Raw genomic sequence first — 288,358 nt, 5'->3', positions numbered from 1 at the left:
GGATAGGACTGCTCCCAACCCATGATGGCTCGAATCCACTTCAAGAATGAATGGCTCGGAGAAATCCGGGTAACCCGAAATGGGTGGATCAACTACCTTCTGTTTCAATTCCATTATTGCCCGATCTTAATCCTCATTCTAGCCACGAACGCCTAGAGAGTAGGTCTGGATTTCTCTTCTTGGACCTGTTTACAATTCAGGCACGGGCGCAGCAATATTAGAAACCCTGTCAATAAATCTCCTGTAGTAACGTGTGATTCCAAGGAAACTGCGCAGTTCCGTGTCAGTTGAAATGCACTCGGTAGGAGGTTATCTGCGTCTGTCAGATCAGCAATAACAATGAAAACTTTCAAAACGCTTCTCAGATGACGAGAGTCTCTTGCCGGTAAAAACAATATGGTAGCTTATAAAATCAACCACAGTGTAGGAGAACTATGGGTACCACAGTTTTACAACCATTTCAGCGTAATAACGCAACGCAGAAACAGGGCACAACATCAGTTAGCTGTTGCTTATAGAAAGTTAATAATATCTACAGACTACACTCAGAAAAACCGACAGATTTCGAAAAAGTAGAAACTATAGGTACGAGGTGTAACTATGGAGACCACTCGGAGCATTTGTAACTTGCCTCTTCCTACTGAAGCCTGTATCTGACATAATTAGCTCTCTGTTATCAGCGAGGATCGCCCACTACGCCTGTCACACTTGTGTCAGTGATTATAGCATCGGTACTTCAGGATTATCCTTAGAATTGACATCAACAATCGGACACGTGCTTCTTGTTTCTAGCTGATCGACCAGGACACAGGCAGATCAAACGATGTAGCTCTCTCATAGTGCTTATTATCATGCATACCGTACTGCAGGCTTTGTATTTGTACCGCTATGGCTTGAATAATCTATTCGTTAACCTTGCCATATTATTTATGTAAAACGGTATGGAAAATAAAGCATTCGAGGATGTCCCACTTTTTATTCGATTTTGTTAATAACTTGTTTCCTCACATCACGCAACACCCGAATCAATGCGTGATAGGAATATTTAAATTTTTAAAAATGTGATATTTGCGAATTGTTCTATGTAATGTCGAAGCGAAAATTATACATTAAAAATAGCTTTTGTCATCCTGCCGAATATTTGACAAATATGTAAAAAAAAATATGGAAGTGTTTTTAATTCTCCTGATTTTCTTAAGGACAGGTCTAAAACTGGATTTCTCTTGTTTATTTCAAAAACAGCAATATGGCTGAAAGTTGCAGCTGTTTGATTAACATAGAAAAAACCGTGTTTTGTTTTGCATCTTTCCTCATTTTATTGGCGAAAGGTCATATGGATTTTATTCCTTACTATCCAAATATTTGGATAATAAATAATAAAATAATTTTGCTGGAAAACAAACAAGAAAACGTTTGATCGGACACATCATCCATAGCTATTTTCAAGAAATTGTATATATTCAGTGTAAAGAAACATTACTGCGATAGTCAACAGTAAGGCTTTCATTTGTGAAACACGACATACCAATGCAAGCGTAATGAAAACTTTACACTTTTCTTCGATGTGTAACACAATATGTGACGTATCTGCGTAGCCATGTATTTTTTTTCTCTCCATTGTGCAGCAAACGTTTGAGAAACGACTGATGCATGGTGGGAAAATATGGTCCAAACGCGATTGTGTTGTGTGAGTGCGTGCTTGGGGTTTAACGCCGTACTCAGCAATTTTTCAGTTATATGATGACGAAGGAATCCTTAGTGCGCATGTGATGTGCCTCCTTGTTGCAGGACGGATTTCCACCTCTCTTTGATCTAGTGCTGCTTCACTGAGACGCCTTACGGAAGGCAAGTAAGGCGCCGCGCCCGAGCCATTATACTGATACGGGTCAACTAGTCGTTGCACTATCCACTTGATGCTGAACGCCAAGCGAGGAAGTTACAACTTGCTCTTTTAAGGTCTTAGGTGTGATTCAACCCAGGATTGACCCTGGATCTACCGGTCCCGAAGCGGAGGCTCTACCATCCATCGGGGCCGGTCAATTGTGTTGAAACATAGGATTATGCTGTTAATATGATTTTAATTTTGGACTGAAAACGATCTGGCTGGAGTTGTAGCTTAACTTCCAATCAGCCATATATTTTTCAAAGCTAATGGTATGTCCAAAACGCTAATTAATGGTCAAATAAAGGCGGATATTACTTGGAGGCGACAGTGTATGGCTCATTTCAATGGCAAATCAGTTATACTAAACGGGCAGGTGGCTGTTTTAGTGGAGACTGGTTTTATGTGAACTTTAAATGTGACCGCCCCAAAGCTACCATGCTTCACATCTATTTTAAAGAAACTTTGGTCGTGGTGTTAGCGGCAACACATTGGGCACAGTTCTTCCAGAATAAACACATCTTGGTCCTATCTGACACTTCGGCTGCTGTTGAAATGATTAACCGTGACTCCCGTAAACACCGCTATATCATACTGGTGTTACGCCTCCTGTTTGCCTTGTTTTGATTACTTTCCACATCACGGCCAAACATATCCCAGGTGTGCAGAACGCGTTAGCGCATTCTGTTTCCCGTTTACATCAGTACGGCTATACAAACTACTATACGAACATCACCATGAACGTCTAATAATATTACAATAAACATCACTGCATTTTTTTTACCTAATTCTGCTTAAACCAAGGTGACAGGGGGCATGTAAATTTCTACTATTTAAGCGTTTATATTACATAAACAGTTAGAATAAAACCCTGACTGAGGTAAATTGACAGAGGCCATATTTAACCGGTTACGTGTGACCAATTGCCATCTATCACACTGTCATCGCTGCTCTGGTTTTACCCTCTATGCTGCACGTATTTATTTACATTGGGAACATCTCCAGAAACGTCTTATAACGTCACCACGAACCTCTTGGGAACGTCATCACATGCATACATCTTGAGAACGTCACGAGACCGTTTATAGCCGGTAATAACAGATCTGAACGTGGTTCTCAATCTGCACACGTTTCCACAACGTCCATTAAACGTAAAGAATGGTTAATATGACTCCGATCACCTGTATACATTCCGAGAGCGTTCATCCACGTGTGCATATGTGGTATAAATTATGTGTGGTGTCACACAACATCGTCAATGTTGGGAGTAATTGACGGTTAACATTGTATACTTCCAGTTCATGCCAAGGAAATACACGTGTTCGCACAACGTCAACGATACATCAGAACTATATATCATTTATTTCTCTGTCCTATATAATAAGCTTTCATCTTTATTAGCAGGTGTATTTCCACAAATCCGATTAGCCACGACATTATGAGGACACCACGCTGTAAATTCTATGTAAGGATGAGCATCGATTATTCTAAACAGTGTACAACAGATCGGGCAGGTAAATTAAGATAAAATTGTCAGCAATGTGACCGGTGAGTAATCCCAATGAATAACCTGTGCGCATATAATTACACCGTTAAGAAAAAGACTCTTGTATCCACGTGTATCCACAGTGCCTGGGGATGATATGTGATGGTGTGAGTCTGAACGACCAAAATCTTACTGTCCCTACCCGTAGTCTCACACACATATTGTGGAGCCAGGTGCAATGGAGGGATGTCTGGTTATTATACTATATACGCAGCACTAATGTTCCTGATCGGTAACATTCTATACGTGGAGTAGCCATATTACGTGATGATTTCTGGTTTACACTATCTGTATAAAGCTATGACTGCATGGTACTGTCTAAACACAGTGGTAATGCACCCAGCTGTTGCCATGCAGTATACCACGATGCTATTGTGAGCAGTACAAGTTTAAAAGGTTCAAGGTCAGTAATTACAGAGCCATTATCTAAAACAACTTTCAACACAAATCACGAAGTAAGTAAGAAGGTATATGATTTTAGAAATTAGGACAGCCTCATGCGAAGAGAAGCAGCAACAGTTTTCAATGACGACGGAAAGACACAAAGAATGTTCCAGGCGAATGAATTAATTCAGTATCCAAACAGTGTGAAGTGCTAGTTCAAAAGTAAACGTTAATTAAAATATGAATCTCAGTTGCGCTTCATATGTCTAACGTGGTGTTTTTGTTCAACAATGACACTAGTTCCGGTTTTGATCAAACATGGGTATCATCAGTTTGTTAGAGGTTCTCTTTCAGATAGTTATCACTGACTCTGCACCTGAAATATCTATAAGTGGCTCAGCATTTCGTATTTCATCACGAGAACTACTCAAAACTGCTGTGGTCAAGTGAGACTATCATCAGCTTATTAAAAGTCCCATCGTATAACCTTTCACGAGCACGATCGTTGACACTAGTTTGGTATTTGGTATTTCGTCGGATTGTTTCAGTCTATCTTTAAAAAAAAAACTAGCATATTCGTTATAGTTACGGATGTGACCCGTGCACCATCAGTTTGCTACAAGTTCTCTTGTCGAAATACAACAACGCACTAATCCTTGTGTTAATGCCAAACAGTGTGTTATCAAGGTGTTACACATTCTCTTCATGAAAACTAACATAGCTACTCGTTACTGCTGTGACCCTCATCACGTCTTAACAGGCTTTTTTCACGAGAAATGCTAGTGCTATAAATTACGTAGTCGTATCAACGTTGATCATCCTACGTCTGAAAGGGCATGTTGGTTACTACAGTGGTTTACGTTTGCCGAAGATATGAACCAGGACGTATACGTACATATACTTGAGGTTTTGTTATCGGTCTACGTTCGCCGATTATATGTCCCCAAATAAGACACCACAAGATTTAGTTATTTATTTGGTTAGTGTTTTATGCCAAACTCAAGAATATTTCATGTATACGACGGCAGCCAGCATTATAGTGAGAGGGAACTGGTTGTTGACAGACCTTACCACGCTCGGCCGACTTGGAATCCAGCAAGACGTATGTGTAAATATACTTCACAAGACAATATGAGTTTTGCTATCGCTCAGTTTGTTGACTGGCCTCATGGCCCGGCATCATATAAGAATAGCTGTTGACCACATCAAAATCTTTTCTGTGTCAAGGTACATGTATTTCACCCCGCTTGGAAAGCTTGTAGAAATGATTTGATTTGACTTACCTTTGAGAACACCTCCGCAGCATGCAGTGTGCGATAACTTTGACGAAGTCCCAGAGGATCGACGGTTTCGTGACTTTTGGGGACAAGACTCCAGTTGCTAACACTTGATTACAGTTATGCACGTCCGCACCTCCTACTGTCTGACAGTCAGGCTCATCGATTGTAACCAGGTATCAGGCAGATTGTAGGTTTAACACCGGCAATGGACATTTGCATCGAATGCAGAAATAATGTGGCACTAGAACGAACGAACGAATACATATTGCAGAGGACAGCTTATTATGGAAGGTACACTTGGTCCCTGGTGTATGTCTGTGTTGTTCTTCGCTTTAACCGTTCATCCAATATTTACATGATCCATTTGACGTCCGTGCACGCCATTATTCCTGGCGTAAATATCCTTCTACCCCGTTAATTTTATATGTCCTTATACTTCACATTCTGTTAAATGGTTAGCCACTGTTGGTCGTCATACTCATTCATATACACCTGCTTATCAATCGTATTACTTATTTATTTAGTTGATCGAAATTTATGGTCTGATTCAAGCCTATATCACTTCTATATAAGAACCAATGTCCGGAGTAAGCCAGAGACCTTCACTAAACTTCATGAGCTGGATGGGTTTTCATTTTGCCACCTCATTGGTCAGTAGGACGACCCAGCAAGCGCCTCATCACATGACCATACTTAACAATTAATTTTCTATTTACCTACTAGATGTTACATATAAAATTCACCCATTCAGAGGCCGATATATTGGGATTTTTTTACCACTTTTGCCTCGTATGCATTATCCTACATGTCCTGAAAAACACTCGGATTTATATCTAGAATGAAACTTTGATGCCTCTGCAACAACGCATGCCACCCAAAAGCATTAAAAAAACGAAAAAAAAAAAAGACAGCCCAAAGCAAGAAAACTAAAAATAGCTGTGGGTTACATTCCCGACCAGGAAGCAATGATTGTGGCGTGTAGCCAGATGGAGGAGCGCTACAAAAGGACTATCAAGGTGGGCTTACATACACGTTGTTTCTTGTATGCACTTTATCTTGTCAATGGCTAAAAGCTTCTTCTGTTTTAGATCTTATATGACTCCCTTTTTATCTCATCAAGCTTCAGACACCCACTTACAGAGAACTGCCGTCTTGTCAACCAACAGAGACGTGTCTAAAGTTACCTACAAGTATGGAGCGCTTGGTTTTTGGTTGATATGTTAAGTTAGGTTATGTTTATGTCATTGGTTCCATTCATTTCCCAGCTAATTTATTCTAAGCTGGATATTTTTCACCTTTAGACCCCGTAAATGTACACTTCTGGGATATGAATTTGTGGAACTGAATCGGGATAGTGTGTTTAATAGACGTATGGAATCGAATTCATCCCTGTAATAAATTAAAGGACGATGGTAAATTACTTCAAGTAACAGCAAGAGAGGCTTATAACACTAGCCGTACATGGGAAGGTCTGTCAGCAATCTGCGGATGGTCGTGGGTTTCCCCCGGCCTCTGCCCGGTTTCTTCCCACCACAATGCTGGCCGGCGTGATATTCGTGAAAAATTCTTGAGTAAGACGTGTAACGTCAATGAAATAAATATAGCGTTAGATTTGAGGTTCCCATAGCTATTTTCAGTGAACTTTGAGATTGGTTACATCAACTAAGAGATAGCAGATCTTTAACACCAAAGAACTGAACACTTAGCTGACTGCACAAGCTAGCCCTACAGGTGCTTGAAGCTGTCATAGCCGGAAAGTTTCCCAGGTTTTACAGAAATTGTTTCGAGTGTAATGCCAATGAAATTTTCCTGGAAAGTGCAGATTTGCCTAACTTAGTGAATTCCTACAACTTTTCACTAATGGCCACTCTTAAAAATGGCAAGGCTCAAGTGTACAGAAATAACTGAATAGATCTTCCAAGACGTGTCAGGGCTCGGTACCAGGAGTACTGGCTTTTGTGTGAAGAAATATCTCACATGGAAGTATCGACCATCTGGAACAAGGCAAAAGTCTCGCAAGACATCGCACTGTCTGTGTTAGCTGTGGGCTCTGAATCCGCTTACACGAAACTCTCATGTCGTTACGTTCACTGGATACATAATAGGCCTACTTCGCAATTACAGTTACGTGGTCATCACGGTAAAAAGGCTTCGTGTAAGTGGGCCCAGGTATGCAGCAGATTAGGTTAACAGGAGACTTGATCTTACAGTGTACAGAATACTGATAAATGGCTGGCGTTTCCAGCACAGTCTGCTCTCCGGCTGACAAAATATCGCAAAACTCGAACATTAACTACTTAGGAAGTGAACGCCAGTGTAAATACAGAGTGGACAGACTGGCAAATAACGATCCACTGATTACAGTCTTGACATGAAAGTAAATTGACAAGAATGACAGAGTATGGAAGTCTAATTACGTCATATGTCTGTAAATAGAAGTGCATATACAGTATGAAATTAAAAAGTTTTGATAAAGGTCGTCCTTGCCGATTGGCTAACATTCAAACGGAGGTCGTTAAATTGGTTTTTTCGTTGACCCTATAGGCTATTTCCTTGGGTTTGCCAATTAAAACAGGGAAACATCGTTACCGTGGTAAGCTTGTTTTTGTTGAGATATCGACCAGCAAGCGTGTCGTCCTCAACCAAACAAGGGTATGGCCTATATTTCAGTGCCTATTCTATACATTCCCGTGTGACGGTCGTGTGAAAATGTATAACCTCTCTTTGGTCGTGAGTTCATTTAATGACTCTCTAATATCCATCAGAATCACCTGACCGGAAAGCTGGTTAACTTCATTGATCCATGTGATATAAATAAGCATCCACTAAAACATGGCCTAACCGTATGTCACTGATGCTAGATTACACATTAAACACAATTTCATATTTCATAATATATAATAATAACATAATTCCATACAAGAAATCCCGGTAAACAGTCAATGATGGGACACTTGAATAGCACGATTCAACATTTAATTGGTCAATTAATACGCAGAAGCAAGAGATTTTAGCCTACAGTGTTTGATGTAGTGCTGCGAGAAATGACCTCTTTTCTTATGGTGCCAGTGGCATTATACAAGCTAGATAAACTCTTTTAGAGTAAACGCACTTTAATCAATTCTACTCTGTCAGATTACCATTTGCCAACCACGCCTATCACATTGTCGCCGTTGCTCTGGTTTCACTCTCTGTCTTGTAGCCCTCTGTACTATGGTGCCTGTAACAGCACATGTAGAACCGACGTGCCCATGCTCCGTTAATGATGACTATATTATCGACGGCCCCATATATTGATAGACATGCATTATTTATGATATTTCATTGGTTATTCTTAACAGTACTTTTAGCTGGCAAGTGTTTTCTTGCAGTTTTTAAACAGACGTCAAGGTTTGTGATGTGATTTTTCAGGACGCCGTTGCAGTAACGTCAAAGTTTACCTACTAAAGTATCTGTTATTATGCCACGCGGTATATGAATTTCAGCCCAGCCTTTATGTACGCACAACACATTTTTTTCGCATATGGCAAGGAAGTATATATCCATGGCAAAACAGGGCAATGCTGCCAGTGGCGACCTTGACCGAGGCTCTTCCTTGACACAACTATCCAACAGCTACATGGTATCAAAGACAAGACTTGTACGACATTTGAAAAGGGTCGGTCTACAGCGGTTACTTTATTCGGAAGACTGTTATTATCGTAGTTCAAGGCATTGAAGTGGAAAACCTAGATATAGAGATTCAGTTACAAGATCTGACGACACGTGGAAACCTTCTCTCCCACTTAGCCTATGTATGATGGTAGTTAAGTTCCTTGGTGGAGCAAGCCAGCGTTTGGATTATATCACCCAACTTCGCTAACCAGACAAACTTCCTGACTTAAAGCCGTATTGCTGCAAATCAAACTTAAACTCAATTCGAACACACGAACTTAGAACTTAAACACACGGCCATCCGCAGGTTACTGCAACACCCTCTTACGTACGGCCGGTAAGGAAGCCAGCATGAGCTAGGATTCCTTTATGAAGAGACACTCATGTATTTCATTGCCTCGTCTGAGATCCAACAGCCACAGCACGAGCCATAGGTTTCAATCACAAAATAGTTCTACGAGTAATCTCTAAGTCTTGCTTTTAAGGATGACAGGAAAGGGTGTCCGATAAACGTTCACGATCAGGAAGTGTGAGAATATCCAGATGTCCAGAACCCTCAAAAATCTTAGCCAAAATGGTAAACACACGGTTGGCAACATACAGCAGTGTAGGGAAGGGAAAAAACACGATAAGATTTCTGATGATTGATATGTCAGTTCAGATGGGCATTCCCACCCCACCCCACCCCTGACTTCTGCTTGCTTCAAGGGGCCATAATGAGAGAAGACCTGATGCCTAGATTATCGACTATCTTCCCTGCATCATAGAAAACTTCTTGTCTCGTACATGTTACGAACTCCATATACTATTTGTGTGTAATTTCTTACATATTACTTTGGGAAGTGGTGTTTTATCTTATTTTGGAAATGTGTCTTGCGATGATCGATATGGAACGTCGTTTAATTTCCTGGTTTACAGGTGGTATACGAATGCCCGGCTTGACTCTTTGAGTCTCTTCCAGACAAAGTTCCGACAATGCTTGGTGACAATGCTCATATCAAGAACTTTATAGGGTTATTCAGAAATCTTGTGAACATTTTGTGATTCTGTTGTTTCTTCTGTCTCACTGCACTCACACAATGGACAGAGCTTTCTATTTTAACAGCTCCTTGACACAGCCGTTTATAACTCCCTGAACTCCGCATACAACAGTGGAGTTCTACTATATATGCATGGCTGCGAAACCATTCAGGATGTGGTCTAGGGTAAACACTTGTCACGGAGCATTGTCATACATGCACCTATTTAAAAACAGCGATACATGTACCTACCCAAAAACAGCTATACGTGTACCTACCCAAAAACAGCTACCGTTACTATTGCTGCTAGTGGCCTGGTACTGCTGACTGCTGCTTTGACCAAGAAAACCCGGCCAATCAAACCGGTATTCCCATACCATGTGCCAGTGATGAAATACAAAGCCGACCAGCTGAATCTAACAATGGGAGTGTTGCCCTATCGCAGGTCCCCAGGTCGTTGAAAAACTATTTATGAAACAGGTGACCAGAGTGGCCAGGGAGCTGAAAATCTCTTGGATGAAACAGGTGACAAGGGCGCTGAAAGTTTTTTATATCAACACCACGGCCAATACAAATAGATTGAAGTAATTCTGATGATAAAAATACGAATAAATGTCGATATGAATATATAAATTTGTTGGTTAGGCATGGTTAAGGAGATATACAAAGAATGAACATCAAATATACAGTCATATAACATGTATAAATTTCACTTGTTGTTTTTTAAAGCCTGCCTTGCACAGGACCCAAACTTACCACATTTGTCTGTGAAACATTTCACTTAATAGCCTTACTACCCATGCTTGCTCTCTGGTTTTTATTGTTGTTATAGACTCTACAATTTGTATGATCAGTTGCCAGTGTTGTTGTAATCAGTTGTGAACTTTGTGATCAGTTAGCACACTGTCGTCGCTGTTTTAGATGCCCTTACTTACTTCATAACGCACTTCATCCGTAAAATGGGGCCTCCGTGGTCTATTGGTTAGCGTGCTAGTGTGAGTTCAACTCCAACACATGCAGGTTTCCTCTCCAATCGTAAATGGAAAGGTCTGCTAACAACCTGCGGATGGTCGTGGGTTTCTCCCCCGACTCTGCCCGGTTGCCTCTCACCATAATGCTGGCCGCCGTCGTATTTTTCAGTAGGGCGTAAAACACCAATCAGATCAAATAAATGTAATGTAGACGTATGCCCTATATAACATATAGCCTCTTGCGACGGTCCCATTATTGGTGGGTGTATGACCGCTTCATGACTCTCTGCATCCACCATGGGCGGGAGATGTCATTTCCCTGACCATATATGCACGAGGCTGTGAACATTGCTAAGCTGATGGTACCTCAAATGTTCTTTTCCAGCCTTAAGGTGGTAGTTATTGGCACGGATACAAGTGCCGGTAGTCATTTATTAGCTTTGCAATCAATGGACAGACACAAAAGGCTAGATGATGTAGATCGCCCAACGTGTGTCAAAACACCTGCTGACGTGCTAACTGATCTTATCGATTATCCATAAGAGGCAATAACTTGGTGCAAGCGTTAACACAAATAGAAATGCCAAAACAAATATCTAAAAGGAGAAATCGTACAAAGAGACAATTATAGGTACATGTGTGATTCATGTGATCTTAGATATGTGTGTATATATAATATTAAATCCCCTGCAACTCAACCCCTATCTCCATTTTAAATAAGCCTTTTGGAATACAGCGTTCGCAATCACACGTCCACAACAGAATAACAGCGATCATAATTTTGTAAAACTGGACTAAACGACCCAAAACTTGACCTTGATCAGTTACATACCGTAATGGAAAAAGTCTAAAAAATTGTCCAGATAACAGGACAAAAAGATCGTAATGCCTCTGAAAACAATAAAAAAATCTCCCGCTTTCCCGTAACAAAAATCCAGATGTAGGGCCATTCAAGTGGCGACATACATGGCTTATAGTCCTATAATAATATATTAAACATTCTAGGAAAGTCGCTGACTATATATACCGGAAGGTTTGTAGTCCATGGGAATATCGTTCGGTATCTCGAACAATATACTATAGAACACACTGCTTTCTGTTGGATACAGTCAAATTGTTTAACAGAGAAACCAAAGTTGGTCAAAGACGATCATATCATACATACTCGGACTCGGTGGTATGATATGTTTATTAACAGGTGTTTATAATAATTAAAGCATGGTTTTATGCATTCCATGTTGCCTGGCCGTGGAGGGAGGGGGTGCTTTTTCGGAGGCATTGATTTACTTGTTTTATACAGAAAAATACAATGTGTTGGTGTTTATTACGATGTGAAAGCAATTAGGCCTACAGCTATTTCCAAGCAATACGCCGAATTACTATAGAACATATACATGCAAAAACAACTCCGCAAAAGCCACCAGTTGGTATTGTATATAAATCACAAAAGACATTGCCACAAACATACAAGACATTTTTTCGTCATGTGAAAGTTCCATCTCATGACTGGTGATTTTTGCATCAGCATAGAACTATAAAGCTCCATGGTATCAAATATAAATGCTAAACGAATCAGGGGAGACAAATCTATGTGCGGTGGTAGCTTTGCATCGATTGTGGACCCACCGTGGACGGACCTACATGATGCCAAATCGTCGTGCAACCATCGTTAGTTTCGCGGGAAAGCTTTAGTTCTTGTTGATACTGCGGGGGTGTAGAAGATTGGAAGAAAGAAGCCGTCACTATAAACCATGGGTGTAAGTCTTTGAGCGAGTTTTATGTAGCCTAATGGACTGTTCATTTATGCTTGGTAGTGAAAATCTGTGTCGGCTTGTGGTTGGAAATTTATTACAGCTGTACTTAATCAGACACTGCTAAAAAAAATTAGGTGTACAACAACAACACCGACGATCTGCTAACACCATGAGCACAGCAGCTGTTCTAGAATTAGTTAAGAAGGGCGTTCATTTGACTTGCAGCAATAATTCAGTGTTAATCAGTATGTTCCATAGTATTTTATGTTGTAATGATGACTACAAAGGTTACTATCTAGGATCCCATTAAGTCGACTCTGAAATCTCAGCATCCAATCATGAAATATAGCCGATTGTTTATGATTTGAGTCATGAATGAAAGTTGACCTCCGGTAAGACAAGATTGTTAGAATTATGGTTAGGAACATTTAGAGCTAATCTAAACAATGAGCTAACTGGATGAATGAAAACGGCCAAGGCTTTCCAAGCTTTTGACTCTGTAGTGCAAGTAGTAAATTACTGTAAACACCTAGTACATATAAAGCCCAGGGTGATTACCCTAACTGATCTAAATTTAACTGACCTACTGTTAACCTGTGTACCATGATATATTTATTTATACTTCATTGGGTAAAGTTTTTTTTTTTTTTTAATTTCTGACCTGTATTTCATTACAGAGGAAATCATTGAAATCCAAAGAGAAGAAACAGAAGAGAAAGGAGGTACACTTAGTGTTTGACAAGTGGAATGAATGAATGAATGATTATGGATTAACACCTCATCGGCAATATTACAGCATTGTCATGGCAGTATGACCAATGGAGTTGTCGTACTTAACTTGAAAGATATATTAGTTTTGTTCTAAGGCCTTTTGCAATAATTCAAGGGAGACTGTTGTCCTCGTTTTGATCACTGCAAATTGGACATTTCAAAACCAACTTGGATCATCTCCAGACTAGAGGAGAGACTTTGCGTCTTGTTTAATTAGTTAACTATATATACATGACATTGTGTATGGACAAACATTGTTTGTTGTGATATGTTTTATCTGTGCAGGAAGGGAAGTGAGGAGTAGCCAGGTATAGAATTAAGCTAGATGATGGAAAATTGTTTTCATTTCCTCACCCTGATGAAATTTCATGAAAAAAAAAGACATTTTCAAGAGCAAGCTAACTAGAGTATCACAAGGAAGATGAAAATCTCTAACTAAATACCATAACAAGAAATGAATTCACATCTGAAATTACTACATGATTAGTTCATGATAATTAGATTGAAAGATAAGAATACAAAGATCCATTAATTAATTGAATCACCCCTTCTTGAATTTAAAACGGACATAGTTTGTACCTTAAGAATACACACTCTGTTTAGTTTGTCTTTTATTCTGTCGTAATAAATGTCATATTGGTTTCTTTTTTAGGAAAGTATGCGGCTAGCTGTAGCTCAGGCCAAAGTAGATGCTGCAAATGAGGTAATTCAACATAGATGTTTTTAAGTCAACAAGATGTTTTATATAGAAATTGCTGTGAGATTAATGTTTATTCATGACTTCTTGGAATAAAAAGGTTCACAGTACTCTTGTGTAATCTTGCATGAAGCTTTGTAAAGAAAATTAGCCTTTCAGCAATATTATGTTTCCTATGTAGAAGAATTCACCTTTAACTTACCAAAGGTTATTTAGGTTATTTCCTCTGCTCATAAAATTGACCACAATGTATAAGTGAAAAATTCTTGACTATAATGGGTTACAGTTACATAACTTCAGAAAGAAAGTTTTGTAATTCTTTTCCACATGGCCTGGGCCTATTCAGGGTCAACTTCCAGTTGACGTGGTCATATCCCATATAAAACCATATTCACCTCAGTGAGCATTTACTTTTCATCACAGACAAACAGACATGGTCATTGAGGTGAACATTACGATGTGAACCGGAAGTCTTGTTAAAGCACTTAATCAGCTGACCGCATGATGAATATGCAGTGTGACCCCTCAAGACCTCGGCCTTGTACACTCAGAGAATTCCGCTCATCCTGGACATCTCTTCCGAGATGCCAGGAATGATAGGGTGAATTTTTTAATTCTGTCTGTCAGAACATCTGATTCAACATGGCATTAAAATATCTGTAAAAGATCCTTTCTGTGGTGTGTAATAAGAAAGGAGAAAGTTGACATGGACTTATACCCGGCTCCATAAGGCCTTAGCTGTTCCGTATCTGCTAATATGAACAGTAGTTCTTGAGAGTTTTCCTTGCTCTTATGGTGTTTTTGAAGACAACATATTTTTGTATTTCAGTTAGCAGATCCCTTACAGATGTTTCCAGTGTTTCAGAAATTTGAACGCAATGGGTAGGTGCATTATGAAGACTGATTCAGAGTTATTTTATGCTGCACATTGAGACATGAATTTATATTTAAATGCTCATTGAATTGCTTTGTTGTCTAAATTAGAGCGTAATGGTCTATACCTCTGTGTTTGATATTGTCTTTATCACAGATTCCTCCAGCTGTAAAGCTGACCAAAATCATACAAGTCTGCAGTGTAATATATCGCTTGTCAACTTGCCAAATGCAAATGAAATCGTCGCAAGGCAAGTAAATCGTGGTTTTTGGTTGCCTGCTTGAGCATAAAAATAATATATAATCTGAATTGCACATGTTGACAATCCTTCGCTTGCTCGAATCTTTCAACTGCATTGGTAAAATATCTGTATAAAATGGCGAACTTCAATTTGGGCATGCACAAATTTTAGACGGGTGGATTAAAGTCAAAACAAAGCTTTTGCTTAGTGTGCAGCACGTACTCTCCCACAGGAGCAGGATGTTTTCCTGTTATAAAATCAGCAATGTTAAAGCCTAGCATTCTCCGTGCATCGCCAAGAAGGCTCAGTAGAGGCTTGTCGCCACATGTACCCCTCATTTCTGGCCACGGAGAAGATTCAGTGGAGCGTTTTTTGACTAACTACCAGTCAAAAACAAATCCCAGTAGTCCTTCCACATCGTCGTTAGAAATAAACTGCACGATAGCGTTAAATGTTCAAGACAGTTTTCTGAGGCTTGGAAAGAAGAATATGCTTGGGCTTGAATTCTTGCACCAAGCTGAAAGATGAACCATGTAAGCACTTGAAAACCTTGAAAGTACTTGAATTTTATTTTGGTAATTCAAGGACTGGAAAGTGCTTGAATTTGACCATTTTTATGTGGAGGTCCTTGAAAGTACTTGATTTTGTTAATGTCATGTGAAGAAAGTCATTCGGTGGTAAGAATCTGTGAATCAACTGGCAATGGGCATGCACCTAGAGCGGCCGCTGGTGGTATGTAGGCAGTCATAGTTTTGCGCCACTACAGACTTCCTTTTCTTCGCCAGAGGGCATTAAGATCACCATTTTTTGGTTTGGCATTAAGAACTTATGCTATAGTCATTGAGAGAGATTTGGTGCGTGAAAAAAAGCGTTAGAGATGCCAGGCAACTGTCGTTTTAGCGATGAATGGCTGCAGTTCCAAGATTTCGAGGACTGGCTTGTGCGACGCCAGCAGTGTCAATCGGGCATCCTGCTGATTGTGTCTCCGAAGTATAGATGTCTCCAGTATAGGCAAGGCCGCCCTGGACTACTTGTGACTGACAGTGGCGCTGTTTACAAACATTGTGCGGAAATATTTTAAGCTGCGCTTTTTATTCTGACGGACAGTGGAAAATGTATAAGAATAGATGATGGGTTGTCTGATTATAAGTGATGTCTGCGCCGACAGAATGTTATGGCACCAACACAAGACTGCGTACCGGTCAAATGCCACGGCATAATAAAGTATTCAAGTATTGTGCAAGTATGCACAAATGTGGATTGGAACGGTTGTTGTTTTTAATTCAATATAGTTTTAATATTAATGTTTGCAATAAATTGTAAAGCATAAAGCTGCGTCATGGCATGACGTGTACACCCTAGTGTACTTTTGTATCATTGTGTTCTGATGATGTGGTACAAGTGGTAACTTGGTCTGTTTGGGTTTACAGGTTAAACCTCAATATAGCATGTGAGAGAATCTCAGACATGGCTGAAGATCTGGTGGACTGGGCCTTCGAGCTGACAAAAAGCAACATGCAGACATTGTAAGTTACACAGTCAGCAGAAAAGTTCCACAGTCAGCTTTTTTTATCTCTCCTGTACACTCTGAGGGGTGCTCCTTAATTGAATAAAAAATCAGGGTATTCTAAAGATCTTGTAAGATTGTCTCTAGTCTTATCAGTGGTGAGGTAGAGTGACCCATTGTGAGCACACAAAAACAGGATAACCTGATAGTGTCTTTGTTTTGTTGAAAGCCCTAGTTAGTCCAAAGCTAGCTGTATGTAAGTCTACGTATGTTTGATTGCTGTTTGTGTTTATTGACAACTGTCAGGTATGAGACTGGGGGGTGGGGCTGGAAGGACAAAGAGAAACGAGCAGAGATGACCGAGGACATGGCCAGATACCTCATCGTCACTGACAGCGACAACAAACTTGTGGGCTTTGTTCACTTCAGATTTGACATAGATTATGATGAAGAAGTATTATATGTGTAAGTTCAAATTGTTCCTGTTCTTACGAAAATGAGAATTGTAAAAAGCATGTCAATCATATGAGATTTAAAAGGATAATAAGAGCGTACTTATGCAGAAACATTTTTGTGTCGGAAATTATTATTTCTATAATTCTGTGAATTTTTATCTTGTCAATATATATTTTGCATGTAGAAATACTTGTGCATCAATGATGTAAACCCATGCATGTCTCAATTTTTACATCTCTGTTGAAGGTTAAATGCGTGTATGGAATATTTGTTAAACAACTTCCCATGGGCACTTTTGAAATGACTTAATACAAGATTGCACGTGGTGATGTATGACAAAATACAAAGTTATTTGCACTCAAAATGAAGCAGGGATAACACAAGTATGTTGATCACAAGAATTATTCTGAAGAATGATAATAACTCTAGCCTGTACATTTTATTCTATTGCAGATATGAAATCCAGCTTATCAAGGAAGTTCGGAGGAAAGGTCTCGGCAAATTCCTCTTACAGATTTTAGAGTTAATGGCTCACAAGTAAGTTGTTGTGAACTGTAAGCTTGAACTCAAAATCCAGCAAAATGTTTTCAAGATTTTTAATGTGTATAGTGTGCCAACGTGGGAGTTAAGCAGTAATTGGGAATAGCAGTCTAGTGCTGTAAGGAGAAATTCCCTGTGGCCTGGGCCTCTGATATTTGGAAGTAAAACATCATTTAGATAAATGGTTGACTAGTTCTTGACTCCTCATGACAAAATGTGAACTTGTTTATGACTGCAGGCAGAGAAACAAAGGTTCATGTTATGACAGTTTTCAATCCTGTTTCAGGCATGAGGATTTCACGGAAACGATCGTTCCGTTTCTGTATCGGTTCACGGGTTAAAAATTCACGGAACCGAAAGTCTGTTTCCCACACAAAAAGGCTTGGCTACTCACTCAGTACTGCTAAGTAAACATTGAACAGAGTTAACTGTCTGAATACTTGAGTTGTGAGCCTTCAGATTGAAGCTAAGGTGTGACTAGGCACTTGTACTCCTGAAGAATGGGCCTTTTTTAGTCTCTCTGTGTACACTGAGTCTGCCATGCTATCTGTCATGATGGACATGAAGTAGCGCAGCAGATGAATAATATGGAGCACAGAATGCCAATTAGTGTCCTTGACCAAGTTGTGATTCATATGAAATTCAGATTCTGAGATTCGCTTGATTGCAAGACTGTTGTGGAAGTTGTATTTAACACATGCTGCATTGTGCTCTTCGGTTTGGGATGATAACTCAAACTGATAAAGTTAGATTGCCCAGTTCTCTCCCTTCTTTTTTTCATAGCTTGAAGTCAGATGCCTCTATCATTCGGTGACTGTTCATAAATTTTAAACAAAATGATTGAGGGATTATGGTAATTTGTACTTTACCAATTAAATTAAAATTAGATCTGAAAGATACAACAAACACCAACATTTATTTGACGGAATGCCATTAATACTTAAATTTTTACAGGTAAATCTGTTCCCATAGCAGAACTTGTTGGGAACTGAAAAAATGTTCCCCACCAGGTAAAAAGTACACTTAACCAAAAAAGTGTTTCCCAGCAATTCTGAAATCCTCATGCCGGCTGTTCATTATTCGTACACTGTAAAGTGGTTTTGTGTATCTCTTCACCTGTATTCAACCATTGGAACTAATTTTTACTTTTTTAGGACTCAGATGAAAAAAGTCATTCAGACAGTTTTCAAACAGAATACAGCTGGATATGACTTCTATACAAAAACAATGAAGTGAGTAACTTTATAGACAAGATTGCAAGCCTTGTTCTTATCAGTGACTGCATATGACTTCATGGAGTAACCCAGTCTTTATAGATTAGATTGCAAGCCTTATTCCTGATATCAGTGATTGTGTATGACTTCATGGAGTAACCCAGTCTTTATAGATTAGATTGCAAGCCTTATTCCTGATATCAGTGACTGTATATGACTTCATGGAGTAACCCAGTCTTTATAGATTAGATTGCAAGCCTTATTCCTGATATCAGTGACTGTGTATGACTTTATGTAGTAATGTGATATATTTGATATGATGTACATCTTCAGATGTGTGCATTTGATTCGTGTTTTATACTATTATTTCATTCATAACACGGAGGTCAAATCCGAGTGCAAATGGTAGCAGTGAAAATGAGTTGAATCTTGTTTTTACATATACTGTACAATGTCTTCAGGCATTCTAAACAGAGGTGTGGTGTTAACCTTCTTCAGTATTTGAACACCTGAAAGTTTTATAGTGGAGCAGATAATGCGACTGATATACATATGTTTTTGGTAGGAGACAGTTTGATTTTAACCTATGCTATGCACACCTGTTCTCAGATATGAGGTGGATGAAACCAATCCAGAGGAGTACGTTTTTGAGGAGGGTAATTCCTACGTGATACTCAGTAAAGCTATCAAGCCCAGGAAGGTGGAATCCAGCAACACAAAGGGAGCAATACCGTCTGTAGCTGTCAGCAATGGGACCCCAGGTGTAGTCACAAGTTGATCCTTTGCAAAGAATCAGTGCTGTTCAGAATGATGGGTTTTATTATGTCTTATAGTCTCCAAAGCATACAACTTTGTATTCTAGAACAGGGTGGACAGGGAAAATATTTTTATGCCTGTAATAGTAAATATCATTTTTAAAGTTCATCCCAAATTTTAAAAGGTCATATTATTGGGTATTCAGACGTGGAAACCAGTGTATGTACTTGGTCAGGAGTTGCAGGACCTTTTTCTGTTCTAATGATAATGCGTGAGAAAAGGTGTACCACTCAGGAAGCTCAAGTGTGCTTGCTGGCCCGATACCCTTGATGTAGCAATCTGAGGCTGTACTCGCAAAGCTCACTTTGATAACATTACAAGCACATAACTGTCATGACCACATAAACTAGGCTTGTGTCATCTCTTGTTTTATGAAATAATCCTTCGTTCCCCATGTTCTGAATAAATAAATGTTTTCATTACCTTGGTCATATAAATATATTATTTGCGTTCAAAGTCTTCATGGTTTCCTTCTCATAAAACTAGCCATTATCGTATGAGAGCAAAATTCTGAAGTCCATATAGGAAATACCTCGTGGTAACACATCAATTTGTCATCTGTTAAGACACTCAAGGTAGAGCGCTACAGTTCACTTCATACATTTTTTTTTATAATTTTTAGAGTGATAGCATTCATAAATTTCAGTGCAAGAACAAATACAAAATATGAGGATTACTGAATATTTCTAATTTGTCACATGAGCATTTAAAATGTGTTCCTAAACATATGGGCAACATTTGTCCTTCCACCTCTATACCATACACTACATATCAGACATACATGCATATATTTTGTTCTTCCCTCCGACAATTTTAATTTTTTTGTTTTAAATTTGCTGAAGGATGAAAAGTAAAAAATGGGAGTCACCAAACTTTGACACAAGTGCAAAATGCTGTTATATTAATGTTCGTTGTTCGAGACATTGGCGAACAAATTCACTGAATGATTGGCCAAGAGGCCCAGGGATCATGGAACGATTTAATATAACTCTAAAATTATTTCTGATGTAAGGAAGTCAAAATATTGTTTGACAAGGGAAATTCTTGGGATGTTATTGTACAACAAATTTCATCTAAAACAACCGAAGGAACATATCAAATGTTGACTTTTTTGTGTAAGATTGCTGCATAATCCCAGGATCCGATCCTCAAACTTACACATTTACATTTGACAACTTTTGTCGATATGAACCTCCCAGTCTGTTATATTTCATGTACTGATTTGTCAGACCATGCTAACAACTGAAGAACACAGCACCCTCTATGGGCCCGTGCAAAATAAAATTGAGTGTAATAATAGAAGACAGTGTAATAAAAGGAACCACATGTGAATGTGACACTAAGACTTTAAAAGAGGAAGTTGTAACTTCCTCGCTTGGCGTTCATCATGAAGGGGATAGTGCAACGACAGGTTGATCCGTATCAGCATAATGGCTCGGGCGGGGCGACTTACTTGCCTTCGGTAAGTCGTCTTGGTGAAGCAGCACTAAATAAAAGAGCGGTGGAAATCCGTCCTGCAACAAGGAGGCACATTACACGTACATGCACCCTAATGATTCCTTCGTCGTCATATGACTGAAAAATTGTTGAGTACGACGTTAAACCCCAAGCACTCACTCACTCACTCACTCACCCATTTCAGTTGGTTGTTCAGAAACCAGCACTCTGATTAACTCTTTCATAGTGTACATTCAAAGAGCATCATGCACAAATTACCTTGTACACCAAATTTGGAATCTCTCTGTTGAACATTAGAAAGCATAGTGTTAAGAATGACGAATTTCAGTCAGGTGCCGTAGAAATAAGAATTTTGATTGAAACAGCCCAACAATTTTTCAGTCAAATGACAAGGAATCATTACGAATGCGTATCGGTATATGCATATATACTGTGTTGTCTCTGAGCAAGGCAATTGCCACCCAGTCACATTATACTGACACCAAGCCAACCAGTCGCGATTCCTAGCTCCAACCTCTCAGGCCAAAGCGTCAAAGGCAGCAAGCAGTATTTTTGTCTCCAGACCTCCAGACAGACTCTCCCCTATCTGAAGAACACCCACTCTGACTTCTATTGCAATATTGTCTGTGAATCTCATTATTGCCAATTTGTTGTCATGGAAAACAGATTTTTCATTGAAACAACTGCAGCATAAATATGAACCTAGCTCAGCTCAAATATGAAAGCTGGAAGCTATTTGACTTATGTTGCTATCACATCATCACAGGCAGACCTCATGACAAAAGAATAACTTGGACCTGGCATAATAGGCTGATGGGATAAAAAAGAAACGCCCTGCTGAATCGGTTTGGGACAATTAAATGACCTAAATGAAAGTGAAATCAGAAGGATTGAGTTATATCAAGTACAAGAATGGAACCCCATGTTACCAGATTGGGGCATTATAAATGAGAAACAAAGTGTAACAAGAATACAAGACGTATAAATACTGACAATCCACACCAGTTCTGAAGATCTTTTATTGATAAAACTTTGTTCACATACACATGGTACATGTATATAAGGAGACAACAGAGTTCTGAGGCCTACTTTATTGACTTTCTTTTCTTCACAAATATTTCATTAAACACCTCAATTGTTAAAAATCCACATAACAAAAGTTATGGCAGTTAAGATATTATCTGACCAGTTATTTTGTGCCACAATGGCCCACTAATAATGTTCTCCACTGCATGGGTGGCAGCAGACAAGCAGTGGTATTTCACAATTTTTTCATGAAGCCAACATTTAGCCTGGCATATGATAGTTTCAACATAAATGCATGTAGGTCTCTCATCCTGTTGTGTTGTATTACTATATCCATAAATGAACCCCTGAGTGGAACACACAATACACACTGTAAGTAAACATGTGTACGTGTGATGTGTATTTAGTGTAAGTTGTACACTGCCAATCGTATCAACAGATCTCCAGTATTTCCTGATCAACTGGCAGCCATTCCCAGGACAATCCATTTAGTACACAAGTGTTTTACACAAATATATAACAGATCTGATTCAAACATTTTTCATTATTTTCATTAGACTTAGATCAGAGGGATAATCTGGCGTACAAGTGTTTTCTTGTTCATGTCAGCAGAATTTGAGCTGTATTTCAGCAACAGGTGTTCATCCCAGCCCAGGGGCATCTCTCTTACTTCCATCATACACTGAATATCTCCCACTTGACGTACATGTTTTACAGCGTATACCCAAAAACTTGCAAATGATAGAACAGAAAGATAACAGAGACTGCATTAAAGAGCTAGTATATAAAACATGCTAGAAAACATCACTTTGTTATTAAAGCAAACAAAATTGGGTAAATTTCAAAAATTGAAAAATGATAACCCTATTTCTGTGGACTCCCTTTCACAAAACTTTGTAAATACAAATGTTTCTGTAAATCACATAGCGGTGTAACTTCAAAAAATTTTAACAGCTCAAAGAAGAGAATTCATGAAGAGTTGTGAAAGTGGTCTTTTTTTTTCTTGCTACATGTATTTCAGTCTAACTTCTAAAACCTATTTTCCGTGAACTTCTGTCATCTGTATAACGTTCTGCCAGGGTCTCTGGGACAAGCTACATATATGGCAAGAAATGCACATTTCACACTACTAACGGCAAAAAAATAAGTTCACATGTACTTCAATTATTTAGGTACTCATCAAAAGCATAACTCCCCTACAATCTTTCAGAACTGACTCTGAATTCACATAATTATAAAAATTGTCTCTGTCTTTATCCATGATTGGAAAAATATAAACCACCAGTTTGATAATGTCCTAAGTCTTTCTGGTCTACACACCAAGTAACTGGACAGTCTTTCCTTCCTTCCATCCCACCAAACAAAACGGTTCAAACATAACAAATTTAATGGCACTGGTAATCTCACTACCCTTTTAAAATGCCACCTCACATACACCAAACATTAAAGTTAGGGATAAGACAAAATATGGATCCAATAAAAATTCACCCTCTTTTATTTAAAAACATAAGATCACTGACCATTACCAGATATGAAAAATATTTTATCACCTTCCAAAAATGGAATAGTAGCCATGTTGCGCAAAATACTCTGTACCACAACTTTTTTCTTCCCATCTCTATATTGTAACAACTGACCATTTCCCAGCAGTTGATTTGGGTCAATCATCATCATAACATTCAATGTTTACTTCAGCAGCAGAATCACACACAGGCAAGCACAGATCACATCTGTATCCCAGAATCACAGTGGACATCCAAAGATTAAGTGTGAATGTTATCCAGAAAGTATCTTGGATATCTGCTGACACAAGTGATCCATGTGCAAGATGTGCCAGCAGATAACCTTGTTTAAAAACACAGTCAGTTTAAAATCTAACAATCATTGAAGCTCGGGACTGGCCAACTCCTACCCATTTCACTGAAACATGACACAAAGGAATGAATTAGTACTTGTATTTGTAAAATACAGAAGAACAACTTATTCCATATGTTTTAGCTCTGTTTTGCAGAAAGTATTACTCACACTTTTCAGGCTAAAACTCTTTTTTTTTTTTTTTGACAACAGTTATCACCACATTATGATCAAACGTAGTTTTCAAAGACTACATAGCTGAAGTACTGAATGTCATACACCTTAAATCTAAGCAATGAGCAAACAAGTTATAATTATTTATTTGATTGATGTTCAACACAGTGCTGAAAAATATTTCACTTGTACGAAACTCTATGCCCAATACCCTAGAAACATCCTGACTTACAGCTGTAGTCAAAACAGTGAGAGCTTGATTGAATGTATGTACGTATGCTTGGGGTTTAACATCGTACTTAAAAATTTTTCCAGTTATATGACAACGGCAAGGACCATTTTTAAAGCTCTTGGAATGACCCAAGGTCGACTTCCAGGCAGAGCTTGACTAGGAGACACATCATAACACAGTGATCATCAATATCCAAGGCACACTGGCATCACCTTACCTGGCACATCCAGCAATTCCTCTATCTTCAATACATAATTCTTAGCATTGACAGGTAGGTCCTCAAACTGTCGTACATCACCTATCGCTGTTTTCCAGCCAGGTAAAGTGATGTAATCCACTTCCACCTTGCTTAATATTTTGTCATGAGCTGGAACGAGACAATTACAGAAAGTAATGAGCTGTAAAATAAAGTTAGCTTATGTTATCAGTTTTGTAATTCACAAAAGTGTTCAGTTGTCTGGGCACTACATGTGTGTACTTGCCACACTATTGTAAAAATGAGTACTACAGTCATGCAGAAGTGCATTAAAAACTCCTGAATGTACATCACATAATTTTGTCTAGTTACAAGGATTTCTTTTAACTTTTAAGCACAAGGTATAGCACTTAAGCTAAAACTCAACATGGCTTCAGTTCATTTTCATGTTTATTACCATGGCTGAAGCAAAGCACTCACAAACCTTGGTTACTTCTTTTCTTTATCTTATATTTAATATTCTTTACTACTAACAACATTTTTTGAATTTTTAACAGATTTACACAGATTTAATCAACATCTTCCTGTTGAAGATAAGATGACACACCTGGGAAACTGTCTATTATTTCTCCATCTATCCTGTACGCAACTCCTATCTTCACCTCTTCAAATGTGTCAAGGATATCCAGTTTTGTCAAGGCTATCCTATTCAAAAAACGAAAATGCATAGAATGACGTACATGTATCTTTTTATGCTCTTAAACCCAACAATACAACTGGAAAAAAAAAAACAGTAATATTTGGGACACCTGAGTGAAGTAATATTATGTCCACTTTCAGACATTAACAAAAGTCAACCAACAATAGAGCTACATGTAAGATATAGATATATGTTTTGTCTATAAATCAGATAAAAAAAATTGGGATTCTAAACTAAATTCCTACTTCTCCCAATTTGTGCTTAATTTATTAATTTACTGACAGCGACATTTTACCAATGATGTTAATTTGACTGATTGATTGATTTATTTGATTGGTGTCTTATGCCGTACTTAAGAATATTTCACCTATACAACGATGGCCAACATTACCGTGAGAGGAAACCGAGCAGAACCTGGGGCAACCCACGACCATCCACAGGTTGCTTTTTGCTGGCAGACCTTCCCACTTACGGCCAGAAGAAAAAGCCAGCGTGAGCTTGACTTGAACTCACAGCGACAGCATTGGTGAGAGGCTAGCACTCTAACCACCTGAGCCAAAGAGGCCGCCTAATTTGACCGAGTGATGTTTTATAACATTATACTGAAGAAACAATGGTAATTTTGAAACTAGGGATAACAAGTTATCAACACTAGAATTAAGGTCAACTTTTCACTTCAATCTGACACTTTTTGGTTCATTGCTCTAGCAAGGCCATACCTACAAAGAAAAATTTAAGGTTCTTATCTCAAACTTTTTGACCATGCATAAAGAAATTTTAGAAATGTAACTCAAAATGATGGTTTCTGAATTTTCAAGTCTGTGAATAAAGAAATTCATGAAAACTTAATTTTTATTTATAGACCATCATACTTTTGTTCAGTTTTCTTGTTAGTTTTTAACACAGCTTTATCAGTTAAAGCACCCAGTTTGGGATCCAAACATTTTGCGGAAATAAAGTGGCTCTAGATTAGGAATACAAAAACTTGTAAAGAACGTTCACTGCAGTTTTCATAATCTATGTCGTGCCATTTTGTGTACATAGTGCATTTATCTTGTAAGGCAAAGAAGACAACAGGACACTGACTTAGCAGGGTTTCTTGAAATGTTTGTTGTGGTTACACTTACGCACTGAAGCCATTAATCATATTCGAGTATCTCAGCATGATGGAGTCCAACCAACCACAGCGACGACGTCTACCTGTAGTCACTCCAACCTCATGACCAATCATCTGCAGTTTTTCCCCAGTTCCTGATTACAAAAACAAGCATGAAGTTGGTACTGTTAATCATACAAAATAAAACACTGACAAATCAGTGGAATACTGATCTTAGTTTGACTGTCACACTCCACCTGTTTGTTGATATACAGACAATGTACCTACCCCTTTTAGTTCTGTTGGGAATGCCCCATCCCCCACCCTGGTTGTGTAGGCTTTTACTACCCCATATACATTTCCTATAGCCTGAGGGGGGAGGCCTAGCCCCGTACACACAGCTCCCACTGTGCAGTTAGACGAGGTCACATATGGGTAGGTCCCTGCAATCAAAGAGCATGACAGATAACAACAGAATGCCATTACATGTCAAACATACTGGGTATTATCAGTACCACAATTTAAAAGCATGTTAACAGGTTTCAATAGAAACTTGTAAAAAAAACTCCTTCTGCCTTTGACAAAGGTGTCCAAAGCTATGTACCCTTTGTCCTTTTCTGTAATATGTCGCACTTTTCAGTGTATGTGCACTCACAAAACATTTAGGTCATACACCAGCACTGTGGTGTACCTTGTACATCCATGCTCTTGATTCTAGATTCAACAATCTACAATCTAAAATTAACATACTTCCTGAAATTACACATTTTAAGAAATATCGTGAACTTTTTAAATCATATATGACCAGGGTTTACATTATTATACTATATTTTTTACTTAAGTACAATTGTCAGTACCTATATACAGGTCATTTCAGTTACATGATTCACATAAATTCATTTATTAATAATGAAATTGAATATGTGTGTATGTCACCTTGTCATCCATATGTCCACCGTTTCATGATTAGTACAATAATCATTTATGTATTTATTTGACTGGAGTTTTAACCACCAGCATCATAGTCAGGAGAAACCAAGGGAAGATAGATGAAACCAAGGGGAGATAGATGAAACCAAGGGGAGATAGATGAAACCAAGGGGAAATAGATGGTACATGAAAAACAGTCCATTGCAAGCTATTTGAAATTCACAATACCCATGTATTTATTTATTTGACTGTTGCTTAAGGCCACAATCAAGAATTGGATGGGAAACTGGAGCACTTGGGGTAAACCACTGAACTTTGGCAAGTCCCTGACAAACTTTACCACATGTGACAGACAGATTTGCACTCCATACTGGTGGAAGACAATTGGTCTTGAACACATATTAGACGGCATAAACTGACACAAGAGCCACCTCCCATCCTCAAGTTCTCATCAAACTCAGGAGCTACTTAAATGAGATAATTTACATGAGCTACATGATGTGATCTACTGATTATAAGTGGGAATACACAAAGGCAAACAAACCAAAGTCAATGTCCAGCATTGTGGCATTTGCTCCTTCAATAAGAATGTTTTTTCCTTCATTAATGGCAGAGCTCATGAATGTTACTGTATCCTTTACCAGGGGTTCAATTCTCTTGGCAAATTCCTGAAAAGCAAAAAAGTAAAATTTCACTTTAAAGCTAAACTATTAATTAATTATGAGTTTGAAACAAATAAAAACCATACAATTTTGCAATCAAAGATCATAATTACTAATTTTTAAAAGTAAAATCATGAAAAGGGAAACATCATAAAAGGTATGACCAGACTGACCTTGTATTTCTTTAATTCTGCATCCACATCAATTTCTAAATCCTCATGTTGTAGCTCATACTGGGCTACCAAATTGCGAAACCTAAAGACCAACGGATAGACAAAGAAAATATTTTACACAAAGAAATACTGGGTACAGTAATGTGTAACATTTCACACTTGCAAGGAAGAGCACATGAACAAGTTACATACAGCAAAAACTTCAATACATGGGCAACAAAATTAGCTTTGCGCTGAAGTTGCGCTTTGGGCAAGTTGCAGTCACACAGTCATATGTAGAATTATAAATGGGCCATCTGCATGGTATATTATAGTCATCCCTGAGATTTTTGTGATATTTTATGCTACTTTCACATGCATGCAATGAAGTACATGAACACATGTTTGATAATGTCTCCTGTAAGATAAGTCACTGAAAAATTCAGCCTACGAAGTTTGCAAGAGGTAAGGTTCAAGAAACTGATTTAAAACTCTGCGTAGACAGGTGCAATAGACAGTATTCATACCTCTCAGCGAAGAAGTCAAAGTCAGCCATGAGATCAGAGATACGGATACCATTTCGAGTGGCCTAAAAATGATAAGGAGAAAACCATGATCAACTTAATAGAGTAAGCAATGAAACAAAGATCATGGGTGGTAATGACATAAATCCCCCCACCCCACCCCCAAATAAATGGATCATTATACAATATTAAGAGATTTTATAAAATACGAAGTAACATTAAATTTTCCCTTTTATTATGCAGTGAGGACTGTCACAATATTTGAAATATCACCATACCTTTGATGAATATGCAGGGCCGATGCCTTTCTTTGTTGTCCCGATACTGTGGAATGAGCAAGAAAAATACATTTGTACTCTAACCATGTCATTTACAAACAAAGTTTATTTTGTTGTCCACTTACACCATTATTGTGGCTAATTTATGTAAGAAATATTCTGTTGTTTTTGTATTTTTATTGTTTTTGTCCCAAATAGAGTTTGAATACAAAAATAAAAGAAAGAAACTCTTTACAGAGCTTCAGGTGAATTTCACTCAAGAAGAATCAACCTTTTCTATTAATTAGAGTGCTTGTGCTTCCTCTGACTTGTTTATTTCTTGGATTCAAGATTACTATGCAATGTCCCTGTACTTTGAGCTGACCACCAGTAAAGGATGAGAGAGAGTCACAGTGGCAAACACACAAGGAAATCCACAGTACCTGTCTTTGCCTCGTTTCCGCTCCTGCATCCCATCAACAGCTTGATGCATGTCAAAGACTGAAACAAGGCAGGGAAGGTGGAACTTAGCAGTGGCTACATCAAACAATAAATGACTTACAGTGCAGATGCACACGATGAACTGGTAGAGTGCTATATTCCACTACCCTCATTAACCCCTGTATATCCTTAGTATTTCAGGTGAAGTTTAGCTTCTCTCAAGAGACACATCCATAATGATTCATTCCCCCATAATGATACAGGGTCATTTTAGAGTTTTTTGTGAAGTTAAATTAATTTCTTACAAGAGTAACTCAAGTGTTGGCATTCAAGTACCATTCTTCTGTCTCATGGTTATATCACTATTGAACCATGTGAGAACAATATGGAACAGTGCTCAGCATCTGTGCACCATCAGCTTTCAGAGCAGGCAGTTCTAACTTGTCGCTCCTAAGTTTAGCAGACAAAACCTTTACTTTGGACAATATATGTGGTTTTGTAGCAGACCATGCTACAGACCATATAACTGCTTTAATACTTTGACTGGTGGTTTTATTCAGCATTATGCCACTCACAAGCTCAGTCACATCAACCATGTCACAATCAGTCGCATGATGTCTGATAATTTGGCGCAGGCTGAACCTGCATATTGTCCTGTCTAAGGCTGACAAACTCTTTGATCCTGGCAAGAAATGTGGTATTTGCAATTCTAGCCTGATCCAAGTTTAAACGGGAGAGAGAGATGTAAACACATTGACTTTATCACAACTGATGAACCAAATGAAGGATAGTGCGACGGGGTACAGCACTGCAGACTCCTGTTGAAGGTCTGCTTTCACCGCCCTAGGCAGAATGATTTTCTACCCTATTTCTCCAACCCTTTCACATGTTCACTTGGTGTTGTTTTAAGTGTGTTTTGAAGACATTTCTCTGCCGAGATTAAAAACATTTTTTTCTGTGAAGCCCCGATGTTTGCAGATCCACCAAAGCATAAATTCTTGTTATTATCAATATATTAAGATAAATAAATTGCATTCGAATTTGCCCTTGATCATGTGAAGACTGAAGATATAAGGTAACTTGGAGAAGCAACTCAAACTGGGTGTGACATTCTCCACAACACTGTATCAGAATATGATGCTGCTGACACAGTTGATTCCTCTGTTGCAGAAAAGTTTGTGGGGTTTATCAATAAACGATTTGACAAGAGTCTAAACAATAATGAAAAATTTCCTGCTAGACATGCAAGTTTACTAGTCACCTCAATTTGCTATCAAAAGCATGTTTTGTTTTATGGACAGAACAGAGAGCCTTTAAATCTGTAGCTTCTCCACTTAAAGATCATTATAATTATTATTTCAACCGGTAATTGTGGGTCTCTTCATTTTCTCATTTGCTGATTTTAAAAGTCAATTAATGACAAGCAAGTAAGTCAGAGATTTTAGATAATAAACAGAACACTCATCTTGATGTACTACTAGAAATACATGTATTGTTGAAAGTGACATAAAGACCAACTGCACAGTTTTTGAAATCTGAATTTCTGTAAGTTTAGATGCTCTTAGTTGTAAGACTCTGGGCAGGTCAACAAAACTCTATTCATGTTTTCTAAGCCTGAAACAACGGCCATAAGAGCTCATTTATTATCAATTTGCAACATCATATACGAGAACAGCTTGAGTTCATGCAGACAGTCATATTGTAGTTACTTCAATTTATAAGGGATAGTTATTAAGGGATAGTTACATTTCTATTGTCAAATTACTAAACAGTTGAAATCAAATGATATTTGGACAACAGCATGCAGTACAGATTTTGATTCATGAAAGTGAATGAATGATTCATGAAATAATTTTTGACTGGGCAATGGCTTGGTTCGGAGTCTGGCCAAATATTGATCTGTTTGTTTTCCGCATAACTTATCAGATAAAATTGTTTATATCATACCATACTGATCTTCGTGCAGTGACTGTGAATGTGTTTTCTATTAATGATATCTATGCATTTTCACCGTTCAGCAATAATTTCACAAGGTTCTTCAGAAAATGAAGGAGAAGGTGATGTCGGTACCATCATGGTATCTAACACTCAAGAGGATGTTGATTTCATATTGCACTGTGCTTCCAACAGACAGTCAGACAGACACTGTGGTGACCCGACCAGACTCAAACATGTCATCCAGTTCACAAAAACCTGACTATTAGCCTGTCATTTCTCCAGAAATGATTCTAGCTTTGCAAACTTTAGCTCAAAATGAACTCGTGCCTCCTTCACTCCTGGTGGGAGGGCAATCATGAACAAACGCTACATGTCAGAAAGTGGTCTGCTAACTGTTGTACCAATGGGTTTGAACCCATTTCTTCTCCTGCTGAATAGCCAATGTGGGTTAAAGTGAAGTAACCACACTTTGATCTGCACGGTGGGTTATTGTCATCATGCCTGATGGACACTCAGCATATGGATCTCATATCTTAACTTGCACTTCAGAGGTATACAAAGATTTGGAACCATCCAAAATAGTATTGGACTACCTAGTAACTTTGTCTAATGTTTGAGGAATTCTCTCTTGAAACTATGACTGGTAAGGTAACAGGGCGGCTTGCACTTTCTACATCTCATTTTAAGTCAGATGCTGATACTTTCAAGAGGTTTCATAACAAAGATGTTAGCTCACCCAATTTCGGTGATTGTTTGCATGGGTAAAGGTGTTCTGGGATATATTTAAGACCAGAAATGTCTCACATAAATAGAGACAGTTCATCTCATTTATTCATTGCTTTATGATGGACTAGGTATAAGTTAAGAATGGTACCTTCCGTTCTATCTAAGAAATTAATAACACGGACATACTGAAAATGTTCAACCATTTCGACCATATAAGCACATTTATACGCATACAAATACACCAAAACTGATATTCAAATGATTTGTTTGTGTCACTAAAGATACAGGCTTCCTAAAACTGTGCAAATTCTTTCTCTACATCCCATGGTTTTCTTAGATTTTCAAAATGTTACTTTCTGGCGCTTGAAAAGGTTGAAGAATTCAAACAGGTTAAATTTCAATACTGCATGTTAAAATATGCATGATAAAATACTGCATGTCAGACCATACATGTTCAGCAAATACACGCAGTCCTGATCACAGTTCATACTGGTTCAGTTGCTACTTTAAAAACCAATGCTTGGCTGGCATGCGCAATCCCATAATTCCTTTGTTCCTCACCATGACTACATAGAACGACAAACAAACTTTACCTAAAGGTAAGGCTCATTTAAGTTTTTAATAAAACTTTCATGAACATGTTGGCCCAGGTCAGAAATACTTTTGCTAAACCAAAAGAAAATTTCCTGCACCTCACCACTATTTTAACAATTACTTTAGAATTACCCACATATGGTTGCCGGCCATCCTCAGCGACACCTACCACGAAACAGAAGTCGTGTCAGTTGTTAGAGCTACCTCTTCTCACCTTGTTTCAATACTTGTCCGTTGCCAAAAAACAAGCACTAAGATGACTGTGAATGAAAGCTGTCATTTGGTGCCGTGATGCTGTAAAGTGTTCTATTGAACTTGAACTCAATGACATTATGCATTAAAATTTATGCAGTCACCAGCTTTCCTCTCTGACCTCATTTCCTTGAAGTCCACGCTCTATTTATTAATCGGGTCAATGCAAACTACAAACTACCTATTAACTTTGTTACAGTGTATACGTAACTCCTGCTTCCTAGTATGAAAACTTTTGGCTAAGAAACTACTATTCAACTTTCAGTCACGTTTTCTTGCCCTAAGCATGCGCACTACATGCCTCTTTTGTTATGTACCCAACAGGTGCTAACTGAAGGCATTCATCAGTTACGGATTGTTGTCTAGGTGAGCTAGCGGTAGGTGAAGAAAGGTGACAATTAATTTGAACAGAATGTAAACTTTCACGAGTCAACAACTTTCCATGAACTGGTCATCACTGACACTCCCTCGTGTCAATCGTTACATTATTTCACTTTGTGGATAAAACCATTTTATCAGACAATGATGGTCAGGGCTCCATAAGCCAGATTGATATTACACACACTACAACCAGCTAAATGTAAAAGTAATTATTAATCATCAAAAGAAAACAAAAATACTCAGGAATACAACACATGCTGATCCGGCCTTGAAAGCCATTTCATGCTCAGAGTGCATGACAAATGTTTTATAGTGGCTTCCTGATCCACCCTGAGTTATGCTGATCACCGTTCATGCAGTGGGTCGCCCATGCAGCCATTGTGCTACCTGAGGATTCCGCAGGACATGTATGATGACAGGACTGTACTGCAATACAACCAACTTCCTACGCAACTTAATCGGCTTTGCCAAAGTTACAGCACATAAAAACCTGCTAGGAAGTACTCTATATGACTTTATTAGCGACATGTTCACGTAACCAATTCGTGCGAAATTGGTCTGTTTGTGTGTCGTGGTGAAACCTGATTTTTTGGTTAGGTCAACCACCCAAATTCCATGACCTGTAACTAAGGAAAACCACCCCATAACCCAACTTACCAAGATGAGCTCTGTTGGAGATGATCAATCTATTTTTCCAATCATCAAGGCCTTTTGCTTCATTTTTTTCAATTTCACGGAACAAATCAGGTAAATGAATGACCACCCCATTGCCTGAAAGAAAAATTGTTTGCTGTGTAGGCTAGATATGAAACATGATTGCATTCGACACATGGTTTTATATGCATATTATTTTCACCATAGTACAATCATATCTATGGCACAATTTCAAACTTTAACACGATGAATACCTCAGAGAAACTTTCTTTATTCTGATCTGTTGTGTTCATGTTTCCATATATTTTTTTTGTCTTTAGAAATGTATTTTTGTCTTTAGAAATGTATTTTTCGCTTTAGAAAGGCTCACGTACAGTGGCAGTCAGGTTTGCAGGTGGAGGGGTGGGTAAAATGAGGCCCTCAAATAAGACTTGTGTGTACTATGAAACTACCAACACAACACACTTATTCAGGAGAGGACTTACCTAAAACAGAGATACACTCTGGCTGAATTATACCACTGGGTAGCATGTGAAAGTCATAGGCCTTTTCTCCAACAACCACCGTGTGTCCAGCATTGTTACCTCCCTACAAAGAAAAATTTGAAACAAAGATCATAATTCATCTGATCATCACAGGTTTTGGCACATTTCTAATAATCCAGATCATTCTTAGGGTCAGGGAAACCAATGCATAGTTATATCACCCAAACTTTTAAGTGGTGTTCTAGTGAGATATGCCAGTTGTACCTGTGAATTTGTACTCCATTACTCTCTGCCACCTTGCGAGGCCAACAGAATATTCTGACATTGAGAAGTTCAATTTAGGGCTGTTCAGAAAAATATGTGTTTCCAGTAAACGGGCTATATGTGAGTCTTTGATTTCTTTTTTCAGATTGGAGCGAAAATTGGCATAAGTTAAGTTGCATTTGACATGGTTCTACAGTCTGCCAATTTGCCTTAGCAGACCTTAGTACACGGTGGTCGTAGACTAAATGTCACGTGATTGTCTCCCTTTGTATCTGCGCCTGCACAGGTTAAGCAGAAGCATACTGTCTTCATGAGCATGGCATGTGTCAATAACGGTTGTTGGCAACGGGAAATCTCTTTAAAAAACTTCATCAAAGCTTTTCTGTTTGGCGAAGTGTTTTTGTGACATAGCACAAAATCCCAACTTGAATGTTAAACGGATAGCGCCAACTCACATAAATGGGAAAAATGAATTCACTTGTGAAATAGGACTGTCATTGGCTTCCCTGCTGGAGTTGGACCTGCGAATTTGTCAGTTAACATATCCCTTGGAAGCTAAACCTCTGAAGAGAAGATACCACTACATTTGAGGCGAAATACACCTGAAGGTAGTGATGCTAGAAACATTAATTGATTTAATAATGACAATCTTTTTGTAATGACAACAATTTTTCAAAACACATAAGTAAAACATTTTATGAAAAAAGCAGTGTTTATTCGTTTAAAAATAAGCTGCTGTATGGCTGAAATACTTCTGGTTGCAGTGTAAACACATCAATGAATATTGATACCTAGGTACATGTATTACCAGTTAGATAGAGTTGGTTTCAAAGTTGAAGATGTAGATATTCCTGGCTAGCAAGTGCCAAAATACAGTAACCATCATGATGACAGTCCTTGTGTTTATTTACGGGTGACTTTCAGCAAGGTTTTGTTTTCACAAACACCAAATTGACCTGTGAGACACCGCATGAGTACAGCATCTACTCCTCACTCTTTTCCAGAAAAATCTGTATTTGCCGTGGGTCACATGAAGCAGAGCAGGGTGCAGAGACTTTCAAGAGCTACACAGTTGTTTTGCCATTATGTGCAGAGTGAAAACAGAAGGGTTGCAACATCATTAAGCAGCAGTTTAAGTCTCTTGCTTCAACTGTCAGAATTTGTGTCACTTTGTATGAACTGGACTGTTTACTCATAGACTGAATCTCTTAGTTGTTCATACACTTCATATACCTGTCACCAAAACAAAAAGTGAATTCTGATCCCCTTCTGAAGTTCAAGATCACATTTTATCAGACAGGGCAATAGTATCAAAGCTAGCAGGCTGATCACAAGACTGAAATAAAACAATAACAAGGATGACCAGGGCCTAATCTGGCCTCAAAAGGGCAGGGGGTGGAACCATCAGTGAAGGGCATGTCACTGTTGAATATTTCGATTCTCATACATTCTTAAGGGCCTCGGTTCCTACAGTTGATCTCCACCCCATTCAATTCAGTCTAACGATGTCTTGTATTTACTGATATGAACAGAACTCTGCCATCCTGGATGACATGTGCATCTGATCATTATACTGTATCATAGCTACCCCAGGCCATATTTAAGAAGTAGTTCGTTGTGGGTAACAAACCCTGATTTTTTAAGGTCAGGTCGGTCGGTCGGCTTTCCTTGTTTTTTAAAGTAATTCCCAGTCCGGATAATCTGGATGCTAATTAAATTATCGTGGGTCCAATTTTCGTCACCTGCTTCAGGCATACATTTCTGATTTTAAATGCTCTTTAAAAATATAACCAAGTTCTTTCACACTGAAGTCTTCTTGATTCTGGATCCAACATTAAATTTGAGTAAATTTACCAACTTCAAACCTAAACAACTAAAGTTGAAAGGCATCCATTGCTTTCGCCACTGTGGCGAAGGGATGTCAATTTGCTTTTGCCACACAGAAATTATATTCGCCAAAACTAATGTGGCAAATGGCTAACCCCAGCTTAGCGACTAAGTAGATAATCTGAGCCTTATAATGAATTTGGGCTGTTTCTTTCTCTTTTTTTATTTTTATTTATTTATTTTTTTTTTTTTTTGACGCAAAGGGCGCTTTGAGGGAACGGCATCGTCCGATTGAGAACGGCTGGATGACAATGTTTGAAGACAATGTCAATACATATTTATTTATTTGATTAGTGGTACTCAAGAATATTTCACTTCTACAACTGTGGCCAGCATTATGGTAGGAGGAAAACAGCCAGAGCCCTGGGAAAACCCATAACCATCTGCAAGTTGCTGTCAGGCCTTCCCATGTATGGTCAAAGAGGAAGTCAGCAATGAGCATATATCAGGACATATAACAACAACTTTTTAAGAAGAGTGATCTGAAAGCAAATTACAAACCTGTAAATAAGTATATACTTTTTGCATATCCTTCCAGAAGATCTACCTTACTACCCATTTTTTTCTGGAAAACACACATATTTTTCCGAATGGTCTAATGTTCAGTGGTACATGTTCCACATTATGCCCCACTGTCCAATTTTCCAAAATATTCCTAGGAGAAACAAGGAACCAAGTGTCACTGGTCCGATAGCTAAAGTACAGAGTTGTGCCAGGCATAGAAATAGCTAGAAACACCTGCACAGATTGAGGCTGTTCAACTAAACTGAATGTTGAAGTCATTTTCAACAATTTCTGATATTTACCTGCATCAACGTTAATTCACGGAGCTGAAAAATCCAGTCTGTCCCCAAGCAATTTTGTGCAGAAAACTGCTATACCACTCCTCAGCATTTATCGATGTGCTGTGCTCATCAGCAACTTCACAGATGTTCTATAATCACAGATGTTATAAATTTGGCCTATCCAAGCTTGGACAGAATTTTTCCAATGAGAACATCTATGTTTTCCTTGAAGTACACGTCGATCTGTGCTTATGGGACCGCTGGTGGTTATTAACTGACAGTCCCTTGTCAAGCTTGAGGTGATCAACAGGAAATTGACTCACACATGTCTAGGCAGTGTCTTGGACAACCAGCATAATGTGCAATCAGGATCTGGACACAGATCTGGGTTGGAAACAGCCGCGGTACACCATGATGGAAGAAATGGCTTAATGGCCTAAATGCCTTGGCTTTAGGACGAGTCAGCATTTCAGGAGTCTCCCAAGTCCACACCAATATGGACAAGACAGAGTGGTTGCTCTCGCAACTTAATGCATCTTAAAGACAAGATTTTATGGTACTTGATAGACTGAATACCAATCTCCCATAGGTGGGTCGGTGAGCGCAATGGTGCAATTAGCAGCTGCTGTAAAGTCACACCTCTAAGCCATGTTAGTGTGTGAGAACCTCCACCCTGTCTCATCTCAACCTGCGTGAATTTGCGAGATTCCTGAAATGCTGATTCCGGTTATTTGTCCTGGGTGCATACTACTGTTGTTGAGAGGAAGGTATTTTTGAACAGGAAAGAAGTAACAAGACGAGTGGACATGTATATCGAGTCGTACTTCGTTCCACAAAATGCTTTGCTGAATGAACCGACTAAATGTTTCAGTTTAATGATAAAACGTTCAGGCAGCTAAATATCATAAATTGTTGAAAACAGAACTTTTTATTTTAATACGCCCAATCGGTATTTTCCAGCACAATGGTGTACCGCCTAAATCTGTGAAGACTCTCGAGGCTCGGCAATGTCGATTAGGCTTACTGGACTATTAAGATCAATACTACGCCTGTCTGATCTCATTCATAACCTACACTAACCACTATATTTTAACTTACCACTATTATCACACAGACATATTAAAATCGGGCCCACAGGCCTTTCTCTCCGAGAAATTTGATAGTTGTATCCGACCGCTGACAAAATTTTTGGGGTCGGGCACAAAATCATAAGTGTTGATCAAACGATGCAACAACAACAAGTGGCTATAACCCTAGCTTTCTACTTACCTGACAACGACAGACCACATCAGCTGTTGTTGCCAACATGTCCACTACTTTGCCCTTTCCTTCGTCTCCCCATTGAGCACCCAGAACGACAGTGACCGGCCGCTGGATAGTTGTCCGAGCCCTTTTGGCCGGAGCAATTCCGTTTGCCTGACCTTTCGTGTCTGCCATTCTCTCTCCACTTTGCGGTCAATCTGGCGCATGCGCTCTGTAAAGTACTACAATATTTAGCGGGAATTTTAACCATTGGCTCTCCGTGACTGACTATAGAAATCCGTTTCAGATCTATGCAGGATTGAACCTGTATGCACGAGGTTGAACACGAAGTTCAACATTATGTAACATTTCCCATTTCAATTATGCTCTGCGCATAAATATCCCAGTTGATTCTATATTAGTGCGGAATTTAAACACAGCAAGCTGTTGATACATATCACGCTTTTGCCTCATACGACATTTTATGTCTTTGTTGCATAATTCTAGTAATGTACCAATATATATATATATATATATATATATATATATATATATATATATATATATATATATATATATATATATATATATATATGACTTTTGTTTCGTTTGTCATTAAAACCAAGCCGTTAGAATGTTCATGACAGAAGGTAATTTTATAATCAGTGCATGTAGTCCTTGGGAAATATACACTTGTTTCAAAATAGCAATTTAAGTCCTGGGGAAAATAATTAAATGTTTAAATCAAGATATTTTTCACAAGCTTATAAACATCTATATGTTATTGCATATACATGAAAAGGACACGGTACTTTTATTATTTTATTCTTTTTTTAATTACTATTTAAGATAGTTCATTATCCATTTCAGTTTATATACATGTATATATATATATATATATATATATATATATATATATATATATATATATATATATATATATATATATATATATATATATATATATATATATATCTGTTTGCATAGGGTGCGGTGTGGAGAAGGGGCACTAATATGTTTACATGTTTAACATAAATGTATATTTAGTCCATGGAACTGTCTGTAGTTCATTTTGTATGCAAATTCTCAGGTGATATAAACTAATTTGATAAACATTCATGTTCGATGGCTTTCCTGGTGTGCATAAAATTAACCTTATAAAGTATACTTTTTCTTTACATTTAATATACTGTAAGTTACTGTTCCGCTTCTAGATTGTGTTGTGTAATCACCCATGCGGCCGTTAACATACAAGTATAAGTCAGTCGACATACCCCGTAATAAATCACCAATGCATGCTTTGATCATGTATATGTACATGAGTGAGTACAGTCGCACGAATGTGGCTCAACTGATCTAACAATGCACTAACCTGCCGAGACATACGTAGCAGCTCGGTACGGTAGTACTCTGTTAAAGCTGCTCTCAACATCACTCGTACAGCTAGGGTAAGTGCTTCTTATATGTACAATATGTTGCATTATTGTACACTAGCATGTAACATAGAGGTTTCCATCTGGCCGTCTAGATGTAAGAACAAACAAAGAGAAAACTGGATCTGGTTCATTATAATGGGTTTTCAAACGTTTCCTAAAATACACGTTTTCATTAACGGGTTAATTTAAAAGCAGACAGCTGTGTACAGAATTCCATCAGATAAATCCACCTTTTCAGTTGTATACTTGACTTTAGAATAAGACCACAAAATTGCCCCTTTATCGTATGGAAATATCTGTAATGAATCGGCATCTAGAAATGAAATTTTAATAGCATGGCTAAATATTCTGGTGTCTTGGAGACAATAACATAACAACAATAACAAATGACATTCGGTAATAAAATGCACGGCTCCCCGCTGTCAGTATAGTAGGGGAGTTTTGCTGAATTGCTGACAGGACAAACAAGTGGCAATCACCAATAATGTAAACGGCGACTCTATGAGTATATACTAGCAAGTCTGTCCGAAAATTGCATCTTCTTGCTCTGGAATATGTAAATATGCGTGTAACGTCTTTCGAAAAAGTCTTGATCTGATGATCCAAATATGGACGCAGTATTATATGACGAAGTGTTGACCGACATGGCGATGCAAATACAAAATCACGCGAAGAAGTGTTGATGTGATGATCCACATATGCATACAGTATCACACAAAGAAGTCTTGACCTGATGACCCAAATATGCATGCAGTATTATATGACGAAGTATTGGCCTGCATGGCGATGCAAATACAAAATCACGCGAAGAAGTGTTGATGTGATGATCCACATATGCATACAGTATCACACGCAGAAGTCTTTATCTGATGATCCAAATATAGACGCAGTATTATATGACGAAGTATTGGCCTGCATGGCGATCCAAATACAAAATCACGCGAAGAAGTTTTGATGTGATGATCCACATATGCATACAGTATCACACAAAGAAGTCTTGATCTGGCGACCCTAATACAACATCATGCGAAGAAATCTTTATCATCCAAATATGCGTGCAACATCACACGAGGAAGTCTTTACATTATTACACCAAAAAGTCTTGATCTGGCGATCTGAACGCAACATCACGAGAAGCAATCATGATCTGAACGATCCAAATATACATGCAACGTCACACGAAGAAGTCTTGATCTTGTCAACACCTGGTGCACGGGGCCCAATTGGTTTCAAAGCACCTCTATATGCGGATATGTTTTCATTTAATATTCTGAATTAAAAGCTTTATCCACAAGCTATCTTTATCCATAAGCTATCGGTCTTAATCTGAAATTTTTATCACATTTGCGTATATATATGGCCTGCAGAATCAAAGAGAGAAAAAAACGACAGTTCATGCAACTTACCATTGTGTTCTATAGTCTAGTCTATATATAAAGTAAAACTGTAAGTAATATTTCCATCCATATGGCAACAACAAGAAGAAAAAACGCAGAAATCTTTACGTGGCGACTATACAGTGGTGAAATAAGGATTCTCGATTTGTCGATGACATGCGTGCTAACACACAGCGAAAAAGTCTCGACCATTTTAATAGTGTACGATTCAAATGAAGTAACATGGATACAACGCTGTAAGAACACAATAAAACTTTAGATCTGGCTATCCAAACACATTATCATACGGAAAGGAGGCCATGCTAAGGCCGTCCAAATACAACATCACACGTAGAATTCTTGATCTGGTGATCCACATACTTCACACGAAGAACTTTATCAAAATACATCTGATCTGTCGATCAAAATATAACATCACATGCACGAAAAGGTTTCTACCTGACGATCTTTTTGCAGTATATAGCAAACAAAAGAAAGTCTCCAAGTATATTGAGCATTGAATTGCACACGTCCGTGCGTGCACACAAGCGTAGTTTGCAATCAACATACATGTATGTACCGAAAGACCTATACCTCACACCTTTTAGTAACAACATGTCCAACTGATAAGATTATACATTGTGCTTTGTTTAATATTTTTAAAAAGACATTATTTATGTATGCTCTTGCATAATTCAGGCAATGGTCAAAAAAGTATTTAAACAGGAGATATGGTGCCATATGTATGTAGTTCAAACAAAAACAAAACCGTGTAACATTATAGCGTTTCAGTTGACAGTTTGGTTGGTATAAATCTGCTTGTCTATGCAAAGGCTCACTTTTGTGTGGCTTTGCATATTGTATTGTTTAAAGCTAGCACACACAAAGACACTTGCCTGTATAAACACCTTTCCAACAAAAGTCTTGTGTCATATTTGAACAACTGTATCTTGTGTTCAATTAAAAAAGATCTTGTGCTGAAATAATTGTACACAAGGTGCATTGGATGTTATATACGCACTACATGTCGCAAAATACACAAGTTTTTGTTGTATTGCATAAATTACCTCATTTTGGTCCTAAAAATATTTGTGTTTTATTATTTGGTAACACAAACATGTGTACTTGACATTTATTTAAAACACATTTGAATTGATGTAACACATTACTTTGTTAAATAAAAACAACACAAGTGGTTGTGAGCGATTTCAACACAAGTGTTTTTTGTGTGCAAATATATTTATGGTACGCACTCTCCACTGCCACACTCACTTTTATTGGATAGATATACTACCGTTTTTCTGGAATGCTTTCGGTTGATATATACATGCATAGAAATGCAAACTAATAACATAAATTACAATATAAACTGAGTTGAATCGTGAGTTCCACTTCATACAGATACTACATAGTGGGCTCATATACAGTGAAAAGGGAGTACGACGTGAAACAAATCAATGAATCACTCAACCAATCAAGCAATCAATCATTCAAAGGAGCTTTGGGAGATCGAATTATTAATTTACTTGGAGTAACAGTATATGCAACATTTTACAAATGTATTTTAACAGGCTTTGTTGCTTTAGGGTGACGGACAATGTTTTATACCTTCATTTATGTGTGTTGGGTGAAACTAAATGGAAGACAAACATGGTCAAATGTATCCCTCGTCTTCCATGTGAAACGAGATATAATTAGTTGTAACCAGAGTTTGTAAAATCAATAAACGCCCACATGGGGACATACGCTGGCTTTTCCATGGCACCTCCTCCAAGTTTCCATACATAAGCGTAAAACTGAACTGCATAATATGCGTGTCAACAGCCATTTCCAACTTTTTCATTCGAAAGCGTTACGAAAGCTTCTTCATGAATATTTTCTAAACAATGTTTCCATTGAATGGATACTTTTTGTTTGTGAATTTATATTTATAAACAATGTGTCCAGTTGATTGTGTCCTGCTTATTACTTTTGATCCCAGAATATTGAGTGAGTGCTTGAGGTATAGCGTCGTACTCAACAATTTTCAACATATTGCGACGAAGAAATCCTTAAGGTGCATGTACGTGTAATGTGCCTCCTTGTTGCCTCCTTGTTCCTTTTATTTAGTGCTGCTTCACTGAAACGACTTACCGAAGGCAAGTAAGCCGCACCGCCCGAACCATTATACTGATACGGATCAACCAGTCGTTGCACTATCCCCTTCATGCTGAACGCCAAGCGAGGAAGATACAACTTCCTCTTTTAAAGTCTTAGGTGTGACTCGATCAAGGATTGATCCTGGATCTACCCGAAGCGGACGCTCTACCAACTGTGCTATCCGGGCCGGTAAACCCCAGAAGAGATGGTTATGTCATTGACGTTCCATATACAACTAACAATATTTTTGCAAAATGGAACTTTTTAAATCACAGATATATTTTATACTTTTCCATCTGTATACTGAAAGTATAAAAACACATTTACTGAGTTTAGATGACAGCAAATAGAAAATAGACAGTTATCAGATATCGAAAAAAATTCTAATTTTATATACATATGGACTGAAAAACGAACATTTTTATATTATCATTATCAACATTTTTATTTTATCTCACAGTATATATATCCTTCAGTTAAAGTCAGAAGTAATTTATTATCGAACTTTTTCAGAGGTTACATGCATGGTACATCATATTTGATATATACAGAACTTCCTCATGGCTATATACGGCTATACATAATGTTCTTGAGTATGGCGGTAAACAACTATCAAATAAACAAATAAATATGCAAATATCTATCCCAAATATATCTTGTCAACAGTTAAGCGGTATCCCATGCATGTAGAACACAGCAATTTGCATGCAGACCTTATAAACATCCTCCAGTCATTATCCCATTCTGCAGAACAACCGGTTTGACATTCAAATCCAGCCATTCAAACATTTATGGCAGAAGGTAATTTTATACTCAGAGCATGTAGTCTTTGGGAAATATACACATGTTTCAAAATTACAATTTAAGTGCTGAAGAAAATAATTAAATGTATAAATTAAGATATATTTAATAAGCTGATAAATATCTATTTGTCAGTGTTATACTTGAAATAGGCATGGTACTTTAAATGATATTCGTTATCTTCGTTAAATCTGCTATCAACTTCACTCGTGGAGCTAGGGTGGGTACTTCTTATATATATGGTCAATATATTGTATTATGAAGATACAAAATACAGTTTAGGGTCTTTAATAGTTTCCACTTTTATATCAAAACATGTATATCGAATCAGCTGCCTTCATGCAAGTATATAAAAAATTATGTAGCTTGGGGGTGGGGGGGAATCACAATGTACATTGTAGATAGGTTTGCGGGGGGGGGGGGCGAGAAACTATGTGTTTCTTTTTTACTCCGTGGAAGATATGAAAACTATGACGGAGTTTTATCGACTCAGCAGTCAGGCTCTATATGAGAGACGTTACAACAGGATGGTCTAATTCATATGAACATGACTGAGGGTATATATACTTGAGTCATACTAAATTTCAAGGAAGAGCGCGTACGAAATGATCGCCTCAAAACGTCCGGAATGTGACGATTGGTGCCGAGGTTGTCACTTATCGGCTCCCCGATCAACAGTGACTCGAGGAGGCGCGAGCGAACGTCGGAACACCGTCATCGATTGACCGAACTGACAAAACCGGCGGACAGCGGGGAGCGACTGTCAGTCGAGCTGTCAGATTGCGTCGTGAAACATCTAACGGAACGAGCGGCGGCTGTGTGAATACATCGGCCAGTTCGTATTGTCTTTGTCCCTTTTCTACATTCTCTACCAGCCATGTCGGAAGGAGCACATCAGAACCATCCCCACTACAGAAGTGATCCCGATGTGGAGCTTGCTCACAAAGTGCGACATTTGTCGACGGCTAGAAGTTTATCGGTGAGCAGCGACAAATCTCTGCCGAACACGCCGCCTCCTCACGCTCTTGTCTCCGCCGCCGCCACCGGTAAGCACAACGGCGGCCTGTTCATGGGCCCGCAAGCCTTCAGCGTCAGCGAAGCCGAAGAGCGTAGTGATGAGGAAGTGATGGAAGACTTGTCCAAGGCCTACAAAAATATTCTCAGTGGACTGGGGGAGGACCCAGGTCGACAAGGGCTGTTAAGAACACCCGAGAGAGCGGCTAAAGCCATGATGTTTTTCACAAAGGGCTACAAAGAAAGAATAGAAGGTATATTACAATGTGCAATCTTTTCCTTGTTGTTTTGTCAGGTCAATGTCAAAAGATTAATTGTATAATGAGGTTAAGTAGAATTTAATCCTCAAGCACTGGACGCAAATCAGGTAAAATAAAATTCGTTGATGGATCATAGAACTTCCATGGAATTCGATCCTGCTCATACAGCGTATGATGTATGTTTAGTTTTCTCAGGTATTGTGTATATCTCTATTATTTACATTATCATCTAATCCTTTGATATGTCACATCACTGTAAATACAGTGTGTGTATACTTAGGCCTGTTAAAGTCTACATGTTATTTGTGGAGAGGAACTAAAATTAAGAAGATTTATTTACTGCATACAACCATCCCATCTATATCTTCCCAGAGCTGCTGCACCCATGTTTTTATATAAGTATCATGTCATGTTATATCACTTGAAGATACGGATGATGTTGGCTTCATGATATATATCTACAGCCTTTAATAAACAGATTGATTTGTGAAATGGTTAGATTTACGCAGTAATTGCACAAACAGAAACAAAGAATTTGTACATCATGACCGTTATATTAACCAAGCTTCGATCAGGATAAACAACTTAATCTGTTCTCAAGGTTGCGTAAAATGTGAGAATACGATGTAGGCCAAGATCTTGTCGGTCTTGTGTGTATATGTAAAAAAGACCTTAACCTACATTGTCATTATTTTGTTGTTCAAGAATTTCCACAACCTTGAGTACAGATTAAGTTGTATATCTGAATGTTTAGTTAATGACCATTGTTAATTCTTGTTTGTCTTTGTGTTTTTATACATGTACATAATAATGCAGGATGTTTTTTTTTAACACTTTTTGGCTCAGTTCAAGAAGAATCATATCATCATTCATTGTGGGTAAAAATTAATAATCAGTACAAAGTGTTATTTTCAAACAAATATTGCTTTGTGGTAGGTGATAAAATAAAGCTGTGCATGTCAATTTTTTGTTTTGCACCTGGGAATGTTTGTCTCTAAGTGACAACATGTCACTTAATTCTAGCACCTGTAAGTGTAATTAAATGTAAACCTCCAACACCAGTGAGTTTTCTGCAGGTATGTGTTACGTGATCCACTCTTATTGATGTAGCCCAGTTATGACTTAAAAAGTCTTGATTTTAACTGACTTTTAACTTAGTTTCACATAGCATAGCATAAATATCTCAGGCTACAGTGGTTTTAGAATTGTTATTAATAGTATACACGAGCTGGCAGACAAGGTTATAGGTTCAATCCCAGTCTTGGACATGTGATTCCTCTGCTCTCATTTTTCTTATTTGGTCAGAGACACTTATAGGATTGTTCATTGTCTTCCACCAGTGTGGAATCCTAGCTAGTATGTACACGTAACTTAAAAAGAAGAGTCATCAGAAACTTGATAATAAATGCTAACCCGGGTACTACAGTTTTCTCTCCTTAAGACTGACTACCATTGTGAAAGTGAAATATTCTTGATTTAAACAACTGAACGATGAAATAAATAAATAAATAAGGACATTTTTAAGTATGAGTGCACACATGAGTGTGTCAGGCCTCTTTCATAAGAGAAGTACTAAATGACCTATATGGGGCATTGAAGATTTCCGGCAGATGAGATTTACATAAAATGTAACCCCACTTGTAACTCCAGACCTTTGTGGGTACTAAGAGAAGCCTATCTTGTTACAGGCTCAAGTGAGACTGTCACCCACATCGCCCAGCTGTCTTTCCAGCCTTCCTATCATTTGTCAGATGTTGATTTTGTAGGTTGACTTGTGACATTTCATCAGACTGGTATTGGACATTGAGAAGGTTTAAGCCCATTGCTGCCATCATCATGGATGTTTGATGTGCAACTTGTTGATAGATTAATGGACTCACAATGCAAGAGTCTGGAGTTTTAGAAAAGAAAAAAAAACCCAGATCAACTGTAAATTAAGTATGCATCATGTGAAAGGCCAAAAAGTATCGATTCCATGAGGAATGAGGGTCTGTGGGGGGCTTTTTCCACCAAATTGTACACACTAAAGCACAGAATGTTTTAGCCGCTCCCTTTGCTTTTTATGTTTCTATGTTCAACACTTATTTTATTTCTACATTTGTATTTAATGTGGAAATATGACAGTTAGTGAAATTCTTCAACCTTTTTGCTTTCCAGCAAGGTTATGACTTATCCAAGCATATTCAAAGAGCATATCCTGTGTAGACTGATTAAATTATAGTCTTTGTGAATCCCTGGAATTGACCAACCCAACCAGTGTAATTTTGTCGTCAGACTACAAGCAGGCACATATTTTATACCCATCAAGGTTCAGTTTTAAATTGCAATGAAATTTACACCTTTGTGTGTGAAATGGGTGAGGAATTAGGACAGCAAATGTTAAAGATTAAAAAAAATATATGTCCAAATGTACTACCTCAGTGTTTCAACTTTTGCGTTTTATTAACTGTAAAAAGAAATAGGCAGGATGATATTCTCAAAATATGTATAATTGTGTTTCAAAATCAAGAAAAGTGGTCTTTTATCTGTATATTTATTTGCATCCACACAACGGTAGAGAGGCACAACGGTATGTTCAGCTGCACTAATACATGGCTTGGAGGGGGCGGGGGGGGGGGGGGGGTCATGATAATTTAAAACTGTCAAATCTCTTGAGTGTTGCTAATATGTGATAATTCTTCCTTTGTTGTGTCATGGTAAAGCTGGCAGAACACCTGCAATGGTTTTGTTGTTCTGCATGATAACATATTCACATCTGTGTGAACACTGAACTGCTACATTTCTGCCTGCAGCTGTCAGATAAAGCTGTGATTCCAGTACAGGTGACCTTAAGACTTTTCTGATAGCTCAACACCTGACCCACCCATAAGCCATGTCGGCCCCTATATCTAAATAAGGAATTAATTCTTTAAGATTTGCTGCATGTTTGAAACCTGCAACAAGGATTTTCAGTTTTATTATAGCGTCACTGATGCTACTTTTAAAGATTTCTGTAAGGGACTTAAATCCACTGGCTGTACCAGTAGAGACAAAATTTTTTGATCTTCTGCTGTTTTTAACTCTTAATGAGCATATAAGAGGACGCATGCTAGCATAGTGAGCTGTAGTACTACTCATCTCACAATACACTTGATTAATGTGGTCAAGTGTGTGGGTCTAGCCCCATACACTGTGTGTCTTCTCATCATGCATACTGAGTTATCAGCTATTTCTCTGGTCTTCCCTCTAGCTGCCACCGTGACATGAAATACTGAGTGATATAAATCAATACAATCACTAAACAGATACAACTGAGCAGAGAACTTGACAGCACTTTAATACTGAAGTATTGTGCTTAATTTCTGACTCTAGAACTTGTGATTACTTTTATTAGCTATACACACTTGTGAAATTCTTTTTCTAGTAGTAAATGCAAGACGAAGGTAGACCCATGGAATATACTTTTTTTGTTCAGTTTACTTTTACATAACAGTGGGTCAGTAGTATGAAGATATAGTTAATATAACTGTTATATTAGCCCCAGTCAATATACAGTATGTACAGGTAGTGTAAATTATTCCTTATTCCTGAGTATGGTGTACTTCATAAAATGCATTGCACATAGTAGTTTCCATTATTCAAATAGATGATCATGTGTTAATGTGTTAGAGCACAACCTAAAATAGCTCTTGGAATGAAAGACAATTAAGTTTGTCAATCTCTACACAGTACTGCATCATTGCATCCAAATGGACTGAATGATAAACTTTGTTTCCATTCCAATGCAGATCGTGGCATTCCAGAACTCAACTCTGAGTTTACTTCAAATTGATTTCCTTTTTCCCTTCCCACAAGTAATTTTTGTGGAGTGCCTGAATTACTTCAATATTAGGGCTGTTACACTGGAAAAAGCCAAACTGTTATGTAAGGCTTGTTAATGGGTAAAAGCTGCCTGTTTAGAGATTGATCACGCTAAAGTCACGAACACAGCATAATATCACACTGCCATGTTACTCAGAGGCTAGTTTTTCATCTTATCGATTTGTGTGTCGAGTGAATTGTTTGGTTGAGAAAATCTCGACTCATATGCCAGACCACAGGCATATGTATGATGTGGTGAAATTACACGAAAAAAAAAACCTTTCTATCGGTGGCAGGAACAAGAAACGCCCATTTTCTCTCTGCCAGACCGGATATTGGTCGGCACTCGGTCTTTCGGTTGTAATTTAGCTTTGATTAGTGACTGCAGACAAGTGGCCATGTATTACGGTAAGCAATGGCTGAGGGAACACTTTCCATTCATGCCCGTCAAAATGCCCGATCAATAGACTTGAAGCCTTTACCTCGGCCGGCTATTATGTCCAGCAGACGTGGGTGTATGTTTGAATTGTGACGGCTCCGATGGCAACCATGTGAAGCATGGCACTAGGTGAAGTCGGGTGATTTGGTGAGATTGAAGAGCGTAGCTGGGTGCGTAGAGCCCAATACCCCCTCCCCCACCCTTAGCCCACCTCTCTCATCTCTGCGATTGCCCGCATCATTCAGCTATCAGATCAATAGCCCTGTGTACGGTGCCAGAAGTCAGGCACACAAGACCACCCAATAACATTACATAGATTGATCGTGGCAGAATGATAGCCACTGCAATGTACAAGTACATGCCAGATCTGCTCCTTTATTTACTCAACATTATCCACAATTATTGGGACCCCATTACCAATTAACCGATGCAGTTATATTATTAGTGGTTGGATAATCTGTCCTGAGTGAAGCTTGAATTTTTTTAGACTAGTATGATCCTTGAGAGACAACACTAGACCAAATTAATGTATATATGCATGGGTAAAGTAGCTGATATAAAGTTTAAAAAGCATACCTTTTTATTTTTGTGATTGCATAACCAAGATACCAGAGTTCGAAAGAAGCAATATTGTGCACATCAAGAAATTCAGAAGTGTCACCATGTTATCAGTTTTAACTGATTTAGCATGAGTTATTTCTATATCCAGAAACACTTCTTTTTCCGCTTACATCATGTACACCATGTTGTCTTTTAACAGTATGAGCATGAGATACGCTTGCAATGACATCTTGCTTCAGGTTTCCTTACCATGACATATCCGATGACCGATCTATAAATAATTGCACGTTAAAAGTCATCAACCACGTGACAACAAAATGGCTATGGCTGTTTAGGTCTGCTGCCAGACCTTGTCTAAGGTTATATTAGTTGTTGTCTTTTCTATTAAATCTATCATACAGACATGTTAGATTGGTTACCTTTATTAATTATAATTGTTCTATTTGTGATTGTTCTTGTACAGGTCATACATATTGTTTTTGTACAGGTCATACATATTGTTCTTGTACAGGTCATACATATTGTTCTTGTACAGGCCATACATATTGTTCTTGTACAGGTCATACATATTGTTCTTGTACAGGCCATACATATTGTTCTTGTACAGGTCATACATATTGTTCTTGTACAGGCCATACATATTGTTCTTGTACAGGCCATACAGGCCATACATATTGTTCTTGTACAGGCCATACATATTGTTCTTGTACAGGCCATACATATTGTTCTTGTACAGGCCATACATATTGTTCTTGTACAGGTCATACATATTGTTCTTGTACAGGCCATACATATTGTTCTTGTACAGGCCATACATATTGTTCTTGTACAGGTCATACATATTGTTCTTGTACAGGCCATACATATTGTTCTTGTACAGGCCATACATATTGTTCTTGTACAGTTCTGAATTACTTTGATTGATTTATTTATTTTATTGGAGTTTCACGCAAGAATATTCAGGTTACTAGCAGACCATGTACAGCATTTGCTTTGATGTAAGCAGGGAAGGGTCATGAATTTTCTCGCAGGGGAATGTGTTTTTCTTGAATGCAAAGAATATGTAGCTTTCCATTAAATGTTTGCAACTGCATAGGGTTATAACTGTTTTACCTCATCTAACTCCTTTAACACTAGATGCTGTTTTAACACTTTGCTTGTAACACTTTTTGTACCTGTCAAAGGTGTCGTGTCAGGTGTCATTTGTATGTGTGAAGACACTATCCAAACACTATAAGTGCCTGTCATCATATCTCAAGCTTAACACATAGTATTTTTCTCTGTATGTTTCAGATATTCTGAATGATGCGGTATTTGATGAAGACCATGATGAGATGGTGATAGTTAAAGATATAGACATGTTTTCATTATGTGAACACCATTTAGTTCCATTTATAGGAAAGGTAAGAGCAGATGTTAGTAATTTTTATGTGATATTTTCTCAACACCATTTCTCTCATTTTCCTTCACCAATGCACCAATTCCTTCACCTGTTTTACACCTTTTCTTCTCATACCATGTACACTCTTTTCTGTATTTTGTGACTTTTCTGCATCAAATCCACATTGTTCATCATATATGTTGTACAATTTTTTCTTGGTCTCTTTATTGTTGTTACATTTGTGCACCAGAACTCTCTTTTTCTTGCATTACACCAGTCCATAGCTTGCTTCACACCCAATTTTCTCACTTGTTTCATATCTCCCATTCACAAGGGTCACACTTTTTTTTAGTAACAGACATGTACTTGTTTCAGATCTTTCTTTACTCAGATCAGAACCATGTAGCTTCATCACTTTAGTCATTTGTGTTTTGCCCATGTGTCGCGTTATTTTAAATCTTTCCTTCCCTTTATAGTGTCTGTTAAACCATATTTTACTTCATTCCTTTTGTTTGCTTACACAGTTAAATTTTGACAAGGGGATATCTTTTCCTTCACTTGCATCACATGTGTTGGCCTAGCCTTTCTTTGTCTGTGTCACCACTCCCCCACTGCTTTGTCTATACAAATGTGATCGGTTGTAACTGGGAAGCTCTGTCAGCAACCTGCAGATGGTTGTGGGTTTCCCCCAGGCTGTGCCCGGTTTCCTCCCACAGTGATAATGTAATCTGACTCGTGTCGCACATTCTTCCCATTTGCATCATATATGCACCACATGTCTTCTTCACCTCTCTCAACCCATTCCGTCTTCCACATATATGGCACAGCATTGTATTTCTGGGTTTTACTTAAATGATGTTGAAAAGCACACACTAGGTTATGGCATAAACCATTAATTCAGAGAATGAAGTAACCTACATGGGTAAAAACATTGTATGAAAAGTAATATGGGAATCAAAGTTATCAAAGTTGCTCCTAACTTGCTAATGAAGTTGTTGGTTAGGCTCCCCAGTGGACATCTGGAATCATTGTGTTCTGGGGCATCTCTGGATATCTGGCACCATTGGCCCAGAGAGCCTATGTCTCTAGACATCTGCTATCTGGTATCATTGGTTCCCTGGGTCCACTTCTCTAGAAATTTGGGGCCATTGGGTCACAGGGTCTATCTCCCTGGACATTTGGGGCCAGTGGTTCGAGGCCATCTCTAGACAGCTGAGATCGTTGGTTCCAGGCCATCTCTTGACATCTGTGACCATTGGCTTTATTGCATCTCAAGACTTCAGGGACCATTGGCCATAGATCTCTAGGCATTCTGGACCATTGGTTCCAAGGGCCTACCCTAATTCTGCAACCTTTTAACCACCACTGGGACCATTATGTTGCATTCTGAGAGAACTTTGGGGTGTAGAGAAATAATTTGCGCAGTTTGACAAAGTTTGCATTTTTAGACACAAACAAATCATTTTTAGCCTAAGTTTCATAATAATTGTATGAATAAATTTCTCTGAAAAACTGCTTTAGTGGTTGAAAAGGCATAAGATCTACAGTAGATATTTAGACATCTGGACCATTGTGTCCTAGGGTCTACATCTGTACAAATCTGGGGCCATTGGCTCGCAGGGCCTACTTCTCTGGACATTGGCAACCATTGGCTCACAGGGCCTACTTCTCTGGTCATTGGTAACCTTTGGCTCGAAGGGCCTACTTCTCTGGACATTGGTGACCCTTGGGTTGTAGGGATTACTTCTCTAGACATCCTCATCTGTTGGTTCCCAGGGTTTACTTCTCTAGACATCTTGGGCCATTGGGTCTTGCAGCCTAGTTCTGTAGACATCTGGGACCACTGGATGGCAGGCCCTACTTTCCGAGACATTTGGGGCCATTGGACCCTAGGGCCTACTTCTCTTGACATCTGGGGCCGTTGGGTCTTGCAGCCTAGTTTTGTAGACACTGGATGGCAGGCCCTACTTTCCTGGACATGTGGAGCCATTGGGCCCCAGGACCTACTTCTCTTCACATCTGGGACCATTTGATACAATTCTCCACTCGACCCTCACCTTAATATTGTGCTTTGATAGTTTCCTTTTTTGCCCCTTTCCCGCAGTTTGCCTCTCCCAATGTGAGAAAGTGACCACTTCCTTAAAGGATATCCAGATATGACCCATCCAAGAGAAACAATGTCACCTACATGTAAATAAGCTCTTGTACTGGGTACATCTTTTTTCATTATATTGTGTAAATTTATGCACTTTGCAGGTCCCTCTTGCATAAAACATAAAATAAGTATATTTTTTCTCAGGCTACAGAAAATGCACACATTGGACTAGTACGGCAGTTAAAACCTTACACAGTGTACTTTACTTGAATAACTGAATTTAAATTTTGATTTTTTCCCATGCTGACAAAAAATGAATTACACTAATCTGGTCAAATCACGAAGCTTAACATCCGAATACTATGATATCATTATAGATGATTATATCAAAAAATATATACATGAATAAAAATATTGTCTGTTTTAGTTCACAGAGTTGACATGGTGTGTAAATTGTTGGTATTTTTTGTGCAAAGTTTTCTTTTATCAGCAGGCATTCTACACTTTTTATTATAACAAACTAGCCCATTTAAAATCATTCCACCATAACAAAGATATTTCCTTCCTGTTAGAGTTGAAAACTGCTCATAATTGAGCAGTTCAATAACTGGTCTAAATTTCAGTCTCTCTTATATCTGTTTTTTTTTTTTTATTTTCTGCTCATTAAAACTACATAATTACGTGAACAAAAATTTCAAATACATGGAATAAAAGGTTTGACAGGTGGACATTTATAAGTTGTAATTTGCTGTGGTACATATCTGTGCTATATTTGTCCTGGTATCACATAGCTAACAAGTGTGTGTGTATACATTGTATGTTGTTAATGTGGTGTGTATTTAATTTATGAGGTTTGAATGGATGATGATAAATTTTACTGATTTCTTATTATAGCTGACTGACATGGCTGAATGCTGACACAAAAAATACAAATATTGGTCTTGAAATAAATAGACACAGATAATTGCTATATTTGCAGTATCAGATTTTTCATTCAGTACATGTCTATGTCATCATTTGCTGGTTATATAGAAATGAAAACGTTGATTTTGTTATTTGTTGATTTCAGGTCTCGATAGGATATCTACCAAATAAGAGAATTTTGGGACTAAGTAAGCTAGCTAGGTGAGGATATTTTAGCTGAACCAATGCTGTGATTTTACTTCTACAGTTCTGAATGTTAAGTATAGGCCATTTAGAAAAATGCTGCCAATTTTTTGTTGATTTGAAATTCTTTTGAATTTGAATTACGTAATACATATGCACATTTTCCAGAAATGATATGCCCTTCACTGTCTTTTTGTATTGGAGGCAAACCAAAACAGTTTCTAACCAGGTATAGATTGATAAACCATTCAGTCCATCGATCTCCAAACAGGCCTTTTCTTATGTATTTATATACTTACATAATTGATGTTTTATTGTACACATACCTTTTTGACGATGTCACTAAAGCCCTGGCTGTCAGGTTTATTTGTGGGAGGAGGGAAAAAAAGCAGTGCCTATAGGGAAAGTTGGTACTTTTTACCACTACCAGGTACCTGATATCAGGACATAAATCAGGTGAAATAACTACCCAATCAGTGGGAGACACTGTCAAAGATCTTTCTGGCAAAGAACTAGTTGTCTCGATTGATAACCTTCTAGAGAACATTGCCAGCAGCACCCCTTTCTAACAAGCCTGCATGTTTATTAAACTCGTTCGAATATGAATGTAAAGCTAAAAATTAACTATTAATTTGTGAACAAAAATAAGGCAGTAAATCAGAAATTCTACTCAAGATGTCTTAACAGACAGATGCTACTGTCCAAATCACTGTTTATTACAGGAATTGACTGAAGTCTATTTTATTTACATAAGAGTTAAATTATGTAATATCTTATTCTACGTGTAACTTGTGTGTGGAGGGTTTGAGGTTCTGTCAGAATCCCTTGAGAGTTTTTGTCAAGCTCCTGTGCAGTGTAATGATGCCTGTAACTCTCTTCATTTAATGTAAAACTATATGAACATCAGCTTAGATGTATGCTCAGAAACATTTGGGATTTAATGTAAAACTACATGAACATCAGCTTAGATGTATGCTCAGAAACATTTGGGATTTTTTAGAAACTACAAATGATCAATTTAATAAGGATAAATGATCTCCATAACAAAATCTTAAGCCTGAAAACGTACGCAGATGTCAGTCAGTCACAATTTTAGAGTGTGTGTTTTAAATACAAGATTAACCTTTTATTGTCACACTTGCTACAGCTGTCATAGTGTTTTGTTTCTTTGCAGAGTCGTGGAGGTATTCAGTAGAAGGCTTCAAGGTATGTCCATTCAGAATTTGACTTGAACCAATAATAACAATATACAATTTGAATCATATCTACATGTACACATAAAGCAGTTACTACTACTAGAAGATAGGTATTATGTGAGATCTTTTATAATTTCATCATTCAAGCTCCAAATCTAGATCACTTTTAGCATGCTAAGTGGAAAGCAGAAGTCAGATCTCAATAATTCTCACACGAAATGTGTGCTATTTTGAATACACAGTTATTAATAGTGGCACTTCATATCATTATTATGAATATATTAACTACTATGTGTAATTCACAGTTTGGTTTGGCAAATGTTATCAATACTTTATTCTTCACCATGCTCATGTTTCCAAGCTGGAACTAAATTAACACAATGTTGAATACTTTTGCTGTTAGGGCTTGTCTTTGTCTGAAAACTCATACACTGTGCACAGATTTGTCAATCATGTTTACAATTTGCTAGCTCATGTGTGATTGTTTTGTGACCTTTTCTACTTTTTTATATTGCTTTAATTTATTTATTACTTGTAAACAGTGCACATCCATTTAGACATTCACATTTTGTGTCATTGCATCATTGTCACTTGTGTATAGTCACTAATAGTAATTAATATTGTGGTTTTTTGTGGTACATTGTATTTACATATTCTGATAAAGTAGGCCTTTCTTTTGTGTAGTTTCTTTGCATTGCATTTTATATAGACACAATGAACAAAATTTGCAACAGGGTGCTTATTGATCAGAAGATAAAATGTCAATTACAGTTGATAAAATTAATGATTATCTGCTAACTGGTGGATGGAAAGGGAGATAACCACATGCATATTACTGTATTTCACCTAATGTTTAGCATTTTTCAAGTGACATTTTGCTTGATTCTGATTCATCGACCATATAGGGTGACTCTTTTAGTGTTTTGTTAAGGATTATTAATTTCTCATCAGAAAACTTTGTGTTGACATCAAAAATATCCTTTAAAAACTATTGTGTGCTTTGGAAAGTGCCTTTTTTACATATGAAATTTTAGGGGAAATTATGGCACTAATAAGCCTTTTGTTACATTGAATAATAGTAGTTTTAAGTCATGGAAACAAATTTTTTGGATTACATTACATGGTCAGTGATACATTGATAAGATAGTTATCCTTATTACAACAGAGAATAGGGAATCTAATATTTCATCAATACAAGTTAAAGCAATTAATTTTATCTTGTAATCTGATATAATTTTTGGTGTAACAGTATAACAATTTTTCTGAAGCATTTGCTTTAGATTGATTTCATTTATGCTCACCATATGTGACCGTGTGAATTAATATATCTTTCCTGTTCCAGTGCAAGAAAGGTTGACTAAACAGGTAGCAGTGGCAATCTTAGAGGCCATCCAACCCAATGGTGTAGCAGTTGTAGTAGAAGCAAGGTAAATCTTTCCGTTGGAATTACTTAAATTTTAAATCTGGAAAGGCATTAAGTTATACATCCATACCAGTTTTATATAGACAAACAGTTTATTGTTTGTGCTATTTAACCATGAGAAAAACCTGCCATGCTATGGAACTGTATGAAGTTTTTTCTTCTTTAGCCGAGTTTGAAAACTTTTCTGAATATAATATATGGGATAATTTTCAGAGATTGTTGGAAGATTTGGAAAGGAGGAGAAATTGTGCTCAGCGGATTTTTAATATTGTAAATTAGAACTGATAATGGCTTTGTATATTGCTGTAAGTAATAAGATTTGACACTATCTTACACTGACTGTATTGAGAGAGTAGATTCAATCTAAAATGGCTTCTTAGTATATATTTGTTGGTTTGAGTGGACAATTTCATGCACAGAAACCAATTATTTTAAATACCTGAAACACACATAGGCAACACCAATTTAAATATTTGTTTCCCAAGCAGAGTGAATCTTTTTTAATGTTGGAGCGTATAAAATTAAAACGAACAAAGCAATTAATTTGAGATGGTTCGTTTATATCTGCCTGTAAATGATTAGAAAACCTTAAAACATCAAGGCAAAACAAAATAAAAAAAGTTGATTTTCAATTTTATTTTGATTCCATTTTTTGGGAGTTTTTTCAGTGTTTTCTCAGCCTTAAAACATGCAGTAAAGTTGGTGTTGCCTTAATGTATAACAAATAAATATTGAAACAAGTCAAAACTATAATATAATGACATAATTCCATGGAATGGCGTATATTGTATGTATTTGTATATTCTTTCTGTTCACAGTCACATGTGTATGATGATGAGAGGGGTACAGAAGCTAAACAGTAAGACAGTGACTAGCACAATGCTGGGGGTCTTCAGGGAGGACCCTAAAACGAGGGAAGAGTTTCTTAGCCTGATCAACCACAACAAAACCTAACTGATCAGTCACAACACAATCTGACCAATCAACCACAAATAAAATTTGACTGATCAAGCAAAGCAAAAAAATCTGAATGGTTAGTCACAAGAAAATCTAAAAAAATCAGTCACAACAAAACCTGACTAATCAAACACAAGAAAATTTAAATGATCAACCACAAGAAAACTTAACTGATGAACTACAACAAAATTTGACTGATCAGCCACAACACAATATAATTGATCAACCACAAGAAAACTGATCAGTGACACAGTATAATTGATCTACCACAGCAAAACTGATCAGCCACACAATATAATTGATCAACCACAGCAAAACTTAACTGATCAACCACAACAAACAGTCACTCATAGCCAAATCATACATTTCTACTTTTGGCTAGTAAATTATCAGGAACAGACATGCGCTAATTGATGGCGATTCAACCTAAACAAGCAGTCAGACCAGCCAAAATAATCATAACACATATTAGAACAACTCACGGTAAACATGAACTATGATGAAGGCCAAAATAAACAGAATGTCACTGCGGTAAATGCCCAAATAACCAGTCATGTTAAATATTAGCCATTTCTGGGAAACAAGAAGAAATTAACATGCTCCAATGGGCCAGTTACCCAGTGCTAACATACATGTCAGGTACAATCTGACAACCATGTCAATCAGTGCTCAAGATTTAAGTTGGGCTCATGTGGTGCCTGGAATCATAAACAGCTTAAAAGTGATCAGAGGTCGCCAGCTTTGTAGAAATAGGATTTATTCACAAAGCAGTACAACACTGCATTTATTTGTGAATTCTGTTTGTTCGAAAGATTGCATAAATGTGAATAGTGCATGCGAATAAGTTGTTTCAAAAGTTAGAAGAGGTTTCTCATGATGATATCCATGATAATGGTGAACATCATACTATGCCCCAGTCATCATGCACAGCTGGGGACATTTCTAGTACCAATGTACAAAACATGTTGACAACCAGCACTTAGCTATGTGTAGTAAACAGGCACTCAGTGGATGAATATTGGCTATGAGTGTCGGCGTCCGCATTCAGCATATGAACACGTGATCATTCACACACGCAGACACTCAACAAATAAGTATTGGGGACTGTCGTGGTGGCGGCACTCAACAAGTGATCACTGGGTGGTGCTTTTATCGAGGTATTATACCTTAAGATTGTACACCATTCCTATAATACAGAGTACACAGTTATTTATTAATATACCTTAGAGTTGAGATTGTTTTTGGTGAAATATGAATTAGATGTATGTATATGTTTAATATTTGTTGTTTTATGAATTGTTCAAAAAAAAAAAAACGTTCTACAAGAGAAATTTATATACATATCCTGTTTACAATTTTTTGTTGTTTTCTGTTCAAATGTCATATAAAAATAATTCAGATTTGCAGAAATGCAGTCGTATATTGTTCTTTGAGACTTTTTGGTGCCAATGTTCCAAATTCTGTAAAGCTGATCCCCATTTGTTTTTAAGATATGTTTGGCCTGAAAATATACCGAATAAAATTTAGATTACTATGTAACACATTTTGTCATCATTTAAGGCCAAAATATAATACATGTATTTATATGTTCTTCAGTATGAAGACATGCACGTCAGTTCATAATTACAGTTATAGTGCGTGTAACTTATTTTCTGTTTCCCGTTAAATTCATAATATGAAATTCTGTCATAGGCTTAAGCAAGGACTGAACCATTCTTATCCCCAAAAATGGCAAACGGGCAATTCACATACTCTGACTTAAACGGCTTTCATACATTGTTCGAACATGTTTTCAATGATTTTAATTTTTAAATACATTTGTTAATTGTATGCTTTAATACTACTTATGTGGGTGGTTGTTTTTCAACTGTATTGGTTTTATACTGTAGATGATTTAATACATGTATAAGTGTGTGGAGCTGAAATTTTATCATTCTTAATGTTGGGTAAATTTATCTTGAATGATTGGCTTGTTTGAAATCATATGATGAAATTAACACACCAGTGTGAGGTTTAAATTCTTCACTCCTCTGAGCCAACATCAAAAAAAATGTCGGTATTCAACAGTTTGTAGCATGTTTTGTTAATTTTTAATCCTGATAAGGGATTTGATAGAGAGAATGTGTATGTGGTAGGAACAGTTTTATTTCAAGACTCCATATGTTGTGAGTCAACTCTAGCCAGTAAATTTATCGATTTTCTATATATCTTGATATTAAACCATATTGGGTTTTTTTTTAAGGCAAAACGGTTGTAATAAGAATTTGTTGGTTGTATAATTTGGTACATTTTGCTGCTTTTCTATGGTTGTGAGGCATTGTTCTATCAATTAAGCCTTAATGCAAATTCTCAAAAAGAGTTTTGGGGTAAAGAAACTTTTAATGGATTGCATGTAATGTAGGTTTACATTATATTTCTGTGGTAATGATATATGTGGCTTAGCCTTCTGCTGGAGGTGGAGGCGGTGTTGTGATACAGAGTTGATAGTATTGCAGTAAATGATTATAACAGAAAATATCCTGGTGGATGTACAAATACAAACCTTATTATGTAAGGGTATATGAAAAGTAATGAATAATTCTTGTTATGAATACCGGTACATGGGAAATATTTTATGCATCTTCTTTCATGAGACCTGCATTTGTTTGTAGGTGACTTACAGGTTTATCTGAAAGTTATCCTTTATAGAAGCGTTTATGAAACTGTTGATGCATTGTCTGATAAACATGGTGGGAGCAGAAATCGGTGCGGTCATTTTGTTTCATGAGTGGTTATGAAACAAAAAGTTTTCTCACTTTATCGCCAGGTTCTATGTTAAGGTTGTTTTACACTTCGCGGGTGTTTCTATAATTGTTGGTATGGTTTGAATATCATATTTGTGTGCATTGAAAATCTCAGCTGAAGAGCAGTACTTCAGTGGAATCAAGCCGGTTGAGATGTGAAAATCCATAATAAATCATATACAACAGTATCTTACAGAACCTTCACTACTGCTTTTTGGTGTTTTTTTTTATGTCATGACTGATCTTGAGTGGTGGTGTCCAGTGAAGCTTTGTTCTCCGCTAGTTGGCCCAGGGGTGTGAGGTCACAGGCTCCAATACAGTTCTGGCTGACTCACAGAAGCAGATTTATCGGGTATCTGCATGAAGGGCGTGATTTACTCTGTTTTCTTCCACGCGTAAACCAAACCGTTAACCTCTTTCTTGGCTCAATAGTTGGAGCGTCCGCTTTGAAGTGGAGATCCAAAAAGGGGATCAAACGCGGGTCAGGTCATATACCCAAAACTTTAAAAATGTTATTCAGCGCTTGGCACTCGGGACTGAAAGGTTAAAGCAAAGAAGCTAGACTGGTTAGTTCTGTATCATTATAATGTGACTGGTAGGGGTGTCATGTCTGGCGTCTTCAACATGATAATTCAGTGGTAGCAACACTTGGGCAGCGCATATGGATTCCAGCAAATACATAAACTCCAACAAATACACAAACAAACAAATTTTCTGAGTGTCTTATACTGTATTCCGCTTATTTACATTTCCAAATGATATGGAATCAGAGCCAGGTCTGTCTCGCTTTACAACACATTCCATGGTATTTGAAGGTGAGATATGTATTTTACTGGTGAGATAGGCGAATGCTTGTTGCCATCAGTTCCATGAAAAGATGACTACATTCTAAAGTGACTTGAGTCTACATTTATGAGCGTAAAGCAAACACGTGTTTCAGGAAATGTGGCAGCAGTACGTGGATATCGGATTATTAAATAAGATTACCATTGTGGTAACAAATGATTTGTGGACGACAGGTATATGGAATTTCTTCATGTTTTCCTCGTGATGTAAAATACTACAGCACAGAAAGGAAAACCAGAGCAAAGACGACGGTGTGATAGCTGGCAAATGGCCACACATGGCGTCTTGTCAATTTACCTCAGTCAGGGGTTATTTTTATTTTGAGAGTTAATGTAAACGCCTCGATAGTATCAACTTATAGAAGCCCCTAGCACTATGACTGAAATAAAATGGTTTGCTGTCATTCCGATTTCTGGCTGGTAAATGTGGTTCTCTTTGAAGCCATTACATAAGCTTAAGACATTGACTGACATCTGAACCAAGACGTGTCATTCTTCCTTCAATGCTCGATGCATATAGTCATGCGATACTGCATCATTCCATATAGGTTACCGATACATGACTTGTCCTGACACTAGCAGCTTTACGCCTACAGTAATTCTATACGCTTCTTTTCTGTTGTAAAGTCTTTCTGCTCAGAATTTGCACTCTGTTACAAAATATTCACCCAAAAACACCGCGATATCATCACGTGAGCCAGCACGTGTTTAAAGAACCGTAATAAGGTGCTGGTGTTGGCACAACATTCCAGTAATTATAGGTTATTGGATTGTATGGTCCTGTAGCTTGCGAGCTCGTCCCTTTCCTAGGCGCTCAGGACTCGTCCATACAGGACCATACAATCCAATAACCTATAATTATTTGATGTTATTCAATGAGCGAGTCGGCGTTAACTTTCTTATACGTCCATAAGGTTATTTGAGAACTTACGGCCATAAGTGGGAAAGTCTGTCAGCAACTTGCGGATGGTGGTGGGTTTCCCCCGGGCACTGCCTGGTTTTCTCCCACCATAATGCTGGCCGGCGCCGTATAAGTGAAATATTCTTGAGTACAGCGTAAAACACCAATGAAATAAATAAATAAATAAATATTTGAGAAATGAATATGGAATTTGGTGCTTGCACGATATTCCTTATGTGAATATATACCGAATGTGAAGTAAATGCCAATTTTGTTATTTGCAATTGGGTACGGTAACGCAAGAACAAAGGCGGTGCTAACGTCTAAATTGTCGGCACGTTATTCGGGATCCGATTACTAAAAATGAATAACGAAGTTATCACTATCTGAGAGATAAAACTGTAAAGAAATGACTTGTTCAACTCCTATGCAGCGAAAACCCTCACACAAGACACCAACACATTTAGATAAATTCAACACATATAATTTATTTTTTATCTACGGCCAGAGAGGAAGCCAGCATGAGCTGGACTTGAATTCACGACGACCGCAACGATGAGAGGCTCCGAGTCATTACGCCACACTCTTTCTTATACTAATAATAATAAACTTTATTTAGACTCGATGGTCCATTCAACCAGTCAAGCTAATCTTAGATTGAAACTGAGAAAGTAGCCTAAACAAACACTTTTTACATATATGTACAAATATGTATGAGTAATAAATCAGTGATTAGCTGAAAATATATGCGCTAATAACGTGCGCATGATATCACAGGCTTACAATAAAAGACATTTGTCATAGACAGATCGCAGTTGGTTAAACATTTTCTAACGATAAAATTGCGGCTTAAAACAACCTGTGGATGAGTACGCCCTTAAATTGTTATCCAATCAGTTCCATAGCTGACCACCTGAATACACAAAGCTGGTCCGAAAAAGTTGCGTTCTTGGACGTGGCAAGGATAATGTTTGAGCGGACACCGAATGCAAACTCCTAACTTGAATATCAGACGTAACAGTGAAAGCTTTTGAAAATTAGGCATAATAGTATATGGCCTTATGGTAAGAAAGCCGCTTGTCCAAAGGCAGTCATTTGGCTTCTCTGAAGTAAGTCCTTCATGTGAGTAAGACTCTCAAAATAAGAAACTACAGTGTATATAGATTTTTGTAGCTTGAGTAATTGTTCTCACAGCGTGATATCACAGGTAGCCGAGAAAACACAAAGATAATTAAAATGAGGTAAGATATATAACTATAGTATAAAATAACTTTCGTGCAAAGAGATACAGAAGGTGTGATAGTCTCTACAACAGAACAATCCTGGATCCGATGTCGTTGCTGAGGTAATTGATGTGATGTAAGGATAAATTTTGGTTTATTCCAAGTAGTTTAATTTGTTCACATATGTTTAATGCAGCACCATCATGGTAAATCAATACGTTTGTTTTTCAATGCGTGAAGGGTTTTGAGCCGTTGTAATCAACATCACATTGGGCTTCGCACAATTTACAACCATTCTGTTCTCATTACACCATTTCGACACTAGATCTAAATCTTTGTTAATACCAATTTCTAATTCATTTACAGATTTCGCATGCATATGTAGTGTTGATTTGTCCACACACATATTAATATTCCCTTTTATTTGTAAAGGTAGGTCCTGGATAAGTACAAAGCATAACGGTCCCAGAATTGAGCCCTGTGCAACCCCACATTTAATATCAGTTATTTTACTGTTTGCACCAGATAAGCTAACAGGTGTCTGGTGTCGGTTTTTAAGGTATGACCTGAATAATCCTGACGTTTGGAGCAACTTCAATAAATACTCAATTTAGAAAGAATAAGATGCTGCTGCCCACAAGGTCAAAGGCTTTCCGCAATCAATGAAAACAGCCTCAACCATATATTTACTCTGTCGATTGCCATTTTCCAGGAATCAACTAATTTTAGCAGTGCGCTTTGACATGAATATCCGTGACTAAAGCAAGATTGTCCGGTATACAGCAGATTATTCGACTGAAAGTATTCATACATATGCTGGTGTATGCTATTTTTTGCCACCATTTTTGAAAATAAGGATAAGTTTACCTATCTTGTAGACGTTTGGAAATGTACCAGTTTTTATAAATGTACTGGGAATCTTACATAAAGAAGGTGTTATATTATGTTAGATACGGTTTTTAAATATTTCGGTTTAAACCTGTCTAAACCCACTGCCTTCTTCGTAACTGAACATCTGCTGACAAAATCTTCCGTCATTGTAGGAGCCGAAAATTTAGTATCTGGCACAATCCGTTAAAATACAAAAGACAGTTTTGAGAGATTTCTGCTTTCTGACTCAGAAAACTCTGGTGTTGAAAAGATTAGCTATGTCTTTATGACTGGTATGTGATATATTATCATTTTCAAGCACCACGGGCGTATGCTTATCTTTCTCTGGGATAACTGCTTACAATTATCATATATACGCTATAGTTTCTCTTGGCCTTACACTGTAAAATATTTGGCTCGATTTCGCAGGCCTCTGTACATTTCATAACTTCACGTTGATTTCTCTGTCTTACAGTGTCATTAATCTAAATAAATAAATATATATATATATATATATATTGACATTGAATTTTACGGAGAATACAGCATTCAGTGGTACGTTAAGCACACTGACGAATGGTTTCATCAAACCTTTTTGTTAGTCACAAACTCTCTCGATATGTGGCCGTACATGTATCATATACTGGGTCACGACACTTGGCATACAGAAGACCCCCTTATGCCTTTAATGGTTAATGTCCCCTTCCTTGAAGAAATCTGTTTATCAAAGTGATAACGAATAGTAGTATTGTTATAATACCAAATCATTTGTAAACAGTATAAAGATCAATGACATATATATATGTATGTCAAAAGGACAATTATTTGAGTGAGGTCGTTATTTTTTTTTGTTTTGTTTTTTTTTTTTATTGCCTTTACTGTATGTGAATGTACTCCCAGTTGAATGAAGTTTTCCAGCCGAACTAATTGACATTGTGTACAGCTCCTTCACTATTTCCTTTTTAATTTGATGCATTGTAGCGGTGCATAAAGCTCCAACATATCAATGTTTGATCAAACCCTTTATATATAGGCAATTCAACTGAAAATCGAGATTATCTGGTATAAATTTTTATTTTAATAAATACTCTTATCAGTATGGGTCACATATTTTAATTTAAATTAATCTTTTACATAGGGGAAGCTTTCATTATCTGCACGCATTGTTTGGGACAATATATGTTAGCGTCTCATCACAGCCAGGATCGAGGCAGTTTTCAATTGTCCTTTTTATATAATAAGCTTTTCTCAGCCCAAATACAACTAGTTGTTATACTGCTATAAAACGCTTTTTTATGGATTTAATTTTGTTCGGAATCACAGCAAGTTTTCATCATACAGTGGATAGTTTATTCCCAGATATATAATGTCAACACGGACGTATCTTTTCGTTGTCTGTACATTCAGAAGTGTTTTGCAATAGCGAATGTACAAGGGGAAGGAGTAAGAGTGGATAACTAAGTGGTAGACAGGACATTCTGTTTCAAAATTTCACAGGTTATCATAGGTTTCCGAGTACGGCCTAAAACACCAATCAAATAAATGAATAAATAAATTGGAATACATCCTTACAGAACTCAGGAGGAAGCACGGAAAGTCACATTTAAGGAAAACCTGAAACAGTAAGTTCGGCTGTACCGTAACGCCCAACTTCGGTCATATAAAAACTGCTCAAATCCTACCTCATTTTTGCTGTCCACCGATTCCCTAATACCCCTGAAATGTAATATTTCAAAGCAAACATTGGTAAACCATCTTTCAACAATAATCCTGGTGTTTAAACTTTCGAATCGGACAACTCAAATAAATGCCTGTCATGTGTGGAATTTTTTTTCCACTTCGGACAAGGTGATGGGTCGCGAAAATTTTATCCTACCCATCATATTTTCTTTAAGGATTGCCTGCCCTGTAAGCAGAGTGATACTGAATTGTCCGCATGAAAGTCTATATGACCGAAGGTGGGCGTTACGGTAGGAACGTCCAGCCAGCTTTGGGCCAGTTCGGCTGTGGAAGATGAGCAGTAAGTCTATGAGTAACTTCATCCTATTTAAGGATGATTTTAACGTTACATTCACAGCAACATTTTCGTTGGTGTAAAATTGTGGTGTTTCCTTTCGTGTTCAGTTGTGATTAACTAAATTATCAATTACATTGTGCATATGCCTGCGGATATATATGTACCGCGGTATATCACCATGAATTAGCTATTATAAGATGACACCAAGGGACGTCCGGTACAAATTATGAAACAGCTATAAGGATTTAAACGTTTGTTTTTTCTTTTCTTTTTTTTGTTTGGTACTGACATATGTATGGGACCCCTCTGTCTGAACACATACCTACATTAATTTACTGTCTTTTATAGATGCCCACACTGCCGTGTAAAGACACAGGGCTCAACCATTTTAAAGTTTATAGTTTCCTCTTCAAAAGTATCAGTATTTCTGGGACAAGCAGTGTAGTAAAATGCTACACTGGCTCATCCTGTACCCTGTACGTGTTTTTAGTAAAATAGTTTGATTTTTTTCTCCTCAAGCATTTTCACTTTAGACCTTTACGTATCAATCTTTTGAGCGCCCTTTAAGTCTACGAGCAGAAATTTGGCTGACAGATTCCTTATCGACGTAAGTCATTATGTTCATCTATCCCACGGCTCTCGTTGCATGCCATCGCGAGTATGCGAAGTGGGGATGCTTTAAGAGTGAAAGTCGTACGTGGGAAAGTCTTCCAGAAACCTGCGGACGGTCGTGGCTTACCCCCGGGCTCTGCCTGGTTTCCACCCACCATAATGCTGGCCGCCGTCGTATACGTGAAATATTCTTGAGTACGGCGTAAAACACCAATCAAATAAATAAGTAAATAAATCAAGGGTGAAAGTGAAACTAGGCGTTAACACTTGTAAGCTGATTTGACAGTGCTGCCTTCCGTTGATGATTTGATTGGTCAGTGGATTTGGCGGCGCGATAAAGGTTGTCAGTTTCACATGTGTAGCTTAGCGGTACGTTTAGCACTTTCGTACAGTTTTAAGCAATGTTTAGGATCGCTGAAATGTTTGATGTGACTAGTTTCCGAGGATCCTGAGACATCTTTCGGCGAATGTGATAATACTTGACAGTAATGTGGATGATGAGTTGGTGTATTTGCAACTTACAAAAAACCTAGCTGTGCAGTACGTGTTGTTGTTGTACTACACTAATAATATTACGATGTTATTCTAACTGTGAGTGTGATGCTAGTCCGAGTTTTCTGACCAGAACTTACGGCAAATATTGTGACGAGCCCGACGGTATGCTGCAGCATGCCGTCAGACTTGTATGATGCATGTAAACGAAGTGCATGAGTAAAGCCTTTATGTCATGGATTCATCTGTAAATTGACATGTAGGGTATGATTCGTTGTTTTAATACTTTTCAGACTTGAATAGAGAAGAAAACAGCGATGTTGTTTTATTGCTTAAATCTAGGCCTACTTGAACTAGCTACTTCACCAAGTTGTAGAATAAGTCCCCTCACGATCGCGAGGATTGCTATGCTTATGCATAGGTTATCTTACCCTAAGGTATTTAATTTAATTTCAGAAAGTTTTATTTTCCAATAAAAAAAAATATGTTGTCTTATGTTGACGCCGTTGACAGCTGTGTAAGCCTGTACACCAGTACTATGCAAACACCTAATGTGTCTATATAGGGCTATGAAACAGGGAAGTATTAAATTGTACTTTACTTTAGCGTGCATTTTTGTGCTATCCTATTCTTTTTATTCAGAAAACTACGCATCTGTCTGGCAAAAATGGGAAAAAATGGACTAAATCAATGATGTCATTGATGAACTTACTGGGAATGTGAGACCAGTTTAGCACCCCCATCCCAACTTTCACACATACCTCGGCATAGTTGTATTGATAACTGTCACTATTGACCTCACTGCTGCAGGCTACCTAATTTCTGAATGAATTTTAGGACATAACGCTGTAGTCTAAATCCATTTTTAGACTTGAAGAAGAAAGCTGAGAAGCTTTTCTGTGCTTGTACATGTTAGGACACATCCAAAACGGCAAATTAAGAAAAAATAACCGAGCGTCTTATGCATCAGTCATTTAAAGGTATATAAGCAGAATCAAACACACACATATACATTACATTGTATATATTTATGTAGTTAGGCAAAGCTCAAATGAAGTGCTTGTTTGTTCTGCAAAATTACCAATATTTAGGTGGCTCAGCACTCTGTGAAGGCTTTAAGAGCTGTATAAAAAGAAAAGGTTTTATTGGTTGTTTTTGAGATTTGGTGATTTTAGGAACATGGTTACGAGGCAAATTTTGCCTGTTTTTGGTTAACTTTGGTCATGTGGCATGGTGGCCATGTTGGATTTTGATCAAAACCTTTAAAAATCTCCTCTCAAGAACCATTGAACGTATTTTGAAATTTGATATACTTGTAGAGTGATCCCGGTTAGAACAAGTTTGAAAAAATCTAGGACAAGCATTGAAAACTTTGGTAGCTCACCACTGGTCGAATGTATGACTTATAATGTTTTTGTGGATTCTGGTGTATTTGGCAATGCTGATTCCAAATCTGCCTTTGGATTTTGCCCATCCTGGTAACTTGTTGAGATATGGTCAAAACCTTTTTTCATTCATGTAATTTGAATGTCCTGTAACTTTCAAAATACCTTGAACTACGAAAGCTACAAATCTGAGACGCACCAAATTGTAGCCCAATCCACGTAGTTTCTGTCGCATGCCAATGGATTTGAGCTACGATCTATAGTTTTCTCACTAGAAATATTTAAATGACACCACCATACTTCAGAAGTAGAAATAGAAGCATGTATATTTAACTTAGAGGTATCTCTGATGCAAACAAATCGGAAAGGATGCCTTAGATTCACTGCCTCTGCATCCTGAGGACGCACCAGTTTTCCCCCATATAGTGGGTATGGTAAGGCTATATATTGTGAACGCCAAATCCAAATTGAAATCATAGAAATAAACAAACTGAACCTTAATGTAAACATATGTATGATCCACTGACTGACAGGGTCCTATCTAGATACATAGATGTATTATTGAAAGTTTACTATTATTGAAAGTTCTTGTCTAACAAAACTTGCAAGTTTTTCTCAGTCAACAATAAGACCTGACTAGAACTATATGATTTAAATGTTGTGTACTGTTTATATACTTTTATTTTATAAATACAAGACTGTTTTTTAGAAATATTTCGAAATGAATAAATTGTGTAATGGTTGATAGTGGACCAGTTTCTATATTTTATATCCAGTTATAAATCCTTATATTATTTTTTAAAAAACCAGTACCAGTACAGGTATAAAGAATGAATTTCAAAGGACATGTAGCAATCTAAACATATATTCAGTCACTAAAATAATGCTTCACATTTCGGGGACAGAACTATAATTTTTTTCAACGTATTGCCCTTATTGGGCACCTGTCAGGCGCGGAAGAGATTTTGTGTTCATAGTTGAATGTATTGAATTTTCCAATTTAGCAGTTGAATAAAGATATACCAAAGCTTAATTTTTCCGATCATGGCAAATTAGTTAAGTGCATTACTTGCACAGTCTTTTCTTATTTGACATTCAATTGGGCCTTGATGCTTGGCCACCGTTATTTCTGTAAGTATGTAACGGCTTTAATTAGCTAGTGTAATTCTTCAACCTTTTCACATGTTTGCAAGGTGTTTATTCATGCATATTCTGAAGGCATTATTCTATGCTGACTGATACAATTACACTTTTTGTGAAGCCCTGAAAACTTGGCACTCCAACCAATGTAGTTTTGTCTCCACAATCAAATTGAAAATGTGCATTAACTGCACTGAAAGTTGATCTATCATGTGTGAAAAGATTGAGGAATTGGGGTATATGTTGTAGGTATTATGTTTTTATTGGGCAGATTGAGACCTTTCAGATGTAATTAAAAGGCAGACTTTGGTAAACATTGTTGAATTATTCATCACAGTTGCTATGGATACTTGGAAGGTTTGCCCCCAGCTCATTACGGTCAACAAAGAAGGCACCCACTACATTGGCTACATTAATACAAGTGTGAGTATCCTCTTGTCATTATGTCAGTAAGTTTTCTTCACCAACTAACTGTGACCATTTTGTGAAGATTTGTAGAGAACTCCAAAGGTTGTGCGTTCAAGTCCAGCTCCAGACTGAGAAAGTCTTTATGCTACACTTGGGAAAGTTTGTAAGTAACTAACCAAAGGATAGTGCTTTACCTTAGACCCACCTGTTTCCTCCACACATTACTGACTACTTCATCTCGTGAACAGTATGTGTACAGTTAGAGCTTGGAACTAATGTCAGGCATCAACTGAACAACATGCACATGAAAACTATGTGCCGTTCATTTTGTTTACTGTTGTGCAAAGTTATAACTGTGAATATGAAGTTTGGTAGTGAGACTGTTGTGCATTCTTAGCGGGAATGGTTTCCTTTTAAGTAACTCAAGACTTCTTCCAGATACTTCTACTTTTATTGTTGATACTCAAGACAGTATGATACTGTTAGCAAAATAAAATGTAAGTGTGAATCATCAAAGTTTGATTGTCTTAATGGTTGGATGAGATCAAAAGAAAATGGTTAAATGCTCATCATATAATTAATTAATTAACCAAAGTGACTTTTTTCCCCTCGCGACTGCAGTCCTAACAACTACTTCTGGTTTCACAGTACTTCAATACATGTCTGGAAATAACAGCATGGAAATGAATGGATCATTCTTTTGAGTGAAGGATAGCAGTAAAGAAGAGAGTCAGTCAAAAGAATACACACATTCCAACACAAGCATCTCTTGTTTCATCTCACTATACGTATTGACAATGTTCATGTATAGTTCTCACATGTATAGTTCTCACATGTATGGTTCTCACATCGTTTCACAGCAAGGTCGTCAGTTCAAGGTTCAGATAGAGCTGGGGCCACATGGGCAACTCAAAGGGGCCAGGGTGAAGTGTGAGTGGGCACTGCAGGCTCTTCTTGAGGGGTATGGACACGTACTACAACAGGTGACGTGTAAACTTTGACTGTAGCACACCTTTTCTTATATGAACTGTCCGAATGCTCGATGATACATAGTCAAATCCAGCTCCTGCAGAATGGGCTGGGGTTTAGTCATACGGTTTGTTGTGTATCTTCTTTGTTGTGTACCTGGTTTGTTGTGTATCTGCTTTGTTGTGTATCTGGTTTGTTGTTTGCGACAAGCACGGTTTCCTCCATCAACTCATGCAGGTGAAAAATTATTGATTATGTGATTAATTATTGATTAGTGAATTAGTGGGAATGTTTACTATTTATTCTTGGAATGTTTACCCTCATCGACTTTCAGAGTACCAGAATTTAGTGTTATTGTTATCCTCATTGCACTTTCAGAATATTTATGTATCATTTTATTAAAGTATTATAATGTTTATATTTATTATATCAGAATATGTCAGAATATCTCACCCTTAAAAATTGTCAGAATGTTTTCCATTGATATGCATGCTGGTCATCTGACACATTGGACACATTCACTGAAGTCGTCATCGTTTGTGAGCCATTTGTGACAATAAGTGTTAGACTACGCTGATGTGGCTGTTGTGCAGTACCGGTACAGCATTTGTTGAGACACCTGTGTTAAGTTCATTAGTAACTTGGCAAAAGGTTGGTGGTTTTCACCAAACACTCTGGTTTCCTCCACCCATAACACTGTCTGTCATTGTTTAAGTGACAAATTCCTGAGTGTATCATACACAACAATCAAATACAGTTATACTACTACTGTAATTGTTCAACCTTTCCACATGTTTGCAAGGTCTTTATTAAAGTATTTATTCTGAAGACATTATTCTGTGCAGACTGTTAAAATTACACTTTTTGTGCAGCCATGAAATTGACCTGTGTCCAAAATCAAATTAAAAATGTGGATAAATTGCACTGAAATTTGCTCTTTCATACATGTATGTGAAAAGGTTGAGGTTAGGGTATCGCACACGTATGGTCAGCATGATGTAGCCACATCATACATGCACATGTACCACACATATATGGTCAGCATGTTGTAGCCACATCATACATGCACATGTACCGCACATATCTGGTCAGCATGTTGTAGCCACGTCATACATGTACATGTACCGCACACTTATGGTCAGCATGTTGTAGTCACGTCATACATGTACATGTACCGCACATATATGGTCAGCATGTTGTAGCCACACCATACAAGTACATGTACCGCACACATATGGTCAGCATGTTGTAGTCACATCATACATGTACATGTACCGCACATATATGGTCAGCATGTTGTAGCCACATCATATATGCACATGTACCACACACATATGGTCAGCACGTTGTAGCCACATCATACATGTACATGTACCGCACACATATGGTCAGCATGTTGTAGTCACATCATACATGTACATGTACCGCACACATATGGTCAGCATGTTGTAGTCACATCATACATGTACATATACCGCACACATATGGTCAGCATGTTGTAGTCAAATCATACATGTACATGTACCGCACACATATGGTCAGCATGTTGTAGCCACGTCATACAAGTACATGTACCGCACACATATGTTCAGCATGTGGTAGCCACATCATACGTGTACATGTACCGCAGATATATGGTCAGCATGTGGTAGCCACACCACACAAGTACATGTACCGCACACATATGTTCAGCATGTGGTAGCCACATGATACATGTACATGTACCGCACACATATGGTCAGCATGTGGTAGCCACATCATACAAGTACATGTACTGCACATATCTGGTCAGCATGTTGTAGCCACATCATACATGTACGTGTACCGCACACATATGGTCAGCATGTTGTAGCCACATCATACATTCACATGTACTTCACTACAGTTAATATGCCTAGCAGCTGCACAAATCAGGGGCATTATAATGCCTGGGACACAAAAGTCAGTTGGTGGTGCAGTCTGGGTAAAACCATTATTGATTGTATTGATTCTGTAATAAATCTGAGGCGAGTAAACCCATTAGAGACAGGAACGAGACTTCCTGTCCAGCGGAGGCTTTCAGCACCCAACTTTCTCTACAGCCAGGTGTTTGTTCACGCTATATTTATTCGGCAAGTTAATCCATATTTCATCTGTTCAGTGGCAAAGGTACTCTAATGGCTGCTGATTACTTTATGATTGTATTCATCAGATCCATCCTAAATATCAGTTATTTTGGGGGCCAGTCTGTTTGGGTTGTCAGTATGATTAGAGAAGAGTAGGCAGGTTTATTGATTAATGAGGTGTATAAAAGAGCTTAAACATGTATCTACATGTATTATATTGCACAGAGTACATGTTGTTAGACCCTCCCGCCTCAAGAGGTTACATAATTTGGACTTACTTAAAAAAAAATAGAACAGGTGACAATAAAAAAGGAAAATTTTTTGGTTAAGTAATTTAAATCAACAAACTCTTGGATTAAAAAAAATGTTTAATGTATTGTCAGCTATATTAAAACAACAATCCATTTTACAAATTTACCACCCAAACGCATGAAATCAGTGTCGGTCTGCAGATGAAATTTTCTGCCATCTATTCTGTGTAGAGAGGTTTATAGTCTGCTAATTCACTGAATATCATCGTCATCATACGTCAGGCATCTGTTATATTTGTCAGAATGCTTGGTATCATGTTGTTGTTTTTGTGGGGTTTGAAAATATATTATCTGTGTGTCCCAGCTGTTAAGATTGGCAGTTTTGCGACCTCCTTTGGATTGCTCTCAGCATAAGAATCAGCCAGACTATTAGTACTGGTTGACCATCTGTCCTCATACATAGAGCCTGGTGGTCCTGTGAGGCAGCACTGACAATTTGTCTGAGTTTAGATCATCAGGGTGCAGTGAGACAGTGTTTTAATAGGATCAAAATAATTTTTGGTGCCTTTTATGGTAATTATTCTACAAGTACTGCACATGAATATGCAATATAGACTAAGATGGAATAATATGAGATAATTGTAGATCTGTCGCCGGCTCCTTGTTAATGTCATGATATGCCAGACCAGTGAAAACACCTAGACAGAATTGTCAGTATCTGCTCAGCTCTCTCATTTTAAGAAGGAGTTTAGGCTGTAGTACAGTTAATCTAAATATAAGAGAAGGAATGTCCGCATGTATATGCATGTTACATTTGATTTTCTCCACAAGCACTTGCTTTCACTTGCTGGATATGCGTCTGAGGACCAAGGAAGTACATTGTAAATTATTCCTAAGACAGTGCAGATTAGGCAGTAGTAATGTCACAAATGGACACTGCACTACATGTGAGAAACTGTAAGCTACAAAATTATGCCAAACCCATATTTCAGACACACTTGGAAAAGCTCAGGAATTGTTTGAACAATGCTGCACTCTTTGGCAATCCTTGCATTTTGTACATTGCTTTTTAATTTGTACTACTTGTACGTGAATGTATGTCATTATATTACCGCCCATTACATCTAGGCACTCACTGTCACCTGTCATTTTGTTCTTAATACAGAGATTGAATCAAGCTTCAAATTTGACTTCATTTCTAGAGGAGTTCAGGTCTTTTATAGTAAGTATGTTGTCCAACTATTTGTATCGATTTATCATGTTATGGAAGAAAAGGTAATCATTTTGTTAGTTTAAATATTCAAATGATCAGGTATCAGTTGGATTGCTAAAAGTTTGTTAACATAGTACTATTTTTTACTATAGTACTGCTGTCATCAAATTCCTGGCACAGTGGTCTCAGGATGGGTTTATCTGTAAAGAAAAGGTTGAAACATTCAATGAGGTCTGGCATCAGTCCTATCTGTGCTAAACTTGTGGCCCTCGCGGGCTAAAGCCACCTGTGACTAACTGCTGAGGAAGGTTTATCCCTTGAATGTTGACAGTATTTATAACTAGTCAAAATTTATATTGTTTGAATACATTTATAGGGTTAAAAAAATGTCATGATTTACAGTACATGAGACTGAATGTGTCAGAACTTTGGAGATTCACATTAATTGGATGTTTAATAATAGTGTGTTGAAGATCAACAGAATTGAGTGTGGTAAAAAGTTTCCAGATAGTTGAGTGTGTTGAAGATCAACAGAATTGAGTGTGGTAAGAAGTTTCCATATAGTTGAGTGTGTTGAAGATCAGCAGAATTGAGTGTAGCAAGAAGTTCCAGATAGTTGAGCGTGTTGAAAATTTGGAGTAGCTATAAAGTGTGTTGAGGATTTATCATTGTTCAATGTATGTGTGCTAAATTTCTTCAAAATATTTAATGCAAAGGGTTTATTATGGTTAGAATCTCTACAACTATACAAATGCACATGTTATAGGAAAGGCGTGTGGAAGAGACCAGCAACACTGTCCCGTCCTCCTCCAAGCTCTGCGGTGATCTAATGCAGGAGCTAGAACACCTGGGCTGGCACAGGTGAGTGACCCATCCTCAGGCAGGACACAATTATTGACTAACCACTACACTGGTATGCGGCTGGTTTTTGTAGCTTGACTTGAAACTTTGCTATAGAGAGTTGTAGTAGTACTAGTAGTTTTTTCCAATAAGTGTATACATCACCCAACTAGACGTCTATCACTCACAGCTCACAACTCACAGGTATTTGTCAGTATTTATAAAGGAGATAACGGTTGACTCTAAAGGACTGTTCCTATTTTAAATTAATATAAGATGGCATACAATTTTATTGAGGACATTGCTCCACTATAAGTTATCTCCCCTGAGGAGGCTTAATTGCCTTGCGTAGTAATGGGCCCTGATGCATGTTTGTTGTCAGCATCTGAAACAGGTGGACCACATGAACAGTTACACATGGGCTATCACCAACAAATCAGAGTGATTTTAAAGTTAACAAATACTATGTATGGTAAGGATGTCAAAAGAATTGTTGTTAATAATGAAGATGAAGATGAGGAGAGCTCCAGAGAAGAAATTTAAGTTGAATATGCCATGCCTTGGTGCTGTGGTTTTAAAATCTGCTTCATTTCCACACATCATACTGTCTATTTTCTATCCAATATCAACCCTAATCCCTATATTTATTCACTGTAGTGAATGTCCTGAATCACTGATAAATTTAAGGATTGCTCAAGCTAACCATTTAGAAATATGAATTACTCTTGCAGGCTAGTATCGGTGGACCCTAGCTTCCAAAAGATTCAACTGAAGTGTGAAGATGCTAGGGGAAGAACTCATATCATCAAACTTCAACTTCATGCTCAGGTACATGTACATACAGGTAGATTTGAAAATGAGGGACATGTTCAGCAAAATCAAGTCATTACACCAGTGGTGGATTTTTAGAATGTCCTGGTAATGAAAGGCCAGATAAAATTATAGTTTATTATTTCTATCCCATAGCTTTTCAGCTCATTTTAGTTTGAATTGTATTTGTCATATTTTACCCCAGAGGGATTCATACTTATATTTGGATAATAACTTTCACGGTGGCTTTAAAGACTTTGGTAAAACCAGTTCTCTGTAATCTTATTTAATTATACAGTGAGTTGCCGGTTAGATGTATTGTGAAAATGCTTAGGTTTATAACATTCATTTAACTTTCAGACAGATTTGGGGGATTTGAACATGCATTTATCTCCTAAAATCAAATGAGTTTGTTGGATAATTTGTCTCTTAGCCACTGCTTTACTGGAGAACGTGGACAGTTATTTTACAATTTACATCAGTCAATCAGAGGTTAAATGAAATGTTTTCTTTGTGTTGACAGCACCCGGAGAAGCCCCCAAGCTGCCAAGTAGATCTACCAAAACTGTTTGACTTCCAGTGGTCAGTTCAGGTATTGTGGCCTGTCTAATTCTATTTGTCATCATTATTCTCATTGTGTCTGAGATCTGCATGGATTGTTTAATTTCCAGTGTACCTTACTAATGTTGGCTCTTACTGCTTGTGGGGCCTTGGTGACATTATGTGGTCAATGACACTTGTATTGTGTGTATTTCTGCAGCTCGATGATTGTAGTTTTCCCCCATTATGGTGTGGACACTGGGCAGTCTGGTTTCCTCTACTCATAAACTAACCCCATCCAGTAACTAAAGTTTAGCAACATCCTGCACATGGTGTAGAGCATCAGCTTATTAAGTAGGCTTTGATGTGATCAAAAGGTGTAAATGTCATAGGGTATTTTTGCTGTTTTTATCCTGGCATGGAGTCAAGTGTAAATGTCATTTGGTATTTTTACTGTTTTTCTCCTGGCATGGAGTCAAGTGTTAAATGACATGCTGATGTTGCTGGTGTTCAGCAGTATACGACACAGAGTGGAAGGTTCAAATGTTTCTGAAATAAGCTAGTTCCCTAATTTCAACAGTAGATGTGAGTGACTGTATTAATAGAAGCGGTCATGTGACTCTTCCATTTTCCACATTTTCCACAGTGTGGCTTGAATACTGCCATGATGGCATGAAGTCTTAATAGATCGCTGAGTCCCATACATCGCTCTTGCTTGGTGAAGCACATGTAACCATTCATACACTAATAGCTATAAATACTTGTATATGGCAGCTCAAGTCAGTTACTGCCTCATTAGTGATTTTGCCAGGTGTTATCACAAGACGAATTTCATCAATACTGCCCTTGCATTTTGAACATGATTTCTTGATTAACCATGTGTTATCAACTCTATTTCAGTTTATATCAATAAAACTGACTACTGAAAGTTCATGTCAGAAAAGACCATCTTATACTGTCTTTATGAGAAATGGAATCTTGATTGAGGAAGGTAGAAACTGTGTTTTTTGGCTTCACAGGGAGGATTAAGCCAGTTGTTTGAGCAGTTTCAGCAGTGTCTGACATCTTATCAAGACTTCTGGGATCAAGTGGGTGAAATTGACAAGCAGACCTGGGTGCTTGAGCCGGAGAAGCCAACGTTCAGCGCCAGACATCGCAGAATTGTTCTCAGTGAGTAGGTTAAATGTTACCGTACCGAGGAAAACTCCTTGAAGTTTTCACACAAATTCAGCTTTTTCAAATGGACATTTTTGGTCGAATAATGTTTGATGTAAGTCCGAACATGTTGAAATAGATCAAGTGTCAGGTAGTTTAACACATTTATGTAATTTTTAACAAGGAATGGATGCATGAGGTTATATTACTCATCTTCAAGAGTGCTTGATTTTGGACATTGTAGGCACTAGTGTCTCACTACAGTTGTCAGTGGAACCAGATCACCCCAGACAGCTGCCAGACTGTAGGTTCCTTGGCTCTGAACAAGGTACTCGTAACATTACCATTGCTGATTCTTCTTTTTGATATTTGCTTAGAAAGTATCACTTTTAGCAACAAGAGCTCTTGATGTCTTGGTTTCAGTATGGTGTATAGTTGCTCAATAGAAAATATAATGTGTAATGTCTTGGATCCAGGAGTAGTGTAACTCCAAAAAACGAAGGGATGGAGAGTTACCCCACTCGTGTATTGCGTTAAACTAATTAGTAGGACACATGGTTTCTTAATGTCTTACATCTTAATGTTATAATGCAATAAGGGGCCTTCGCAGCTTAGTTGGTTAGCGCAGTGTAATGACCCAGGTTGTATAAGGTGAAATATTCTTGAGTGTAAAACGGTGTAAAACGCCAATCAAATAAATAAATATATAAATATATTTGTAGATTCCCTCACTCTCACTATTCATGGGGCCTTGGTTACAATAAGGAGTTCGAAAAACTTGCTTTGTCATTTGCAGTTTAATGTCCATATGGAGTCCATATGTCATTATGGTGTGCATAATTGCTTGTCACATGTGAGAAAGTTCGTCACTAACTTGCCAAAGGTTGGTTGTTTACCCAAGGAACTCTGGTTTCCTCAACCCATTAAACTGACTGCCATTGTAGAAGGCATTTCACAAAAATCTGGTAATAATGTACTTGTGTATGTATTTCAGCAATCCAACCACATCAAGACAGCTTCAACAGGAACTTACATCTATGGTGTGTGGAACTTACAGGTTGAAGACAGGCATAGTTACTTTGCTATAAATCCCCAATAGTTTTACTATCGGTTATTTTGTTACAAATATCTTGTAAGAAAGTGACAGGTGTATATTGATAAATTCTGACAAATATTATCATGATCATGATCAGTACAATTTAAACCTCAAGAATAAGTTGGGTGTTTAAATCCATGGAGTGTTTTTCCACAGTTGAGTGCTAGAAAGGTCTGTATATTTACTCAATACCCAAATACCAAAGGATTGATCATCTCCAAGGTAGCAAATTTGCCACCACAGAAGAGCTTTATATTACATGTTTGTTTGGTCTTATTCCAGTTAGTTTCATCAGATATTTATGAAACTTGCATTAAAATTGCAATTAGACTGTGACTTCACAATGAGATATGATTTGCTCTATTTGATTGTTGATTGTCTTTTCCATGGACCGGACATGGCCTACCATTATAACTGATGTGTTTCAGGGATGAGAGTGTGTCCCTGCTGGCTAATCTACAGATCTTGTTGGAGCAACAGTTTCCTTCTCCAACAACATCCAGAAAAGAGGTATGTGGCAGCAAGCATCCTTTTCTGATTAGGACTCATGGTTGGCATATTTAAATGAGTATTATTGAAAGATATACCTGTTGAATGAAATACGTTATGTGTTGAGGTAACCCTGTTATGAATTACCATAGAGATGTTTTCAGATCAGAGTGCAAGTCAAACTTAATTTGTTGACCAAAGAACCTGCACTAAACTTTAACATGTGCACTACAGAAGGAGGAATGAAACATGTTTTTGTAGCTGTCATTTAGTTTATTGGCATGTCCCAACACATAGGAGTATAAATAAGATACTTTTTTACCTTTTTTTATACCTTTTTTTTTTTATCATGTCAGTGTTTTTTCAGTAAGGATTCACAATTTTTCAGCAGTCAGTGAGACAGTTAATGGGCTAGTCCAGCCTATGTCAGTGATGTAGGCTGTAAAAACAACTATTGTTCTGTGAGCAATGGAGGCTGGACTATATGCTAACCTGTGCTTCCAAAACATTGATTCAAATACACCAATTCTAACTGGTAAAGTGTCCGCTTCGTGGGTGGTAGATCCAGGGTCAGGTCACACCTAAGACCTAGGGCAACGACTGGTTGACCCGTATCAGTGTAATGGCTCAGGTGAGGCGGCTTACTTTCCTTTGGTAAGTCGTCTAAGTGGAGCAGCACTAGATAGAAGAGGAGTGGAAATCCGACCTGCAACAAGGAGGCACATTATGTGTTCATGCACTCTCAGGACTCGTTCGTCGTCATTTGACTGAAAAATTGTTAAGTGCGATGTTAAACCCTAAACACTCACTCACTCGTACCCTGAACATCGAATAAGAGGGAAAGCAATGTTAAACAAAATGTTAAGGTGGTATCTTAAAAAGGTCAACAGCTATTGAGCTCAGGGTTTGCACACATGTAGAGCACAGCAGAAACACGGGGGATATTCCATCTTTGATTCAGTGTGTGCATATTAATTACCATAAATTACCAATTCACAGCTGGAGCTGAAGTGTCTCCACAGGCGAGCTCTTTGGTAGTTTGGCTATCAAATCTAAGTATTCATTTCTATTTTATTAGTCAAAATACTGAACTTTTCAACCATTGTTTCATACACTTAAATCCTTGAAGCTTACACGGAAACAATAACATCACAACAAAAAAATAAATGTTTTCATTTTTGCAGAATGCTCCTGAAAGTTTTATCTGGTCTTTGTGCATTTTAAATTGGGCTCTCAAAATCTCTCATCTTAATACAAACACTTCTTTGCAGCAAATCAAGTACATGTATGTGCTGTAAAACGTGACTGTGATTTCTAAGCTATTCTTCTGTGTTCTGGCACACAGGATTTCAGCATGGAGTGTGGCATCTGTTATGCATACCGGCTTGGGACAGACATCCCTGACAAAACTTGTGATGATGTGCGTTGTGGCCAACCATTCCACACCACCTGTCTCTATGAGGTACGTACAGTCATGCTCTCAGCACCTGGGGCATTAAAGAGAAGCTTTGGCTGAGACAGGTAACAGCTATGGCTGTTATAAGCTGGGAGGTTTCCCAGCTGACTGGCAAAAGGTTGATTCAGTACTTTGAGTGCTCAAGTTTCCCCCACCCATAAACCTGACCACCATGAGATAATTCAGATGGGAGCTCAGATGATATACTTGACTTTTTATATAAAAATAAAATAATAAATATTAAGGTCCAAGCTCATACTTCTTACAATGTGCCTATCACATTACATCACTGCTACCACTAGCAAAGTTTGTTGAGAAGTGTTGAACCCTTCAAAGGTCATAGGGGTCCTGGTGATGAGGCAGAAAGTAATGAGAGAAATTCCATCTGACATATAAAGCTTTTGTGATCACTGTTAATTATAGGTTGGGACATGTACATTAATGGTGTTTTTTGTTTTCTCTCTGTTTCCCAGTGGCTCAGAGGGTTACCATCAAGTCGCCAGAGCTTTAATACAGTGTTTGGAGAGTGTCCTTATTGTAGTAAGGTATGACACAAATGGGTCATTTGTCTTGGGTAATGTCAGCATGAAACCATTGTAGCACTGCCCATGTGTCACATAATACTCCATGTGCTTTATCAGCTGCAAGATTTGATTTATACACGCGTGCAGTTCAGATTTTCTACCCAACGCTTCCTGGATCCAAGCACTCTTCCTGGATGCGGCCTAGACCAATGATAAAAATGTGCAGGGTGATCACTTTGTTTTATTTATTTATTTGGTGTTTTACACCGTAGTCAAGAATACTTCACTTATATGACATCGGCCATCATTATGGTGGGAGAGCCCAGGGGAAATCCACAACCATGCGCAGGTTGCTGGCAGACCTTGCCAACGTACAGCCGGACTTGAGCTCATAGTTACTGCATTGGTAAGAGGCTCCTTGGTCATTGTGCCTTGCTGGCATACTAACCACCTCAGCCACAATCAGTATTCTCCTAGATCATAAATACATGTATATTTGATATAAGCTTAACACATTTCTGTTTTCTGTTACAGCCCATTACAGTGAAGATGCCCACAACTGTAGGATGATAATTTTCTTACCCTTGACAGAAGAGACCATTTTTTTTTTCACCCTGAACAGAAGAGACCACTTTTTCTTACCCTTAACAGAAGAGACAACCTTTTCTGTCAGTTCTCGTTTTCATAATACAAATCATTGTTTCACGTGTATGTTTCTTGTCCTTCTATTTAACGTTATTTGATTATTCCACAAAGATTAGCATAACCTGATCATGAGCAGTCACTGAAATTAACTTGGTCTTAATCCTAAAGTCATTTGCTTTATACATTTGGCCTAGATGTTTTGTGAATATAATGTTACATACTGTCGAGAAGCAGGCTTAGAAGTATAAGTGTCACAACAACCTTGTCATTGTATTTATACACAGCTGCATCGGCAATACTTAGTGTTCCATGCTTTCAGGAAAGTAGCCAGTGGCCTCAGGAAGTTGGCAGTGACATACTGTTCGCTTGGTCACCAGAGGGGCCACCGCCTGTGTTGTGCCTTCTGTGTAGATTCCCAACTCTGGGAATACTGAGACCTAATTCCATGTCCTCTGGTGTCCGCTATATCTGTTCCTAGTGGCAGTCAAATTGACAGATGAAATGACCCTTGATAAACAAGTTCAAGACATTGATTGTACACAAAAAGTTTTTTACTGTTTCTGAGGAATAGGTTCATTTGGCTCACCAGGGCATATCATGTTCTGATGTGATGTGGCAATGGGATTTTTCACTAGCACACTGGTACAAAAGGTCACCTATTACATAACCGAAGAAGAGAACAAACAAGCACTTTCCTTGGCAAAGTTCTCTTGAATTTCGATTTTCATTAGAATTATTTACAAGTGATACAGCGGAATGTGTTTCTTCAAGATTATCAGCAAAACTGAAAGACAATGAGAGGTAATTCATATAGAAATGATAGTAAAATAATACCTTAAGTACAAAGCATTGATTTACATTTGCCTGGACGGCTTATGCACAGCAAGATAAAACCTCACAAAATATACACAAATGAACCCTAGTATTATCTACTTCTCTTCTACAAATCTCCGTCATAACTTTATAAAAGTAGACTAGAACATATTACTTGGTGGAATCTGACACTTCATTTGTTGTGTTTACATCTGTCTTAATGTATGAAACTATATCTAAAATCTCCTTAAACATGTAAATATATTTAAAGAATCTAGGTATGTGATCGGCTTATGTAAAACCCTGTTGACAGTGTGCACTGATCAAGTCAACCTGTCAAATTCCACCAGTTCAATTGATGCAATTTCATAAGTTATCATTGTGGCATTGACCAAATGGTATTCTCTGCATGTAGCTTATGAAATAGCACTTGTCCTTTTTTTCAATCCACCTTTAGAATTTGGCAAATCCTTATTCACACAGCAGCATTTGTGGTATAGACTTGTTGAATGAAAAAAGAGAAATGCAAGAAGTTACACCATGTGAATACAGTTTGCAAAATAGAATTTGTCCTATCTTCATTTGATGAGTCAATGCCATACATCACTCTGTGTGAACCCAGCTTCATGTACAGGTGGATAAAGGTTGATGCAGTTCTTGACTTCTTGCATGAAGTACTATTGCAGGTATACAGACACTAGCTACTGATTGGTTATCTGCGTTTACGTCCGATAGCTGGGGAAGTCTGTACAGCCATGTCAGTTGTCACTGCCTTGGTCCTCTTCACCCGTCTTCTTCCCGTTGAACAGGATGTGGAGGCTGTCACGAGAAAACAAGAAAAGGAATATCTGTAATTAATGTACACTCTGAGCTATCAGTGACTGACAATATGGAGAATGTTCACAGTAAAGCTGGAATCTAATACATGTTCATTCAGTGCCAAGTGAAAAGATAACCCACTAAAAGCAGTGACTTTCAAGTTAGCTAAATTCTGTAATTTTCTACCCACCTTTTATTTCACCACCTTTGCCTCAAGAAAACGACATAAAATAGGAGGACCTGACATTTCACTCACATCAAATGTTCCTTTCCCAGCTCATCATGCTGACTTCACATTAACGACAGTAAGACGTTACAACAGAAACTGATACATTGTAATGCTGTAGATGTTGTGCTACAATCCATTCTTGACATAACAATGGCTCGAAGTCCTGCCTCACACTAACGCCACCTCACAAGATTAAAAAATTTGCCCCTTCCCAATTGATCACAGATCAATATACCCAGTTACATGTAAGCTCTACTCAAGACTGTTTCAAGATTATTTTACAGACAGCTTTCAGGTCTATACATTTAGGATTTGTAGGTGGATGACACTGGAGAAAGTCATTGATCATTGGCACAAAGCATTCATTGTGTGCATATAAGTACCATGACAGACAGTGGTACTTAATACATGTATGTGGATATAATGTCCTTTAGTAAAACAAACCCCAGGGTCATGTGACTGTGACAATGTTAGAGCAATCTCATTGGTTAGAGCTGTTGCTCCAAGATGGGGCTTACGAAGGCGGAGGGCCCTTACAAAACTGTACATGGAAATCCTGATATTTTTATCTTCCAAGAAAAATTTTTTTTTCTCTTTTTTTCACAAGCGTGGGACTTGACACTGACAATATTAACCCTCACAGACTAGCTTCATAGAGGGGCTAACCTCTTGTAACACATAAATATATAAACAAATGTATTTTTCATTTGAAACTGAAACAGAATTCATATAAACGTACATGCAGAATTATTATAAACAGCAAAGAACATTTGAGATGAGTGAAATCAAATTGTAAATTTGTAAAACAAAAGAAAAAAAACATGACAAAATACCATCCAGTGAAGCTTTCATGCACGTCTGAGGATCAGCTATGAACAAGTTTCCAAGTATTCAAGGCAGGGACAATAGGAGGGGCACAAACCACAATGCAGCTTTGAGTTGCATCTCTGTGCTTATTTAATATTTTACATGTCACCCCACATTAAAATTTGGTGGTTGACCCTTATCAATACATGTATCTAGAAACATATGTACAGACTATAAAGCCCTCAAGGTAGCTGCATTCTTATCAAAAAGGAACTTTTTCATTATGAATAAGGGACCAGTTGTTCAAAAGTGTATTAAAGTTAAGCCAGGCTTAAATCTTAATACCAGTCTCATCCTAATTCAAAGTAAATGGAACTTCAGTCTGGTTTAAGTCCTAATACCTTTTAAGCAACTGGCCCCAGAGCTTGAAAAACTGAATATTCCATCATGATCATTACCAGTACTGTGAAGGCACCATTCACTGAATGAAAATTTCATTTAGTAGCAACATAAAAAACAAGGTTACTTGGTTATTTCTGCGTTGGGCAGAACTGTGGCTCAGAAAACTGAGCATCTCTGCCAACCTTTTGACACGTCCTGATCTGTCTCTCCAGCTTGTACAAGGGCGATCCTGCCAGCTTTCCGTGCTCTCTGTGACCCCAGGCTGTTATTGGAGGAACTCCGCCCAGAGGCACCCACAGCTGCTGAATCACAAGCCAGTGACTTGGGAAGCGATAAGGAGGACCCATTTCGCATTTTGGCCAGTCTCTCGCGCATAGCTGGTGTCAATGGCTCTTGCACGTCTTGTGGTGATTCCTTGGCAACTTTAGGCTGACTGCTGCCTGGATTTTCTGAACTTTTTCTCTTTCTTGCCTTCTGTCAAGATAAAAACATAAATTTCCAGTTAAACAAGTAACATTCTTACATCTCTTGATGTCTGAAAAGAATAAAATCATCACTCTATAGAAACTCGGATATGAAGTACTGAAGTCAATATCACAACTGATTTTAACTTCACACTGCACCAAAGCTTAAAGCCAAAGTTACACAGTTGGTATAGTTGAAAAGCATTTTTGCAACTTGTATGTTCCCAAACACATCAGCTTTAAAGAAGACAAATATTCTGGTGGCCATCTACTGCAGCGCAATGACTCTGCAGCCTCTCAGAAGTCCAGCTCAAGCTGCCTTCCTCTCCGATCATACATGAGAAGATCTGCGAGCAACCTGCAGATGGTCATGGAGTTCCCATGCGCTCTGCTCGGTTTCCTCCCACCATAATGCTGGCATAATGGCGTAAAACACGAATCAAATAAATAAATAAATAAATATATAGATGCTTGAATGACTTGCATAACCTAGAAATGCAGTACAGCGTAATTTACGTACATAATCTGAAAACCAAATCTGCAATAGAACCTGTATATTTTCTTTATAGTTCACTTAAGAGCTTACACATTAGGTGTGACCACAAATACGTTTCTGTATCACTGTTCACATGGATATACCATGAGTGCAGGCTGCAGAGGGAATTCATGGAGACAAATGATGCAACTGATCAATTGATTCATCTGTTTTAGTGCCATGCTCAAGAGTTTTGCTCTTATGTCAGATGATGGTCAGGTTTATTGGGTGAGGTGACCACTGACCTTCACCACACGCCTGAGTGCTTGGGGTTTAACGTCGTTCTCAACAATTTTTCAGTCATATGACGACGACCCACACGCCTGACAAACACCTTCAAACGAAGCAGCCTGAAATACACTGAGACAACCCACAGGAAGCCCAATCCCATCCCTCACTTACATACACTGCTCCTTAATTCTCACCTTTTGTTCTATGGGCTTTTGTCGCGTACTGTTTACATCCAAGTCTAATGTCCATTCATCTCCTTTTTTCCCTAAACCAGTACGTAGCATTTTTCGTAGTTTATTGTAGTCTGGTTTTTCTGCATATTTCAACGCTGACACATATTTCAAGTACTGCTTGAGCTCAGCTGAAGATATAAAGAGTTTGTTAAAGAGCAGAAAGTTTTGTTCAAGTTGTTATTGAGACAACTCACATTTTTACATGTGGACGTTAGAACTGAAAATTTTCCAACCGGGCTTACAGAGTTTTACTTTATCTCTTTTATGCAAGTGAAAAACAAAATGTGTCTAACTTATGCAGCCAAAACTGAACATTTAATAAATATTCTGAGAGCATTTCTCTGATTCATATTTTACTTGATGGCCAAAGTATTCACCTTTTTCGCAAGATATAAATTCCACATATATGTACTTGGGCCCAACAAAATGTTTGCCTTTCTTGTGGATATGCAAAAACTGAGAAAAAAAAAGCGCTCAACATGGCAGACAGTATTAATAACCTTTGCAACCTAGAAAAATATTTCTGTTGCTATGGAAATCATGCACATTACCCAATTATACAAGGGCTGTTCAATCATGTGGTGGCAGAAAAGTAGCAGCATTAACAGAGACAAACTGCAGACAAGCCATTTGCCATGGTTACTCAAGTGAAAGAAGGTGGCTCAAATTTGGTGGCCTACAATATGCTATCTCTGGTTTGTTCACATGCTTTCCTAGTATAAATTCACAATGGTAATTTGACCTCCTTTAGAGGAACAGTGTCATGACGAAATTGCATATGCCTGACAGACAACTACATGTAGGTAACTGTGTGGCTGAATGAATGGGCAAGAAGCACTGGCAACAAGATCCTGCCAGGGAATACTGACTACTGGTGGTAAGCCCAGACTACTGTAGGTGACTGGTCTAGTTTGAAATCCCACAAGAACTCAGAATGGAGCACACGTGGTGCTGCTGGGTGAGCAGCAGGGTGTGTTTTGTGTGGCTGTCCTACCTGGCCCATCTCCTGCTGGGAAACATGTCTTCATCAGTAAGTCCACGTTATCCATGTACCTAACAAACACAAACACAATCCTTGAATCATCAACTTTATTGTTCCCATGTTCTCCTGTCCTGTCTTTGACTTCATCAGCAGAAATTTTATCCAAAATTATGAAGACCCAGTCATCTTGGTTATTTTTTTCCCAAGCAAGCAACTGTCAGATAACCAACATATTATTTATTACATTATTTCATGAAATTATATTCCACTGCTCCTCTTTATGATGTAACTTAACTTCTTCTTTGGCAAATTCTTTGCAGACAACAATTTTTCTTTTTAATTTTTGAGATTAGTCCTCACAGTTCAATGAAGGTATTAGTTTCTGCAAAAGATCACAACTTTCTTTCCAACTGGATCTTTACACACATGATGTTCCCTCCCTGTATCAATTTATACATTGCCACAACAGTGAGCTCCACAACATGTAAGCATTGCATCCCTCTCAGGTACCTACAAATTATAAATACAATGAGGCCTTGCTATAACATGCAAGGGGGATAACTGAGCCCTGCATGACTCCATTTGAATATAGAGGAATCATTCCCTTAAGCAGCAATGAACTTTTCAGTTTGTGTCTTAAGAATATGGGAACACCATGTGAACAGAGCTTTGCCTAGATGTGTGTCGTCGGAAAATTTACCAAATAATAACACACTCTTCAGTATTCATATAAAAAATTCTAAATAGCTGGAACTGACATAATATTCAAAACATTACACACATTTTACATGTGAGTAGGTCGTAACGAAACTAAGAATGGCATGCTAGTCATGTATTATTCTTGAAAAAAATCATTGTTTGTTTGCAGTTTTAGCTGTGGTGAATCCAAATGTAGCCTTCTCATTTTGGTTATGTTATATGTGATTGTTATATATAGCAAGACTACACTGTGTGTTTCCACGCTTTAAATGATAAAGTGTACATTAATACTTTACTACGTATAATCAGGGGCTCGTTTCACAAAGCGCAAGTAGTGCTACATCCCACAACTACCATGGTAACGTAATACCTACAGTACTGGTGCCCTTAGAATTTAAGTGCATGCAACGTTCAGCGCATTTTCTGGAACGGGCCCCAGGAAGAGTTTGACTTCAGACTTGGGAGCACAGAGAAGTTTTACAAATTATCCTCACAATATTAACTTTGTATACGTTCATGTTGATAGTAACTGTATTTCCATGTGTCAATGAACTGACCTGTGTTTAGAGTCGCTGACGTAGTCTTTATCCTCCAAATTGTCTTCCCAGGGTAGGCGACTACACAGCCACTGTAGGAGACAGTAGCCCAGGATTTCCAGGTCCCCTCTTCTGGCCGGCACTGGCAAGACACACCACACATATCATTTCTAGTCATCTTCTCATAAATATTTATTTCATATAAAAAAAACTTCCATATTGCGGTTTAAACAAGAAAATAATGGGATACTACAAAAAAAGCTTTGTATCTCAGGGTATGTAGCCAACTACCCCACATAAAACCACAGACAAGCCACCCAGGAATACTTGCCAGATTTTAAAGGGAGTTGTAGAGCTCACGCCTGATGCCACATCCTACCACTGTAAAATGGATGTACCCTGAACAAGTTTTTATTTCCATTTTCACAGAGTTTGAAGGAATCTGCATTTGATCAGGTTTCTTCAGCCATGTCAGCCATTCCAAAACTGAGATACCTAAAGAACTACAGCACTCACCCACACCCCTGTGTGCATCTCTGCTGGTAAACTCAATCGTACCATCATGGACCCGCCGTGGATCTTCTTTGTAATCCTTGTGTTTGCCATCTACATGATATCTGTAGGCCAAGCCAAAATCTACCAAGTATACCTGAGGAGAATGAAAGAAATGGGGTAATTTCTCCAACAATATGTCATGATTGTGAGAAATCTGGATGGGTATGGGAGAAACCAATCTGGCTCATCAGCTTGTTGTCAGTCTACTAGTGTAAAGTCCACATTAAGCAGATGTTTAGTTCCATCATTATGGGTGCAAACAACTGGGGTTGGTCGAGTTACATGTATGTGTAATGTGTATGATTACTCAACATCACCAATGAAGGAAATATCAGTATTCGCAGCCTGCATGCTTAAGTCATAAGTTCAGCCGTTACTGCAGAAGTATTTTATCACATGTATTAACACTAACATTTATGCCTAAAAACATTTAGGTATATATATATTGCAAAGAAAGCAAAATTTAGCTAGAACTTTGCAAACCTTCTCAGTCTTTTGTCAACCTGTAACAGTCAACAACAGCAAACAACATAACACTACTTCAGCAGGGTAAAATCAAAAACTTTTCCTTCAGTCATTGAAGTATTGCATTTTTCCCCCTCAACATGATCTTACTGGTTAATCTCTGAGGGGAAATAAAGAAGAAGTGTTGACCTTGTTTACAGAAAACTAGTTAATACCTCATTTGGATTGACACATCCCCGTTTACATCCCAGCAGTATGTTGGCGGCCTTGATGTCAGCATGTACATAATCATTAGTATGCATGTACTCCAAAGCATCTAGCTGTAATAAAAAGCCAATTCTCACCAAAATACTAGGAATTTACTGGGCAACAACACAGCTATGACTTTAGGGAAATCTGAAACATCACACTTTTCAACACACATGCGCCAACATTTTAAGTTCATGAATTTCCTTTCTATACTATATATCTATATCTATGTTACATATTTACCTATTATGATTCACAGGTTTACAACACACTCACCAACATTTCTTCCTCGATCTAAAATGGTTTCGGTTAAATACACCACCTGCAAAACATACCAGTCTTAGGCCTAAGCAAAACACTGTCTTCTTGGAGAAGAGCTTCCCAGAGCTCTCGAAGATTTTCTGCAGATCTGTACCAAATCTGTGCATCACAAGAAATCTGTAGTCGACACCATTATGACTATGTTGGCCAGTGGTCACATAGTTTGGGATTCCAACGTAGTTCAGCTTTCTGTTCTGCCGGAAGTCCTCAACTGAAACATTAGCAGAGTTGGCTGGACTAGAATTCAGTATAAGGAAGATCTTGTCAGATAAAATCAGGTGAACATGGTGAACCTACAGTCATGGAAAAAATTATTAGACCACTCATATTTTCTTTGGTTTCTTGTTCATTTTAATGCCTGGCAACCCTAAAGGTGTATTAACCGAAGATTACAATGAATACGACAAAAATCCAGCTGATTCCATAATACTTTGTCGTATTTGATATGCTTTAAGGTCAGTTGTATTCCTAGGGTGTATGCGAGGCAATTTCATGCTTTCCATTTACATGCAGACTTACATAAAGAGTGGTTTCCTGTTTACATGTAGGCTTACATAAATAGGGGTCTCTTGTTTATATATTAAGACGCAGCACAACTCGGTAGTTGTCAGCTCCCATAATGCCTAAAACGAAAGAATTATGTGGAGCCAGAAAGGCAGCCATCTTGGCACAGCTGGATACTGGATTGAGCGAGCGACGAGTGGCCAAAAAACTGAAGATCTCTAAGACAGCAGTTCATTACACCAAGAAAAAGCAAGCCGAACATGGTACTACAAAACTGCTAGCTGGTCGAGGCAGGAAACGTCTTTCTACCCCACGAGATGACCGAGCACTCATCCGGTCCTGTATCAAGAATCGTCGTCAGACCTCCAGAGACCTTAGAAATGAGTGGGCATTGTCAACAAATGTGACTTGTTCAGCAAGAACAGTTCGAAACCGACTTCTTGAAGCTGGTCTTAAGTCGCACAGGGCACGGAAGAAGCCCTTCATCAACGAGAGGCAGCGGAAGGCCCGCTTGCGTTTTGCGAGGGATCACAAGAATTGGACTGTTGATGATTGGGCTAAAGTTCTCTTCAGTGATGAATCCAATTTTGAGTTGATGCCTACTCCAGCCAACTTACTGGTTAGGAGGGAGCCTGGGGAAGCCTACAAACCAGACTGCCTTGCTCCTACTGTAAAGCATGGGGGTGGATCAGTGATGATCTGGGGTTGTTTCAGTATGGGTGGAACAGGACAGATGCAGTTGTGTGAAGGGAGAATGAACCAAGTCACATACAGAGCTACTCTTGAAAACAGTCTTCTTCCATCAGCTGCTAAACTCTTTCCTGGCTCGAATGACTGGATTTTCCAACAAGACAATGCCCCTTGCCACACGGCAAGGTCAGTTAAAACCTGGATAGAGAACCGGAACATTCGAACCATGAATTGGCCTGCTCAGTCACCTGATCTGAATCCAATTGAAAACCTGTGGAATATTATCAAGTTCAAAATGGAGAACCACAAGCCCAAAAACAAAGCAAATTTGTTCGAATTTTTGCAACAGGAATGGGCTGCTGTGACCGCAGGGCAATGTAACAAACTGGTGGAGAGCATGCCAAGGTGCATGGCTGCAGTCATCAAAAACAATGGGCATGCAATCAAGTACTAACTCCCGTATGAGACTGAGAGTCATGTGACTACGTGACTAGGAGACAGGAGAAAAAATGAAATGCCAAAATGTTTTTGAGAATACAGTTGCCACATCTACAGATGTATGAACTTAAGTGATTTTGGTCATTGTCAAGAAAGTCATAGAGAACTGATAGATATCACCTCTTAAATAAAACCCTTATGAACTATTTCTGTTTTCATCACTTTCTTTGCCCAAACAAATGTTCCTTCAGTTGTGCAAGGTTTTAAAATGAACAAGAAATGGGAGAAAGCAAGGGTGGTCTAATAATTTTTTCCATGACTGTATATGGAATTGTTACGATGATGTCTGTATCAATGTCCTTTTCTAACCCAACGCTAGTCGTTTATTTTCTCTTCACTTGTCCTTAGCACTTTTTTTGAAAAGTACACCTGGTTGTCATTGAAAGTGTAAAATGTGCATGTTTATCCAAATAAAAAAATAACTCACTTGTCTCTGCTTTGGCTGCCCTCTGATAGAAATGAAGTTCACAGAATAATGGCCCATTTGAGATTGGCTCCTTAAAAGAGAAACAGTTACATTAACAGACTGGATAAAGAACAAACCATTTAATTATACTTTATTAATTATTTTATTGGTGTTCAGTGGTGTACATTAAAAATTTTCACAAATGACCATCACTTCTTAAAGAGGATGCTTTCTTAGTGTAGCAGTACAAGTGGCGTTTCATTTTTCTGTAGTAGTTGAATAAATATGACCAATTAACAGAGTTGTCTCCCATAGTTTGACTGAATACAAGATTGTGTACAGGATCTTTTACTTCTCTCACTGGGATAAAACAACCAAGCTGCTTTATTAATTCTGGACCATACCCACACATCACTGTTAAATTTGTCAAATCCCTAAATTTATTTATTTATCTGATTAGTGTTATATGCCGTACTCAACAATATTTCACTTATACAAAGGCGGCCAGCATTATGGTGGAAGGAATTTGGCAGAACTTGGGGGAAACCCACGACCATCTGCAAGTTGCTGACAGACCAAATTCAAGTGAAGAGGATAAAATCCATAAATGGCTGAAGAATAAACCATATCATGAATTAATAACTGGCTATAAAAAACAGTCATTTACTTCTCCTAAAAGTGTGATCGGATAATTTAATGCTACACATGAAATTTTTATGGGTCTGAATAACGAATTATCATCTAGGTAACCTAAATTCAAACTCTACTGTTGGGCAATTTTCTGGGAACAAGTTTAACATGTTCTAGTTACATACATGAATGTTTAATATATATGACATTTCACAAGAAAAAATCATTGTTTTTTTGTTACTCACAACTTTCATGACATATTCAGCATCTGACCCCACTGAGTGACTTGTATCATCTGATGCTAGAGTGAAAATAAGAAAAGAACAAGTAAGTGAATGATCATCTCTACATTTAAAAAAAGTAAATAAAACAAATGTATAAAAGTACCAGAGCAGACCTATCATTTTCACACACATTATCAGACTGTAAAACTTTACTTTGTTTCTGATGTATCAACTATTTGCAGACCTGTACTGCACTGCTGCTGTTCTCCACCAAATCTGACCAAGATCTGATAGTTTCTAAACTGCTGCATTCACAATGACCTCACCTTTATAAGCAAAAACTTTATATGAACGGCCAGTGTTTCTGGATTTTCCAGCCCACCAAGGTGCTAAGAGTCTATCTGGTAGATCAACATCCCGTTTGAAAGATTAACAAAACTGATAGATATGTAATGGTGTAACTGTCATGACTTGCATAACACTCCTCCAGATATTTATCTACCTCTACCACATGCCACAGCAGAAGCAGAGGGGACTAAGATTTACCTAAGTAGATAAGCCCAAATCCTCCCTGTCCTATCCCCGGTCCTATCTTCCACGGTTTCTTCTTTACATCTGTTAGGATTTCCCCCCTTGGTAGAGGAGGAGGGATTTTGTATGCCTTTGTCCTCGATGGCTTTCTGGCGTCTGCAATATATGATGTAGTCTAGAATATGAAGCATCCCTTTAATGGACATATCGCCAAAAGGAAATAAAAATTTTTGATTTGGTCCTGCTAAAAACAAAAATGAGTTGCATTTAACTCCTGGCTAAATCTCCTGGGACTATATTTTCCGCAAAATGCCAACTGAGAATTGTAAGGGGGAATCCGTCACTGGTCTAAATTGTCTGACCAACTAGATAATATGCGAATGAGGTAGCCCAAAGATTCCCACAGCGCCGTGTCTGACATTTCAAGTTCACCGAACATTTCCTGTTGTTAACACAACAAGGGGAGGTAACTGAATAAAAAAAAATCGGGCTTTCTAAATGCAGCTACTTCAGTGAGTTGAAGATCAAAGGGATATCCCCAGATAAAACTGAACATTGGATCGTTTTGTCAGGATCAAATACGAGTCCGTAGACATCTGAAAGTCTCAACTTCATGTATGTGACATCTAACATTTTTTTGACGTCGGGCCTATGTTCCTATATTAGCTCTTATGTGTACATACATTTACTAGACTCCCGAATAAGATTCAGCATTCCAAGAAACCAAATATCATTAGAATATCAAATTCAGTTGTATCTCTCATTGTTTGCCACACTCTGGGCTTTTACACTTTAAGGATGCTGGTCAGTTTTATGGCTGGAGGAAACCCGAGTTCTCTGGGAAAACCACCACTGGCAAGTTAATGATGAACTTTCACACATGTGACATACAGATATGCATAACACAATGGAGGAAGAAACGTGGTCCTCAATAAACGGTAGACTGCACAAATGGCCAAGCAAGCATCACCGGCCACTTATTATCAACCAGGCCCAAGTAGCAGTGACAGTGAGATGATCTACAAATCCCCTGTCTAAGGCATGTTTTGAGCCTGCACCTCTTGTTCTCCAGTGACTAAAAGGCAAGCAGTTTGTAATATATAAAGTAGTCCAAAATATGAAGCACCTCTGAATATTGGCTCTGACATGCATTTTTGTGCTCCAACAACCCAAAAATCATTAGAATATCAAATTTATGTAATTATTTGATTGTTGTTTAATAACGTTTTCATTTTTATGAATTTTTCAGTTTTATGCCCGGTGACTAATTTTAAGGCAGGGGGAAACCAGAATGCCCAGGGTAAACCACCAACCTGTGGTAAGAAAATGGTGAACTTTTCCACTTTTGACATACTGATATGCACACAATACTGGTACAAGACAAATGGTCATCAATGAATAATAGATTCTGCAAACACCCACACAAGCATCGATGACAAGAACTGAGAGCAAGGAAATCCATATTTCCTGCCTGGTCTAAACAAGAACCTCATGTGCCGTAGCAATTGAAAGACAAGTATCTTTAATAAGCTACTCTACTGTCGAAACTTGTACATCCTAAAAGCAAGGTAAAATGATAAGGATCGAGACAGTTAGAATTGTTTTCTTAAAATTAAAAAAAAAATATGTATTAAAGCTGCTGTTTTAAATTTGGGAGAATAGTGTGGAAACAAAAACTTTCTCTCATTTCCAATTAGGCCTGGTAAGATGTCACGCAAGAAACCTGACATCGTACTTTCAGACACGCAAGACTTCATTCCAGCATAACTGCCTTGCCTGCCTGATTCATTGTCACCTGTGGAATATTATCACACCACATCAGGAAAATTTAATGAAAACTGCCGAAGATTTTGTTTTTGAGGATTCTTCATCTATCAGGGTTAAATTGCATTACAGAACAGTTCTCTGCATATTAATACAGCTTTATTAAAAAACATGAAAGACAGCACCTGATTAGTGTTTATGTCCACTAAAGAACTACCATTCAAAGTATCTTAAACTGGCATTAAATATTTTTTAAAATTCTCCAAAACCTAGTAAAATTTCAGTGAAACTTCGTCTTGACACAGCTTCAGCATGTCTCCATTATCAAGGGCAAGCTGATGTAACGTTTACTCTAGCTCTAACGTCAAAGACACTTTCTGTACAATAGTCTAAGCAGTAGCCTATGACAGACATAAGTTGTCTGATGAAGTCCCAAGTGATAAATATGGTTTGCCCCTAAATTGGACATATTGGAAGAATATTTCTTCCACTGCTGGAGCTGTTGATACAGCAGGTCTACTATATCATTTACAAGGAACTCCAGCAACCTTGTTTCAATAGTTGCAGATGAAGATGCACAGCCGGGGTAGTCCCTGTTCAGGTGGTTGTGCTGGTGATTTTAATCCCAATTAGGCCTAAATGCTTACAAAATTACAATATGATTGTTATACAACTACATTCATGCTCAATTCTGACACAAATGGATACAAATCTAAGTACCACTGAGAATGATCTAGGTATTCGAATGTCTCTGGATTTTATGCTTCGATTTTGTAGCGGTGGTTTCTAAGATTAGAGCTATGCTGACCTAATTATCACGGATGTCAGAGAATGCACCTCGACTTGAACACAGCGTTTCAATAATTTTACTATAGTTTATAAAACAAAACAGAAAACAAAGATCTCTTGTATTTGAGAAAGACGGAGGAAAATCCAAATTCTTCAGTTGTAATAAATTCAGAGAAAAAGAATTATGTCATAACATTTTTAATTAATTTTAAGTATTGTCCGGTGAGATGCACTCTTCTCATTCCCATACATTCCCATTTGTACTGACTCTGATACTCAGAAACTGCTGACTAAACGCTAAAATGAATGACAAAAAATGTATTGGGAGATAAATGCTGGGCCGAGATGGTAAGTTTGACATAATTTGTGATACCATAGTTGAATACTACACGGCCTGTAAATCAACTAATTTTACATCTGTGGTGTTTTGTAAGTGATACAGACCTGCCTCACAAAACTTTGTGAAAGAGCCATTGGACTACACATAACTAATCTTATGCAGTAGTTCTGTGTTATCATATGTCACTTCATGGAGTGAATGGGTAAAGGCTACATAACAGCTTAGGTCGCTCAAACTGATAGCAATGTGTTTGATTGGATAAGATTCTCAAGATGGCTGCCTCAACTCACGCCAGCCATTTGTGCAGTATTGTCAGTTTGTTCTACATGTTATTCGATGAAATCTCAATAAAATAATCAAGTGTGATACTTTTTAGAAAGCTTGAGTATCCTGCTTTCCACTGAAATATGTTTTAGCCAGGTGCTGTCTGGTCCTTTAAACTGCATGGATCTATACACAAGCTTTAATTCCCATTACTATTTCTCAAATGTACACAATTCAGTATACAAGTAACATGCAATTAAACACCTGCATACTCTCTGGGCTTCGTTCTTGTTTTTTTTTTTTTTAACACCCCTTGCAGAAGACTATAAGTGTGATATGTATGCTTAAATTCATACTTCTCGAAATATTGATTATATAAGATGCATGTTAGTAGCACACCTCGACTTTGCCTCAAAAAGTACAAAGGTGTGGGAGTAAGACAGAATGCCTCAAATTCGAAAGCATGCACTATGAAGACAAAAGCTGCCTAGAGCAGCATAATGTCAAGTGATTGAGAATTAAATTCCAATTCCATATGTATAATGATTGAAATATTGTTTCCTAACAAATGTATTTTACCATTGAGGCTTGCTTTACTTCCTCTTGCTTTAGCGCGTGGTGGCATGGTATCTGGTCTCCTGCAATATACATAGAGTACACATTTTCAAGAATATGGTAACTCCAAGGTGGACAAGCTGTAAGAGAAAATATATAAATATATTTTTTCCATTCTGTTTGACAATGTAAAGAAATATACGAACTGTTTCATGCAGGCTCATAAAATAAAAAGAGACAGCCCACTTGTGCAGTTGGATTTTTCATGTACAACACAGTTAAAATTTCTTTATTCAAATGATTTTTTTTCCCCAGATTGTCATGAATATTTCACATTTCACGGTATCTTATTACAATCAAGCATATGGGTGATTGATACCCTGGGACCTGCAGTCTACTATGCCTAGTACGGGTCAAATCTCCACAGCCATAGTTGCGTGAATCCAGCAAATCTATATATTCTAAACCCTGCAAATCTACAGTCTCTACAGCATACAGAGAAAGCAAGTAAAGAATAAAATGCTCTTGATATTGGATACTTCTTTACGTATATTTACAGTTATCACAGTTTTAGACATTCTAGAAATTCAGACAGTCTCCAATATGCCCACCCCAAATGCCCAGGTATTTAAATTTCTGAGAATGCCATCAAATAGGGTGGCTGACTGGTGTTTCCACAAACTAAGCAGATTATAAGAAACAAAAAGAAAAAAAAAACACTGGACAAAGGAGTTGGCTATTAGCAAATCAATGCCCTTCATAATCAGGCAAGTTTACGTAGGTCTACATGTGCTACGGTTGCAGCTTAAACTAAAAAGTTTTCATGATAGCAGGTCTAGGTCATCTCTGTCACTAATACTTTAAGTGCTACTTCAGCCCCAAGAGAGGCCAGCAGAATTATTTTCCTGATATGAAGGATACTGTGTAGTTCTTTTTTTTTTTTTGATTGAAGTTTTACGCCATACTCAAGAATATTTCACTTATCCAACGGCAACCAGCATTATGGTGGGAGGAAACCGGGCACAGCCCGAGGGAAACCCACGACCATCCGCAGGTTGCTGGCAGACCTTCCCACTTACGACCGGAGAGGAAAGGATACCGTGTAGAATACAGCTAGCACGGTTCAAATAAAGTTACGATGAATAACTCAACTGAACATCTATAAGTGAAGAGTCCTCAAAAACAAAATCTTCTGCAGTTTCCGTAAAATTTTCCTGATACGACGTCAAAATATTCCTTACGTGACGATGAATCAGGCAGATATGATATGAGTAGGGCAGTTATTCTGGAATGATGCTATGCGCGTTTGGGAGTACGACGTCATTTGTGGCTATACATCAATGATGGGGACGTCAAGTGTTTTTGCATGACGTCACAGCAGGCAAAACTGGAAATGACAGAAAATTGTTGTTTCCATGTTATCCTCCCAAACTAACAACAGCGGCTGTTAAAACAAAGTATTTTTTTCACAATGTAAGAAAGTAAGTCTGCCTGTCTCCATCCTTATCATTTAACGTTGCTTTTAAGTCAAACAAGTCTTGATGCTAAAGTAGCTCTTTAAGTCTACTGTACCTGAACACACTAAGAAAAGGAAGCTTGCCCGGATTCCAATTTCATCAAAATCCATAGCACTGAATCATCCGATGAAAACTGCAAAAACTGACCATTTACTGGGTGTTTCCACTGAAATGGGCTGATAGTTACCTGATCTGTTAAGTCTATGGGAAGTATTTCTTTGTCATTAAAACCATGGCGCCCCCAACCGAGCACATCTCTACTGGAGTTGAGTGTCAAGTTGAGACGTGAAAGAGAGGCTTTGATATTGAGTTAGCACTGAAAAGAATTACCAATTCCCCGATTTCACACCCCCTACACTCATCATAGGGGCGCCCCCTATTAGTAACTGTAAAGCCTCAAATCCTGTCCGAAATTCTAGAAGAATTAACGTGTAGCTATTCACAACTTGAAGGTACCAACAATAGAGTAGTGCCGTGGATTTTTCAACAGTAACAGAATATTACAACAAAAGCATATTTATGTTCAGTCCATGTGATAAGAGAGGACTATGTTACGAGATAACTTGGCACAACGTGGTGAAGGTACAGAGTGACCTGATATGTGGCGAGATGTTTTCTGTACGGTGCATTACTATTATGAAGTTAAAGTCTATTCATGGCAGGCACTTTATTTATGCATTTTGATTTGTTGTGTTGTTGTTGTAGGCCTATTGAAATTATCAGCAGTGCTTCTCCACAATTAGCCATGTATAATCGAGTATTGTTTTAAGTTTTGTACTCTTTCAATAACTTGTGGAAAAGTTGCCATGAGAACTGATTCAGGGATAGCCTACCAATTCACCTGATAGTAAAATCTTGGCTGGACACCATTTAAAGCGTCCGCCTCTTTCGCTGGTCCGAAGTAACACTCATCCGCTCAGAGAATCCACGGCAGCGATTGGTGAAAATTTGGGAATTGACCAATTAAAAGACGCGACGCAAAAATTTGTCGATTTGGCAGCAGCTGTGAGGAAACTGCGCGATGCGCATGTGCGATTTAAATATGGTGAGCTCTCCAGGCTGAAGTCATCTACATCCAACTAGTTGTTCTGTGTATTATTTGAAATTAATTCAACTGATTTAGAAAGGAAGACATTATTATGCTGAAGTAAAAATGACAGATCCGTCAGTGGTCGTTGCATCCGGCGTTGGCGAAGCAGAAGCAGGGAATAAACACGATGGCCGTGAAGCGAACGGTGGTCAGGAAGTAAACAGAAGTGCAGAAGTAGGCGGTTCTGTCGTGGAATATAATAAGACATCTAACAATGTCTGTTCCGGTGATAAACAACCTTCCAAAGGCAAAGGCCTGTCGGTCGCTTTCCCTGATGATTCTTTGGTATTGGGGTACATGGAACCTCCAAATCCATGGAAAAATGGTAAGGATTTGAATCGGTGTATGTGCACTCTCGCTAGCTTCCATAATAATGATGGGAGGTCGGTTGTCATACATCTGATCAATACCATTTCTTTGTCAGGTGATTTGTTACTAATTACTTATTTCAGGGATATTGTCAAGTTCTGGTACTCCACACTAATTACCTGCAAGATTTCCAGGTTGCTAAAAGTTCCTCGTGTTTTGATGTCGTAATTAATGCAATAAAATTTTATTCTTTTTCACAGTGGATGGTATTTTGCAGGATTTTTTTTTTTGGTAAACACAGTTATTATTTCGACATGACAAGCATGTCAGCTTCTGTAAATATTCCATTCCAGTGATCATAATAGGGGTAATTAGGACAGCTAAGTACATGGGTAAATAATACAAAGTTTTGAAGAATATATCATAATGCCGTCATCATATGATAGTAAAAGAGATTATCCCAATACAAATATTAATATAAGGGACATATCAAAATCAAAATGACCACCCAGAATATAAACCCACTGTACATTTTGACTTACAGGTATGGTTTTATAATGTTATTTTCCATACATTGGGAAATATGACTTACATGTGCACATGAATGTCATATGAAAGAAAGGTGCCCATTAAACATTGAAATCAATGCCTTTTATGTCATTCTGTCCAAGAAAGTATAATGAACGGGTGAACAAAGTTACAATGTGGTCCGTTGTGTTAAAATGTTTTTTCCCTTAACAGAAGGGTGATATGTTAAACAAGCTGAATCTTGTTACAAGAAGAAAAATCCATTATGTCACATGAATGTAATCGGCATTAGTATGGTTATAAATTATCCCCCTGTTTTGCAGAAAGGAGATCATCTTTTCAGTAGATATAACCAATTCCAAGCAACATTTAACGCACCAGTACACGTACATATGTAAAATAAGAGTGATTGCTTAGGGTTTAACATTGGTACGTAACAATTTTTCAGTTTTTGTAAAATAAGACAAATTGAAGTACATGTATGTGAAGAAATAAACAAAAGTTCATTTAACCTTGTTTGTACATATACCAGAGGGGCCTCTGTTAGCGAGGTGGTTGGCATGCCAGTGCGGTGCAATGATCCAGGAGCCTCTCACCAATGTAATTGCTGTGAGTTCAAGTCGAGCTCTTGCTGGTGTCTTCTTTGGCTGTACATGGGAAGGTTTGCCTGCCAGCAACCTGTGGTTGATTGTGGTTTCCCCAGAGCTAGCTGCTGTCGTATAATTAGTAAAACACCAATCAAATATATAAATACATGTACGTATATTAGATTTTCATACAGTAACATGATCATTGGCAAACCTTTTCGCATATGAAAAAGCAACTTACTGTAAAATGTATGTACCTTTTTCATTTGGCTTTGAATACAAAACTGCATTGGTTGGGTTGGCTGACTTCATGGCTTCACCAAAGGTATGGTTGTATCAGGCTATACAGGATAGTGCCCTGAATGCTTAAATATACACCTTACAAACATGCAAAAAGGTTGAAGAATTTCAGTATTTATCTGACTGCTATCATCTTATCGCCAAAATGTCGGTGAAGAAACTGTTGTAGATTAAGGTTCTGCTTTCATTAAAGGGTACATTAAAATAGACTAAAAAGCAAAGAGTAGGATTTTAAAGGAGAAGAAAACCTAAAATCATGACACTATAGGCTGAAAAGAGCACGCTTTTCTATCTGGTGATGCCTGCAGCTTAATTTTGCCATTTTTCCTCGCCATGCACGTAAAGCCTGAAAACAGCAAAGCTGGCATAAATCACATCCTCCATCGCATCCTCCATCTTTAACACCCTGTAATTTATGCGGAGGGTGTGTTGCCTCTCAGCCATTGAGAGTCGTTAAAACTGCCGGCTTATTCGTGTAAACTCGAAACTCGGAAGAAGGGTTTTAGCGGAAATGTACGAACTGCACTTCGGCGGTTTCCGACGGCAATTCTCCTCCTAACACAGAAGACTTCAGTACTAGTTCTTAGGCAAAATGGAGTCACTCACAGCGGATTTTTGCGCTGACTTCATATATAAGTTATCGACTTGAGGATATATTAGAATTTTTTTTATGGCCTGCATCTGCAAGGAAAAGCATATTCTTTTCAGTTGTATTTGATTGGTATTTAAATTTTCTTCTTCTTTAAGGAAAATCAAGAAAGATATGCCCCAAGAAATGAGAAAAAAATACTCCTTTTGAGGCATAATGTTTATGTCTTAATAACGTCCCAATTTTATGCTTTTTTCCGTGATTGGTGAGGAATATTTGAAAATGACGTCATTGATGAACATACTGGGGTTGCAGGACCAGTGTAGCCACCCCTTTCCCCCAATCATGTTGTTAGCTGTCACTGTTGACTACTTAATTTTCGAACTGAAAGCTGTAAGAAAACTAGTTTAAAGCCATTTTTACACCCAGAAGGATTTTTTTTTTTTTTTTTTGATTGGTCTTTTACGCCGTACTCAAGAATATTTCACTTATACGAGGGTGGCCAGCATTATGGTGGGCGGAAACCGGGCACAGCCCAGAGGAAACCCACGACCATCCGCAGGTTGCTGTAAGACCTTCCCATACGGCCGGAGAGGAAGCCAGCATGAGCTGGACTTGAACTCACAGCGACCATATTGGTGAGAGACTCCTGGGTCATTACGCTGCGCTAGCGCGCTAACCAACTGAGCCACGGAGGCCCCCACCCAGAAGGAAAGCTGAGAAGCCTTTTCATACTGTTATATGTTAGGCCACATCCTGAACTCCATATTAAGAAACAGAAACTGAGCATTTCTTGTATTACTCATTTTGCTTTAAGCATTAATAATTTTGTCGTTTATACTTTTTGCTTACTTATATCTCAAGATTGATATTGGACAGTTATCAGTAATTTTGTTAGGTTTTCATCAGAGAATAGTAATGCTGTAATGCATACTTTGGAGGCTAGTTTTGTGAAATATGATGGCTTCTTTATGTCTAATATGTAAACATTTCACAGAAATGTTCTCTGGATATTGCTCTTTTCCTCCAGAAGTGATGTCACCATTTGGAACTACATCAGGGATATTTTATATTTATTGAGGAAAATGTCCAAACCAAATTTTATGAAAGTATGAATAAGAACAGTGAAAACTGTAGGAAATGTTCTAGTTGTAGTTGCATGTATGTTGATATTTTATGTGGATTTCAATACTTAAATCTGAAATAGTGCACAGTACAATGAATTGCATTATTAGAAATATGTAGCCTTTCCGATCAATCAGATGTAATTAGTTGATAAGTTGGCTATGAATAGAGATTTTACCTGACCTCCAACAGGTGAGGCACATGACCACATTCAGGTTAGTGTGTGCTATGAACAAAAGAAACCTGACAGGGTGTGGAACATCTCACCACAAAAACTTTCGACCTCACATGTCAGTGCTGTTGTTCATTTGTTTGTTCATTTTTCTTAAAAAAACATTGTTTTATAACACCTTTTCATGTAACCTTTAATGCTCTTATGAAGTCATTTGGTAGAGAAAGATGTAAACCAAATCTCAAGGACAACAGGTATCTTTTGCCTACTTAATACACATCTTTTAAGTCATGTTTGTAGTTAGTTTATTCCTGAGGTTAGTTGGTACATACAGATCTGTACATTTGTTATGGTGTTAGTGTATAGTCCCGTGGCCATTGACCTCACACCCAGCAGGTCATCTGTCACTACTACTTCTGAACCTGACCACATCTTTTGTGTTTATATTTTGGTGCACAGCAGGAACCTGTTGATCATAAGTAGTAGTGACATTCATTTTATTTTAGACATCTTTCCTGCTGGCCACTTTCATTTTCATGAAGACCATAATAATATACATGTACATGTAATTTTATAGCTATATACAAAAGTAGAGCAGTGAGGTACACATGAGTGGTGAGCTGTTGCCAGATGACATGTGCTGTTACTGCACCATCTCCTGCACATGTGTGCATGGCGTCTTGTCTGAATACACTTTGGTTTTGTCAAGATAATGTCTGATCTGTCTGCCAACTTGGTCTATACTTTTCTATACCTGTAACCACCATGCTGATGCTGTCTGTCATTAAAAGACTTTTTGGCTAATTTCAAGAGCATTGTAATTCCTCACCAACCAATATTTATTAAATGTGGTTTTGTACCCTACTGCATTGAAAGATAAAATATGATCAGCTGACTATAAAGATTTTGATTGAAGGAGAAGAAGGTTTATAGAAATTATGTTACAAGTCAGTAGCTGTAACAAAAAGGTTACATGCAGTCATGCATTTAACTGAGACTATTATAGTTAAACATTTAGACTACCCATATGGCAAAAAAAAAATATATTGTACCATCTCCTATATATCTGGGTTCATTAAAATGATGTTTTCCCAATAGACATTCTGCAATTAGCCAATGTAGTCTAAGTCATAGATGAAGATATACATGTACAATTGTAGTTTTATCTTCAGTATAAAATGTCTTTTTCAGGGAGCATAACTTGAATGTCACAAAGAAGTATCTGCAGTCTTGTTGCTTGGTAATTGAGCTATTTACCATCTGTGGCAACATTTACTGACCTCCTAAGCTGTGCATGTACTTGGTGTACCAGATACAGAGTTCATAATATATGTACATGTGTAGTGTTGACATTGACATATGTGTGTATTCATTCACAAATCTCACAGTTTATGCCTGCCGACATGCCTTTAATGCTTGATTTCAGTTATCGACCATTCAAGTTATGAAAATATTAAGCTTTTGTATTCTGGATTAAGTTAGGTACTTCAAATTAAATCAATACATGTATGTACTCTGTGAATGTACTGTGTAGGTATTTATACTTTAAGCATGTCAAGTATAAGTCAAGACATACACCTCAAACATTGCCTTTAATACACTATGTGAATTTTGTACATGCTGGCCTTTTGTGCTTTACACAGTATAAACAAATAGTTTTTCTGGTAATGTTTTTCCCCTGTAATTGTATTGGAATAAAACTGTATGGTAAACAGAACTGGCCTTTTTTTTAAGGTTGATTGTGTGACTCCTATGTATGGCCACATGATGTGCGTAACATATGTCACTACATGTATATGTCATAAAATACCATTTTTTTTTCTTCTAAAATATTGATATTCACAATGTTGTGTAAATGCTATACATGTACATATACATACAGTAATACAGATATATGGGGCTGGGAGAGGAGGGGGAGAACTCTTAAGCTGTTAGTTTCATCTATTAATTATTTATTTACTTTCTTTTTTACTAACTTATTAAGATGTACATGTAATAATAAGGAAGTGCTTGTTTTAAAAATGACATATTGACTTAAATGTAGAGGAGAAAAAAGTAATTTGGTCTTTCAAGCACCAGTACTACATGTATGACTCATAATTAATACTGATGTTAGAAGCATGCATGGATATCCCAGTGCATTGTGAACTCTGAGTTTAGAATTGATTTTTTCAAGTCATTTTAAATGGCTGTTTGTTTACATTGTTGAATGCCAGTCTGCCAACTTCAAATACATATATGGAAAGTATGTACAGTACTTAATTTGATACATGTATGGGTTGGCAGTACATGTATGTAATGGTAGCAGTATGCAGACATGCCAAAATACATGTGGAGATGTAGAAAGGTTATAACTTTGTGGTTCTGGACAATTTGGTTACTACCTGATAATGTTCGTGTATATTCCTTCTTTCTGACTTCAGCTGTATTTAGACATGTACATTATCTAAGCAAAAGAAAAGGGATAAGGTCAGTACGACATTTATGGATTTATTTGTCGATACCAGTAGATAGATATCATGCGACAAATAAGCGTGGGCCATTTAATAAATATCCAGTAATACAGAGAGAAATTCAGTAGACCATGATAATAACCTGTGATTATTGTGAATGAGCTTAATGATGTATTCACGGGATACTAATTTGTTCTTTAGGTGCATGTACATTTAGATATTTGTTAACAATTTAATTTACATGTATGTAGAAAATCCTGAAGTCAGCTGGAAGTGATGCATGTTCTGTCTCCCAGAGAATTCCGATTGATGTAAAGTCAGTGTAAGATCAAACTTATATGTGTATGTAGAGGTTTGTCAGTGTTCCTGGCTGGCAAGCTGGAAGTGAATCTGTATATGAGTGCGGCAGAATTGTAACAAAAGTGTGCTTGATTATGATAAGATGTCTGGCTGCGCAAGAACAGATGGTGCTACCTGGTGTGTTTAGGAGAGCCTAGCTACAGACCTTGATATAAGCCAGACTCTTTCTCTTTCTTACATTTCTTACATTGTTTGTGAACGCTGAATTTTCAAGGTACATGTTCCTGAAAAAAATCTGAGCCATAACCCCACCTGTAAGGAGAACTGTTATCTACACGTTATGAAGGGTTCTCAGACAGGATAGTGGTTACTTGAAGAGAACCTTAACAGGTGTTACATATGAACAGTTTTCTGTATAAAAATTCTTATGCTGTAATTACATGTAGCTGGTTGGGCCTATTACAAACCCTATAATGCATAACACCTACAGGTAATTAGGTCATTATCTGATCATAATTTGTTATCTACAATGAGTGACCACTTAGCTAGCAGTGATGCCTGGACATACCTATATATGCATACGTACACTGTGCATTTATGTATTGATACACACACTGGAACTGTAGATTGTTAAGAACAGATACAGCATGACAATCATAGTTCTAATTGATTATTATAATTACGGATTACTGAACATATCAGTAACACTTCACACATCAATGCAGGCATTACTATGATTCTTTTTCCTTCCGTCTATCAGATGTACTCAACGAAAATAGACTGGAGTTTATGTGAAGTCATGAAGTACTCAGTTGAAACGGGCAACTAATGACTGCCGAGATTAAGTATTAAAGTTTATTCCCAACACATTTGTTCGCTTGAAGAAATCACTAAGCCATTTAGCAAATACATGTAAATACACCTTGTGATTTATACGTGTAAGAACTGGGTATTTCTTAAAAATCCCTTAGTCATTGTCTCTGTATATGGCTGCAACAAAAAACAGCTTCAAGGCTAATTTCATGGGTCAGAATGTTTGGTCATACACTTGTTTTTGAGAGCTGAAAATAAAAAATGACCTCACATTGAGCACAGGTCACCGCAAATCTGATGGTGTCACAAGAATGCTGTAGAAAGACTTCATGCACTAATTTGTTGTATTCATGTATACTGTAAATTTTAAACCTTTCCAACTCTTAAAACACTCTTTCAGTGTACATTATGCATACAATAATTATGAAAATGATACCAAAATTGATTTATTTGTATCAATAAAGATGCAGGCTTCATAAAACTGTGCAAATTATTTCTCTACACTTGTCTCCATAGTTCTCACAGAATGTTTTAAAGTATTGTTTGCAGGGCAACTAGAAAAGGAGACTTAGGGTAAAAACATCCATCCATCCATCCATATAAAACCTCATCAAAGTCATATGTAGTTATTACCAGCCTATAGCATACAGAGCACAAGGACGAGTACAGATCGAATGAACACAAATCAATATATATTTGTTCTTGAAAGTATTCAGTGATATAGATGTCAGTGAACACCAGTCAGATATACAAATACCTGTGCATTATGAATTTTGATGAGTTAATAAGATTGGTGTAGCTTCTGGTGATGCGTTTCAAGTAATTTGTTCTAGCCATCCAGGGCCATCATGCCAGTCAGCTAGAGTAATGTGTAAAGCAATACATATCCAGCCTAGGGTAAATAACTTATCCTAACATTGACATTTAGAAAGGATGATGAACAGAATAACGTGACTGAGTGAAATTTCAAGGGCCAGTATTAGTGTTTGTTAGCTTTTCCTGTGCAGGTGTTATTTCAAAGCCTGACTTTAGGATTTGAACCAGTCAGTTAATATCACTTTTGAATTAATTACACCAAGGTACATGTATTTGCCTGTTTGGAAACACTTCTCTGTTAAATTACTCACATGTTCAGAAGAGCTTGATTAAACATAAATATTAGGTAGGTTGTTGTAGTTATGAATTATAAAATCATATATGCTGAGTATGTGAACATTGACAATTGATCATGGATCCTGTGGGAGACAGGTGTACGGCACAACGTATGGGTACATCTGGATCAAGTAACACAGGGTAAGGGGAATCACTTTATACATGGTACCAGTCGCTATTTTTCATCAACTAACAGCGTGATTGATCTAATTACATTTCCTATCATTGTTTTTTTTGCCCTGATGAGGTTCATTAAGTCAGTACATGACACAGTGACTGATGTACACATATAGTAGTTCCATAAATCCAGCAGGGCACCCCATTGGCAATATCCACAAATACACCTGTATATACCCTAATTCCTCTCATTTTTGGGACAGGTACTAGTAGTGTTGAAAGTAAAATATTACATTTCTTTACCAGCCTTTGGGAAAAGTAAAGATATGAGTATGTTGTTCACTAGATGGTCTAACCATGTCACAAAAAAGAAACTTGATATTCCTTCTAGAATTACATATACGTTGGCTAAAATGAGCGGACCAGGTGTCCCAAAAATGAAAAGAAATGGGGTACCTGCACAGTTTGAGAGTTTCTGGGCAGAGGTAATACATAGTACACGTACCATCCGTGCTGTCTGTTATGTTAATCACCCGTTAAGTGTGTCAGCTTGCATAAAGCTATAATCAATCATAATTGATGGAATCTTTATGTATTAGCCTAGATACATCTGCATATACATGTATGCTAGTGTCTAACATACATGTGCCTGCACATATACACTGTATTGTCTTCTGTCTGAGGTCACACATGCCATTCGAACACTGCAAAGGAGCAGCCTGACAAGGACATTGTGACATGTCGGGTATCAAATCCCAAACAGAAACAAAGTGGTGACTTAGTGAATCTTAAAAACCCGTGAAAGACTTTATTATTATCACTCTACATGACGTAGTTCTTTTTTTGGGTGTATATGTACATTTATGCATATTTTAATAGGCTGGTACATGGTATGTATCCTGTATGTTTGTCAGTCTGTGAAGTTGATCAATGCAGCCCCTGCCGTTTCACCTCTGAAATCAGAGGTGTGGTTGAAGTGTACCTCCACCCATCAGAGTATTGTCATCATTGTGTTAGTAAATTATTCTTCACCAAGCATCAGTCAGTCAGCCGAAAAGGACCCCAGATTCAAAGTTTCATTAATTACATTTATTCAAAATGTGCCAGGGCCTCCGTGGCTCAGTCGGTTAAAGCGCTAGCGCAGCGTAATGACCCAGGAGTCTCGCACCAATGCAGTCGCTGTGAGTTCAAGTCCAGCTCATGCTGGCTTCCTCTCCGGCTGTATGTGAGAAAGTCTGTCAGCAACCTGCGGATGGTCGTGGGTTTCCCCCAGGCTCTGCCCGGTTTCCACCCACCATAATGCTGACCGCCGTCGTATAAGTGAAATATTCTTGAGTATGGTGTAAAACACCAATCAAAAAAAAAAAAAAAAAAAAAAATCAGAATGTGCCTTATTTTGGATTGAAGGTCAAGGAGCAAGCTGGCTAAGTGATACACTGTGTTCATACTGTCACTTCAAGGCCTGGCCTGCCATGTGCAATGGTTTGTCCCAGACTATGTTCACACTTCCTGTTCCAACAAGCATCAGTTGTCTAAATGAAATAATCCTTGACATAGCAGTCACAAAATAAAAATAAATGTAATTGTGTGCAGAAAGTTTGTAGCCTTATTACGCTATGAGATGTACAAGAATTTCTGGTGATCACAGGGAGTGTGGTGGGGAGGAGGGAAGCATTGACAGTTGACAGTGGTAGAGGGTGGATCAGAGAAAGTATTTAGTTAAACAGTACTCACTGTTATAACCGTACAAACTACAAAATCGGTTGTGCCTTTGGGTGAAAAGAATAAGTGACAATTAATGTTATTCCAAGTTAGATATCATAATTGTTTCAAAGGAATTACAAAAGTAAGTTGGAAATGCAATATACATGTACATGACATCTAGTTATCCTAAAGGCCTAATTCTATAAATGCAGAACATGAAGATGTCAGTTTAGTGGGCTCTGATAGTAACTTTGACTTTTCCATGCATGTAAGGCGTAATGAATTTGACCAGGCCGTATGAGAATGCCTGAATGACTGGTCTTGTGTAACTTCTGATGTACATGGATGAGTACACCAGTTCATGTAAGCAGTGCAGTGTGTTGGCGGTGACGCACATGTCGTTCTGAGAAACCACACACTATCGAGCTAGATTGAGCTTATCGATTTTTACCTCTGTATGAGTTCATTGATGGTGTGGGCCTGTGAATGGCCTGGGCTAAATTGGTCAGGAGGGCTCCCCAGGGCGGAAAAAACACATGTACATTTATTTACATGGGGGGGATTGGGTCATAAAATTAATATCATAAATACACCTATGAAATTATATAGCTGAGATAAAATTATGAAAAAGAAAAAGGTATAGAAAATTCACCTACATGTAAATATTGTTGTCTTGCATCTACATGTAGTCGAGCCAAGCTCACAAGACTGTCTTTATTGCACTTTGCGTATATATATATTTAGTACATTGTAGGCCAAGGTGTATTGACGAATTTCGGATGCCAATAAATTAAAGTAGAAATTTCCATCTGTACATGTATATTACAAATATGTTTCTGTTACCTTCAGTGAACATAGCGTTGGTAGGTATGCGTATTGGATGCTATCGGGTTTCTAAAATGGGTCGTGTTTCTGAAATGTCTACATGTATGTGTATTATAATTTGGGGGAAAACTTTGTTTTATATATTTCCGGGATGCAGACATGTACTATACATGTATACATATTAATACAACCCTCTTTTGTCGAAAAAACGGCCCTGATAGCACAGTTGGTAGAACATCTGCTTTGGGAGCTGTAGATTCAGGATCAATCCTGGGTTGAGTCACTCCTAAGACTTTAAAAGAGCAAGTTGTAATTTTCTCGCTTGGCGTTCAGCATGAAGGGGATAGAGCAACAACTGATTGACCCCTATCAGTATAATGGCTCGGGTGGGGCTGCTTACATGCCTTAGGTAAGGTGTCTCTGTGAAGCAGCACAAGATAAAAAGAGCAGTGGAAGTCCAGGCACATTCCATGCACTCTAAGGATTCCTTCGTCATATGTTGGATAAAACCCAAAGAACTCCCTCACTCGCTCACTCTTTTGTCAAAACTACATGTATCCTGAATGCTTTTCTTTAGATATCAAGCATAGCATTGCATAGCATAAGATAGCATAGCATCAGATAACATGGCAGATGTACATATATACAGTGTATGCAGTGGATATGCGGGGAAATCATTCTGACATTACATCTAATGTGCTGTAAGTCTACATGTTGTCGTACAATACCCATGTGCATGTGTTACATGTAATATCTAGTAATTTCTGTTGAGATCCATGTTATTGAAAAACATACATGTACCTGTTCATGTGTAGGGCCCGTTATTTCAAACACTAAGGCACTTTCTCTAATTTCTTCCTGTAAAGGGCCCTCTTCCACTATCACTTAATTATCTAGAAAGGAATGATTAAGTGTTCTTAAGCTGTATATGCATGTGGGAAAAATAGCAAATTCGTCTCCATTTGCAACTGTCCATAAAGTATCGTCTTTTAACAGATACACTCTGCGATATTTGGTGACATTCAGAAATTGAAACAAACATGAGACTTTATTTACCATGTCATTTATTATGGCAGGTATGACTAAGTAATTATACCAGCATACATGTATTGCTACACCTGTGTTCATTTTTGTATATAGTCCTGAATATAGTATATAGGTTCTGAAAATTATGTTTAAATTGGCCGAGAAATTGAGAAATTCAAATTGGCTGAGAAATACAGAAATTTAAATTGGCCCTTGGCTGAGAACCTGTAATTGAAAGTGTTGTTCTTTTGTTCATGAATTTACCTGATATCAGTTACTATACATTTATATTTGTCACTTTATTAAGAGTGAGTGGAGTTCGTTTGCAGCTTTATTATGCCGCAGAGTTGGTTTTGTGCCCAGGCCAGGTATTTCCTCAATCCATAAAACCAGCTGCCGTAGCTTATATAATACATGTGTATGAACAGAAATGATCTGAGAATGTCCATCAATCATACATGTACAAGCTCTTTGCCTGGAGAACATTAATGGTACAAGTGAGAATCCATGTCTGCGATAATATTGTGGACCAAGCAGAACACCTAGGCCCTCGTCATATCATTGACGTCATTTGCTTCTATTGATCCTGGACATTCCGTCATGTTCTCTACGTTATGTGATTATGTATAAGTACATGTACTTCAGATGAAAAGGGTTTTTATTTTTATCACACATGTATGAACCAGCATGTTTAATACTGATTGAATACATGTATGTTGTTACAAGGCCCGTCCATTCAGTCGGCCTTATACAAGATGATGTGAAAAAGACAGAAGCCAGATAAATTGAGATGCGGTTTTTGAATTTGCTGTGGTTTAATTTGCAGGTTGATTTTATGGTAAACTCTATCCTCACCTAATGCAGTATCCTTTTAAATCAAATTTCTTGTTTCCATGGCAACATAATACTGCTTTTAGTCTGTAAACAAGATAACGTATATTGATCGAGTCGCCTGTAGGCCTACTTGTAGGGTTTTCAACATAGACATTGTTTTAAGTTCAGGAATTAAATTTGTTTTTCACACAGATTTTGTTGCAGGATGTTTATCTGGGAGGCTAGCTCTTTTTGTTTGTGAAAAAGTGGGCATGAAACATAGAATTGATTAAAGTCATATCTTACTGCCTTTCTGAAGAAAATAGTAATACATTTTGTTGTAGTACTCTACATACATTTACATACAAGATTTAAATGTATTTTTGCATTTTATGCTGATATTATGCTGTTAAATGTTGCCCATGTATGAGTATTAATTTTTATTTTTTTTATTGGTGTTTTACGCTGTACTCAAGTCAGGAATATTTTACTCATACAGTGGTGGCTGGAACCATGTAGAGCCGTGGGAAGCCCATTACCAGTGTACGAAAGTGGATATGTATATTCATATCGTCACTTATCGTCATTTCATGGTAAACAGTTTTTAACAAGATTTAGACATACCTGCATCAAAACTACATCTGTTTGTCACATGTTCTTAAGGCTAAGGTAATTTGAGTGCACTGCAAGGTTTGTTATTTCTTGTTGCAGTTCCAGTCTGATTCTAATTGCATTATCAGACATACTTGTCATTTAATATTGATTGTAGTTCTGATTGGTGATTCTGATTGTATTATCATTGTTTGAGCTTGTGGATTTTGATTGCCTCTGTGCTCCCCTTATTTCAGGGTGATAATGACGAAAGTCTGTTATTCTGATAACATTGTAATACCTGTACTTGTCATTGTTTTGTTGCAGTGCCAATATGTGATACTGGAGACTTGTTAACAGCTTACAAAAAAGGCTGTAGCATTAATGGAGTCAACCCACTGACAAAAGTTCTACAGCAAATCCATGTAAGTCAAAGAGAATAATACTGAAATACAAAGGCACATGAACATGATGTAAACATGTACTACTGTGATTGTGCTGTACAGTGTTATTTGTGTTCCCAGTGAAACACAGTATTTGACTCTCATATTTCCTATTTTTTTCCGGATTCTATGTTTTATGAATCTATTGAATCTGTCTTGAGTTTTGTTTGAAAGGTAAGATGATATCCGAGTGGGAAAATGTAAGTTTCAATTCCCTAAGTATAAGTTTATGAGCTTTTGTTGTGGGTCAATGTTAGGACAAATCCTAAGTTGAACATTACCACACCAGTAAAATCACCATATTTATAATTTATATCACAGTTTCCTGTTTTACTTTTCTGCTATTTTATTGCCTAATTATGCTAATGATTCTTTTACTTGATACATGTAAACTGTTTAAGGAACAGCTTGTTTTGTATGGGTAAAGTCAAGGGTTTGGACAAGGTGACTACATATACATGCCACAATGTTGTTATAGATGGTTTGCACCACTTATCGTTTCCCTTGGTTTCCTTTTAGGGCATAGAGGATAACAGTTCACGTTACGAAATCCTCAGTCTAAAAGGTGAGTGTTGGGCGGGCATGGACACCTCAGTTTAGTGCATGTATGTCAAAAACTAGGCGCACATCTAGATGTGGTGAGTGAGAGTTAAGCAGCTGATGGTGAGCTGTTATGATGGGTGTAACACCATAGTATATCACCAAACGTTGTCCGGGGTTCTATTTTCAGCTTTTCTTAAGGGTAACATACAGATAAAAGTGTGTAAAAAAAAATGATAATATATTTTTGCGGTTTTGATGTGTTCAAATTTAAAATCTACATGTATTCATTGTTGACTATACATAATGCACATTATAATCTTTCAATTATGGAGTAAACAGAGAAGTCACTTTTGATATGGGACATGCGATGGAAATAGATGAAAAAAAAATGTTCAAAAAAATGCAATACAGTCGTTGTAATAGATGTAGGTTTTAGTCATATAAGTAACTAGAATTTCATCGTTACTGTCCACATGGTTAATCTGACATGCATCTTCTTATGTAAAAGGTTATGTAATACTTTTTTCCAGGGGAGAAGATAGATATTCGACATGTGGAAAGTCTGGAGGAAATCTTCAGTCGGGTTCAGTTTAAAACCCTTGACTTTGAGGCAGCTCATCTGGATGACGAGGTACGAAAATGATTTAGGCCCTCTTTCACAAACTGACTCAAAAAAACTAATTTGGCAAGAATTCGATGAAATTAGTACCAGTGATGAAAAAAAGGTCATTAAATACTGAATATCATGGTTATATTGCAAAAATACAGTTGTAAATACTTGTTTGTACAGACAGCAGCAACTTGTGCTTCTTGTTGTGTTTCAGAGTTCTGTGGCTTTGTTTGACATGATAGAATACTACGAGTCAGCCTGCAAACTCAATATTTCCTTCAACAAAAACATCGGAGTTAGGGGATGGCAATCATGTGCAAGGCTTATCAAAAAGGTACATCTCTTTTACTACTCAGTTTCTTTCTTTGCTTCAAGTCATTAACTTGTGAGCTGAACTTTCCTCAACAACATAAGTTAAAGGAGATCCCCAACAACTTTTGTTTTCACACTAAATGTTCCCTAGACCCACAGGTCAACGGTGGCTTGATCATAGTGGAGTAGATTTTGTGATGTTTGATCACCACATTTGGCCTTTTTTCTTCTGTTTTTGACGTTTTAACTAGTGAGAATCGATTCAGGGGACATCAGACCATCTGTCTGCAGTTTGGAAGGTGCAGCATTTGGGATCTGCTTTGACAAACTTAATAAAGAGTATCGTTAATATATAGTTGTTTAATATTTGCATGGACAAGATACACCCACTTTCATGTGTAACTTCATCAGAATGCTGAAATCTTGATGTTACCTACTTGTACTTGTGATGAAACAGTTTTCCAGTATCAAAGCAGAAGACAAAGGAAGAACAGAACAATTTTGTTTGTGTTCTTGTATTGCAATACTGTAACAACACCAGATCTGACTTTGCAGTTGTCTGACGTTTCATGTACATGTATTTTTGCTGTCTGCAGACACCGTGTCTAGTACACCTGGATGCTAGGAACTGTGAGCTGAATGAGAGGATGATGCCAATCATTGGCCGCTCCCTCAAGGTGGGCTCCACCTTAACCACACTCCACCTTGAGAACACGTACATGTCTGGACGGCCACTCCTTATATTAGGTCAGTTCCTTTGGTGGGACTCACTCTAAACCTCTTCTTGTCAAATGAACACCCCTCCCCCCACCTCCCTTCCAAAAAATTACCAGCAATATTTCTGTTTTTGTCTCCATCACAAAAGTGGTGAACGTGGAAATGCTTTCCCCTTGTCTGTTAGTCCCTCTGTTACACCGCATCATATGAGCAAAATAGATTTCACAGTTTTTATGTGATTTTGTATTTTCCTAAATATTTACAATGTTTACATCAGAAGTCAGTAACAAATGTGGAAATAAAACCCCTTGTTCTATCCCTGTTCAACTTTGTGGACTAAACCACTATTTCAAGTAAGTATTGTTTGAGGTTCCTTTTATAAGCAGATTTGCAACCAATCAAGTTCCTATTTGCATGCTGGTTTGTCTCCAGCATAGGGATGGCTGTGATTGAATTCCATCACTGTACGTAATTCATGCTATTCTAGCTGCCCATCTTGGACTTCCTGGGGTTTATGCTTTTCTCATGTTACCGTGTACTGAGAATGGCAGTTGGCGCATACATGTAATATCACAATGATGAGTGACCTGTCAGCTACTGAACTTGCTGTTATACGTGTCACATCTTTGATGTGAAGTTTTATTTAGATATTCTGTTAAACTGGCTATATGACGAATGTTCTTTGTAATTTTCAGTGGCTGCCCTCAAAATGAATGAAGTACTACAAGAATTGTTCCTGGCAGATAACAAACTGATGCCATCAGATGCCATTCAACTGGGAAATTTGCTGAAGTTTAATCAAAAACTGTACCTCCTAGATCTCAGAAACAACCATTTACAGGTACACTATATAGTCTTTGTTTATGTGGCTTATATTTAACATTCTCTTCTGATTAACTTAGTCTTACCTTCAGATGTGTATTTTTTACCTAAAGGATACTTACTGCTAAGTAGCCCTTAACTATGTGCACTTAATATCTCTATGGCATACGTTGTCATGGTATTTGAGAGAAAACTTAGCTAAGTGAGCTTCATGAAACTGGCTCCTGGTGTTGTACTTAATTTAATAATCTGTCATATCATAATGCCCTTTGTGCTGTTCAAAAATATTAGGTATATTTTGGAAATCTGTGACTTTGCGAAGTTCAGTGGTCTCCACTTGCTATCACAGTAATGAGATATTTAGTCCTGTGTAACACACTAATGAAATAAAAGAAAATCCACAGAAATCCATAGAAACGTTAAACACAATATGGATAACGGCATACATTTTCAAACATTTTATTAAAATTTACTTCTAGCATCTTGCATGCACACATGCATGTACATTTGCATTTCACATGCTAGATGATAAGGTAATCGCTTGTGTGATGGCACGGAACTCTACAACTAAGGAATTACATGTATTTCTGTACTGATGGTATATTTCGCTATTTTATTGTTTAAAGTAATCATATACATGTACAGCTTGCTAGCCTAGGATAGGCCTTGCAGTAAGTAACAAGAATGTGTTGATAAACATTGTTGTTGTAGGATGTTGGCGTGGGCCACCTGAGCGATGGGTTATATGAGCAGAATCTGGGTCAAGGCCTGAATACCTTAGTACTGTGGAATAACCAGATCACATACCAAGGCATGCCGGCTTTGGCTAGGGCACTGGTAACACTCTTTTGTTTTTTTAATCTAGCAGGTTGATCAAAATGACCTTAAAAGTATCGAAGAACCTGGCTCAATACACAAGTAGTGTACATCAATTTTGAATATGAAGAGTTCATTGTGACTTAATATTTTGGTATTTTAGTTTGTCGTCATCAGGAGAGTAGTAACATTGACACTAGTTCCAACAGTGTACAGCCAATACTACATGCACACACACACACACTGAATCTTCATGTGCCAAACAGTGGCCTTCTGTAAGGGAAAGCAAATCATGTAACTCACACAACAGAAGTGCTTTTATGGTCTTTGATTATTCATGATGACTTGTCATGTAATTGAAATTACTGGTACTGTTACTTGGGAAATGCTGTTTTATGAGTTGCAAGATTTGCTTCCCTTTACTGAGAGCCGGCAAACTGCATTTGAGTTACTTTTATGAAAAAATGCATGGTAAAGCAAATTCCCTGAAGTTTAATTTCAAATTCCACTGCACTTATTACCGGTACTGTCTTATAACTAGTTTCATGCCTCTTTACAGGGCTCAACAGAAAGTCTGGAGACACTAAACCTAGGACACAACAGCATCACAAATGAGGGGATATACCGCTTGAAAGAGGGCCTGTTGAAAAACAAGTCCCTGCTGAGGATCGGATTACAATGTACAAAGATAACCTGTGAAGGTAAGAACATCAGCTGAATTTCATGTAGGTATTTCACCTAACGTTTTTCTAGTGACACATTTTGTATGGTTCTGATGGATTCATCCACGGTATACGGTCCTTTAAGAGTTTTTTTTTAAAGTTTGATTAAAGTTTTATCAGAAAAAAAATGAAGAGTTGGCATCAAAAGTATCATTTCAAGGGCTTACATGCTAAACTTGAACTAAACTGTCAAATGCAGCAATAGGTGGTATGCGATAGGAATATATGTGGGGATAATCATGGTGGACAACAATCTGCTGCCACCCATCAGTGGTTCAGTGAATTAAATAGTGAGTATTTTTTTTGGTGCTGTTCATACAAGTTGAGTAACTAAAACACAAAACACACTGAGGGGTAACAAATCTCATCCATGAGGTTTGATCAAAAAGTCTCATTCTAAGTAACTTCATTTAGTTGTCTTATTTTTGTACAGGCCAAGATTTATTAACATTCATTATAGTATTTATTTAGAGAGATTTAATGTTTAGATTATCAACCATTTAATGTTACCTGTTCCATTAGTGAGCTTAGTTAAGACTTGAGAGCTCCAGGAACTACAGCAAAAATCAAAGAGCAATTACTCATATAAGAGTCAATCCAAAAAATCACCAATTATTCAGAAACTAGAGTTCATACAAACTCTCTTGATGTAAATGAAAAATAGTGAAGAATTGAGTTTCATCTTAATGTATAAGCACATGATATTATACAAAATTAATTTAGAAAAAAATGTGACTCGGTTTCAGAAAAATCATTGGTGGACTTGACTATCTAATGGCAAAGCACTATTTACTGCCATTAATACCAATTAGTGAAGGTAAAGCCTACATGTTGTAAGATGGAGCTTATATGATGGTGTCAGATATGATGGTGTTACATAGTGCAGTTGTGATCAGTGGACATTTTCTGTGTGTTTTAGGTTCTGTGGCTTTGGCAGAATATGTGGCTGACAGTAGACAGTTGTTGCGTCTGGACTTGCGAGAGAATGATATCAAAACTGCTGGCCTTATGGCCCTGTCTCTGGCACTGAAAGTCAACGAAACTGTAACAAAGATGGATGTAGATAAAGACATCAAAAAAGACTCAGTAAGTTTGACTGTTACAAGAGTCTCAGTGGCTATCTACCCTGGTTTCCTCATCCAACATCAGTGAGATTGCAGAAATGTTTTCATGAATTACATGTTGTATAGAAAATTTAATGTACATGTATCAAAAAAAAAAGAAGTAATAATAATAATATTAAACAAATATATATAAATCCTGGATGATATTATGCCACCTTACATTGGCTTCATTGCAAATTTTGATACTGTGTACAATTTTATTACCCTTATATTTTGTTGCAAAATTCAGTGGCACTTGTGTAACTATATTATTCAAGTATTGGAGAGTATTTTGTCAAAATTTTAACCTGAAATTCTACAGTGTGTATTAAAACAAAAACACCTGGTTTAATATCTCTAACATATATCTACCAATATGTGTAATTCTATTTTAATTATTGCTTTTCCTGCTTTCGTTTATTAGGGAATGAAGGATTACGCTGATCAGCAAAGGCGACTTCAAATGGACATCAACAATTTTCTGAGTCGTAACAAGGACCTTGCATTGAAACGAGAAGAGGAGGAGAGGCGCAAGATGGAAGAGAGAGCAATAGAAAACACTCGATTAAAGCAGCTGGAAGAGGAGCAAGCAACCATGGCAGAAAATGTAGTCGCAGACTCAATTGAATATATACCAACCTGCACAAAAATTCGACGACCAAACCTGTTATTCCCTGTGGACTGTCCGCAGCAAACATTAGACTCCCCTGGGCTTGGAGGTACATTTAACCTGGACCATTGGCCAGACCCTCTGGTTGACATCCCTCTCTCACCAGATGTGAGCGGGGCTAATCAGCTGGTGTCTCCACCCCCAGGGGAGCTACTTCTCAGCCCACAGTACTGCGTTAGAACTAAAGCTAAGAAATTGTTTACTGTGAGTAAAGTTGGCACAGGATCTGTGTCCCCCATGAAGACATGTTCAGCTACCACTCCTAGCTCTGTGTCCGTGTTACCCAGTGCACTGCCCGGGCCCACGTCACCTATTAATGTATTGTCGGCCATGCAGCCAGAGTTTTCTCAGCCAAGCCCAGAGAATCGGATTGATGGCGCGGAAATAGCCCCCTCGCATAATGTCCACACACTCATACACCAGATCATCAGTGAAGCAGTCGACATGCATCAGAAGGGACTGGACATAGACATTTCATCCAGTGAATCACACATTGAAAATAAAATTGATATAGTAGTGACAGAAATGGAAGAGTCATTGCTGTCGTCGAATAGGAAAAGTTCTCAGGGATCAGTGGCTGCGCAAAAGTCACTTGACAGGACTTTGTTGGTGAATGGACTTGATCAAATTCACGCGGAGAGTAACAGGTTGGCTTCTAATGGAAGTTCGAGCTTGGTTAATGGTGGTGAGCTCAGTACCTCAGGCTCTGGTGCTACAACGACGACAACGTCCTCAGACTCCCCCTCCTCCGTGAGTCTGGGAACTGCCAAGGCACAGCTGTCTAATGATAGAGGGAGTGTGTGTAATAATAATAATGGGATGTTACCCAAAGACTCATCTGGGCGTGGTAAAGTGCTAGACAGTTCAGGTACTGGTCACCGAGGATTGGTAGACCCTACTCTACCAGATTTACAAACAAATCTGACAATAAATGGCATGACAAGAGAGTTGGCCAGTGTCTTAGATACATTAGATTTAACCCAACAGACCAGCAAGACTGCTAGTGCTAATTCCCTGGGTAAGTGTGGCATTTAGTGTTGACTCCTTGCAGTCATATAACTCTAAATGGTGAAGTCCAACATAAAAACCCAAGCATGCATAGCATACATACATTCATTATACCGTAGTTCTTTCCTCCATGGAACCTAAAATTTACTCCATGACTAAGTTGCTCATTTTTCCAGATTGTGGGAGCTCTATTGATTTAAGAAAGGTGCTTTGAGAGATGTTTGGAAGGTAGGATGATATCCTACTGGGGAAAATGTAAATTTTAGCACCAAAATGTCTCGTGGCATTTATTTGCCTCCAAAAATGCACTTTTGTGGTCGAATTTTTAGATAATTTAGGGTACATGTACTTGATATAAATGCACACTTTGTGGCCCAAGTACCCAATAGGCCTCCTCATCAGTCAACAGCATCTATGACATAACGCGCGATTAATATTTGTGGTCAGAAACCTTGAGCCTAGGTTATGTAACGAAAACCATTTTGTATGCAACGGAATGTAAAAAAAACCATATTAGCCATTGAGCGTAGCAAAAATGTAACAAGATCTTGCAAGAGTTGAATTTATGGATTTGAACGAGTTTTATGTATTCATAGCTGTGTTTTAAATTTCCCTGAATGTGGTGAAAAAATTGTATCACATTGATACTGGGATTTCCAAATCACTTCACAAAATTAAAATAGCTGGTGCCATTTTAAAAATTGCAATTAGCCATTTACAAAAGTCCCATCTTGACACAATTTTCTCCTAAAAGAGCATATGTAAATGGCAGAGTTACATGTACCTCAATAGAAGTACATGTAAATGGACATTTTAATTTGTTGGGGCACTATTAAAACTCTCCATTATCTTGAACTGTGCGCTGATTTCCCCCTTTGTGTGCCCAAATTCCTACAGCCACAAGCCTGATTGTGGAAGCATTGTTGAACATTATTAGAAGAAAAAATAATAAAAATACATAATGAATATGGAAGCATACTGTTACATGTAGATGAAGGTTATTATAATAATCCTGAAATAATAAAAAATGGAAACCTTAATAATCAGACTCAGTTCATAAAAGAGTGGTGAAATGCTCAGATAAAAATTGCCTGCAATTTTAAACATAATTTCTATCCCATTGGTATGTTTTATTAATCTGGATTTTTTGCACGCAAGGAATACTTCACAACAAATTATAGTATTGAAATAGAAAGCAAGCTGAAATTAAGACTGTCAAAAGTTTTAGATTCCTCTTTAGACGTCTGCAGCTTAGCCGTATATATGAATTTTAGACTCATTTTGAATTGTCTGCCCGGCATCATTGAAACTGATGACCGCTTCTCTCCTGTGTGTTACTGGCTTTATTTTCTATTTGTACAATTTTTTACATACCTTTGTCTTTGGGAGCTAGTGTTAAACGTTGTTTTGGAAATGGATCTTGCGATTATCGACTTGGAACAACACCCTTTACGGACTACGAATGATATAGGAATGTGGGACATTACGCTTATATCCCTTTAGTTCTGTGTGTCTGTCTGGTTTGTGTGTTGATATGTAACATGGATATTAAACTTGTGTATAGTGTACATGTATCTGGTAGGATAACAGCTTTACCTTATATGACCTTTTTGCTCCCTTACCACACATTATTCTGTCTTTTGGCATTTCTATGAATCCAACCATTTTAAGTGCGGTTTCTTCAGTTGTTCTAATCCTGTGGCTTTGTCAATTGACAAATTGTGTAAATCAACAATAAAGCCCCTAAAATTTATAAAGAGGCCAGAATATAAGTTTGTCAAACATTAGAATCATTTCAACACTATAAATTGTACAGGTGTGAGTATTTATTGCCAGGGAATAGTTTAAGCTTTTTGTGGTAAATAAAGAAAATTGGATTTGATGTACTAGCTAATATAGATTTTTTGCTCAAAATCCTAGATTTCCTAGTATTGTAGTACAATATATTGTCCAGCAAACAGGTCCAGATTTGTAAGAAATAGGTAGTTGTGTGAACTTGCGGGTTGATCTTCACGAGTACGATACCACATCTTGTGTAACAGTTTCTCGTTCTTTCAGTGATTTGTGTTCTGCTGTGTTGGTTACAGAGGATGCAACCACCCCAGATGAGTTTGAGAGGGAGTTAGATGCCATGCTAGCCTCAGTCAGTGGGGGTAAGGTCTTCAACACATCTACAGGACGTATGTATGCCTCATAAATAATGTCTACGTAATTTCATACCATAACAATATCTGTGGTCACCATTTATGCGGTAGAAATGTCATAAAACAGACATACATATAGCTACATGTCTTGTCATTTTTATTTTTTTTTTATATAATATTTTATTTGATGCGCAGTGGATCTGAAACTAGAAAGTATGTATTAAAATACAAATTAACTGCTGTACTGAAATGTATGTGTTTCAGCTTTGTGTGTAGTCATGTTTTCCATAATAAAAAAAACGGATACTTGTATTTGAATGTAAACAAGTACCAAGAATAAAGTTGAAAAGTTTACATGTAAGCTGTTCTGTAGCAGTGGGTAGACGTGTTATGTAGCAGTGGGCAGACCTGTTATGTAGCAGTGTTGTGGAAATCTGGTCACTGGTGATTCCAACATGTGTCTTGGGTAACTGCAAGGTCAAATCGTACCAAAGGCTTCATAACATTGATACTTGTGGTGCCAGTAGATACATATTGGTGCATAGAATTGAAGGGGAAAGCACTTTGACTGGTCTCTCATAATCCCATAGCCATTATTTAACTGAAATCATCATTTTCAGGAGCGTGGCATAAACAAGCACAAATTTTCAGTAGATGTGTCATCTTAACCTTGGGCCCCTTCTTATAAAGTGAATGACCTACCCTAATTCTTCTATTTTTTGGGACAGATATTAGTAGTGCTGAAAGTAGAATATTACATTTCTTAACCTGCCTTTGGGAAAAGTAAAGATTTGAGTGTATTGCCAATTAGATGGTCTAACCATGTGAGAAAAAAGAAATTCAATATTCTAGCTGCAATTACATATATATTGACTAAAATTAGCAGGTCGGGTGTCCCAAAAGATTGAAAAAGTAGGGTATGTTAAAAGTAAGATTTCAACAATTTGATTGATTTACATACATAAACAGTGTGACCTATAGATATTCCTGTTGAGGCTAAAAAGCAGGCAAATGAACAGTTAAATAGAAAGAAGGATTCAATAGGTTGTAGGATTTCAATACTTAATTCATCGAAGTATTGATGAAGGGTAAATGTGGTGATCTTATTCAAGCAAAGATGCCTGTATATCTGTTTTCAGTGGCTGATCTCCCAGCCGATAGAGTGCTACATGAAGCATTACAGAACTCTACACAGACCTAGTCTTTCAAATACCTTTACCTGACATGTGCAGAGAAAAAGGAAGGATTATAAATACAGGAGATAGCCACTTGACTTCACTAAAGACTGGAGGATGTTGTTTGGGAAGCAAGAGACATGTACATATAGCGAGTGTGGTGTGAAGATTGAATGCGGACTAAACTTTGATGACTTTTCAAACTGGATGAACTAACTACATGTACATGTATGTTGATCAGATTCATTTGCATGTCGGCAAGTGTTCATAACATACAAAATCGTTTTTTGCCATAGTGTATCATATCCTATTGGTTGTTGTTATCTCAAGTATAAAACACAGATATATATATATATATATATATAGGTAAATGCATATGACTATAAACATACAGACCTACTATTTGAGATGTATATCTATATATATTGTATTATAAATTTGAACTCAAAATGTAAATTGTGTACATATTAGAGTACTGTATAGTGTTTTTGAAAAAAGGTATTTTAAAATTTTGTTTATGGTGTTTTTTTTTTTTGTCTTTTTTTTTTAATTATAATAGACATTGATCTTTCTGTGACTTTGTTTCAGATCTGAAGTAATAATAAGTAATGACAATGCAATTGTTCCTTGATGATTTAGCACCGTAGAAAAAATTAAAGCTGAATATATATGAATTTAATTTTACCACCCTATACCATTTATGTACTGATAAATGTTTCAACCTCAGATAGTGGAGTGCCCAACTTAGTATAAATTTTGCTTGCTTTTGCTCTGCATTAAATTGCCATTTAAAGATGATGTTGTATACCTTTCAAAAATTGCTGCGTGTTTCTTGTCAAATCTATACATTTCCCGAGCGAATCTGTTAGTATTTTTTTATTTTATCTGGTATCATTTGGTTTGGAAACAATTTTTTGCCCATGTTACTGTCCTAAATCACAAAATGAAAATGAAAGGTTTCTATTTATTAAATTAAGTGCCCCTCTATACTAAATTACACATATTTTCGCTTCAATACAAAGACTTTTTAGTTTAGATGGTGGGGTAATATTTGAACAGGCCAAGGGAAAACATGATTGTATGACATTTTCATGCTGAACACTCTCAGTATTTGCAGTCATCCAAAAGACTTGCATATGATCAACAAGACAATCGTCCCAGTTCACCCAGAAAAACCTGACATAACAGTATTTTTCTGATAAAAAATTGAATTCTACCATGAAAGGATGAAAACAATTATACATTCCCTTGCCATTTGCTTTATTTACTGACAGACCGTCTCTAATCATACATTTGATCTGACTCTGACTGATATCCATACATGTGCTCTCTTGCAAAAAGCAAGGTCTGGTAGCTATGAATATGTGCTGCAATTTTATTTTTACCCCCCTCTTCTGTTTCGATCATCTTCATTGGGTTGTTAAATAGTGTCTTATTCAGTGTGAAATCAGCATGTATTGAGAAAACAGTCATTCTTGAACTTTTTTGTTAAAATGTTGTTAAAAGATATGCATAGTGGTCAGTCTGAAAGAAGTTATAAGGGTTCATATTAAGTATGACATCTTTTATAATGAGCCTAAAAAATTGGGTTTTCTTTGTTCGTGTTTCTTTCTTGTGTACAGTAGTTATGCACTTAACTAATAGGATTGTGTGGTGAAATTCTATCTGTACACTCATTATGTCTATATAAGTAAATAGATTAGATGCAAGAGTAAATTTGCAAATAACTTGACAGTGTGTTGCATGCCGAGCATCTGTGATAAACAGATTATTGTAACAGGAATGGTGACTGGGACAGAGAATGTGTAGTTCTTATGATGGGAAATTGGTATTTAACTAATCTTGTAACAGTCCGATGTTGTTATCAACCTGATTGGGCAAATTGCTGGGCATTAATAAGTTTGCAGATGTGCCTTATAGAATTCTTGTGTAGTGCTTTTTTGTGGCTGTTTTTCCTATTTAAATATATATATGTAAGCCTGTTGCTTTGCAGAATGTTGGTTAGTAAAAGTTTTTTACCATGCATGTACAGCTCCTCCCTTTTTTCCACAGGAAACATGTAGAATGCACTAGGAAAATCCTATAAGTTTCTTCATCCTTCAGATTGATTAATTCTAGACTTCATTCGTTCACAACCTAGTTAAAAAGTATCAGTGCAGAAAGATTTCATTTATATGAGCAGTGAGTAACCTAGATGAAAAATTTGTAATTTCTGTGACGTTCTAAGTTGGTCCAAGTTATAGAACACAATTTGTCGTCTTCAGACAAAGGCGAATATTTAGGTTTATGGACCAAAGGCTTGAAAATTTATGATACTTTTTTCGCTGTCAGAGAAACATAAGCCAGTATGTGTGCTTCTCATGCTTGAGAATATCTGTCTCAAAACTTGACCACTTATGCTCCAGAGTGATCTCTTGGTGCAAATCTTTCGTCTTCAGATATAAAGTGACAGAAATAGAAGGACCAATGTGCCATTGTGTTTAGCAAATTCCTTGCTCCTTATCCCTGTCTTCCAAATTGTGTTTATAATTTCTTTCCTGCTGTTTGTGTTGTTTGCTTTTCATTTATGATCACTTTTTGTAGATTTTCATTGATTATGCAATGTAAAAGCTTGTAATTGCCTATACTTGTATATATAATAGAGTAGAGTTTTCTAGCAGAAGTTATATGACAGACTGGTACAGGTATTCAGGGTTCAAAATTAAGGGTGCATGGGTGCTCATACGCACCTGCCTTTAGCCACTGCACCCAAAAGTGTTTACCCTTTGCAGCCGCAAATTTGTGTGCACTAGTGCATCGACAATTTTTGTCTAACACGACCACAATATGGGAATCTAAATTAAATTTGGCACAAAAACGATTTCATGAGTTCTTTTTACCTTCAGACAATGTTATCTTCAGACATGTTACTTATTTTGAGGGTAGGTTTACAGCCAGACCATCTGCCTCTTTCTGATCGCTTAGAAATTCTGTACAGAAAATTTTTAATAGAGCACATTTGATACTTTTCAGGAAAATGGCAAAAAAAAAATTAAAATAAGCAAACAAATAAATATATACATTCAGTTGGGTCAGTTATTATCAAAGTTTGGCCATAAGTAACTGGTGATTTCTCAAGAGGCCATGAATATCATGTAATCTTGTGTTTTTCACTCGGCTGGACCGTCCATTCTTTACGGCACTTTGCCAACACTTGTTTAATACAAGCCATGATATTTTGACATAACCCCTGTGATGCCCATTTTTCCATCTGGATATAGTTCATAGTCTGGCAGTATTCATGCATTATGATGGTTAAAGTGGTTCAATGAACTAGTCCCCAAAACATATTCCCCATTTATTCATGGAGTCAGATTTCTACTTGTTTACAGCAGAATTTGGACCTGTCATGTACAGACTGATTTGTGTTCCCAGTAGGTTTTAGAAGTTAATCATTGTCATGGGCGTCATGCAGATTACATACATGTTGCACATACTTATGCAATAAAGACCATCACAGATATCACCTTGGCTTGAAAGTGCACACCAGCTTTTATGGTTTTGTCTATTCCGGTATGTGTATGTAATGCAGTGTATCTGTACATGTATCAGTGGGATGACGCTAAGATTACACGTATATAAATATCTCTATCATCACTATATTTGTTAGGAGAGTTCATGTTACACCAAGACAATCATCAAATATTAAAATTACAAAGAGAACAGTATCAGTTTAATTATTAAAAGATTTGTGGACCGTGATGAAGTGGAAATTTGCATGATGACAACAACAAAGGAATGAACAAGACCATGAAAGTCGGCAAATATTGTTGTTTTTATTGTTGACTCTTTTAACTGATTAGAAATGAAAGGAGCTTTTGTGAATGGTCATATGGATTGACTATTAGGCAGTCAGTGATATAACTTACATATAGGTGTATTGTTAAATATTAATTTATTGCTGTGTAATGTACTAAGGCTAAATTTCATATCTTCCAACTGCAAAGTCTGCACTTCCTTGGGCTGTCTTGCACAAAGCGATTGTAGCCTAAGTTGACGGTAACTGCCATGACAACGTATGCTTTTAACATGTGTTGCCATGGTAGTTACATTCAACTTAGCCTACAGTCGCTTTGTGCAAGCAGCCCCAGTCATGGATTAATATATAAATATGTACTTGCTAATGGTAAAATTGTTCTGCTGTAGGTTGATAGGCCTACATGTACATCATTACGGGTTGACACCTTCAGCCGCAGGTTAATACGTTCAATAGGCTGATATTTCCAGGGGCAGGCTGAGACTTCCCTTTATGAGGTAATACCTTCACATGCAGGTTGATACCTCAAGCTTCAGACTTTCAGCTTCAGGTTGATACCTCAAGCTTCAGGTTGATACCTTGAGTTTCAGATTGATACCTCAAGCTTCAGACTTTCAGCTTCAGGTTGATACCTCAAGCTTCAGGTTGATACCTTGAGTTTCAGATTGATACCTCAAGCTTCAGACTTTCAGCTTCAGGTTGATACCTCAAGCTTCAGGTTGATACCTTGAGTTTCAGATTGATACCTCAAGCTTCAGACTTTCAGCTTCAGGTTGATACCTCAAGCTTCAGACTTTCAGCTTCAGGTTAATTCCTGCAGCTGCAGGTTCCTACCTCCAGCTTGAAGCTGATACTTTCAGCCATGTCAGCTGCACGTTGATACATTCAGCTGCAGGTTAGTAGATTCAGGTTGATAGTGACTCTATCAATGGTGGGTTGATAATTTCAATCTATGGGTCTAAATTGCACTCACATGTACATATCCATGTCTCTGCTGTGGAATGATACTGAAATCTAAAATATTCTACTGAACATCTACAAAAGTACACCTCGTATGTTTCATCTTCACAATCCCAAGGTGTACCTCAGGTCTATTCAGTGTGTCAACAGTAGGCCTGCCATGAACTGGCCAGAAGTGGTGTTTGCACAAGACTGGAATATTGTTGTCAGCTGTACTTGCCCTGTATGTGGGAGTGCTGTCTTTGTCGTACAAGCATCTTCTGCGGGTTTGGAAAAGTGTAACACATGTATGCCCTGATACTGTGAACTGAAGGCTATGTGTTGGCTTTGCTGAAAAATTGTTCTTTGGCAGAGCAGTATGATGAAAAGTGAAACATAATCTTAGCTTAAGACCTGCCAACTTGTAGGTTTGCCAGGATATTTTATTAGCACTATGATTCGATAATGTAAGTTACATCATGAATTTAGCTCTGTGTGATTACCATAGTGCTAAACTTGCGTTCAGAAAATGGATCTTGGTTTTTTTTTTTTTGTCAGAGCTTGTCTTGGGAGTATAACCCGACGATTATTCTTTCCTGTATTCTATAGAAAACCTTTACTGATTAGACTTTTGTAGTTTTCAGCTATGCATACAAACATGCATTTAAGTGGAGAGGACGCTAGGAAAACAGAACTCTTGCGATATTATAGTGTGTACTTGCAGCCAAGTCGTTTACGATATAGCTAAGATGCATGATTTTTTTTCTTTTCATCCTGTGATTTTAAATCTACAATTTATACAATTCAGGTGAGGCTGAAATTTGCAAACATTCATTCCATATTTTCTTCCTCTCCTTATCTTTCTTGCTGTTATTTGGGGGTATACAGATGTGTTAAAGGTGACTATTATTCTTGTACACTCCAGTTTTCAGCTGATTGTGATACACTAAGCAATCGGCTCTAACATTGTGTTCATGGCTGAAGTGAATAGAACTGCAATAATAAAATTTGTTTTCAATCCAAATGATTCTGTGATTATTTATTTTCTGTCATTATTTATTTTTGTGATTATTTATTTTCTGCGGTTATTTTATTTTGATCGTGTAACAGTATTTCTTCTGTAGCTGAGCATTCTTGATATAATGTGACGGGTGTGGTGTCATGTCTGGTGTGTGTGCGGAATGGCGCTGAAGTGAGGCAGCACTATAAATATGTTGGCCTGCTACAGGAGACGCCATCATGAGTAAAGTGATATAAAAGCCCAATCAATGAAACAAATGACCCCACCCCCACCCCCTCCACTCCCTATGTCAAGCAACTGTTAAACCTTCTGACTTAAAGCCACAGCCAAGCTAGTAGGATCAGGATTCCAATAGTTCACTGGTGGTGATCAGATTGGTCACATGACCTGTCACAACTGTAGCTGAATGAGTGTGCATAGCAATGATAGCTTAGTTATCATGTAATGTACACCTCGTGGTGGTTGATGAGAAGTGACCTCCCTGTCACCATTTTCATCACGTTTTATCCTGGGGAGAGATGAGGGACGGCTTTCAAGCACATATGCAACTATCCCTGTGTTGTGGAGCAGTTTTGGAGGAGATAAAATGTTATTTAGCTATGTCTACAACAATCGCATATTTGACTTTGCCTACATCACACAACAGAAGGATATATGTTTTAGTACAAATGGTAATTTTATTATCAAGTTTGATAATGAGTGTATAAATTAAAGTCAACAACAATAAATATCACAGGAATTTTGTAATTTAAGAAATACGTGTAACAAATTACTCAAACCTGGATAACACAGATTAACAGACTACAGGCTAAAGTTTCTTTACATACAGGCTGAGTATGCATTATCTGTGTACTTGTTTACACTGATGGACATGAGCATAAATACATGTGAATCAGCAGATAAAAACCGTTCAGGTAACTTGAATATGAACAGCACAGGTTGTTGGAATAAATCAGACCTTCTATATGTAAGGCAGTTCACAATCTGTGTAAGACTACATTATACCCCTGAGTAACAAAATGATCAAGCCATGCTAATACTTCTGGCTTTACATTAAAACTTGTTTGTGTCTTTCATTTTCACAAATCGACATTTCAACCTTTAAATGCTGCTGCAATACTGAAGAAATAGAAGATAACTGATATCCAGTTTATCCAGTAAAATACTGTCAATACAAACAGCTCATGATTGTGCCTCATAGGCCTATACTCTCATGCCTCTGTGTGCTCATGCCACTTTCCCCATGCCTGTGCGTGCTCATGACTGTCCCCTCATGCGACACCTGACTGGATTGGGGCATATTTCTGAGCCTGAATGTACTTCTGGAACAGCTGACAATAGACGGTCTGGTAAGCCTGTCGTAGTTCAATGTCACTACTCAGCTTACGCAGGACAGGTGTGTGGCCTTGGACCAGTCGTGTCAAGTCAAACTTGGGAAAGAAACTGAAACAAAACAGTTCGATCGCGGTTATACACCTGGTAGGTGGTTACATAGTAGACCAAGGACTTTAGCCAGAGGTCTTTTATTTATTTATTCGATTGGTGTTTTACGCCATACTCAAGAATATTTCACTTATATGATGGTGGCGAGCATTATGGATAGAGGAAATCGGGAAGAGCCCAGTGGAAACCCATGACCATCCACAAGTTGCTGCAAGACCATCCCACTTACAGCCACACACGATGTCAGCATGAGCTGGGCTTGATTTCACAACAGCCTTATTGGTAAGAGGCTCCTGAGCCATTACGCTGTGCTAGCTCGCTAACTAACTGAGCCAAAGAGGCACCTGCACCTATCCCTGTGTTGTGAAGCAGTTTTTGAGAAAATAATACTGATATAATGTTGTAGACATTTAGCTATGTCATGTATCAAATTACTGAAACCTGGATAACACAGATTAACAGACTACAGGTTAAAGTTTCTTTACATACAGCCTGAGTATGCATTATCTGTGTACTTGTTGACACTGATGGTCATGAGCATAAATACATGTGAATCAGCAGAAAAAGGTGGAAACCCACGACCATCCGCAAGTTGGTGGCAGACCTTCCCACTTATGGCCGGAGAGGAAGCCAGCATGAGCTGGGCTTGAACTCACAGCATATAACATCTCAAGCAAATTACAAGAACCCTTACTTAAACAGTTTCCATTTCTCCATCAAGTTATATGTACACGTATTTATTTATTTGTTTGATGGGTGTTTTATGCCATACTCAAAAATATTTTGCATGTATGACGGCAGACACAATTATTACATAATGACGACATTGTTAGCCCGTGAGTGCTTTATTTTCCTTATTGTCCAGTTTTGAGTTACAGTTCTTAGGACATGCACTGGCAGCAGAAATAATCTCAATTTCTAAAATATAAGTGCGAGAATGTCAGCCTGCCCACAATGTATATGCATGTACCTAGGGCTAGTAGCCAGCCGACAACAAATCAGGTGCAGTGTATGTAAGTGAACAGAGACCAATGTAAATTTACACAACATGGAAGACGTCATTTATTTTACAATGGTATAAATTTGAACCAAGAATCTATGACCGTTTACAGAAGGAGTTTGAGTGATAGCTCTGAGCATTCCGATCCAGTCACATGGAGAAATGCTAGATCACCTTGTTATCCTTGTCCTGATGAAATCTAACACCACATGGAAGAAGCTGATGAAAACATCTCACTTTTTTTGGAACAGCTAAAAATGGCACAACAAACCATCACTGAAGGTAGGGAAATGTCTGTGAATGAATGTGTTGTTTGCTTCAAGAAAATCTCAGCAAGAAACAAAATGGCGTTGAATGACCAGTTAAATATGCTCGGGCTCGCCATTTTAGCGACCACGGTTCACTAGGCTCAGGACACTATGTGGAATTCACCATGCTCCCAACAAGATCAACCATGACGTAATTTCTGAAAAATTCTGACCCTTGACTGAAAATGTGCATAATACAGAGAGGTAATCAATAGGTATCAAAATACCCCCCAAATTAAAACATTTCTCAGACATAACTTTCTTTTTTTAGCCTAGAAATATAACCTTTGTTTTACAGTTTCTTTTTATGTATCCTTTAAGCTCTCTCTCTCTCTGCTTGTTGTATTCCCTTTGGCAGTACATGACAGAAAGCACAGAATTCAAGTATCATCAGTATGGTCTGCTTATTTAAAATCGGGAGTGATAAACGGTGTATAACCCCCTTATACACTCATGTATAACCCCCTTATTCACTGTTTATCACAACTGTGAGAAACCAGGCAATACACAAAATAATACAGTATGTAATCTGGGTTAACTTACTTCTGAACCTATAATAAAAAATGATCACATGGTTCGAAATAAACTGGTTTTGTGATATGTTTTCAGTACGTTCAGTAACTATGGTGGCAATGTTTAAGAATAACTTACTGTATTCTTTCCTTGGGGATTTTCACAAAATTTTCCTCCACCAGTGGACAATTCAGGGGCTTCTCCTCTGTCTCCCCGAGCACTTCTGAGTTGATAACATACAATATCTCGGTCTTCTGTACCCCTAACATTGTCAGCATGTTGACCATAGCAAACAGCATCATCTCTGAGAATTTCTCACTGGTCCTAACCACACAACCTGCAGAGTTTTGACATTTATATGTGAATCCTAAATATGAGAACCTGATACAAATTTCCAGAAAGTATCACCCTCATATGCCTCAATCTTGTTTTCAAACCTTTCTAACCATATTTAATTGAACTGCCTTAATGAATTTTGATCAACATACTCACCCTCTTTGTTCAGACTGAGAGGGCTAGTTTTCTCCACCACACTGGGTTTCTCCAGTGCTGTGTTGATATGTAAAGTGTAGTCCCATTCCCTCTCAGCGCAATCATTGTCCCATGTATCTCAGGTTTAATGATGTTTGTGAAGTTCAGTAAATATTTGAGCTTGGGTGATGAGACGGAGAGGACGAAGGTGTAGAGCAGACATGTAGGTTTGAGAGGCGCTGCTTTTAGTTCCTCTACCACTAGATGGAGCTGTGAAGGCAGCACACACAAAAATAGCACATCACTTCTTGCAGCCAGTCGAATATTGTCGAAGTAACACGTCACACCTTTGTTCTGAAGATACTCTAAAAAATGAAATTTACATAAATAAACAACATGTAAACTTGAAATTACAAAAATTCCTTACATGACAATGTTAAGGCGTCAATTCCGCCTGAATAAATTTTATGGTAAAAGATGAAGCCACTGCAAAATGTTTGTTCTGTGAGTTTAGAACTGATAATTTTCTACATCTTCCTGTCTACTTATATATGAGTAGATATAGTTACATTTTTTTGTTGTTATTCCTTTTTTCTCTTGTTCATAATGTTTGAAAAGGATTTGTATATTTTACCCAGTAATTCAGGTCTGCGTGTTGAGATTTCTAATCTCCTGCCCTCTACCATCCCATAAGAGAGCAGAGACACTGCCAAGTGACTGCCCAGTCTGCCACAGCCCAGGATACCAATTTTCACATCATAACGGGGAATACCCTCTTGAATTCGCTGTGGATGCTTTTGCTTGAAAAGCACTTCTTCTGACAGCAATAGCTTGTCTAGAACAATAAATATAATAACGTCAGATTTTCATATGATACTTAGTAATGATACAAAACACTTTTCACGTCTCTCAGGTAGTCTACAATGCTGTCTCAGTCCATTATAAGTGCAAAAGCTGCACACAGTGTATAAATATACGTTACAGCCAGAAAGTAAATGTACTATATTTGTATTTGTTGTACCTGGCCGGTTTTTCAGATCTTTCTTTGTAAAAACAAGCACCTTAGTGAAGTGAAGTCTACCACATGACTACAACACTCACAGCGCCATAAACACTTTTGGTAGGATGTACATCTGTGACAAAAAACCTGGTCAAACCCAAAATCAATAGTTTGCATATGTAGAATAGTGCACTTACCCACGTAACTAGTTCATTTCACTTTAGATTGACATTCTGTAACCATAAATTTGGGTTAAACTTTCTCAAATCTACTCTTTTTGTGTGCACTGGCCTCCTGTCAAAGTTGAGAAGTCGATGACGCGAAAGTGAGATCCTTGTACCTAGCCTCATAGAAATGTGCCGCATATTTGGCCCCATTGAAAAAAAAAGCTGCTTCTCACAGAATGCGAGTACCTCAATGTCAGATCTAACTACAAAAAAACAGCCTTTTTTGAAGCAACTTTCTAAGATTGTGGCTTACCTGTACCGTGATCAGGACTGCATGTCATACCCTCTGAGTGATTTTCAGATTAATTCGTAAAAAAAGATCAGATCAGATCAGATTGTTGTTATTAGGGCACCTTACACAAGATAATTCTATTCTAAATGATACTCTATTCTAAATAAACTATAATTTGGAATGGGGTTTGAGAGTGTTTACCTGGCTGAAAAGTATTACATGACCAGCGACAACAAAGAAAAAAATCATGTGGTCGGGTTCAGGTAGAGCCTTTGGCAGCTGACCTGAGATGCATGTGGGGCTAGACCAGGTATGTTAGATAAGCTACTTTTTTGTTAGTAACAAGAGGTTGTTGTTGTTGTGATACCTGACTTGATTGCACATGTTGACGAAGTATGCAGCTTGAGCACATTGTGATACGGTGATGGCGTGTGCCCGCGCTCGTAGTAGTTTCAGATGTTCTTTCTCTTCGGATGTCAGAGCACTTTCAAACCGTAAAGATGGTAGCCTGTGTGTAATGTCATTGCTATCTTCTAGCGATGGTGTCTCTTGCGGTACGAGATCCATCGCTGTTGTTTCTAATGACGCGCACGCACGCGCACCGCACGCTACCGACAAGGGTGGCCTTGACTTTTGTGTTCTTCAATGCACTTCCGGGTCGTCAAGCAGACGAAAATTAAAGGGACGGTATCCTTGGCATAGGTGAAAGATTTGTTTTTCAGTTTCTTTTTAATGCTGGTTTATCTATACCAGTGTACCACAGATAAGAATTGGCCTTTTAGACCATACACAGGTCTCTCTTTACTTTTGCTTGTTTGATATCTTATTTAATTCAGCCATGTATTTTTATCGTTCGTTACCTAGAGCAGCTGTACAACAACAACACAGATAAGCAGCACTGGAAAAGAATAATTCTCTGAACGAGATACTCCTGTGTTCATTAGTTCTTTCTCTTGCATTATATTGTTTTTGAATTATGGTAACTTAGCTCACCGTATGGCCTTATTCGCTTCAGAACAGATTTATTATAGCCATGAAGGCTTCCACGGCACACGCTCCTCGGCCGTGGCCGCCATCTGCGCCACCATGAAGCAGGACACACACGTAGGCCAACATGTAGCTGCTCAGGTCCATTTTTTTCCCAAAAATGTATGCGGCGCTTATTTAACTGTTAAAATTGACAGCTATGTCACTTATTTTAACTGCCTAGTACACCCACAACAAAATTTATTTGATTAATTTTTTGATTGGTGTTTTAAACCATAGTCAAGAGCATTTCACTTATACGGCAACATTATTTTGGGAGGATACATTCACATCATTTCTAAAAATTTCCAACCATTGACAGGAAATATGCATCAAAATGCAGAAGTAATTAAGACATGTAAAATGTGCCACAAAATTGGAATTTTTTGGAAACAGTGATACTTTTTCAGTTCTGTAATTTTTTATTTGCAGCTCTGTTGATATATAAGTCTAGATATTGATTATGTGATTTTCTTTGTGCAGGTGCATTGACATTATAGTACTCTGATAATGGCACATTACAAGGAGCAGCTTCTGAGGCTGGAAGAGCTTTAAATCTCATCAAGAAACGTCAAAAAGAGCAGGAGGAGTTAGAAGCTCGCAAGAAAAAGATTGAAGAAGAGTTGAGAATTGGGAGTATACAGAACAAATTTGCGACACATTATGATGCTATCGAAGCTCAACTAAAATCTGACACAGTGGGTTAGTATATGTTTGAAGAATCAAATGAAATACTTAAAGCTGTATGATAAGGAGCTATGTATCTTTAAATGGAAAATGAAATGAACTGCAGATTGAAGGGCATTGCTGAATTTTATTTTAATACCTGAAGTTTTGCAGTATGCTTGGTGGCTTCAACAGTTAAGCACATTGTAACTGTCATTCCCATGACCAAATGAATTCTGGTGTTCATATTCAGAATTTGCTGCTTTGCCTGCAGCATTAAGTGAGTAGATTTCATAAGTGCGTGACAGGGCGGTGGTTTACTCCCAAAACTTCAGCTTTATCCACCCATGATTTCTGTCATGTATTAAGTGAAATTAGTGAAAAATTTTTGAGCGTAGCACAGTAAATCCTTGTTGCATCTCTGCATGGTTGTAAGTGTAAAAGTTTGTTTATTACTTTGAAAACACCCGGCATTACATGGCCTGTAAGTGTTTAACGACATATTATTTATTTATATATTTATTTATTTGACAGGTGTTTTCGCTTTACTCAAGAATGTTTCACTTATTCAGCGACGACCAGCATTATGGTGGGAGGAAACCGGGCAGAGCATAGGGGAACACATATTATTAGTTACATGATTACTCTGTGATAGGATGCGGAAATATCAGTAATCCACGCCAAGCCCAATATGAAGGCTACTGACATATATTTCCGTATCCTATCACCACATAACCATGTAACAAATGTATCCTGCAAAGACCCATCCATTCAGTGAAGAAGACCGATGAATAGGTGAATCACTGCAGCGATGTGTAGTCAAAGAGAGATAACCTTACTCACAGACACATTTGACGTCGTCCGCAGGATTCGAGAATATATCTCTACCCCCTCATTGTTGTGCAATGAAAAGCACAACAATGAAGAGTATTTTGTCTGATGTTGGATAAGATTCGTTACATGGTTACCGAGTGATCGGATATGGAAATATATGGTGACAGTAACCCTCATATTGGACAAGGCGTCATTTATCCTGCAAAAGACCCATTAAGTCAACACACAAGGCTGATATTTAGCACAGTATCAGTGAATCCCCTTAGCGACTTGACCATTGTTTTTGCACCTGAACAAAGGGAGATAACCTATTCAACACTAACATGTGATATTGGCAGCAGAATATGGGAATATACACCTCCCTCATCTAACCCTTACTCTCTAATGAAAAACATAAGTATTTTTTCTGATGTGAGGTAAGAACATTTCTTTACCAGACCTCATTTTCCTGGCCTCTTTTTTTCGTGTCAGAATGTTAGTCTTTATGCATTTTTGGTGAGATAAAAAAGAATATGTGATGAGTGTTAGATCAAGCCGGAGGAGACTTGACAAGATAATAATAATAATATGTATACCTGTTTTATGTCTGTCTAAGTCAGCTTGTTTCTTATCACTTGTTTAGCTGTCCTTTGTTCTCGTTATTTCCTTGAACTATTAAGGTCTGGTGACCCTGGATCAGATGAAAGCTAAACAGGAAGATGTGATTAGAAAACGAGAAGCACAGTTAGCGAAGAAAGACGCTCAAGCTCGATTGGTTGAGGAACAGAATAAAGAGAGAAAGCGCAAAGAAAAGATGAAGGTAAAATGGAAAACCTAATGTTGAATTTTAGAGGAAAAGATGCTTTGTATCCAAGACTTGTGTATTTTCCGCTATCCCTTTCATAAACCAAAGGCTTTTATGTTTCACATAAACATAATATGAGTGAGAGTGCACAAATGACTTTCTCAGATTCATTGATGTAATCTTATATCAGTTCTCATGAAGAAAATTTAGGTATCAATCAAATACCATTGAAAAGAGTATGCATTTCCTCCCAGGTGCATGCCATAAAAAGATTCTAATATGTACCTCAAGTTGATAAACTATAAATACTGTCAACGCCAAAATCCGCTGTGGGCGACTGCATTTTGCCTAAGAACTAGTCCTGAAGTCTTCTGTGTTAGGAGGAGAATTGCCGTTGGAAACCGCTGAAGTGCAGTTCGTAAATTTCCTGTAGAACTCTTCTTCTCAGAAGGTAGCGAACAATACAGTTTGTTTTCCGCTTGATGATCGGGAAACTGGAATGTTAGATGTAGGTTCCGAGTTTACACGAACGAGCCAGCAGTTTTATCAACTCTCATTGGGTGAGAGGCAACACATCCCTAGTATAAATTACAGGGTGTGAAAGATGGAGGATGCGGTGGACTCAGTGCCAGCTTTGCGGTTTTCAGGATTTACGTGCATGATGAGGAAAAATGGCAAAATGATGCAGCAGGCAACACCAGATAGAAAAAAAATGTGCTCTTTTCAGCCTATATTGTCATTTCTTAAAGTTTTCTTCTCCTTTAAGTCACAATGAAAACCAGTCCAGTCATTTGTCCAAATAATGAGATACATGAATGCATTAAGTTTCAAGAAGTACCCACTTCCATGGTGCATGGTTGACATTGTGAAAACATTGCTTAATCTTATTTTGCTGATTACCCACCTATCATTTGGCTGCTTTTTGTTATGGTTTTACACACCTGTTTTTTTACAATGTTTTGTAGATTGCTCACCTGTCATTTGATCCTGATGAAGGCGATGATGAAACTGATGAAGAAGAGGAACAGAGAGAGCTAGAGAGGCAGATAGCCACAGGGAAAAAACGAAGGCTGGGTGAGAGTAGTAGGCCAAGATGACACTGGCCTTTTCATAAGAAAGCAGACAGTTATTAGGGGTTTAAATATGGAATTAACGCTCTGGGTTTAATAGGTACATTTTTGGGGAATCAAACAACATTGTTTGACCTCGTTTTATGGTATCATATATTACCTTATGACCTTGTTTAGTAGGTAGTAAAATTATTCTAAAAGAACTGCAAAAGTCCACATATAAATGCCCATCCAAATTGTAATTTATGTATCTTAAGATACTGATTGGCAAGGCTTTACAGAGAATAATTTTTAGAAATTCAATTACATGTAATAAAGATTCTCTGATTATTGTCAGATCTGAAACTTTATAGCATTTTTGTAATCAATTCTGATTGTAAATAAAGCTGAAATTATGTTTGCATTAACATGTTAACATGCAATTATAGGAGTTGATCTTTGCTTTGATCTTTGTGTTTTTGAGTATTGACATAAAATGCTTGACTTTACAGGTAAAAATCCTGAGGTGGACACCAGTTTCTTGCCAGACAGAGACAGGGAAGAAGAAGAGAACAGAATGAGGTTTGTTGAAAGTTTATCAGTCACATGTTTTGAAGTTTGGCTTGATATCATACCTCTTTATGTCAGAATGTTACCAAATTAAATGCACTAATGCACTAAACAGCAGGTTTTATTGAGTTTTTGAAGGTTTGTGGTATTTTGTTTAACATTTACAATGTACATCAAGTTTTGTTCAATTCTTGAGAGATTTTTGTTGACAGAGAACAGTTACGACAGGAATGGGTGTGTCAACAGGAGAAGGTGAAGAATGAAGAAATCAGCATCACTTACAGTTACTGGGATGGCTCTGGCCACAGACGACAGGTTCGTATGAAGAAGGGAAACAGCGTGCAACAGTTCCTACAGAAGTGCCTGGAGACGCTGCGACGAGAGTTCAATGACTTGAAATCTGTGAGCGTTGATCAGTTGATGTACGTCAAAGAGGACTTAATCATTCCACATCACTACACTTTTTATGATTTTATTGTGACTAAAGCTCGAGGAAAGAGCGGTCCTTTGTTTACGTTCTCAGTGCAAGAAGATGTTCGGATAATAAGCGATGCCACAGTGGAGAAGGAGGACTCGCATGCGGGCAAAGTCTGTTTGCGTAGCTGGTACGAGAGGAATAAGCACATTTTCCCTGCAAGTCGATGGGAACCGTATGATCCTGAGAAAAAGTGGGATCAGTATACTGTGTCTGATAAAAATGCAGCTAAGATCACTGTGAAATAGACCCTTGAATGTATTGCTTTGCCCTCAAGAACTCCATGGCATGAATATCAAGCAGTCTACAACTTTATGTGGCCTACATAAATGTAGCAATTCTTTCTGAAGAAAGATTTGGATTTATTAGTCCGTACATGTATCACTTGACTTGCATCACATCATTGGAGATCACTGAACAGGCTAGGTTGTTACTGCATGTAGTACATAATGTTACATCACTGTTAGCACTGTGGTTTATTTGTCATTCTCAGAGGAGATTAGTGTACCAATACGGCACAATAACCTAAAAGTCTGTCACCAATTTGGTGGCTGTGAGTTCAAGTCCAGCTCATGCCGGCTTCCCCCCTGTATGTACATGGAAAGGTCTGGCAACAGCCTGCTGATGGTCATGCATATCCCCCAGGCTCTGCGTGGTTTCCTCCCACCATAATGCTGGCCGCTGTCATGAAATATAATTTTCTTGAGTACAGTGTAAACACCAATTAAATTAATAAAACAAGTAAATACACTTATCATTGTAAAACATGTAGACCTACATTTAATAAGAAAGGAGAACTGCAGTGAGTGGGTGGCATCCTAAAGCTGTTTCAGATAGGAGCAATTTCATTGCTTTGTTTGGTAATTCTGTGTAGCCAAAGTGCCGTGGAGTTCAACACTTCATGCCTTTTTGAAAAGAAAGCACGAGCACAGGCATGTAACAGCATGACTTAAATGACATGTCTTTGAAATTACAATTTTGCTAGTTATCTGGTTAAAAGAAATGATGTAATGTACAGCTTGTATATAAAACTTAAAAGGTCCAGTAAATCATATCACCAGATTTTCTCTCTTTTTGACTCCTACAATTATGAGCATAGGGTAAGCAGGCAAAAATTGCTGCAGGCATGTTATAGACTCGCGTAGCCTGCCCGATCAAGCAGCCGCTATTTCTCGATACCAAGGAGAGTTTGTATTTGTAACGTCAAGTCTGTTGCTAACGAGAAGCCGCAATTTTGTGACGATGGACTGTTTTCTAACAAACCATGCTGTGAAAAATCCAAACAAAGATAAAGCTACTCGATCGTCTGATCACAATAGGTTGTATGACCAAAACAAGAGAACGATCAATTTATATAATGTATGTTACGCTTGTGCTTCATTGTTTCATCTATTCCATCGAAGGTATTTTAGTTGGTAACACTTAGCCGTCGAACACTGGCTGTGGGCAGGCAGTTTTAAGCTATTACCTGCCCTGATGGCAGGCTCTTTCCAGTGAGGACAGGCTGCCCTGATAGCAGGCACCAAAAAAATTAAGTTACACCACTGGTAAATTAGGTAATCCATTTATGCTTGCACAATAAGACATATTTCAGTGAGACAACAAATTGTACCTCTGTTCTGGTTCCAAAATTATGGGTACTAAACCAAGAATATTTTCTGACTGTATTCATGTGTTACGACACAGAATGCTTGTCGGTGATTGTAAAATAAAGGAGTATATCCACCTATTCATGGCATATGCCTGAAAGTTTTATCACTTGTTAGCTCGTTAGATTATCATGTTGGTCAACATCGTGTATTCTTCAGAGAAGAGAGAGAACTGTAAATATTTTATGAATATTATGAAGTATTTCATTTTGGCATACCAATGACCTGAAAAAATTATAATTTCCGCAAGCAATTTTAGATATATACTAGTATGATCATTTCGGCTAAAGCCACCATGTATATCATTACCATGACAATTGATAATATTCAGTATTTAGTTTGTAATACTGATTGGTGTTCAAGGCCATGTTCAAGAATTTTGTGTTTGCCCTTTAAGTACATGTATATAGTCATACATATATGACACGAGTCCTGTTTTTGGATGGAGGAATCACTTGTGCACCAGGTACATGATGACTATAAACTGAGACAATACCATATTATGTTTGTTATATTGACATGGGCTCTTTATTGTCCATACCTACAGAGCTCTATAAATATATATACAGTGACAGCTTAGCTATTTTCAAAAGAATATACAAGACTAAGTTACATTGTACAAGAAGCCTTTGATCTAGCTGGAGTGAAGTGCTCACTTGAGCAGGTTAAGGTTAAGGGCTGGTGTACAAGCATGTACATGTAAGTAATAAGGCAAACTTGAAGCACAGCACATGGGAGTTCCGCAACAGGAGCTTAACAATAACAAATCGAGTAAGTGTTATAATACACAATGCTGAGCATGTACCCTCATGAGCACACACTACCTACATGTAGATAAACACAGCCCGGGAATCTTATCGCCTACTTCATACATTATTTTATACTGATAGACACCTTCATGTGTTTACTGACCAACCCAGATATATTTGGTATTCTGACTAATTAATCATACAACTTTGCTATGAAAACAACAATCATATAATGACATACTTACAAATTTTACACAAACGTCGCTCAAATGTGATTAAAACCTGTGCTCTGAACAAGAAAAAATATTGAAAACAGCATTAAAAGTTAAAAAAAAAAAAAAAAAAATACACATACAAACCTAACAATAAGCTGATTACTATTCAGAAACGAAAAATATCGAGTACTCAAATTTACTTACAGAATTTGATTGTCTGCAACAATTACTGATCTTGTTTATCAATTATTTGTTGACTCCGTCTACCCTTCTAAAGATGATGTCATATTCAGGTTTCATAAAGCAGGACCTGCTGATAATTTACACATTAAACATTCACACCAAATTAGAATATTATCAATTTGTATTTTGGGTAGGAGGCCAGCAACTCTTAATCAGATCATGTGTCAGTTACACCTTCCTCTAATTAAAACCCTGTCATGCTAGTAGGCAAATTTGTCTGATCATAATAACGGAAGCTCGTTACACAAGGGTCACTGACCACTGGTAACTAAAATCTGATGGTTATCTTCACTAAGGAAATTTTTTTCGAAGTATGTATGCAGACATGTGCAAAAACGACTTTGAGACTACTGTGTACTGAATGGCTTGATGCAATGATGGTGAGGAGAATACTATGCTAGCAAACAATCTAACAGGTCCAGTCCAGTATGGCCACCTGTAGAGATGTAAGCCATGGGAAGGAGACTAATATCACGAGGTATACCACAGAACTGCAACAGACCTGTATATGGAAAACGTAAACGTCAGCACTGGTTCTGCTGAAAAAGCCACTCCCAATGAACCTACATGTTGAGTATTAATGCTGGCAGGTTTGATTTAAACATGCTCTGTTTTTCCTGTAAGTCCCTGACCATGCAAGCTACACTGGCATGCACTGGTTGTGACATTGACCAGATGTAAAACACAAGGGAAGAAGACAAATGGAAGATCTACAGTGCTTGCACAGTTCCTGGAAGACTGCAATTGACACTACTTTTAGCCTGGCACATTTTTCAATGTCTGAACTTCCTATGGACTGAACTCTTAAAGTACACGTCACATGTATAATGATGACTCAACTGATGCATCACTAAACCAAAATGGTGTCTACAAATGGTCTAAGTTTACTGGGCAGGGACAGGGGACTTCAACCAAAAAAATAAGCTAATCAAGTAATACATAACAAATCCCAAATGTCTAGCAGTGTGTCCTGTAATAATCTGAAACAGTGATTTTAGTGATTAGTCTTTCCAATAAGTAGGTGATTATTTTTATCTTCCACAAAAGTTTCATCACTGACCTGTGCATTTTGAAGATGAGATTTTTCTTGCTGACAGCACATATGTAATGTATGTGTACGTAATGAGTATTACATTCACACTTTTCATCTTTGGCAAAACCATCAATAGATCATAACATGGATTACAAAACCTTACTGGAAAGTACCATACTAACTGCATGCATACAGAGTATAACCATGGGTTCAGCTACAAGTAACGAGTGTGCACATGTGCTTTAGCTAACACATAATGTAAAGCCATAGCCTTGTTATACTCTCCAGGAAATTACCCTGGGGATAAAGCCACCCCACCTGTACTGTGTACAATGGAGACCAGGGGCCCGTTTCACAAAGCTGTCTACACACTACGCCATGTGCATTTGCCATCACGACATATCTCTTCACCACATGTTGTTATGGAAGATGACAGCCCAGCACAATATTGTGCAAACTATCCAATACTCTGGCTATAAAGCAATTTTTCAGATACCAAGGAATACATATACATAACATGATGAGGAAAACAAAAATGTTACAATCTATCTACATATTTGAGCAACTACCTGCTTGTATACTATTTATACAGTATCACAAAAGTACAAAATATACAGTATGGCAAAAGAGGTCTTCAAAACCATGACACAGTAAATACATATCTACAAACAGGAATAGAGGTTTAAAACAGCAGAAATACAAACTTGGCCAGTGCTAAGTGCAATACATGTATTTCTAGGCATTCCCCAGGGGCTGTACAAATGTGGTACATGGAAAGGGGACATACCAATCACAGCACAGGCTAAATGGGTCTCCATTCTGCACACATTCAGCTTAATCACATCCTACAAACATAAAATTTATTTGCCATGTTGTACGACATTCTACACCTATGGACTTCTTTCCATACATTTTCACCAATTCATAACCTTTAAACTTTTACTTCAGTCCATATCATCTACATCTTCCATATCTTTAGCATTCCTGTCCATATCCACATATACAGTTTATATTGCACGCTTATCCACCAGTTTTCACACACTAAAAGCATTCCATTTAGTACAACATATAAAATATGCCTCTATCCATACCCATCCACCTTATTCCACATCCAAACACATTAAATCTTATAGATATCTCGGCTTAATGCTTACCTTACCAGCTAAGCTGTATACGCACTCATTCACTCATATCTCTAGTACTGCTAACAAAACAGCATTCAGTAAATCTACAAATAAACTGTTTCACATATCTTACCCTACATATACTCTAGCACTAATAAGGATCACACACATTTTTCCTTCTAAGACATTCCAAACTTACAACAGTTTTCCCACATAACAATTAGGTCCTAATCTGCCAATGTACAATGTGTTTTGCTTTAAAATTTCCTTGAACTAAAGATGCTCTATCATGCCATGTACAGCGTGTTTCAAAAGGCAAAATATAAAAGTTGCCAAAAAAGGGTAAAAACAAAGGTGTGTACAAGGAGATTAATTTAATAACTTGACAACATTCATTCTTTTGTCCGATTTCTATGCAACTGAACTAATATCACTGATTGAAAATCATGGCAGTAAAATACCTCATCTACAGCAAAATAGTTCCTCTTGGAGGGATAATTACCCTGGTCCTATAGGCCTAAGTACCAGTACCCGTTTACAAGCCTTTACAAATGTTATCCTTCAGTGAGACAGGATCTGCAAGGTTTTCACCAACAGAGCACTACGCCTGAAAAGAAAAGCTACGGCAAGTCTCATGGATATATGTTGTACCCAATTTATGTTCTTTGGGAAATTTCTGCACGCGTAGCAAGCCCACGGGCAGATGTGTCTTAAAGAACTGACTGACTGATCAGCTGAATAAATGACTTCACTGATCCGTGGCCGTTTCATGGCACTGACTGCTTTGTCACACTCAACAATTCCTGAACACAAAACAACTTTTTTTTTTTTAACAATCACCCACTGCTAAAAACCAAGGGCTCATGTCCTGTATCACTTGATGGATAAAAGCATTTAACATAGACTTTACAGCAAAGATTTCGAGCCCACGAGCCTCTCCTATAAATTGTAATTATTTCGTATCAGCACAATTGATTAAACCTCCTCAACTGTACCTCAGACTAAAACAGCACCTTAGACTACATAGTAAATAATCCCCTTTGTACAGCTATCATAAAAGCACATTGGAAGCACAGCTCATTCACCACATAACTTGGCATGCCCAGACTAGAGACAATCATTGTAAAATCGGACTGTATTGCATCTTTGAAATACAAATGCATGTATTAACTGATTCAAGTAGGAAACTCATAAAATGAGGACACATTATCAAAATCCACAATACATATAATTTCTATATTTCACTGGTGTTGAAATTGTCAATATCGTTAACTATTGCTGAGTGATAGTGACAAGCTCTGTGACAAAAAAAACAAAACAAAAAACACCAGAGGTGTTTTAAATCCTACTGAAAATAAAGAAACGTAAAAAAATTATCCAAAACTTGCAGTTAAAATGAAAAAAGTAGCATACAATGACATGGATTAAATAATGTGTTGCAGTGTAATAGAACAAATATAAGTATTACACAAAGCACAAGAAATAATGCAAAAGTAATGATTAAAGTTCCAATTAAAATGAAAAAATCCTGATTAAAATAAGACAAAACATTACAATGCGTAGAACAATTATGTCCATGTAATACAGCGAGACCGGCAGAGGGAAAATGGATGGAAATAAGCTGATCTGTGAAAAGTCCAACTCTGTGGCTGGAGAAATCTGACTGGAAGCACATCAACCTTTGAGTGTCCCTCTCCAAAAAATCAAAGAAAGCTGAAAATAATTTTTTCAGATGAACATTCTTCAAAGTAAAGTCCCAATCATGAAAATTTCAAATATGTTTTCCAGTGACAATTCTGTAAATCAGGCCTTACTTGAAGCCCAAATGTAAGGAAATGATTATGAAAAAGGTGATAAAAAAAATCACCCAGATATTGGTATAGTTACACAAGAGATGATCAGGCTAGTGCATGGAGAGTATACCTTCAAAAAACCTGGATTCTCAAAACTTGATGACGGGTATCCCAAACTGAGTGGTGAGTATTATTGAGTTATATAAACATAACACTGGTTACCATATGTATATACTGTACAAACCTGGGAACAAAGACACATATCCAAACCAAGAACTCTCAGATTTATTCCCTTAATTTTAGTGTGTGCAAACTAAAAATGTTGTCAAATATATGACAGATAATAGAGGACATGTACATACATGGTGTCCCCTGACAACAGTGATATTTTGCAAAATAAAACATAATGAGATAAAAAAAAAAATCCTGGTGCTTTGTTATAAATGGTTTCTTTACAAGGTGTTGGAAACTTCACAGCGGCAGTTCACACAGTGACAAATTAAAAAAATCTGAACACAATCTCCTTGTGCTACAGTTTAAAGGCTGGAGGTCAGTTCCATCAAAATAAGATGTAACACATTGCCCCCTGACCTGCAGAAGTCATGAAATTACATACACACTGGCTAATTCATGACGACAACAACATCCTGCAGCATGATAATTACGATAAACTTAATCCACAAGTACTTAGTCTGTGTGAGTGGGAGACAGTCTCCTGATCAGAGAGTCCTTGGCCTCCATCTCTATAATACTGACACATCAACGTAAGTTGTTCACAGTCCACCTTTGCGTGGGGAGTCCTGCCCCATGCTGCATTCAGCAAGGAGTCTCTGAATGACCAAATATGGCCACAGGGAAGTGTTTAATGTGGGTCTGCCACTGCGGAGACAGCTGGAAGAATTTCACCCCTGTCCACTCATTGCCATCAACAGTCACTGAAATCAAATAAGGAAACAGTAACTGATTTAAGAAAAAAAGGTTTTAGTCAGTTCTAGTTTAAATAGACTTGGCCATGTGATTCAACTAAATTGGTTGTTTGCAATTTCTACATCATATCCATTAAATTTTACATCTTCACATAATTTCTTTTGCAACAGATGTGATTTTTATTCCTTTTCATTAAACACAACAAAAGCACATGCATTTATTTAGATGACTGGTGTATTTGAACAAAGCCAGGACAAATTCATATACAAGTCAGTGATCGAGTTCGGGTAGGAATCATATTTGTACTCCAGGTAATTTACACATCAAGACACGTTTTCTAACATCAAGCGACACGAGCCCAGTGAAGAGGGATTCAAATCTCAAAATTCATTGGCTGGGGTAGTTGGTTTGAAGATTCTGTCAGCGAGAGTATGGCATAAAACTCCAATCAAATAAATAAACAAATACATCAAATTCTGATCCAACCTTCAAGCTGCCAGCAATGCATTGACGCCATCAAATGGTCGAGCAATCCTCACCTTTTAAAGTGTTGTTCTGACTCTTGGATGTACATATCAGCCGACAGATTCCATCTATTGCCTCTCTCTTGGACTCCACATCTTTGGACTTCTTTCCCAACCTCATAACTGTCAACAGCAATGGGTAACAAACATGTCACAGGTTTTTTCTGAAATATTACCATCATTATACACTTCTGTCCAGATGTTCAAGTCTGAATTAGCTCCTTAATGTATGTCAAGAGTTTTCCAACTCTGGCAGCCAAATATTACACTATTACAAATCCAAAAGAAAACCAACAAATTCTTATTATACCATATACTATGTCAAGAAAATGTCTGCATCTAGATGGTTTTATAATAAAATCTAAATATACAGGGTGTCCCAGAAGTCGTGCACCATCATGATTTTCATTTTTTTTCTATGTTTCAGATTTAATACTGACTTTAAATTTTTTTCTATCTTTGACAGTACAGTACAAGAAAGAGTTGAATTGGTTTTTATGTGGGCAACACATCACTCTGTAGCATTCAACCTCAACCTGGATGGTGCACGACTTCTGGGACACCCTGTATATTTAACATGTCATCTTGAAGCCTGTTTCACAAAGTGCAGGAAGCATCATGTGCATGTATTTTCTGCGGCAACCACAACTAAATGTATTACACTGCCATGGTAGTTACAGTACGTGAAAGAAGCGCTAAGTGTGCTTTGTGCAAAGGAACCGTGAACCACTTGATCCACAAATACCCATTAACACTTTCAGACTCCATACGTACTCTTCTGTTTCTTCTCCTTGGTGACAATGACCATGGGCATGGCACCGTCGCTGGTGGGAGGGAAGCGGCTGACGTGGAGAGATCTGAAGGCAGACTTGAGGGAACACTTGTTGCTGTCCTTCTTGCCCACCTTGTCTTTGTCCCCTGTGTCAGGCTTGCCCTGGTTCATCCAGTAGTCCACCTGTAGCTCCATGTACTCCCCTACTGGTGAGGAGGCTGACGAGGAGGGCGTGGCAGGACTGACAAACATACACAGCCAGTTGTTTATTTAGTGCCATACTCTTACATTATGACAGTCACTTTAACGATGGAGAAAACAAGAGTGCCCATGATATACCACTGATCTTTGGCATGTTACCACTTTTTCCTTGACAAATAAGTTTTCACTTTCACTTTAAGTGAAGGTTGGAGAAAAGCTGCCTCTAAAGAATTTAGGCAACGTTTCATTTGCTGGTAAAATTACAAGCAAATTTTTAAAATACAGTATCCCATACATGCATCTAGTGTGAGGCTTACCTGAGGATAGGGATTGAGGTGTTGACACTGGGGGAGCTCGGAGGGGTGTGGCCTTCCTTAGCCTTCTCTATTAGCCCTGAACAGCTCCCTGGTGGAGAACCAGACAGGGCTGGTGGGCTGATCATGCCCTCTTCAAAGTCCACTACAACAGCATGATGCAGACATAAGGATTCCAGTCATCATTACATTAGCTAGGAAACAGACCGTTATCCAGCAATCTAATATCAAAGCATAGACAACATATACATTATCTAACTTCAACTGCCAAAAAAAAAAAAACATTACTAAAACACAGGTGCAAAAGTGAACCATACATGTAAATTACTTTACTTGAAAGTGCCTTTCTTTTCATTTCTTACACAATACCACTTTTACATGCACAGTGCATGATTAACAAAATGATAGGTAAGCACTGATATCTGCAGTAAATACTGTGACCAGTGAGCTTACCTGATGTGTTCAATAGCTCAGGTGTTCCAATCTTCACCTCCTTGAAGACAGATAAAGAAAGAAATTAATCACTATGCCACACAGTCTTAACAGCTGGATGAAACATGCATGTTAATACACACACATCACCAGAATAATCTATTGCATAGAACAATGACATACACACTGGCACAGGTATAAATGCTTTTTACTGTCTATATGGATAACAAAATTTCATTTTTCAGTTCGTGATTTGCCTTTATAACGCTGAGACACTATAAAACTCAAAGCAGAAAGAAGCTATACTACGAGTCCATCTCAAATCTGTGTGGCTGAAGCAGTACTGTAAAGTTAATCCTTACACTGATGAATGGGAGAAAGATCTGAGACGACTCTTCATCCGTGCTGAAATACACAAGTAATGCAGTTACAGGGCTGGCTATTGAAAACAGTTTGCAAATTGCACATCAAAGCTTTTTACACATCACTGATAATTAATTGAAAAAAGAACCACTGAAATCATTTATTAACTTTACTTTTAAAAAACAGTAAAGGTAATTCATTAAAACAATTTATGTCATCTTTTCTAGAAATGTACATTTCCTCCACTATGCCATGTAGCCACAGGTAAACAGTGTGGCAAACAAAATGTAACAGCATATGCAAATGTCGTCATAGTTAACAAGTCAACACACACACTTTAGCACAACTACCCCACATCCCAACCCCTCAAAAAATTCCAAGAAAAGAGAGTAATAATGAATAATTTGGTACGTTACCCTTTGCCTTTAATGGTGACCATGGCCTCTGCTATAGGGATCTGAGCCACAGAGTTAGCGCTACTCATATACTTTGATAATCTATTGAATAGCTCCTGCTGATCTGAAAAACATAAAACACGTTTTCATGTCACACATGTGTTAGCATGTAGCATGTCAGTACATAAATAAGGTAAGGCAATGAAATGAAACATGAATTTCGTTTCTACATGTAACAAGTGTACATCTTTTCAATAGGAAATAGAAAGGTCACGTTACACATGTCCGATCAGCAGTATAATCCATAATACAACTTAAAACAGGAATCCAGGACAACTTTCTTGCCTAGTTCTACAGATGTGCTTTGTTACTGTCTGTGTGGCTTTGATCAATGCTAAAAATCAATTCTCACACAGGGGTCAGAGAGGTTATATGAATGTGCAGCCTTGAATTCCTTATCTTGCCCTTGGACATATAAACTTAGATCTTAAAAAAATGTATAATTCATTTATTGATTTGAATGTAGTTTTGTTCAACCATGTACTCAAAAATAATTTACTTATATTGTCAGGTTTATGGCTAGAAGAAACCATCACCTTTCTCCAGGTATTTGACAAGTGTCTGACTTAATTAATACCACAGCCAAAACTGTAACTGGATGTTAAACTTAAACATTTTCTGTTGTTCAAATGCTGTGCATTTATCCTCTTTATGGTCAAACTATTAGAAGCATTCGTGTACATGAAACAACTTTATTATAGAAGTTGTTGATGAAAATTACCCAGCTTAGCTTGGTCTGTTTTCTCAAATGTTTCCTTCCACAAATTATCCAGAAACAGGGAGTTGTAGACATTATCAATGCTGCCCAGGTACTTGGCAATATTGCTGGCTCCTGAAATATTAAAAGCACGAAACTATGCTAACCAAAGCATTTGTGGTCGCTATAATCACAAAGCATGGATATGAGTCAAATACAAACGTTGACCTGAAAACTAATGATGTTTTTGTCTCAAGATAAGCCAAAAACCCAGATCATGTAAATCTTGCTGTTTTATCTCTTGCCAAATCAACGTGCCATCAAATAACCCTGTTGTTTTAGAATGATACTTAATAGTGAGGCTTATGGATAGCACTGGCTAAATATTACACGAGTGCTTCTTTCTAAAATCAATGAGATGCCATCTTGAACTGCATGAAAGGTCACATTGTTCAACTACTCATTAACAGTTACTGCATTTCACCTAAACTTTAGCATTCTTCATGCAACACATTTTGCTTGATTCTGCTGGAATCATCCACCTTATAGGGTCACTTAAGAGTTTTTTGTCAAGTTTGAGAAATTTCTTATCAGAAAGGCTTAATGCTGGCATCAAAATTATCACTGTGTGCTGCTGTGCTTCTTTTTTGACATACCGAACTTTAGGTGAAATATAGTAATCTATAAAGCTACATGTAGTTCCAAATGAGGTGCCACTGCACTAATCCACATAGGATATACTCCATTCTCTCACTTCATCATTCAAATGTGTTGCATGCAAAATCCAAAAAGTTTTATCATAACTTACGACAATCAAATGAAGGACTACTGATTGTCACCAGTGAAACCAAACGCAACATAAACAAAAAATCATTACTTCTGAGTTAAATATACAGCAACCGTAACTGTCACATGACTAATTACTAAATTATCAGTCGTATTAAGGGGTATCATTTTTTAAATCAGGATTCAACAGATTTACTTACCAAATGGAATGACTAGAAATCGAATATACGTCTGCCAATCAGGTGACTTGTTGGAGAACAGGTCCAAATATGGTCGCAAAACACTATTCACATAACCATCCGTTCCTGCTATGCCAACTTTGATTGGTTTTGGGGACTTTGAGTTACTATGGCAACTGAAAGTCCAGACAAAGGTAAAAAAATTGCTTCTCATGTCAATTATGGGATAACTGAAAACTCTTTAAGACCATACACAATCAATCTGGCCAAAACAAATGAGGAGAAAAAAATGTAATCAGGTCATTCTTAGCTAAGCCTTTCTAACATAAGTAAATTATGACAGTCTAACATAACTGGACTATTATATGACAGTAAATTGCTCTTTTCGGATAAATCATTTCTGAGATAAGGATGACATACACATCTTTCCCTTCTATTAAAATCATATCCCTTTTTCAATTTTCAAAGAAGATAAGCTGTTCACTTTAGAGATAGAAATCACACATTAATCACACCAGACTTACAATTTCTGTATTTTATTGACTAGACAGCACAGAGCAGCTTTCACATCAGCACTAGAACATGTGCACACAAAGTTGATAGGTTTCTCCTGCATCCTTTGCACCAAAATCTGAGAAAAAAAAAAACAACAACAACAAAACATTACCCACCTTTATCCAATACAAGCACTTAATTTCATATACGTGTTAATCAGTATGGTTTTGGACTATGACTACTGACCAAAGCCTAATGGTAATCAAATAAATTGTCTATTTCTGGCTATACCATAAGCAAAGGGTCAAAATAAGCTTGACACCAAACCGCTACCGTTTCACTGCACCCGTGACCTCTAAGCTCAACGTACAAAGGACTTTAGGACATAGCTTTAATGGCCACTGGTGGAGATACAGCTTTGGGTTGAACCGCCATACACAAAATGTCTGAAGGGCAACTCCTTTTAAGTTACATCAGTATTTTGCATACACGAGCGCTTACCATCCAAAGCAACTCTCCGGTTAATTTGATTTGGGTCTTAGCTTTCATGTTTGCCAAGCTTAAGGTGAGGAGAGAATGGACATATCACACACCAGAACACAAGCTTACCTGCCCATGATAGTCCTGATTGTTCACTAGAATGACACTCTCTGGTAACTTATCATCATTCTCTCCAACCACCGTCTTGAGCTGGTCAAGCAGAGCTTTCCTTGGCTGTTGAAAGACAGACAAGACACCAATAAGATCACAGAAAACAATCACATGACCTTCAGTCATGATCCCACCTGCTGCCTCATCTGTTTTCGGAGAAGGTATTACATTTCCATGCAGCATTCAACGTTACACACAAAATAACAATCCAGAACCAATTCACAGTAAACGATGCAACTCAGAACTACATAGAAACTCAACAACTATAAGAACTGTTTGTTAGTTTAATACTACTTTACTCTTCTTGCACAAGCCTTATTAGGACACAATGCACCAATGCACAAAATCTAGTCATCAGCATTAATACTCATAATGCATACTAGTGACAGGTTACATGTACATGACATATATTGTATATGCAAAGTTAAAGAGTTACCATAAAGCTTAGCATCTACAGTATATAGATAGGGTAACACAGGTAACACCCATACCATAAGCACAACACTCGCACATATAAATAAGGTGCCACACCAACACAAAGTTCATGACAGATTCACAACAGGCATTTATCTTCGAAATAAAGTTGAAATATTGTTAAGAAGATTAGTCAAATATTAGATTAAATCTAACTGTCACACTAGTGGAGAGTATATCTGGAGTTGACTTATTCCAAAATGTTAAAATTCATGTCAGTGCTTGTAAAGGGAACAACACTTGTAGTGGCTATAATATATTCATTATACAAAAGTAGACAGTTCATTCTTTTAAGTATTTTGTCCTTTCAAATTTCATTGTTTACAGAAAACAGTGAAAATATATCCCTGGTCCAAGAGATCAATCCATTATGATCTGTTTTCTTTTTAATCCTGGGATGATTTCATGAAAGACAGGAGCACTAAGAAGCTCAGCTTTTTCCATATAAAATCTGTTAAGAACTACTTACACATATTCTTCCCAGCTTCAGATCAATGTAACTTTAATTCTTGGAATCTTCTCGGATTTACCCTACATTACACAAGTTTCCCCACACTGAACAGCTCTATAAATGTGAATAGATTGGGCTACCACAACTGTTGTGCAGGGTGCAGTTGGTGAACAGGATGTTTAAAAAAAAAAAAAAGAGTGTAGGCAGTTGCTAAAATCAGGATTTGGTGAAAAATGGGTAGCTGTTCTTCAATGGGTAGAGGAACTGGATGTTGTCACAGCAAAAGTGCTGGCATGCTTCGTGTGTAGAAACTAGACGTTTAGGTTTGAAAACACAACCCTACAAAAAGTACTTCTTCACTTAACATGTTTAAAGAGGAAAACTTAAATTTATGAATAAAGCTAATGAAAATACTAAACACAGGGCATCATCTTTGATTACCATGTGACAACACTATTTTCAAACGTTATTAATACTCATTAAAAACAATAATTAATAGGAGTGCTTTTTCTGGTTCATGGCTGACCTGCATGTGTTGAATAGTAAAGCACCAGGTGGTGATAAACAAATGTCTAACAATATTAAAAAAAAAGACAAAGAAAATATAAATGGAAAATACAAAAAAAAAGCAAATAACTTCAAGTGTTTTGGGGAGCAACAAAACCAAGGCCAACACCAAATCAGCATACAAAGGGTAACATTTCCAAATTTGTTTATATGGAATTTAAAACCTAAAAACAATGTGAAGTGATAACTGTGGGAAGAATTTCAGCCCGAGATGGGACTTACCAACATGGTTATCTCCAGCATCTCACACTCAGTCTAAAAATTAGGCAGGAGTATCAATCAAAAAAGTTGTTAAAAATTCCCTACTTTTCTAATACAATGATGACAAAATTAACTGATATTTTAATGCAAACACACCACACTTTCATACCAACAGCATGCACCTCTACGTTCTAGGATGCAATGCAACAAAAATGTTAAACCACATAACATGCTACTTACACTGCTTAATACAGAAACATTTTAAGGCAATGCGCACAAGTGTTAATAAATGTACAGAAAACATTCACTAAAGCATGATCATTAACAGCGAATTAGAGTTTGGTTAAGGGTAAGTCAAAAGTAACAACAGTTATACAGGCTTAAGCTGATCCATGCAGTGTTACATGAAGTCTTCTCACACCGAGGTTAGTCTGCCATGTTCAAGCTTGTGTTAAGTGTGAATGTGTATGACACACAGCTGTGACTAGGTGGCCACTACTATAAAGGCTCATGGCCTGGGGTAGAGGACTAACCAAATGATCAGTGGCTCCTGTACTGTACCGTCTGCCAGCCTGCACACTTTTTATTTCTTTCCTTGACTTTTTCTCCCTATATGACAAACTCCGCTCCCGAGAGAAAAACTTGCTCCGCACAGGTGGTGACTTTGTTTTATTGGCTTTTTTATCTTCGGCGGTATGTCCTGCCTGCTCACCTTTAACTGTGGGCATTAGGGGCTCATTAAGCTCCAGTCCTGTATTTACATACTCCTGCTTGGGACAAATTTAAGAACAGTAAGGACAGGACACAACATGAAAATCGTCCAAGGCACCATCTTACCCTTGGCAAAGACATACACCAGGGAAGACACCTCCTTGCAGTTAATGAAAACACCAACACCAGCAAAGCCTTGAGTAGCAAAACCCCCATTACAATAATAATGTACTGATGACAATCCTCTGTAAGCCTATTTATTCTTAACATTTTCACTCCCTTTTTAGATGAGATGCACAAAAGAGCAAGGTTAATGATAACCTTTTCACACCGTTAAACCACACCACCTATAGCTAACTCTGAATAGTAAATAATACTCCTGCATTTTACAGCAACCTTTTGAAGCTCTTGTAATTCAAATTACTAGGTAAGATTTAAGAACATCCAGTGGCTTGAATTCATTGTAATGTTGACAATCTCTAAATGTGCGGTGTAACTTAACGTGGAATTCTGGCTGTAATATTAAAAATATTGAAAGTTTAATTCCATTTGATTTTTAGGTTACCAGGATGTTTACAATCTTGATGTTAAAATGGCACATAAAACTTAAAAATAAGCACCTTCACGTTCAAAATGCGGCAGCAACATACATTGGGACAGGTTTGAGGTAAGATTCATATGTGATGCCATCATTTTCTTTTAATGTGGAACTCAAATCCATAACAAATCATATCAGAAGTTCAAAAAATGCAACAATACATACATTCTATATGCTACAAAACCACACAGTTAAATGTCATTTTCTGGTACATATTCTGGAATTGGGTACATGTAGTACATTAGTGGGTTCATAAGTTTGCTGTTTATCTAATTACAAGCAAAGCTGTCATACATGTTGTAGACGTTGCTGTGCTGACACATGCCACACTGTACACGCAGTTCAAAACACATATGTATGCCTCTATTGTAAGCCTGTGTTTAAATGTCAGCTTCCTACTTTTATCTAATCAGAAACCCCATAAAAAGCAGTCTAATTTGAATTCAATGAGATACATGTGTGTAAGGCCTTGTCCTCTGATGAGGGTATCATATGTAAAAGCATGGGACAGTCATACTGACACTGGAAGGCACAATCGGCAATGCCATATCACTTTCAAAGCTATTAGTCACTATTTCTGAGATCATATTAGCAAGCCTTACACCTGTTCTCTCCATATATGCATGCCTACAAGTAGAAAGCCAGCCACCATGCCAAATCAATTTTTATCTCTGTTCATAAATAAACGAGACAATACATGTTCATCACATAACGTACACATTAGCTGATATAAATAATTTTTTAAAGTATTTATGCAACAAACAAAGAAACAAGCGTATCCCGTTACCATAAGAGCAAAAGAAATAATAATAACAAAATGATATGAAACTATACACATGCATGGTATTACAATACAAATTTACCATTAATCATGAGTACACATTTCTATATGAACTGTATGTACAAAGTTATGGTGACATCTTCAACAACAACAATGAATACTCACCAACGGAACAGTTAAATAAATAAACCATCATGCATGCAAATTAACAGCACAATTTTCATCACATGAAGACTAGAAATACATGTAGACTGTATATAATAACCGAATACAAAAAATATTCAAAGAATTCAAAAAATATTAGAATGTTTTAAAATATACCAGGGATTTTTGGACAAAATTTTGCCATTACATAATGGACAGAAAATTAAGAAAGGTTAACTCATCCAGCCCTAATTTTAATTTGGTTGCATGGTCTCTTTCATTCATGCTTAATAACTGTACTTCATGAGTGAATATATATATATATATATATATATATATATATATTTATATATATTTATATATAGGGAATCATAAAATAGAATTAATATAGGATGTAAAAAAAATTTGCTGAGGACTTCACTTTTTCTGACAAAAGTTTGCCACACAATGTCTAGTACTGCTCTTTTAGGAATGTAATGTGTTAATAAAATCATAAAGTCAGAATATTTTGGTAGATAGGGTTAAAAGTTGTAAAAAGCCGAGTTAGTATGCAGAGTTAGTGATGGAGAGTTGGTTGAGAGGGACTTTCTGAGATCTGACTTTTGGGATTAAGGTTATGTGACGATGAGCTGGCTGTCAATGTTGTGAACTTTACATGAAATGTTTCAACATACTAAACAACAAATACTACCAAATTCTGCCCAAAATAAAACTTGCAAAACACTTAGTGGCAATTCACTGACAACATGTGTCTTATGAACAGTCTGAACATCAATGTCTTCTAGGGGATATCAAATGTTAGGCTACTGATATTATGCTTCTTTCGAACAAATAATAGTTTCATCCTCCAGTATGGGTGAATTCTGGCTCATCATTGAAATCTGAACGTATAATGGCTAATCCTGTGACATTCTAGAACTGACAATTTTGACCACCCAGTGGCATGTCTTTAAATGGGCGCAACTATTGTTAGCTTAGCCTACCCCAGTAAAACCAGCGCAGTTGTTACAGAGCACAAAGGTAAATGGATTTTTGATGGACATTGTTAATTTGTTATAGCCTAACTGGAGTGCTAATATTTGGGTCATATACATTTTACCAGATGGTGGATAAGCACTGTGAAAACAGGAATTATTGCAAAACTACACTTCAGCAAAGACACATAGGATGTATATGTAATACATGTAGTTCGAAGAATGGGCATGGAAAAAGCATTAATATTGGGTTACTCCACAGTATTTACCACAAAGTCATGTTGGAATGTAGCATAATAACTGATATTTCACGGAGCAAGGTGCTGCACAGTTTTAAACTTTAAGGTTTCAGCATGAAATACCAGTACAGGATGTGGGTCATTATGGACAAATGAACAGTAAAACACCACAGTAACAGCCATGCCGGTGCAATACTTTCACCCACAGAATGGAGTAGAATAGTGAAGATCATATTGACCTACGACACAACCCTTGAATGGCATAAGGAGGCAGGAATTAGGGAGTTACAGGGTGTTAGAGAGACAAAGAGAAATTGGTGCTAACAGGTTATGTGTTAGTCAAGGGAGTACACCTCAAAACACATATCTACCTCGGGGCCTGGGGTGGTAGTAATGCTTATTTCTGGTATCTCCTGTAACAGTGAATTAGTGTAGACAATATAACCCACAGTCACACTTAGTACAGCTCAGAATTCAGAACATGAATCCAGGCCAGCCAAAACAACAAGTCATTTTGTTAAACATTTATGAGACATGATTTTCCCTCTCTTTTTCAGGTTATGGCCTAACATGTCGGAGCACAATGGAGTCTCTACCTTCTTTTTAAGGTGAAAAGTGGTTTTAAAGATAGGCTTTGTGAGCTCTCAGCAGTCAGTTTGACAATGTGCTAGGCCAGTGACTTAGTTGTGAACATTGTCAAATCATTAGGAGAACAGCGGAAGGGCCATTTAGTCTGTGCTAAAATTCCATGAACACTGATAGAAGAAATGTGCATGAACACGCATTATGATGACATGTCAATTTATTACGTTTTTACAAGCAGTTGACGAAAAAAATCATCAATTATTTAAACTCAAGTTAGTCAGTGAAGTGTCCATTGACCTTCTACCACCAACAGATTTTTTACATTGCTTTGACATGACCTTTCTTCTGAATTTGTGTGTGTGTGTGGGGGGGGGGGGGCCCAAAAGAATAGAAACTTCAGATTCAATTTTACATTACAAACTGAATTTATGGGGAGGCTGTCTAGGTGGCACACTTTTTCGATACATGGATTTACAATATGTGTGTTATCATCTGAAGTTTTAAATTGGTACAATATCATAACATTGCACAAAGGTCAAGAAATTAGCACAGCCATAAGTCGTGAGGAAGTAACATGTACAGTTAAGGAGCATTTATTGCCATTTATCAATCACCTAACACAGTACCCACAAAAACATGTTATACACTATTACACAGCAAACGAAATCAGGAATGGTGACTGTATTAGACGGCCATGTCATTCACAACCCTCCAAAATGGCAGTGAGTTTAAATTATACGACTAAAGCTTTTTGGGTAACAAATTGCCTAGTCACAGAAACATATCAATTGATATTACTACACTTGGTTTTACCGGGTCAACATGCATCTGACCTTAAGCAATACAACAATAAAAGCACCTATATACATATTCTCTGCTATTAACATTACTAAAAAATATGAACAACATTAATATGAATTTTGGTAAGTTCAAATTTCGCAGAATGCAGTTTTGACAAAACCAAATATTTAATTTTGGAAAGCCACAATGAGACTTTCTGGATACCTATTGTTAATTTTGGATAACTAGCATTACACAAAAAAGTACTAACCATGTGAGGCTCAGAGTCCATCCTCTTTATACTGGCACCAGGAATGTCCTCCTGAAGTTTAGAGCCACTGTCCAGAGACTGAAAGATACATGATGAAACACAGACATCGATCATTTACATTATTCATACTGTAACAAAACATCTGATGTTTATTGTCATCTGATGATCATCCCGACATCAAATTTCTTCAATGCAAATCATCAAATTTATATGTATATGTAACAGGAAACAGAACTGTCACTGACTGGCTGCTGTGAGAAGCCTATCCTAAGCTGAAGAGCAAATCATTATGGTTAAACACCAATCAGCAATATTTCAGCCATACCATGACAAGCTGCAAAGCTGATGTATGGGGACTGTATATTATCAGATTATAGCTTGTGTTCACTGAAGTGCCCACATGACAAAACCCTTCAACCAACATGTAGCTTCTCAAGCCAATAATCATCGATTCTGCTTCCTCAGGAAAACACTTAAAGAATGTATGTGAATTTTCATTAAATCAGTGCTATGCTTAAATCACCTGGGTGACAGCTGCTGTCAGGTGCCTTCAGCCAACAGGGAGTGATCTGATTACCCATTCAGCAACTTAGGCAAAATATAAAAATCTAAGGCAGACTTTATTATTCAAGCAAAATAGTTGTATACATATAATTATTTTCAGGTGAACACTTCACCTTTGTCATTTCTGGGGATTCAGCTGATCTGGCTTTACCGGTGAAGAAAGGTCTGGAAAAAAAGGAAGAGTTCAGGGTAAGTTATAACTTCTATTATCAAACAGCTACAAGTAATACCAACAACAATATATGTGAAAATGAGATGCTGTTATGATGGATGAGCACTGGAGCAGATAACAAAAATACACAGGTCAAACAATTATCAAATTACATGTTCTAACTTAAGACCAGGCCCTCATGTGTCATTTTGGGATGTTCAAGTCAAATGAACAGGCAAAGCACGATACTATAGATGACGAATGGGTTGAAATAGTAAGAGAACAAGGCTTAGATGCCTGATATTGTGCAGATCAAGTTGGAATATTATAGTCCTTTCAAACAAAAATGAGGCAGATAACAACAAACAGGTATTAAATAACAACATTTTTTACACGACTGTTTAACTTTTTCTAGTGTAGACGATTTGAAACGCTTTAGAATACATATAAATATTACTATCCAGAATGTGGAGAGGTAGTATACCATAAATTTACAACTGTGTAAAACAGCAGCCGTATGATTTGACAACCTCTGTCATTGTCAATATAAGGCATGGTGATTGCCTTAGATGTCTTGTGACAGTGGCCTTGTATTCCTTTTCAAACATCACTACATTCAAGTTAGTGTTTCATAAATACATGTAGGTACATACACTGTACATCGTTGGCTAAATGATACAGCTTATGAATTTGGTAAACAGGTTTGCCACCCCTCAAAACATGGCATATGAATGTATAACTTTGAACTGCTTTCCCCGTAGAGTAGATATCATCACCGAAAATTGAGGTTAGGAGTAGTTATTACCTAACACTGCACTTGGGAGTAGGTATCAGTGCATATGGATGTGTTTGGTAGCAGATAACACTGCCGAGGCTTTGTAGATATCATTCCCTGAGACTGCACTTGGGAGTAGATGTCATTGCACATGGATGTGTTTGGTAGCAGATATCATTACCCGAGGCTTCGTAGATATCATTCCCTGAGACTGCATTTGGGAGTAGATATCACTGCACATGGATGTGTTTGGTAGCAGATATCACTACCAGAGGCTTTGTAGGTATCATTCCCTGAGACTGCATTTGGGAGTAGATATCATTGCACACGGATGTGTTCGGTAGCAGACATCATTACCCGAGGCTTTGTAGATATCATTCCCTGAGACTGCATTTGGAAGTAGATGTCATTACCAGAGACTGGGTTAGGGAGTTGATATCATTACCTGAATCAGGGTTTGGTAGCAGATAATCTTATCTGTTACTGGGGATGAGAGTAGATATCATTACTAGACACTGGATTTAGGAGTTATCATTACCTGAGATTTAGTTTGGGAGTAATATCATTACCTGAGGCTGGGTTTGGGAGTAGAGATAACACTGAGTGTGTCCAGGTCAGGTTCACTATCACTGAGATTCTCCAGCTCCTCAAACAGGTCATCAATGTCCTGGGGGTTTTGGTCAGTGTCTACCAGCTCCTGGTCAGGTTCTGAATCCAGCACCTGTAAATAGAGACTCATCCAGAGTAGTCCAACATACATACACATTTTTTCTTCATTGCAGTATATGTTTATGCACACATTACTTCACAAATCACATCACTAGCACTTAAATCCCTCAAAGATGTACATGTAGTTCAGTTTTTCCACAACAGAAAGGTTGTCTTTTTGTGTACAACACCAATTATGACCTTGTGTATAACACAAAATGACAAGGATACATGTGCACACAACACTAAAAAGAATTTTTTAAGACCACATTTTTTTTATGTGGCAAGCAATAATGATGGCGATTTTTCACGTATATCTGAAAATAAAGTTTTCACCACCCACACAATCACTGATCATTATTATCCAAAAGAATCAGAAAAATTTCTCGACAATAATCACTTGCTGAATATCTAGTATGTTTTCAGTGGTAACTGGTGTTTTAATTAATGCTGTTCTATTTTTTCATGCTAATGTACATGTAAGATTAATCTTTAATACACACTGGAATCGCCCGTATGCATATACCGTGAACCTCTCATCAAACTGACCTCACATGTCAGTGATGAGCATGAACATGTACACTTACTGGTTGTTGGGCCTTCAGCACTTATACTAACTTATACATATATATATATATATATACATATATACATATGGGACTGAATATTTTGTGTCATACAGGTAGAGCAGACTGAACAAAACACTATATCCGGTCAACCGCATGTACAGTATATTAGACAATGTCTGACGCAACACTCACCGAAGTGTCTTCAACAGAAAACGGAGTAAAAGTTAGACACAGTACACATATGTATGTATGTATGTATGTATGCATCAATGAGTAAATGCAACAAAAGCTGTAACCTGTAAAACATGGTTTACTGTACTTGTCTGGCAAAAAGTTCAGGTAAAAAAACACGCTACATATATACTGTTTCTTCACGCTATAATCTTATGTAACACTAACAGCCTCAGAGTAAAATATTACTAACAAAAAAATATTGTTCCTCGGCAATAATTCAATTCCATTATCCAAATTTTGTGTGTGCTAAATTATTCTTTTCAGTCAATCATTGATCATAATGAAAGTGATGCAAATGTCAGTAAATTTATTTATGTTTTTTATTTTATTGGCATTTTACTCTCTACTCAAGAATATTTCATTTATATGACTGCGGCCTGTATTAGAGTGGGAGGAAACTGGACAGAGCCTGGGGAAAATCTGTAAATTTACACAATCTGGCAAAAGTAAACAAGCAAGACAATCGTACATGTTGTGTCCACACCTCATATCTCAAATATCCAGTTTTGTCATACAAATCACTTTTGACTGAACTAATGTGCTATCACAATTAGAAAATACCTCGAATTTAAAATGCAGAGGTAATATATACACCACATGTACAGTACTCTCAGCTTTTTATGATCATTATCTCAAGTAGCTTGTTATACAAAAAGAGTACAATAGCATGTGAAGAGGTTTGTAACAAAATACTGAATTAAGCTTAAAAAGAGGATTAGCACAACTGTGAAACATCTGAAACTGAACATGTCATAAATGCTGCCATACAGAAAGCAAGCAAATATTTCATGCACAAATAGTCACCAGTATCAAGCCTCAATAAAACGTCCAAGACATGCAATCCAAGGCATGTGAAGAAAGAACTTCACAAAGGTTCTAGCTAAATTTACATAGAAAAGTTGAAATACATACAAATGTGAAAGTTCATCACGAAATAATGTGACACCACAGCGAAAGCAAAGTTATGAACAACCAATTGCTACAGTTAGGACATGCAAAGATTTGGTTAACAAAACAAACTTTCACCAGTGAGATAATTTTTGGTTTCAAGAGAAATAACTCACAGTTTTAGGTTTATGAAAGTTAATCCAGATGACTTATTACAGTCTACTCTTATTAGTCAACTTCAGGAATAAAAGAATCTGATTTAATTCCTTTATTTTCTCACAAACTGTAAAAAAATATACATGTCATTCATTTACAGAGAGGAAATGCTCCATGTCCAGAACAAATGTTTTGCTAGGATTTCACTAGACGGTGAGATTTTGTAAAGCAGTTAAGCTAGGTTTAAGCTCCATTTGTCTTGAATATGTTAACACATGGACAATGCAGACAAGAAATAAAGGTACAAAACAAACTATCCAATTTGATAAACTGAGATTCACCTGGTCAAGAGCCACATGTACTCGATGCCTTATTTAATGAAATGTATGTCTTCTCACATACTGCTGTATGAACAGAAGCTAAGGTTCGATATGTCTCTGGGGTTAAGTTAAAATGTGAACTCCGCATGCATAACTTCCCATGCAACCTTACAGAATTCAAACCAAATCTATACAGATATTCATGTTCAGAAAATCATGGATTGCAAAACTTCTTTTAAAAGTTTACTGAACTACGAGCATAAAAATCAAAACCACTTAAATTACATCTTCCAGAGAAAAAGCAAAAAAAAATGAAAATAAAAAATGTACTAATTTCCTCAGCTGATTGGATACTTCAGATAAATGAGTAAGTGCCATGGTATTCCCCAGACCCTGTGTCTGATTTCCTCCACTTTCAGCCATCATACCTATCACAGCGAAATATTCTTGACCGCGGTGTAAAATATCAATGAAATAAATGCATAAATAAATGGTATGTTTATTGTTGCTAACTGAAAACAGGTTGCAAGAACAAATGCCCAAAAGCCAATAAAGACTATCACCACCAACAAAACAGGAAACAGTGACTAGCCACAACACCAAATGAATTAAACTATTACCTCATCTGTCACTTTAAATCTCTTCAAAAGGGCAACAAACTTCTGCTTGAAATTTCGTTGCTGGAATTAAAGGGAGATAATCAAGTTGCTAGTATACAGGGGAGGTAGTACATCATGTAACTGATTTATCATCTTGTAAAATGAAACATGCACATGCAACATTTTCTAGGACAAGAGATTTTCTTTGCAGCATGGATAAACCTTATTTAAAAGGAATGCAAAGCACATGTATTCTCTCCAAAAAATGATTAGCTAACTAATGACAATGTCTCATTCACCTGATCATTCTTCCCTTTTAATGTCTTTCATACAAAGAAAGTGGTAAGATGTATTGAAGAGACAATCAACATTATCCAAGTGACTGTACCTCAGAGAAAAATGAACTTCAATGTGTTGGTTACATTTATATAAGATGCTGAAGTATAACATGAACTGGTGCCCTTATTAATATATACTCAGCTTACAATTTCTTAAACAAAACTACTTAATATTTCAGAAAACACAATAATATTTCAGAAAAAAACAGCAAATTCTGTGATGCATTTCTCCTACACATCAGTATGCTTATGAGTTACATATTTTGTCACGTTTAGAGTGGGTAGTGACATAACATTCAAAGCACTTTACAATGTATTTTTTTTGTTAGTCCAAAACCACCGATTTGCTTTTCAAACTGTAATCATCGTCGTCATATGACTGACAAATTGTTGAGCATGACGTTAAACCCCAAGCATTCACTCACTCACTCAAACTTCAATCACAGGTGCTGTCATACATTTGTGAACATAAATACATAACAAAATATTATTAAGTAATTCATAACCTGAACTAGCAGTACATGCTTCACGGTGTTATGGCAGAACATTAGTTGACATCATGTATAAACAGTTCATCTGAAGTAATAAATTTCCTCACATAACTTCAGCCTACATGTAACACAAGTGTATGCTTTATTTATTTATTTGATTGGTGTTTAACACCGCACTCAAGAACATTTGTATGTTTTGTGAGTTAGAAGGCAGTCTCCACTGGTGTATCTGTACACACCATGTGCAGAACAGGTCACAAGTGTAATAATCTACACAACATAGCCATTTACATGTGCGCCTATGCTACAACATGGCAGACTTTAGCAACAGCCCAGGATTATGTTCGGTTCAAGTTTTATATGTGTATTTTTCGACTGGAAATTTTGTCCAAATGCAGAGACAAAAACAAAAATTTACAGAGCTGTGTGTGACTATTAAGTGACATAGGGCTTTAACATAGTTCCTGGTCATGCACTTAAAAAGGGTGTTCAGATGACAATTATTTTAATGAAATCTGCAGTTGACATGATATCAGATACAAAGCTACATGTAGAGGTGGACAAGTAACACATGGCTTACGCTGGACATCAGAGGTCTGAACTGTAAGCGTCCAGTTTTCCGAGGCCTTGAGCGTCCATCTTCCTCTAACATCATTGGCTCGCTGTCACTGAGCTCGTCATTGGATGAGTATTCAGGGTCATTATAAGGAGCATCTTCATCGTCTGTGTAATTCTCTACAAACACCAGGAAAAATAATGAAATGAAGCAAAATATTATTAGGGATACGTTAAGATGATAATTAGAGTTTGCTATAAATACTGAATCAGCTGGTGATCATACATAAGAATGTCTTTTTTAAAAAAAAGGAAAAAAAACCATTATGGAACAAGGGCAACAGATGTAAAGGATGTATTTGGCAGCCTTAGCAGATGCATGTCCCTGTGAGGGCTATCGTGTATTCAGTAGGTTATAAGATTACCATCTGCCAACTTACCCACATCAGAGGTACGCAGTTTGCGATGTCCGTTTTCCTCGTGGTCAACAGGCTGACTGGACAGGGCAATCACCATGACCTGAGCAGCAACATTCGTCCGCTCTTTCAGGTCACTATACAAGTTCAGCTCCTTGCTGATTGAGCACTGCAATACCTACAACATAAACCACTTCAGAATAAACAGAACAAATCTAAACTAAAGTTCAGAGTACATGTGCATATATTATACATATTATATTGTAACTAGCGCTACATGCTCTTCGTAAAACTGGTCTACAGTTATTAACGCCTTATTCACTTGACTTTATACACAAAGATTTATTCATTTTCTACAAAAGAAAATTGAAGAACTTTCAAATTTAGATATGAAAGTTAGGTGAGAGAACCACCCACCTGTGCCATGCTAACTTGCCCTACCGCCAAGGTTTTGTAGCCAAGTATTGTTCTATTCTTGTACTTCTTTCGGCGTTGTAATAGGATTTGAAGTTTATTTCCATCCCTCTTCATAAAATGAGGATACTGCAGATGAGAAACATATATACTTCTACTACAAAAATGTTAAAAATATTATTAATATTAAAGGAGAAGAAAATTTAAATATCAGTCAAATACCATTGAAAAGAGTATGCATTTCCTCGCAGGTGCATGCCATAAAAAAAATTCTAATGTGTACCTCAATTTGATAAATTATAGATAAAATCAGCACCGAAACCTGCTGGGCGACTCCATTTTGAACTAGTACTGAAGTCTTCTGTGTTAGGAGAATTGCCGTTGGAAACCGCCGATGTACAGTTCGTACATTTCTGGTGGAACTCTTCATCCCAGAACGTAGTGAACAGTACAGTTCGTTTTCTGCTTGACGATCCGGAAACCAGAAAGTTGGACGTAGGTTCCGAGTTTACACGAACAAGCCGGCAGTTTCAACGACTCTCACTGGGTGAGAGGCAACACCCCCAGCATAAATTACAGGGTGTTAAGATGGAGTATGCGATGGACAGCGAATTATGCCAGCTTTGCCTTTTTCAGGCTTTACGTGTATGGGGAGGAAAAAACATAAAATGATACAGCAGGCACCACCAGATAGAAAAAAATGTGCTCTATTCAGCCTATAGCGTCATGTTTTCAAGTTTTCTTCTCCTTTAATTATTAAAAATGTGATGTCACACGAAAATACACATACATGTTTATGTTCTTCCAGACCCTTACGTTACCATGAGGGAATATATGAACCAGATTTATACTGTGTTTGACAGAAAACTTAGTTCAAGACTAAGTCACTCCTATTGCATGATTCTGTGAGTTTTAATGGTTTTAGGTGTTATGAGATTTGTTCGGAAGGTAGGAAAATATCCTCCTGGCAAAATGTAAGTTTCAGCACAGATCTACTATACTACATTTCACCTCTAAAAGGGCAAATTTTAGGGTAAATGCAGTACTCTCAATTACATAAATTAGAAATGATTTTAAAAACTTATACACGGATGGCAGAGCTACTGTACTTACTGGCAATGAGAAGTAGAGATCAAGTTCTGTGTCCAAAACACCGTTCTGAGGAACAACAATTTCGTTGGAACGAAGAACTCTCTTTGAACTCTGTAAAACCAGATAGGGTACCTTTACAGTATATACACTGCACTATACATCATCATACTGCAAGTACATTTCACAAGTAAATGTTAGCATGTTATGTATCTCCTTGTTGCAGGACAGATTTCCATCACTCTTTTATCTAGTGCTGCTTCACTAAGACAACTTACCGAAGGCAAGTAAGCCGCACCGCCAAAGCCATCATACAGATACGGGTCAACCAGTCACTGCTCTTTCCCTTAATGCCAAATGCCAAGCCAGGAAGCTACAACTTCCTCTTTTAAGGTAGTAGGTGTGACTCAGCCCAGGTCTGACCCTAAATCTACTGCCACCCCCAAAGAAGTGGACGCTCTACCAACTAAGCCATCGGGGCTGGTCAACATGTGTTTAGGTGGGAATTTTTTCCCATGCCATGTCATGGATCTTGTTGATACATTTAAAGCAACTATTTATTCCAAGTTTTGTATCATTATATTGCCAGCCTTTAATACAAAATATTTAATGAGGTTTGGTTCTTTTTCACTGCTTTTAACTGATCTTTTTTGTTTTATTTTCAATGTTCCCATCATGTCGAAAGCCATTCACTGTCTCCTGATATAAACGTGTTCTCTCGACAATTTTGATGAAATACTGCTGACATGGCATTAAGCCATAAACTTTCATTCATCCTTTCATTCAACATAACATAGTACACAAACCCACTTTTCACAAAAGTAAATGTCTCCAAACTATATTACTATCGCTTGCAGTTGATCCTCAACTAAAAATGAACTAAAATATAGTCCATTCAGTCCAGTAGACCCTCAATCTAGGAGATTGAGCGTTTGAAGGAAAAGAAGTATAAAAATTGAAGTAAGCATCACTTTACAGACCACTTAAAATTATGCATAAATATACTTTTAATTACTTTTTTAGATTTTTCTGAAGAGAGTTAAAGGTGTTCAACCACTTGAATTCTTAGGTGGGTTTTATGGCCCATACTATTAGAGTTTAAGAGCTCTAATGTCACAGGAAGTTTTCTCAACACTAATCACTACACTGAATTCTGGAATAACTCTTTTTACCCATGAGTAAAAGATCACAGAAACAAAATTCCTTTCTTCTAGTCAACATCAGGAAAGATGATGATGTGAGGTTAGAGTTCCTAGATACTGTCAGTATGGCTCATAAAGCCCACCATAGAATTTAAATATCTAAATGGCCTTCAACACTCTTCACTAAAAATCTAAAAATAAAAAAAATAAATGAAAGTATTTTTACACATAGTTTTCAGTTGTCTATCTAATGAACCTTACTTCATATTTTAGTTTTCTGACAGTACGTCTTTTTCTCCATTACTATTTAGCCTAACTTCCATCAAATAAAACAATCAACATAAAAGGCAAGAGAATTTCACAGAAACAACTGATTCATTACCATGATGTTTTCCTGATAATAAAATCACCGAACAGAATTTTTATTTTATATTCTAACAAAAAAGCAAAATTATTATAAATATGTATAAAATGCCTGCTTGTCAAATGCACAGAACAAAGTCCACGTACATTGTACACATATTATATATTAGGCACTCCATGCACCATATTGTAAAGAACTAAAATCAGAATTTTTCCCACACTGTAGACATCATTTATATGTAGTTGGTTTAATGTGTCTGTACAAAATACGTTCTTTCTATATTGGGGTCAAAACCTTATACATGTATATTCCAGCATGATGACCTCTTTCTGTAGCCATTGTGCATCCCTGTACCTGTATGTGCGTAAATGTCTCCAAAACAGCTACTAGTACTGGTAGCCAAACTTAGTCAGACATACATGTAAAACGTAATCTGCTCTATTTACACAGCTGAATGTGCTCTTTCAGGGGCAACAATTAAATCACCACCTTCTATGGGTCGATAATTTTACACAATGATGGGGAATGCATGTGCACCATTAGTTGATGTCTAATGAGGACTGACATCACTTCATGTACTGTCATGTCAGCATGTCATCTGCCCAGTAATGATCTGAAATGTTTTACTTTCCACATTAAGTCCAGCCTCAAAGAATACAGAAAAACAAGACATCACTTGTGACCTGCAGTTACTGAGGTTATTTTTCACCAGTTTCACGTTTTACGCCTCCAGATATGCATCACAGTATTAACTGTATCATGCTACAACACTGGTTAACTTGCAGGGTATGCAGGCAGTCCAAGATATAGCACACTAACCATATCATTATTTGACACAGGCTAGCTGTATCTTCAAAGTTGCAAAATAGTTTCCTAGTGCACAGGATACTAGGAACCAGAAAAAAAAATTTTCCCAGTGTTTGCCATGGATCTAAATCCAAGCAACTGAAAAGCTGTTTCCTAGAATTCCCGCAATCCTTACACCTATGTATTGTAGAAATTTTTTGATTATAAATTTTTCTCTCATTACAAAATATACATAGATGAACCGAATCAAAGGCCTGATAACAGATATATACTTATACATTTTAGGCAATGTACATATAATATAATATAATATACAGTGCACATGTACCTGAGGAAGTCAGAAAACACATTGCACATACATGTACTCCTAAGCTATGGACCCTTCTGCCTCTCGGCTGCCATGTTTGTAATTCTTTAGACTAATGGATTGCCAACAGTGGAATACTGCTGGTCTGCGGTTGGGCATAACCTGATCCGTTTTGCTTGATTAGGTTGAGGGTAAACTAAGAGTCACAAAGCCACAGGGAGTACAGAGTACCCAGTATCATCCTGAACCAGGGCCTGTATCAAACTGCCGCTGACTGGTGTCTTTACCACCACTGGGCAAATGTTAGACAGCCAGCCAATCGGCTGTGGCAAAACTTCCCTATCAGGTCGTGGTCAACAAAGCAGGGACAAAAGGGTTTTCTGTGGATTAGTGAGGGCAAAGGTGGAATGACAGGGCTGGTTTTCTATACCCTAGATCCCTAATGACTATTGAGGGTTGATGGCAAACAGTGGTAGAAGTGTCTGCAGGCATCAGCTTCCACTCTAACACATTCCCCCTCTTAACACACACCAAGGCTGTCAGGCAATGCCAGTCAGCCACTATCTACAGCTCTACACTTCCATTACATCATTACACCCTTTATTGACCTAACAGCTTAGCACCTTGAATTAACTACTGTGAGGTGTATGAGATGGGTGTTAGAGGGGTAAGGCCTAGAGAACGAGACAGTCAGCAAGCAACTCCCTGCTTGACCAAGAGATGGTTCACCACTAACCCAACTCCACTTTATGATGTGTGTTGCATTTGAAGAGTTTAAGTGCCTACACATAAACCTGTAAAATCACAAGACAGAAGACAGAGGACTTTGCAACACTAACACCCACAGAGTAACATCCATATACGTCCACTACAGCGTGGTTTACAGAAATGATTATGGTTCAAAACTTCTGTTCATACTATAATCATATGAAAATGTGCCATTTGATAGATGTACAGTAGAAATGGCAAGAACTAGTCGGCATGGGGTAATTAGTACACAGTGACTATGAGAGATATCACATGTGGTGTCTTCAACCTCATTCTTCAGTGAGGCAGCACTAAGTAATGACAACTGGGGAGATTTGAGGACATTATTCTGGCACAGTCCAGCACTCTTATCCAACAGCCTTGCTGTGGGAATATAGGCAACAAAAGTATGTGAATGTACTACATGTATGTATGCCCTTAGTGATAACAGGGAGATGTCAAGTTGCATCAGTAATTATACCTCCCTGGTCTGAGACAGAGGGGACCACACACATATGTAGCTAACATACACGTAAGCAGGATGACCTTTACTACCATTACCGCTTCTGGGCAATCAGCCAAGTGTACATGTTGGTAATAATAATCCAAATTCATTTCACTTGATCATTAGTATACGTGTACATGAAGCAGGAAGATGCTACACCCAGTAATATACATCCAACATTGTGCAGATCTACATACTGCTTCTTCATTTATCTCTGTGAATGACAGATTATGGTGAAAGAGAGATTAACATTTTGACCCCATCCACACTTCCCTTCCTCATTCAAATACAACATTTTTAAGTTGCACACAGAGACTCATACACATGTATCGAGGGTAAACTAATGATGAAAATTATTAAATTACATCATTCGACGTAACAGAACGGAATAAAACTGTACCCACATGTACATACATGTACAGTTATTGTAAACAAAATACTTGGTTTCATAAATGACATACAAATGACCCATACAAAACATACCCAAATCCTCAAAAAGACTGACCAGTCAAGCACACCTTGACTGGTCAATGTAATATAAAAATTACATCATATTAGATGTAATATGAAAGCAAAATTCATTAGACTTTGAACAGTAAATGTTTTGTTTAAATAGAGGCACATGTGGACTTACCAAAAATTGTCAAGATCAGGTAACATTGTTGTAATATGCCGAACCCTGCACTACACATGCATGTGTGGGCGAATCTGTTAAGGATTTATAACTACAACTTCATTTTATATGCATGTCTTTTCTCTTCAAACTCAGTAGGACCGGACTTTTTACACCAACATTTTTATATGTGATGTACATATATGTCTGATACAAATTGAAATGCATAGAATAGGGAACCTGTAAAACTCTTCAAAACTCATTAATTCTTCCCTTTCTTACGTCACAATTTATTACGTCGGTGTACATGTGCTCATAGAATATATATGAAGTACACACACACTATAATGTAAACATCACAGAAGAAAATGATGCGTTCTACTGTCATCTGGACCTTCTGTGTAGCTCATCCTCGAGTCTCCCATGGACTCTTGACTACATGTTGTTACCTGCATTTTAACAGCCACCAGTAAAGATGTGAGATCATTCTCCAGGGGTTTGGTCACCACCAGACGGGTCAGGGTTAGACTGCATTGCCTAGAACAAAACAAAGATCAATATGAGAGGATTATATGAATATAGATCTATAACCCCATTTCTTACACACAAGATAGTAAAGACAAAGCTTCCTGTACAAGATTAATCATTTATACACATGTATGTACAGTGCACATGTACTGTACATGTATCACAAACATGCATACTGTAAACTAGCTATATACACAATACAGCACAACATACATTGTATTTTATTAGCTTTTAAGTCATATAACAGATATACAATGCATGTGATTTTTTTATACTAAATGTGGTGGAAAGCATAATACCACCATTACCCTATTCATGTACACGTACTAACTGTTAACTTTTCCACATATAGGATGCACAGATTTTCGCCTGTGGAGGAAACCACAGTACCACTGTAAGTCTACCACTAACTACATGTATTAACTGTTCCAGAAAGCATGCATACATAGGATCCCTAAATTTTCACCTGCAGCTTGATGTGTTTGCCATATCGGTGACTTCACACAAACTTCATATAAAACCACCTAAAACACCCCTGTATTGTACACCAGCAATGTTGACTGCTGACTGCCACCAAGGCTTTGAGATCAAGCATGTGCATCAGGATATCATATCTGTCTACATGTAACATAATGCATGTACATGTACACAAATACGTGTATATTAATGAATTATTATGGGGCTAATGATTCTCATGTCAACAATGATGTCATTCTCTGTATGATACAGAATTACATACATTGTATATACACCTCAAAGCCTTCCCTGATCATCTCAGCATCCCTTTGATCACAGGTCTCCTCTACATGTACATGTATCTACCTGGCCATAGCTGAACAGCACTAGCTGAATTACATGTACCAGTACATCAAGGACATGTTGCAACATGACAATCAATACACATAAATGTACTTGGCATATTACCAGGATCTCATTAAAACCAGATCTTTTCATTTTCATGCTGCCACAAGATTGCACACAATTGCTATGGTGTGAAAGTTCAAAATCAAGCTTTGGCAGTGTCAACTGTTGAACATTACCACTTCAGTATAGCTGGATTTCCCTATCCTACCAAATCCTTTGGAATTTCAGTTCTCACTTGCATTATGGTAGGAGGAAACCGAGCAGAGCCCTGGGGAAACCCACTACAACCCTCAAGTTGCTGGCAGACCTTCCCATGTATGGCCAGAGAGGAAGCCAGCATGAGCTGCAGTCTTAGTGAAGCCTGTGATTCTAAGTCATATATATGTAAATGTATACAGACTGAATAACCGACTTTTCCACAAATATAATTCCCTACATATACATGTACATGTGCCATGTGCTTTACAGAAGTACAGTAAACAGAAGTAGGCCTATTGTTCATCACTTTATCTTACCACTGTTCACCACGTTTGGATAGACCAACGGTGAGTGTGAAAATCAAAAAACAGTGTACAAGTATATAATAATTGTGCATATATGGCCAGTTTAGCTGAAGTAAGACTTGAATTCATGCCACAAGTGAAACAAATGTATACCTGTAGCTAGGAAATGAGCACATATATTACATGTATCTATAACTGTACACTGTATACCTGACCAAATATGCCAGTGTTCGATTTTTGAGCAAGGTGAAAAGGGTTGAACAAGCAAGTTTAAACATTACACAAGGGAGTTCATTGTGCCCCTGCAATTGACATACATGTGGGCAAGTGTAACAGTTAGCTGATATGAGCCACCTGTGACAAACCAGGCATCAATCAACACCTCAGTAAGAGGATTACACCATACATCTTAACCTACAAAGTGCAAATGTACTGTCACCACATAACATGTTAACACACAACAACATGATACATGTATTTTATATGTACATGCACACTGCAAGCTGTCAATCCATATGACAATCCCAATAAATCATTGCTTCATATAACGTTTTTTTTTTTTAACCTGACATCAGAACTTAACCACAACCTCAGCTAAATGTATAAATTTAAAAATGTTAAAAATGTAAGACTTGTTCAAATTCATGATCACAATTATATGTACTTTTATGTTTTCAGAACTTAGTATGGTACAAGTATTAGGCACTGTTACTTCTCATGTGAAGCTTTCTACACCAGATATCAATACCTTCATAGTACTCATAGAAGTACACCCAATTATCCAGCAATAGATAACTATGTTAATTACATGCTAATACCCAGCAAACATGGTATTTATTCATGAATATGTATGCTCATATGAATAATGCACTGCCTTCATCACCTTTTTGTAGACTATGAACATCTTGTGTGAAAATTAGTACAGTATGATACGCGCACTATTCTTTCTTTAAGTCGATACATAGCCCCACCTACTATAATTCTTCAATCTTTTTGCATGTTTGCAAGGTGTTAAAATCCAAGCATGTTTAGAAGGCATTATTCTGTGTTGACTGATAAAATTATACTTTTTGTGCAGCCCTGAAATTGGCCATAGAAACCGATGTAGTTTTGCAGCCCAATTCAAATTAAAAATGTGTATATATTGTACTGAAAGTTGCTCTTTCATATGTCAAAAGGGTGAGGAATTAGGGCACATATCTTTGGCAAAGCCATAAGGTTACATGGACAAGTTGAAGGTTAATGTGCTATATATTGTATGCTATAAACATAGGTTGCAGAAATTTAGGACATATGCTTCAATTTACCATGTACAGTGACCCATAAATCTGCTACATGTATGTAAATCTGTATCAGAATCAAATTCCACAATCTCACAATGTCATATTTGTAGAGCTATCTCAATTATCATGTCAAACACACATGTATGTCTAAGTACACCAACCGTCTAAACCATCTACATGTAGCTATATGCCTATGAAGAACAACTAGAGCTTGGGCAGGGTATTGCAAATTGTACATACATGTACACAGTCCTGGGTGTGAATGGCATATATTTTCTGAAATTTAGATTACAATGTAACAATGTAACCCAAGGCATTATTCATGTGCATGTACAACCTTCTTTGTATCTAGATCACATGTATTTACTGGTACAGATGGCAACCCAATCAAGCTCCCCGTACACTAATTCTACATAACTTACCCCTACATGAATGCCTTCAACCATTCTCCATTTATTAACATAAAGGGTCACATGAACATTTGATCTAAAAAAAACTGCAAGTTTTCTGCATGGAAATGTGTTTTTCTAAGCAGTCATATAAACATCAAAGTAAAAATACATGCCAATTACGTCATTTTGGTTGATTTACTTCAGGGTTTCATAATGTATATCCATGAACATTCCAAATGTGAAAAAAATAAATGTCAAAATAAACCTAAAACTGTTTACATACATGTATATGTATACAATTTACAAAAGAAGAAAAATCTATTATAACGTTCACGTACAAATTACATCTTCCGGTATTTCCTTGGCAATTTTTCAAGGGAGGTACAGGGAGTGTTTTGCTAGCCGACAGCTGGCAGATGAGCTTTACCTAGCTGTGCAGGAATTTGGTCATTCCTCCAGTTATGGGTTACACAACCTTCTCCTAAATCAACCCATAATGTTACACAGTTACAGGCACATGGAGCAAACTCGCCGTCTTACATTGTAGGTCCTGTACAAGAGGATCGTGCTACATGTATTAATAAGAATCAGAGGTACATTTACATGGACATGAAGTAATTGTGCTGTACACTGTAGGTGCGCTGTGCGCTGTGCACAGAGTACAAGCACACCCAAGGCTAGATCCAGGAATTTCTGGCTACATGCATATCTTTGCTGGAAAAAGTGAAACCAGTAGTTTTCACCCATTTTATTTGCTTTTTAGGAAACTACATTTTTGATAACGTACCCATCAAATTTTTGATAACGTACCCATCAAATTTTGTTTCAAGGACTGTGTAAGGCAATAGATCTAATGTATCTATGTACAAATAGGCATATGGGTGTATATTTTATCAAAGGACAAACACTACATGTACCTGCTTGAAACACTGGTCACAAAGACTACCCAACAGTCAGTTAGATTGTTAAAAATATTAAAAGTCATTAGATACATAACTTCATTTATGTTATTATCTGATCATAAGCCTATCATTCAAAAGTTGTTTGTTGTGGGTAACAAGCTGTTGTTTTTAAAGTTGGGTCGGTCATTCTTTTTTTTTCTTGGGTCCTGGAAGATAAATTAATTACTGTCTCACAGTCCCGTGTTGGCTGCAAGATGACAGCAAAGGGTGATTAAGGTGATCCTGCCAAATCTATTCGACGGGAATTCAAATTTTTATATATTGTCACATGCCCAGAGAAGATTCTGTATATTTTAATTGGGACTTTGAGTCTGACTTGACCTTGTTACTAAACCATTTCAGTAAAGCCATCTTAAAGTCATGTACAGGCAGGTGTATCATAATGATGTTCATACTTTATCTATCTGCGAGGAGAAGAATTCCAAACAATTACCACAATAATAGGTGGTTGGGTCCGGTCCCTGAGCACTGTTTTTCTGGTAAGAAATTATTTCAACTTCACAAAAAACTCTTAAATGGCCCTATAATCTGGATTAATCAATCAGAATCGACCAAAATGTATCACTTGAAAAAAAATAAATAAACAAACTTAGGTGAAATGCAATACAACATATGTCATTACTACTAATCATGAACGTGTGGATCTACACATAAATGTACATGTATTGTTTTTATGCTATTGTACACAAAGTTGAGGACTGTAACTAAAAAGCCAGTAATTGTCCTACAGGTGAAATGAGCCTCCTAAATGCCTATGTAAGCATGCTGGCACATGTACAAGCATGAAGTTGGTCATGGGCATCATAAAGAGTGAGTCTACACATGTGCAGCATGTAAGTAAATGTACATATGTTATATATGTTACTGATAAGACGTTCAGATGAGGATTACTTATTCAGATGAAGCTTTCTACTCTTGCTCTATGAGAACATGGTAATACACAGCTGGTGATTTTCATCCCTATTATCTTATAGTAACAGTTTTTGTTGCCTGCCAAGCCTCTTTGGATATAAAAATGCACAGAGGAATCCTTCGGCGTGTTAGGGCTGAAGCTTATAAGGCTGTGTAAGCAGATTGCAGAGCCCATTACATACGTACATGTGTAAGCAGATTTTCCTGAACCAACACAAAATGTACAAACTCATGAATATTCAAGTGCTCTTTTGAAAGACACAATCTGGCAATATTGATGTGGAGCTTGTCAATGCTGATAAGATTCCCTTTATCCAAGCTGGGAGAATATTATTAAAACATCGCCTAGTCTTCTTCTATAGCATCTAACAGGAAATCCATGGCTGACTAGGGCCTTTAAATGAGTACAAGTACAATTTCCAAATTTACTTGCTTTCCACACACTAAATTTGGGCAGCTGGAACACTGTTTGAACGCAGGTGATTATTTCACGTTGCAAGCAATTTCCTTTGCAAATTGTATTCCATGGACGGACAGTGAGTGAATCACATATTAACTGTATCTACGTGTACCAACCCACACACAACTGGATTCAATCTGAACAGTGCTTTCTCCCACTGCACAGAACCACATGTCAATATCCCATAACATCAATAAATAATCAACTACGACCACACAGCTTAGTGCTATAATGAAGATCTACCTACAACCCAGCATGAAATCTGAGTTCCATGGTTCTGTCATTTTGGCGTTTTTATTATCCAATCCCAAACTGTATGCTTCTGATAAACCTCAGAATTATGAATGTGTTTCCTGTTACACTGAAGATAACATGATATTATATTGTATTTCAACTGTGGTAAACATGACAGATGAAACTATGAATACTCCCACAATAGCTGTGAAAAAACATGTGGATGCTCCACACAACATGACACTGTCCAAGTTTCATTTGATGCAAATGAGTAAGGCACATGTAGATATAGTAGAGGGGACAAAATCAATCTAAAATGAATCTAGGTTTACATGCTAAGATTTACTTGGAGTAGCAAATCAAATTATCTGATGATAATTTTCCACTAAAAACTACATGTACAAATATAACAAAACAGCCAATATCATCCAAACAATTTCCTGTCCAATTTCAGGCCCCATATGAACACCTTTGACTTTCTATAAAAGTACATGCAGACATACATGTACATCAATACAAAGTACTTGTCCAGGTCACATTGCTTTTCTAAGGAGGTGAACATGTACACATAAAAGTAAAGTAGAACAGCATTTAAGAATACTTGTTTTCCAGAGTTAAATCCAAAGCGTACATGTAGCCAAACCACCATTTTGGACATAGCCATTTTTTTTGTCTACGTACATGTACAGGTGCCAGTGGCAAAAAGGATATTTTGAAAAATCTGATTTTTTGGTTTACTGACCCAGAGTAAATCACTCCCTCACTCAATGGAAGTCATCCTTTCTACATGTAAGACAAGTGCATGTACGTGTTGAAAACACATGACATGTAGCCTACACATCTGTGGGGATAATAATCTGCTGGTAAGCCACAGATTGATGGTGTATTGGCCATGAGCATGAACTGATAAAGGTCATCAAGGGACTATTACTACTGGAAGTGCTGTGTTAAGTGAAGAGGCGCTATTTGGAAGCTAGGGTGTACATGTATTGATTGTTCACCGCATACATACTCGTACAGGTAATTAGGCATAATAGATATAGAGGATATCTTTGTCTTCAGGCAACACCCTCAGAAGAACATTAGCAAGGCATCTTTTGCCATTTTACAATCTTATAATGAACAAGGCTGAACTCACTGAATTAATAAAAGTTGTGAAACTCATTATCATTGACTTGTGACTGACTGGATAAATAATGTCACAGTGTGCCTGGTAGCACAACACTGTCCCTGATCACGAAACAATCTACATACATGTACAGCCCCTGTATACATGTTTGTATGCGGTGAAACTAGTATTAAGGTTCATATTAGTCAACACAGTGGAGTTTCTCATGTTTACCTTCTAGTTTATATGTATACATGTATGCACATCATGCTTGTTAGTGTCACATATAATAATATTACACTAAGTTAATCTCCAAAATCATTTGCAAAAATGAACTGGTTGAGATTTGGTTCTCAAAGTAGTTACAAATGTTGAAAAAACTCATTTATTTATTTGATTGGTGAGATGGCAGACAGCGTTATGGTGTCAAGGTAAACTCATGACCATCCACAGATTGCTGTCAGTTCTTTAGTTCAATTAAATTATTTATAATAACAGACTCCAGATTATATCAGCAAAGCTGTGTTTCCAGGGTCAGACAAGTGATTACAGTTGTCACAGTTAATGAAATTGATTCAATGGGAATCTCGTAAAACTTCTTCTCGTCTGTATTACGACGGTCCAACGCTCTGAACTCATCTGCTCTTTCCTTTATTCCGTAATAATTAGCTGTGTACGTTTTCTCATAAAACATATATAAAGTACAATGTCAACGTCACATGAGCTTTTCCATGAGCCTCCCATAGTCTCCACAACCCCTTTGTTGACAATTGCAATTACCTGCATCATTCTACTACCCTGTCATTCCAACCCAACAATAAATCCTCGTTGGATTCCACTCCATTTGTTCATTAACACATGCTTTACATTATCTTGCATAGTCTGTGGACACACGCCATTGTATTTGTACAATCCCAGAATTATGTACTTCACCTATAGCCTGGCCTGTAAAGATGCATTTTCAGAAGCACATTGTAACTGAACACCTTAAAATAATACTCTTGCAGCCAAGACTTAATTTCACCAGAAATTGCTCAAACTTCACAAAAACTCTTAAGTGGTCCTATAACTTGGATGAATCAACCCGAATCAAGCAAAACTTGTCAATTGAAAAAAGCTAAATGTTGGGTAGGATGTACTTGTGCTTATACTCTATATGCTACATGTACATATTTTAACACGTATACATGTACATCGTGATATGCACACAAAGCGTACAAAAAAGAAAAATTTATCATTATCAAAGAAGTATAATTTATTATTATCAAAGAAGTATAATTTATTATTATCAAAGAAGTATAATTTATCATTGCATCATTCTTCACAAGTACATATACACTGTATAATGTATAGATGTAGTTTTAGCTTAGTTCTTGTTTTGTTCTACTTTCATTAATTGGTACAAGAATCTCAGTACTTTGTAAATCAAGAGGTCATCAACAAGAAGCCACAACACTTTTACTAGACTAATGCTAAACAATTTAACATATTGTACATGTACATGTAGGTAAAAGATACTACACTTTAATTAATAATGTACATGTAACCAAGGTAACAGTATACAAGTACCTTGTAATGTATGCCATACCAATTTTCCTTCATGTTCTCATTCCACTTACATGTATATTGCCTTACAACCTTAATATGTCATGCATAATTCCGTAAAGTGCACAAAATCAGTCCAGTTCTGTTCCATCCGAAAAGCCTGGAAAAGGTGTAATATGACCGTGCTTAATATGTATGCTTTGGTAACACAGAAACTAACTCTCCTTTATATCTTACAGCACAGTGACATCATACGATGCTTACAGCATATATATATCCATACATGTAGCTGATCTGCTCAACCCAAACCCATACTGATCAATTTGCTGCTATTTGACTGGCTCCCATGTATTCATAATATATTATATAACTAAAAGTGTTTAATAACCAGCAAAGTTTATGTCATGTGTAGTATGTGGGTTGACCAGAAGGCTGTTTCATGAACTACAGCTTGGCATCATGATGATGCAATGGTAAACTCTGCTATGGTGTAAAGAGTTAAAGGTCAGTAACAGTTAAACAGACAGAGACAGATATTATAACAAAAGAAAAAATTGACATATCCCCTGACTCTCCACATATACTGTGATATACATGACGTAGTTGTACACACCTATGGATAATAAAAACAAAGAACAACAAATTTATAAATTTACATGATTTGAGTGCTATACACCTCTGAAAGGTCAGTCTTACGAAGCTGTTGCAACGCTACCTCAAGCTCCTTACCATGGTAACATGGCAAGCTCCTTGCCATAGACTGCTTCATTAAATGTGCCCCTGGTACATGTACTTTTCTAATGCTTTATACATTTGTCTTTACAGATAGACCATCAAAAGATTTCATTGACTACATGTATAATATACTGTATGCAGTCAACAATTATAACACAAATGGTCAGAGCAATCATCAGGAATCTCAAGTTAAAACTACAGACAACCACAGGAAGCCATTTTAGCATCATTTCCGTAGTCAGCATCAGATACCGTCGTGGTCACAGCTCTGCTAGAGATACATTCACATGTCTGCAAAGTTATTCTTCATACACTGTCAAAAATACGTCTAAGAATCTGACAATAATAATTTTCTCCATCATGAACTGTGTGTAAAATCATATGTTTTCCATTAAACAAGAAAATACTGCACCTTACAAAGCAATATAGATCTGTGTGTTTCATAGAAGCAAGAAATTTGTCTAGATATCTAATGGCCTACATTTTTGTATCAGCTTTAGTTTCACATTACAGAAACTAGAACCCCTTGGGGTTAAATTTGGCCATTTGTTTCATTTCATATTTTTATTCTCCATTTTCTTAGCTTTCCTCTCAAAGGTGAAAACAACTTTGAATTTTAATTACCTTCTACTTGACAAAAAGTATAACTTCTTGTGAACTAGGGCTGTTATATTTTCTTAGCTCCCTCTGATAAGGGGGATTAACTCACTGAGGGGGATTACCTGCTGTGAGTAGACATGTCTGTGGTAAATGTTTTACTGCCTTCTGCTACAATTTCAAACTTGTTTATAAACTGTTGCCCACTATTGTGATGATCAAGAACTTTGTGGTGTACCGTAAACATCTTCAAATTTAGGGAATATAAACACGATACCACTGTGACAGTGTGTTACAAATAGCAAGTCATATGAAAATAGGCGGGTGATTACAGATTTGGCATGTTGCTGTATTGAATCATGTCAAGTACATCCGAAAGACGACCCCTGCCTTTTATTGTTGCAGGATAATAGCTCATAGAAAAGTAGATCCACCAGGTGACCTTACATTGCAAAGTTATGCAACTTTGCTGTCCTCACATCAACACTTTTCAGGCATCCCATGCTCAGTACTTAGGAACTGCATGTACCTGCATTTCATTATTGACTATTATTATGACTGATAACACTCCCATCAATTCTATTCAGATCACATGACGATGATATACAGTGTTAATTTACTCTGTAACAGCACATGTACATATGTTACCTCAACATTAAAATAACCATATTTCAATCAATGCTCACTAGAAGTGGTGGAAACTCTTATCCGCAAAAGTCAAAATACACATAAAATTTAAATGTAAGAGTAACACTGTGCCTGTTTGGGTTGTTCTTAGAGAAATACCTAAGCTTGAGGAGCGTAACATTTTCATTGTCATCTACTTGTAATGTAGAATGCATACATGATGAATCAGCTACATGCACAGTCTCTACTCTATTTTCTAAGTTTTTAATGGTGTATCTAATGAAATTCTTGCCAAACTTATATTCTCTTCATGTAATAATATTTCGTTCTAACCCTCATTTTCACCCTTCTTGAATTATAGCTTGGGAGTCGTAATTTATGAAAAGTAACACTGTAAACCCTCGAACGTCTGTACGTTTATAGCATAAATCTCAGCACAGTCTTAACGATTGCACAGTGGTAGACTACGATAGGTAGGCCTCTAGTGGCTCTACATCCATCTGTACGATCACCTGACCTGTGCAAATCCGTTCCTCCTCCCTCATATCCCCCGTTCAGTAGGTAAATGATACCTAATGTCTATGATTTGACAAATTACTCCTCAAACAAACGCACAGAGAGGGTTAATCACCTGCGAGAGAACTGTCAACAAGCACATACAGTCTGGCGCCTTTCGTTAAAGGTTTGCAGAATGTCCCCCATAGACACAATTACTGCAGCCTATTTGCTAGCAGGATCTTTACCAAAAATCGAATTTTTGAAAGTGTCTTACCTTGGTATACAATTTGGAGACGTTTTTTCCATTTCCCAACTCGCAATTAATTTCATGGGTACGGGTTTCATACCCGACCCACTTTTGCCGATGTTTTTGTCCGCCATATTTGCGGAGAGTCTCTTCCACGCATGCGTCATACCCTTTAACCTGTAAACAGAAGCAGCGGCGGTATTTCACATTTCATTATGGTAGGCTAATAAACCTCATAGGCCAAAATAAATTTCAATACTTGAAATAAGGTTAATCCATTAACATTTAGTGTTCAGTTTGTTCTTTCGTTGTTCGTTTTTGTCTGAGCATTTGCTTAACTGATCAGCTGTGCACACTTGTCCTTTCGTATTTCCCTTTTCTTTACATGTATAATCGGTTTCCTTTTTCGACTTTAATTACGCACATACTCTTTTTAGAGATCTATATGTAAAGGATAAATATTAAGGTGACAAATTGCACACAATAGGCTTAAGATGAACCGAAAAAAGAATATATAGTAAAACATCTTCAAAACATTTTATTTATTAAAACCATTATATACAGAAGGAAAAATTTAAGAAAGAATTGGTAACATAATATATATATGTATAAGAACGAAAATTTTCTTAATGAATGACTTTTTTGTGAATTTGAATAACTGTAGTTCAGCGTATTAATATATGCTATATATTTGTTTGAAAGTTTGAATTCGTTGAACAGGAAGAAGTCTATACAAATTTAGACTGTGTGTATATAAAACTAACTCTAATGCATGTAGGGCCTACATATACCGGTTTATATGTTTTTTTTTTATATACAGCCACAACGGGATAGACCAGACAATTATTTCTGCAATAAGGTCGCTTTCATGCATCAATATACACATTTACATATATATCCATACACACAAACACAAACACACACACACACACACTCACACACACACAATGTAGGCCTAACTGATTAGTCTACTATGTGTTGCACAGTGTAGTTTATATTAATAAGGAGTCTCGCTTTCTTTTATTGTATACACCATGGGCACGAATATATGGATATATTATATATTTATCCATCGATTCGTTATGAGTATATAAATCAGGCTATTTATATTACCCTAGTTATAATTAATTCTTTAGCAGATGCCACACATAATTTTCATGCAGACCTTCGACACGTCAGAGAATATGCATATATAGAAGAAAAAAAGAAAAGACCAATATTTGTATAAACTGGGTTCTGCATGCGTGGCATTGTACTACATAGGCACGCCTGACAGGCTCTAATTGACCAATGGCCGCTTGTTCGAATCACGTTCTTTCCGCGGGATATATTAGATACATGCATGCATGACGAATTATTCTCTGGCCAATTTATTTTCATCCAAACATAAACTTGAACGTCGCCGTATTACGTAAGTGGACTATTCTTGAATGCTCTAAGGCATAGTTACATTCCAGTGACTGACGTGTCTGGCTTTTTAACCTGCCGATGTTCGTCAGTTTCCCCTGGGAACTCCCCTTTTGTTCTGCCATAATATTGCCACCGTCGTATAAGTGCAATATTCTTGAGGATGGCGTAAAATACTAATCAAATAAATATATATAGCTTGCTCTGTGATCGAATAGATCCTGTTTTAATGAACAGAACACCTTAGTTACTCAGGTCGCTTGTCCCATTCTGTCGTTTGTCCCTCTCTGGTGAAACAAAACAACCTCACGAAAATGAATAAACAAATATACTAGTACATCCATGAGAAAATAAACCTTGACAAATGTCCCCAGCCTGGGTTATATTTCAGTTTAGTGACTTTGACCGATGGTTATATAAAATCGCTTTTTACTCCCAAAAAATAAATTACATACTGCAAGATTTGAATGTTAATATGTATTGTTACTATAATTTCTGCAGACGCTGTCAGTTTCAAAATGAACATTGTCGGAATATGTTCGGCGCATGATACATGATGTTGCACGATGTGGTCAATGTCTATATGGCCAGATATACATGTATATGTCAGCCTGCAAGTCTCCGGGGACTGTGAAATGTGTGACAATCCGTGTTGCATTACTAGCCGAATTGTGTGAAATTCATTAAATAATACACGACAATACGAACGCGCAGAGTGTACTGGTATACGGATCTGCAGTGATGTTTATTTCCTGTCCTATGATTTAAACACCGTAATAACACGCCATGCACTGTCAATAATTCACTCGCCTCCCATAATGACACTAACAGATGGCCCAGTCGTCTGAGGAGTCACTCTCGCTGCATACGAATGAATCACAAATGAGGTCGCGAGTTCCAATTTTACGCGGCTGTGCATGCGTCTGGAAGGTTTGGGTTGGAATTTTTTAAGGCTGGTATCTTTACAAAATCTGTAGACATTTATAGCCCATCTTTATATCCACTGAGTATATCCACGTATCTATATAAAATGTACTTAAATACGTTTATACATTGTGAAGATGGTTGCCTGCATGGAAGTGTGAGGTGGACATGTACCTTACATTTTATCATTTGAATCAAAGGGAGGTAAACAGAGTAAAGGTGGCTGGGACGCACTTTATTTTAAGGTGTACCGAGTATGTTATGTTTATGGTATATTAGTTTGAAGAAAACATAATGAACATAAAAAATCCGACATGCATTATCGGATGTGTTTGAAATTATAGCCAAGGCTCAAGTATATTTTTGTACATGTTTTATGGTCGAAGTAATCTACTTTCTAGGTTTGTAAAGTGTTACTTTCATCTTATGTGTATTGTGAATAAAGACAAAATTCTTGAATATATTACACTGCAACGTTTAACAATCATCATTCGATAGTGTCAATTAAGTTATCTATTCAGGTACAATTGGCTGTCTTGGTCATCATGACATACACATGCCCCAGCTGAATCTCTGATTTACAGAGATCATTTTTCCCCAAAAGTAAAAATACATTGACTGTATAGGTTTCGACTATCGGGTATAGACAAACACTGATACATGTGTTCAACATGTCTACGTCTTCAAAGAACATAATTTCATGTTCTGAAAGCTTGAGGCTTTGTTTTTGAAAGATGTATAATAAATAAAAGAATAATAAAAGAAAAAAAGCTTAACACTGAATTATATATATTGAATTTTATTTTATGGGCATTGGACTTTAAATACTTTGAAAATCATAATGCGAGGGTGAAATATATTTCATTTATGTTGAATAGAAAAAGGTGACAAGTGACAAGTCGCCTATGCAGTGCATGCAGGTGGAGGGAGGGGACATCAGTGTGGCAATGTCATCATCCGAGAGCAATGGTTGCATCGTTGACTGGGCAATGTGAATAATACGTGTATAGGCCTATATGGGCAGGCGACGTTGCGGAACGACGCTGAGCCAACAGAACGATTTTATCATTCTTCGCAACATCGCCCAATAACTTTTCATTCCCATCCCATGCATGTCTACAACCTACACGTTTTTGCTCTCTCTTTTACAGTTCATCGATGTTTCAGCAACTACTTTACTTTTCCACCCGCGTCTCTTAGAACTATCTTCAATCTATGTGAAAGCATACCATATTAATATGAAAAAGTCATCTTTAAATCACGTTCTTCAATCTTCAATGTGAAAGGTATTGCTTAACGTACATTTCATATGCCTTTATGTTATTATGGTAATTCGTTTGATCACACTATTTTAACCAGTCCTTTTAAAAATAAATTAATGTCGTTTACAAACCTTCTTGACATTCCTTTAATTACTGCTTGTAAATTCCGTTAATCGCTGTATGTTATTCACTCCGAAACGTTGAGATGGGAAAGCTTACCTAAATACCGAAACAAATGTTGCAGCATATACATGTATATAGATATGTCACGGATGTAAGAGTCAGAATGTGGTTTGACAGAAGCAATTTAAAACCTATATTTAGTAATATATAGCGTGTAGTTGACATTCTACGAAATCTCATTTCCCGTGAAGGGAAAGCCAGAAAGGTGACAGTGGACAGCCCTGATATCTACAACTGAAAGCAACTACAGATCGAAAGTGGATACTGTAGGCCTACTGTTTCCATACATACCAGAACAGAGTGCATGCATATAGCAGGATTTTGGAAAAAGAGAATGTAAATTGTACACGCACTGAGGTTAATCTATCATAGACAGAAACAGAAGACGGCTGTGTATATGTGATTACCGCATTAAGAGTTCTGCTTGATTTGATCTCATTTATTTATTTATTTGATTGGTGTTTTACGGCGTACTCAAGAATTTTCTCTCATACGACGGCGGCCAGCATTGTGGTGGGAGGAAACCGGGCAGAGCCCGGGGGAAACCCAAGACCATCCGCACGTTGCTGCAGACCTTCCCACTTACGGCCGGAGAGGGAGACAGAACGAGCTGGACTTGAACTCACAACGACCGCACTGCCGAGAGGCACGCATTGGTGAGAGGGTCATTGCGCCGTGCTGGCGTAGGCCTACTAACCTCCTCAACCACAGGGGCCCAATTTGATCTCATATTTCCTTGTAATTCTAAATGATGACACAGCGCAATGTGGCTTCAGATGTAAATGTACATGTACACCGAGCTCCATATACGTTAATACATTTATGATATGTTAAAGCGTTTGCTCTCGTATACGTATGAGTGATTGTTCAAACTTTCGGGAGGTAAACTGATTTGGCTGCGATTTCACCTTATGTATAAGCTCTGAGCTCTCCATAACTTATAGTATGCTGCCGCAAGGCAGTAAAACACAACAACGAAACATTTTGATAATCATTTAAAAGATCCCGAAACTGACTAACAACACCGGGGTATTTCGATATATTTTCTACATATATACTTTTTTCTCCGAAATCTGACGGTACATGGTAGGAGTTTATTGACCTGATACATGTTCATAGGACTGTAGTCTGTGTATGCGCGTACTACATGTATATAAGATTGAACCGTGCCAGGACTCTTTAGTATGTGTCTATGTTCCATGTAACCAAGTTAGAACAAAGAAATAATTATGGCTTTTCAACATAAGAATGATAAAATTAAACATCAGAACATGAAACAGTTACCTTTTAAGCCAACCCAAAGAAACAAACAAACAAACATAAACAATTAAAATTCGAAATCAAATTATTATATTTCTTTTACAATAACCTTATCAATACTATTAAATGTAGTTCTTATACAATTACACCCTTAAAACATCCTTAAATGTAGTTCTTAATGTTAAATATATTATTTTACATATTTAACCACAGCATCTCCAGCAACCGTAGTCAAACAACTGAAATACAAAGTCAAATGCCACATGGAAAAAATTTGGGGACATAGTCTCCATCAACGTAAAACAAAATTATCTTTTAAAATATGTGGATCTATATAGTATATTGTCATCACCGGGCACACAAGGAAGAGCTCTAGGTTTATATAATTATATTTAACGCCAAGATTGCGCATAGAGGACTGAGATAAAAAATATATACACTCCATCTCTAAATATAAATCTGTTCAAAATATTGCTCCATGAAAAAGTGAAGGAGCTGGTCGAATTTCACGGAATGATTTAGGGAAAACATACTTTATAAAATGAAATCAAAAGTATGTACCTTATATCCAGTAACATGTACAGGTTTTCCACAGATACATAGCGTCTCAAATTGCCGATGTGCACATCGCGTATACAGTGAAATGCTGATCGCCATATATTATATACATGTATATCTGAAATTTACGCCGATTCAAGAAGAGATAATTCGCTAGGGCACCGGAAAGTACTTCCCTGCAAGCGTATAGTGATGCAACGCTGGCTGAAGTTGGTATCTTTTACGATACAATAATCCATCCAGACAAAAATGTATACCCATGTCCAGATATATTGGGTATACATTTACTGAAAATATTTGAGAGTGAAGCAGGTGGACTCGCTTCGCGGAGTAGTTTAGAAAAGATATATTTTAAACAGTCATTGAAATCTATATATTAATAGCTTTTGCCTTACATTCGGTGACATGCACATGTTTCCCACACATATTACGTCAAACATTTGTTATGTGGGAGGGATGACACAGATACAGTTGTAGAGCAGTGGATTCCGTTGTGACTGGCTACTGGACCTGTACAGACCAAGGCTCCTGTTCCTGATGGTACGACTGGATACCAGTTGAATGTAGAGATAATCTCGTTTTGAGTTGCTCATCTGATAGGAAAAAGTATGCATTGTCAGACTAATTGATTTGTCTGATTTGACTGGTGTTTTACGCTGTACTCAAGAATATTGGCTGGCTGATTAATACTCTTTGAATTCGAATCAAATACATATATATGTTTTAAATTTAAGATGGACCATTCTGGCAGTGGCAGGATACTTTTTTCGTCTTTATTTTCATCTAGAGACAAAGTTTTTGAGAACATTTCTGGTCAGGTAATAATAGCTATTCCAAGACTGGAAGCTGTGGTTCGAGTGGAAAAAACTTCCTGTGACACCAGAGTACATTAACACCGGATATATAGTTCATAACAACTCAGCACAGGATTGAAACGTTTGAATGCATTTAAGTCTGTTCACAAAAATCTGCCCTTTTGCACCTTAAGACTCCATTGCTTCAGGTGTTGTTGCCGACCACGGATTAATGGCGTTTTCACTGCAGCTGATCTATCTGCCCAACTCGTTGTTGCCGACCACGGATTAATGGCATTTTCACTTCAGCTGATCCACTTCTCCTAGTATTGTTACTGATCACGCATTGTTCGCTTTTTGCCCCAGGTGTTGTTGACCACAGATTGATGGCGTTTTCACCTCAGCTGATCTCTTGTCCCAGGTGTTGTTGACCTCAGATTGACGGCATTTTCATGTCAGGTGATCTATTGCCCCAGGTGTTATTGCTGAAGGCGGATTGATGGCGTTTTCACGTCATCAGATTCCTTGCCCCAGGTTTTGTTGACAACAGATTGATGGTGTTTTCACCTCAGCTGATCCATTGCCCCAGGTGTTGTTGCTGAAGATGGATTGATGGCGTTTTCACGTCAGCAGATTCCTTGCCCCAGGTTTTGTTGACAACAGATTGATGGTGTTTTCACGTCAGCTGATCCATTGCTCCAGGTGTCATTGCTGAACACGAACTGATGGTGTTTTCGTGTCAACTGATCGATTTGCCCCAGGTGTTGTTGACCACAGATTGACAGCATTTCCATGTCAGTTGATCCCGTACCCCAGGTGTTGCTGGTCATGGACTGATGGCGTTTTCGTGCCAGCTGACTTACAACACCATGCTTTGTTGCTGACCACACATTCATGGAGTTTTCATCTCACCTGATCCTGTTATTGACCTCATGTTAATGGCGTTTTCACGTCCGCTGATCCAGTGCCCCTGTTGTTGTTTGCTGATGACGGATTGATGGCGTTTTCACGTCAGCAGATTCCTTGCCCCAGGTTTGGTTGACAACAGATTGATGGTATTTTCACCTCAGCTGATCCATTGCTACAGGTGTCATTGCTGACCACGAACTGATGGTGTTTTCACCTCAGCTGATCCATTGCCCCAGGTGTTGTTGCTGAAGGCGGATTGATGGCGTTTTCACGTCAGCAGATTCCTTGCCCCAGGTTTTGTTGACCTCAGACTGATGGTGTTTTCACGTCAGCTGATCCATTGCTCCAGGTGTCATTGCTGAACACGAACTGATGGTGGTTTCACGTTAGCTGATCCATTGCTCCAGGTGTCATTGCTGACCACGAATTGATGGCGTTTTCACGTCACAAGCTGATCCATTGTCCCAGGTGTTGTTGCTGGGACCACACAATGACGATGATTCATGTCAGCTCATCCACTGCTCCAGATGTTGTTTGCTAACCAGTGATAGATAGCTTTTCATGTGAAATAATATTCTATATAATAGGTATTTCTGTTTGCCTCTCTTGGAGTACAATGTCACTTTCAATGGTCCATGTTCCCGGGCTCAAAGCTCTGATTGGTAGAACTGTCGCTTAGCCTGGATTATCCGAAAAGTTTAGCTACTGTTGGTTCTTCTAAGTCCAAGTCGTGTTTTTATGGCAGATGAACGTTCGTTATTGTTACGTTTGCTAAGCAAATCGTTCCAGTCTACGTACATATTGGCTAATGTAGAAACATGAAGTGTTAATCCACTCGGCAATAAGGTGGCGAAACTTCGATATATGGTGTTTCATTGCCCTAAGGCTGAAGACAGTAAAATGACGGTCGTACACTAGCATCATTTTGTATAAAATTCCTGTCGATAAGTCATATGCTCGCACATGAACAAACATGAAAGTGTCCCAAGGCTGTGTGACTTAAGAACTTCAAACGACATCTCCGAATCACTGAAGGCCCACGGAAACCCGTCAAGTACATCGAGTCTACACACATATTGACAGAGGGCATAATACCGGCAAGACTTGTGGAGTGTATACCGGGAGATAATCCATCCCTTCCGAGCCACGGGTTTCCCACTGGATAAAAGCTCGCTGTATGGTCTTGGAATGCGGAAAAGCTAGAGACGGAGTGTTACAAAGTCTGACAGATCCATGCCAGACTTTCATCGATCCTACTGATCGCTTTCGATGATGGGTCAACTCGAATACTTTTAATGGCAATTTTATATCGCTTACATTTGCTTTGTTATCGAGTTCATTCATGGACATCTATACACACCTTGCATTGCATTGTTAACTCTCTCATTGTTCTTTGGGGCACTGATAACAATGTGAAGATGACGACGTTCGCGTGGACGTTTGTGCAGTATTACCGCCGTTGAATTACTTGTTTGCGCGTCAGTGTTTGCACGCCTCTGGCAATAAGGTTTCCTCCACCGATAAAGCTAGCTGTAATCGTATAAGTGAAGAATCCGTGAGTATGACGTTAAAGAACAATCTAACATTCAACTTTTTTTTACGTATGGCGGCGGTCAGGTTTATAGGTGGGGAAACTGGAGTGCCCGCCATTTACCAGGTACCAGCCAATTCTCCTGACATTGAAGCAGCAGACGAAACAGCGTGATTTGAACACGCAACTTTGGTCAAGAGTCTGATAGTTGCAACAAACCAGTGCTTTAGCCGTCTGAGCCAGTGAGAACCTGTTACAGATTAAGCACGGTCATATAACAATAAAAACGGAACAATGTGACAAAATTTCAATACTTCTTTTCATCTTGTAAGTCTCTTGTTTATATGGCCTCTGACAGTCTTTATAGTCACAGCGCAATGCACCGACTAAGCACACTGGGTTATGCATGGGCTTAGATGTTATATTTCAACCTTACAGACGACTGTGAAATTAATGATATTAGCAATCACAGGGAAATCACTGAAAAATTCAGACCATGAAACAAGTGAACCGTACATTACTGATAAGAATACTCACTGTCACGAATTCCCAAGCTCATATCCATCGAGCGGTCATCTGATGTGTTAATATTCTATTTTCTGCCTCATGTCGCTTTCAAATACTACTTTTACCATAAGACGATCTTTGCTTTTTAGCAGAAAGGTGTAACTGCTTTGGTAACTGTGGTTTTAATGTTCAGTACAACATGTGACAGCAAAGATCTATGGCCTAACATGCAGTAGCAATGTTACAGCTATATGGTAAAGATAAAATTATTTCATAACAGAAAAAAAAATTACGAGTTACATTATAAAACCATATTTAAGCTCTTCTGATTTAGGCCGTTAACCCGTATGTTGGGGCCATATACCTGTCACGTGGTAGGGTTTGTTCCTCCATTGAGAAGACAGCCATCTCACACATTTGGCATCCTGCCAGGAGAACTTACTCTCGCTGAGGCATCCCAAGTGTGTAATAGTTTGCAAGTAAATACTACGGACATGAAAAATATGCGTGAGCCACATTGTCCCAGTTTATTGTGGGAGTGTTAAATTATACGCTTTATAGAGTGGCGTACAGATTATTATTATTTCTTATCCTTGGTGCTGAACGCCATGGTGAATTAACAGCAGGGTCACCGGTTATACAGTCGTTGCTGCTCTGTTTTTATTTTCCACGCTGGAGCCTTTTATATTATATTCAACATTATTTTCCAGTCTGATCTCGACAGAGCTACAGGCCAGTGTTCTGTTGTCGTCATATGTATAATGCTGCCTCATTGGAATGCAATACCAAAAACACCATACAAGACGTTTCACTGAGTCACAGCATCTAGACACCTGGGTCGATCACCATACTTATAGCAACTCCTTATGTTGAGCGCCTAGCCACACTAGCTTGCACCTGAACACAGCAGATTTAATAAAGACGGAAGTACCTGAACCTGGGTAACCCGCCCGCGAAACGGACGTTTTGACCCCTGGGCCAACGCGGTGCGGTCCTGTGTAACGTATATAGTGTAGTTAGCCTATCCCCGGGTTCTGAAGTCAGTGTAAATTAATGATTTGTGTAGTCACGGTATGTGCTTGCAGCATTAGTTGAAGTGAGGTAATTGACATGCGAAGGCAATGTCACACCCATGACTAACGTTACCTGATGACGTCACCTTCTGGTTTCTCTGCTCATGCTACAATATAATAGGTGAGTGTAGTGAATATATATTGCATTGTTACTTTAAAAAAATAAACACCTGTCATTTTGCAAGTGTATCTAACAACATGCAAAATTATTTATGTTATAAACAAATGTTTTTGTCACGTTGTTTCTCATTACATTATGTGGATTTGGAATCACAGCTTCCCTGTTTTCAACGCCCAGAGACGTTATACCGGTGAAGTCAATACAACTAAATAGATATGAATAACTATAATTATGTCGTAAATATGAATCAATATCAACAATAGAAACTTACCTGGATTTGTCTACTTCTGGTAAAATCTCAGTAACCCTCAGTTGTTATTTTCCACAAACATCTCGATATTGTCTTGAAGCACGTACCTTGTTCACAAATTATCACTCTCTCTGTAGAGGTAATTACAGTCAGGGGTGGAAAAGTAACCAGCGAATTAACGCATGTAAAATCGATCAATGAGAGAAATATATTAAAAAAAAAAAATCCAACAGCACGTTTCAGTAAGCCGATGTCGCTATATATGTGTAAGCATACTGACTTTACCAGACGTGAAATCCACTGACGTCAGTCAGCACAAACTTTCATTCACAAAAGCGCATATATAGACATCGCCGGGTCATACAAGCCAGTAATCCACGTGTGCATGAGCGGACAGATCTTCGCATTCCCACTTGCTGGGTATCTCAACAACTGTTATACAGAACACCGGAGATTTGCTCATACAGTAGCGCCACCGTGTAGTGCAGTCTATTCTGCCAAGCCACTGCTGACATTTGAATGATTCCGACAGAGGCACACCGTTCACCTCCTATCAGAAGGCTTCATGGGCATAACCGTGCGCTAAGAGGGAAATTCCAGGCATAACCGCGTGTATGTATAATGCGGTAACTTTGAAGAGTGCGAGCAGAGCGCGCTCAAATTGAGACCTGGCTGCATAGAGACAAATCCCTCATCATCTGGCGCCACCATCGCGTTCGCTGCAGCTGCATCTTGTCTCGATACACGAACGTCTGTCACTGGCGAGAAGACGATCGAGGGCTATAGCTTCCGTCGGGCTTTGTCGATAAAACACGACAGATTTCTGTGATTGAACACCCGCCGTTAGCAGTGAACGCGTTAATGCAGTCAGGGGCAGAAGCCTGGATATCCCCACCGTCAGTCCAAGGAAGCTATCGTGTGAAGAGTGTATATAATTTGACTATCTATCCGGGTGGAATGCACCACCTGTTGCGGTATAACGGGCAATCTGCATTCCTTCTCATCTCCGCTGATCTGCTTGACGGGTCGCTCATTGTATTGCGGATGAGATGGGGCAACTTAGCCAGTAGCCCGCTTTAACCTTTAAAAACACACTTACGGGCCATGGCTATAGCTGTTCTCCTGGCCCGTGTCCATGAATGCACCACCAGATTTCAAATGTCTATATATGTTCGTGGCGGACGTCAGTCTTATCGCATACAAAATAAGTTCTGACTAAAATATATAAGGTCTAAGCAGTGCTACTCTGACAATAAGACTTTTTTGTTCTGGAGACTTTTTCATAGTTACGTTTATAAAATGGAACAACCCAGAATGTGAGGAATAAATTGCCGTCGTTCGTCTCGTGAGTTCTGGATTTGAACCTGCGAACTCATTGTTCAGACTCGAACAACGCCTAATTAAGCCGATTGAAACAACGAGACAACATTATCTTCGCATCAATAATAATTCATGTGCATTCAGGGGTTCCCAAATTCCCATGTTTTAACCCATATTTTAATCAACCGCTCGAAAGACACACAAACGTGCCAGAGCACAAATATAACAAATATATGAATCGGGCCAGCTGGTACTTATAAATCGGTCACAAAAAAGCGCTTAGTTGTATTAATATGATACTCCAACCATCTAAATGCTTATAAATATTCACAGGCTGTGAATGCAGCTTGTGAGATCCGTGGTCATACTGGAGTCGATAATGAATATTTTAAGCACATGTAAATCCACTATTAGCGTGCTGTTGTACGGAGTAGATACATGCCTTTCCATTATTAAGCTCATCTTTAAAGTGTTTGCCTTTCATTCCATGTAATCGCTCACGTGGCTGTTTTCGCAATCTAACCTTCGTTGAAGAACACTTGTCATCCGCTCATATAATATGCATATCTGTACTTCAGGCGATTGTGGGAAAGTTTGTCAGTATCTTGTCAAAGATGGGTGGTTTACGCCGGTAACTCAGGCTTCCCCTACCGATAAAACTGACCGCCAAGTGCATGACAAATTCTTCAGTAACTGTCAAATATATCAGAAAATAAATCCAACTTGTGAGATCCGTGGTCATACTGGAGTCGATAATGAATATTTTAAGCACATGTAAATCCACTATTAGCGTGCTGTTGTACGGAGTAGATACATGCCTTTCCATTATTGACCGCCAGGTGCATGACAAATTCTTCAGTAACTGTCAAATATTCTTACACAAAGAAGAAACTACATAGTTTTCCAGCGATATGCTTAAATTTTTTGTTAGCAATCAAAGTTAGATATAGAGTCAAAGTGATAAATATTGCAATTTTGACATGCCATTTGAACTTTGGATACATCATCTATCTTTGTCAACCGCATGTTCTACTAAATGTGTGACTCCATGTGAAGACTATAGTATAGTGTGGAAAGACACCGCATCAAATCGGTCCACGGGCATCTGGTTCACTACCTATACCATGGTATGATTTGTGCATGTTAACATTACTAACAGTATATTATTGTGACCCTTTCACAACCTGGTCATGTATCACGTTCAGCAATTTAGGGTGTATCTGCATCGCTGTTCGATCATTGCGGCTTTCTCATCAGCGGTTTTGTCTTTCTAAAGCATCGATGTGCATTGAGACTGTCTAACTAACCATTTGGGCTGCATTAGCATCGCTGTTCATTGAGACTTTCTGAACAGCCATTTAAACTGTATAAGCAACGATGTTCATTACAACTTTCTCATCAGCAGTTTAAGGTATATAAGCATCGCTTTTCATTGAGTTTCTCATCAGCAGTTTTGGCTGTGTAAAGCATCGCTGTTCATTGAGACTTTCTCATCAGCCATTTAGGCTGTATAAGCATCGATGTTCATTTCTCATCAGCCGCCTAATGTATATGAGCATGGTTGTTTATTACGATTTTCTCATCAGCCTCCTACAGGGTATAAGCACCGCTGTTCATTGCGACCTTCTCGTCAGCCGTCTAGGGTGTATAAGCATCACTGTTCATTAAAACTCTCTCATCAGCCATCTAAGCGGTATGCACAACGCTGTTCATTACAACATTCTCATCAGCAGTTTAGGCTGTCTAAGGCATTGCTGTTCATTAAGACTTTCTCATCAGTCGTCTAGAGTGTATAAGCATCGCTGTTCATTGCGACTTTCACTTCAGCCGTCTAGGGTATATAAGCATGACTGTTCATTGCGACTTTCTCATCAGGCATTTAGGGTATAAGCATCGCTGTCTATTACGACTTTCTCTTCATCAGTGTAGGGTGTATAAGCATTGCTATTCATTCAGACTTCCTCATCAGCCGTCTATGGTGAATAGGCATCGCTGTTCATTACGACTTTCTCGCCAGTAGGATAATGTGCATAAGCATCGCTGTTCATTACGACTTTCTCATCAGCTGTCCTGTGTGCATAAGCATCGCTGTTCATTATCACTTTCTTGTCAACCGTCCATTGTGAATAAGCATTGCTTTTCTTTACGACTTTCTCATTAGCCGTCAAGGGTTTTAAGCACCGCTTTTCATTATGACTATCTCATCAGCCGTCTTGGGTGTATAAGCATCGCTGTCCATTACGACTTTCTCTTCAGTCGTCGAAGGCGTATAAGCATCGCTCTTGATTACCACTTTCTCATCAGCAGTTTAGGGTTTATAAGCATTGCTATTCATTCTGACTTCCTCGTCAGCCGTCTATGGTGTACAGGCATCGCTGTTCATCACGACTTTCTCGCCAGTGGTCTAATGTGCATAAGCATCGCTTTTCATTACGACTATCTCTTCAGCCGTCGAAGGCGTATAAGCATCGCTCTTGATTACCACTTTCTCATCCGCAGTTTAGGGTGTATAAGCATCACTTTCCGTTATTATGGCATGGTTCTAGATTGTATATTGTAATACAGTGTGCAAAAAAGGACGAATAGTTGACTTGATAAATCTGCTTTAATTCAAAATAGGGAAATTAGTTTAATAAGGTGCCATTTTCAGCCATGTAGCACGGTGAGAGAGTTAGAATGTCAGTGATCATAAATTAAGCAAGAGGAGCTCATTAAGCACCAAGCACCAAGTTACACACAGACGTTCATCTCGGCATCTTGTGTGACCAAAATGTGACATCTAGTTTCAAATGACATGACAATGTTTTTGAGTATTTAAACCGCAAGTAAATACCAGGTTCAATATAATTTTTAAAAGATAACTTCCTGACAAAATCTAACCTGACTTTTCACCCAAAACCATGTCATTCTAATTAACCTGGATTTGTTTTTTCGTCCTAGAAATGATGTTTCTAAAATTATATGTTGTGGAAAGTATCTAGTGACTGTCGGTTCAGAAGGATAATGCTGACCAATTCGAAAGTTTGCTTTTGGGCATCTGATTTTGGACAGTATATGATTTTTGCAACTAACACACATACTGTTATGCAGTTATCCCGAACAAACCGACTTCAACATCTCACCCGTTTATTCCAACAGCGAAATCGAGATATAAGGGGTGAGAGGTGTTGGGGGTGGGGGGGGAAGGGTGTACTACCTGATTTCAGATCTTCCTATTTATTATACGGGCCGGTAAGATTCAGTAGGCTGCATGCACTAACAGACGGCCGAAGACGCAATTAAGTCACGTGGCGCCTTTAAGCACTTTGCGAAGGTGGAAGATGGTCTGATCCGCTCACGCACGTTCCTTGACAATGAATAATAAAAAAAAAATACCGGAACAGAGTACATCTACCCAGGAAACGGTCTGCCAGGCGACCGCTGGGGACGAAATGGTAAATTGCCACTTCAAAGGAACCGCCGTTATTCATTAATTAAGCTGTAAGATAAGACGGAGTAGATTATCTAACGTTCTGTGGAGAGAAACATTTTTTAGTGGTCCGCACAGCATTCCACAACGAGCTGCATTGTAACATTTATATGGAAGTGAAAATCTGCAGTTCAATGTCTATATAGAATTATTGATTGAAATGTATATAATCTGGAAGATGAATTCGGGTTGAATACAACAGTCAAATCCTTGCTCCTACAGTGGTACGACACTAACATGATCGGCTCACAGGGTGGAAGGAGATCTCTTGTATATATGGATCTAGGTGCATATAGAAAAGCACTCACATAGATACCTGCAAGACGTTTTTAATGTTCAGTTATCATTTAAGATTTAAAACGTGATGTTCCAGTAAATTTAGTATTTCTGTTGAACATGCAATGGTATAATATTATACCTGCTTGTGGAACTGCTTTGCATAGGGATGCTTTGAGGATGGTTTGTTCCAAACACTGTCAAGTACAGCTGTTAACTCGTATTAATGGCCATTCTAGTTATCACATTAAAAGTGCCCATGTCCCCGGGGTGTATCCTTGGTTGGTAGAAATTGATATATTTCCACGGAAACGACTAGGCGTGGTTTCCATTTAGTTTTATGTGTTTTAGAATTAATTTCTAGAATAGGTAGATGAAATATGCACTCACAAAATTAATCTGATAACTCTAACAAAAAGTATGTTGTCTGAGTGATGCTAGAATGTATTCTGCTATTGCAACAGATTATTCTGTTAAATATAACACACATATTCCATTAATTCAACAAAAAATATCATATTAGACTGTGGGCCTATAGATTACGCTCTACGTTGATAACTGTAAGTCACAATTCAGTTAGGCCCAAATCAACCATTATCGGAGAATAATATTTATTCTCAAAAATACAAACCACATTAAATAATGGGATTGCCGTCACGTTATAGGGAAGCAATAATTACATGTAAGTTATGCAAGTTCGACTTGATGGTTATAAGTATGAATTATAGAATTTTAGAATTATATGCCCAAATCATGAGACATTGTTGACTATAATGACTAAAAATTTGAGATTAGCTACCAAAGCCTACCATTCGGACCAAGCATCTGTAAAATAGTTTGTGTTATATTCCTTGAATGCCATGCTAGTGTGTCTTCTGAATATCGGCTGTACAATCTTCAGTTAATGTGCGGCTCCAGCAAATTATCAATATAGGGTTATATACAGGTACAACTTTGCTCCTGATGGTATGGATTATGCCTCCCAGGAATGGTTCCAGAATTTGGCTTACTTATATCCTACCAAATTGTCTTTGGTCGTATGAATTATATGACGATAACCTTGATTTTCAGATACGTCGCCAGATAGTGATTCAGGTATTTGTGTGAAACACTTTACCTTGCTTGCACATCGCGCATTTAGCTGAATTCAGAAACGCTATGAATACACGGTTATGGATTGGCGTCACAGTTTATCACATCTTCTGGAAGTTCAATATGAAGCTGAAATCTTTCTGTCTTCACTTTTATGTGGATTCGAATTCGTTTAACTGTTCAAGCGATATACTATCTTCTAACCGAAGTTCACCATACATCTATAATGTTCGAGGCATGAAAGCTGCTTCGATGAAGAAAGCCACTAGTGTTACTCGTGTTCCAAGTTTCAAATCTCATTCGGTAACCTATAATACTTATACTTGGGGCATTGTCAGCAGCTGGTTTACGTCAGGGATTTACGGACTTGGGACACCACCATAGTGTTGATAACAGGTAAACGCAGTCCTCCAATCACAACAACTGGCATTACATGAAAGTGTCTCTAAATGCCACTGCGAACTCATCGCGTAAACCGTATTTCATGGCACTGGTTTGCCTGTGACATCAAACCCGTACGAATACTTGATTAATAAGACAGACATTGTGCAGACGTGGATGAAACAGTAGGAATGTCAGAACAAACCAACTTCCTGAGATAAAGCCACATTCCATATAAGCAGGAAGGCTTCATTGGTACGCGAATTAAGAGGATATGGTAAACAGGGCTTTCTACATTATTTCCATCATCCTACAACGTGTTTCCTTAATTGAAGCAGAACACTCTCAATGTCCACATTGGTTGTGCTGCCTTCACTAAATGCCAGGCCAAAGGCAACAAGACCTAATATCCCCACACGCTCAAAGTATACCGACACAGGACTGAACATTTAGTTGAAATACTCAAGGCATACCGATAACCGGGCGCAAAAGGATGATCCAAGACTTAATTTTCAAGCTTTCGCCTGGATTCAAGACAGAACTTTTGAAATAGACACTGAATTCAAATGATCATTGCTGGAAATACCTTTTCCAATGCATTCACACCCTGAAAGATTCCATCTCTTAAATATAAAAGACAAATAACATTTCACGAGACAGATTAAGACATATAGCAAATATTTGTCAAGTTTATATATGGAGCAAATGGAAACACAATGAAACCACTTTAAACGATTCCCTCATATACGTCAACATAAACTGCACAAAAATGAAAGGGACTGATCACACACAGTTATTATAGTGGCATGTGGTTATACAAGTATATCTTACAAACTCACGTGCAGTTGGAAAACCTTTCCAAGGTTGTCGCTGGCTTCAGAAGTAGGTCAGAAATCAGTAAAAATGGAGTAATTTCTTTAAAACATCTAAATTTCTTTCACATACATAATTGCATCATCACTTAGCGTAAAAGGAGAGTAGAACTTCTAAATACAGGGTATATTTAACTTCTTTGTATTCAAAGTATGATGTTTAGTGTACCAGTACTGATAAATAACATTGCAACGCATAAATTTTCGTGCACAACTTTTGTAAAAACGAAGAGGACTTATATATTTAATCAAGAAACCATAACTTTAATATAGGGTACTACTTCGCAAACTACATTTAATCCAAAGGTTCAGGGGGAAAACATGGTGCACCTTGTTTGTGAAATGTTTGAAGTCAATATTGTTTTTGTTTACATGAGCAAATCTGAACTGGTCTTGTTAGCCACACAGTATTTCATAGTACTGGAGAAAATTCTTTCTTTTCATATCAGTTGTGAAAATTTCGTTATGCTTTTCGATGAAAATGGCTTAATATAAAACTTCTAGATAAACATTACTGTCGCCGTTACAGTTAACTTTCATTTTACGAGCTTGCAAGCTTACTCAGTGTATGTATACAAATAACTTGAAGTCTAACAATATCTCGGTATTTGTCACTTCAGAAATACAAGAGCATTCAGGCTGAGAGGTCAGTACTGTGCAGACAGCAGAAAATGTGCGAAATCAATCTTATTTATCAATTTGGATAAAGATGCAACCAGTTTTCTGAAATATTTGTCAAATTTGAAATGAAAGAATAATAATAATCTGAAGTTACTGCAGGGATTTCTTAAAATACAAGGTATATGTATCTTGAGCAAAGTGTTTGCCATCTACGTTAACTGTACTTGTATTCAAAGCAAATTATCTGGCAAGGAAAAATCTTTTTTTTGTCAAAGGGGACATAGTACACTCTGTTATATATACAGACTAAGGAAGTAAAAGCGAGCTATGTGGTCATGTCACGGGATTTTCTACAAGCATATTACTGGAAATAAAGTGTGTTGACAAAAGATTCTAAGTATATGACAACTGCATTTGTTCAGATCACATGTCTACATACAAACTGGCTTATTAATATCAAAGCAGGAAAAAGTGGAAGAAAAGATGCACCCATACACATCGTTTACTCAAACACAAAAGGCAAGCTGAACCAGGAAGAAACTAACAGTAGAAAACATCACTAGTTCTTATATACTTTGAGATCACAACTGTATAGAAAACTTAACAGATAAATGTTTCTATCATTCCTCTATATAACAGTCCTATGATACAAACTACACTTTTATGAATAACCAAGCATTTCAGTAAATAATGTCAGTTAACAGCCACTTCCTGTTACACAATTTTGAGTTTCCTCCCTTTTATTCTCTACGGTTAAAGTAAAAGAAAGCTAAAATATGAAGTAAGGTTCATCTTACAGGCAACTGAAAACTATGTGTAAAAATACTTTCATTTATTTTTCAGACTTTTTTAAGAGTGTTGAAAGGCATTGAAATATTTGAATACTATGATTGGCTATATGAGCCATACTGACAGTATCTAGAAACTCTGACGTCACAAACTTTTTTCCTTATTTTCACCAAATTAAAGAAATTTTCAGAACATTATTTCAGTAATCTGTTACTCTTGGGTAAAAAAGGTTATTCCATCATTCGGTGTCGGGATTACAGTTGGAAAAACTTCCTGTGACGTTAGGGTTCTTAAGCTCTGATAGTATGGTTAATAAAGCCCACCTAAGAATTCAAATATTTCAACGCCTTTAACTCTTTTCACAAACATCTAAAAAAAATAAATGAAAGTATATCTATGCATGGTTTTAGCTGGTCTATTTAATGATGCCTACTTCCATTTTTAGGCCCATTCCTTCAACATCTACTAATTCTATTCACAAACTCTCCCATCACCCTCGCAAAAGGATCTACAAGACCAACTTTCCACAAATAAGTTTCAATGCTCAGTTATATCACTTATTATGAGTGTATGTTGTTCTGATTTTGGTGAGGATGTCCACACACTGTTTTAATCCACTGTGATTTATTTATTTATTTGATTGGTGTTTTAGGCAGCGCTCAAAAATATTTCAATTATACAACAGCGGTTAGCATTATAGTGGTTGAAAACCAGGCAGGGCCCGGGGGAAACCCATGACCATGCGCAGGTTGCCTTCCCATGCACGGTTAATCTACTGTGATAATCATACTCCTTACAGCCCACATGCCACTTTCTGCCATCACTAGACAAGCTTGACCTTTGGACTCTGTGTGAAGCACTTAGGTTTGTTTAGGATTAGCCTCATCACTGTTGTCCTTGCACTGAACTATTTCATCAACATTCAATTATGAACTTGTTTAAGGTCTTGGTTAGAATCATGTTGAGCATACTTTAGATAAAGAGAATGCATGTGTATAAAGTATTATTAGGAACAACAGTTGAGACATAGCATTTGTGTTTTCTAAGATTACTTCCTTCCTCATCACGTTGTTAAAGATTTTAACACAAATTTTTGTTAGTGGTGGCAGTAAGAGAGCAGCCCATGCGTTGTAAGGAGTATGTGTGGTAATGTTGAATGACATCACAGATCCAGGTTATTGGTTTTTGAAGAATCTGTAAAGCTCAGACAAGATCATCGAATAAGAAGAAGAAACTGAAAAGTGACGTTCATTTCAAACAACTTGGGGCACTGCATGTAAAAAATATGCTTACTAATTTTTGAAGACTTTTATGAGCCAGATTTTGGTGTAATGATTTTTTCCTTATATTCTCATGATATTCTTTCACTGTAACCTGTGCATAATATCAGACTAAAACATCACGTAGGTCATTTCAAAAAGGATTATATATATTTGTATATGTACATGTTTTGGATACCATACACTCACTGAAATATTGATAAATATATCAATGAAAAGGGACAAAGTTGGGAAGAGACATACATACATACTCATATGACAACAATATATTTAGAGCAAGCATACACACATACAAACTTAACATAGCATAAATGTACCCCTTTCCACATTGTACCCATAAGGTACAAACATATTTTTTTACACTGATTAACAGCACATTTTTCTTTCAGACTTTACATTATCTCTCACTAAACTAATTTAGAAATATGCTAAGAGAAAAATATTTATCTTCAAGACAAATGCATTTTAATATCTATAGAAAATTTTACTGGATTTTATATTGCAAGGTTTAACAAAACACTTGCTAGGTAATTACGATTGTGAACCTGTAAGGGAGCTATCCACAGGCTGACTCAATTTGCAGCTTCCACAGTTAAAAGAAAGTTGACCATCTCTTCCACCTTGGCATCAACACGCTTTCAAAAGCTTCTAGAAGCCAAAGACTTCAAATCCAGACAGATGAAGATATATTCTAGAACAACATGATTACAAATGGAGTTTACTTCATCAGTTGCAGATTGTATGAGCTCCTATAAATCCCATGCAGCTAGCATACATAATCAATCTTGTTCTAAACTGTAAGAAGTGGCAAACATTATACTCCAGAATTATACAGGTAATGCTGAAAATCTCAGCACAAACTGCTTGCATTCACACATGCAGGAACATAATCACTGTCACAGGTCATGCACAATCCCCATTTCAACCCCACTCCAGCAGCGGTGAAGTCAGGACTGTAGACTGTGGTTGGTTGGGGGGTGGGGGGGAACTGTCCACCATACTGCTACCTGCAGCTTCTCCTTGCAGGGTGTGGTCATCGTGCGAACATGATATGACTGGTGAGCCACCACATGAAGATTGGCTGGACTAGGGACATAGTCAAGATGAGATAGAGACTGCGCTTACTGCCACGGGTAAACCCATCGGTGTCTGTGTGCGGAAGAACCTGTACACGCAATGTACGCACCTGGGTGAGAGAAAAAGAACATAATTATTTATTTGACTGGTATTTAACAACATGCTCAAGAGATTTCCACTTACATGATGGTGGTCAGTTTCATGGGTGGAGGAAACAAAGGTGGTGAAACTAAACCAGAACAATCCTCCTGACTTAAAGCAGCAGCTGAAAACAGCGAGAAGCAGGATTTGAACACACAACCTCCTTCAGTCACAGTAAGCCAGCCCTTTCACCATGTGAACCAGCCTCCAACCCTACCCCCTCCTCAGATAAATGTATTTAAGTCAATACAGTAAATCTAAGTTAGCCTCACAACAAAATCGGTAGTTATTCCAGCTTCTGTGACTCCTAATCTGCATAATATGGACCAAGTCATCAAAGTTACTGTACTTCTTAATTTTTTTTAGCTGCAACTAAAGTAGCTCCACAATTTGGTTGGCCAGCCAGTCACGTGTTCTTTTCTACTTAGAATATTTTACGTCAGTTTTATGGATTCAAGGCACCAAAGAAATCCTGGTGACCACCACCATTTCAGGGGTATCCGACAAACCTCATAATCCTACTGCAACATGGCATGCAACAAGAAATAACTAGTGACATGGAAACCTAGGATGTTGTGACATGAAAGCCTAGGATGCCCTGGAAAAAGTCATTAGTAAGGCCTGAGAGAGCCCCACTGAGAGGGATTTATTACTGTAATTTGCACCTTTAAGCCTTTGAAATGCACCTACATGTAGCTAGTTAATTAAGTTATAGTAGGTTGCATCCTTTCACTTTAAGTTATGGCAACTCAGTGTATAATATTTCCACTGAAAACACAAATATGACCATAGGTAAATGTACTTAACCAGGTAGTGAAATAACACTCACCAAGAAGAAAGCCGTAGAAATACTGAAATAGAGCAAGATGGCATAGTAACCCGATGCCTTGAAGACCAGGCCAGCTAACAAGCAGGCTATCATCCTGAAATACACAACAAACAGCAGAATAAGGTAACATTTGACACACAGAAACTAAGGAGAATAACATGAACTGGTTTTGAGTTATATCTCCATATTTTATGCATTTATTTACTGGACTGGTATTTAACACTGTGCTCACGAAGTTTTCACTTATATGAAGGTGGCTGAGTTTATGAGTGGAGGAAACCACTAGAACTGTAACAAAGTGTTGAGGACGACTGAGTATCAATTTAAAGGCGAAGAAAATTTAATCAAATACCACTGAAAAGAGTATGCATTTCCTTGTAGGTGCATGCCATAAAAAAATTCTAATAGGTACCTCAAGTTGATAAATTATAAATAAAGTCAGCGCCAACAACCGCTGTGGGCGACTCCATTTTGCCTAAGAACTAGTCCTAAGACTTCTGTGTTAGGAGTAGAATTGTCGTCGGGGAAACCGCTGAAGTGCAGTTCGTACATTTCCGGTAGAACTCTTCTTCTCAGAAGGTAGCGAACAGTACAGTTCGTTTTCCGATTGACTATCGGGAAACCGGAATGCTGAATGTAGGTTCCAAATTTACGCGAACAAGCCAGCAGTTTTAACGACTCTCGTTGGCTGAGAGGCAACACACCCCCGGCATAAATTACAGGGTGTTAAAAATGGAGGATGCCATGGACTCAGTGATTTATGCCAGCTTTGCCGTTTTCAGGCTTAACGTGTATGGCGAGGAAAAATTGGAAAATTATGCAGCAGGCACCATCAGACAGAAAAAAATGTCCTCTTTTCAGCCTATAGTGTCATTTTACAATTTTTTTTTCTCCTCTAATACCAAAATTTCTACTACCCACTTTTATGTTACATACGATGATCACTAACCCGTCATACTTGCAACCAGAATAGGCAACGATATGCAGGTACTTGAGTTGTGAGGAGACATTCATGTCATGTGGTGTGATTACTTACCCAACATACTTGTAGCCAGAGTAGGCTAAGATATCCAGGTACTTGAGTTGTGAGGAGACATTCATGTCATGTGGTGTGATTACTTACCCAACATACTTGTAGCCAGAGTAGGCTAAGATATCCAGGTACTTGAGTTGTGAGGAGACATTCATGTCATGTGGTGTGATTACTTACCCAACATACTTGTAGCCAGAGTAGGCTAAGATATCCAGGTACTTGAGTTGTGAGGAGACATTCATGTCATGTGGTGTGATTACTTACCCAACATACTTGTAGCCAGAGTAGGCTAAGATATGCAGGTACTTGAGTTGTGAGGAGACATTCATGTCATGTGGTGTGATTACTTACCCAACATACTTGTAGCCAGAGTAGGCTAAGATATCCAGGTACTTGAGTTGTGAGGAGACATTCATGTCATGTGGTGTGATTACTTACCCAACATACTTGTAGCCAGAGTAGGCTAAGATATCCAGGTACTTGAGTTATGAGGAGACATTCATGTCATGTGGTGTGATTACTTACCCAACATACTTGTAGCCAGAGTAGGCTAAGATATGCAGGTACTTGAGTTGTGAGGAGACATTCATGTCATGTGGTGTGATTACTTACCCAACATACTTGTAGCCAGAGTAGGCTAAGATATCCAGGTACTTGAGTTGTGAGGAGACATTCATGTCATGTGGTGTGATTACTTACCCAACATACTTGTAGCCAGAGTAGGCTAAGATATCCAGGTACTTGAGTTGTGAGGAGACATTCATGACGTACAAAGACAGCATCAAGGCTAACACTTCAATGATGATCCACACCAGGGCAGAACTTGCCTGGATACCCAGTTGTTCAGGTGTGAATCTGAAAGTATCATATGCAACTCCAGTACACATTGTTTTTAAGTGGTAATGGTGCAAGACTGGTTGTGAGATAAAATTTTGATAAAATTCTGACTAGTTCACTACAACTTTTCTGAAAATTCACAATATTGGTTTTCCAAAAATTTCTATCGCTAAATACTTAATTGGATTCTTTTCTTTGCAAAAACCTTTTACATACTGTTACAGCTCCTCACACCCTGATAAACACACAAGACTTATACAACACTATACCAAGAATGCCTTTCCCTTTAGAGACTTTCCTGGTTTACCAAAAAGTCTATGCATTTATGCATTGATTTGGCTGTAATATGCAATTAAGATTTAACTTCAGACATATTGTTAATAAATTTTCATTATGTAATCATCACTTCTGAAAGAAAAACAAAAACCTTTGGAGAAAACTCACAGTGTTGTAAAAGTCACCCAAGGCTGTTGCAAGTGAAGCATTATGCATCAAAGACTTGTTAAAAAGTTCATTACATTTACTTTGCTGTGACTGCAACAAATATGAGCCAAAATTAAAAGAACACATTATTGAACTCACTTGTTTTGTGTTCCCAGAACTATTCCCGCTACCAAAATATATGTGACGAAAGCCATGACTGGAAAGACATGTACCAGATACAGTAAGAAAATGCTGAAAATTTTAATCAACTATAAACATGGAAGAGACAAATTAACATATTTATGAAGAATTCCATCACATTTTTATCTGGCTGTAATTCCTTGTGCACAAGGCATGAAGTAAAACACATTCCACTAAAAATTATGAACAGCTGAAGAATCTAAAACTATTATGTGTACCAATGTCTGTACATTTGCAATTGCTGCTTTACAAATACATTATGCTGCCGGTAAATTTGTGCTAAAACAACACAACAAGAATATGCCTACCACCAAACCAACAAACGTTTATGCTCAATGCCAGCCATACACATCTTACTAGAGAAACTCTGTGTATTGAGCTGTTCTTTAACCTCCTGTCAAGGACAGTGAGGTGTATTGTTATAATACCTGGCTGACCTCTGATACTCACCAGGTATATAGAGGTCAGGGGCATTGACCTCGTATCTAGGGGCAACCGGCTCATCCTGGTTATAGCGTATTGACCAATCCTGAAAAAGAATTATGAAGCTGGGATAAAATGGTCATATCAAACATCCCAGCCCAAAACAAAAGGGACACACTCATCATCTCCCCATATTTGAAAATTCTGACAATATAAAATGTTTCCATCTTCTACTGACAATTGCGAATTAAAAAAAGATGTGACCCATTTTACCATACTAAGGGCATACTTTAACAGCCAGTACACTGGTATATCCCATATAAAGCTTCACACAATGGAACATTGGGTAATGTTCATAATATTGCATATACATGTATAACGAAACATTAAAAGTCATGGTGTAAAACAGGACTTCATATAGAGCAAAGGAAAAAATCCCAATATTATTTCTCACAAAAAACGAAAACTCCATAAAATATTTTAAGCACTAGACAGAGTGTTATTACACTAATGATGTCTAACACATAATGAGCAAGTATTTTGGAAGTACTGCTTTCACAATACATATCCTGACAGGTTTGATGCATCAGAATAATAGCTATATATACAATACAACAACAAGCAACCATATTTTCAATGAAAATTAACATAACACTGTGAAACTTGAACCTGATTTGTAGATGGCCACTGAGAAGCCACACATCCAGTTATTCATTTATTTTTGTACTTGATTAGTGTTTTACGACATACTCAAGAACATGACGGCGGTCGCCATTATGAAGGAAAGAAAATGGTCGGAGCCCAGTATAAACCCATGACTATACACACATTGCTGACTGACCATACCAAATTAAAATTAGTATAACAAACCATTTTGGAAAACTGTTTTGTGATGCACTGACAGACAAGGGATAAGACTATAGTCCCCTCCAAAAGTGCTATAGGTTTAATACATGTAATTGTAGACACTTACCGAATGTGTGAATGGAAATGCTATCAACCCTAATTTCTTCCCAACATATGTTGTGTCCACAGCAAAATAATATTTTAACTTTGAAGAGGAAACATATTTTTCAAGCTGAAAAAAACAAAAACAAAAAAAACAAACATGAGATTTCACAAAATAATGCTCAATATGAAACTGTGCATGCACAAGCAAAAAAGCCAGAGTAGTTACTTCATTTATTTCATCTCTGTACAATGTATTCAATTCAGCACCTGTCTAAATGAGTGAAATTTTCAGATTAGTTTTTTCCATCCACATAAAATATTATATATCCATCTCTATATCTTCTACTTCACGTCAACAAATGAATATTTTATTACAACAAAACTTGCTGAATCTCCTTTCAGACTTTCACGCAGCAATTTAATAAATGAGGATTCATGCTGATCTAATAGTAAGAAGGGGAGGTAACTATGGTAATTTTTCTGTGACGTCTCGTTGAGTGCGCTCTTTGACTGTTTTATACCCGTGGTATCTAAAAATATCACCAATATCAGAAAATCAATGACCAAACTCCGTTAACTTTCACTAACATACACATCAAAAGGATAAAAACTGACAAAAGATACATGCTGTAGGTAAAATCTGTCATTTGCTCAGGAACCGGATGGTTTACTCACGTTTTCTTTCATATACTCTTTGCCTTGACCAGCCAGAGTTTGGCCGTACTGGACTGCCATATTTGCCATGGGGTCATTAAGTACTTGTTGTCCTGGGTACCCAGCTGGTGGAGGCATGAAACCACTCTGATCCATTCCTAATGGAGACAGAATTATAACAACGTATCAATCATTGCCCCAAGATGTTACATACACAGAAATACAAAATGCTGCAAATCAACTTTCAAGAAACAGACATGAGCAGCATTTATATCAATGTTTTCAGACCATTGCAAGCAGTAGTGCAATCCTGATGTTTAATCCAATTTTGTGTCTATAAAATATAAATGATGTACACACAGGCGTTTGCTTGCCAAAATTAATTTGCAAATAATGATCATGCATCACAACAAGAATAAGGGGAATGTGCATTGTAAATGTAACAGTTCTTTGTTGATAATTCAGTTGTTAACACCTTGCTTTACAAAATAGTGAAATACTGAAGGCTTATATCAGGATAAGTTTAACATAAATAACATTTCTGTGAAAATGAGTGTTATGAAAAGGCAGCTTTATGTACCAGTGACAAGAACACCTTGGACAGACTAAAAACTAGCCATAATTACCTGGATTTGGAGGGTATCCATATCCTGGATAGGCCTGGGGGGTGCTTGTGTCCTCAAACAGCTGTGGTCGTGCACCCCCATGAGGGCTTCTCGTCCCTTTGTTGCCCCCCTTTCTTTTGCCTGCAGCTATTTTCAATACAAGTATGGTATGAAGTCAAATTTAACATATTACCAGGAAACTAAGGATTGAGCCATTTTTAATACTGCATTGTACTGAATATATGCTATTTAAATTTTTATCTTACAAAGAAAAAAAAAGAACAGATGCAAATGTAGCAGGGATTTAACTATCTTAATCTAGAAGAATACATCACATATATTTGCACAATTCACTGAAGACATGAGGAAAGACACATATGTACTATTACAGAAACAACAAACTGATGAAAATGTACCAGTAATAATGCATGTTGCTTTATATAATGGGTATCTGGCAAAACTGATGAGCTTTACAGAGTTTTAATATGGCTTATCACTGTACGACTGTTAGGTGACTGGTTGTCGGAAATCGATGAAAGTGAGTTGTTAGGTCTAGAAAGTACAGTGTCGCCTCACTATAGCGTGCCGCTTTGGGGACAGGTTCCTCAGCACATTATAGGCTACCTCGCGCTATAATGAAATGACCTTGGGATCCAGTACATAGAGCCACAGTCCATCTTACAGGTTATGATTTTGACAATGAACCAAGTTTTATCGACGGAAAATGTGTTTTGTCATATGCTTTCATATTATTAGCTAAGTTTACTACAAATGCATGAGATTTTTGTTACTAAGGATTCTACCAGTAAGTATTCTATGATACCCAAGTTTTCATGTAAAGAACACAAGCATCTTAGCACCGTTCTACCAGTCTCATCCCGCGAAGCTAACCTGATATCACGCAATCACGAGCCTGAGCTGATCTACAGAACTCAGTGCATGTTAAACATATCCACAAGCTGAATTCAAGTAACATAGTTTCATCCGCTTTATCTTCTAAATAAAAAAAGCTATAACGCACTTAGTTCCAATTCATCTATGTCTGAAGTAACTCATAGAGCATACTTAAAAAGGCAGACAGCAGACGACAGTCAAGCCAATCATGTTACTGCAATATGTAGCAACAAAAAAAAAAAAAAAAATAATGTTCAAAATTTTAATGTATGTCACGCTAAAGCAATGTATTCATGAGAGATGGAAAGAGGAGAAAATAATAAGCTACTGTCTAACGTTTGAGTGAGCTCATCTCAGCTCTCACATGTCAGCTTGCTTGTATGCCAAATCTCACTCCCTGCAGTTTCACACCTCGTTTTATAGCCATTCAGTAAACTCGACAAAAAGTTATTGACATTTAATGAAAGTGTATAAATATTAATCACTTTATGAGGTATGCCTGTCACAATGAGCAAAATGTGTTCTGTACTGCTGACGAAGCCACAAACATGCAGAAGTAATGCTGTAACAAGAGCATCACACATGCATTTGGAATCAAACCTGCTTGCAAGGGAACCAGTTAAAACCTCTTCCATTATATTCAAAACTTAAACCTAAAATAGCAAATAACACATGGGCCACACACCAACAGTAGGAAATGAAGTGAATGATGTCGCATTATTAATGTGTATTTCTTGGTGAAAAATCTTTATTCATTTGCAGTGTTGGCTGTTGTCTTTAGGAATCTAAGCCTTCTCACAAGAACGTAAACCACAGATTTTTCGTTGATAAGATTTGGGTCGCATTATATCTGATTGCGCATTATATCAAGGCGTCTTATAGTGAGGCTACATTGTAATCAAAATTTTGCTTGACTGCAATACTTGGATGAAATTAGGCAACTTGTCTACTTGTATCACCTGCTCATAAGATGTCCTATTTCTGTGTCAGCAACATAATATGAGTAAAGCTTTTCAGAGCCATGTCAATTGCTTATGTGTCCACAAATAAAAGTCCTGTTCATTAAAATAGACTTAGATGAGGTCACGACTCATCCTAAGCCAATAGTCATAAGTCAAGTAATTTGAAAAAAAGTCTCAAGCTGTTCAAGTTTTGTAATGGTGGACCACCTCTTCTTGTCTGACTACAATGTACCTGCAGCCAGGTCACTAAAGTTTACTGTACCCAACAGTTACACGTGCACAGACCAGGCTGATAATTTGTGAAGAGCACAAAAAAAGATCGATTGGATTAGCGCTGGTTGACAGTTAGCTTTGTAGGGCTGTAACGTATACTATCCGTAGTCATTGTCGTCTCAGCTATCAGTTCCAGGTAGATGTTCCCATGTGTCATCACTAGTAAACCCACACAAGCATGAAACTACAGTGGAAACGGGATAAATTCCAACTCCAACCACCATGTTTAAATGCATACTCCTCACAGCCCATACAATGGAGATAAAAACTGACACTTCTAGCATATTTTGTACTTGTTTAATATTTTCTTCAATTTTGTTTAATTTATTTGAGAAGTGTTTTTAGCGATCAATGTTGATTATGGTTCCCTCTAGGTCATTACTGGTGAGTCTGATTCTAAACAATTAGCCAGATTGCACCTGAAAAGGTTTAATTTGCTTAATAGTGGCAGTGGTAACTGCATACATGATTCTCTTCATCCTGAGGAGTATGAATTCAAACACAGTGTTTGGATTTGGAATTTATCCAGTTGCCACTATAGTTTCATGCTTGGGTGGGTTTACTAGTGATGACACATGGGAAAACCTGGAATTGATAGCTGAGAGGACTGAGACTACGGAAAGAAAAATCATTTGGTGCCCTGCAGTAGTACACTGAGGCCAGCAAGGGAAATACAGAGGTGTTCAAGGTAAGCTTATGGATCGGAGTGTCATGAAAAAGCCACAGGCTGCAACACAACATGAACATCTAATGGAAACAAAGCGGCTGTCACATAGTACCGTGACAGTACAGCCTAATCAAGCCGAGACGCAGGTCGATGTCGTGTCACAAGCTAACACTAGTAACAGTAACAACAACAATCTAAACAAAAGCACTGTAAAGCACAACTGAATTGCCAGAAACTCCACGTACACTTACGCTGTCGAAAACCCGAAGGCGTGTCCATTTCGTGATGGTATAATCACTGATACATGTACGAATAAACCGAAAATACTTTACACGTTTTGTCGACACGCAAATGACAGGTTGGCAGTGACGAACAGACGGATATTGAGGCGGTTGCGCCCCCTGGAAGCTCGGTTTATCCAACTTTAGGATTTAGCACGAAAGTGTCTATCATTCATATTAAACAACTAACGCTTTTAATGCCTGCTATCTATTACTGAAATGAAGCTAAAACTGGAGTAATTTGTAATCTAGTTTTAAATCACGAAAAGAGACCGATACAAAAGGTAAAATATATTTTTTTTCCATGAAAAATTTTAATTTATGGTCTTTTACTGGTTTTATTTTTTATAATCACCAACTAAGGGAAGTAAATCACTATTTACTTTCGATTTTATGAACTGTGTGTTTGTTATCTGACGTATTTAAAAGAAGTGTGTTTTGGGTGGGTGCATGATGTGTGACCTTTATTGACGTCTATAGTAGTTTAAGCAGAGCTAATAAATATTACTTTCTCCAAATAAGCGAAAGTGTGGAGAAGCACATTGGCATTTACCGATCAAGGTGTACATCCTACAAATTAAACTGGGCCCGACTACTTGTCGCAGGCCTTAAAAAGACGTGTCTATTCTTAGCCGCTGCTCACGACAATAGGCTATTTTATTTAAATCATTGATACTTTCGAATATATTTGTTAAAACTTTTAGTCAAGATTATTCTTTTTTCCTTCTTCACAATGCATATTTTGGTTATTTTTAGGTAAGAGAGGTTTCATATATCTTGGCAGTCAAACATAATGTGTAACTTTATTCTGACAAATACACGAACCTCGTTACAAGTGGAGGACTTATAAAATTTCTTGGCATATTATTAAAGCAGTCTTACGTTGTCTTTTGTTCCTTACTCTAGTGTATGTCACTCTGTTTGGTGTACCACATGACCTGTGAAACACATCTGTAGTACACTTCAAGTACTGCAGTGTTGTGTATGGTAGCCTGTCAGAGTCTCCAATAGCTTATTGACTGCAAACGGTAAAATACGTTATAAGATGAGTATATATATGGCTAATGGCTGTCTATCATCAGTAGAAACCACAAAGTTGCATTGCTTTAGAAGTACTTAAGACTGATAATTAAGCTGAAAGTATAAATATGTATGTAAGTACCACTATAACAGGCTTTACTCAGGTCTGCAAATGAAGTTTGATTTGCTCTAAAAAGCCACAGTACATTTTTGTAGGTTAGCTAAAAACAATAAAATATTACTTTTGGTGCAAAAGCTTAAATTTTTCAAGAAGAATATAATCCTACCTTCTAACAACCTTAAAACACTGAGATCAATATAGACCTCCAAGGATCTGGCAAAACTAGTTCCTGTAAACAAAATTTAAGTCAGATACAGTACTTTACATAAACGAAACTAGCTTCATAACTAAAGCTTTTTACCGGGCATGCTTATTTTTCTTTGGAACTTGGAAGACCACTTGCCTGGTTCCTCTAATGTCTACCATATAACCCTCAAGAATGCGTTATCTTTGATGAGTCAAGCCGAAGGACCTAGCAACTGACGGGACCCAGGCAGTGAACGTTCAGACAGACCCTTTACTCGCACCGTGTGGCAAGGATTAACGATGGGCGATCATCCAGACTATCCATTTAAAGCCGAATACGCCAAAAGTGGACGTGCATCATGCAAAACCTGCAAAAGTTCAATCGCACAAGACTCACTAAGAATCGCAGTAATGGTGCAGGTAAGTGTTAAAGCTGAAAGAAGGCAAATTTACATCGGCAACAGGTTCCCGCGCTTAACGAAGACCACAACAACACTGTTCAACAATACGGTAATGTTGACATAGTTAGATACTCAACTTTGCATCTATAACCACTTGTTGGGTTGGATTAAAGTTCTGTTTTAAAATTATGACATGCATTGTAGCACTGAGTCCACCCCGCCTCTCATATGAATCGCCCCAGATTTGAAAACTCGATGGAACCGACCTTTGAGGTCTGCGCTGACAGCACTAAACTTATCCACACTAAAAATACAAGGTTTTCGTGTGAACTCTGGGTTGAATGGGTTGAAGTAGTGCCTGTAGATGGCACTGCGAATATAATAGTTTTCTGGAGGATTTTAAAATTTTAATTTGATTACATTTCCAACCTATGTTTTTTTGAGAGGTTCCATACTCCAACTCGATGGAACCGATCTCAGGGAGGTCGGCACTGATGGCACCCAAACCTATGTGCACTAAAAACACAATTTTCTTCCTCTCTTGGCTCAGTTAAGAAGATTAAAGTTATGCTTACATGCAGTTAGGGACATGGAATAGTTTTCTGGAGGATTTCAATGCCAAAACTCATTTACCCTTCAACCCCTCTGGTAGTTCACTTGACAGTTAAAAATGGTATTTGGTGGCCTCTGTGGCGGAGGGCATCAGTATGCCAGCGCAGCGTAATGACCCAGGACTGGAGCCTCACCAATGCAGTCACTGTGTGTTCGTCCAGCTCATGCAGGCTTCCAATTTGGCCATATGTGCGAAGGTCTGGTAGTTGGATTTATTCTGGGCTTTGCCCACTTTCCTCGGTTTCTTCTCACCAAAATGCTGGCCAGTGTCATATAAGTGTACTATTTTTGGGTACAGTGTAAAACAATAATCGAATAAATAAGTAAATAAAACTAATATTCAAGATTCCAAGGGAAAATTACATAGAAGTGAGAGAAGGAGGTGAAATAAATTGTGATGAGTGGTTGAGAGATGGGAGTTTGAAATCTGCGCCATGTGTAATGTGAGGCGGGGATGGACTCAGTGTTCCATTTAGAGGTGGACTACTACTAGACAAGTCAGACCTTTTAATACACATTGACTAAGTTTACAGTCAAGGATTGTGGCTGTCGTCTGTGCCTCTGTCTCCCACGTGCACTGATTTGTCTGGTGCTCTCTTGATTTGGTGACTCTCTGGAGCATATATGAGTTCTAAAAATTTTGAATTCAGTTAAATTCAATAACCCGTTTCACTTATATTTTATCCTGTTTGATAAAGTCATTCAAACTGGAATTATTTCTGTTTCAGTCTCCCATGTTTGATGGAAAGGTAAGTTGTCGAGAGCCGAGACTTCGATGTAAATTATGTGAAAGCTGTATCAACTAGATGTATTTCAGTTCAGCATCTAATATGTTTATGAAAGTAACTCTTCATCAGGAATATGTGCCCAATACATTGTAGACACTGCATGGATTTAGTAGGAAAATAATAGATTTGGTATTACACCTGGCATAGGACAGGGAATTTGTCAGTAACTTTGGGTACTTGCATTCTCCGCTCGTTATTAAAACGGACCGCCATCACATTTTATAAGTGGAAAATTCTTGATTTTTGGCTGTGCTATTAGCTAGGTGTGCCAGAGCAAAATCTGCCCTGAAAAGCACACTTTTTGTAGAATATGTCAACAGCTACATATTGCTTACATGTATATCTGATGTTGTAGATTCCGAACTGGAATCATTATGCATGTTTCTGGAAGAGAAATCGTGTGTGAGCGATCCTCAGGAGATCCATGGCTTTGACAGCCTGCGCTGGGAGGATCAACAAAAGATCAAGGAGAAGATCGAAGGCTCGGGTAGGGATTGTACAAGAAGACCACAGAACCCTCTGAATTGCACTATTTGTCTCGAGTTAGCTGAAGAAATTGTTAGTCTCTCGAAAATGGTCCTAACTGGTTTTCAGAGTGTTAAAATTTGTGACGTCAAAATTTGAAAGGTTTAATTTGGGTCAACATTAACTTTTTTAATTGCCCCTGGGACAAATTGCTTTCTTATTATTTATTTCATTGGTGTAATCAAAAATATTTCACTTACATGAAGACAGCCAACATTATGATAGGAGGAAATGAGCCAGAACCCGTTGGAAACCCACAACCATCCACGTGTTGTTGCCAGACCTTCCCACGTACGGCTGGAGAGGAAGAGCAACTTTATACTTTTTCAAAATATTGTAAAGCTGAGCAGGCTAGTTAAACTTTATTGACCTGCATGTTCTGTCCACCAGGTGGTGGTGGTGGTGGTGGAGACGACGGAGCTGGGGCAGCTCAGCAGGGAGATTTTAAAGCGGAGTATGCCAAATCCTCAAGGAGCACATGTAGAGGGTGTGAGGAAAAGATTGATAAGGTCAGAGATCAAAAGTCAAAGACAAATAATTTTGGTATTAAGCGAAGTATTACCCCAGTGTGCCGAGTACAGTACTCATACCGGATTTAAACATGTTGCGTACACAATAGTGTCAAAACATTCCATCCATTCATTCAAACATGATGTGACAATTTAAACTGTTGAGGTTGTAGTTTGTACATTTAGAAAATAGTTCTGTAAGAATTTCTTGTATTCAGTTTTTAGATTTCAGATGTGCGAATGAAGATAAGTAATTCTTTTTATTATATGGAGGTGGTCATAAAATTTAAAGTAAAATTTTAAAATCATGTAATTTGGGAGGAGTGTAGACTATAACACTAATTTATCCTGTTGAAGACATTTACAAGGGGAAAGTCTTAGACAACAGGAAAATGAAAAAAACATCAGTATCGGACAAAATAAAGAGGCGAGTTTCTAATTTTATTTTTATTCCTTTTTTGGATATTTTAGTGTTAGCTTGGCAGTGAAACACAAAATAGAAGTGGAGTTGAAAATCAAAAAATGAAATCAACTGAGGTAATTTCTTTTTCATTTACTTTGTACATATTTCTTCTTTCAAAGGATGTTGTGCGCGTGTCCAAAAAAGATTTCAGCTCTGAACGGGCAAAGATGTATGGCCCTCAAGACCTATGGTACCACCTAGCATGTTTTGCTGAGAACAGGGATGAGTTGGGGTTTGGCACTGATCTGAGCCCTGACAGGTATGATTGTGGATGTCAACTTTCAGCAGATTCTAGACCAATAATCCTTTCGTATTAGCAGTTTATGCAGAGACGTTTTTCTCGAAACCCAATTTTTGCCCAGTAGTTTGACAGAGCACATTTTGACTGTAATATGATTAAATAGGAATGTCTTTGTGGGAAGTGTTGATTTGTTCACTGTACCTGACTCAAAGTAACAATCATGTAATTGGGGTGTGTTGTTTAAAGGATACATGAAACGCCTTGGATTTATTTTTTAATGTACAGATTATCATGTGTAATAACATGTAACAGCACAAACAAAGTTTTCAACTTTCACTGTGGGGGTGGGGGGGTGGGGGGGAATGGCTTTAGAGTACAGTTTTCTTAAGGCACCAGTGGTCAGTCCAGAAATGAAGTAGCTTGCAGTAATGATGTCAGCGATGACCCCTGTTTAAAAAGAACTGTGGAGGGGACAGACCGAACGGGTCAGGCTGAATAGGGGCGGCAGTGTGGGGAACAGACCGCATGGGCAACGGGTGTAGGGTGCAGAGGGGGCGTTAAGCTGGTCCGAAGAAGCCATGCAGTATTTGTGTACATGTCACCTTGCCCATGCTGTAGCGACACAGTTCACCGGGCTTGGTGGATTTCGAGGCTGTTTACTGAGTTCTGAGCAAGATCAGCGATGACATAATTTGTGAAAAATCTGACCGTTGACATAAATTTTCCATAATATAGAGGGGTAATTCACAGGTATAAAAATACCCTCAAACTAAAAAATTTTTAACAAAATTTCCAGGGCATTTTCTTCATTTGGTATGGAAACATAATCTGTGTTTTATAGTTCCTTTTCATGTATCCTTTAAGTTGATCCACCTTGTAGATTCTGTCACATGTGTTTCTGAAACTTTTCCGTTTTTGCTTAAAAATAATAATAAAATGTACCTGTATTACTTTCCTGGTGTAAATGTTGTGGATATTTTGTACTGTTTCATTAACTTGTTTATTTTTTTGGTTTTTAGCATTGTTGGATTTAGCAAGTTGAAAAAGGAAGACAAGGATGAGATAATCAATGTATTAGGCAAGGGTGAAAAGAAGTGAGTGCATGAATGAGAAATTTTTGACAGATTGTCATACTACATAAATTCATGTAATGTGATAAAATCATATCTTCAATACATATAAATAACGCATTTAATACCAGTGTTCTGGTAAGTATCTGACATGGCTGAAGTAAGATGAAGTAGAGAATGCACATGATGTCCCCTCAATTGTTTTTGATCATTTAAAAGGTTGAAAACAGAAGAAAAATGGTAACCAAACATCAGAAAATTTACTCCACTCCGATTGAGCCACCCATGACCTTGTGACTTCATGACGCATATTTTTACTCACTTTCTACCTTTTAGCTGTACATCACTGCCACCAATAGCAAATTTTGTACAGAACTCTTGTACGGAATGAGGCTGAGGTCACTGGTGTCATGGTGATGAGGCAGGAAGTGATGTCAGTAAACACGAACAATCCGTCTCCACATATGTCCGTTATAATACTTTATACACATGCATTTTCTTTATCTAGAGTGTGTGCAATACGATTCTAACCAACACCTAGAAAATTCTATTGATGATTGCTGATTGAATAGTTCCCTGGGAGGACACAAGTGGTGAAGTTCCAAAGGTCAAGTTTGTCTCGTGGTGGCAATGATGTAATGTGAAAGGTAGGGAGCGATGCATGAGCTGAAAGGAGTATGTTCTTGGCAGTACAAGAAGTTACAAACATGGCCTAAAAAAGCCACAAGTTGAGAAAATATGGAAAAGATCTCATAAAAAACACCTTTTGATTACGGAGGAGTCGATCATTGTCATGTGAGACTTGCTAATTCAGTCAGGTCTACTGCAAGAAAATTCCAAAAGACAAGGCGTATACCCCAAAATAAAGTTGAACAAAGAAGAAAGTCTTGATTTTCACTTCTTGAAATGCAGAAGTTGTTAAGTTACTTGTTGGATTGAAACAGCAGGCTTTGACATCAACTGTAGGGGGTCGCCAGCCTTTGCCCTATAACGGCCATGGGGCTGCAGGTAGGTGCCCAGACCACTCTGGGCATGTGAGACCACTGCATGCCATACCTTGAAGACCATTACATGAACCCAGACAAAATTTAAATGGGCTTTTTTATGAGTTACAAATTGCTGTTTCCATTCGAAATGATTTAAGTTTTATTTATTTTGCTGGTGATACTGTGTGAAATCAGGAGAGATTAGCTGCTTGATAACTACTTCAACCTGTGTTGATCGACTGAGTGTTCTCTTCACTGCCACTCACAACCTGTGTTGATCGACTGAGTGTTCTCTTCACTGCCACTCACAGTCCGGTGGCCCAACTGCAGGATTCCTCCTGTCATAGCTGGTATCACTCAACTTGACTATAAAAAGTTATATTCTGTGGACTGCAAAACCATGGAAAAGTTCTCCAGAGGTACTACCATCATTCCATGGATGCCCAGTTCATGTCAGACATACCAGATGGTTGCACATTTGTGTTATTTATGCTGCCCTGTATGTAAGTGAAAATCGGTCATCATCTCGCTCAGTTGTTTTACATGCTTTAAAAATATTTGCTGTAAATTGGTTTTACTTTTGTAATTTTCAGGGTGCTAATTAAGAGGTGTACACATAGGGGAAATTATAGATTGTCCTACCATGGCGTCTGGAAAAGCTTGGATAGTGGATGGATTTGTCAAATCTTTGAAGGACTTGTCAGTACATTATCCTGGCTGGTCTTCCTGGCATGAAGTCACTTGGCCAGTGCCTTGCGGCCAACAGGATAGGCAGACAGTCCAACTTAAATTTTTTTTTTTGCATTGCAACCCGTTAACATAATATTTTTTTAAATGCAGTTAAATATTTACAGACTAATGTAGCATAAATATTGTGTCTTGGAAAAATTTAGTGTGAAGATAATGTTGTTGGGGATTTCTTTCACCAAACCCATACGTATAAATATATGTTACTGTATACTTTATAGAAAGCTTTTGAGGTGACACTACATGTATTAATGTTGTTGTTTCAGGAAAAAAAGAAAAGCCAAAGAAAACAAAGGCGGGAGTGAAGGGAAGAAATCAAAAATTGAGACAGAGGAGGAAAAGTCTCTGAGGGTAGGTGATAGTAGATAGGGAGCGATATAGTTTTCCTGAGAATTCTGTCCTACTCTATCAGTACTTCTGTTATCTCTGACAACGTTCCTGCCACGTGAAATAAGACAGCATGTTTGAACCCAATATTTGCTGATAAAATTCAGTGTGTGGGGTCTTAGTGGCTGAGGTGGTTAGCATGCTAGTGCAGTGTAATGACCCAGGAGCCTCTCACCAATGCGGTCACTGTGAGTTTAAGTTCAGCTCATGCTGGCTTTCTCTCCAGCAGACTGTGGATGGTCATTGGTTTTTACCCAGATTTCCTCCCACCATAATGGTGGTCTCCTTCGTATATGTGAGTATTCTTGAGCGCAGTGTAAAACACCAATCTAATAAATAAATAATTGCAAGGAAGTATGTGACAGCAGTCAGTATAAATGATAAAATCTTACGTCATTTTTGTTACAGGAACAAAGTCAGCTCCTGTGGAGTATCCGTGACAACCTGACTAAGCACGTTTCCAATGATGCTCTGAAAGGCCTGTTAGAGTACAACAACCAGGAGGTGATGTCAGGTGGGGCTAAGGTGAGTTCAGGGGAATCCTGTAATGTGGTCATAACATATACTAGACAAACTCAAATTTGTTTTGAAATTGTTATGTAAATGAGTTAATATTTTATATGTCCCTTGAGAATGTATTTTTGTGTTAAACCCTGAAATTGGCTAACCCAACCAATGCATGTTTGTCTACAAAGTCAGATGAAAAAAGTGCATAAATTGCACTGAAAGTTGCTCTTTTCCATGCGAAGATGTTGAGCAATTAGGGTATAATAACTATAATTAATATTTTCTGAATGGAGCATGGGAAGAATTTTTGCTCAGATGAGATTCAAACATTATTGTATTTATTAACTGTGGTTTCAGCTGTTGGACCTTGTCAGTGACTGTATGGCATTTGGTGCCTTACAGAAGTGTCCTGAATGTGAAGATGGTCAGCTTGTCTATAGGTAAGTCATATACCTGTATTTGCTGTATGAGATAACAAAAACAGCTTTCTGTATTTGCCTCTTGGCATCTATAGTTTGTGAACTTTAAGTACAGCTCAGGCTAAAAGTCAGAACTAGACAGGAGATTATCGTGATCCTAGAGGTCTTGTGGAGAGTTTGTAGAGGACCTGTAGACAGGCTTACCTGCACAGGCTGTGAAAAGTTGATGATGGAAAATCTAGTCATTAAGAATCTAAAATCTAAAATTGAGATATATGATGTGTGTCTTTTTGATTGCAATGTGGCATATCTTCTAAAGTACCAGTTGTGACTTGTGAGTCCTTGCAAGATTCGTAATGGATCACTGCATAAACTAGCTCCTTCTTCATCTCCCATTAACAGTGGACAAATAGGCCTATCTTTTGTTTCTTCTGTAGAGGGTTTTCGTTGTTCTGTCATTTGTAAGTGAAAAATTATCTGCGTCTCAGTAATTTATAAAACCAGATTGACACTTTGACACTGATGTGCAACAACAACAACAATACAATATTACAATTACAAATTTCATATGAAGTGGTAATACGTGAAAACATGGTTTGGGACAAGTTAAATTTTGTCTGTGTAACTTTGTGGAGAATTTGTAGTATGTATCAAACCAGGTAGGAAACGCACCCATACATCAAATGCATGAAGGAAAAAATGATTCATTCGAAAGAGTTTTCTCACAGAAGAAATATTTTTCCATTTGCACCAATACACTTTATTTGAATTTTTTTGCTCACTGTGCATAGTGGAGCTTAAATATTTTCTTCACTGACTCTCCTTAACAAGAAAATGCCTTCATGGGAATAATTTATGCTTAACAGCACATTATTTGAACCAACACCCAGACGAAATCAGATATCAAATCTTGTTTGTGAACTTGAATAAACTTTGAAGCAAAATGTAAGAATACTCGAAAAAAAATCTTAAAACTGTTTAATTTTCCCAGTTACCGGCATAATATGGCTGAAATTACTCAAGCACGTCAAGAGGTATTATCAAGAGGATTATCTATAATCCTCTTGTTTCCTGCGGTGTCGCTAATCCTCACAATCTGGATCAGAGATTAAAACAAGGGGGGATGGATTACTCACTGTGTAATAAGATGACATTCGCCCATGCTGTGAGCAGTATTCAAGGAGCCTAAGAGGTGTCACTTGTTTTCGCACCGCCCTTTGATGGTCGAGAGAGTACCTGTAGTCCTACTTTTTGAACAGTTCAACTTTAAACATATAAATTCACCATTATTGGAGCCAGTCCTTCACGCTGTTAAGCAACACGATTAGTTCTGGATTGTTTTTGGTTTTCATCTTCTGTACCCAGTCAGAAACTGCTGCAGTTGTGAAATGCCATTGTGTTGTATACAGTTCAGAATTTGTTAGAAGCTCTCTCATTTGTCCACAGAAGACACACAGCCTATGGGATAGCGTGTATCATAGCAACATTCATTGGATGCCAGCACTTATTGTATACTTTTCTTTCTTTTTCCTAGCATACTGAAGATTGATCATACTAAATATGAATGAACTCTCACTTTGTTTTATACTCAATAAACCTTATCACCATGGTTTGAATATATTTAAAGCCTAATTTTAATTTAATTACAGCCAATACACGCATGATCACTTCAGCTTGTCACGCATGGAGCATATGGCGACTGAAGTCGACCACTTATCGCTATGCATATATTTTAGAATTCAAATGAGTTTTTATCTAAAAATTTGAGTATTTGTACCAGGAAAATGCAGAGTTGAGTTTTTTTACCCGGGTTTTCAGTTTTTAACTGAATTTTGCCACCAAATACATGGGTATAAAATTGACATGTAACCATAAATAGGCATGTGGTACTGAAGTAAGAAAACAATACTGGGGCCTCCGTGGCTCAGTTGGTTAGTGCGCTAGCGCAGCGTAATGACCCAGGAGTCCCTCACCAATGCGGTCGTTGTGAGTTCAAGTCCAGCTCATGCTGGCTTCCTCTCCGGCCGTATGTGGGAAGGTTTGTCAGCAACCTGCGGATGGTCGTGGGTTTCCCCTGGGCTGCGCCCTTTTTCCGCCCACCATTCTTGAGTACGGCGTAAAACACCAATTAAAAAAAAAAAAAAGAAAAAAAAAAGAAAACAATACTCACAAGTGTCAAGTTTTATTAACGGACACAGAATGTATGGTTTTGAAAATCTTAAGTTTTAAGTCTGTAGACAATCAATGACTAATGTGGGCTAGTCTTGAAAACTACATGAACACACCAGTCAGATTTTTAAAGAATGCATCAGTCATTTGAAGTTGCTGGTTGAAAACACTGATTGTTCTGACCAGGCCTACGTATCTGTCAGCCAGAAGTAGCCTACGGTGAAAGGTCTGCAGCATGGTGATGCCTGCTTCTGTCCTGAAAACACTGTACGTGTTTCAGGCTGTCATTGTCTTTTTCAGTTCTTTCGATATGAGGCTGACACGATCCTTACAGTAATATAAATACATGTTATTTAGATGTGACTTTTATTTAGATGCGACATATGATAAGACAAAAGTGTGAAAGATTACGCAAAGGCATGGGCACATGAGATTGCTGTCTGCCTGTGTTGGAGTGATGCCCTAGGAAGGAGGCCCGCGCTATTGCATGTGTTATATCCAAAACAAGTTGCATTGGTTTGTGAAGTTTATGCGAAGATTTGTGGAGTTTGCTATAAAATATGTGCTGTAAAGACATAACATCCATGTAGACGTATAGCAAAATTAGGATGGTAACCAGGGACACCAATTGATGACTTTGATCATATATGTACTCCCTTAAATAGCTTAATCAAGTTGATGAACTGATTTTATTTTACTGAGGTAGGTTACATATTCAGGGTTGAAGCCAGAAAATTTTCTAGAGTCCTTATTTGATTTCCTATAAAAAAAAAAAATAGGAGAGGTCAAGGGGCCGCCCAGGCCCCGGAAGCTCCGGGGGTCTAGATTGCTGGAGATGCATTCTCAGCCATTTCTGGCAACCTGACAGACAATATCAGGGGTGCAAGTTTTGACTAATTTGTACATAATAATTGCTGAAATTTTTTTCATTAGAGCAACATTTGTGAGACTGAAGGGTTCTCTGAACAAGCCTTTAAGCCAAAACAAAAAATAAGTACCTCTGTATTAACTAGGGGTGGGTATTGCCCCTAAAGTCGTATTGTGATATATTGTGATACAGGAAAACTGTATTGCATTGTATGACTAGCTACAACACTTTAACAGAAGAAAAATAAAGCAGTGCATAGGACGAATATTTTTTGAAAGTCCTACATAAGTGATATCGCTTGTATCAAGATAACTTTTAAATGTTATTACGTTTTCTGGGAATGTGACAAGATGTAACTGTTGTTTCGCGAGTCATTTTTTTTGAGTGAGTGTGTGCTTGGGGTTTAAACATTTTTGGGGGGGTCAACTTTAAGTAAACATTTAACAAGTAAATATCACACTGAAATTTTTTTTTCCACTGTAGAAATATACTTCACAATTAATATAATTGCATGAACATGTATGATCTTTGGCATGCCACCACCCAGTCTTGAACCTGGATCTTTGCATTTCATACAGAGAAAAAAAAAAAAATAAAAGATAAAAAAACAACTACAAGATTACCACTGTGGGTAATAACATCCTTACTAACTACTGGCAGGGGCTGGATTTAAACTGGTACAAAAGCCTATGCAGCCCAGACTGAATTTGCCACGAAATAGTGGGCCAAATATAGACTTATTACTGGAAATAAATACCCCTGTTGTCGTAGCATATAGATTAAAGGCTGTTCCTGTTAAAATCACCAATGAACAACCAACAGTCAACTTTTTTTAGAAGGAAAAATTGGAATAAATCTTGAAGTGACGAAAAATGGACATTGAATGATACGTTCCCGTTATTTTGGGCTTACTTATTGTCATATATTAAAACAGTTACGTCAGATGACAAAAGTAATACAAAAATCTGATTTGATTTCCTGTAATTTTTATCCATTTGGTTTCCTAGAAGAGTGCATTTGATGGACACAACCAGACCCTGTCTTCATCCCTGATATTGCAAGATAAACTTTCGGCTTTTCCCATCTAGTATATGTTCACCTTGCTGAATGCACGGGGACTATACCTTCATTTGGAAACTAACTAGGACTAGTCAGTAAGCAGGACTATATTCACACCCACAGTAATCCTGTGTGCCTCGGGACATCTTCAACACAGCTTAGTAGAGGCTTTGTCACACGTTAGTAGAATGTTATTAAGTATATCGGAGCGCTGCTACGAGCGGTACACGGTTAACTTTCATCCTGAGCTGTACTGTAATTGGGTGTAACTTGAATGATGATCCTATCGGAGAAGGCAGGGTATGCTGGGCAGGATTTTTTTCCCTCTATTCTGGCTAATCAAAAGGATAAGGACTATCCAAATCTCTAATAATGACATGAGGGTAGAACCTTTTCAGGAGTGTTGGTCAGCCCACACCCAGTGAATGACCGTACTGGATTACAATGACATATGCTTGGGCAGATTAGACATACTGTAAATCTTCAACCTTTTCAACCATTAAAGCAGTTTTTTTCAGTGAAATTTATGCATGCAATTATTATGAAGATGACTTATAAACATAATTTGTTTGTGTCTTGAAAGATGCAAGTTTCACAAAGCTGTGCAAATTATTTCTCTGCACCCCATAGTTCTCTCAGAATGTTTCTGAATATTGGAGGTGTTTGAAAAGATTGAAGAAATAGGGCTCCTGTCTTCAAGCAATTTTTGGGGTTCTAATATAAATGCACAGGAGGGTTTATACCAATACAGCTTACAATAGTCTTGTGATCCTAGAGCCAGATTTATGATCTAAACTCTCCTCACCATAGTAATTAGTCTCTGGATCACAACTTCTGTTTATTCAGTGAACGGTCACACTCCTGTAATTCTTCAACCTTTTCACATGTTTTCAATGTGTTTTATATAAACATATTCGTAGGACATTATTTTGTGTAGATTGATAAAATAATTATTTTTGTGAATCCCAGAAATTGGCCGAGGAAACAAATGTAGTTCTGTCTTCAAATCAAGTTTTAAAGGTGTATAACTTGCACTGAAAGTTACTCTTTCATAGGGGAAAAGGTTGAGGAATAATGGTAATACTGTTGTCAGGCATGATGATCAATTAGTGACAGCTGTGGGTATTAAAGAGAAGGCTAAGTTGTTGATTTCAACATATGATCAATAGATGAAACCTGCAAGAGGTTAACAGTTGACATTAAATAGAAAGCTGTGTAGTTGATATAATAGCATAAATTGATAACAGTATTTATTCCAAAAGGTTGCTCGCTGAACTAAAGCTTTTATCAGCTTTTTAATGCCATTGAAAGAAGTCATTATGTATCTGTTTTAGCACCACAGGCTACAGGTGTACTGGAAATATCACGAGCTGGACCAAATGCGTGCACCAAACCAAAACGCCAAAAAGGAAACCCTTCAAAGTCCCATCTGAGTATCATGATGTTCCATTTTTGTGAGTATTTTATGACAGATTTTCAGCATAGTGATCTCTTGTGCATCTGGTAAATGGCATAAAATTCTGTCTATGACAAAGTTTCTTAATTTACCAGATTTGGAGAGTATGATTGATCTTCTAAAGGCTTTTGGAGGTTTGTTTGGAAGGTCAGCTAATATAATACTGGAAAAAAGTTTCTCTAACAAAAAGGTATCTTGGATGAAATTTTAAGTCATTCACAGTACTTCTTATCCAAACCTTATTGTTCATTAAGAAAAATGGTATGAAAAAAAAATGTGTAATTTTTTTTTCAGGAAGAAGTACAAATATGTGAAACGTGAGCGAGTGTTTCCCACGGTTACACTTGACCTGACTGATGGCCCTGTTAGTTCTTCTCAGGGTTCAGGAAATGGGTAAGTACATATAGGTGTTGTGAGGCGGAATCCCAGGAAATGGATAATTATGTGTAGGTTTTGTGAGGCAGAGTCCCAGGAAATGGATAAGTGGGTGTTGTGAAGCTGAATCCCAGGAAATGGATAAGTAGGTGTTGTGAGGCTGAATCCCAGGAAATGGATAAGTATGTGTAGGTTTTGTGAGGCAGAGTCCCAGTAAATGGATAAGTGGGTGTTGTGAGGCTGAATCCCAGGAAATAGGTAAGTACGTGTAGGTTTTGTGAGGCAGAGTCCCAGGAAATGGATAAGTGGGTGTTGTGAGGCTGAATCCCAGGAAACAGGTAAGTACGTGTAGGTTTTGTGAGGCTGAATCCCAGGAAATGGATAAGTAGGTGTTGTGAGGCTGAATCCCAGGAAATAGGTAAGTACGTGTAGGTTTTGTGAGGCAGTCCCAGTAAATGGATAAGTGGGTGTTGTGAGGCTGAATCCCAGGAAATAGGTAAGTACGTGTAGGTTTTGTGAGGCTGAATCCCAGGAAATGGATAAGTGGGTGTTGTGAGACTGAATCCCAGAAAATGGGTAAGTACGTGTAGGTTTTGTGAGGCAGAGTCCCAGGAAATGGATAAGTGGGTGTTGTGAGGCTGAATCCCAGGAAATAGGTAAATATGTGTAGGTTTTGTGAGGCAGAGTCCCAGTAAATGGATAAGTGTTGTCGAGCTCAATCCCAGAAAATAGGGAATGGGAAGTTGTGAGGCTGAATCCGAGGAAATGGATAAGTAGGTGTTGTCAGACTGAATTCTAGGAAATGGAGAAAACATTTGATGCTAAACAGCCAAAAACGTGTTAATGCCAGTCAACCATTTTCTCTACTTTCAGATCTCTCCGTCCTCTGGAGGGAATGAAGTTTGCTTTGATCGGAAAAACTGTCAAGTCCAAGACAGCGCTGACCAAAGAGATCTCCTCCCTGGGTGGGGATGTAGTTAGTAAAGTGGACGGCACCCTGGCAGCTTGTATCAGCACAAAAGGTATTCACAGCATATGTTATTAAGATGGAGACATGGAAGGAGTGTATGCAGTGATGTGCATTGTATCATTAAGGGGTTTTTGTTTTGAAATTGAATTCTGAAATGAAGTTACCAGGTGTTTTTTTCTCCAAATTCCTTCTAATCACTAAACTGTTAAGGTGTAATTGACAGGTTTCAATGAACTGTATTTTATGTTTTTGAGTTAGTGGACAGTTCCAACAACAACATCCCAATATGCAGTTTTTGATAGACAACACAATGACATCCTTATGTCAAATGATGTTTGCAGCTTTCAGTACATTAGGGCATTGTACCTACAACAGTATTTTTGTGTATATGAAAATACTGGCACAGTTTCATTATTTTGGCAACAAAACAGGCACCCAGACCCATCCATTATTCAGAAAATTAATCTAATTGAGTTGAATTAGCCATAAATATTCTATACACCATTCCATGTTAAAATTGACAGGTTGAGCATACGTGCAACTTGCTGTAAAGCAATAATGTAATGTGCAAAGGGACATCACTCTGTGGCTGCAGTGTTTATCTTGGATGATTATATTTTCCCAAATCTTTGTGTTGAAGTTTAAATATTTCTTTTTATGTAGAAAAAGAAAACAAAAAAAAGAAAAAAAAAACATTTGCCACAGCTATATCATAAACAGGTACCCTAATTCCTCAACCTTTTTGTGTATGAAAGAGCAACTTTCAGTGAGAGGTATGAACAATTTTTTTTTGTGTTCAGAGACAAACTATTTTGGGTGGGATGAGGAATTTCAGGACTTCACAAAAAGTATAATTTTATCAGTCTGCACAGAATAATAGTCTCAGAATGTGCTTGAATAAATACCTTGCCAAAATGCGAGAAGGTTTAAGAGTTAGAGTAGTTAGTGGTTTTCTTTTTCTCTTGCAGCGGAAGTTGAGAAGAACTCAAAAGGTATAAAAGATGCCAAGAAAGCAGATGTTCAGGTGGTGGATGAGGGCTTTTTGGAGGCTTGTCGTAAAGGTGGTGCTGCGCTCATGATACAACAGCGTAACCTTTGTAGCTGGGGTTCAGATGTAAGTCTTACCAATGCTGACATGGCAGATATACCCAAAATACCCAGATATTTCACATGCACAGATAGTTTTAAGTTTGTGAAATTTTGAGAGTATAATTCTCTCTAGACTGGGAAAATAACAATTTTCTTGCAGTTTGCAAACCTAGCCATATTCCATTTACATGAAGTTGCCATTTGGACAGTGTTAGGGGACTTTTAGGGGCCATTATTATACTATTAAAGGTAAACTGGTATTAAAGGTAAACTGTGTTTGAATGCTGTGAAATGACATTAACTAACATGAGTACATGCTGTAATTAGGGGTAGATTTATGTAATGTCAGCAGTCAGTGTTTGGCTGAACTTCAGATTTCCAAAAATCTGTACCTAAGATCTTTTGAAAACTGGGAGAATCTCAGTAATGTTTAATGATCAGAAGTTTTAGAAAATAATGTTGAAAGCTTTTGGTTACATGTATGTGTACAGCAAGCTGCGGATGCTCATGGGTTTTCCCCGGGCTCTTCTTACCGCATGATGAATGTCCTTGGCCTTGTATGCTCTAAGATTTCCTCTCATCCTACACATCTCCGGAGATGTTTGAATGAGAGGGAGAATTATCCAGTATGCACAGTTGTGTAATTACCAGGCAGTTATCTGCAGCAGCTGTGTAGTACCTCAAGGGCTGGATAGTCACAGAGTTTTCTGTTCCATACAGTTCATTAATCACAGAGAAACATGCGGTATTACATGTACCATGTTCTGTGTAATGATAATGGACACTACACTGCAAGAATAATGCAGTGTTAATCCAATTGCCTGTTTGTTCTTATTTTAGCCATTAAGAAGAATTTCAGAGCCATCAACCTCAAAGAAAAGCTCTGGCAAATCAGAAGCAACCATTAAGAGGGATGGTAAGACCTTCTCCTTCATGTTACTGTATCTTAGATATTTTTTTTGAAGAATATATTGCCAAGATAGAAACTGTAGAACTTGGAAGGTTTCTTTCCTGTAAAGTATTATTAGCCTGATTTTATGTAACAAATCTTAAAGGAAGTTGAACAAGTTAGGAAGCGATATTTCTAGATGTGAGCAATAAAGATTGAAGTGAGAATGTGGTCAGGACTTAAGTACAGGATTTGGAGTTTGAATACGTTGTTATGAATTCTGTGGAAGTTGATACTCTGGTGACAGTTAAGTTTCTGTCATTGGACACTTTGGACTTCCTATATTAACATCCGTCTTTGATGACTGCAGGGTAACAAGCTCACTCTGTTGACAGATACAGGCTGGACAAATCACAATAAGGGGCGATGTTATCTTTAGACAGAAGTAAACTACACTGTTCATGAAAAATATTGGCTGGCCTGAATATGTGCAAACAGTTTATAGACGTAATAGTTGTCTTGAATAGAGAATGCATGCAAGCAGTCATTTTGAATGAGTATCTTAAACACTGGAATCATAGCAAGTGTTAGATCTGTTGGAATGACTGTTGTGAACACTGGATTCAGAGCAGTGGTCAGCTCTGTTTGAACAACATAACACTGGATTCAGAACAGTGCTCTGTTTGAACAGCAAAACACTGGATTCAGAGTAGTGGTCGGCTTTGTTTGAACAACAAAACACTGGATTCAGGGGCAGTGGTCAGCTCTGTTAGAACAACATAACACTGGATTCAGAACAGTGGTCAGCTCTGTTAGAACAACATAACACTGGATTCAGAACAATGGTCAGCTCTGTTAGAACAACATAACACTGAATTCAGAATAGTGGTCTGCTCTGTTCGAACAACATAACACTGGATCCAGAGCAGTGGTCAGCTCTGTTTGCACAACATAAAACTGGATTCAGAACAATGGTCAGCTCTGTTTGAACGACATAACACTGGATTCAGAACAGTGGCCAGCTCTGTTTGAACAACATAACACTGGATTCAGAACAATGGTCAACTCTGTTAGAACAACATAACACTGGATCCAGAGTAGTGGTCGGCTCTGTTCGAACAACATAACACTGGATCCAGAGCAGTGGTCAGCTCTGTTTGCACAACATAACACTGGATTCAGAACAGTAGTCAGCACTGTTTGCACAACAAAACACTGGATTCAGGGGTAGTGGTCATCTCTCTTTGAACAACATAACACTGGATTCATAACAATGGTCAGCTCTGCTTGACCAAAATAACAACATAACACTGGATTCAGAACAATGGTCAGCTCTGTTAGAACAACATAACACTAGATTCAGAGTAGTGGTCAGCTCTGAAGAACTGTCTTAAATACTGGATGGGCGTGGAATGGATAGGTGGGTGTGGTATGGATGCATGGGTTTGGTATGGATCGATGGATTTGGGGTGGATGGATGGATGTGGTATGGATGCATGGATGTGGTATGCATGGGTGGGTGGGTTTGGTATGGATGGATGTGGTGTGGGTAGGTGGGTGTGGTATGGATGGATGTGGTGTAGATGGATGGGTGGGTTTGGTATGGATGGATGTGGTGTGTGGATGGGTGGGTTTGGTATGGATGGATGTGGTGTGGATAGGTGGGTGTGGTATGGATGGATATGGTGTGGATGGATGGGTGGGTTTGGTATGGATGGATGTGGTGTGTGGATGGGTGGGTGTGGTATGGATGGATGTGGTGTGGATGGATGGGTGGGTTTGGTATGGATGGATGTGGTGTGGATTGGTGGATGTTGTATATACTTCTAGATATGACATTTAAAGTTTGTAGTGGGAATGTGATAAACTCCAAAGTACAGGATTTGGAGTTTGTATACATTTTTATGAGGTCTTTGGAAGTTGATACTCTGGTGACAGTTAAGTCTCTGTCATTGAACACTTTGGACTTCCTACATTAATCTCCGCCTTTGGTGACTACAGAGTAACAAGCTCTCTCTGTGGACAGATACGGGCTGGACAAATCAAAACAGCGGCTATATTATCTTTGGACAAGAATGACGTACAGTAGAGATCAGAAATAAGTGGACATCCAGTGTGCAAAAACGAAACAAAGTCGCGGCTGTTTTCTCGACTGTTCTGAAGTCTGTGCACATCAGACAGTGACTACTTTTCAAATGTGAAGCGTTTCTATTGTGATCATGTTTTTAGTGCTTGCATGCCATTAATAAACTGCATTTGTTTTCTCAGCATCTTGTTGTTTGAAAGTCTACACTATGTAGTGTGAGATTTGCCAGGGAATGGAAGTGTCCATCGAGAATTGTATGATTTCAGTAAATGCCCTTTCTTGTACATTTGGCGTCTAGTGATCAAGGATGATGACAGCAGTCAGTGCTAAATGCATGGTAAAAACTGCTCGCTGCTCAGGATTAAACATCGCCACTGGTTGGTACCTGTTACTGAACTAAGCGATAACTGCTTCTTTCAATTTCTTCCATAAGTGAATAAAGACAGGGATTTAATTGCAGGTCACATGTGGAGATGATACCCCACTGTGAAAGCTGAGGTAATTCTCACACATACTACTGGTAATAACATTGGTCAACAAAAATAAATAAACCAATGAAATTGCATGTTAGAAATGCATAATGCTGTTGTTGTAAACTGCATTAGTTGTATATCTGTGGTATTGTGACGGAAGACCACACTCTAGTGCATGGATCCACAGGAGAGTGATGAACTGATTGCACACCGAATGGATATTATTGACCAGAGGATGTCAGAGCGTGCTTTTACCGAACATGTTTCTCAATATATCATATCACAGAGCTCAGCAATCTTTCAAGTGCAACTGAATATTTTTTCAGTATCGTGTCGTGCTGGAAAAAATGAGCTTCCAGGAAAAAAACATGAACATGAAAAAAAAACAGTTGTTTTGCTTCTTCTTTACTTGTTTTGCTTGTGCCAGAATACTTGCCGTTATGAATATGTGCATGGAGGCAGGGCAATCGTCATCTTTGGACGACAGTCTTAAACACTGGATTCAGAGCAGTCATCTCAACTTTGAACAACTGCCTTAAACACTGGATTTAGAACAGTGATCAGCTCTGTTTAAACAACACAACACTGGACTGTCTTAAACACTGGATTCCTGAGATGAATGATGGGTAGGGACATTTTGAAAGGTGTTTGGTTTGTGTGGGGTTTATGTGGGTGGTTGTGGTATTAATTGGTGGGTGTGGTTTGAATGGGTGGGTGTGATATTGGTTGTTGAGTGGGATATTGATGTTTGGATGGATGGGTGGGTGTGATTGATGGATTGATGTGGGGTTGTTGAGATGATGGTCGAGGTATGCATGAACAGCACTAATCTACTGTCGTGTTGTTTCAGAGGCTATGTTCACAAAGAGTGTTCCTGATAAGCTGAAGATGATGGTGAAGGGAGGAGCAGCCGTGGACCCAGACTCGGGTATGGCAGTCAGTGAGGTGTAGAAAACTGTAGTCTGACATATCTGCTATGTCCTCTGTGTGACCCAGACTCGGGTATGGCTGTCAGTGAGGTGTAGAAAACAGTAGCCTGACATCCTGTGCTATCCAGACTCAGGTATGGCAGTCAGTGAGGTGTAGAAAACTGTAGTCTGACATATCTGCTATGTCCTCTATGTGACCCAGACTCGGGAATGGCTGTCAGTGAGGTGTAGAAAACAGTAGTCTGACATATGAGCCATGTGCTCTATGTGACCCAGACTCAGGTATGGCAGTCAGTGAGGTGTAGAAAACTGAAGTCTAACATATCTGCCAGGTACTCTGTGTGACCCAGACTTAGGTGTGGCAGTCAGTGAGGTGTAGAAAAACAGTAGTCTGACATATGAGCCATGTGCTCTGTGTGACTCAGACTCAGGAATGGCAGTCAGTGAGGTGTAGAAAACAGTAGTCTGACATATGAGCCATGTGCTCTGTGTGACCCAGACTTAAGTGTGGCAGTCAGTAAGGTCTAGAAAACTGTAGTCTAACATATCTGCCAGGTACTCTGTGTGACCTAGACTTAGGTGTGGCAGTCAGTGAGGTGTAGAAAACTGTAGTCTGACATATGAGCCATGTGCTTTGTGTGACCCAGACTTAGGTGTGGCAGTCAGTGAGGTGTAGAAAACTGTAGTCTAACATATCTGCCAGGTACTCTGTGTGACCCAGACTTAGGTGTGGCAGTCAGTGAGGTGTAGAAAACTGAAGTCTAACATATCTGTCATATCCTCTGTGCATCCCAGACTCAGATATGGCAGTCAGTGAGGTGTAGTCTGACATATGAGCCATGTGCTCTGTGTGACCCAGACTCAAGTATGGCAGTCAGTGAGGTGTAGAAAACAGTAGTCTGACATATGAGCCATGTGCTCTGTGTGACCTAGACTTAGGTGTGGCTGTCAGTGAGGTGTAGAAAACTGTAGTCTGACATATCTGCCAGGTACTCTGTGTGACCCAGACTTAGGTGTGGCAGTCAGTGAGGTGTAGAAAACTGTAGTCTGACATATCTGCCAGGTACTCTGTGTGACCTAGACTTAGGTGTGGCAGTCAGTGAGGTGTAGAAAACTGTAGTCTAACATATCTGCCATGTATTCTGTGTGACCCAGACTTAGGTGTGGCAGTCAGTGAGGTGTAGAAAACTGTAGTCTGACATATCTGCCATGTACTCTGTGTGACCCAGACTTAGGTGTGGCAGTCAGTGAGGTGTAGAAAACTGTAGTCTGACATATCTGCCAGGTACTCTGTGTGACCCAGACTTAGGTGTGGCTGTCAGTGAGGTGTAGAAAACTGTAGTCTAACATATCTGCCATGTATTCTGTGTGACCCAGACTTAGGTGTGGCAGTCAGTGAGGTGTAGAAAACTGTAGTCTGACATATCTGCCATGTATTCTGTGTGACCCAGACTCATGTATGGCTGTCAGTTAGGTGTAGAAAACTGTAGTCTGACATATCTGCCATGTATTCTGTGTGAGGGCTGAGGTACACTGTATGGCTATCAGTGGATGCTCTTACTTAAGGGCCTTCAGTCCCCTGAGAACTCTGGTTTCCTTCACTTAATCAATCATTGAATCAGGATCTTCAAGTCTATAAATCAGTATTCTAACTTATCACAGTGATAAGAAAATTTGAGGTCCTTGATTGGTCAATCCAACGTGGATAAGCTACCGCATTTGAATGTTCAAATATACAATCAGAAAAAAAAAGCCAGTCAAAGTCAAAGGTGACTTCAAAGTTTCATATCAACCAGTATTTTATGTAAATGTGTGGAATGTATCTGAGCACAAAAATCATTAGTCAGTCGTGAATGTTTAGCATTCAAAAAATGAATGTGAGGGTATCAAATTCCTGATACAGAGAGACTTTTAAAATATAAAGAAGTGTATAAATGTATTTGTTTCTGTTGACAAGTAATGTACATGAAGTTGTCGTAGGTAAAGCCTCTATGTCAGTGGGTGAGAGAGAGGGCAGGAATGAACTGTAGTGATTTGTCAACAGCCTTGTCAATGTCAACTTTGATTTCTGTTTCTTCCCATAGGATTGGCTGAGACTGCCCATGTGATCAATGAGAAAGGTGTGGTTTACAATGCTGTGTTAGGATTGGTTGATGTTGCAAAAGGAACTAACTCTTACTACAAAATCCAGGCTCTTGAAAGCGACAGTTCTAAGGCGTAAGCAGATTTCTGTGTTGTTTGTGTACCAGTAGGAAAGAGTGTGTTAAGAAGACTCTCCTGAAGAATGGAGACAATCCCTTATTGATATAACGTTTTGATACAGATTGGGCCAGTGATTGATGTGACAACACTCATGTAGCCTATCTAGCATCTAACTTGTAAAAGTTAAGGAGTATTCCGCTCCCTCATTATAAAGCTTATGTTGGGGGTCAAATCTGCCAACCATGCTATAAGTGAGCAAAGAATTTACAAAATTTAAAGGGTTTTTTTTCCCCCTGAAATATTTGTATGTACAGATATATGCATAACAATACGTTTGTGACCATGGAGTATTGAATTGTATGTAGTAATGGCGTATGATATATAACTGAGAGATGTAACTTGCTAAATGTTGGTGTTTCACTTTGGGCACTCCGATTTACTCAGCCCATAAAACTGAGTGCCATTTTATATGTGTAAGTGAACAACTCTTAAATATGGTGTTAAGCAACAATGGAATAAATAAATAAATAAATAAATAAAGCTATCGGACAATAAACTGTTGACTGTTTCAGATGTTGGCTGTTCAAGGCTTGGGGCAGGGTAGGCACCACTATTGGTGGGAACAGGCTGGAGAAATGCAGTAATGCCAGACATGCTATTGATGCCTTCAAACAGCTGTATGCAGAGAAAACAAGGAATGAGTGGGAGAACAGACATGAATTCATCAAATATCCCAACAAATTCTATCCTTTGGAGATAGATTATGGGGATGTAAGTTTTACCAATGTGTTTGAATGAGGTAATGAATAAATGAGCTTTAGCACCACATTGTTTAATTTAAAAGCTTTCTGTGGAAAGAAATGTCATATATCAGTTGATGGTTATTCTTGTCTGATACTTCTTTTTTGATTTGCACAATTTCCACCAATCATGGCAGAATTGTTTAACTGGGAGAAAAGGTACCTGTGATGTTTCTCCCAACAAATTAATACTGTTGTGTATCCCATGGGAGTTAGGGGGTCATTTGTAACACAGATGGGAGTGATTTACTGTATACACCCAAGCAATTTTCTTAAAATATAGGTTTAGTAGATTAATAGCAACATTAAAATATAGGTTTAATAGATTAATAGCAACATTAAAATATAGGTTTAATAGATTAAGCTATTTTGAATACCTTTGTGTAGTGGTCTTTACACTACATATGTTGAACCAAGTCTTGGTATTAAATGTGCAACATTAAAAACTGTTCGCGCAAGGTGTGAAGTACATCTCCCTGGCATCGGACATTGAATTTCTAGATATTATCACCCTGACTATTAGTGGGGCCTGGCTGACAATGGTTGACAGTTTCCTTGTTGATGATTTTAAAGTGTCGAACATTTGTTGTCAACCATTTGTGGAAGGCGCTCGGGTGTCCTTGTCCTATAACACTATTTGCCTGTATAGACATGAAAATTTCTTGAGGGTGGAGTTAAACAGCAGTCAAGTAAATAAATACATACCATGTCACATGTACAGATAGAAAAGTGGTGACTGTATGAAACTTTGTCTTCTTAAATGACCTAGGATGACGAAAATCTGAAGATAGATCTCTCCACCAGCAAGTCTAAGCTGGACAAGGCCATCCAGGATTTGGTGCAGATGATATTTGATATCGAGAGCATGAAGAAGGCTATGAAGGAGTTTGAAGTAAGATATATCCTGAAGATTACACATTGCATTAAAAATAAAAAATATACTCCAAAACAGTGGAAAGATCAATTATGACAAAAATTACACCTAAATTCAGTCCAAGTTGTGGTTTTTACATTTTTTTTTTTGTTTCTGTTTTTTTTTTTTTTAAATTAAGTTTCTTGGTTCTTAATTTTTGTTTATATGAGAAGGAGTGAGAAAGTGTTATTTCAGTCTATAGCTAGTTGTACTTTCTAAAGCGTGATCACAGAGTTGGTTGTGTGTGCACATGTTAATGTATTGTTACTCGCTTCTAACATTCAGATATTTGAAAAACTGTAAATGTAATGTCTTTTTTATTTAAATCGTCAGATTGATCTTAAAAAAATGCCGTTGGGAAAACTGTCAAAGCGCCAGATAGAGTCTGCATACTCAGTTCTCAGTGAGTTACAGAAGGTAAAGACAATCGTAATACTGTAGTTATAAAGGCTAATGGTAAAATGTCAGTGATTACAATGGTATTGCTGCCATATCATCTACATGGGTTTTTCTGAATATTTTAACAGCTTGTCATAAAACTTTTTTTGCCATCAGTATGTGTGATTTATACAGTCCCATCAGTATGTGTGATTTATACAGTCCCATCAGTATGTGTGATCATACAATCCTATCAGTATGTGTGATTTGTAGTTTCATCAGTATGTGTGATTTGTACAGTCCCATCAGTATGTGTGATACATACAGTCCCATCAGTATGTGTGATACATACAGTCCCATCAGTATGTGTGATACATACAGTCCCATCAGTATGTGTGATACATACAGTCCCATCAGTATGTGTGATACATACAGTCACATCAGTATGTGTGATTAGTACAGTCTTATCGGTATGTGTGATTTGTACAGTCACATCAGTATGTGTGATTTGTACAGTCACATCAGTATGTGTGATTTATAGTCACATCCGTATGTGATTTATACAGTCCCATCAGTATATGTGATTTATACAGTCCCATCAGTATGTGTGATTTATACAGTCCCATCAGTATGTGTGATACATACAGTCCCATCAGTATGTGTGATACATACAGTCCCATCAGTATGTGTGATACATACAGTCCCATCAGTATGTGTGATTAGTACAGTCCTATCGGTATGTGTGATTAGTACAGTCCTATCGGTATGTGTGATTTGTACAGTCACATCAGTATGTGTGATTTATACAGTCCCATCAGTATGTGTGATACATACAGTCCCATCAGTATGTGTGATTTATATAGTCCCATCAGTATGTGTGATTAGTACAGTCCTATCGGTATGTGTGATTTGTACAGTCACATCAGTATGTGTGATTTATACAGTCCCATAAGTATATGTGATTTATACAGTCCCATCAGTATGTGTGATTTATATGGTCCAATCAGTATATGTGATTTGTACAGTCCCATCAGTGTGTGTCCCTTCTCACTAGTATGGCGGCCATATTTATATACCCTAAATCTATGTCACAGAGGCATGTTTTTTTCCCTGGTGGTTCATATTAAACTCGTGCTTTTTAACAATCACTCTTTTAATGTTTTATGTTACTTTAAACATACAATGCCATAATTTGTCAGAATTAATATTGAAAGGGTTGCATTTTATCCAGCTGATTGAGGAAGGTGGGTCACAGACCAAATTTCTGGATGCATCCAATCGGTTTTACACGCTGATACCTCATGATTTTGGCATGAGGAAGATGCCTTTGCTTGATACACCAGAGATCATCAAGGTAAGCCTCAGATGATCAGTAAAGAGGCCATACCACAGATTTAGGCAGAATCTCAGTTAGTGCAATTCCATTCCAATTTTTGGTATGTACCAAGAATAGTTAAAATTGTTGACTCGTAGCTGCACCAAATATAGTATGAAAATGATTAGAAAGTTTGAAATGTTTGTGAAGCAGGCCGCATTGTAATGGTTTCCTTTTTTATTGCCGATTTTGAAGAGTAACGTGTATAGAGGCGAGGCTGATGTTTTGTAATTATTTGGTTTATTCTAAAATAGTAACAAATATTCTATGGGATATGCACTAATCAATATTTCGCACCAACCCTCTAGTATAGCCTTTTACTTTCACATTAAAATCAGTTATAATAAGTAATGTATATTACAATCATATTTTAAATTTTAAACCTTATACATTTAGTCTGTCTAAGTAAAGAAAGCGTGTAACCCTCTAACCCAGAGTAGTTATGTGTTCAAATCTAACGCGTTTGTGACAGTATTTTAACTGTATATTAACTGAATAAGTACATGTATCCTGCCAGACTAAGACGGAGATGTTGGCTAACCTGTTGGATATAGAAGTGGCCTACAGTCTGCTTAAAGGAGGACAAGCTGGTGAAGACCCCATCGATGCTCATTACAAGCAGCTCAAGACAGACATGCAGGTAAGAACTGTAGTAATATGTCCTGCTCATTAACAGCATGTTGGACTTCGAGTAAAGATGCAGAAATAAGAGTAAACATTGCCTCAAATATGCCTCTGTGAGGTATAATGTTTTCCATAAACAAGTACGTGTAAGGGGAAACATAGCCGTAAACAGGCACATGTAAGGGGAAACATTGCTATAAACAGGCATGTGTAGGGGGAAACATTGCCATAAACAGGCACGTGTAAGGGGAAAGATTGCTTTAAACAGGCACATTTAAGGGGAAACATTGCTATAAACAGGCATGTGTAAGGGGAAACATTCCCATAAACAAGTTGTGTAGGGGGAAACATTGCCATAAATGGGCACGTGTAAGGGGAAACATTGCTATAAACAGGCATGTGTAGGGGGGAACATTGCCATAAACAGGCACGTGTAAGGGGAAATATTGCTTTAAACAGCCACATGTAAGGGGAAACATTGCTATAAACAGGCATGTGTAAGGGGAAACATTGCCATAAACAAGTTGTGTAGGGGGAAACATTGCCATAAACGGGCACGTGTAAGGGGAAACATTGCTATAAACAGGCATGTGTAGGGGGAAATATTGCCAAAGATATGCACATGTAAGGGGAAACATTGCTATAAACAGGCAAGTGTAAGGGGAAAGCTACCATAAACAGGCGCGAGTAAGGGGAAACATTGCCATAAACAGGTAGGAGTAAGAGAAAAGCATTGTCGTAAACACTCAGATTTAAGGAAAAAAACATTATTATGCAAATGTCAGGGTGAGCTTGTGTGTAGTTATAAGCAAACCCTTTAAGTATTAACTTACTCAAGAGGAAGCACAAAGTCCATTGTTGATTGGATGTGTACATATTGAGTACAGTAAGTTACTGAATTCCTGAGTGCATTATGCATTAGAATCCATGTTAAACAAACTGTTAGGGTTTGTATTTCAAAATGTATTGTATGTATTGACCTGAAGTTTTACATGCATGTAAAACACGACGCAAAGTGGATGTTCCATCGCTGATCCATCGTAAATTACCATATTAACAATTTCAGTGTTTTATGCATTGAGCTGAAGTTTTGCATTCATGTGTCTCATAGAAGCAAGCTCTTTGGTAGCCTTGCTAGCAATTTGAAGTGTTTTTTAGTTTAAACTTTGTCAAAATGCGATCATAACAGCATGATACTATATCAAAGGGATGAAAACTAATTCCTGGAACTGATCATCACTTCAGCTTTCTCACCAGTTTGTTATTTTCCTGATGTACACAATGACTTGTTGGTTCTACTGGCAGGTGTTGGATAAGAAGAGTGAGGAATTTAGGCGCCTGGTTGACTATGTGAAAAACACTCATGCTGCAACCCACAACCAGTATGATCTGGAGATCCTGGAGGTGAGAAGATTCATAGTACTTACCTCAAGTCTGATTAATAGTGTAAGAGGTATAGACCATGTACTGGTAGCCTCGGTGTCACTATAATGTGACTGCTTGGGGCCCTGCGTGTGGTGTCTGCAGTATGGTGTTCCAGTGAGTCAGCACTGTCAATATATCGACAAGGAGACACCATGATGGTATTTCTGAAGTGATGTTGAAACCGACATTAAACCCCAGTCAAGCAAACAGTTCTAAAGTGTACCACATGTTTATGCCTGTAATATCACTGTAAATACATGTATGTGTACATCATATGCTTATTATGGTAAATGTCATGGAATTAGTTGCTTAAAAATCCATGAACCAATAAGGTGATTTACTGTAAACTGATTTGTAGCATCTGTCATGGATTTAATTGTGTGGACAATATATAAACCTTGAGTTTGTTATCAAGAATGAAATATAAAATTTATCTCCCTTTGCTGACTAGAAATATGCCTTAAGGCAGACAATTTTAATCGATACAAATCCATAATTTTTCTTCCAGGCTATACGAATCACAAGGGAAGGTGAAGAGGAGCGTTATTCTCCATTCCGAGAACTCGGCAATCGTCAGCTATTATGGCACGGATCACGCACCACTAACTTCGCAGGCATTCTGTCTCAGGGATTGCGTATTGCTCCCCCAGAGGCCCCAGTTGTAAGCTCACGCATACGTTTCTTAAAAATTTTCATGCACATGCAGTATATCTTAAGGATATATTTTTTATATTTGGGAAATTTTGAAGACCTTTACTAAGAGGTACTGTCATGCCAGTTGCATTATATGCTGTGATAATGGGATTTCTGTTTTTAGTTTTAGGATCATTTCTTGATTACAGCATTTTTTTGTTCAGTTTTAATGTGATATTATTTGATTTTTTTGTCATTTTGCATCTGCAGTAGCTAAATCATCTTTGTATTCAGTTTATCACCTGCATTCCATAACAGTTGTGATACTGTCAAGTACTACATTTTCCTCTTTGAACTTGCTTTGTTTCAGACTGGGTATATGTTTGGCAAGGGTATCTACTTTGCAGACATGGTATCAAAGAGTGCCAATTACTGCCGTACCAGCAAGTCTGACCCTGTTGGCCTAATGCTGTTGTGTGAGGTGGCTTTAGGCAACATGTGAGTTTCGGTAGTGTAGTATTTAGCCAGAAGCTTCATCCAAGCAGTTGAGGTTTTGTCTTCTGCCAGTTATGAAGTTGTATGAAACTTTCCAATTTCTTAACCTTTTGGCATATGAAAGTGCAATTTGTTTGTTTCAAATAATCAAATGTTTAGTTTGATTTGGGGACAAAACTACATTGGTTGGATGGGCCATTTTCAGGGCTTTACAAAAAATATAGTTTTATCAGTTCACACAGAATAATGCCTTCAGAATATGCAAACGTGCAAAAAAAACCCAAAATATAAAACCTAGGAATCCATGAAATCCATGCCTCCCACTTACCTCCCAGTTTCTATATATAATCACATGCAGTATCATTTGTAAGTGGGATAATCTTAAAATTTGACACTTGTATCAAGATGCATGTACATGAATGAAGAGTTTTTATGTTGATGTCTTGTGCATTATTTCAGTCTGTAGATCTGTTGAATTGTCAATTGACGTCAGGAAAATATATCGTTTACAGGCATGAATTGACCGGGGCTAGCTACATCACCAAACTTCCTAAAGGAAAGCACAGTACAAAGGGTGAGTTAATAGATCTCGTTGTTAAACACCTTGCCCAGTGATACTGTATAGCTGCTGTATTATAATGGAAATTAAGTGTGATAGTTTGCAGAAAAAGTTGTACTTAAAACAGTAGGATTAATTTGCAATCATTTTTTGTCACAATTCCATTTGTTGTCAGAACTCATTTGAAACTTGATATCACATGATCAGTTTACGTGGACTTAATACAAGCCTTGTTTTTATAAAAGTTTCTACTAATACTGAAGGAAAGTAGTTCACCTTGTCCATATTCAGATGTCAGAACTGACTATTCATAAATCTCAGATTTTACTGATCTCGTTCTTGTTTTTCCTGTAACTGCTATGGAACAAGGGGAGATAATTTATAGTTTACCTGTCTTGTCACATGTACTTCTATGCTTTCTTTGAGTACTCATCTACTACTTATAACTTTTGTCATGTTTGCCCTATCAGGTGTTGGTATGACGGCCCCTGACCCCAGCCAATCTTATGTCACCGAAGACGGACTAATCATACCCATGGGGAAAGGTGTTAGTCTGCCTAGCCGTTCAAGTCTCCTTTACAATGAGTATCCTTTGTCTTGTGTGGTGTTGGTAACTGGGCTGATTCTTATGGTCATGATGACCAGGCTAAAAAGTCTCTTCATAGGAGAATATTCTGAAATTGGCACCATACATACACCAGAATAGTTAGATCTTTTGGTATCAGTAATTTAATTTTTGTTTAAATTAATTTTTGAGAAAGCTAATTTGCTTAAAAGTCTTAAAATACTGAAAAAAGACATGCCTTCGAAGAAGCATATGTTTGGTCTGCTTGACCTTCCTATAATGCTAGTTAACGTCTTTTTTGTTTTGTTTGCTAAGATTAGGCTCCATGTATGGCTATATTTTTGAGGTTCATATCTAAGGACTCATATTTCATGTCCATTCATGTCTAGTTGTAACATGCATTACTTATTTGTGTTAAGTGGAAAAAATCATGAGAGTCACATGAAGACTTATCTTACAAGTAAGTTATAAAATCTTTATGTATGTCTTAAACAAAGAAATGAAGTAAAATATCTGTTATTATCTGAACAGAAAATTGATCCTGCTCTGTAGGAAATCCAGCTTTGTTCTTTCAGGGTTAGCCTGATTTCCTCTCCTGTAACCCAAGAGCTATGTATGCGAGGACTGAGATAGGACCGAGATGTCCAGTGTAACATACAAATCCAGTTATTCACCCCTAGGCTTGAATCTGAAAGTAAAGTGTAATTCCTTAACTTCCCCTTAGATATATTGTATATGACATAAGTCAGGTCAGTATGAAATACCTGCTGAAGATGAACTTCGATTTCAAATGGTGAGAACAGAAACTCTCTTCAAGGAGCCAGTTTTATAATTGTGCACATCAGAATGTTCAAAGGGAACTGATGGATCAAAGGAAAGTGAATTTAAAGTCTGACATGTGAGAGCTTGTAGTAGATTTGACTTTGCTGTGAGGCAGGATTGACCTTCCAGCCAGGCAGGGTTGACTCCAGTCGTGCAGGATTGACATCGGCTGACAGATGGGAGAAAGCAAAACAAACTGAAGACCAGTTAAGATTGACTACATGCATCATGTTACATGTATTAGAAAATGTAATGCACTGTTTTTTCTGCAAAAGAGATACCAATCACATATATAAAACGCATAGGATTACCTCTACAACTTACTGAAGCATTTTCAATTCTGCCAGTTGTCCTTGTTTGTATCTCCTATTTGTCAAGATATTTGTTGATCAGGTATGTGATATCCATGAAATGTAATATTTAAGAACGACACCTAAAGAAGTTGTAGTGCTTACATTTTATAAACCTTCATGTTTGTGTTAGTTTAATGCTGTAATTGCACCATAAAGTCTAAATGTTGATTGGCTGATATAATTGGCTGATATGTTTCACCAAAGTGTCATTCACACTTCTCTGCTTTTATCATTCAGTCTGTTGTGATGGTCAGTATCTGTATGAAAAGCTAGGTTTGCCTGTCACAGTCTTAGTGGTTTCCTTTATTGTAGCTGATATTAAATGTGTCCCATGCTCTTTGTATACTTCATGAAGCATGTACATTGTGCGTAAATGATTTTGACATCGACAAAAAGAGTCATGTTTATTACCAACTTTCTCAGAACGATTTTTAATGGGTAGTAAAACTGTCAGAGCGTTTTCATTCATTTTAACACATGCTTTGTGTTTTGTGGGTGTGTAAATTATCTTTGAAAGCTGCCAGTGGGGACCTGGCAGTTTGTGCAGCTAAATTTATTACTGTTTTACATAACATTCAAGATCTTAAAAGTTTAATTATGAAACATTGAAAGTGTTGCTACATTTTTGTGCTGAAATTTTGCAGCGAGGCAGCCAATATGACTCTGGATCCTAGTGATTCCCATTGAAGGGTTTGTCATGTTTGCAAGATGCTGAAAGGCTGATGTTCATCTGAGGGTCAATCAGGTGCATTGCAAGGTCAAGTGTTTACCTTCAGGCTCAGTTATCTCAATTCATTAGTCTGCCTATGCTGATATAAAGGCAGTAATGACAGCAGGAGAGATGCATGGCGATAAGCTTGTGAGAGAATATTGTGTTCAGTGTTATCTTCAGGGTTAATGTTAATCTTTGTTTTGCCAATAATTGTTCCATTGTGGCTGATGTCCACTCTTGGCTCATTGCAAAAAAAGAACTGTGAATTTGTTTGTTTTAAAATTGTCCAGGTTTGAAAATATCAGAAATGTGTGGACTTGTTTGTGTCTACAGAGGTAATAAGGTCAGGTCACAAAACAGTTTTTGTACTCACCTTCCAGGTCTCTCTGCTGATGGAGACTCTATTAAAGCATACATGTATGACATGGAAATGTTCTTAGTACATGTGTATCATTGTTTTGTTGTTGGGTATTTTATACTACAGGAAGTATTGATAAGAGTAGATTTTTTGGTATCATTGTTAAGGTAAATTTCTTCTGTTACTTCTTGGATAACAGTTCAGCCGTCCAATTGCTCTCCATGTATTTGTCAACATTTTGATAATGGAATTTATTCTCAGTTAAAAAGAAGTTTTCCTCTGCAAGTTATTTTTACTCAGACAGAAGTATGAATTTTCAAGTCGCACTTCACGCTATTTTATGTTAACTGTGAAAAATGATTTGCATGGTTGTTCAGATATTTTTTCTCCTCTTTTGTTCCTTCGTGTTCAGTGTTGTGAGACGGTTGTCTTTGAAGTCAGTTGATGTTATCCAGCTTTGAATGTCTACCTTATGCTGCGGTGGTTTCTTTTTTAACCTGTTAATTCTAGAAAGTTATGTATCACAAGCATGCTTAAAAATGCCATCATGCTTTTTTGTTTTTGTTTTTGAACCAGGTTAGTTATTGGATACGAAGCTCTGTTTTCATATTGTAACCATGACGAAAGTATAATCTTATATTATTCCTGCTTAATCTGTGATTTATAGAAATTACCCTCCTTTTGTCCCAGTATTGCCTACAATGTATTATCGTCCAGTGTTACAATGTTGTAGGTTTTAGGCTTTCTTCATTGTGTTTAGTGGGATAGGTAGTGCATTATTCACTCATTTTAAGTAGAAAAGAAATATTATTATACTCTTGAAGTAGCAAGTGTATATTACTCTAGTAGTAAGAACAAACTTTTGTAAGGTACTATAAATATGTCTTGATTTGAAACATTTGGTGTTTTTTCCCTGCTGACTCTGAACCCTAACCCATTGAATGTTGGTTTTTCCACAAAAATTGGTATACTAATATTCAAGGTAAGCGTGTATCAAGTTGTGGAAGTGATTTGTTAGGATGCTTTCAAGAGCATACTTTTATATGGTTTGTATATAAATTGATTTGTAGATGAACACGGTCTGTTGTTCTTTGTTTTTTTAAATGGCAATGCCCATAATTTTGTAAGCTGTATGATTGAAGGTTCAGCATTAAAGATTTGCAGGGTCATATCAAAAATATTTGTGTCTAATTTATAATGTCTGAAAATTAATTTTTAAAACATTTGGTGGATTGGCCTGAAACTGAAGTAGGCAGAATTTGGGATCATAAAGCACAGTAAAGGCGAGCATATTGATTTATTTATTCTAGGCACTTACCTTGTGACTTGTTGCTTATATGAATAATCATTACTTCTATGGATTGTCTTGCAGAAAATGCTTTTAGTGGAAGTTCAACATCAAAGCATGGTGACTGATTTGTTCCAGGTAGGCTTGCTGTTCACTTTTGTCATACATAACTGGACAGTTTATCTAGCCCTACTTGCTGTTAACTTTTGTGATACATAACTGGACAAATTACCCAGCCCAGCTTTGCTGTTCGCTTTTGTCATACATAACTGGACAGATTATATAGCCTAGCTTTGCTGTTCAGTTTACCAGACATAACTGGACATGTTATCCAGCCCTACTTGCTGTTCAGTTTGCCAGACATAACTGGACATGTTATCCAGCCCTACTTGCTGTTCAGTTTGCCAGACATAACTGGACATCTTATTCAGCCCAGCTTTGCTGTTCAGTTTGCCAGACATAACTGGACATCTTATTCAGCCCAGCTTTGCTGTTCAGTTTGCCAGACATAACTGGACATCTTATCCAACCCTACTTGCTGTTGACTTTGCCAGACAATACTGGACATCTTATTCAGCCCTACTTGCTGTTCACTTTAGTGATACATAACTGGACAGATTACCCAGCCCAGCTTTGCTGTTCAGTTTGCCAGACATAACTGGACAGATTATCCAGCCCTGCTTGCTGTTTACTTTTGTGATACATAACTGGACAGATTACCTGGACAGATAGTTTATTCAGCCCTACTTGCTGCTCACTTTGCCAGAAACAACTGGACAGTTTATCCAGCCCTACTTGTTGCTCACTTTGCCAAACATAACTGGACAGTTTATCCAGCCTTACTTGCTGTTCACTTTGCCAGACATAACTGGACAGTTTACCGAGCTCAGCAGTGCTGTTTATTTTTGTCTTGCATAACTGGACAGTTTCTCCAGCTCAGCTTTGCTGATTACTTTTGTCGTACTTAACTGGTAAGGTCAGGAGTCCTGTACGTTTCAGCTTTGCCCACTCATTGCTTCCGGTGCTGCTCCACATGAGGAGATTTGTCGGGTAGGGCCTGTATACCTGAGGAGATTTGTTGGGTAGCGCCTGCATACTTGAGGATAGGTCAGTTCCCTGCTGGCTCTCTGTCCAACATCCTCCAGCCATTAACCTCCAGGAAAGCTTGGAGTGAGTCAAAAATTCTTCAATGGCGGATAAATAAATCGCTGCTATGTCAAGTAGTCTCCATAAGACACTAAGGTCGATAATGCTCGTGTGAGTTGTTGTAAACTCTAGTGTTCGTTGAAGACCACTTGTCTTCCACCATGATGGCGTGTTCATAGTCTCTGGTGTAAATGGCTTTCAGTGTCTTGGGTGGTTAATCCCGGCACTCTGTTCTCCTCCATTCATGAAACTCACCACCATCGTATAAGTGAAAACATTTTTGAGTATGGCATTAAAAGAAAATCAAAACGATACACAGAATACGCTGAATTGGGTTATTCCGGCCACTGTTGTTTCATTTTCATTATCAGCAAACAGCCCTGAACTTAGGACTAAGTCTGTGCTTACAACGTCAGCATGATCCTAGAAGATCCTAGGGCTCTCAATCTTCCCATTGTGAAGGCGGTCCATCCCAATAAAGGTGACAGGCATCGTAAAATTATGTCCGTATATGCTGTATTTTACCTTAAGTTTGGCCAGTAAAATTGCGCTTTAAGAAGAAAATAAAGGTCTTAAAATGTTATATACTTTTGATGTTTAAGTTTTGTCCGATAATAAATTGATTAAACTTCATAAAACTAATGCGTGGCCATGTCATACTGGTGAATCATTCAGCATCCAAAACATGTCAATTGAATAAAAGCTAAACGTTAAGTGAAATACAGTATTCTTGAGCTTAGTATAAATTGACGAAATAATCAAGTCAATAAATGGTTACTAGGGGAGATAAAGAGCAACTGAAATATGTAAGGCAATGAAAAGCTTGGATGGAGAGGGTTAAATAAGAAATTGATTCGCAGGTTACCAATGCTCTCTTTCCACGTGCTCTGGTATATGTGTTAAAAAAATTGGTTGAAAAAAATGAAAGAAAAAAAAATGTTGGACTGTTTGCTTAGATCCAGAACTGCTGAGCGCGTGGAATGTTTTTATGCAATTCTAATCCCTTTTCCTTCCCGTGTTCAAGCATTCAGCATTGGCCCCGGGTTAACAAATTAGACAAGGTTTTATCAGGATTAAAGTAGGATTATGAAGGCAAAAATTCCGGATTTTGTTCATTGCTGACGTCACAAGGGACGACACGTGCGGCAAGATCATATTTTGATGACCTGGGCGTTTTTGCTTCATCATTCCCTTGTACTGTGTAGGGGGGTGGTTAATAGCGAACAAGGCTTTGAAACTGCAACTCAGTTTATAAATAAAATATCTGCAAGACAACGGAGGTCGAGATTGTAGGCCTAAACGTTGGCTATCTGCTTTAGAAAGAAAAATTATAAATGCAGGCATTGGGAACTTTAGAAACATTGTGTTCTTTAGATAGCATAGCACTCGGCCAAAATCATTCATTCATTCGAAAATAGAATGTTATGAGTATGTGTTAAACGTTTAAAGCGTCAATGCACACCAGAGACACGTGTTAAAATATTTTATCCTCTTTGTTGATGACAGCAGATGTCATAGTTTTCCATTGCCGAAGTTTTTATCAACCTCGGCCTAAGAACTACCCACACCTACAGCTACATGTACACATACCATGGCTTACATGACACAGGCTTATAGCCTGCCACGGACGGGTTCAGAATGATTACGGATGTGTCGACAGTGCCGTCTGCTGTACTTCTCTCGTGTTTCTACTATAATATACCATAACGGTGTGGCATTGTCCCAAGTGTGAATGAACGGCACTTTTTTAAGCCATGGGCACCCAATATTTAGAACTGTGCGTGGAAATGAGCCCGTGTCCTAAATTTAACAGAAAGTGTGTTGTTTGAGTGATGCTGGAATGTATTTTGTTATTCCAGCAGATTATTATGTTAACTAAAACAGATCTATTAATTCAACATAAGGATTGTAATAGACTAACAGGTCAGTATGTTGAATATAACACATTGTTCTGTTATAATAGCAGAATACATTCTAGCCTCGCTCAGACAACAGACTTTCTGTTATAATTAACAGATTGTTTTATTATTTAACCTTTCGTCGAAATAGACATTCGTATACCAGCCGTCAGCCAAGAAGGGCGTTCCAGATTGATAATCCCAAGGCCAATTCCTAAAATGATGCATAACACAAACCACCAAAGAACTATGGAAGTATACAAAGTACGAAAATTACACGCTCTCACAACAACCATGGCTATGTTCATCAAAGGAATATAAGAGGCATGATCATTTGTACGGGTTAAGAGGGCAGTGTATACGAACATTACGTGTGGTGACTCGGTACTTCTAAGCTTATCTGGGACGTATCTCCTTAAGGAGCAAGCCGGCCTCAATGCCAGTATGTACATATAGTGCGACCTCACCGATTCGTATTGCCTAAGACACTGGCAATAACGGCTCATCTCGCTACTCAAACACGGGTCATCAAGTTCTTGGACTACACCACTCTTGAGAGCTTCCAACAAAGAGTAGAAAGGCTGCCTTTTGAATTATTCGCCACAATCCATCTTCTTTTGGTCAGTTAAGCTAGTCATGGTCAATATGTATATAGTATCACTTTCAACGCCCGAAGCAGCTGATTTGATAAAATGAAGATGTTATCATCCGAATCAGCATTGAAAGTTTACCCCTCTCTAACGAGACAGGCTAACTAAAACCTCTTTCCGGGAAAGCTATTGTCCTGTTTTATCGTACATATATGAACTTTGCCACTGGTGTATATTGTTGCAAGGCCATCCAGTGTGTGTGTTATTTGTGGCACAACTGTGAACCTGTATAAGACAATACCGGGTGACACGAAATCGTGTTTTGCGTAATTTAATGTATTTGAAATGGGATATAAAGCGTAAATAAAACCACCTATTTGTTGTTTACTATAAAATAGCTGTCCGTCTTCTGTCAGATGTGGATGTCGCGCGGATAACGAATTAAGCCACGATTGCTTGTTTCCAGACGCCGGATTTGCTTTACAGGTAATTCTTTTGCTTTAACTACAGCATGCAAAAAGCCATGTTATTTCTATACTTGGAACTGCCTTACACGGCTTACTGCTCAGTTTTGTTTCATCTGCAACGAACGGCGACTGGAGCTGTTTTTTTTTTGTACCGCATAAAATCTTTAGAGTCATTCGGTGCGACAGATACAACCAAACTGTGTAGTCATTACACGTCAAGATCCCCTTTCCCGAAATTGATAAAATACCCTGGCTGCTTGACTGGAGTGATGCAATTTTAGTGTATGACCTTGATTGTCGTGACCTCAGATTTTCTCGGTGTGAACAAACCCACCGTCAAGACAGCGGATCCATGGGAAAAGTCAGAAAGTCAAGTGCTCGATTGTTCATCACTTGTCATCCGTGTCACCTCCTGTTAACTTTTCTCTTGCATGATATAACGGCCTATGTTTCCACGTTTCCACGCAGAGATTGCAACAGGTTTCTTCTAACAGTCAAATGAGTCCAAGAATGTTTTTCTTTAACTTTGATTATGTACCCGTCTTGTAAGTTGTTTCAGTAAAAGATTTACATTTTCTGCTCGTTCCAAGGTTTTGTTCATCGACATACGTATTTGATTGATATTTTAACCATAAACATAATTTCAGTTATTCATTGTTGGCCAGATCGGACATCTGACCTCGTGTGTGACCTGGGGTTAGTGTTCTCTTTTGGATATGAAAAGACTACACCATGCAGTAAAACTAGAGTAGTGCGATAGTTGGCAAATGGTCACACCTACATTACCGGTGAAATCCTGTCATTTCTTAATTTACCTCAGTCAGGGTTGTATTCTAACTGTTCATCTAACTGCTAAAAAAGTAGCAACGTACATTTCCCTTAGCACCACAGCTCAAGCAGAATTACTCAAAATGCTGTGTTGTCATCACATTTAATGTTCACTCACATGGGATGCAAGGAAACAAGGGCTGCTCGAAAACCCGAGATATGACTCTTTTAGCACTCGTTTACGCCTTAATAAAATGCTATATGTAACATGCCAAGTATATGTAATACAAAAATGTGCACCTTCTGTTTTAAGTAAATGATCTTTCCTCGGTGAACGTTGCAAAGAGGAAGGACTCGTGTATTTCACCTTAGCGGCACAATAATGTAGCACTATCTGTGACTTTAGTTTGTAACTGTGTTGTCTTATAATGACGGACATGTATCATGTAATCCTTTGTCACACTTTTGTTCATAATAAAACATATGACCCTGGGAAACACGGGATTCGTCTGGTTCGCAAACCATAGCAATTGTCCAATCTAATGTTACAAGCATGTTTACACACATATAATAAACCTGTATTTTATTTATTTATTTGCTTGGTGTTTTACGCTGTACTCAAGAATATTTCACTTATACGACGGCGACCAGCATTATGGTGGGTGGAGACCGGGCAGAGGCCTGGGGAAACCGACGACCATCCGTAGGTTTCTGACAGACCTTCCCGCGTACGGCCTAGTAAGCATGTAGGAGCGGGCTGTAGTCTATCTGATAAGAAATTCTGTGTGTCGACAGACAAAAGACATGGAGGATGCACTGAAGAACAAAGTGCAGCACATTCAACATGTGCCCGATCGGACATACTTGTAACATTTTCTACCCTTGTGTGCTGTCTTAGAAGACTTCACCCTGCCTATTGCAAACACTGGGAGATTCCGGTCATTTCCCTCAACGTCTCCATCGGCTGTACCCTCCCACTAAATAACAAAATCTTTGCTAAGTTGGAAGAATTGCGTAACATGACAAACATGAAAACCCAATATAAATATTACCCAGAGCTTTGCAATACACAGGAATTTCCCCACTGCGGCCTGCTCATTTTAACCTCTGACGCAAGTGCCAAAATTGCAGCTGCATATCCGATGAGCATTTCAGTGTATTGTCACATGCCTTTGGCGAATTAAAGAGCCCTACAAGAAAGAAAGTGCTGTTTCCAAAACATCGTAAATATTCAAATTACAAGGTCTGGTATTTCTGGAATGGCTTAAAGGCTGAGCTGATGGGTCTTTATCATCATTCCCCGGCAAAACCTTCAGATTACCATAGAACTGTAGGAATACCCGTTCATGAGTACATAGCTTAACACTCAGGCTCCTGGAACTGAAAAAAGTAGATATGCTGATACACACGATGATCTTATTAAACTATGTCAGGTTTTATTTTTTAAAAGAAAAATCACCACGATATGTCTGAAAGACAGCTGATGTGGGTTTAAGCCATGTACGATCATTCTTGAAGAAACTGTCTCGAAATAAGACAAAATCTACGAAACAGTAAACATAACACGTGATTTCGACTTTTACGGACTATGTGAGCGCGTACAACTTCTTCTTTTAAGGTTATAGGTTTTGACCCAACCCTAAAGCCCCCGAAGCGGACGCTTTACCAACTGAGCCACCGGGCTGGTACGAACCATGTGAGCACGTCAGATAAATACCTTAACATGTTTTTCAGATTATAAAGGAAATGCCTTTATATAAGGCAAAATAATACTTTAATCAAGAAGGGGAGGCGTTAGGGAGGCGTATAGTTCACGCTTCACTGACTGCGGTGGAAGTGGTCAGTGTTCACTGTTAAGTGTGGTTTAACCCTTTAACTGTTAAAACCGTTTATGTGGTTTCTCCTGCTTGACATACCGTTTGTGTGAATTGTCAAGCGACGATGGAATGTTCAATAAAAAACAGTATCATTTCAATAATTTTTCACCCATCAACGATATGTTTTGTTTTACGAAACAATCAGAATGGACTTAACAGAGTACAGCTTAAATCATTATCACTTAACAGTCATTCTGTTGATCGTAAACTCTCACTGAATTGACCCTTTCTGAAGGTTTAGATTTCTTAGGTGGAGCTTGATGACCACAGTTCTCTTTGTTCATGTAGTGTTACTAATGAGAAAATCCTATGCTGCAGGGTGTAATGTGACTTCACGTCAGATAGGACATTCACAAATCAATCATACAGTTTTACTGAACAGTCATAATAATCATGGTTATAATGACACAAAAAGGGATAATCAGTTAACTGTGATGAGCTACTGGGCTTTACACTCTTACCACAGCTTTATCTGGGTTTGCTGTTCGTTTATTTTATGGTACTCCACCTTAGCCAATGCTGAAGAAAAGAAATTCTTGAAGATGTTTTTATCGACTTCTTGGCACAAGCGTGTAGTTACCCACAGCTTGGCGGTCGATTATAGCCTCAACTGACATAGAAATGACCGCCGATTACGCACGTACGGATATAGGATGCCATGTGTTATGTTATTTATTTAGTCATCAATTCACAAAGCACGGTGTTGTCCACCGCCCTTTTCTCGGCTTTTGCCGGATGAAGATTTTGTCCGGACTTTTACACTACAGCGTATCCTGACGCTGGAGTCACACATTCAGGGGACAATAAAAAAAACTGACCAAAAACAATGCATTATGACTTCCGCCTTTTCTGGGAGTTTCAAGTTGAGTGACTCAATAAGCACCCCGAGGCGGGGCACAACGACATGTATAACCAGTTTGTTAAGAATGTCCAAAGCACAATATTTTTTGCACGGGTGCGTTGAGGTTTGGCATGGAATCGACCGTTTCTTTCTGAAGACGTGTATATATCCAACAAAAGGCTGTTGGTTTAGTGCTATCACCTTCCCTCCAGTGACTGCCCTCGGGGAGAGTCAAGAACTATCACCACACACATAGGGAACACATCACCCACCTATACCAAATACATTCTTGCAGGGCCGGGGCAGTCTGTGGTTAGACAGTAAACGGTATTTCACCAGGACTTACCTTTCCCGCCCAACACATTGATATTTTAGGCTTTCAAGCTAAAAACTGAAAGCTTGAAGCCCAGTGTTCTTGCTAGGAATATAAAATTTATTCCCTTCGTTGCAATTATGCGCCATTGTAAATATGTCGTTAGCTTATTGATAAAACATAATATCGAAAGCAAACAAAACAAAGCTGTAGCAATGTATCGCTCGGAATGTTGTCCCCGGAGGTTACCAAAAGGTGTGACTGGTAACCGATTAGTTACGACCCTTACATCGTGAGCTCCGCGGATTTTCCGCTCGGTAATCCTTTGTTTTGATTAGCTGTGTGCCGATCATCGGTAATTTCCGCCTCGGCGCTCGTGCGACTGTTTGTCGGCCTTGTCAACCACATTCATTCGGGAATTCCCCTTCACTGGGGTGGGGGGGGAAGAGGGTTTTCTGGAGACATGACGTATCCGTATCCAAAGACACGTAAAAACTTAACCTGGTGTTGACAAGGGGAAGGTTTGAGTCAGATTCCTGGGATGTTCACTTCGTAATCTGATAAAGTCGTGTATATATTACCCACGCCATGACTGCAGCTGTTTTCCTTACATGCAGAGTTCTAAGCCACGTGAATTTGATGAGCCAGCCTTAAAACGCCCGTTCTTATTCTTGGATTCCTGGCTACTGGCCTGACTGGACTGCACGTTGTGTACAACCGTAACACAGATGTTGGGACAAGGAATGACTTTAACGCGCTGAAGGTTCAGTGTTTAGTCTTGTTGGACTGTATTTTGTAACCTGTTTCGAGGCTTTGAAGCCTTATACGTTTTAAATATGATGGTTTTCACCTCACACATACTATAGGACACAGACTAATTTTCACGATACAAACTACTTCTAACAGAAAAGTTTTGTTAATCAGTCTGGTAAACTTAATGTGTTTGACATCTTTGTTTCTTACCTGTGTCCCTCTATAGCGTTGAACCGGATTAGGGCTATTTAAGCATGATGCGCTGCGACGTTTACATTATCAGTTGACATATTATCAGTTTAAATATTATCACCGCTGCATATACATGTGTTACACGGTATGAATGAACTGCGTAACATCTCACGACACAATGGTATGTTAAACGGTTAGTGATTTAAAATGTGATTACGGCGACCAAGAACAGGTGATTGGATCCATGCTTGAAACTCGGATTCTGTCCACTTTTCTCCATCTATTTTTCCAACCAGAATATGCAAGATATATTTTAACGTCGAACAAAATTTCTTAAAACATGGCAAAAACAAAAGGAAAAAAAACTATTTTTTTCTTCTCACTTATGTGATGAATCAAATTCTGACATGGCTAATTTTCAGTAGTTACCCCTATCAGCTTTGCATTGATACAATCACGTACACGTGTACTTGTGACTTGTACTTGTAAATTCTGCTTGCTGAGTAACACTTGCTTCTGTGTGATTGTTTATGTGTGACAGGTAAACTATGAGTTCAAATATAAATATAGAATTTTCTCAAGAAAAGCAGCCGTATCTGTAAGGAGGTGTGACTTGGAACAAAGGATGTCATTCACACCAGAAAGAACAGTCTGTATTTATTTTTTGAATTGCATTTACCAAAGATATTTCATAAGACATGTTTGTCACTTAGGTGAAGACGCCTGGCACCTAGCACTGTTGCTAAAGGCCGAACTGTTCCTATCAGATGCTAATGTGAATTCAATAAGTATTTAACAGGACGACAGATGTTTAACCTACGTATCGCTGCAATTGTTTTCTTCTGCACTAGAAATAAAAATCTATATCGATGATGTTATAATATCGGTACTAAGGTACGAAGAAAAAATTGTCAAACGACAGAATATTTTATTCTTCTTCTTTATTGCCATATTCCAGAATTATTTCCTGTTAGGTTGTCATCACAACTCCAGTCAGGAATAGCTCTGTGAAATCTGTCCCAGGCCTCTGGATCTTTATAGACTTTAAAATTTGTATTTTTGATGTAAGGGGGTCTAAATATTACTTGTCAGGGTAAATTCTGGGTAAGGTATTGTTCAACAAATTACAGCTAAATTAACGGAAGGGAACGTACCCAGTTTAATGATTAAAATTTTAACTTAAGTCTGAGATCGCTTCGTGATCCTGGGGCCAGAGTATTCTGTTGTTCTGTGAAATTGCCACATGCCGGGGTGCTCTTTTTTAAAAGAGCTCTTTTGTTAAATTTCCATACACAAGAGTATTATGTTATTCTGTAAAATTGCCACATGCTAGACCCCTTTGTTTTTCTGTTAAATTTGTATAGTTCAGGGTGTTTTGTCAGTTTGCTAGGGGATACTTTTAGATAATCCGCTCACTTGAGCATGATTTGGCGTGAAATGAATTTTAAGTAAATGGCAAATATGGAGGGCTCACATATCAAACTCACAATTCGGGAAATTTATCAGTTTTGATCGTTTTATCTCATCATCATATTACCTTATTGTCTCCTGCTTTGCAAATTATCATGATCCAATGAGACCTACGTGCAGAGATGTGCGTTTTCCAGATTGACTTCTTGGTGCGTGTCAATATTTACTCAATATATTTTTTCTTTTAAGAATATATCGCAATAATTTGCATCCACGTCATGATTGAAGAAATAGCAAAATTGATTTGTTTCTGCCTGACTTGTCTGTTAAATATGTCAGGGGAATCTGGTGCTCACAGTAACCCCACCTCACCCCACCCCCCTTAACTCGGTCTTCAAGAATTTTCTGTTAAACGATGGCAGTCGCTTTTGTGGATGCATAGAAAACCCGAGTTCACAGGGTAAACCACAGCCTTTTTGCTTGTTAATGGCAAACTTTCTCACTCGCGACGTGGAGATATGTACATCATATTCATGAACCGCTGAGTAGCGCAAGCGTACAAACACGCGTTGTCGACCGCATAATGTCGCCAAGGAGAAGTTGGAACAAAATAATGCCCTGTCAAAGATGGGGATTGAACTCACACCTCGTGAGTCTGTAATAACTGGAAGGCACTCGTGTGGAGGACTAGTTCATATCCCACATGTGGATTTTGGATACACTGCGCTACTATTGAATATTACATTGGGATATTTAATTTAAATATAATCAATTTTCTAAACTTTAGTGCGGTAAGGTTTTGTAATGTTTATCGAAATGATTAATAAAAACAAAACATACAAATAAGTAACTGGCGGCTTTCGTACCAAAATTTCAGCTTTTTGAATCTGATATTTTTCCATACTAAATGTTTGTAGCTTGAGTTAGTAATTACCGTACATGATATTTTCTTCTCCACCCCATGGATGTAAACCATAATCCTTCATTCAATCTTCTCCTTCCCCACACATTAGGATACCTACCTTGTATGTGAAAATCAAAAATACTCCTGCCATCAGCTTAGAGAAACCAAAGAAAAGGAATTCTGTAGTTAAACATATGCCCATTAAACATTAAACCAATTCCACACATCAATTTACATATACGCAACCTCATGTCGACTTTGTAAAAATTTGCTGCTGCATTCAGTTTTTATTTATACCATATGCGTGTAAGAAAGCCGACCATGAGAACATGTATGTAATAACCTGCTACGTCTTTAACAACGTTCAAATCTGTGCTCAGATCCACACGATTGCAAACAGCTTTGTATACAGAACGAGTGGAGTCGGTTTAAAGACCTATTTGGACAGTCGTTGTAATGGCTTTTGCAGTTCCATCAGCCAATACATGCGTCTTAAAAATATAAAAGTCTCATTTTTTAAATCTAGTTTCAATATTTATTGTATAATATTTAGCTTCCGTTTTTATTTGATCCCTTATCTTGTCATTCATAAGACACATAAGGTCGTCAGTTCTTTCGTTGTGACCTCATGGCAACCTTTCCGGACTGTGTACTCAAATGATTGGCGTTTTGTGTGAGGAGACTTAACTGTTACAGTTCCCAATCGATGACAAGTTTCAAGACGGTGACGGGACATTAGCGGCTCGCCGTGGAAAATTTCACTACTTTGTGTATATAATGAAACTATTTTACGTGAATATGTTAACATCACTGGGCAGATTATTTATTGATAAGCAACAGAATGTCGTTTATGTCATGGAGCAAACAAAGCCGATGTTGTTCTTACTTTCACGCACTAAATGTCCCCGTGTGAGAATTGCCCTGCTCACAATCCACACTGGACGTCAACCACACAATTGGGTTAATACACTGTGGAAAGAAATCACAACAGGACAAAGGTGGCAATCAAGGTTTCACGGAGACATTTCCTACTTTCGCCAGCTTTATCAGATATGCTTCTTTCAGTGCAGAATTAAGGAACGGATAGGCCTAATAACAACCATTTTACTCGGACAATCCGGGTGTTGGTTCCAGTTTTTTGGACATCGTTCACTTTCCACCAATTTGACTCACACGCTGGGTATGTGTGACACTTATTCCGTTCACTTTACACCTTGCATCCCGGTCACAGACCTACACGTATGAAAATGACCGCCTTCGTACAGACACCAATGTGTCAGTCAATTTATCAATCAATCAATCATTTTTTCATGAAGGTTGAAAAAGTCATGCGTATATACGGCCCGGCTTCCTCCAACCATAATGCTGGACGTCGTCTTACAAGTGCAATATTCTTGAGTACTTAATCAAATAAATAAATAAATAAATAAATAAATAAATAAATAAATAAATAAATAAATAAATAAATAAATAAATAAATAAATAAATAAATAAATAAAATAAATAAATAAAATAAATAAATGTGTATATACATGAAATAAAGCACACATTAAAATGCATATTATAACTGAGAATTTTCGTGAAGTTATTACAAGAATAAACTGTAACAACAATAAACCATACATTATTTTCCGACGACATTGGGTGAACATGCACTTCACTACTCAAAAGCAATAAGAGACTCCATCATTGGGCAATATGTGGGATAAATGACTTAATTAGCTACAGTTTTAGCACCTAGACCCAAGTCACACTACTTAGGAACCTAAAGGGAATTATTTTCACACCTGGTCATCTAGGGACACATTTGGTTGACATAACCCTTTAAGGTGTTGTTACCATATTGCTCTATAAAACTGGCTATTTTGTGACCTTGCAGCATGTGTTCAGTGGTAACTTGGCTTAAAAGCTGCCATAACGCTACCAAGTCAAATAAGATCAATAATCACGTGTATCATGTCTTAATTAAGTAATTTACAGAATCAATGTGTTGACTGAATAAATGAATAAATAAACTGACCAGTGAAATCATGTGTCTTTTCCAAACGTTCAAGTAGTCAGTCAAAGGTCAGCTTTGTCAGACGTGACAACTTGTTTGGGAAGACTTAACATTTTAATTTAATTTGGAGGTGTTTTTCGTCATACTCAAGACGACTTTTACCAGAAGAAAACCAGACAAAATCTATCAAAGTATTATGAAAAATAGCAATCGAAACTCTAGCGGAGTGTATCGTTCTTTAAAAGAACAAATGCACAACAAAACCATACGATCAATGGAACATCATCTTTTTCGTGTGATTACAATCGGAGTTCCTCGGTATAAATTCCCATCTGATGTCTGCGATTATACATAAAAATCTGTTTCGTGATATTACAAGCAATTATAAAGTTTATCGGCATGTACATATGAGATAAACAAATATTTCTCCGCAAAGAATAAAACTATTGCATGTTAAACTTACAGTGAATTTCCCAGATAAGACCAAAGAACTTAAGAATATGTACATTACGGGTCTAGAAATCAAATATAAACCCTGTTAACTATATCAGTACACAGCAGTTCTTTGTAGGTCAACTGATTTAATTTATCGAACTGCGAAGTTCTTCGTTCTTTTCTTGTGTGTGTGTGTGATTTTCTCTGTTGACATCCGTCACTCCTATCTCTGATGGCCAGTGGGTCTTTCATTCCCCACTCCTTCGAGATCTGTATGCGTAACTGTCCACGTCTATCGAGCGAAGCACTTCTGTGTTTGACTCTCTTGGGTATATGTCAGATTGGGAATCTGTGAAAGTTCAATGCATCTGTTTACTGCCTTAGAGCGTCAGTAAACTGAAACGGCGTTGAATCGACTGAGTTAATTTACTGTTGTCTGTCTCATAAGTTTCTATTGCCTTTAAGGTGAACTACACGTAAGCGGTGCAATAGTGAGAACCCACCCAAAGAGATTTTTGGGTTGGTGTTAATTTTGGAAACTCAATGGCTATGGTCGTTTGTCATGCTATACTTAATCATCCATGTAGTTATGTCGGGGCCCAGATAATCATTTAATGACAGTGTCACACACATGAATGTTTCAACAAAAGCTCGAAGCAAAACGTAATCCGATTAGCTTTGTTATGTCGGGTCCCGAGGTCTTTTTGTGGGAATTTTTCTTTTTTTCTTCAATGGGAGTTTTTCCTTTATTTTTTGATGGGAGTTTTTCTTTTTTTTTTGAGGGACCTGCTTAAGAAAACAAAGGACACGCATTATTTAAAGGTATTTATACGTAAGCATAAAATATATATTGTAAACAGTGAGTGATAGTGGAATGGTTGTAAACCTCACTCGGGCATTTCAATTCTCTCTGTGATTCTGAGTAAGACAAATCAGTAATTCTTGTGTTAAGGCCCACCTTAGCAGCAAACACTATCAGTACGCCTGAGTCACTGGAACGCAAGCAGTTGAAAATTCTTGTCTTCTTGTTTCTGTATAAAGTATTTCTGGAATTCCCAGAAGCTGGTTAGTGGAACGCATTCGGAAAAATGTTCATAGTTTTATAAATATTGAAAATTGTTTGCTGGAACTGCATAAGAGCCGAAAAATTCATCTGGCCTAGAATTATGGAATGGTACTTGAAATTGAACCTCTAGAAAAAATTGATTTTTTATTGTCATTTGATATTCTACCTCAAATAACGCGTGGTTCATTCTTCAGATGGTCGTATATGTCACTGGTGTAAACTCACAATATACACCCAGGAACTCTAAAGCTCCGATGTGTGTGTGTGTGTGAGTGTGTGTGTGTGTGAGTATGTGTGTGTGTGTGTGTGTGTGTGTGTGTGTGTGTGTGTGTGTGTGTGTGTGTGTGTGTGTTGTGTGTGTGTGTGTGTGTGTGTGTGTGTGTGTTTGTGTGTGTGTGTGTGTTTGTGTGTATGTGTGTGTGTGTGTGTGTGTGTGTATGTGTTTGTGTGTATGTGTGTGTGTGTATGTGTTTGTGTATGATGAATTATTTTAATATCACATGATTAATATTATATTATGATTTTCACATACAGTATTATTAATGAAAGCTAAGGCTTTGTTCCCGTTTTCAAATTCTGTATCCTATGTCAACCCTAGCCAATACAGAATCTGTGACAGCAGTGCTCTGACCTCAATCACACCTTCCAAATACACACCTGGCTCCTTAACTAACTGTCCACTCCAACCACAGCCCTGTGCCGCACAAGACCAGTCCCTAACTCTCATGTATACTCGGAATTTAGAAATCATTAGATGTCCACTGATGACATTGCTTATGCAATTATTTATATTTTTAAAGAAAACAGGGATTAGCCGCAGTCAGGGTCAATGTTAAGACCTATCTATACATAAGTACGGAGGTGCGCTTTTCGTCTGTGGGGGAAGTGTGGTTTGTCTGTGACATGTCATTGTGTACCCAGGGGTCGCCGAGTAGGGCCCCGACGATCTCATCTGTAGACTACAGCTCAATCAAGATAACCAGCATATCACATAAATAACTTCTTTTGTTTTATCTCTTTTGCTATGTACGAGGTAAATAAAACGCACCACTGAAACAAAGCTACAAAACCGGCCGGTTTTGTCATAAAATTCCAGCAGCAGTGGAAATAACATTTCACGTTGTGCGATGAGGGTCAGAAGAAAAATGACCAATGTTCGTGTTTTTATTTTCCTTCAAAATCTCAGTGTTAAGACGGGTTATCACCAAATGCCATTCATGTTCATGTGAACAAGTCCCATTCAATCCTTCCCATAATGCACGTGAGGAAATTTGGAACTGTTCGTGCATGCTGTCATCGTTACTGTTAAATGCTTCGTGGCTGATTAGATCTACGTCATTACGTGTCAGCTTTTACTAAAGTTTAAATGTTTCTGCTAAAAATATGCCAGCATATTTAAAGATGCCAAAAGCTGATAACGCTCTTATACTTGTATCGTTTTATCCTGATATCAAACGAGTGTTATGTAATAGATCTGTGAACAGTAAACCACCGATGGCAGACTGAATACACAACTAGAGATACATGTACCATGTGTTATTCACATCTAAAACGGTCAAGGAGAAACCTTCGTTGCCCATAGCTCTGGCTTGTTTTCAATCCTCAGCACAAATAGTGCAGTCGTAACAGTCTACGTTAAAGCATGCAGTCTTGGTTATAGCATTGCTCGGACATTTCTGGTTTTTACGATGACAAAATGCATTTTACAAAGTTTAATTAAACTCGCAGTAGTAAGAAATTAAACGTATATCACCTTTAGCTTCCGATGTGCACTCTCTACATTTACTGTCCACACTGTTTACAGAGCAAAAACAAACAAAAAAGTTGTCACAATATGGGTTAATCAATATTCATTAATTAAATAAATAAAAACTGCCCCCGAAATGTTGTGTATTTACAATATGTACAGATTCACCGACATGCGTACATCTGTGCTAACTGTGTAAACACAGGGAAGCTTTCCTTCATTACACATCGCAGAGATACATAGACTATATATATATATACATAGACTATATATATATATATATATATATATATATATATATATATATATATATATCATTGATGAAGTCAAGATTGAAAATATCTGTACCTGGGAATTTTCTCGGACGTTAAATAAAACATGCACTAAATATACGTCTTTGTGCTTGTTTTATATCTTTGTTTTGTTCGTTTGATTCCTTCAAGCATGAAATTGCTTTCAGCAATATTTTAATCATATTCTGTCGGATTTTCATCTGCGTCAGATTACTAGTTCCGCTTCCATGAAGTTTTGTGTCAACAAAACTGAAAGTGATGCATTATACTGATATCTATGTGATAGCAAATTGGCCTAAAGTTAAATATCAAGCGTCGAAATTCGGTTGGTAGCGTCAAGTTTAAATTTGAATAAAGCCTAGGGTTTTCGATTCAGATTGAATGCTATAAACACTACGTCACTACAACTGTGTTGGAACCTTGTGATGCAATTCAGTATCTATGCATATTAGAGGCTTATTTTCATATTACTGATACCGGAGACATTGTAGAAGCCTTTACTTTCCTTGCCTTCAAGAGTGCTTTTCATTATGGGGAGAAAGAAGACACCACTGATGGCAAATTCCAGTTCGAGTCGCTCAAGTAAGGAATATACCATGGGGTTATCCAAATGTCTTCCATGTAACTGCGGATCGCTTAATAATTCTGTGCTTTGATATGCCTGTTGTCTGTCCAAGAGAGTTGATGACGTCCATTTAAGGTTATTTGACCCCTTGCCAAGGTTGTAAACGTTTCTTGGCGCTTTGAAGTTCAGATCGGCTTGCTGCTCAAGGCCAACTATTGGAAACCTTTAAATGAAATTGTATAGCAGACGTTTTAGGAAAGTTTGTTTTTTCCGTCATATAGGTACTTCAATGCGCACAATTCTGCAAATTAAACAAGACGAGGAGATTTCTGACGTTATTGGAGCAGCTGATCACGGGGAAACATCTGGGTCATTCCCTCTTTGTGGTTTCAATGTCTCTCTGAAGGAATTCGACGTGCCTCATTACACCATCAGCAATTTTAAAACACCACTCACAAACGTGCGTCTTCGATACGAAATATTTAACCTCGAATCTCCGGCCAACAGAAACATGTTTGTTTACATTATTCGATTAGAAAAGTCACAACAAGGCCATTTGTCGTCACAATCTGTATTAGATATGAAATGCATGTGAATAAGCGACCAAGACATCCCAATCAAAAGTTAATGCAGGCAAAGTCAGTGGAATTTTTTTTGATTAGTGTTTTACGCCGTACTCAAGAATATTTCACTTATACGGCGGCGGCCAGCATTATGGTGGGAGGAAACCTGGTATAGCCCGGAGGAAACCTTCGACAATCCGCATGGTGCTGAAAGACTTTCCCACGATGGAGAAGAAGCCATCATGAGCTGAACTCACAGCATTGATGACCCCTGGGTCATTGCGCCGTGTTGGCTTTTCAAGAAGGAAAAAATGGTGATGATCACGCCCCATATAACTCTAGTTTTAAGTTGTTCAGGTTATTAAGAAATACCCATGCTGCATCATAGTACAACGTATTGCTAATGTTTATCATGCTAGTATTTTGTATCTGCGTCTATTTATTCGAAGTATTTGGTCACGTGCTCAAATCTAAATTGTCTGCTAAACGCCTGTCAATCATTCCGCACCTTTATACAAGCAACCGAAAATGTCATGTTAATTCCAGTATACACCTGAATAGATGTAGATTTGAACAACACCTTTGATGTCTGCAAATACACACAGGAGTTTTTTTGTAAATATTTGTCGAACTAACACTGTCTGCTTCCGCTGTCTGAAGCATCTTCTAGTAAACAGTTTGTCGACAGCAGCTACAATAATATGCAAGTGCAAAAACACACCGTTATGAATATGTTGCTGCAATCCCTTTATGACACAATATGCAGGGCCGTAAACAAAACAGTTTAACTTCAGAGCAGTTCGTTTATTCAGCTTAAAAGCTGATAGAAAGTGGTGTTGGGTATGTGCAATGTGATGGCATTTATGTGAAAAATACTGAAGAACCTTAAATATTCTTGATCCATGTGACATGCATTTAATAAGTCTAGCAGCAAACTGAATCACATGTGTTGCAAGTTACTGAATTGGTAACACACAGATATATTAAATCACTGGAACACACACACAGTGACAACTAAGGTGACCTGAATACAACGGTGTATTCTCCATTGTATATTTTATGCCTTGCATTGCATTCCAGTTAACTATCCACTTCACCATACCACGGTAGCTTCTTAATTTTCATACCAGCGTCGTTGCTTACATAGCATACTCTTTTTCCTCTCTTTTCTGTCATACCTAGACACTTTCAAGCCTCCATAATTGACCAACATGTAGTCCACTGCCAAACTTTTTAATCCTTCACCTTCTTTCTAATCGCTATGCATTTCATTATTTTCCTCAGTTAAAACATGTTACTTATCGAGGTATAAAACGATCGCAGGAGGATGACAGGGCGTTATTGTTGGGTGTAGATAAGTTCCGGTTTTAAAAATATCACATTTTATATTTTATTAGTGGGTGGAATTCTGCTGGGAAAAGCAATTTTTGTGAAATATTTGACGTATTGCGCAATGTTTCACAAAGGAGATGAAAATAGTGAGTATGTTTTGCTTTTTCAGAAGGGAGTGGGCTGATCTGATGTGATATCTTTAGGAAGAATTTGATATGCTAATAAAATAAACAAATACGGAATGAACGGATTTGTCAGCGTCAACCAATAAACTAGAATCTTGCCAGCGTTAAGGGATTGAATTAGAGATCCTGCCAAGCTGGCAGCCGGTCAAGCATCCGCAAACTAGCTCTGTTTTCAAACGGTCCTCCTGAAATATGCCAAATAGGATCAGGCACTTTTTACAATGTCCTAAGAACAGCAAACTTCCGCTTTTTAAACAAGATCATGTATTTAAAACTGAGTGAATTTATGATGAGTGGTGGCTTTTTTTAAAGCGCTAAAAAATTGCACGGAAACCTCATATCTGTGTGTGAGGAGCTGCTGGAACAGAGTACAGGTTCACGTCCAAAATAATGACCTTACCGATACCTTCTCCAGGGGTGCGGTCAACACGAAATGCTTTAGGTTAAACTCATACATAGATGCCATGCCATATACTCCCGACTTTAGAACTTACCCAGTTTTAGACTGAACACAATTAATGAACAGAAACAAGTTTTCCCTTGTTTGCGTGACATTTAGAAGTTGGAATAATGTACAAATGGACGTATAGCAAAATTACTTCAATAAAAACAACGAGAGTGATACACATTGTGTCTTCATAATTACTGTTCTACAGTTTAAATGTAAGTGTCAGCATTGAATCCTGGGTTCGTGGAAACACCCATTCCTTCTGTATCAGCCGTCAGCCATGATGCATGATCAACAGTCAATCGTTATATCGAAGCAAACATCAACAAAACCACCGGAGAAAAAAGTACAAAAATAGGACAAAATATTCCAAGAAGAAACAGTCAACAATTTTCAGTGATGTTGGAAAGATTCAAGCTGAATGAATGGAATCGGTACCCAAATCTTGAACCATGCTATAGTATATAAATTTTCTATAATCCAAATGTATTTCAGTTGCGCTTTGACTGCATCTGCTCATATCCAACGTGGCGATCTAATTCAACGTGATGAATATTGTCTCCCAGGCCCGAGTTAAGCGGAATTGCACCCAATTATGAAGCATAGTGTCAGAGATTCTGAACGCGCTGTCCATACAGAAGTATATTAATTGTAAAACTTAAGTAACTTAGGGCGAATTTGTTTGATTGAATGACCTCGACACACCAGTTTTTACAGTAAGAATTTGTGATGTTGGTTGAAATCATCACATGACACACAGGATCTAAGCAATGCTACAATCGAGATATACACACGCCCTATGCAGGACCCTTCGGTATATTGTTGCCCAAGTAATGATGATTTACAATGTCAAAATTGAAACTATCCCTCTTTTCGTAAAGTCTGCGAGTGAAGAAACCGATTTGGTCTTTGCACAAATATAGGTCCAGATAAGATGTACCATCTGGTGAGTCTGGTGAGTTTGCTTTAGTTTAAATTCAGCGAATATATATTTTTCACAGCCTATGCTGTATATGGAATGTTTAAAGCTAGCAGATCATCAATGTAACGTATAGTGAATGATAAAGATCAGAACTGGTAAGGATTACTCATTAATCGTTCTCGAATTCATATGAGAATAGGTATAGGACAGGCAAAGGTGTGTGGGGGGGAGGGGTGTCGCATTTTACACCCAACGGTTTCCCTGAATATCACATAGATTTAATAATGCCAAATTCCAGCAACACGATGAACAACGAAATATTCCAAGATAGGTAATCCTTGTACGTAGTGGAACTACGTGATAAAATTCCATCAATTAAGCCTTAATGAGGAATAGAGCAGAAAAATCAAATGTGGAGATGGTCTTATACCGCACGTGTATTTAAGCGTATAGTTCTTCGGCGAAACGTTTGGATTTTATGAGTCCACATACTGCTAACGCATGAGGCTTTTGCAATCGCACAACAGTACTTTTTCCTAAATACTTCATAACGTGCTTTTGTTCAGGCACGCGGGTGATTGAGTGCATGTTGGTGTACAATTATTTCAAGTTTAGGGTTTCATGCACCGGTTTGTTCGTCTAACTGTAGGAGTTAAACTCGGTCACTAATTAGGTTTTCAAAAATACCTCTGCACTTTTGCTGCACCCTTTCGTCAGGAGGTTTGTCAGGTATCTGGTAAAGGTTTTCCTCCATAAACCACTGTTTGTATTAAGAGTGAAATGTTGTTAAATACAGCCGAAAAAATGTTCTTTTTCAACAGCAGTAACACTCACATCTGTATTGTTTGAAGCATTTTTTATTTTATGAAAAAGAATTAACAGTAGCTGTTGAGATTCGCTATTCTGTTACTACATATACAAAAATGGCACTCGATTACACTGCAACACATGAAAAATAAACCAAAGTTAACAGTAGCTCAGATACATGCGCGGTACAGAGCTATCACATTTACTACAAACGTAACAGCCAATTCCCACTTCTCCCCCTGCCCCAAGCATCCCATCCCCTATGTCTTTTAAAATGTCGGTTGTAATTACCATTCAATGTTATTGGCAAAGATCCGGTGGGGTCAACGCTTGCTTTCCAAATTCCTTCATAAAAACGATGCAAAATGTGATGCACTGTCAACTTGCCTTCATGAGGATATGTCTTCTCGAAGGGAAATCTCACTTGGGTAACCGGAAGGGAACGTATTTGTTGTGGAAGGGGCGAACTAAACGTCACGCAATTCCCCATTACCGGCGTTATATACTCTCTGAATCTCCCTCAATCTTTATTTTGTATCAACAGAGACGGCTGTGAATTGGTGTGCCGCCCGATTTGATCCTCATCCTACACGAAACTGCGGGGTTAGGTTTGGCCTCACGACACGTAACCTTGTTTAGAAAGATCGCAGGACGACAAACAAAGATAAAAGCGTTAGACTTGGTCTGCCGTGTAGAGGCAGTACTTCACAGTTTACAGCCTTTCATCCTTGTTTTTTTCTTTCGCGGAAACTTCAGCTTGCTCAGTTTTACTTCCGCCAAAAACTCTCAAAGTGCTCTGATCTTTAAATGTGATTGTTTTGTTCATTCAGATATCAGTTCAATATCCTTACTTCTGGTTTATGGCTGTGAACAAAATATATTCTTGTCCTATAAGGTTTTATCATGTCATACATTTATATGAAATCGATACGAAAAAAATACAAGGCTAGTTCTTCGAATATATCTTCAAAAAATCGACATACTGCTCAATGCCTTTTACAGTTCAAACAGTCTACAATGTAAACTAAATTGGAAACGAGCCAACTTAATATGTTATTAAATATCTAACGTCAGGATACAAAAATGTTCTGCCATGATTGACTCAACTGGGAAACTGTTCACCTAATAAGATAATTGTATAATCAATCCCGTTCGTGGGAAGGTCTGTCAGCAACCTGTGGATGGTCGAGGGCTCTGCCCGGTTTCTTCCCAACGTAATGCTTTTCGCAGTCGTATAAGTGAAATATTCTTGAGAGCGGGGTAAAACACCGATCAAATAATAAATAAGTAAATAAAGTATGATCGATCGATATTAATTTATTGAAATAAATGTATTTGCAGATATTCAAATTTTTGCATTTTATTTTACAGTTTTACTGTTAATGTAGAAGTATAGATATCAAAAATGTAGGAAAGAATACAAAGTGTGCGAACAAATATTCCACGAAACCATCTTGTGCATATCAAAAATGACAGAAAGAAGCAAAAATCTTGAATAAAACATGATAAAATGCGGATTTTTAGATGTACACATTCAAACTATTCGTATATATCCCTTTGTGATTCAAGAGATCATCTCCGGGAATCAGATTCTGATACAATATGAAAAGAAAACTGAGGAAGCCGACTTTTCTAGAAGCTCTCGTATAACCCTTTCCACGTTTCCAGCGGCAACTTTTTGAAGGGATCAAGTTGTTGCTACATATGTATCAGCATAAGATGACTGGTACCTTTTCTTCCTGTGGAAATCCGTATGAGCAGGTGACGCACTTTCTGAAGGCATTTGTTCCACAGCATGCTTGGGGAGATGCATAAGATTCCGTAACGAATCCACTCGGAATTATAATATGAAGTTTCGAATGTCTGAAATTGCGGTTGATCAGATGGTCCATTTTGGGAGAATAAAGCATGTTTTGAGACAGTGGATTGTTGTCAGTGGACATCTGTTGATTCTGGTTATCAACACTCCGTCCCTGGCAAATACGAAGCTGGAAAACGTGTCTGTCCCATTCGTTCACGTGAGTGGCCATGTTGGTTTTCTCAGGTTGTTACCTCAAGACGTATAGAGCTGTTTCACAACGTTTCTTTCGCTTACGGCATGTCCCTGAAGTCATTTTTGTTGTTCAAACTCACATGAATAACGTGCGAATTCGGATTTACACCACACAGAAGCAGTTTCATTTCGGGATCGCAAACAGAATTGCGATGCTTTTTTTGTACTTTGGAGTTCTATTGTAGTTCGCCTATCTAGCTACCAATTATATGTAACACCAAGTACACTGCCACGGTCAGATCGCTTTAAAAATAACCAAAGAACTTATTAGTGCTTTTCATATGTTTTTGTTTACTACAAATAGCCACATAAATCCCAAAACTTTTATTTACTGATGGACATTCTATTGTGAGAACTATTGCTCAAGTCTATTTCTTTCTCATATTGTCTCTGAGACAAATACAGGTGTTATATACACTGAGATTTTAATTTTGCGCGTTGCATATAGTAACTAGTTAACACATATGTCACAGTTTTAAGCACTGAAAAAACTCTTTGAAGGGCAGATGGTTCAGAATTTTCACTTTCTGAACGAATACAGTCATCGTGAACAGCAATTCAGAAAATCTCATCTTTAAGGCTGTATTTGACCTCTGTGGTGATGAAACAGACATTCATTGGCACATTACCGCTTTGGTGTTCACAACTGGACATAAAAGAGAAGAAAAAATTTTGATGTCATTGTCGACATAGATTATCAATGTGCTGTGTAGAGTCCGTCTTACAATTCCCACACGTGATTTAATTCAGTGAAAAATACACTAAGACAAAAAGGAATAACTACATGCATTTTCAGATATGGTTTTAATCATATTTAAACTGATACTATCCTCAGTTTCATGCCTTCTTGGGATTTATCTCTAAAATCGATGACTGCTCCTTTAAGAAGGAATCTTTCTGATTTAAGGTATATGGTTGCATTGTGGGTACGATTTGAATAGCTGTAATCTTTCTTGCGGTTTTCAGAGATCAAATGGAAATTCCATTAGATGATGTGATTTGAGTGTCTTCTTGTTATATTCATTATTCTCTTAATATCCCTGTTAGTCTAGAAATCCAGTGTATTTACAGAAGTCAAACCCTACCATCACAATACAAACCTTATGGAGTATTTGAAAAGCATGGCGGAAAGTGTGATGGTTTTGCCATGTCAAACTTCCGGCTGCCAGGCAATGTTATGTTTCTTGTCCCCATGGCGGGTTCTCGTTCTCGGAAGGGTGTTCAGTTGAGGAAGCGCATCGGTTATAGAGGACTACAGACTGTCCTATAGTGTCCACAATTCAAAGAACAACACAATCTTGACGCTTTGCTGCTAAATGTATGGGCAAACAGGCAAGTCGTCGCATTCGTGATCCAGACGGGAGAACGGTTGTAGGACACAAGCTTAGCATGACACAACGGACTTCAGCGTTACTTCCTGACTTGTGGCTTAGCACTGTTGAGGTCAGAGGAAAAGCATCGCATATGTAACACTTTAGTCTGACACAATGTGAATGGTAACTTTAAATATCAAAGGGTATCCTTTGCCGAAGGATAGGAGGTACTTACTTGGTGTAATAATCAGAGTTAGACTCATGGCGCATCAAGAGGAAATATATAAGCATCAAAACAGTCAAAATATTTGTTTTTGATCAAAAGCCTGGCAGAACTGATTTACTTATTTTTTTATTTGATAGGTATTTTACATCGCACTCAAGAACACGGAAGAAATCAAACTGTGTTTCTATGGTTTTGTATTTGTCTTAAATTCACACAGCAGCACAACAGACGAGAAAACCAACCAGGACATTACTTCTTTTTCAAACCGCAGATTCCAGTGGGCCTGTGGGCACATTGCTGTTGGTTAAGTAACACTGGCCTTTCCCCTGCATTTTCAAACTCACATGCATTTCACATTTTACATTCATTACTTATGCAGCAAACGGTAATATGGTGGTATATCTCTTAATGGCGACAACATGGGGCCATAATAAACATACTGTATGACATGGCAACCAATAAGTTATGACCCTATATAACTTTAATCTTTCTTCAGAATCGTAAATACTGAGTGTGAATGGTAAACAAAAGATGGTTGTCGAATGCGAGACGTTAAGCCCCACGACAAAATGGCCCTCAATTTGACGAACACACTCTTGATGTTGTGTAGTGTAAGGACGTGCTGTGAATATATTCAGATTTGCAGCCCCTTTTTAATTCATGTTTCAAAATCGTCACACCCGCTCTTAAAATTACACGCTTTTATTGTTTGGTTAATGTTTAAATTAGAGAAGTAAAAGAACTGCTAGCTGAGGCGTCTTTTAGATTGGTTTAATGAACAAGGCATACTAGCAATTTTGAGAAGATACCAAATACTAAATTGTCATAAACATCATAAAACAATCTTTCCGCATTGGTTAATATTTCAATGTTCAAGTAAAACCTTGCATTTTCTGTCATTTTAGAAAAATTTGTGGAAATATAAGGAAATAATAAATACTGTCTTCATTTTGGTTTTGCCTCACTAACAGGTGACTTACAGCAAACAAAATACTCGATCAATTGTTTTGGTTGTCATCCATGTCCTACCTTATGAATAAGGTTAATGCCACTTGACTGAAGCATTCCCACGAACTGGCGATGCTTTTAGGTGGAGAGAAAAAGGCGGTATCACAATGTCAGCAGGTTCGTCTGATTCATTCACGAATCAAGGTTGTGACATTGGGCGTCAGCAAGATCACACATCACAAAGCCATGCGAAAATGAAGCAGTTCACAGAATATAAATATATACATTCTATTTTTTTTGTCTGTGATAAACACGGTGTCATATTTATTCATTAGATACTTTTAGATATTTTCACTATGCAAAAACGTTAGGCGTTGTTTGGAAGGCTGGTGTACGAACTTTTCAATGATATTCAGTGGGTGGGTGTGTTGAAGATATTTACTTAGTGGACATGACAACCGTATCCAAGACAAGACTGCCCCACGTACGTCATTTATTGGCATTTTTATCTCTTAAACTAGAGGAAACGTATATCGGTAATTTTAACGGAATAATTGCCAAAGGCATTAGGTATAATTGGAGAGAAAGCTGACGGAATGAAGATGTTTCATTGATTCATTTGTCATTATATCAACGAGCAAATAATTTCTTCTGACTCATTACCAAAACTCCACATAGTTCTTCACAGGAGCCCAGTCTTTACAGAAACTCATACGACTGTGGGACTCAACAAAATATTTTATGAATCATGATTTTTTTATGAAATCAATATAATGTAAGCATATGAACTCAAAACTGACATGCAGCTTAGTTAATAGTTAGGAATAAGTGTCCAGAAAGAAACACTGAAACTAAGTTTGAAGAAGTAAGAAGTGATTATGCTTAAAAGCTTATGTTTATGCAAGTCTGAAGAAATTGAGTCATATCCTGTGATTTTTGAATGGGTTACGTCAAAAGAAAATTCCCTCTAAAATTTGGGCTATGGCGTGGGTTTAAGCATGAGAGCCTGGAGAAAAGACGTTCACCTGTCTGAAGCTACAGTCGGGCATCAGTGAGGGCCACAGAGGTACCTGTGAGAGCTTGGTTGGCGTCTCATCGGGCAGATATTTCCGGCGGTCATCCAATTATTCTGTCAATGTTGACCCCGTAGTTAACGTGTCATTGGTGACGCGTCCAGGACAAACCCTGTACATCCCAGTATCGGAAAACTACACCGAGCCATCAGCATATTCCACAAACAGCCACACTTCTTTCCGAAGAAGCAATTTTATTTTTCTTTTGCACAATTTAACGACATGTTTAAGTCGGAATGCTCTGAAGTATAAAGCGTCTGTCGTCTAAGTGTTTGCCCTTGAATTCGAATGGACTGTCAGATAACCGGTTGTTAAACTAAGATGTCTTATATAACCTTAATGGGACCGATCTGTAATCACATAACCTCACAGACCTGACTTGACCACTACATCGCACGGACTCCGTGTGATCGCAAGAATAGTGCCCAGTCTTTCATATCCCGAGCTCCTCCACTACCACAGAGGTAAGACATGTCCATGACATAATTAATAATGACCAATATCGTTGCTAAATCCAACTCCGCATCAGTGATTAATTAGCTTATCCTTCAAACTTTGGTTCTGCTTTTCAAGTCCCTATGTAATCAAATTGTAATTCTCTACATAGTTCATTTTGTTGACATTTGTTACGGAGTTATATAGACAGCTCATTTTGAATAGCTCAGAGGGTCATATATGAAACTAAATTAACAATTCTCTCTTTATTATCACCTTCCATTTATTGTCAGGATAGTTCTGTTTTATGCCATACGCCAAACCAGTTTCTCCATTGAGTAAGTATGCGCCATTTTACTGATATTAAAACAACTTTTATTAGCGTTGTTTATTAGGACAAAGCGATGAATAAATTTGAAAGTATATATAAGATATGGTTTCATCCTACATCACTGTACACACAATCATGTTCGTAATTTAAATATAGGAGAAACTGCCGTCTGATTACAGCAAAATTCTGAGAATTTCAAAACTGCCATCTTACATAACCGTTCAACCGAAATTAAACACTTGTCTGTATATAAGGATTAAGTAGTCCTTCGGTTCGGCCAGTTTAAAGCAGTGAAAATTTTCCCGCTATGGAAAGAGTTGGCTTTCAAATGCCAACTAATGTGTAAATAACGCATTCTGATGCGTACGTCAAGGTGGCTTCCTCATTCGCGTTTACTTTGATCTTTTCACACCTGTCACACTTGTGGATATGCCTACAGGTAAGAGGTTCACGGTCAAAGACCTGGTCCTCTGTATTGACCAGACCGTTGACCAGGTTAAGGGTAATCTGCAGCCCCAAGTTGGAGTCCCGCGGGAGAAGGCCTGTGTTTGATGAGATGACCGCGGTATACACAGGACTGTTGACTGCGGTAACATTCCCCGTGTTCATGGAGCTAGGGCACCTCCGTTTCGCATCAGATCTAAATACCCGAACACATAAAGCCGTTCTTCATGTGTGTAACGAGCAGCAGTCAGGTTGACGTTCAATATCCTCCACAGTGTGACATTGACACCAGAACTTAGCTTGGCTTCGGAAGCTTGGATAAACGACAAGGTGATAATCTGTTCCGATTATCTTTGTACACAAATGATATAATGTGAAAGCCAATAAGATCGTACTAGGCCTTGTATACGATGCTATACGTAAGAGAGGCTTTGAGTTTGGTCGAATATCAAGAACGGTCGTGTCTCTTGACTCAAAGCCGTGTAACCTTGAACTTATATTATCCATAACGCAAATCGCTGAATTCCAACAAAATTCAACATTTTGTATGCGTAAGGGTACAATCAGTACCCCAAAATAAACGTAGTATTATGTTCAAGTTCAATTTTCAAATCTAGGAAGCTTATGTTGTTTGTTTTTATTGTTGGTATTTTTTATGTTACAAACAACTGGCGATCGCAGCATCCTGTAAAGTACTGTGTGTTTTATATTCATTTTATTTCATTTTAAAAGAAATATGGAAGTCTACAGTGGATTTGTTGTCCATTTGCATTGTTTTTGCGTTACTAGTCATTATATGAGAGAAATACAGCATTTGAGTAATTCTAGACCAGTGACATCTAATAAATTGTAATTAACATTTTTTACATTTGCATTTTCTTTTTATCTTATTCTTCTTAACCACCCTATAGGAGTTGCAAGTTGCAACCGTTCAAGCATTCACATGAACAGTTACAATAGCACCCTGACAGAGGTAAGCTGACAAGGGGCCTTTCATCAGTCTTTATTGACTATCAGCAGACAGTAGACAGTGGGTCCCGTCTCCTGGTGTAGTAGACCTGATCGACCTAATGTAGCATAACACACACAGGGAGACCCTGACGTTACATCCGGACGGTTTGTATACCCGGTCAGCAATCTGAAATCACACGGACAATAATTCCATGAGACAGACAAACGTTTGCTGTGCAACTCTTTTCTGAGAATTTACCTGTTGTGATCACCAGACACTTGTTCTCCTCAACCAGTTGGTTTTCATTACCACCACGTGACATCGACTTGATGTCGTCTGCGTTTCTGCACATTGGAAGTGATTGTGACCTAGTGGTCAGTCTGACTGAGAGACTTATTAAATAAATGTGAAGCAAAAAATTCTTCCCGAATGGGAAGGTCAGTAAAAATATAAACACGATATACGGATTTTTTCGAAATCCATGTCCAATTATCAAATCGTAATTATAGATAATAAATTCATAGTTTGTATGCTTGATTTTCGGATCTTCAGGTATTTACTCGAGTTCTGTCGGCTGTGCAGAATAAATCATACCAAACAGTCTAGGTTAAACACCTTGCTCCCGTATGACTATAAAGGTTAAATTATCTTTTTATATGGGATACCAAATACTGTGCACATGAAGATTATTAACTGTAGCACACTTCTGATATCTGAGCAAAGGATTCGTCATGCTTGTAGAAACGCAACTTCCAGAAAAATCCGAGCCCCACCGGAATTAAATACCTACATGTTTGTTTCCTTTGTCCGCCGGAGGGAAAAAATTGTGCACGACGTTTTAGAAATTGCGGCTCTTGTAGGCAGATGAGAGCAGAATGCTTCAGGGACTATCGAAAGCCTTCAACGATATGCAGGATATCTCATCTTGTGGTTTAAATATAATATTTTTAGAATCCAGACTCGAATATAAATCTGAAATCCCGCTTGTTTATCCAAATTAATGCCATCAACGCCCACAGGAAGCGGCGATCTGAGAGAAATCTTAGAGGCCCTGAAGCAATGTCCAGCTCATCGCATTTTTTCGCCACTAAGGTCAGTTCGTACAGATTACGGGACAGTTATGTGGGATATTCTTCAGCGTGGCGTCTGTCCACTGACTTGGCCACAGCGTGCCAGTCGGTATACAACACAATAGCCGGAGGCAGGGGAACCGTTCTTAACATGTGAATCTGTATGTGCTGTAGCTGATAATAACCGAAAGAGTGAATGATGCAGGGAATGGTGAATGTATAACTGGACAGACCACAGGCCAGTCAGTTTGTTAATCAACGTGTCCGTCGATGTGCCGCGCTACGGATCTAAATAAATCAGTTAATATTGAACTGTGCACTTTTAGCATATGATGGCAAATCACTCCCGCATAAATTATATTTGGTCCAGGCTGTGTTGCCCATCCTTTCTGTCCTACCTTTGGGAAAACTATTTGTGAGCAAACTGGTATCAAGTCTATCAAGAGAACAGTGATCAATCTGGCATTGCGTGGGAAAGGGTACTCCATGAAAAGCCTATTGAAATAAATAGTTTAATCAATTTTATATGATGATCACATGATGTCAAATAATATGTACTGGTGGAAAGTAATAGGTAAATATTCCAAATAAGATGACATTTGCTTTCAGACTTCAAAATAATATGGTAACGGAGTTGTCCAACACGACCAACCATTACAAGTTGGATTGAGAGAGGTCTGCCTGGCCTCAGAGCTGCGCAGAAGCCTTACACCCCCTGTTTGTTTCTGTTCTGTTGAGGAATAGCTCACAGTCTGATCCATAAAACCACAAAAATCGTATCTCTTTACGTAAAGTTTGGCTATCACATGCAAAAGAATCTCGGCAAATATTGACCAATGAGATTCCTCTGCCATCTCGTCTTCTTCGGCAGTCCGTGCTTCCGTCTGTTTACTCGCCAGCAATTTAACACAATATGTTAACGTTGAAAATAGGAATGTGCAGCCGTCGTATTGATATCGTATCCCGTCTACGTCACTTTGCTACGTCAGACAAAGCAAATTAAATTTCTTTAAAGTCTTCAAAGGTATTTGAGCGTCCAAGGAAGCAAAATGAAGTGGAGAGACCCGATGGGCAGCTGGGAAGGGTTTTCGTGCCCAATGACAGGCCGTGATAAAGTCAACAGCTGAGATAACAGGCTAATACTCCGTGTTTCGCCAATAAAGCATCAGAGAGGTCCCCGTGAGCGTCAGATAACTTGTCTCAGCAAACCGTCACCCACTGAGTCACATAGCTTACAGGGTCCAGGATTACCAATACAGCAGTATTTAATGTTACACTGTGATCAGACTGAACTCTAGGCACGCACATAAAAGGTAGGTCCTAGTGCTGGCAGCTATTTATTTTCAAATATACCGTTTTATTCGTAGTAGTTTAGTGGTAAGCTACAGGTATTGATATTGGCGTTTAGCAGTAAGCTTCAGGTACTGGTATTGACGGTTAGTAATATGTTCCAGGTGTAGTTTAATATAATTAACCAAGATTAATTACGTTGATGTATTTGCAGCGTATTACTATTTTGTTTTGATCAGTGAGATGACATATATTTCGTAAATGAATTTCTCCTTTGGCAACCAGATATTAAAATCCTTATGAATGCTATAGGCAACCCTGTATAGTGCTAAAGTGAAACAAATCTGACAATTATTTTCTTCACAGAAGGCTAATTACAAACTTACCTTGTTAAGACAATAAAATTTCTTAACATTTTAGACAAAATGAAAAACATGAAGAAAGCTGAATGTATCTCTCATCACTAGTTACATCATTACGATCTGATGTAAGGATTTAAAATCTTTAATTTTCCTGCCGTATACATAAACTGATTTTAAACTGGATTGCCGTTTCTATATGTAAACCTTAAGCTTTTGACTAAAGACATTAGCGTAGCGATTTAAAGGACGAAGAGTTAAGAACGTACACCTATACGCCAAAGCAAATACTCCCAATGTGAGTTACAATAGACAAACCAATTAAGCCATTACCTGGTAAACTGACGCAAATCGGAATCCAAATAAAACAGTTTGTTCTAGAGGTATCTTTGTGGCTTGATTACCCATTTAGCTAGCTCCTTATCCAGTCTTCTTTCTTAAATTAAACAGCAACAACGGTCTTAAATTTAATTCGCATCATCATTTATATGCGTGTAATAGAATTATAGTGCATCCTAAATTGTACATATGAAGATTCCTAAAGGTATAATTGTTTCTGAATCTGCCCTGAAGGCAACGATGCTGAACCAATGGACCAGTACTTCACTCCTCAACTACCAGTTATCGGCACTGTTTCATAAGTTTAGCTGTTTTGGCTTTTTAGCTTAACGGGTGGTCTATAAGAATGTCCTTAGGAGAATAATTACTGATTACGACATAAACATATTGTTTTGCATTGTTCGCAGCATTAGTTTCATTTACTTAACCTTGGTAGTTTTGGAGATTATTGTTTGTGATTTACATTCAAGCATTATCTGGTCGTATGGAAAAGCTAAAAAGAATCTACCACGAGATATTAGTTTGCTACCACTGTCGGCTACATGTTGCATGTTATACGTTTTGTCCTACACCCATTTTGTAGATTTCCAAACGATTATGTTCTCTCGTGTAAACGCTGTAATTTCTGATTGAAAGATCTTTTCTTTTTATTTATCTGTATATATGTTGCAAGTCAAAACATTTGCTCTGTTGTCTCAGCCTTGTCACTCAATATCACCGCATTGTAATGTGTACACTCGGTTAAAATGGAAGAAGCAGGCAAGACTTATCTCTTGATCCCCGCGTGAGTGTCTGTTCCGGTTTGAGACTCGGACATGCCGTCTATAGACGTCTCTACATACAGCGTCACCTGCCTCATATCAAAGAACACGTAAATCTGAGGCTTAAGCAACCTCTTTCTTACAAGCGGGAAATGAAAGAAAATTTTGCACTATGATCTCTATTAAATCCGGTACACATTAAAATGTGAAAAAAGACTTAATTCCTCATTTCCGAATTTCTTGGCAGCTCAAGAAGAGCAGATTCTGAGTTCGTTGCGCAAGGTCATCTGTCTTAAAACATTAGCGTCGGTTAACCTCAGTGCATTTATAGCAGATCTAGCTCAGGAAAGCTGGAAAGTTGATGCCTTGATCAATGAACATAATCAAGGTATTCAATGATTCAGAGCTACTTTACTGGATTGGGAATTTATCAAACGCGCATTATCTTCGAATGTAGGTTAAAATGTGTAAACATTTTCAAACGAAATGGTACATATAATAAAGTATATTAACCAACGAACCTAAATTGTACAACTGTTACATTGCAGGCACAGGTTTGGCATGCTTAACAGAAGCACACTCTATACTGACAATTTCTTTGATTGGTCTGTTTCAGAGACACGTATTTTGAATGAGGTTATGGACTAAGGAACATTAGGCGTTTATGCTGTTGTCTGGTGGTTTGTGTGACGATAGTAAGTGCTTCATCATCTCAAACAAGGTCGTGATGGACCTTCGGACGCTCAGGCTCTGTACCTGTGTGTTGATCATAATATTAACGTTTGATGTAGCGGCGAGTGACCGACGTCACAGACTTCTAGTGGACACGTCAAGCGGATGGCTTATGGGAAAACAGATGATGTTAGACGGCGTGCCTGTGTTCACTTACTTCGGTGTGCCTTACGCCGAGCCGCCTGTGGGGCCAAAACGGTTCAGACCCCCCGTACCAAAAGCTAGGATGAACCAGATTTTCAACGCCACAAAATTCGGCCCAATCTGCCCTCAGAATACGTCTTCTTTGGATTTCCCCTTTAAGAACCCGCATCACATAATGAAAGAGGACTGCTTGTCGTTGAACATATACGTGCCCTTGTATGCCTCAAAAAGCCGACCTGTCGCCGTGATGGTGTGGATACATGGGGGAGGCTATTACAGTGGGAGCGGAAATATGTATAACGCGTCCATTCTGTCTGCAGTGGGAGAAATAATCGTTGTGACCGTCAACTACCGTCTAGGAGCTCTCGGTTTCCTCAGCACAGAAGACGACTATGCCGTGGGGAACTACGGGCTGTGGGACCAGTTTCTTGCTCTAGAGTGGATCCAACAGAACATCTACGAGTTTGGTGGAGATCCCAATAGGGTGACCTTATTCGGGCAGTCCTCAGGTGGTGCGTCAGTCCAGCTTCATGCCATGTCCCCGGTCAGCCAGAGAACCTTCCACCGAGTCATCTCCCAAAGCGGAAGTGCCCTTGCCCCGTGGGCCATCCATGACGATGCTTTGAGCCAAGCTCGAAAGCTGGCGGATCGTCTCGGATGCCGTACCCCATCAAACCTGGATCTAATGGACAACCATATGTTAATTGCGTGTCTGCAGAAGAAGGAGTTCAAGGACATTGTTGCAAATCAAGATATCGGTGAACCTGGACCAACTTTCCAGTTAGCCTGGGGGCCAGTTGTTGACGGTAATTTCCTCCCGTATCATCCGGAGACGTTCTTCTCCAAACAAGAGGGTCCAATGTACAAAGCCATGGCCGAAAAGGACATATTGGCGGGTGTGAATAGTCAGGATGGTGCGGTGTTGTTTCAGTTGGTCATAACTCCACACCTAAGATCGATGGGGCTCGATCCTACAAAGAATGGGATCTCAGAACACGTCTACGACAAAAAGCTGATCTCGCCTATCGTGGAAAACAGTTTTGAAGGAAAAGACGAAAATGTCAAAAAGGCCATCTTGCATCAGTACACAAACTGGATGGAACCAAAAAATGACAATGAGCGCGTGAAAAGTTTGATTGACTTCCTCTCGGACCAGCACTTCATCGCTGGCTCCATCCTCTTTGCGAAGGAACACTTCAACGCGAGCAGATCCCTGGAGAGCGGGCGAGGTCATGGTACCACTTTCTTGTACCTGTTTGATCACATTCCCAGCTGGTTAAATGGATCCTACTGGACCGACGGCTCTGATCACTTCCATGAGCTGCCCTTCGTCTTTGGCCTACCCATGGTTCCTGGATTTCAGATGACCGTAACTCCTGAAGAGAGACTACTGTCCCTGGCCATGATCAACTACTGGGCGAACTTTGCCAAAACTGGGTAAGTGTATAATATTCAGTTGTGTTAACGGGA

General features: G+C 37.9%; 11 protein-coding genes across 23 annotated transcripts; 6 read left to right on the top strand and 5 right to left on the bottom strand.

The window, feature by feature from the left end:
* The first annotated feature begins 12,401 nt into the window (after positions 1-12,401).
* Positions 12,402-19,953, top strand: LOC135468755 (N-alpha-acetyltransferase 40-like). Its single transcript, XM_064747165.1, has 9 exons — positions 12,402-12,493; positions 13,168-13,212; positions 13,914-13,964; positions 14,788-14,840; positions 16,504-16,599; positions 16,887-17,045; positions 17,490-17,573; positions 18,731-18,808; positions 19,400-19,953. Exons 1-9 carry the CDS (start codon positions 12,488-12,490, stop codon positions 19,566-19,568), a joined length of 741 nt encoding a protein of 246 aa, XP_064603235.1. The 5' UTR covers positions 12,402-12,487; the 3' UTR covers positions 19,569-19,953.
* A 2,111-nt stretch (positions 19,954-22,064) lies between these two features.
* On the bottom strand, positions 22,065-38,711 carry LOC135466835 (adenylosuccinate synthetase isozyme 1 B-like). The gene is made up of 13 exons (XM_064744556.1): positions 38,544-38,711; positions 34,339-34,441; positions 33,857-33,970; positions 29,311-29,368; positions 28,889-28,934; positions 28,614-28,675; positions 28,108-28,189; positions 27,817-27,940; positions 26,627-26,785; positions 26,374-26,497; positions 25,154-25,251; positions 24,568-24,717; positions 22,065-24,010 (listed from the first exon to the last, which is right to left on the bottom strand). The coding sequence occupies exons 1-13, from the start codon at positions 38,709-38,711 to the stop codon at positions 23,958-23,960; spliced, it is 1,341 nt and encodes a 446-aa protein (XP_064600626.1). The 3' UTR covers positions 22,065-23,957.
* A 6,322-nt stretch (positions 38,712-45,033) lies between these two features.
* Positions 45,034-60,323, top strand: LOC135466431 (GTP cyclohydrolase 1-like). Its single transcript, XM_064743896.1, has 6 exons — positions 45,034-45,536; positions 51,676-51,785; positions 54,928-54,983; positions 56,140-56,171; positions 57,504-57,588; positions 58,403-60,323. Exons 1-6 carry the CDS (start codon positions 45,146-45,148, stop codon positions 58,536-58,538), a joined length of 810 nt encoding a protein of 269 aa, XP_064599966.1. The 5' UTR covers positions 45,034-45,145; the 3' UTR covers positions 58,539-60,323.
* A 7,816-nt stretch (positions 60,324-68,139) lies between these two features.
* Positions 68,140-83,421, top strand: LOC135468623 (E3 ubiquitin-protein ligase FANCL-like). Of its 7 annotated transcripts, none has more exons than XM_064746977.1 (15): positions 68,140-68,161; positions 68,578-68,721; positions 71,147-71,232; positions 72,078-72,200; positions 75,708-75,764; positions 76,522-76,616; positions 77,327-77,423; positions 77,929-77,997; positions 78,965-79,115; positions 79,345-79,428; positions 80,095-80,140; positions 80,625-80,706; positions 82,031-82,147; positions 82,615-82,686; positions 83,200-83,419. In XM_064746977.1, the coding sequence occupies exons 3-15, from the start codon at positions 71,152-71,154 to the stop codon at positions 83,233-83,235; spliced, it is 1,110 nt and encodes a 369-aa protein (XP_064603047.1). In that variant the 5' UTR covers positions 68,140-68,161; positions 68,578-68,721; positions 71,147-71,151; the 3' UTR covers positions 83,236-83,419. The 7 variants fall into 7 exon arrangements, with proteins under 7 accessions (XP_064603047.1, XP_064603046.1, XP_064603045.1 ...); XM_064746976.1 differs by having other exon boundaries at positions 68,146-68,293; XM_064746975.1 differs by having other exon boundaries at positions 68,146-68,332.
* Positions 83,422-83,831: 410 nt separating this feature from the next.
* Positions 83,832-98,965, bottom strand: LOC135467349 (serine/threonine-protein kinase VRK1-like). The gene is made up of 12 exons (XM_064745120.1): positions 98,870-98,965; positions 95,149-95,289; positions 94,624-94,679; positions 93,770-93,839; positions 91,665-91,861; positions 91,296-91,400; positions 90,577-90,709; positions 90,082-90,202; positions 88,838-88,896; positions 87,805-87,971; positions 86,563-86,854; positions 83,832-84,942 (listed from the first exon to the last, which is right to left on the bottom strand). The coding sequence occupies exons 1-12, from the start codon at positions 98,913-98,915 to the stop codon at positions 84,836-84,838; spliced, it is 1,494 nt and encodes a 497-aa protein (XP_064601190.1). The 5' UTR covers positions 98,916-98,965; the 3' UTR covers positions 83,832-84,835.
* A 2,467-nt stretch (positions 98,966-101,432) lies between these two features.
* On the top strand, positions 101,433-126,265 carry LOC135468079 (protein phosphatase 1 regulatory subunit 37-like). 2 transcript variants are annotated; one of them, XM_064746121.1, is made up of 13 exons: positions 101,433-101,777; positions 115,184-115,281; positions 115,819-115,864; positions 116,373-116,473; positions 116,667-116,786; positions 117,361-117,511; positions 118,177-118,322; positions 119,015-119,140; positions 119,679-119,820; positions 120,761-120,927; positions 121,369-122,632; positions 124,710-124,775; positions 125,906-126,265. In XM_064746121.1, the coding sequence occupies exons 1-13, from the start codon at positions 101,516-101,518 to the stop codon at positions 125,965-125,967; spliced, it is 2,751 nt and encodes a 916-aa protein (XP_064602191.1). In that variant the 5' UTR covers positions 101,433-101,515; the 3' UTR covers positions 125,968-126,265. The 2 variants fall into 2 exon arrangements, with proteins under 2 accessions (XP_064602191.1, XP_064602189.1); XM_064746119.1 differs by having other exon boundaries at positions 124,710-124,802.
* Positions 126,266-132,858: 6,593 nt separating this feature from the next.
* LOC135467348 (NADP-dependent oxidoreductase domain-containing protein 1-like) lies at positions 132,859-137,458 on the bottom strand. Its single transcript, XM_064745119.1, is given in 6 exon segments — positions 132,859-133,140; positions 135,100-135,298; positions 135,454-135,567; positions 135,570-135,797; positions 136,067-136,299; positions 137,259-137,458. Coding segments are annotated over 6 exon segments (1,146 nt in total). The 3' UTR covers positions 132,859-132,968.
* A 95-nt stretch (positions 137,459-137,553) lies between these two features.
* On the top strand, positions 137,554-143,397 carry LOC135468439 (protein FAM50A-like). The gene is made up of 6 exons (XM_064746701.1): positions 137,554-137,593; positions 138,401-138,619; positions 140,077-140,216; positions 141,167-141,275; positions 141,763-141,832; positions 142,033-143,397. Exons 3-6 carry the CDS (start codon positions 140,097-140,099, stop codon positions 142,541-142,543), a joined length of 810 nt encoding a protein of 269 aa, XP_064602771.1. The 5' UTR covers positions 137,554-137,593; positions 138,401-138,619; positions 140,077-140,096; the 3' UTR covers positions 142,544-143,397.
* A 1,053-nt stretch (positions 143,398-144,450) lies between these two features.
* LOC135469259 (phosphofurin acidic cluster sorting protein 2-like) lies at positions 144,451-187,054 on the bottom strand. 5 transcript variants are annotated; one of them, XM_064747856.1, is made up of 24 exons: positions 186,948-187,054; positions 175,875-175,962; positions 170,965-171,054; positions 169,855-169,980; positions 169,462-169,615; positions 169,047-169,201; positions 167,659-167,718; positions 164,733-164,884; positions 163,351-163,402; positions 162,674-162,751; positions 161,409-161,450; positions 158,124-158,357; positions 157,612-157,644; positions 155,856-155,960; positions 155,276-155,382; positions 154,773-154,927; positions 153,811-153,921; positions 153,051-153,153; positions 152,634-152,676; positions 152,293-152,332; positions 151,843-151,984; positions 151,327-151,565; positions 150,568-150,675; positions 144,451-150,036 (listed from the first exon to the last, which is right to left on the bottom strand). In XM_064747856.1, exons 1-24 carry the CDS (start codon positions 187,052-187,054, stop codon positions 149,918-149,920), a joined length of 2,643 nt encoding a protein of 880 aa, XP_064603926.1. In that variant the 3' UTR covers positions 144,451-149,917. The 5 variants fall into 5 exon arrangements, with proteins under 5 accessions (XP_064603926.1, XP_064603927.1, XP_064603928.1 ...); XM_064747857.1 differs by lacking the exon at positions 157,612-157,644; XM_064747858.1 differs by lacking the exon at positions 158,124-158,357.
* A 20,941-nt stretch (positions 187,055-207,995) lies between these two features.
* On the bottom strand, positions 207,996-218,130 carry LOC135467712 (protein YIF1B-B-like). 2 transcript variants are annotated; one of them, XM_064745533.1, is made up of 9 exons: positions 218,021-218,130; positions 214,995-215,120; positions 214,390-214,526; positions 213,737-213,841; positions 212,791-212,869; positions 212,299-212,356; positions 211,579-211,734; positions 209,847-209,940; positions 207,996-208,985 (listed from the first exon to the last, which is right to left on the bottom strand). In XM_064745533.1, the coding sequence occupies exons 1-9, from the start codon at positions 218,046-218,048 to the stop codon at positions 208,833-208,835; spliced, it is 936 nt and encodes a 311-aa protein (XP_064601603.1). In that variant the 5' UTR covers positions 218,049-218,130; the 3' UTR covers positions 207,996-208,832. The 2 variants fall into 2 exon arrangements, with proteins under 2 accessions (XP_064601603.1, XP_064601602.1); XM_064745532.1 differs by having other exon boundaries at positions 218,015-218,108.
* Positions 218,131-219,670: 1,540 nt separating this feature from the next.
* On the top strand, positions 219,671-254,672 carry LOC135467636 (poly [ADP-ribose] polymerase 1-like). Its single transcript, XM_064745423.1, is given in 28 exon segments — positions 219,671-219,797; positions 221,119-221,139; positions 221,534-221,578; positions 221,581-221,665; positions 222,094-222,212; positions 222,795-222,934; positions 223,936-224,010; positions 225,986-226,070; positions 226,515-226,631; positions 226,971-227,053; positions 232,463-232,582; positions 232,879-232,977; positions 233,833-233,981; positions 234,898-235,043; positions 235,859-235,934; positions 239,317-239,394; positions 241,480-241,612; positions 242,170-242,368; positions 243,167-243,289; positions 243,644-243,727; positions 244,920-245,042; positions 245,581-245,703; positions 246,993-247,091; positions 247,621-247,773; positions 248,116-248,243; positions 248,753-248,814; positions 249,270-249,384; positions 250,089-254,672. Coding segments are annotated over 28 exon segments (2,973 nt in total). The 5' UTR covers positions 219,671-219,677; the 3' UTR covers positions 250,162-254,672.
* Positions 254,673-288,358: the final 33,686 nt, after the last annotated feature.

This window comes from Liolophura sinensis, chromosome 6, assembly GCF_032854445.1.
Source record: "Liolophura sinensis isolate JHLJ2023 chromosome 6, CUHK_Ljap_v2, whole genome shotgun sequence".
Lineage (NCBI taxonomy): Eukaryota > Metazoa > Mollusca > Polyplacophora > Chitonida > Chitonidae > Liolophura > Liolophura sinensis.
Note: the sequence above shows the minus strand (reverse complement) of the source record. Positions and strands in the feature narration are given on the sequence as shown.

Excerpts from the sequence above, each read along its gene's own strand:
- LOC135466431 (XM_064743896.1), top strand. The coding sequence starts at position 45,146 with ATGTCGGAAGGAGCACATCAGAACCATCCCCACTACAGAAGTGATCCC. Across the intron at positions 45,537-51,675 it reads CTACAAAGAAAGAATAGAAG|ATATTCTGAATGATGCGGTA; the intron begins GTATATTACAAT and ends TGTATGTTTCAG. Across the intron at positions 56,172-57,503 it reads ATTCAGTAGAAGGCTTCAAG|TGCAAGAAAGGTTGACTAAA; the intron begins GTATGTCCATTC and ends TTCCTGTTCCAG.
- LOC135468755 (XM_064747165.1), top strand. Across the intron at positions 14,841-16,503 it reads CAGAAATTTGAACGCAATGG|GTTAAACCTCAATATAGCAT; the intron begins GTAGGTGCATTA and ends TTGGGTTTACAG. Across the intron at positions 17,046-17,489 it reads GATGAAGAAGTATTATATGT|ATATGAAATCCAGCTTATCA; the intron begins GTAAGTTCAAAT and ends ATTCTATTGCAG.
- LOC135467712 (XM_064745532.1), bottom strand. The coding sequence starts at position 218,048 with ATGGACACGCCTTCGGGTTTTCGACAGCGTAAGT. Across the intron at positions 213,842-214,389 it reads AAGAGTATATGAAAGAAAAC|CTTGAAAAATATGTTTCCTC; the intron begins GTGAGTAAACCA and ends TGTTTTTTTCAG. Across the intron at positions 211,735-212,298 it reads GTTCTGGGAACACAAAACAA|ATTCACACCTGAACAACTGG; the intron begins GTGAGTTCAATA and ends TGATACTTTCAG.
- LOC135468623 (XM_064746972.1), top strand. Across the intron at positions 77,424-77,928 it reads AACTTCAACTTCATGCTCAG|CACCCGGAGAAGCCCCCAAG; the intron begins GTACATGTACAT and ends TTGTGTTGACAG. Across the intron at positions 80,707-82,030 it reads CAACAACATCCAGAAAAGAG|GATTTCAGCATGGAGTGTGG; the intron begins GTATGTGGCAGC and ends TCTGGCACACAG.
- LOC135468439 (XM_064746701.1), top strand. The coding sequence starts at position 140,097 with ATGAAAGCTAAACAGGAAGATGTGATTAGAAAACGAGAAGCACAGTTA. Across the intron at positions 140,217-141,166 it reads AGCGCAAAGAAAAGATGAAG|ATTGCTCACCTGTCATTTGA; the intron begins GTAAAATGGAAA and ends AATGTTTTGTAG. Across the intron at positions 141,276-141,762 it reads AGGGAAAAAACGAAGGCTGG|GTAAAAATCCTGAGGTGGAC; the intron begins GTGAGAGTAGTA and ends TTGACTTTACAG.
- LOC135466835 (XM_064744556.1), bottom strand. The coding sequence starts at position 38,711 with ATGGCAGACACGAAAGGTCAGGCAAACGGAATTGCTCCGGCCAAAAGG. Across the intron at positions 29,369-33,856 it reads CTCCAACAGAGCTCATCTTG|TCTTTGACATGCATCAAGCT; the intron begins GTAAGTTGGGTT and ends GCCTTGTTTCAG. Across the intron at positions 28,190-28,613 it reads TTTGACTTCTTCGCTGAGAG|GTTTCGCAATTTGGTAGCCC; the intron begins GTATGAATACTG and ends GTTGGTCTTTAG.
- LOC135469259 (XM_064747856.1), bottom strand. The coding sequence starts at position 187,054 with ATGGCGGACAAAAACATCGGCAAAAGTGGGTCGGGTATGAAACCCGTA. Across the intron at positions 175,963-186,947 it reads TCTCCAAATTGTATACCAAG|GCAATGCAGTCTAACCCTGA; the intron begins GTAAGACACTTT and ends GTTTTGTTCTAG. Across the intron at positions 169,981-170,964 it reads ATCTCTACTTCTCATTGCCA|TATCCTCATTTTATGAAGAG; the intron begins GTAAGTACAGTA and ends TCTCATCTGCAG.
- LOC135467349 (XM_064745120.1), bottom strand. The coding sequence starts at position 98,915 with ATGCCACCACGCGCTAAAGCAAGAGGAAGTAAAGCAAGCCTCAATG. Across the intron at positions 90,203-90,576 it reads AGATGCACACAGGGGTGTGG|TGCCGGCCAGAAGAGGGGAC; the intron begins GTGAGTGCTGTA and ends GTGTCTTGCCAG. Across the intron at positions 88,897-90,081 it reads GTCAGCGACTCTAAACACAG|GTACATGGATAACGTGGACT; the intron begins GTCAGTTCATTG and ends TGTGTTTGTTAG.
- LOC135468079 (XM_064746119.1), top strand. The coding sequence starts at position 101,516 with ATGACAGATCCGTCAGTGGTCGTTGCATCCGGCGTTGGCGAAGCAGAA. Across the intron at positions 120,928-121,368 it reads AAGACATCAAAAAAGACTCA|GGAATGAAGGATTACGCTGA; the intron begins GTAAGTTTGACT and ends TTCGTTTATTAG. Across the intron at positions 124,803-125,905 it reads CTTCAACACATCTACAGGAC|TGGCTGATCTCCCAGCCGAT; the intron begins GTATGTATGCCT and ends ATCTGTTTTCAG.